Source organism: Gopherus evgoodei, chromosome 7 (assembly GCF_007399415.2).
Source record: "Gopherus evgoodei ecotype Sinaloan lineage chromosome 7, rGopEvg1_v1.p, whole genome shotgun sequence".
Classification (NCBI taxonomy): domain Eukaryota; kingdom Metazoa; phylum Chordata; order Testudines; family Testudinidae; genus Gopherus; species Gopherus evgoodei.
The window spans coordinates 12,039,936-12,289,105 of record NC_044328.1 but is presented as its reverse complement, the minus strand read 5'-3'; the positions used below and the strand labels follow the sequence as shown (position 1 = coordinate 12,289,105).

The 249,170-nt window shown below is 42.3% G+C and overlaps 4 protein-coding genes across 11 annotated transcripts; 1 reads left to right on the top strand and 3 right to left on the bottom strand.

The window, feature by feature from the left end:
• Positions 1 to 20,664: 20,664 nt before the first annotated feature.
• On the bottom strand, positions 20,665 to 49,695 carry PLEKHS1 (pleckstrin homology domain containing S1). Of its 4 annotated transcripts, XM_030568890.1 has the most exons (16): positions 49,220 to 49,695; positions 47,977 to 48,113; positions 44,468 to 44,513; positions 42,804 to 42,892; positions 42,596 to 42,702; positions 40,603 to 40,737; positions 38,957 to 39,032; positions 38,335 to 38,445; positions 37,400 to 37,510; positions 33,077 to 33,187; positions 31,505 to 31,608; positions 29,965 to 30,174; positions 28,572 to 28,673; positions 25,741 to 25,876; positions 23,962 to 24,030; positions 20,665 to 22,171 (listed from the first exon to the last, which is right to left on the bottom strand). In XM_030568890.1, exons 3-15 carry the CDS (start codon positions 44,496 to 44,498, stop codon positions 23,962 to 23,964), a joined length of 1,392 nt encoding a protein of 463 aa, XP_030424750.1. In that variant the 5' UTR covers positions 44,499 to 44,513; positions 47,977 to 48,113; positions 49,220 to 49,695; the 3' UTR covers positions 20,665 to 22,171. The 4 variants fall into 4 exon arrangements, with proteins under 4 accessions (XP_030424750.1, XP_030424749.1, XP_030424752.1 ...); XM_030568889.1 differs by having other exon boundaries at positions 47,977 to 49,695; XM_030568892.1 differs by lacking the exon at positions 28,572 to 28,673 and having other exon boundaries at positions 47,977 to 49,695.
• A 1,171-nt stretch (positions 49,696 to 50,866) lies between these two features.
• On the bottom strand, positions 50,867 to 89,556 carry CASP7 (caspase 7). Its single transcript, XM_030568894.1, has 7 exons — positions 89,437 to 89,556; positions 84,024 to 84,139; positions 61,247 to 61,392; positions 59,897 to 60,025; positions 56,149 to 56,324; positions 54,606 to 54,744; positions 50,867 to 53,269 (listed from the first exon to the last, which is right to left on the bottom strand). Exons 2-7 carry the CDS (start codon positions 84,137 to 84,139, stop codon positions 53,046 to 53,048), a joined length of 930 nt encoding a protein of 309 aa, XP_030424754.1. The 5' UTR covers positions 89,437 to 89,556; the 3' UTR covers positions 50,867 to 53,045.
• Positions 89,557 to 92,962: 3,406 nt separating this feature from the next.
• NRAP (nebulin related anchoring protein) lies at positions 92,963 to 154,999 on the top strand. Of its 5 annotated transcripts, none has more exons than XM_030570638.1 (42): positions 92,963 to 93,235; positions 93,606 to 93,700; positions 94,507 to 94,594; positions 99,042 to 99,146; positions 100,758 to 100,862; positions 101,678 to 101,785; positions 103,119 to 103,223; positions 103,516 to 103,623; positions 105,338 to 105,442; positions 107,786 to 107,890; positions 110,195 to 110,311; positions 113,010 to 113,114; positions 114,059 to 114,166; positions 114,887 to 114,991; positions 117,167 to 117,265; positions 117,749 to 117,853; positions 118,969 to 119,076; positions 121,039 to 121,140; positions 121,666 to 121,863; positions 122,083 to 122,187; positions 124,569 to 124,664; positions 127,771 to 127,875; positions 128,370 to 128,477; positions 130,534 to 130,845; positions 132,054 to 132,158; positions 134,349 to 134,447; positions 136,277 to 136,381; positions 136,950 to 137,057; positions 137,967 to 138,080; positions 139,632 to 139,829; positions 140,503 to 140,607; positions 141,670 to 141,768; positions 142,539 to 142,643; positions 143,007 to 143,114; positions 144,822 to 145,133; positions 147,903 to 148,007; positions 148,678 to 148,776; positions 148,900 to 149,004; positions 151,771 to 151,878; positions 152,578 to 152,889; positions 153,164 to 153,316; positions 154,542 to 154,999. In XM_030570638.1, the coding sequence occupies exons 1-42, from the start codon at positions 93,164 to 93,166 to the stop codon at positions 154,641 to 154,643; spliced, it is 5,211 nt and encodes a 1,736-aa protein (XP_030426498.1). In that variant the 5' UTR covers positions 92,963 to 93,163; the 3' UTR covers positions 154,644 to 154,999. The 5 variants fall into 5 exon arrangements, with proteins under 5 accessions (XP_030426498.1, XP_030426497.1, XP_030426502.1 ...); XM_030570637.1 differs by having other exon boundaries at positions 124,566 to 124,664; XM_030570642.1 differs by lacking the exon at positions 114,059 to 114,166 and having other exon boundaries at positions 124,566 to 124,664.
• Positions 155,000 to 156,609: 1,610 nt separating this feature from the next.
• On the bottom strand, positions 156,610 to 192,496 carry HABP2 (hyaluronan binding protein 2). The gene is made up of 13 exons (XM_030570069.1): positions 192,428 to 192,496; positions 179,367 to 179,406; positions 169,488 to 169,607; positions 167,097 to 167,204; positions 166,205 to 166,321; positions 165,780 to 165,899; positions 164,270 to 164,441; positions 163,632 to 163,726; positions 162,430 to 162,685; positions 159,918 to 160,060; positions 159,303 to 159,437; positions 157,697 to 157,842; positions 156,610 to 156,786 (listed from the first exon to the last, which is right to left on the bottom strand). The coding sequence occupies exons 1-13, from the start codon at positions 192,494 to 192,496 to the stop codon at positions 156,610 to 156,612; spliced, it is 1,698 nt and encodes a 565-aa protein (XP_030425929.1).
• Between the last annotated feature and the right edge of the window lie 56,674 nt (positions 192,497 to 249,170).

Below are 249,170 nucleotides of genomic sequence, written 5' to 3'. Positions count from 1 at the left end.
CAAGAGCTACTTAATACCACTGATTAGAAAAGCTTCGTACAGGCATCAGTCCTTGGATCAGGCCAGGCTGTGTTCAGCACAGGAGCGGTAGCCATGAAAAGTGGTTTTCATGCTTCACCGTGATATTGGGGCTGATTTTGGTCCCTGGCATAACGTAGAGCAGCTCAGAACTTCTCTAATTTGGTTGGCTGCCAACAGTCCTTAAGATGTTCCACCAACCAGGAATAACCAGAGCACAGTTGAGCTCTGGCCGTGCTCACTTCGTTCTGAACATACCACTACATCGAGCTAGAAGCAATGCAAATCAGAGACTGAACTGACACACAGACTTTATTGGGACTTTGGGCGTGAGGGGGTGTGCGCTAGGGCGTGGGGCCATGACCACAGCACATGAGAGAGAGCTACCCTTGGGGCAGCCCAGAATTGGAATGACACAAGATGGGTTAAAGCTGCATTTGTCCTCTTCCTCTAGGCTGCACTTATCTGCTCCCACTTCTGAAAGTGTGGAACAGAATCTCACCCCCAGCGTTTAGATTGTCAGCTACTTGGGACGGGTAGTCATCCAATTCTATGCGTTCACAATTACTAGAAGAGGTGGACTCTGATATTTGACAGGGGCCCCTAAGTGCTATTGCAGTACAAATAATGTGATGCTATTTAAAATCCAAGCTCCATTTCTCCTCAGATTTTTCAAATTTGTATATTTCCAGTGTAAATAGATAAAAATATGTTTTAAGTTGTATGTTTTGAGTACAGGAAGGAAACAAGAAGATATTGGCTGTGATCAGACAAGATTTTCTGTAAACAAACGATGAGACGAGAATTTTGTACCACAGGGCAGGCGAACTAAATAAATTGTAAGCAAAAACTGCTCCAGTATTGGCTAATTTTGTACAGCTTATATACAGTGTGGTGAGCACACTGCAAGACAAAGCCTAATTCACAAGTGTACTTCCATAATTCTGTTCTCATGGACTGATGTCCCAGGAGTGTACCCTTGATGACATTATAGCCTTGTAACTCAGGTGCTTATAATTTACTCTATTTAATAAGGAGCCAAATGTTAAAACTAGCTTTCATTATGAATAGCATATTCACAACACCTTGTTGCCTCACACTGGCTCTTCAGTGTCCTGAAGGCGATTAGAATTTACTCCCTCTGGGGGTCTCAAATGGCTTACCTTGCCCAGAATAAAAGATTTTAAAAAGCAATTTGAAACTAACCACAAAAATGATACATCTTGGAAAACACTCGTTGACACAGGCGTGAATGGTGTGAGCCACTTGTAGTTTTCAGCCAGTTAATACTGTTCTGATTTGGAACAGATGTTGGTATTTTCTTCAATCTCTAAAGCATTTCTGTATTGGATTCCTTCCTTGTCAGTATGTATCCGGGTCTGTTTTCACTTGCATACGGTGCTGTAGGTGCCCTTTGTGTGCACTCATTCCTCCATATTCCTGGTCTATATTTGCACTTCTGCCAACCCTTTTTACATGTGGTCCTCAATTCTTCAACATTTCATCCACCTTTTATTTAACAGCATTCCATTTCCCCCTTTTATTGGCCTTATTCTGGTGGGAAAAATAGCTGTTGAGAGGCCAAGCTCAGGAATAAATTAGTTTTTTTAGTCACCTTATTGTAAAGAGAGATGATTAATAACAGGAAGTGACTGCTTAGATTACCAGACCAGGACATATAAGCAGTTGTGGAAAATCATTTAACTAAACAAGAATTTTGTGGAAAGATTTGTAATAAGAGCTGACCTTCACCATTCTCTTTTCTAGATGGAAAGGCTGCTGATCACAACAGGTAAAACCTGATGTTGTGCATAAAGGTATGATGAAACTTATTTTTGTTCCAAATTCTAATACCTGCCTTTGCAACCTCACATCAAGATGTGCTTGATTCCACAGGGCACCTCCTGAGGATCTTGTCCTCTATGGAACAAGTAGCAGGAATGTAGGTGCCGAATTAGGTGCCTAAATACCTTGAGGGTCTGGGCTAAAGGCTTCTCATACAGAATGGGCCCAGAGAATGTGATGGCTGGAGGAACCTGTGGATTGGAATAAAGTAACAGGAAGGATTTCACTCTGGTTAGTGGTTGGGAAATTCTGCCAGCTAAGTACCAAATTTGCCTTCAAAGAGGTTGCACAGGCATAACTAATTGGAACTTATGGTATGTCTACACTGCAATTAAACGCCCGGGGCTAGCCCAGGTCAGCTGACTCAGGCTTGGCTCGGGCTGCGGGGCTGTATATTGCAGTGTAAACATTCGTGTCCTGAGAGGCCCGGAGCCTGAGCTTGTACCATCTGTGCTGTAATTTTATAGTCCTGCAGCCCAAGCCTGCAATCCAGAGTCAGCTGATCGGGCTAGCTGCGGGTGGTTTAATTGCAGTGTAGACATACCGTAGGGAACAACTCCATTGTTACACATGAAGGAATAGAATTGTGTTCACTCTCTTAGCTGCCGTGGTTTTACAGAAATAGAATTATATAGTTCTCCATGCATTGAAGAAGTGGTTTTTTTTACCCATGAAATCTTATGCCCAAATAAATGTTAGTCTTTTGGTGCCACCAGACTCCTTGTTGTTTATATAGTTCTGTTACTCAAGTCTGGAGCTCTGACTCTAATACACTGAGACAACAGACCTGTTGAGAAAACTGTTTCCTGCAGAGCTTCATTCATTCTATGAATATATTTAGGATCTGAAAGTTTTCCCCATCTTAAATTGGGATGAAGAGTCAAAATCTTGAAAATATTTACAAACCAAAAAAACTGCATTTTTGTGCATTTCAGGCCAATTGAAACTTTTTGTGTTGGTAATTAGGAAGCATTTAATTTCATTGTTGACCTTTCTTTAATCTTTTACAATCTAGTTAGCTTAAATTTTGAAACAAAAACGTTGTTTCAAACCGGAAAACTGATATTGTCAAAATGTTTTGTTTGACAATTTGAAAGTATTGTCCTGACCTTTTTTCAAGTCAGGAAATTGTTTGTCAAAGTTTTTGTTTGGAAGGATGAGTCAGTATTTTTTGACAAAAACAACTTGTCGAAAAATTCTCAACCAACTCTTCTGTTGAATAAGAAGGTGCCATTTTTATATTGCCACTTTTCAAACCAGAAATCCACTTTAAATACTAGGGACAGATTGTGATCTTTGTTACATTACAGCAAGATCAAAGTAATTCCATTGATTGACTGGAATTACTCCAGATAATACTGTACAGAGAAGAACCCCAAATGTGATTGAGGGCTGGAAAAAATGCCTTAACAAGAGAGACTTAAAGCTTCATCTTATCAAAGAGAAGCTGAAGAGGTGACATGGTCTTGGTATCTAAGTAGCTTCACAAGGAGAAGATACTGGGTACTAATGGGGTCTTTAAGGAAAAAAGGCAAGAACAAGATACAACAGCTGGAAGCTGGAGCCATACACACTCCAATGAGAAATTAGGCCCTAGTTTCTAACCGAGCAGGTGATGAACTATTGGAATAAACTCTCCATCTCTTGTGTCTAAAAATCCAGATGGATGCCTGTCTGGAAGATGCTTTAGTCTAGTGGTCTCCATCCTTTTTACACACAAGATCACTTTTTGAATTTAAGTGCAACCCAGGATCTACCCTTCCCTGAGGCCCTGCCCTGTTCGCTCCATTCCCTCGCTCTAACACTTGCTGTCCCCCACCCTCACTCACTATCACCGGGCTGGGGCTGGAGTTTGGGATTTGAGAGGGGGTGCAGGCTCTGGGATGGGGCCAAGGGGTTCAGAGTGTGGGAGGGGGCTCGAGACTGAGCCTGGAGCAGGGGGATGTGGTGCAGGAGAGGGTGGTGGAGGCAAGCTCTGGGAAGGAGTTTGGGTGCAGGCGGGGGACTCTGGGTGGGGGCAGAGTGTTGGGGTGCAAGAGGGGGTACAGGGTGCTGGCTCTGGGAGGGGCTTAGGTCTGGGTGTTGGGGTGCAGGCTCCCACCAAGCAGCACTTACCTCAGGTGGCTCCTGGTTGGTGGTGCAGCAGGGCTAAGGCAGGCTTCTTGCTGCTCCCTGAAGGGGTCAGCACACCCCTGCGTCCCTAGGGGGTGGGGCAAGTGGCTCTGCGTGCTGACTTTCTCTGCAGGCACCACCCCCACAGCTCCCATTAGCCACAGTTCCCTGTTCCTGGCCAATGGGAGCTGGGGGGGCGGTGCTTGCAAGCAGGAGCAGTGTATGGACATCCCTGCTCGCTCCCTCCCTCCCTCCCCTGGGGGCGTGCTGGCTGCTTCCAGCCCCAGCATAGGGCCGGGGCAAACAGGGAGCAAGTCTGCCTTAGTGGCAGCCCCCGCTACACAGGGACTTTTAGCGGACTGGAGATCATGATCGACCAGTGGAACACGACCAATCGGTTGGTGACCACTGCTTTAGTCAAACCCAAGTGACTGGGCTCAATAGAGGGGTGACTGGGTGAAATTCTATGGCCTGTGTCATATAGGAGGTCAGACTAGATGATTTGGGGGGAGGGATAGCTCAGTGGTTTGAGCATTAGCCTGCTAAACTCAGGGTTGCAAGTTCAATTCTTGAGGGGGCCATTTGGGGATTGGCCCTGCTTTGAGCAGGGAGTTGAACTACATGATCTCTTAAGGTCCCTTCCAACCCTAATATTCTATGATCTGACAGTCCTTTTGGCCTTATGCTCTATGAAGAGTCAATATCTGTCCTATTTGCTTTACACCAAATAGTTGTCAGATCTTGGAATAAAAAATTGCTGTAAAGCCCAATGGTCCTGTAATTGGATGCCTCTCCAGTTTGTCTGATGGTGGCAAGAGTCAGAGCAAACAGACAGGGGACCTTAACACTGAACTGATCACTTGCCTACACCCCTTTTCAAAGCCAACCACTCTAAAGAATCACTGTGTACCTCCCATCAGGACTCAGTGCTCTGTTTACACATCACTCTCTGATAGCGGAATAAATGAACTAAAAGCAACATTGTTTGGAAAGGGAAAAGAGACAAGAATAATCTCATTCTGCTGAGTCAAACAAAGGCTTTCTGTTTGTTGCTGTAAGCTGTGGAAGCCAGGTTGTTCACACGGGCCCTTCCACAGTAGCCATTGCAAAAGATTCTGGGAAGGGATAACTTAAAGACAACTCTACCTAAAACCTGTGGCATGAAACGTGCTCAGAGGCAGATGAATGGGAACTGCTCCTCACTGAGTACTTGTGAAGAATCTGGCCATAAAACAACAACAAGCAACAGTTTCATTTGTTTAGGCAAGCACTCAGATATGAGCAGAAACTTCATTTACAATGGGGCAAAGCACCCCATTTATATCTAACCTTATCATGGTGTTTTAGTGAATCTCAGTAGGGTTATATTAGTGGTTAATGCTTTATAATATATTTTTGAAAGATACTGTGTACATTGAAAGTGGTTTCAAACACTTCAACCATTCAAATTGTCTCTGCAGCTAATTACCAAAAAATCTCTTTTTGGAGCTGAAGTATATTTACTTGGGTTATGTAAGAGATTTGTTCTGATGCCAAACTAAGGTGCAATTAATGCATTGGCATATTAATATGTGTCTACTGAATAATTTTAGCAGCCGTATTCTGACAACAAGCAGGTGAGTGATAAATTGGGAAGTATAAAGCAGTAGTTCTCAACCAGGGGTCCGGGGCCCCACGAGCAGATTTCAGGGAGCCTGCCAGGCAGAGCCAGCATTAGACTCGTTGGAGCCCAGGGCAGACAGCCAAAGCCCACTGCCTGGGGCTGAAGCCCAGGGCTCTGAGCCCCACCACTTGGGCCTGAAGCTGAAGTCTAAGAAATGTAGCTTCATGCAGGGGGTCTGTAGCATAGGCCTCGGGCAATTGCCCTGTTTTCTATCCCCTAATGTCAGCCCAGGCTTTTATATACAGAAAACAGTTGTGTGACACAGGTAGAGTTTTTATAGCATTGGGTGGAGGACGGGGGGCGATGAGAAAGAAAAAGGTTGAGAACCCCTGGTATAAAGAATTCAGTACAAAGCTTTCTCTAACTTTGCATTCCCAGGCCAGGTGGAAAACCGTTGGCTTTAATTTCAGAACCAAACAAATAATGGAAGGTACTGTATTTTGGGGATTTGGTTTTACGTTTCCAGGTTTTATGGGTGTTTGACATGTACCAGGAGTGATGCAATTTGGATCTGCCCGCATCTTATGTTCGACACTCCAATTGGTCACAGTTTTAACAATGGAAATTATTAGTGGTTGGAGAGAAAGATGTGACATGGTTGAATGAAACTTAGAGAGAGAATTTAAAGTTGATCATATCAAGAATTTGAAATTGCAGGTTCTTGTTCTTAAATTTCATCCACTAGTTCTGATTATGGGGTTTTCAACTGCAATAGAGTTCAGTTCTGACCACCAGAAAGTTAAAAAAAACGAAGGAATATTTAGGTCAGTGGTTCTCAAACGACACTGCACCGTGACAACAAAAATTACTACATGACTCCAGGAGGGGACCGAAGCCTGAGCCTACCCTAGCCCCACTGCCCCAGGCTAGAGGCCGGGCTGGGGCAAAGCTGAAGTCCAAGGGGCTTCAGTCCTGGGTGTTGGGGCTCGTGCTTTGGCTTTGGCCTCGGCCCTAGGCCCCAGCAAGTCTAACACCAGCTTTAGTGACCCCAGTAAAATGGGGTCATGTCCCACTTTGGGGACCCGGCCCACAATTTGAGAACCCCTGATTTAGGTCGAATAATTAGTATGATAGTTCCTACAGGCCCAATGAAGGTCAGAGCCTCATTGACCTAGGTACCATAAGCACCCAAAATAAGAGAGACTCCTGCTCTTAACATTCTAAATAAATCAGATAAACGAGGAGAAAGAAGTATCTTCATCCCCATTGTAAGGATAGAGCGCTGAGGCACAGAGAGATTAGTCATACAGGGAGTCTGACAGAATCAAGAACTGCACCCTCAGTCTCCGGCCAATGCCTTACCCACAACACAATCCTTCCTTTCAAGAAGGCAGCTTAGCTGTAATTGCTGTTAGGGTGGAACCGTTTTTCAATGACAAGGATAGACACCGTAATGCTTGAGCTGTTTACAGGTATTTCACTGAAAAAAAAAGACACATTGGGAGTGATTCCTACAATAGCAGAAGGATGAGCTAGGTCAGGGGTGTCACGGAGTCACCGGGGCGATGCTCTGGAACTGCCTCCCCACAAAGCCAGTCAGGACTTTGGGGAGCCTCCTCTCCCTTGGAGCAGACTATCTTCAGGGCAAGAAGCTCACATGGCTTCACCTTCCTGGGTCGCTCCTTGGAGCATTCAGCATATGCCCCTCTGTGTGCTTCCCACAGCAAGTCCACCTAGGCAAGGTCCTGGGGAAGCCAGAGGGTCCTGCATCCCCACTTCACAGTCAAACGTAACTCAGCCAGCCAGTAAAACAGAGGTTTATTAGATGACAGGAACACGGTCTAAAACAGAGCTTGTAGGTACAGAGACCGGGGACCCTCAGCCAGGTCCATTTTGGGGCCAGTGAGCCAGACAACCCCCTCTGCACTCACTCCTTGTCCTCAGCCAGCCCCAAACTGAAACTCCTTCCAGCCCCTCCCTTTCTGGCCTTTGTCTCTTCCCTGGCCAGGAAGTCACCTGATCTCTTTGTTCTCCACACCTTTAGCATCCCCAAGGGGGAAAGGACCCACCAGGGCATTAGTTGCCAAGGAGACAGAGCGTTGGCCCAGAAACTGAGGCACCCACACAGTGTTCAGAGGAAACATTAAGAACAGTCCCACTTCATCACAAGGGGTTCTTAACCTTTTCTTTCCCAGTCCCGTCCAGTCCGCACCCCCCCCCCCCCCCCCCCCCGCATGCTGTAAAGGCCTCCATGGCCCACCTGTGCTACAACAACTGTTTTTCTTCATATCCAATAGATTAAAAGCCAGGGCTGGCATTTGGGGGTAGCAAGCAGGCCAACTGCTTGTGGTCCCGCACCACAGGATGCCCTGGAAAGCTGAGTTGCTCAGGCTTTGGCTTCAGCCCCAGACCCCTAGCTGAGAACTGCTGAGTTAGGTGACCTAGAATGCCTTTTCTGTTTCTACTGCCTGTTATTCTCTGAGCCTTTACGCGGTGTTACACAACGGCACCTTGTTATCGAGTCTCTGATGAGTACTTTGGCAGCCAAGATGCTTTTCCACTCAGTCACATCTGCATACGCTGCACTATCATGGAGCTGATAGAAGCTGGTTTGTGCCAGTTTCTAATAGGCACTTACGTAAAACAAATCATTTAAAAAAACACAAACCCAACGTGCTTTTCCTCTTTGGCTTTTGGATTGAACTTGGTTTTTCCCCCCTATGCAGCATGGATGGTAAGGATGCAAGAGAGAAAATTATTCCATTGCAGGGGATCCACAAGTTAATACTTAGCTCTTTTAATGCATAGATGTCAAAGGACTTTACAAAGGTAGGTTTTACACTAATTAACTTGTACGGATGGGGAAATGGAGAGGCAGAGAGGTGAAGGAAGTTAGCCAGAGTCATAGGCCTCGTCCAGACTAGGGGAGGAAAATCGATCTTAGATACGCAACTTCAGCTACGTTATTCACGTAGCTGAAGTTGAATATCTAAGATCAAATTACTCACCCATCCAGACGGCGCGGGATCGATGTCTGCGGCTCTCCATGTTGATTCCGGAACTCCGTTCGGGTTGATGGAGTTCCAGAATCGATGTAAGCGCGCTCGGGGATCGATATATCGCGTCTAGACTAGACGCGATATATCGATCCCCGAGCAATCAATTTTAACCCGCCGATACGGCGGGGTAGTCTGGACGTGGGCACAGTGTCAATCAATGGCAAAGCCCAGAATAAAACAGAGCCCACTCCTACAGCTCTTATTCATCCAAACCTAGGATCAGACCCTTAGACTACTTGTAAAGAACCCGTCGTAGTTTGGAATGGCCCTTTAAGAGAATTGGGCTTAGTCGCACCTATGACTAATTAATTGCCTCCCAAGTGAGGGGTTTGATTTCTTTTGTTGGTGCTTACATAACCATTATGTCACAAAGGGAGGAGGAAATAGAAACATCAGCTAGCAGAACCCGGGGTTTTGGAAAGACCTGTTGAGCTCAGCAAGTGCCTACAGAAAGTGGAGGTGGTGAAAGACTTGTTTTGATTTCTATTGATGTTTGAACAGTGCTGTTGTTTCAATAAACCAGGCCCTAAGAAGGAACGTTATTTCTCTTGCAAGCATCTGGATGCAGTTTTTAAGAACTCCATTTAGAGGAAACCAAGACTGGGGAATAGTCCAATGCTAAATTGGCTATTACCCTGTGTGACAGACCAAAACCAGTGGGGTACAGGAGTCTGGTAGAGGACAAATATACTGGTCACTGGATGACTAGTTTTCTGTTCCCTGAGTGACCAGAGCAGGGGCTGCCCTAGAGTAATCAATTAAGGCAGACAGGCTGATTAGAACACCTGCAGCCAATCAAGGCAGGCTAATCAGGGCACCTGGGTTTAAAAAGGAACTCACTTCAGTTTGTGATGGGCATGTGAGGAGCTGGGAGCAAGAGGTGTGAGGAGCTGAGAGTGAGAGGATGTGCTGCTGGAGGACTAAGGAGTACAAGCTTTGTCAGATATGAGGAAGAAGGTCCTGTAGTGAGGATAAAGAAGGTGTTTGGAGGAGGCCATGGGGAAGTAGCCCAGGGAGTTTTAGCTGTCATGCAGCTGTTACAGGAGGCACTCTAAACAGCTGCAATCCACAGGGCCCTGGGCTGGAACCTGGAGTAGAGGGTAGGCCTGGGTTCCCTCTAAACCTTCCAACTCCTGATCAGACACAGGAGAAGTCGACCCAGACTGTGGGGAAGATCACTGAGGTGAGCAAATCTGCCAATAAGCGCAGGACCCACCAAGGTAGAGGAGGAACTTTGTCACACCTGCCACGGAGCCCAGTTCTCAAAGACACTAAATATCCTCTGCTTCTATTAATTTAAGCAGAATGCTCTGAGGGCCAGATTTGTAAAGTTATTTAGGTGCCTGAAGATGCAGCTAGGAATCCCAGGTGATTTTCAAAGTCACCTAGGTGCCTAACTCCCAATGAAATCAGTGAGACAACTTGCAGAGTAAGAGTGTCACAACTGATCTCTAAATCAGCTGATCTGACTTGTAAAAGCCTTCTAAAGTCAGAATCCACTCGGTTACAGTATTGCCGTGGATCAGTGTGGACCATGTTTGATTTCTCTGGACTGCTTTCCCTGGGACTTGCCATTTCCTAGTAATCTGGAGCGGGGGATAATGCAGGGCAGGTGTTCGGTGCCAGTGGGATGCGTGAAGTGCCTGCCTCATGGGTTGAGTGAGGCTTTAGCTGGCAATTAGGTGCAGCACAAACAGACTCCTGCTGCCTCCTGTCCTTTCTGGCCGCCCACCTGCCTGTCTGCATGCAGGAAAACAGTGATTTAGAGGAGCTGAGTTGTGGGAAGTACAATTTAATCATTCTCGTTTTTAAATCACTCCCCTCCCTCATCCTCTCCTAGCAGGCACTTTCCAGGGAGCAGCTCCCCCAGCAGCAGCGCAGGCTCAATGCAGCGACCCTTCCAGTGCAATGTCTCGCATTGACATGAATTGGTTATGTCTTGCTTTTGAGATGAGATGAGATTCGCTGATGGGATTTAGTGTACTGGGGCACAATTCCCCAGGAACTAGCCTGCTGGGCTAGATCCTAAGTTGCTATCAAAGCCTTGCTGATTTATGCCGGTTAAGGATCGAGCCAGTGTAGGCTAAGGGACAGAATGCACCTGCCATGTTTCATCTGGGAGGCCAGTCTTATGGCCAAGTTAGGACTGCCTGGACCGAGAGTATCAATCATGGAAATTTATAGGACTCTGTCTCTTGCAGTCCATTCAGGCAATCCTTCAGAGCATTACCCGGCCTGAAAAAATCCATACCGCCTCCTGGAAATAAAGCCCTGTTCGAAAACACTCATCTGCTCCTCTAAGGTGAGCTAGGGTAAGGCCAATCTCCAAGTCAATTCCCATCTGCTTTGCCTTCTTTACAACGAGTGCCTGGTGCACAACTAGAGAGTGTGATGTTGTGTTTAGGAAACTGAAAGCACACTGCAATGTACTGAAAAATATTGCTTCGTTAAACACAAAGAGGAAACAGCCTTAGTAGCGGGGGGAAAGAATATTCCACTGAGCAGGGTTTTCAAGCACATGCACAGAACCCACCATTCTCACCAAGTCATGGCAGTGGTTCTGGGGTGCTGAAGGCAGAAACCACATATTTGGGTTGTTATTACTATGTCAAGGCAGGTGTGGTGGCTGCACCTCTAGTTCCAGCACTTATGAGGCCTGGACAGCCTTGGGCTTCTCCAAAGTCATAGGCAGGTTTTCACCAAAGGCCGTCACTGAAATAGCCCTGCAGTTTAGCTGAGGCAGAGCCAACAGAATCTAAATGAGAATTACTGCTGTATTTTGTAGTGCCCAGAGGTTCCTCATCAGAGACAATGTCCCCCATCACACCGATTGTAATGAAAACACAATCCCTCCCCCCACAGAGCTTTGTAACAGTATAAGCTGTCCCATGGCTGGAGGGGAAAAACAGACCCAATCAGCTATAGATGGTGGATTGCCCTGAAAACTAGAATTAGGATGTGGTCCAGCTGACTCTAATCAATCACTGGTTCCCTCCAAGGTTTCTGGGACTAGAAGGGTTTGCAACCCAGCTCATCCTAAATAAAAGAACGCCAAAGAAGAACAGGTTGCTGAAGGAAATAGCTCCAGAGATGGGAGCTTTAAAGACCGTACCAGATCAGTATCCGAGCAGATGCAACTGGAAAAGAAGGTGCTGAATTTGGGAGCATCTGGATATAGGCTGGAGCCTGCCTTTGTATAAAGACTTTGGACTTTTTGGAGAGGAAAAAGGCTTTGAACACACAGACACCCACTGGGCTTACAGAGCTTGGAGATTTGTGGGGAAATGAGAGCACAAGTAAATGAGTGCAGATGGGGATAAAATAGACATGGATAGGGGCTGCCCATAACGATGTAATGAATTAGGGCAGGGGTGAGTCTTTTTAATTCTGTGTGTTTGTTTCACTGTAACAAGGGGTGGGTGAGGCTAGAAAATGTTTTGTATTTTATGGACAGCCTCTCTTAAGAACAGCTAGGTTCCCCCACTTCTGTGGTGATCATGTCATCCTGGCCCACCAAAGCACTTCCCTGGTGACAAGATTACAATGCAAATAGGTAGCTGATGAGAGAAAATGGGTAGAGGAAAGGGGCAGGCAAGTGCACAGGGTAACAATGAGACGATTATTGGTGGTCTAACTACAGGCATATCTGTGGATAGCCTGGTGATGAGCACCAAAGAGAAGAGCAATGTTCTGGGCTACAGTAATTTTGCAAAGGAGCACGCTCGACCTCATAGATGCCTGCAGCAGGGTCTTGGCCAGTTTGAGTGCTTTTAACAGTTCAGGCATGGATATAAATGAAGTTCCCACCTATGGGAGCTGTGAGTTCTCAGCACCTCAGGCCATTAAGTATGTAACATCTGTAGATTCACCAATATGCTTGTCTGCTTCCTACCTGTCTTGCATTTTTTTCCCCTTAAGTATGTTGACTGTGTTTCTAAACCTATTGTCAATCACCATGAACTGAGTGCGCTCTGGGCAAAAGCAAGGTATCTGTAAAATATGCTACAGCCTACCATTAAAACCAAAGGGGAATCTGCAGTGAAACAGCTGCTTCTGGGAGACTGACTGCCCAAGGCTTTTCAATGACTCTTACTATTATTAGCTTTGCGTAGGCACTGAATGTGGCAGGCTTGTGAAATCCAGCTGAATATGTTAACAGTCCCTGATTTACACACCAAACACATTCAAAGCCAGCATGCCGCCAAATAAATGGACAGCTGCTATCCGATCTATTTCCGCTATAGCCATTCACCTCTTGATTTATCTCCCCTGTGTACGTGTACATCAACCTGCAGCAGCGCTCTCTCCCTCATTCCTGAATGAAATCAAAAGGACCCTGGAACAACTTGGGTGACTGCAGCATGTATGCTTAGCTCTGAAACAAACATAGCCAGTGAACAATCCAAATCAAGTTGCTTCTAGCTATTGCTAGCTCATTTTTCTTCGATCTTCTGAGCATTACTTATTGCACCAGTAGAGTGTTACATGTAAACCAGAGCCTCGTCCAAAGGCAGATGGTGTTTTAAGAAGCAGCTGAATGCACAGAAGAGAGTCTGGAAAAAGAAACCAAGGATTCTCTGCGCATCTGTCATGAGTATGACAACAGCCCTTTCTAAAGCACATGAGGATTTGAAAGGGTTTGAGCATTGCACTGAAATGTTGAAGCAATTAGTTAAATTTCAAGGTGTACAGGGCAACAGAACAGAACGCTCATTGACTTTTCAATCCATGTTAGCAGATGTTTGGAGCATTTTGTTTTCTGGTACGGTGCCTTTCACTGTCAGCCCAGTCTGTTCCCACCCCTTTCGTCTTAAGCAAGAAGCCTGATCCAAAGCCTGTTGTAGTCCATAAGAATCTTTCCATTGCCTTCAGTGCATGCTGGACGAAGCTGTGAGGTGTTTATAAAGCACTGTAAGTGTGTGTGGCTTAAAAGCACTTGAAAGCCAATGGGAGCTGGCTCAGGACTTTGAAATTAGGCCCCTCTTAGGTGCAGGACTATGACAGATGGCGAGGAGACCCATTTCAGTTTCTTCTCCACACACACACTCAGTGGGCTCAGTTGTGACCTTGACACAAGCCCTGTATAGGTGGCAGCACATAGTTATGCTGTACCATAAGGAAACCTTCAGGTAATGTTGTCTACTGCTTCCTCCATACTAGGGCAGCTGTGCTGACGAGGATGTTAATGGGGCGGAGCCAAAGATCGGCCTGCTCCTGCCCACCTGCATTGGGAGGAGTGCTAGAAGCCCTGTGACAGTTGCTCTCCCTCCCTTGCCACCCATTTACAGACCAGCGATGCACTGCATAGGTGGGTACCCTATACCCTCACTCCCTTGTGTGGGTATGTGAGGAACCCTGTGTTTGCTAGAGCTCTCAGCACAATAGACCGAGTCCTAGTAGCATGACTCAAGTAGCTATCAGGGTTCATGCCCAGAAATGGGGTACAGGCCAAGGAATGTTCAACTCCAGCACTCATGGTGCCCAATAGCCCTTGTAGGGTGAATTTTTTTTTAAACCCTCAGGCATCCTAGGTACTTTCTGTTCTATTGTCCTTATATTTCAATGATGTGATCCCAAAACATTCCCGAGCTATTCCTAGTGTCTCCATAGAATCACAGCTCTGCCTCAGCAACCAGTTCTTTTTATTTTAAGTTTTGGAAATGGATGCAAGACCCTTCCTTAGGGAGCTGCTACCAGGGACTGTTGACTGCAGCATTTTAGTGCAAGAGCAGCTGGGCGCATTGACGCTGAATTATTTTGATGGTTCAGATGGTCTTTACAAGCAGGTGCTGCCACTTGCCTGTTGCTAGGTAAAGTCAGCTGATTTTTCAAATATAGAAAAAAATGAATTTACAGCAAATAATTCCAGTTCTACAGGCTATGCCTTCATTTCCCCTCTTTTATTTAATACAGCCTCTTGAAACTCAAATGTCTTTCCTCCCTGATTCCCGCACCATAGCAATGATTTGCTATTGTGGAAGGCTGGCACCCACTTTACTTCTTTTTCAGAAAAGACCACATAGGTACGTTTGCTCTGAAGCAAACTGGCAGCTACTAAGAATGAAATTGACTTTGTAGCTAAAAGAAAATAAAGGTGGGTCAAACAGTGAGGGCCCATGATCCTTCATGGTGTCTCTTAGTAGCTTCAAGGGCATGTTGAAAAACACAGAATGACAAATATTTTGAGTAAACTGTGGGTAACAACCTCCCTCCCTGGGAGTGATCAATGGGGACAGAACCCAGGTGTGCCCTCACTGCAAGCATGGGTCTCTGTCACTTAAGCTAAAAGACTGACACGGTTAGCAGGGACCGCAGGAGGCTGTCCAGTGAACTGGCCGCTAGAGGGGGAACATACAACATACACTGAAACAACAAATCCCAGGTGCAAATAGAGAAAGGAAAACAGGTTCTGTAAACTCACATATGGAAAGAAAACAGGCTTGCTGCTCTTGAAGTCCAAGGTAACAGGATGGCAGCAATCACTGATAATGTACTTGGTGTTTTGACATCCGTGTTGCATTTCCGAAATTGTGGTTCTTTTCTCACCTGCTGCTTTGGAAATGCATCAAGGTTCACTTCTTGAATGGCCGACACAATATGCTTTCGCTTCAGTCCGTGCTTGCTTCAGTCTGACTAACTGACATATGCTCTCTTCTGTCTCCAGTACTCCTGAGTTGCATACAATCTCCTAATGGCCATTGCTTCACTATTCCCAACGGGGCAATCGCACTGCTGTGCACTGTGTATGTGAGAGCAGCTGGACTCACTTGCCTGATTGCATTGTTTAGCTCCATGGGCCCCATCAATCCCCTCTGTCCCACTATGGCAGGGACTGAGGAAACAAGCTGGATTCAGAGGGGCAATCTAAGGTTTTCTCCTTGATCCACAGACTTCTCCAGGCCTAAATGCCACTCCATAGAATATCAGGGTTGGAAGGAACCTCAGGAGGTCATCTAGTCCAACCCCCTACTCAAAGCAGGACCAATCCCCAACTAAATCATCCCAGCCAGGGCTTTGTCAAGCAGGACCTTAAAAACCTCTAGGGAGGGAGATTCCACCACCTCCCTAGGTAATCCATTCTAGTGCTTCACAACCCTCCTAGTGAAAAAGATTTTCCCAATATCCAACCTAAATCTCTATGTAACAGGGTGACAATGCACCCTGTGGCACCTCCTGCTGGTCATCTGGGGAATTAGCTCTCCAGCCTTTGGAGCATCCTCTGCAGGCCTGAGTCTTGTCTGTTGCTGGTCCTGTGTCCCTCCCGGACCCCGGTGCCCTTTTCCCTTGGGTGCTGCCCCCTAGCAGTACCCTTTCAGCTCTCTGGGTCTCCCCTCCCAGGGGAGCCCCCAATCCTCCTATCCCCACCTCACCTCAGTCTTGGGCTACTGCCAGTCACCATCTAGCCCCCACTTACTGGGGCAGACTGCAGTGTAAAAGCCACTCATCACAGACAAGGGGGGTTTGGACCTGCTGCCTGTGCCTACCCTTGGGCTGCCCCTCTGCACCCTCAGTACCTTTCCAGCCTTTATCAAGGCCTGCAGCCTGGGGAGTTTCCAGGCTGGAGCTCCCCAGCCCTGATCCTCTCAGGTACCTTGCTCAGCAGCCAGGTCCTCCTCTCTCTGCAAGCTAGAGAGAGAGACTCTCTCTGAGCCCCTGGCCCACAGCCCTCTTATAAGGGCCAGCTGGGCCCTGATTGAGGCATGGCCCCAGCTGTGGCTATTTCCCCTTTCAGCCCAGGCTTGCCGCTTACCCCAGCAGCAGCCCTCTCGCAGCCTCAGCCCCCTCCCTGGGCTGTTTTAACCCCTTCAGGGCCAAAGCAGGTGACTATCCTCTACACTCCCCCTCTGCAATTTGAGACCATTATTCCTTGTTCTGTCATCTGGTACCACTGAGAACAGTCTAGCTCCATCCTCTTTGGAACCCCCTTTCAGGTAGTTGAAAGCAGCTATCAAATCCTCGCTCATTCTTCTCTTCTGCAGACTAAACAATCCCAGTTTCCTCAACCTCTTCTCAGAAGTCATGTGCTCCAGACCCCTAATCGTTTTTGTTGCCCTTCTCTGGACTCTTTCCAATTTTTCCACATCCTTCTTATAGTGTGGATCCCAAAACTGGACACAGTACTCCAGATGAGGCCTCACCAATGTCAAATAGAGGGGAATGATCACGTCCCTCAATCTGCTGGCAATGCCCCTACTTATACAGCCCAAAATGCCATTAGTCTTCTTGGCAACAAGGGCACACTGCTGACTCATATCCAGCTTCTCGTCCACTGTAACCCATAGGTCCTTCTCTGCAGAACTGCTGCCATTCAGTCCCTCGTCTGTAGCAGTGCATGGGATTCTTCCGTCCTAAGTGCAGGACTCCACACTTGTCCTTGTTGGCCATCAGATTGCTTTTGGCCCAATCCTCTAATTTGTCTAGGTCCCTCTGTATGCTATCCCTACCCTCCAGCATATCTACCTCTCCTCCCAGTTTAGTGTCATCTGCAAACTTGCTGAGGGTGCAGTCCACACCATCCTCCAGATCACTAATGAAGATATTGAAAAAAACAGCCCCAGGACCAACCCTTGGGGCATTCCGCTTGATACTGGCTGCCAGCTAGACATGGAACCATTGATCGCTACCCATTGAGCCCGACGATCTAGCCAGCTTTCTATTCACCTTATAGTCCATTCATCCAGCCCATACTTCTTTAACTTGCTGGCAAGAATACTGTGGGGGACCGTATCAAAAGCTTTGCTAAAGTCAAGGAATAACATAGATCCACTGACTTCAAGAGATCAGGTGGATTTACACCAGCTGAGGCTCTGACCTTCATGTGATTTCTAACTGGAGGATGAGAGCCATGAAGTCATAAAGCATAGCAAACAGCCCTAGGCTGATGACTGTCTTTATAACTGGAGAATGCGGAAATGGGCTTGCTTTCATTTTCTGTTAAACAAAAGAACATGTAGATTCTCATTAACCTCAGCCAACCTCTCCTTTTCTTGAAGTGTTGCAATAGTTTAGGCCAGAATTAAGGTCCAAAGGCAGTATTTGAAATTCTAGTGCCATTTCTAGGAACTGCCTCACAAGTTTCAAGTTCTTTATAGTGAGTCTCTGGTCAAAACAACAGCGTGTGCAAAAGGGAATTCAGGCTACTGGAGCTGCACATGTGGGGTGACTGCTAGTCCCTGGGGAAAAATACTCAGCAGAAAGTAGAAGGACCATGGGTAGGGCTCCGTGTCTGTCATGGAAGTCATGGAGTCTGTGACTTTCCATAACTTCTTCAGGGACCAGTATGGCTGAGCCCAGGGCCTCCCAAGCAGTTGACTCTGGGGCCAACTCCTCACATGGCCCCCGGGAGAGCCACACCAGGCACTCCTGGAGCAGCCCCGGGAACAGCCGGAACAGCCGCAGTCCACAGCCCCAGGCAGCAGCTGGTGCCACTGGCCTGGGCATTACTCCACCGATGCACCCTCAGCAGCAGCCCCCAAAAACACCCCCAGTAATTTAAATACAGATATTTTTAGTAAAAGTCATAGGTCACGGGCGGTGAATTTTGGTTTATTGCCTGTGACCTGCCCATGACTTTTACTAAAAGTACCCGTGACTAAATCATAGCCTTAACAACGGGCACATGGTGAAGGCACTATATTAGGACTCGGTTAATGGGGAGAAGGGAGGGTAAAGTCACTTTCCTCTAGAGCATTAATCATCCATCAGAATCAGGTGGGTGTGTCCATTTTTCACCAAGGCAAGAGAGAGCCACTGGTGAATCCCTCTCATTTCTGTCTTTTCTGGGCATGATAGACTGATCTGAAACTCAAGGGGAGACACCCCCTTTTGCTTCATATGACTGTAGAGAACTCAGTGGTCTGAGGTCACAGTGAGTGCAGCTGAGACCAGGAGGCAAAGTAGCTTAATCAGCTGTTGAGGATCTAGCCTTTTAGTGTCTTGCCCAAGGGGACACAGGAAGTTAGTGGAAGAGCAGGAAACTGAACCCAAGTCTCAGGCTAGTCACTAACTACTGGACAATCCTCTCTGGAGTGGCACGCTGCAGCCACCACTCTGTTCCATCCCTTCCTGTCTTGAAACAGAGAGAGCATATAGTGTAAATTTGACTATGGCAGTTTTACACAGCCGGGGGATTTCCTTAGGAATCCCCAGCTCTTCCCATAGGGCAGTTCTAAGTCCCCTTCAGGCAATTTGGGTGCAGCAATGGGATGAGGATCTGGCCCAATTGCTTGTCCAGCTTCCTTTTTCTTTGGGCTTTGACAATTGGGAAATGCAGCCTGTTCTTTAGTAAAACAATATGCCAGGGGAAACACGGCCTGCGACTGCCTTAGAAAGGTAGCATGCTCTCCACCTGCATCTGCTGTCAGATACCAAACCCTCATGCTGACTAGCTGCACCTCTCCTGCCTCATGGCAGGGTCCTTTGCAGATCTGCTCCAGGGCAGAACCCCTTCGTCGTCTTCCCATCCCCAAATCCTCTGCACAGGACAAACCAGAATTTAGTATGCACCATACAGGACAGATTCTCTGCTGCATCCAGTGTCACTGTCCTGACAAACCTCCTCTCCCTGCTGCCAGTGCTGTGGGGAGGGAGGATGTGGAGTCAGCACTGTAAGGCCCTTAGGGGGTTCAACAACACAGAAGGAGCACTGTGTGCTGGAGAACAGGCCTCTCCATGTATGGGACCAGTCACACAAGCCAAGATATGTCAAAGGTGACTAGTGGATTTTGTGTGCCCCGCTTGTAATGGCTTCATAGGCCTGATTTTTTTTCAGGAAGTGCTGAGCACCTCTAAAAATCAGGTCCCTTTTAAGGTATCAAGTTGGACACTAAAAATCACTAGTCACTTTATAAAATCTTGGCTATATGCTATACCATTGCATCTCTTAATCAGTAACTAGATAGGGGAGTGGGCTTAGCTAGTTAGCAGAGACCCTGTCCAATGGCTAGACTCTTGCTGCTGACTGTGTCTGGTGCACAGGCCCACATCCGGCCAACTGATCAAGACCTCTGTGCAGGGCAACCCAGAGGATTCAGGGGGCCTGGGGCAAAGCAATTTCAGGGATCCCCTTCCATAATAAAAAGTTGCAATACTATAGAATACTATATTCTCAGGGAGGGCCCCTGCAAGGCCCGGGGCCTGGGGCAAATTGCCCCACTTGCCCCCCCCCCCCCCGGGTGGCCTTGCCTCTGTGTCCTCTGGGACAAGCCATTAGGAGGTGTTCCAAGCTGGTGTGTCTCACAGACCAGGAAGTGCCAAGAACAATTATGAGCCAGGGTCTGTTTTATACATTAGATTTTGTGCCTCTCTTTCCCCCCTCCCCCACCCTTCACAATACAGGCTTGTCAATTTGGAGAAGTCCCTTCCCACAACCATCCTCTGTTCAGTGAGCTCGTCTTCGCTCTGACCAATTGTAGGTTCTCCCCTCCCCCAACAGTGACTTTACCATAAAAACTGTGGAGCGATACAAAGGTCACAGCCAATATCTGAGATTTAAAAAGAAAAAAAGTGGCCAGTAAAGTGTGTGCCATGGGAACATGGAAATTAACCGTCAGTTATTCACCCTCTTAGAGGCATCTGTTGCATTAGATTACAGGAAATCACAGTACAATAAATGTGCAGCCTGTTAATGTTTTAACTAACCACGTCAATTAATGTTCCAACCTCCCTTCCTCCTTGCTGCCGTAGCCGATGAGCCCAGTTTTGCAGATGCTGACACACCTAGAGAGTTGCTAGATATTATGGCAGACACTGGCCCTGGCACCAAGCAGGTTAGCTTAAGGCACTGGCAGTGTGAGCTGATTTTGGCACTCCTGCAGGATTGCCATGGCTTTAGGCAGGCAGCTTTCTCAAAGCTGGCAGAGCATCTGCTGCTAACTACCTCAGTTTCTGGGGTCATGTGGCCTTAAGCACTGCATCAGAAGTTTGCTGCTTTTAAAAAAAAACCCACTCAAGGTAGCTCTAAACTTACACCAGGCTGGCTAGGACAACACACAGTAGAACGTAATGGCTACAAAGGCACATACATCATTCATACAACATATTATATTTTATATAACGCCTCTTAGATAAAAAGAGAAGGGCAGTGGTTCAGCTGTGCACAGATCAGAGAACTTTAAAATTAACCTAAAAGTGATCTAAAATTAACACCTCTAGACCTAAGAATAGCACAAGTCTAAAGTCATTGCCTTTGGGCCTTCTATTGCTAGAAGGGAGTGTTGGGTCATAATTGGAGGTGGGTGAGTATCTCCCATTCCCATTAGTATAATGCTGCTGTTCCCAGAAGGGCCATGAGATATTGAATATTTAAGCTATGACGCTTGTAGGTCTAGAAAAGCTGTTATCGGACCCGGGTTTATATTGCCCATCCAGGGCATTGGGCAGGTGTAATTCTGGGAAATGATATACGTGGGGGGGAAGAAAGCAATACTTCTGTGGCAAGTCCATTTTTGTTTAAAGGGGGGGGGGTGTCTGAAACCCCAGAATGCAATGTTAGAGCGAGTTCCGCTACGATAATTTTGGGCAAATGATGCAGCCATAGGAATGTGTTAAATTGCATCACATCCCTGTGGAACATAGCCCATGTCCCTCTAATTCATGACATGGCTCTCACCTCTGTGTCTCATAGATGGAATACATCTGCATCACAAATAAAATCACATCATGTAACTTTCACTGTAATGCACATCTACACTATATACAATCTGACATAAAAGCAAGCAGCAACTGACAATCACTTGGTAGCACCTTCGTTCTGACTTGCAAAAGTGGGAAATAAATTCCATATTTTCTGAAATACAGATGAACATGCAGTGCTAGACAAATCTACCAAAACTTCAGGTTGCCATAGAAACAACACTGTTGCCATAATAGTGAGAGCTGTAACAGAGAGAGAGAGTGCATGGTTCATTTTCTGCTTCAATGGATGTATGCAAACTTCGCTGCAGTAGTGTTTTTCCAATGACAACTACAGACAGATTATATACCCATTAATGCCTCGCTTCCTGAACATTTGCTCCAGGAAATGGCAGGAAATTACTTCCAACCCCATTTCTACCTCCTTTATTCCTCCCTAACTGAGGAAAGGAAGTTAATTCTTTGTACTGCAATTCAGTGACATGTGACCATTTTCAAGGCTGGAAGATCGTCCTGAAGGCTGATTTATCTGCAAAACCAGAGAAGACTCCAATCCCAATTTGGTAGAAAGTGAGCACATCCAAAGCCATCTTAGCCATGAAAAAAAACAGTCCTCCGATCAAGTAACGGCATTGTTGCGGCACCAGTGATGTTGGTCAAAAAAGACAATTTAAAGAGAAGTGGCCCCAGAACCATTTTGAATGAATGAAAGTTCCTCAGGTAGATGTTGTCCTTTTCCTTCTACCTTCAGTGTCACAGTTGATGCCTTCTAAATAGGACCCATATCTCCCTATGTGTTTATACGGAGCACAACACAATGAGGCATCTGAGTGCAACTGGAATAGAAATATTAAATCATGATCCTTCCATCTTCAGGAATATGCACATGGCAACCACTTATCTACAAAACAGAAGAGAGAGAGGCTTGAAACCCTTCAGAGATTGACATGAGCAGAAATGAAGTGAAGTCATTGTATAAACATTATTAATCATTATGATTGGCTTCACTGATACTGTTGCCATCCTGTTCTAGCTGACATAATAAATTTGACCTACTCTCAAGGAGACCATGGCAAGCAAGGCGTTTCCTGCTTTGTTATATGACTCTTTTGAATCCGTATATGTTATAACAGAACATGATCACCCTTGTTTCGGTAAGCAGAAGTCCCTACAGCATAGGACAAGGTCTGCTTTTAGCGTGCATTAGAGGGCACTGCTACAGAGGTTTCCGTATCAAGAAGAGTGATACTTTTGTGTGGAGACCATTGCAAATCAGGCATATTTGCAAGATAGCAGGAGTCTGTGTAACTTCAGTCTCTTGTACTGCAGCTGCACATAGCCGGGAATATCGATGTGAGATATCCTTTGTTGGGGAAACAGGTAAATCCCTGCTCAGGAAATTCCACTATGATGTGCCCTCTTTTCCTTTATACTGCATGTATAAAGGAACGTAGGACTTTGTGAAGGCAACAGGCTGCTACTACTTAGCTATAGAACTGAGCTGCTCCAGTTTTCCCAGCCTGAATCCTGACCTGGCTTAGTTCATACTCCACTGCCATTCATCCTTCACTCCTCTGCACTAACTGCCAACTCAAGTGTCAAGCAATGGTGATGGTGATTCTTGTGATGTAGCGATAAAAGGTATGTCTCTCTCAGACAGCTTGGCAACCTGGGGAAACCCTCAGATTAAAGTCTGCTCACATACGAGCCAATGTTCATGGCTCCTTATGCTTCATTGCATGGCAACTCACAGGAACCCTCACTGCTTTTCTGATCAGTGTGTTTTCTGCTCTGAGTGGTGACTCTTCCAGTATAGGCCAAACATCTGTCCCCAACCCCCCCGTATTCATCTGGAGCCTGGTGCACCTCGTACTGAAGCCCAATAGGTTGGATCAGGTTCCCATCTCCCAACCAAGTCTACTGTCCAGGACCTCCTGATGTCATTTTTGTGGCTGTAACATGAGGGGCCCCAATCAAAACTCTGCATCCACAGAGCATTCTACTGCTGAGGCACCTATCCAGTGCTAAGCTGGCCTCCTGCCTTCCCAGAGCGGGACCCAAGGGAAAATGTGGCTGTGTTCCAAAGGCAATTTCCCCCCTCTCCCACTTCCCTCCCATGCTCATAACTGATGAATGAGTTTACAAACAAAGGTGAGTCCAGATTATGCAGTACACAGGCTTAGATATCAGGATTTGACTTTCAGGTTTGCTACAGTTATTCTGTTTGATTTCACAGTGAACAGTCATCTGCCCAAAATATTTCACTGGGACTTTAAATGGCAAATCAAATCCAAACAGTCAGTTCTTACTCTTTGTAAAGCCGCACATAACAGCGACAGCTCTGAATGGGGAAGACTATTTGGAAGGATTGTGTGGTACTAAATATGAAAGCACTATTTCTTTATCACGTTATCCCTTTCCCCTACCCTTTGTCTGCATGTCTGTTTAAGCACTGTGGGGCAGGGACTATACACCTGTTTGTACAATCTCTGCACAATGGGGTTTCTATGCACGACTACAATAAATTGATTAATAAAAACATAGATTTGTTTTTCTTTCTACACAAACTCAAGCCTCGCCTGGTGTAAAATAAACGTGCATTGCTTAGGAACAGTGAATTACATTACTGCTAGGGTGGAAAGAAACAACCTCTTTTGTGTGAATAGGTGCCATTAAAATGATGGCACTTACCTAGGAACATGAGCATCCTTTAATATGGAAAATGTCTGAATCTGGGATCCGACGGACAGTAAGTTTCACCTTTAAAAAAACAAACCAAAACACACACACAAGGCTCACCTTGTTATAGCTCAGTAAATCCACATCTGATAAAATATCACTGCTTCCCCCAGCCTCCCTCCTGCCACCCCTCATCTAAATATCCTCATCTATTAACAGTGTTATTTGTATTGTCTCTTGGTATCTGAGACAGGCTTTCTATTGCTCAGGCTACGCTGGCATTGGGTGACCTCAGCAGATCCAAACATAAAGGTGCCCGAATGAGGGGCGGAGATCACGAGTGCCAAGATTGCAGCCCAGCTGAGACTAGGGTAACCAGATGTCCTGATTTTATAGGGATAGTCCCAGTATTTGGGGCTTTGTCTTATATAGGTGCCTATTACTCCCCACCCCGGTTTTTCACACTTGCGGTTTGGTCACCCTAGCTGAGAGAAATGTAGCTCTCCACATGGGACCCAATGTATATCGGTGCTATGTATTATGAGGGCCTACTCAGACTTCAAGCCCTCTACCAGAAGGTGATGAGTGCTGAACAGGGAGTTATGCCCAGTGGTTAGAGAAGGGGAGTCAGGATTCCTAGGTTCTCTTCCCAACATTCTGAGTGTGAGTAAAACATCCTGTGGATTGAACACTTCAAGCAACCTCCTACATACACAATAAACAGGTATTTCCTTAATGTGAGAAGCCAACAGCCTAAAGGCTTGCAACCAAAAGATACTGAGCACCTGTAACATCCATTGACTGACTGCATGAGATTTGTAGCTGCTCTGCATCTCAAGAATAACAGTGTGGACATTTTGGCCCTTCCATTCCATGGGAATCTAGGGTGTTATTGCAAATTGGTACAGAGTGGGATTTTGGTGTTGATGCTACTGATGATTTCCTCCTATGCCCGGAGCCCAGACAGCCGCGGTTGTGGTGGGTTTTGTGTTCACAACCACCTTTTGTGCAAGTGGTCTCAGCAGCAGCCTCTGTCCCTGCCTGAGGCTCCTGATCAGAAATGATTTTTCTGTTGCTTATAACTTCATTAGCATCCAACCAATTAAAAAAAAGTTCAATAGATTTTTGGCACATAAATAGCCCTCAGCACGCAAGTTCCAAAGCTGAATGATTTTGAGCTATTTGCTTGGCAGGAAACCGGGGTAAAGGGTGAGTATAAACCCTTGCAGAGCTCAAAAATGGCAAATAGAAGTTTGCTCTGATTTTTTTTCCCCTCAAAGAAATTCCCCATTTGGGACAGAGCATGCATGGAAAACATCAGTCCCACGTGTGACCTATGGGAAGTTATCAGTGAGTGAAAACACAAGGTTAGAAGTTAAAATGTTCTGCAACCTTAACTATACAGATATGTACCTTTATACGATGGAGTGGGTGCCATGCATAGACTGCCAAGAAAGGGTTAACTCTCAGTGGGCGTCTGCCTTTTATGAAAGGTGTAATGATTCCTTGCCAGCACTGCTGTGTCATGCATTTGGATCTCTTCCTGGCCATAGTCACAGCCTTTGGAATCCTGCCCCAGGCTAATGATGGTGATCAGAATCCATTTAGATGTTGCTAGGGACCAAGAAATGTGAGGGAACACGGCTAGTCTCAGCTACTCTGCATAGTTCCTCAGGACAAGAGTGAGCTCCTGAAACTCTAAGGCTTGGATTGGCAGAAGCCCTTGCGAGGTCATAATCAGACCCTCAAATCTATGTCTCTTTTTTCCTGACCGATATCATTAGGGCTTACCTCCTTTCTCCTGGACCTGCTGACAAACAAGGAAACCTCATCAATGCTTTGTGTGCGCAGGTCATTCACAGCCACTATGTGATCCCCGTGGTGAAATATACAGCCTAAGCGGTAGGGACCCTTCCAATGCGAGACACTAGGCAGGTGGAAGAAGAGACAAAGAGCATGAATGGGATTGTTTAGTCCCACTGTCCAAACACACATGACAGGTCTGTTTCACTCCAGCTGTGCTGCGTGGCCCTGCACCAAAATGGGAAGTGGCATACTAGATTAAAAGGGATAATTGCTTTTTGGCCTGATCCTTGGTTTTAACCAAATGGCTTCATCCATTCCAACCAGTACTTCCAAACGGGATCTGATTACAAGTCATGCAGCATTGTCATCCCCTAATCTAACAGGTCTGGGTTGGGGAGGGTCCCCAGGTGGTGAGGGGATTTTGTGGGGACAAACCCTCTGCTGATGGAACTACACTGCCTTGGATGCAGAGAAGTTAGCCCTTCATCTACCTGAGTGGCTCTTTCCAGGCCATCTTTGCAGCCCAGACTGAACTAAAACTTGGCATCTGAACAGCAGGATTAGAGCTTTGTCGCTGCTCCTGTAAAGGATGCATCAAAACCCTGCCTCCAACTACCCTAGTGACAATTTCAGTATACTCCCTGAGAATCCTTCAGCTGGCCTCTCTTTGCTGCTGATCTCTCCCGGCTTCTCCGGGAGGATTAGCAGCCTGGGAGCCTGCTGACCGCTCAATCTGATGCTCTGTTCCAAAACTGTTGCCAGCTGAAACCGGCCAAATGCTTTCAGTATGAATTCACAATAGAGTTGCCCTGGGTGTTTAGCTCCAGATCCAAGTTTTGCAGCTGGGCCCTATCTCTGATTCTTTTGTGGTATTTCCTGCTCTCGCTGATAGGGGCTGAAAAGGTATTTCCTCCAGACTCGCAGTGCTGCTGATTAGTGTGGTACATCAAAGCCGCGGTGAGAGCCAGTCTTACCGCTGAGCAGCAATGAAAGAGAAAGAGGCGGCACAGCAGGGGGCAAGGATGAGACACTGAACTAATCTTCCACGCAGTCTGTCCTTTACCCTTCTCCTCTTTCCTCTCTCCTACTTTATTGATACTGAAGATCTAGGGAGAGAACTGACTTCCACACTGCCTACTTACACTGTACTGCTGCTGGGAGAACTGATACCCTCCAGCCCCCAACATCCAAGAGTGACAATGTCTGGCTACTGGATGGACTATTCCCAGGGCTGAAAATGGTTAGCAAATCCCTGGCGGCCAGCAGGTCTATACTGGGACTCCCACTCAGGTCAGCCTCTCTGAAACAACTCAGTAGAACTTTGCACTTACAGTCTGCATTTAACCCAAAGCTCTCTGCCAACGCTTCTTATTTAAACCAGACCACAGCTATGTGAGATAGCTTTGCTCATCTGTGCATAGTACTATTAACTGCGGTGCAGAGAGCTGAAGTGATTTGCTGTAAGACCCAGAGCGAATCAGCCATTCATCTGGGAGTAGAATCCAAGAATCCTGCCTCCTAGGCCCTTGCTCCAAATACGAGCCCATAATCTTTTTGATGCTTTGAACAATCAAAGCACACTCCCCAACCCCCAAAGATTATCACGTCTTCGCACAAAACCTCTTCTTGATTAGTGGTAGCCTTGGGTCGGAATCGGACACTTTGTGCATGCCACTGAATTTTCCTGCGTTGCGGCATAATATGGGGATGATAACTTGTCCAACTGTACAAAATGCTGGGAGATTTTTGGTAGAAAAGCTTTTTTTATTGGTGTTTAATAAGACAAACTCCTCCTGGCCATATGGACTCATAGATTTTAAGGACCAAACGGACCATCATCATAAACTAGTCTGACCTCCTGCACATCACAGGCTAAAGAACCTCACCTACCCCCCTCCTGTAATAGACCTGTAACCTCTGGCTGAGTTACTGAAGTCCTCAGATCATGGTTTAAATACTTCAGGTTACAGAGAATCCACCATTTACTCTAGTAAATCACCAGCAAGTGATCTACAGAGGAAGGTGAAAACCCTCCAGGGTCTCTGCCAATCTGACTTAGGGGAAAAATTCCTTCCTGGCCCCAAATATGGCAATGAGTTAGACCCTGAACACATGGGCAAGATCCACCAGTCAGATACCTGGGGAAAAATTCTCTGTAGTAAGTCAGAGACTGCCTCATCTTCAGACATTGGGGATTTTTGCTGCTAGCAGTTACAGATGGGCCACATGCCATTGTAGGCAATCTCATCATACTGTCTCCTCAGTCTTGAAACAAGTTAAGTTTTTTTGCCTACACCGCTCCCCTTGGAAGTCTGCTCCAGAACGTCATTCCTCTGATGGTTAGAAACCTTCATCTAACTTCAAGCCTACACTTGTTGATGGCCAGTTTATATCCATTTGTTCTTGTGTTAGCTTTGGCACTTAACTTAAATAACTCCTCTCCCTCTCTGGTATTTATCCCTCTGATATATTTATAGAAAGCAATCATATTTCCCCTCAGCCTTCTCTCGGTTAGGCTAAACAAGCCACGCTCCTTGAGTATCCTCTTGTAAGGTAGGTTTTCCATTCCTCTGATCCTCCTAGTAGACTTTCTCTGCCCCTGTTCCACTGAGAGTCACATAAACACAAGTCAATTTACCATATGCATGAAAGACAACTGACAATTATGCCATTCATGCTCATGTTAGAAGAATAGCCTTTAGGTTACTGGCTACTACACCCTGCCTGACACACAAGAAATACCTAGCTCTTATATAGTGCTTGACAGGCTTTTACATCTGGACAAGTACCCACTACCATAAGATTTAAAGGCCTACCATATTTGTCCTGCTGCTTCAATAAGCATTAGATTACTGGTGACATCAGCATGAGGGATGCAAATATCCACCTCTTGTAGTTGGCTGTCATCTGTGACATTACTGTAAGAGAGGATGTTGTAGACAAGTCAGACTCTACCAATCAGACAACTGAAGCACATACTCACTAATGATAGGAAGCTGAGATGGAAAACATCATTCAGGTCATCTAATCTATCTGTGCTTTCCTTCCTCACTCTCGTGAAAGTTCATTATTGTTTTCTACAGTCTGTCCTTCAGGGCATTATCCAGCCTACTGTTAAATATTGCAGGTGCTGGATTTGCCAGCATTTCTCTTGGAGAATATTCTGCTCCATCAGATCCAGAGCCGGTGCAACCATTTAGGCGACCGCCTAGGGCGCTAGGATTTGGAGGGAGACATTTTCTTTGGCAGCGACCGCGATGGCCAGATCTTTGGCCGCCCCAGTCACTGCTGGCATTTAGGCAGAGGGAGCTGGGGCAGGGGAGCGCAGGGAGGGCCGCCTGCAGCAATTAAGGGGGGGGCAGCACACAGGGGAACTCCCTGCCCCACCTCCTCCCTGAGCACACCGTGGTTGCTTCACTTCTCCCGCCTCCCAGGCTTGCGGCGTCAATCAGCTTAGGGCGGAGGGGGGGGAGCTGCCGCGGGGGGCGGGGGGGTTGGAAGGGCTCAGGGTGGGAGAACGGGGGGGGGTAGGGCACGAGGTAGAAGATTTGCCTAGGGCGCGAAACATCCTTGCTCTGGCCCTGATCAGATCTCACCATTAAGAAGCTTGCCCTGGGTCTAGATGATGAGGAAGCTGTGGCCATTATTTATTTGTAACACAGTACCACCTTTCCACTTGGAGGAGATAGGTTAAAATAGGAGGTTTAATAGGCAGACTCTTCTGGCCCTGATCCTGAAAGGCAGTTAGATGCTTAACTCCCATTGATTTCAATGCTTAAACACCTTCTAATGCTTTTACTGCTGTTTTCTGCTAGAACTCACACTCTTCACTATCTTGCAAGAGACAAGGAAGTAGATAAAAAACTTCTAATAGTGCATATTAAAAAATAAATATACTACCAGTAAACTCTTTCCAAACAGGACCAGGGCCTTAATCCCCTTTCTCATCCCAAAACAGATCTTTAAGAGCAACAGCACCTATTCTTAAAGGTGTTATGTAGTGTGTTTGGCTTTGACCTGGCCATCGCAAATTCAAAACTCACGGTTCTTATATTCATCCATTTCTGGTTTGTGTGATACTGACTAGAACAAGGAAGAATGCTGCTATCAAATAATTTAAGTCCATAATAGCTCTCTCAAAGACCCAGGTCTAATAGAATCCTCTTTAAAAGTAATTACTTTACATATATCAGCCCAAAACATCCTTACTTGATTATTATAGATAACTGAACCACTGATAATGACGATACATTTGGCTTTCTCTCCTGGGTTAGCTGCTTATTGGTACTGCTTTGCGTGAGCTGTTGTTGGTTTCCATCTGCCTCGCAGTTTCTTAAATCTATGCTATTTTCTTGACTTCTGGGAAGGGTCAGGAATTCATCACTTCTGCATGTGGGCTGGAGTTTCTCTTCAGGCAACCTAATGAATAAGAATGCTCATAAAAAATGCACTGGGTTGGCATGTCAAGTCACGGTTACTCTTGTTGTGTTTGAAGTTGTGTCAAACAGATGTCAGTGAGGCAAAGAATAACAAGTTCTTGTAGCGAATTGAATGGCCCAAATTACAGATAAATCAACTAAACTGGCCTCCTAAAAATGGAGCATAAAAACCAAAACACTTACAATATTGAAAGAATATTTATTAAAAATGAAAACCATTCCAAGCAACATGGTTTAACAAGGAAAAGGAGTATAGATTGTTGGCACTGCAATATACTGGCTTGTGTGAGAATGCATAATTGACCTCTGCTGGACAGAATGTGTCAGACCTGCTCAAATGCTTGTCCGATTATTCGTTGTGCTTTCTAGTGGCTGGAGGCCTGAAAAGAGGTGTAATTAGTACCAACGGTTAATGGAGAGATCATTTAACTCAAATGGGACAGGCTTGTGATTTGGAGTGCAAGGTCTTGATTCTATTCCCAGTTCCACACATAACATTAATATAACATTAACATTAAGTAATATTGTAATTGCAATCGTATATATGGGTGAGCACACACTACTGTCTTCCATTGGATAGAATCAGAATTGTTCATCTATGAGTCACAAGTATTAATGACTAACAGCCAATGGAAATTCTCCTATAACTCAAGAGTTAGGGGCCCAATATTTTGGAACTGGAGAATCTGACTTCTATGCTGTTGTCACTGAAGTTCTTAGTGGCCACCCTCTGGTGCATAGTGAAAGCTGTGATGTTTCTATGTGACCATGGATTAATACTCTGCACTTCAGTAGTGTCTTTCATGTGACAATGCTGATGCATATTGCAAACATCAAGCCATAGAGCACATCTATAAAGTAAGTAGTATTAGACCCATTTTATAGGTAGGAAAATTGAGGTACAGAGAGGTGACTTGTCCAAGATTACCCAGAGAGATAGTGTCATACCAGGAAACAGTTCTTTTTTAACAACTACTGTACATAACACTGCCTGCTATAATGAATGTCTGGCTTTGGTGTCTGTGAATGCACGTGGCTGCAGATGTTACATTGTTTAGCCCAGAAAAACCATCAGTCAACTTCTTACAGAGTCACATTTTATTCTGGGTAAGCCTGTCAGGATGCCATAATGTATGAATTTGTGAAGCGACCTTGAATTTCACTCTGGTAAACTCCCTGCATAGCCCAAAAAAGGCCTCTCTGAAACAGGCTGCGCTCTGTAGATTTCCTCATATAGACAGCAGGAATGCTCTGACCATATAGTTACATTGCATTGATTTTTTTAAATACTAAAAGAAAGTGCTACCTACAGAGGTTTCATTGACACATACAACTTCCTGCAGAGATGATCCTCATTCTCCATTGGGTTGTGTGATTGAACCGGGGGATCAGACTTAGATAGCTCACTTTCCAGCTGTTGAAAATGAAAAACAACATGGGAAGTGTCAGGGTTCCCTCCCCACTCTGAACTCTGGGGTACAGATGTGGAGACCTGCATGAAAGAACCCCTAAGCTTATATTCCACCAGCTTAGGTTAAAAACCTTCCCCAGGTACAAATTCCTTGCCCTAGAATGGTATCACTGCCACCACCAAGTAAGTTAGACAAAGATTCAGACAAAGGACCATGTGGAGTTCCTGTTTCCCCAAAATATCCCCCCAAGCCGCTTCACCCCATTTCCTGGGGAGGCTTGAGAATAGTATACCAACCAAATAGGTAACCAAGGTGAGCAGAGACCAGACCCTTGGGTTTTTAGAACACTAAAAACCAATCAGATTCTTAAAAATAGAACTTTATTATAAAGAAAAAAGTAGAAGAAGCACCTCTGTAAAATCAGGATGGAACATAATTTTACAGGGTAATAAGATTTAAAACACAGAGGATTCCCCTCTAGGCAAAACTTTAAAGTTACCAAAACAAAACAACAACAAAAAAACAACCACCAGGAATAAACCTCCCTCTTAGCATAGGGAAAATTCACAAGCTAAAACAAAAGATAATCTAACGCATTTCCTTGCTATTACTTACTATTTCTGTAATATTAGAAGTATCATTTCAATAGGAGCTGGATTACTTGCTGGGTCTCTCTCTTTGTCTCAAAGAGAACCATACACAGAGCACAAAAGCAAAAACTCTCCCCCACAGATTTGAAAGTATCTTCTCCCCTTATTGGTCCTTTTGGTCAGGTGCCAACCAGGTTATTTGAGCTTCTTAACCCTTTACAGGTAAAGGAGGGATTTTATGCTACCCTTAGCTGTATGTTCATGAAAGGGGGCAAACATTTTCTCTCTTCATCCACCAAGGAGGCCCCTTGGCTTCTTTATGTAGTGTCCATTTGTGCTGTATTGTGCTAATGCAGCTCAGCCAAACCTCAATTAACCAAAATACCCAGCTAATCCAAGCTTAGATGCATTCCTTCCCAAACCAGTGTGCACTACATTGTTCTTCTCTCCCATCTTAACTTCCTGCTAGCCAATGATTTGGGAGTTTGGTTCTTGAGCAACCTTGTTACCACTGAATATTCTCTTGGAGCAGGATCAACAGAGAAACCTACCTGATGTACCTATCTCATACAACTGGAAGGGACCTCAAAAGGTCATCAAGTCCAGTCCCCTGCCTTCACTAGCAGGACCAAGTACTGTCCCAGTTGTTGTTTTTTTTGTCCCAGATCTCTAAGTGGCCCCCTCAAGGATTGAACTCACAACCTTGGGTTTAGCAGGCCAGTGCTCAAATCACTGAGTTATCCCTCCAGCTAAAATTTTTTTTTTTTGCCTTCACTAGCAGGACCAAGTACTGGCTTCGCCCCAGATCCCTAAGTGGTCCCTTCAAGGACTGAGCTCACAATCCTGGGTTTAGTAGGCCAATGCTATCCCTCAGGCTTACCTGTGCTAGAATGCTGCTTGGAGAAGCATAATAGTCTTCCTCCTCTGCTCTGGTGTTCTCATCTGAGTCCAACAGCAGCTGATTTATGCTGGTCTTTTCAGAATTGTTATTCTGTGTAAAAAAAAAATGCTTCGATGTTTAATAGGACATTACAATCTCTACATCGGACATCTTCTTTCCATTTACTTGGACAAATCCATTGGGTTGGGTTGTGGGAAGACTTGCTCTTCAACGGTAGAAATAATATCACCATGCATCTGACTTCTAAACAAGGCTTCTGTCTTTGTGCTCAGTTATACACTCAATCAGCTGCAGGTGCAACGCTGTGAGTATTAATGTCATTTACCCTAGAGATCTAAATAGCTGATTTGTGGATGCAGTGTTTGTACCTGCCATTGACTGCCCTTGCAAATGACTGCATATGCAAAACCAGCTGCTGGGTTAAAAAATCAGGTCCAATGGTCAAAAATGTACACATGATGTTGTGTCACTTGTGCACACCAGGGCCCAAATCCTCAAAGTTATTCAGATGCTTAACCCCCTTGACCACAATGGGGGTTAGGTGCCTAAGTATCTTTGAGGATCTGTATCAGGGTTCTTTGCTATAGACCCAGTCCTGATGTGCTCACTTAAACAAACACCTGCACTGAAATCTAGAACTGGCTGAAAAATGTCAACTTTTTTCCAATGAAAAGGAGAAATTATTCATTTTTTATCCCCACTATTAAAAGCAATGGGAGTCCTGTCTGAAAAAAGAGTGAATTATTGGCTAGACAGCAGTTTGAGCTATTGACTTGCAAAGCTCAGTGGGTTGGAAGCTATGCCTGAGAGTAGAAATTGAGCCCAGTATATGCTGGGTGCTTTGCTTTGCCCTCAGTAGGAGCTAGCACAGCATGGTTCTTCATAAAGACCAGGAGTATTTGACACATCTGGGAGGAACAAGTCACTTCTTCAAGCTAAATTCTCCATCATTACGTTCCCTCTCATTCATTGATTTGATTGTCCTGCAGAGTATAATTAATATTTAGCTTCTTCTCAGTAAACCTCTCCATGCCATGTTTGACGCATTCCTTCTTTATCTCTCTCTTACTTCTTCCAATAAATTGGAACTTCTGGCAATAAATTTTAAAGCTACTAAATGTGCCACCAAATATATTATTGTTTTCAAGATAAAGTAAACTAATTCTCCTCTGTCTTACAGGGAAAAGGAGGAAATTGGCATTGAATAGAAATGAGGAATGACCAATTGATTTCTTGTGTGCCTTGTGTGTAGTCACTGATTAAAACACAAAGGGTGGCACTTATTGGAGTCTAGAGTCAATACAGGTCCAAGAATGTTCCCATAAAAGCCAATGGGAGCAAAGATGGGACTCTACGCTCCTGATCCAAGGTTCACTGACGTCAGTGGAGACAGACCCCCGCTTGACTTCAGTGAACTGTCAATCAGGCCCCAAATGAACAAGGTGTCTAGGGCTTGATTCTGTAGGGTGTTGAACGTTCCCATGAGATGCTGAGGTCTCTCAGCTTCTGCTGACTTCAGTGAGAGTTGAGTGCTTGTCACTAGAGTTGGCTGGGAATTTTTCAACTAACCTTTTTTTTGGTCAAATGCTGACTTGTCAAAACTGAAACAGTTCATGCAAGATGGGTCATTTTTGACTAATTTCTCAGTTCAAAACGTTTTTTGGAAAAGAAAACAACAGTTTTGAAACTGTCAGTTGTATTTTGGATATTTTTAAGTGAAAAATTCCAGTTTTTTGGTTCAAAACAACTTTTTGTTTCAAAATTTAAACTAATTATTGTTTAACTTTTTTTTAAAAAAAATCACAAAATGGAACATTTAAAAAAAGTCAAAATTGAAACATTTTGATTGAGCTAAACAGAATTTTCTGGGGAAAATGAAAAATAAGGTGGTTCCTTTTTCGTTTGGTTTTTTTTTTTTCTTACTTTTTGCCCTGATTGGAATGGGGAATCTCTTTTGAAATCTCAAATTTTTCTGGGATGGGAAAACTATTTCCTTCCTAGCTCTACTCCTTCCAGGATTGAGCCCTAAATTACACCAACACATGCATATCTAAGTTCTCTCTTGGCAAACAAATGGAATAACCTTATTTGGCATTATAACAGATTCAGGACAAAAATGGAATGCAGAGGATATACTGCAGCAGTGCTGGATTTCAAAAGGCATTTGATATAGGCCCTGATTCAGCCACGCGCTTAATCACATGCCTAACTTTAAGCACATGAGTAACGTGATTAACTTAAGTGAGAGTATTCTTAAATCTAGGCATGAGTTGAGTACAGTACTTTGTTGAGTCCAGACCATAGTGGCACATCATAAAACTAGGAAGAAATTGGATAAGTACCACACAGATTAAAAATAGCATACAGTGGGATGTGAAACTGGTTGAATAGTGATCAGTGGGGAAATTTCCACTACATGCATCCGACGAAGTGGGTATTCACCCGCGAAAGCTCATGCTCCAAAACGTCTGTTAGTCTATAAGGTGCCACACGATTGTTTGCTGCTTTTACAGTGGGGAATTGTTACTGTTAGTGTTCCCCAACCTGGAGTGCCTATCAGGAGTTCTGCCAAGAATATAAGCCCTTCTGAGTCCTTCTCATTATGTGTGTGTGCTATGCCTAGCACAATAAGGCCCCCATCCTGAGTGGGGCCTTTAGCTGCTACCACAACAAAAGTAATAAAATCTTAATAAATAGCTTAATACAAGGGATTAGTAGCGGGGAGTGGGAGTCAGGACCTGGGTTCCTTTTAACATATTCATTATTTAGAGTATGTAAATTCAACTTGGAATTAGCTGTCATGGGAACCAGAGGGACAACAAAGATACGTGTCCCTGGCCTCAAAGTGTAGAGTGACTTGGATAGATTAGGGACTGGAGCCTGCAACCCCTCACTCAGGTGAATGAGTCCTTATACAAGTAGACTCATTCATGGCTATTTGTGAGAGTCAGGATTAATTACCCGAGGAAGAGTTGGCATGATGTAGTGACTCACTAGTAATTCAATACAGTCTAATACCAGTAAATGTAGAGTCATACTTCTAGAAAAGGAAATAAACACAAAAGTATAAGCCAGGAGATCGCTGTCCAAGTAGCAGTATGTGCAGGAATGATCTGGAGCTGATAATATTGTACTAACAAATTTACGACCTCTTATTATCAAAAAAACCAAATGAGTGCTGTTCCTTGTTAGCTGTTGGGCAAGACTATTATTTGTACTTTCCGCATAGTCTCGAACAGAAAGCCGAGGTCCCTGCCATACTCCCTCAATCAAAACTGAAGGCCATGTGAAGTCCCTGTGCACCCCCTCCCTCCAGCCTCAGTCAGTCAGCCCAGAACGGGCATCCACAGCAGAAAGGGACTTCTGTGCTGCCTGCTGCTCAACATGGGCACAGCATTTTGCTCCAAGGCAATACAAACCTGAGAAGGATTAGCAGGTAAAAGAGAAGCGGGTGAGCCAGAGGTCTGGTCTACACACAAAATAGCACCGGTTTAACGAGTGGTGTAATTTTAATCCGATTTACGTAAACTGGTGCCACTGTTTGTGTGAACACTCCTATTTTAAGCCTGGCTGAAATCAGTTACAGGTGTAAACTAAGCCATGCTAACCCTAAGCCAGGTTTATGCTGATTCAAGAGTATTCATGCATGGCTGGGCACCCTGTTTAACTAAAGAGGTTTTGAATCAATTTTTGTTAAATCAGTGCAGTTTGTGTGTGTAGACAACCACAAGAGATGTTAGAAAGATGACTCAGGAATATGTTGGCAAGGACAGAGCCTCGGCTTGTGTAAATTGTTGTAGCTCCATTGAAGTCAACGGAGCTGTGACAACTTGCCCCACTGTGAGGGAATTCCCGGTCATGCTCTCAGAAGGGGAAGGAGCAGCTACACAAGAAATAATTACAGCCAATTAGAAAAGTTTAGCAGTCGGAGCCAGTTAGACTTACTAGGGAGGTGGTTGAGTCACCATTCATACAGATATTCAGGGTAGATGAGTTATGACAAAAAAGCTAGGTCTACACTGCAGCCAAATCACCTCTCTGAGTGACAGAACTTACACTGACATAAGACTGGCATGGACCGCGTTACGTTGGTGGGAGAGCTTCTCCCACTGACATAGCTACCGCCACTTGTGGGGGCTGGAGTAGTTAAGCCAATGGGGGAGATCTCTCCTGTTGGCTCAGAGCAGCTACATGAGAGGACTTATAGCAGCACAGTAAACTCTCTAGTGCCCTACATTAATGAGCATTCCTGCAACATTTACATATCTAAGAGGCTTTCCAGGCCCCACTAGCTATGCTCACCAGACTTGGAAGAAGAGGTGTTGGTGAACTGTGGCGAGGCTGCTGTTCAGGGAGACCACGAGAGCCGGGATCTGAGTGAGGCCTTTTCTTGTCATCTGCGAGATCTTCCACCTGCACACCAAAGGAAAAACATTGAGAACCTGGGCAGAAGTATTGCAGGTGTGTTATTGGCATGGTTGGTTGGTAACAGAGCACAGTCTTTGTTACGCTCCCTCCAGACCATTGTTACACTCCCTGTTTGTGTGGTACTTTGTGACTATACTAAGCACTGCTTTCCCGGCTGATCTTCATTTACTTGGTCTAGACAAATCTACAGGCACACCAGGAAAGCAGCAGTACTTTTTTCCTTTCTATTTAAATATTGAGGGGGGGAGGGGGATTGACAAAGTACAGTTAGGTGCCCAACTCCCATAGTAAGTCAATGGAAGTCAGACACCTACCTCCCATTTGTGCCTTTGATTGTCTCTTCAGACCTTAAATCCTAATCACCAAACAGGAACTTCACAGGTGGCAGCAGCGGAAGCATCCTGCACTTGGCTTTGGTAAGATGTGCCAATCCTGATGTGCAGGGACCTCCTTTAGGGATGGGAGAACCGTTCAGTCTCCAGGCCCATCGTCCTTGGCCCATTTGCTGAAATGGCCAGTGAGGTTTCCAGCTGAGGCCATCACCCTCCAAAACCCCCACCTTTCTTAAATGCAGATGGGCCAGGAAACAAACCTGACAGCATGAGCCTTTTACAGGAATTCTCTCACATTCGAGCCTCAACATCTACTTTCCAATCCCAAGAGAAAGCAAAATGTTCCTGTCACTCCAGTGGCCTGAGTGCATGCTGCTCCAAGCTCAGGAGAACTTCCTTTTCATGGAGAGGTTCAATTATACAAATCAAGTATCACATGTAGCCCTAGTAGCAGGATCATTAGCAACAGCCCCTTACTTCACTGCAGTCACTCGGAATCTCCTCATAGGTGCTCATAACTGTTTCATCGAAGGCTGGTGGTGAAGAGAGGGACCGACCTTTGCTTCTCTGAGCCTCAGGATTCTGGTTCTAGGAATTCAGTGACAGCAGTATGAGGACAGATGGGTCCTTGGACAAAAGTCTGATCTTAGAAGCCCATGTGATTCCCAATGATGCAGAATTTTAGCTCCAAGGCTCAAGAATTGAGAATTAGGGATACATTGTCATTGTGAGAGATGATGGGTGAAATTCACCCCTGCACGAGGCCCATGTACTCTTTTAAGTCCTGTGCACTTTACTTCTACAAGTACGTTTCCTAATGAACAAGAGATTCTTTAGCATTTAAGTGGGTCTTAAGTGGTGAGCAGGCATTGTGCGGGTCCTCTGCACAGGGGTAGATTTCACCGTAAAGGAATCTCTTGTTCATTAGGAAACCGATGTTACAGGGAAAGTGCACTTAATATACTTAGGGTCTATACCAGCAAATATCAATGTATAGATTCCCTCTCTTCATGAGTTACTAATGAAATTACAAACCACTCTCTTTAAAGAGGCTGATTTGTGCATTTAACAGCTGACTTTTTTTGTACTATAATGTCACCTGAGCAAAGCATCCATCTTCTTTTGCCTTCATGCGGACTGAAGATAGGGAAGTGAACCAGTCCTCAACTTGTTCCCTGTGGGTTGGAATGACGAAATGAAAAACTCTTTATTATCACGCACTAGAAAAAATAAATGATGCATCGATGTCTTCCTAATGGCTAAACCTACATCCAGTGACATCAATGGGAGTCTTTCCATTGACTACGGTGGGCCTTGGATCAGGCCCCAAGAAGGCCAAGCAGGGAAAAGCTGCCTCTTCCTTACAATGCTAGAGCTCTACCTTAGGGGAGTTCACTCTGCTGTAGTGTGGTGGCCTTAGGGAATTGTAGGAGTGTGGCCAGCAGATCCAAAAAGTATGCAGACCCACTGGCCAAAACGTCCCCTGATAGATTAGTACTGTGAGGAGGCTTCTGTTTCTGTAGGCTGCCCATTCAAAACCAAGTTTGAGCTATGCACAGGAGCATATGACTACAGCCCATTACACAAAGCATTGGCTAATAAAGGCCAGTGAGATTACACAGTGGAAAGATGGTCTCTAAAAGCTCACTTCTGTGGAGAATTCCTGTGAGGTGCTTCTCAGGCTCCACACCATGTGGTTCACAGGAATGCACAGCATCCTGCAGGGCTGTAGCCTAGAAGATGGCCTGTGACCTTCAGAAATACGATTAAACAGGTAGACAGAGAAAAGACTAACAGATGGTCACATTGTAAGACAACTAAGAAAGAGACGCTGCATTTTGTTCACAAGTAGGACTAATTTGATGGGCTCTGGAACTTTTCCCACTAGATGACTTAAGGGAACAATGCACTGCATGAATGCATGCTTGAATGATAACTAGGTATTTGATGTTTTTTCTCTTTGGGCTCAGGCATGTTCTTCCTGCTTCAGTTAGGAGTACCAGGTACCATCCTGCAGTACTTTGATGAAAAACATTCTCATTGACGCAGCTGCAAAAGGGGAAGGGAGAAAAACTGGGGCAGAGCAGCTGGGAGCCCCATTACAAAGCATGCTCCCCCCTGACCAAATTTCTATTGGCTGTTGAAGCAGCATTAATTCCTGTTCTTTAAGAACATAAGAATGGCCATATGGGGTCAGACCAAAGGTCCATCTAGCCCAGTATCCTGTCTTCCAACAGTGGCCAGTGCCAGTTACCCCAGAGGGAATGAACAGAAGAGGTAATCAAGTGATCCATCCCCTGTTGCCCATTCCCAGCTTCTGGCAAACAGGCTAGGACACCATCCTTGCCCATCCTGGCTAATAGCCATTGATGGACCTATCCTCCACGAATTTATCTAGTTCTTTTTTGAACCCTGTTATAGTCTTGGCCTTCACAACATCCTCTGGCAAAGAATTCCACAATTTCTTTCTCTGTTTTCCACCTGTGGAGTGAGAGTAGGTTCTAGGTGCAGTGGGGACATGTACGGGAGCCAGGCAGCTAGGGGTCAACCCCTGAATCATTCCCCTACGTCTATTCTCCCTCTGGACTGTAGGGTATGATCCTGCCCTATTTTCCTCAGGGCAGGCTTGTCCCCTACAATTGATTCCCCGTGAGCAGGGCTAAGAATTTCTTTCCCCTTGGATCCCAAGAGCCACTTGTTTTAGTGGCTATGCCCTCTGCCAGCTCCCCTCCTCGCCACGAGTACCTGTCCTTCCCAATGAGGTAGTATTCCCTGCTCTCTGTGTTGATGGATAGCACTTCCTCAGGATGGCATTTGAACATCTTCCTTACTGCTGTCATCTTCTCATAATTACTTATGCCAATCTCAATATTTGAAATCCTGTTGGACATGCATATGAAACATTTACCTATATAAGGCTTATTCCATACATTGATGCACACTGTGAAATGCTCATCCATAAAAGTCATGAGGATCAAGGACTTGCTAGATCATTTCTGTGCTATTGCTTAAATAACTCTTCCTCTGAGATTAATCAATCATGTTTACTATGGTGGGACCTCAGGGCCAGCCAAAAATGGGGCCCCATTATGGTAGGCACTGTTGTAATGATTACAGCATTTTTTTGAAACACAGCCAACATTAATAGTAGAACTGGTTGAGAAATGTAAGGCCTTTCCACAGAAAGGTTACACAAAAGTCAATAAATACATAAAATAAAAATGTTCTGGGTTTTCAGTGGAAATGCTCCCAAAATGTTTGTTTTTTGAAAATGGAAAAAATTCCATTTTTGGAACCTGAAACTACTTCTTCCTTCCTTCCTTCCCTTTTTTTTTAAAATCAGAAAATTTAAAAAGAAACAAAAAATATTTATCAACTGGAGAGGGAAAAGGCTATTTTTATATTCTTAAAAGGAAAAAAAAACCCACAGCTTTCTGGGTGGCATTAGACTTTTACATAATTAAAAATAACACTTTTGATTCAGCCAGCTGGAAAGTTTTCAGTCATAAAGAATTCCTTAAAGAGAATTGCATTGTTTGCTTTCTGATAATGGAAGAAGCACAACAGAAACATGAAGACTGTGGGGGAGGAAGGCCCATCCAAAGTTCTTTGAAGCCAATATAAAGACTCTTGTGCACTTCAGCGGGCTTTGGTTCAGGCTTAAGGTGCAAAAAACATTGGACAAGCTTTATTGTTTCTAGGCCCCATCGTGCATTTCTTATATATCCCAAACACGCAGGGCTAGAGTGTGATTGGTTCTTGTACATGCAGCCAAGGTGTTGTATCAACCAGGCAAGGTACTAACAAACTTCAACAGGACTTTATTTTTAAAGTGGAAACCTCTTTACCAAGCTGCTGCTGCACCTTCTGTATCTCTCTCTGCCTCCTTAACTCCTCCCCGCTCCTTCCTGTTTCCTGTCCTTTCAGACTCCCAACAGCCAGTGCTCCCAGTTCTAATAATCAGAAGCAACATCTAAAATCTGCACAAGGGCTGGGGCGAGTGCCCAATGAACCTCCCAACCTTTGCCATAGCCTGCCCAAAGAACTGTGCCCAGCGCTGTGCAGAGACTAATCTCTTTGTGCAGTGCCATGATCGCATGCTATCCCACTGTGGGTGGGAAGAGGCAGGGCAGCTGGTGCCATCCCTCATATAATCCCTCCCTGAGATCCCCACAAGGGGCTATTGCCTGATTGACAAAATTAGGCCCTGCTAGGACTATGTAGGTATTTGGAGTGCACAAGGAGTGTGGGATCAGGCCTACAGTGTGTATCCAGCTGAAATGCACCAGTCTCAGGCCAGTTTCTGAAAGCCCTCCCAAACCTGAAGAGATCCTTCTGTGTAAAGTCCCAATGTGGAGAAAGGTGCTCATCAACATAAGTGTGGCAGAATCCCTTTGCGTGTAGGAGTACTTGGTGTTGTCCTTGGAGAAGATAAGGGACCTATGACTGTAGGTAATAGAAGCCTCTGTTTTAGGAGTGTGTGCAGCTGATACAATACCTGGATCCTTTACACAGTCATAGCTTGGGTTTTGTATATATAAATCCTGTTAAGTCTGTCAAATAATACAACACTCTCAAACCCATCCAAAGCCTACTGAAGTCAGTGGGAGTTTTTCCCATTGACTTGCAGGACTATAGATCAGACCCTAAATCAGCAGCAAAAGGTTAATTCTGTGGTCTCATTTCTGACTGCTGAAGTGTGGTTTAAAAGAAAAAGTGATGAACTTCAGATACCTACTGGTCAATTGCAATGAAACCCTTTATCTGTTGACCTTTAAGGTACTTCAAGGTGTAGCATCTCTCGCTAGACTTGCACAAGGTGAAACATCGCTTTTTCCAAGAACTCTGCGGAAAGGAAAGTTTGCCTTGATAAACCTCAAAAAAGCAGAAATAACAGAGGTTTGTTAAGGGATTGCTGGAGGATGACTAATCTGGGTTTACTTTACCTGTGTAGTGAAAAGCTGAGGCGGTGGGGATTTGATAAAGTCACCGTGCTTGCAGACTTCATCATCCTGAAAAAATGTGCCTTGATTTCCTACCAGACAAAGAGAAATGAATGGCACCATCACTCAATTTGTTGTTAGTTAATCTCCTACATGGGCCTGCTAGCAAAGTGTTGCTGAGCACTGGGCTTCCGTGCTTATGAGGCCATGAAACCTGTTCAGTGAGAAGACAAGCACAAATAACAGCTATAAAATGCAGGGTCCGAGCACATTCCCACTTCTGTTGATTTTATTGCTGCCGACTGCCCCAAAATTGTAAACACAGAGTAGTGATTACAGACAATGTATTTCATTGAGGAGATGCAAGGGTCTGTGTTAGGTCTGGTCTAATTTAATTTCTTCATCAGTGATTTGAAAGAGGGAGTAAATAGCACACTAATGAAATTTGCAGATGGCATTCAATTTGGAAGAGTTACAAACACCAGAGAGGACAGAAAATACTCTGGTGCAAGGCAGGATCTGACAAGAGGAGCAACATGGACAGAAAGTAAAACTGGGAAAACACAGGCTAATGCCTCTGGGGCAAAACAAATCCAAATGCATAGACTCATGACCCAGCATGCCCTGGCAAGCTAGCTCAGTTTGTGATCCGTTGGTGGAATTGACTAATCAAAAGCTAACTCCCTTCTATTTAATGTGCGTTGCAATTCCTCAGAATGGCCTGTAGATAAGCAAGTTCTAGTCTTAACTCTTTATAACCTGGAAGCCAGTCTTTAAAATGTAGATTTATTTTTAAGGTGCCCAAGGACTATGTGGAGGCAGCTGGAGAGCCTATAAAGGCCATGACTTCACCCACAGCAAACCCCATCTTGGACCTATCCGAATATACATATACACACACACACACACACACACACACACTAAAGTCAATGGGAGTTTTGCCTTAAGAAAAGCCATGAATGTCTTGGAACTACTGAACATGTCTCCTACTTGTTTGGTTTAGTTCCTTTACACTAGTGGTCCCCAAACTGGGGGGCATGGACGAATGTTTGGGGAGGTCTAGGCCAGTCCCCAGGAGGGCGAGGAGGGAGTTCCCCCCAGCCTTGCTCTACCCCAGCTCTGCTTTGGCCCCATCCCCAGCCATGGTCCCAGCTCCCAGCTCTGCTCCCGCACCCGGCTGCTGGCCCTGACCATAGCCCCAGCTAGCGACTGCAGTTCTCGGAGGCGAGGAGCGAGTGAGGTGAGTGCAGACAGAGGTAAGGGGGTACAACATAAAAAGTTTGGGGATGACTGCTTTACGCTGGGTCCATCTCAAACTCAGTCCAAACCAAGTCTGACAGGGATGGGGAAAGATGCTGTTTTTTAGGGGAGAAGGCTGCATCGGGGCATGCGGTTACTGGGAGAAGCCATGGCGGGGGGTGGAATTATGGCATTAATATGTGGTATATTCTAATTTAATTTAACCTCTCACTGTTTTGTATGCTGCATTCCTTTCCTGTGCGTTCTATGTTGTCCGTTGAAATGTCTTTAGGAAAGAGACTTGCCTCATTCCATTTCTGTGAGATGTCTAGCACCTCATTGGTGGAGATGTTACATAAGTGTAATAATTTGAAAGCTGGAGCAAATAATTTTTCATTTGACAAATCTCAGTAGATTATAATTCGTACCTGTGGAATTTCTGGTATATTTGAAAGCCATTCTGATTGCTTCAACCTGGAAAATCAAAATAAGCAGAGATTTAGGGCTAGCATCTTTCACCTTGATGCGAGCTGAGCAGTGCCTTTGTTGGCAAGGATCCCCACTGGCAGAAAACACTTCGCAAACTTTCCCGAAAATGATCACAAGTATCTTTTTATATAGATCAACGGGATTTACTTGCCCAAAGAGCTTAACTTTCTGTCCCTTTCACAAATAAACAGCAACTGTAACCATGAAACGTTTATTATGAGTATTTGTTTCTGGCAGCGTCCAGTGTGATTGGCACTGAAAAACAGAACGATTTTCAATGGGAATTAGGAAGATCTGGGCCCATGACACACAACAAAGGCAGATAGGTATTTTATAGACTGGGTATTTGAAGGAGAACATTTGTTCTCAGTTATCTTGGTATAGATTCAGAGTCATTCCTTTTCACTGGAATTACTCCACATTTTCATTGGTGTAATTGAGACTGCTAAGAGAAGCTAAGTGATCTGCCCAATGTTATATAACCAGTGAGTAACAGAGATGGAAAGAGAAGCTGTCTAATAGTAGGGTAGAATTTTGCAGAGGTGCTTTGAGTGTATTTCTAACAGCATTTAAAATATAAGTTTTTAGTAGGACCAGACCTACATCAGAATCCTAATGTGGAGCTGAACCTGGAAGAAGTTTGGTGGTAGGAAGTGATTTTAGATGAATACTCCATTTGCTGTATTTTTGTTGTTGCTTTAGGTATCTTACCTTTCAACACTTTTACTGCACTAAGAACTCTGTTTCTGCATCATCACAATCACAGCTTTGTCTTCCGGCTATATTTTGCCTTCCTATTTCTTTGAAGCTTGGGCTGAGAGCGATGAATTTGTGCCAACTGGTTACTTTGTTGTGTGTATGTCACCATCCTCCATGTACTGATGCCTTTGCATATGTTACAATTAATCATAGAATCATAGAATATCAGGGTTGGAAGAGACCTCAAGAGGTCATCTAGTCCAACTCCCTGCTCAAAGCAGGACCAATCCCCAACTAAATCATCCCAGCCAGGGCTTTGTCAAGCCTGACCTTAAAAACCTCTAAGGAAGGAGATTCCACCTCCTTCTTAGGTAACCCATTCCAGTGCTTCACCACTCTCTGAGTGAAAAAGTTTTTCCTAATATCCAACCTAAACCTCCCCCACTGCAACTTGAGACCATTACTCCTTGTTCTGTCATCTGGTACCACTGAGAACAATCTAGATTCATTCTCTTTGGAACCCCCTTTCAGGTAGTTGAAAGCAGCTATCAAATCCCACCTCATTCTTCTCTCGTGAAGACTAAACAATCCCAGTTCCCTCCCTAAACAATCTCCTCATAAGTCATTTGCTCCACGCCCCCTAATCATTTTTGTTGCCCTCTGCTGGAATCTTTCCAATTTTTCCACTTCCTTCTTGTGGTGTGTGGCCTAAAACTGGACACAGTACTCCAGATAAGGTCTCACCAATGTCCAATAGAGGGGATGATCACGTCCCTCAATCTGCTGGTAATGCCCCTACTTATACAGCCCAAAATACTGTAAGCCTTCTTGGCAACAAGGGCACACTGTTGACTCATATCCAGCTTCTCATCCACTGTACCCCCTAGGTCTTTTTCTGCAGAATTGCTGTCTAGCCACTCAGTCCGTAGTCTGTAGTACTGCATGGGAGTGCAAGTACTTCCATATTTATTGAAAAATAAATCTGGTCTCTTTCATTTGTTTACCTTTTGTATCTCAGTTAGATATTGCTCTGTTCTTTCACTTGGGAAGCAGTTATTTGTAAATTTAAATCTGCTTCTCATAACAACTTTGATTTGACGTGGCTATCAGTTATAGCACCAATAACTAATTCATCTGCCACATGCAGTTGCAATCCCTTCCTTGCCAGGAAAATCGGAAAGAGTTGCAATTTCCTCCTCTAATGCTCAGCCAGGTTCCCTTCCAGACTGAGGGATTCGGGTGGCTTCTTTTGCTCCATTTTTATCAGACACTATGTGTGACAGAGACACGGGTGTTAAGAGATTGTTCTTTATTTTCTGGTCTCAGTCTCCTGCCATTAACTTTTTGGGTGACCCCAACCATTCCCTTATCCCAGGATAGAGATCAAAGTAGTTGACTCAGGCCATGTCTACATCTAAAATTTTGCAGCGCTGGTAGTTACAGCTGTATTAGTACAGCTGTATAGGGCCAGCGCTGCAGAGTGGCCACACTTACAGCAACCAGCGCTGCAAGTGGTGTTAGATGTGGCCACACTGCAGCGCTGTTGGGCGGCTTCAAGGGGGGTTCCAGGAACGAGAGAGCAAACCGGGAAAGGAGACCAGCTTCGCCGCGGTTTGCTCTCGCGTTCCCCGAACCACCCTGCAAACCGCAGGGAAGGAGACCTGCTTGCTCGGGGTTCCGGGAACGCGAGAGCAAGCCGGGGAAGGAGACCAGCTTGATTACCAGAGGCTTCCTCCTTCCACGGAGGTCAAGAAAAGCGCTGGTAAGTGTCTACATTGGATTACCAGCGCTGGATCACCAGCGCTGGATCCTCTACACCCGAGACAAAACGGGAGTACGGCCAGCGCTGCAAACAGGGAGTTGCAGCGCTGGTGATGCCCTGCAGATGTGTACACCTTCAAAGTTGCAGCGCTGTAACTCCCTCACCAGCGCTGCAACTTTCTGATGTAGACAAGCCCTCAGGTGGCTACTGTTTCAGATGGGCAGACAACCCACTGCAAACCTAGTGTCATTACAGACCTCGATAGAGAATTTGCACTTCTTTTCTTTTCTTTTTGGAAATGCACGTGTTATTGCCTTGTGAGAGGGGGCTTAAATGCTATGGCAGAATATCAGTTGTCAAATTTACTGAATACGATTTTCATCCATTGCCCTTCAAAACTACAAATACAAATGTTGGAGCATTGGGAAAAAAAAAGAATGTGTAGCCACTTTCATTCTCTCTTTTAGTTTTAATATTACTCTGACACCCCTTTTGTTTCAATGGACGGCTCAGGAAAGCTCTTTAAAGCCTGATTAACAAAGTCTTCAGAACTCACAAATGCTAAAACATTCACAAAAGCAACATTCCATGAGTTTACAAAGGGAGCAGAAAAAAAGACTTGTCTAAATTTGAGTAAAGGTCAAGATACGTGGGTAGAAAGATAAAAGAAACTAAATTACAATAGGGCTCTTAGTCATCCACATTATCTCAATTGATATTTTGTAAATCACAGTTTAATCATTGAGTTTAATCATTTTCTTTAAATAGGTGGGGGAGGGGGGGACCTTTTGAAACAGAGAAGATCTCATTCAGGATAAACAATGGCAATTTCATGATTCTACTTCCTCCAGCTTTTGTATTAAGAGATTTGATTTCTTTCAGCCTTTAAAAATGCAAATTAAGTCCTGCAAATGAATTACGATGGAGGTTAATCTTAAACTTCAAACATAACACTGTGAAAGACAAACAAGCTGTATCAGTACTTACAGGCAACAGGTGTCTACTGTCTAGATGATCTCGGAAACATGCACCTTTATATGTTCACAGATCCACTGTATCAGTCTCCCAACCACACTGTTTAGTGTTGATGCCCTGCACTGCTACTACCTACTTATACCTGTCGGCTAAACACAAACAATGTGAAACATGACACACAAGGAAATTACCAAGCTTCCACTGTATGGCACATTTTACCAGAGCAGGTTAGTTGAATGACAAATTGTTCAAAAAGGGGAAATCCAGGAGATTAATAAGCATGTATTTTTTTTAATTAATCAATGTAGATTTAGCCATAAATGTCTCCTAGACAGGAGAAAAACAATGACGATCTTGTTTCAGCTTTCCTGTTGGTCCGTATTTTAGCTCGGCACAAGCCTGACATTATGCTTACTCTATCATTCTTTGTACATGAAGTTATTTCACAATCCTGCAAACATTTAGGAGTCTGAAATTATAATTTAGAACTCAATGTACAGCCCTTGAAAGATGGGTCAGCCTTCCCCACACTACCGTCAATGCACTTCCAGCCTGGGATGGAGACATTACCTTAGAGATGTCCCATGCCTGTTCATTGGCTTCTTTGCTGAGATATCCAACAGGGGTGCTAGTTGTAATAAGTTTAGTCACTCTGATACCTGGCCACTTAGAACCAGGTTGTCCAACAACTCATGTTGCATAGATCACCAAAAGGTCGGTTAAATGGAATATCTCTACCAAAATGCTCTCTGGCTCATTATGACTCAGCCATCCAGTCAAAGATATTGGGTCAGATTATTTTCTCCTGATTGGCTACTTTGCACTGTTCAGACAGAGTGAAGGAGCTAAAATGTGAACATAGGTGGTCAGTTTAGAATTCCCCTGGTGGGAGACTATTTGTGTTTGTAGAAATCATTCAAAATAGAATATTTGCAGAAATAATTTCAAGTAATACTCCATCTAGACACAGAAATTGGTCCCTATACTTGGAACAGTTTTTTTCCTATAAGTCAAGAAGCCTCTCTCTCTTTCTTCAAATTCCTCGATAAAACCCTTTTCTTTTCGATAACTTTTCAAAGTTGACCTCCTCTCTGGCATTACCTGCACACACTATAGGTTTGATCTTTGATCTGTATATTGTATTTGCTGGAATTGGAGTGAAAGATGATTGGGGCTGAGCCTTTCTTTCTTTCTTTAGCAGCACATACACTTGCTATGCTTGCTAATGCTACGGAGACAGGAGACACATAAGTACCTGAATATTGCAGAAAGGATAGTAACAAACCTCCCACACAGAGAAGCATACATGCAGCCCCTGAAATATCACAATAAATATACATGAAGAGGTTTTCAAAGCAGTGTAACACAAAGATTTTAATTCAGGAAATTGTCCCATCTCCTGCCCAAATAACTTGTCTCTGGGTTTCCTCTCAAACCTGGATTTCCCCTAGAGGAAGATATCAAGTTCTTACAGAAAAATGTCCAGTCCTTCTTTACAGGGGGTGGGGGAAATAAAACTATGAATGTGTTTATATTATGGTTTGAAGCAAAGGCATTGACTTCAGTGACCTTTGGATCAGGGCCTAAATGAGAAAGGAATTTGGTTACATCATCCTTTTCCAGCTCACATTTGGTTTAGCAGCAAAGTTGTCTCACTAATGTTGAGAGTGCCAGGTTAACAGTTCCCCAGAGAACAGAAGAGTGATCCAACCCCTCTCAGAACAGCACAGTAGGTCGTTTTCCTCCTTAGCTGGACAGCTGCCATTTCCTCTACTCACCAGGAATTCCCCAACTGTCCTCACTGGTGTCTAACTTCAGATCACTCTGTTGGCAAAGTATGGCTAGCAGCTTTAGGTACTCTCATGTGGAACCAGCTGATGCAGAATCCTCACCCAACCTAACTCCAAACTGGCTTTCCTCACCAGCCCCACATGGGTTGGTCTGAAGACCAACTCCACAGCATGTTGGGGATGCACAAAGGGTAGTAAAAAGGGCCTTGCACATCCCTCCTCATCACAAGTTAATTTAACCCCTAGTAACTAATATTGCTTGAAATAAGTTTGCCACCATTGTTCTCTTATTTAAATATAATTTTCTACCACTCTTAACCAAGAGCACGACTGGAGCAGAAGAGAGAACTGCTGCGTAAAAGGATGTTAAGTAAAATTATTACAATTCTCAGCATCATTTTAAAAGCTTTAAATTCTCAAAGCTAGCCGTGTTTCTTGGTGCCTTTTTGTAGTTCTCAAGGGCATATGCAGAAGAAATCCTTGTTCAGCAGAGTTGCTTGTAGAGGTTTCACAGCATTTTGTGGCTCTGCACCCATAGTTTATCCAATTCAGGAGCGTTTGAGACAGCAGAACATTTTTAGGGGAACTTCACTCTATAGGCAGGTGAAATCTCAGTAAACCAGCTACTAACAGGCCATGAAGAGCGTGAAAAACTCTGGAAAAATAAATCCTGAAAATGTTTAGAGGAGGATGTGTTTCTCTTGATCAAAGAGAGGCAAGTCCCTAGTGTCAGGAAGCTAGGTAATGGGATTTAAATAGAAATGCTTGCCAATTAGTTCCACAAAATGCATAATTCAACTTTTAGCTGGATTAATCACCAGGTCATCAAACTGGTTTGTCTGCTGAGTAAAGGCCAGATATTCAGTTGGTGTAAATGAGCATAATTCCATAGAAGTAACTTGAGCTATGCTGCTTTATTCCAACTGAGGATCTGGCCCATGAAATCAAAACCACAGAGAGCAGCCAACTCTTCCAAAATACTTCCATGGCATGGCTGAAAAGCTCATGCAGGCAAGGGCACAAAGGACCCATCATCTCTTCTAAAGAGAGCTTTTGGATGCATTTAGGCTGCATTCCGCATTACCACCTGAAATGACACTCAAGTAGACGTCTGCAGGAAATTTACATTCTTTACTGATCAAGTTTTCCATAAAATATTTATTCATGAAATTCACAGACATGTAGATTTGATTTACAAAAAAGTGCCTCATTTTGTCACAACAGTAAGAAAATATATTTAAAACTTACAAATTTGGTAATTTGGCACTAATATGTATATTTTCAGAGGTTTTCAAGGAACCTTTCTGTACATTTTGATTAGGAAAAGAAAAAATACTTCACTCATTACCAGTTAATTGGTTAGCCTCATATTTTTGGGATAGCTACTGAATATTCATGAGAGATCATATTAAAGAGGAACTCAGCATTTGCTAGCTCAGATCCAAAGGAAAAAAAGTAGTTAGTTAGTAGTTAAAGGCTGTTCTGCTACCTGATTAATGTTTACCTTGTTATGCAGTACTTTCAGTGTATGCATAATGGAACAAAAAGACAAACTCAACCTAAATAATCACACTTATTACTGAAGAATGTCATTGTTTCTATTCAACAATAAAATTACATGTTTTAAAATAAAACCTACTAATTGATTCTTTGTTGATTTTTAAAACTATTTCTGAACAAGACACTTTCTAATCTGAATAACTTGCAAGGAAAAATCTGTAATTTCACTGTTCAGGTTGCTTTTACATTTTATACGTAGTCTGCAAAGTAAAAATCTACTTGTGTGATAAGAAAATTGGATGAAAATCTTTGCCACATTAACATTACTTTCTATTGAGCAAACTCTCTATAGATGTTCTCTTTATTTACCTGCTCTGTTTTTGACTTATAACTAAGTAAATTTTAGAGCACTGTAAACCAAGGATATCTGTCACTATTCTTTATTTTTCTTAGAGAAAGAGGTTTATGTATGAGATCAGAAACCCACCTCAACTATGGGTTAGATTTTTAAGGACACAAACCATAATAAGAAGTGATGTATAACGGTGCTGCCCTAGGAAGATTTCTGGGAAGGAGCTGTTGCTTCAGGAGAAGTAATTTAAGGGAAGATTCACAGAATTAATTTTCCTAGTATTTAATGTAGAAATTTTACATACTGCTTTCTGGAACTGTTTAACTTCTCTAGAGTGACAAAACAATTTTTTTGATATAACTGTTGAGTTACAATGCATCTTTGCTATCCAGTTATTTAGCACTGAACAGAATGCAAGAAAGGTAACGCCAAGTCAAGAGAAATAACTATTACTCAGCAAGAATCTGAATGTCGATACACTGCAGTTTTTCCATCTTGGAAAAAGATGGATCTCAAGCACTTCCTAAGTTTTACAAAAACACTTTTTTTTAAAAGGAAGTAGAATTGGAAGATTTGCAAAAAGACACTTTTATATACAATCACCAGATTTCTAATGGAAGCAAGCTAGAAAGGGACATTGCCAACTTATTTAGATTCAACTCAGACGAATTTTGAGCTGCTAGAGGGAACTGTTCTCTGGATTTTAAATATCAATGTCTGTAAATCCACTATTTAATTAATGAGAAATTAAGCAGCAAAAATAAATAATCATCTACAAAATCTGCATTAGTCACACCCCAATGCAAGCTGTACTCTCCCTATGCTGCCTTCTAACTGCTAACTATTGGTTCCAAGAACTATGTATAATTGTACAGCTCTTCTTAAACATGAAGTAGTAAGTAGAAAGGCTTCCACCTTTTGAGTGATGCAGTACTAGAAAATGTAAAGTAAAAAATATCAGCAATCAAACAGAAGGAATAAAATTAGACAGAAAAAAAGATTTGTTTTCCAAAACTTCTGAGACAGGAAAAAAAAAAATCCACCTATAGAAAATGAAACAAAAAATTGAAAAAAGTTACCAGAGAAGAGTCAGCAGCATCCAGTTGCGTGTACAGAGCAAGTAATATGGAGGACAGCTTCCAGTCTCTCTCTGTTGCTAAGTATGGAGGATGAGATCCTCAGCTAGTGTAATCGTTATAGCTATATATACAAAAATGGAGTTATGGACTTTACATCAGCTGAGGGTCTGGTTCAGAGTTGCTTTTTCATCCTATCAAGCCTTGATTAGGGCTCAGCAATTGGATACATCACCTTTTCCAAATATAAGAAGCCAGTACAAATCTGTATCTGCTATTACATGAGAAACGCAGCGAGTGTATAATCAAATCTCCTTGGGGGAAAAAAAAGTGTGCCCTAACATCAACCTTTTGAATATGCTTTCAGAAGTAAAGTTCTTTAGTGAGCATAGAGACCACACAGGGTATCTGCTTCTTTTCGCTGTAGCGTGGGTCATCTGATTGTGATTCATAGTTTGTGGCCACCATGTAGTTGACCCTGGTGAGGATCTGCATTATCTCAAGTTGTTTCCCATGATCATTTAGTATGGAGCACAAAGACTGCACAAACCATGAGCCTCTTCCTGGGTTCCTCCAGGAAAAATAACCTACAAGGAGAGAGAGAGAGATAAGAAAGCACATGGATTATCTTTCCTCCCTTATTGACATATAGAGGAGAATGGGACTCTGTGATCAAAAGACAATTAGATGAGTTCATGGAGGATAGGCCCATCAATGGTTATTAGCCAGGATGATTAGAGATGCAACCTAATGCTCTGGCTGTCCCTAAACCTCTGACTGGCAGAAGCTGGGACTGGACAGAGGATGTATCACTTGATAAACAGCCACTGTTGGAAGACAGGATACTGGGCTAGATGGACCACTGATCAGACCCACTATGGCCATTTTTATGTTCTTATGTTATGACTCACTTTTGAAGCAATTTAGAAAAGAAGCTAATAATTCTTAGCCCTTATACAGCACATTCTATATCATCAAGATAGTGTCTATAATCAATTAAGCCTCACAATACCCATATGAGGTATCACTATTACAATTTCACCAATGGGGAAACTGATTTAAGGGGTGAAATTCTGTGCTGTGCATCTGAGGATATGCTGTGTACTGCAGCCTTACCAGCGCATGCCCACTATGCCTTGCAAAGGGTCCTCAGAACACAGCCTTTCAGCTGTCTTCCAGACTACCAGTGACAGAGAATTTCCCGCTGACTGCATCTGGAGCTTTCAGTGCCCCCTTTATGATACTCCAGTCCTCTGATCCAGTGTAAATGGGGCAGTTTATGACCTGAGAAGTTTATGATTTGCCCAATGGGGCAGTTTATGACCTGAGGAGTTTATGATTTGCCCAATATTGCACAGTGTGTCATCAACAAAGCTTGGTCTAGAATTCAGGAGTTATTGATGCTGAGGCCCATGTTCAGTCGACTATACTTCAGCATGTATTTTAAGGCAACTTATTTCTGCTCCTTTAAAGAAGTTTTCATTGCCAGAACTTCATTTTTCAACTGTGTATTCTTTATTCTGTGTACTTTATATTTACCTCCTACCACCACCAAACATCATAGTTTGTATTCTCAGCGCACTACAGATATACAGAATTTTTTTTCTTTAATAATACTTTTTGTTAAAAAAGAAAAGTAGAACAATAGAGGTAAGTGAAGTACTGAGAGGCAAAGAAAGCTAGTCTGGCACTTCTATTTATTATCCTTTCCACAATAAAATGGATAAAATGTCACTCAGTAAAATTACAAGAAAATACACTTAAAACCAGCAAATGATTTTGTCCCAAAATATTCAATTTCTTTTACATTTACTTATCCATACTTAGGGGCTGAATTTCTAAAGTTCAGGTGCAAAAATGCATACCTAATTGCCAGTGCATCCAATTGCACATGGGTGTTAGCCTGTCTTTCCCATTACTTACCTGACACTGTGGAATATGCAAGCAGAAAATCTGCTTCTACTGGAATCTTGTATCTGGGATTGGCATCTGTTACCTCTGTGTCATCTGCAAGTCCAGAATCTGTCTGTATCCCATCATCAAATGTAGTTCCTCTACATGCCTGAAAACATGGTAAAGACAAGAAGAGTTTGTTTAAAATGGGAAAACTGGTCATGTTTTAAAAACTGTTGGTTAGGTTGATTTAACTGAAAATTTAAAACAGGACTTTGCACCTAGTATAGACAGGAAAAGTCTTGTTGGAAAATGTATTAGTTGATCATATTGAACCTCAGGGGGAATCTAGGATTGACCACAACTAATGATGTATTTTTAAACATGATATATCCTTATCTACACAAAGTACAAAATCCTGTTTAAAACTGGGTTAGTTAAAATGTAACCGCTAACATTTTAAACCATGACCAATTTTGCTAGTCTGCTGGTTTATTAGTTTGAGTGGATGATCAATTATGTCCGTAAGTTACACTACACAGTAACATTTACATTTCTTATAACAATGAAGTACAAAATTAGATGTTCTCCTTAATACCAAAGTCATTCACTGCCATATCATTGTAGTTCAAGTACTTTACATGTTTAACATTTATACAATTACATATCCCAAATCCCTTCCTTTTCAATATTGTCCTCCCTTCCCCTCCGTCAATCTTCACTTTCCCTTTAGCTATGCAGACAAGCATGTTTCACCTTTTGATGAAAGCTCAACTCTGACTAAAAGCTGTTACCATCTGACGGCTGTTTGGTGGGACTATGTGCGAGGAATTGGCTGTTCGCAATGGGAAACTGTATACATCACAAGTGTCACCCGGACACTCTTGCTGGCAATCTGCAGAGGGACAAGAGTCTGAAATGCCACACTTCTCACCCTGCACAACACGGATGAGGGCAGATGGTGGAATGGCATAGGGGAACTTTCACTCCTGCTGCCACCCAAAAATGTACATACTAAACAGATAAATAGGGGGCTTCAGTCTCCTGGGCTGTCAACTGGGCACCTTTCACCAGCACAGCTGGTAACTGACAAGTTTCAGTAAAACGTTATTAATTGTATGTATAATGTAATAATACACTATTATAATTGCATGCACAGATTTCTCCTGAAAGAATGCAATAGTCTATAGGGACAGCCTGTGTTCACAGAAATTTGGACAGCAATGTTATCTATATTTGGGTACCATCTACAATGTGCTCAGCTCTGCCTACACACCCAGAAAGATAATCCTTCCATCTGAAGAGCTTGTATTAGCATCTAGGAAGAGAAGCAACATACAAGAGGTGGGAGGAGAGCGTTACAATGAAAATATGCACATTTTTACACATTTGTATTATATACATGATATATTGTCAAATGCACAACACCTATAGCCAGCTACCCTCCAATTTATGATTTGCTGGTCAAACATCTTTGTAAAATTCAGTAAGTTAACCTACAGAGCCACCATACAGTAGGAAGCCACTGGTAACATTTTTCCTCCCAGCAGTATCTATTTTGTAAGGTTGTTACCTGGATGAAAAATAATTTGGGTTTGCCTATCAGAGTTCTACACTTGTCTCCTCTGAAGAATGTGGTCAGATTCTTGATTTCCATCATTCCATCAGTGCCATAAATGAAGCCATCTTCCCCATGGCTTAAAAAGATACAGGCAAAGCAAGCTGCATCACTGTGGTTCTCATCTGCAGCTGCAAATCAAATAACATTTTTCAGCATAAAGGAAATCACATTAACTTAATCTAAATGAAAGAACTAGAAACAGCACCTCTTTGCAGCACTGGATGTACAGTGGGACTGTGACGGGGTCTGTTTACCCCACACTAGCCCAGACAGGGTTAAGCCCATGGTACTGACAGCGGAAGTCCTCCTTCCCTGGCAAGACTGGGCATGCTCCAAGTGCTCTAGTAGTATAAAGGGAGGCAGACCAGCTCATTCTGGGCTGGAGGCTGCAGGAGAAGGACCTGCCTGGGAAGCTCCTGTGGTGGGCCAGCCACGGCCTCTGACTGCACTGGGAATTGAAGCCGTCCACGGCCTGCCTGCAGCCCGGCTACTGGAGGAACCCCTGGAGACAACTGGCGCTGCCAAACACAGAGGACCTGACATCTCGCAGGAAACCCAACACAGACTCTGGTAGGAAGTGACCCACAGAGGGTGACGGAGTGGTACCTCCCACCCAGGGAAACTCAGCATGTTTCAGTAGGACTCCCCCGCTGAGTCAGTGGCAAGCTGCTATATCACTGTTAGGGCCCTGGGTTGGGGCCTGGTGGAGTCGGGTGGGCCTGGGCCCCCCTCCCGGGGCTGCCTCACCCCAAAAGGGCACCCAAAAGTGGTGCTGTAGACTCTGGCCATTAGGCTGCGCAGCCTGACACCCAAAGGCGACGCTGCAGACTCTGGCCATTAGGCCGCACTGCCCAACACCCAACAGCGGCGCTGTAGACTCTGGCCATTAGCCCGCACTGCCGTGCACTGAAAGGCTGCTTCATAGACTGTGACAGATAGGCCACACGGCCCTGATCCTGACCCTAGGGGCATGGACCATCACAGGGATCCTTTATGCAACTCCAACAGGGGAAGCCCAAGGTTTGGTGGTGATGGGGGACTTCAACTATCCAGATATATGTTGGGAAAATAACACCGCGGAGCACAGACTATCCAATAAGTTCTTGGACTGCATTGCAGACAACTTTTTATTTCAGAAGCTTGAAAAAGCTACTGGGGGGAAGCTGTTCTAGACTTGATGAGAATTTGAAAGCAGAAGGCAGCTTGGGTGAAAGTGATCATGAAATCATAGAGTTAGCAATTCTAAGGAAGGGTAGAAGGGAGTACAGCAAAATAGAGACAATGGATTTTAGGAAGGCGGATTTTGGTAAGCTCAGAGAGCTGATAGGTACAGTCCCATGGGAATCAAGACTGAGGGGAAAAACAACAGAGGAGAGCTGGCAGTTTTTCAAAGGGACATTATTAAGGGCTCAAAAGCAAGCTATTCCGCTGGGTAGGAAAGATAGAAAATGTGGCAAAAGACCACCTTGGCTTAACCACGAGATCTTGCATGATCTAAAAAATAAAAAGGAGTCATATAAAAGATGGAAACTAGGACAGATTACAAAGGATGAATACAGGCAAACAACACAGGAATGCAGAGGCAAGATTTGAAAGGCAAAGGCACAAAATGAGCTCAAACTAGCTATGGGAATAAAGGGAAACAAGAAGACTTTTTATCAATACATTAGAAGCAAGAGGAAGACCAAGGACAGGGTAGGCCCACTGCTCAGTGAGGAGGGAGAAACAGTAACAGGAAACTTGGAAATGGCAGTGATGCTTAATGACTTCTTTGTTTTGGTCTTCACTGAGAAGACTGAAGGAATGCCTAACATAGTGAATGCTTACAGGAAGGGAGTAGGTTTAGAAGATAAAATAAAAAAAGAACAAGTTAAAAATCACTTAGAAAAGTTAAATGCCTGCAAGTTACCAGGGCCTGATGAAATGCATCCTAGAATACTCAAGAAGCTAATAGAGGAGGTATCTGAGCCTCTAGCTTTGGAAAATCATGGGAGACGTGAGAGATTCCAGAAGACTGGAAAGGGGCAAATATAGTGCTCATCTATAAAAAGGGAAATAAAAACAACCCAGGAAACTACAGACCAGTTAGTTTAACTTCTGTGCCACGGAGGATAATGGAGCAAGTAATTAAGGAAATCATCTGCAAACACTTGGAAGGTGGTAAGGTGATAGGGAATAGCCAGCATGGATTTGTAAAGAAAAAATCATGTCAAACCAATCTGATAGCTTTCTTTGATAGGATAACGAGTCTTGTGGATAAGGGAGAAGCGGTGGATGTGGTATACTTAGACTTTAGTAAGGCATTTGATACGGTCTCGCATGATATTCTTATCGATAAACTAGGCAAATACAATTTAGATGAGGCTACTATAAGGTGGGTGCATAACTGGCTTGATAACCATACTCACAGAGTAGTTATTAATGGATCCCAATCCTGCTGGAAAGGTATAACAAGTGGGGTTCCGCAGGGGTCTGTTTTGGGACCGGCTCTGTTCAATATCTTCATCAACGATTTAGATGTTGGCATAGAAAGTAAGCTTATTAAGTTTGCAGATGATACCAAACTGGAAGGGATTGCAACTGCTTTGGAGGACAGGGTCATAATTCAAAATGATCTGGCCAAATTGGAGAAATGGTCTGAGGTAAACTGGATGAAGTTTAATAAAGACAAATGCAAAGTGCTCCACTTAGGAAGGAACAATCAGTTTCACACATACAGAATGGGAAGAGACTGTCTAGGAAGGAGTACGGCAGAAAGGGATCTAGGGGTTATAGTGGACCACAAGCTAAATATGAGTCAACAGTGTGATGCTGTTGAAAAAAAAGCAAACGTGATTCTGGGATGCATTAACAGGTGTGTTGTGAGCAAGACACGAGAAGTCATTCTTCCGCTCTACTCTGTGCTGGTTAGGCCTCAACTGGAGTATTGTGTCCAGTTCTGGGCACCGCATTTCAAGAAAGATGTGGAGAAATTGGAGAAGGTCAAGAGAAGAGCAACAAGAATGATTAAAGTTCTTGAGAACATGACCTACGAAGGAAGGCTGAAAGAATTGGGTTTGTTTAGTTTGGAAAAGAGAAGTCTGAGAAGGGACATGATAGCAGTTTTCAGGTATCTAAAAGGGTGTCATCAGGAGAAGGAAGAAAACTTTTTTACCTTAGCCTCTGATGATAGAAGCAGCAGCAATGGGCTTAAACTGCAGCAGGGAGGTTTAGGTTGGACATTAGGAAAAAGTTCTTAACTGTCAGGGTAGTTAAACACTGGAATAAATTGCCTAGGGAGGTTGTGGAATCTCCATCTCTGGAGATATTTAAGAGTAGGTTAGATAAATGTCTATCAGGGATAGTCTAGACAGTATTTGGTCCTGCCATGAGGGCAGGGGACTGGACTCGATAACCTCTCGCGGTCCCTTCCAGTCCTAGAGTCTATGAATCTATAAGGGACGTGGGGATTTTTCAGTGCTGCAGATTGCAGATGCGGGGAGACATAAACCACTTTTGGATAATGGGAGAGTATCGGGGGAGCAAGGACTGAGCTCTGTCCAAGATCCGGGCAGGCAGAGCAACTGGGCATAGGCCACTTTCTCAATTGAGTAAAACAGCTCTGAATTAAGGGGAAAAACATGAAAGTTTCAGTCTGTTCTGATACCACGTCTTTTATTATATGGAAAAGTACATCAACACAATGAATGTGAACTGTTACCTTGTTTGAGTAATTTCTTCATATCATCACAGCGTCGATCGTTGTATGTAACAACCTCAAATCCTAAGCTTCTAAAACATTTAGAAAGCTCTCCAGCGTCTTTATCGGTGCCATTGCGTGTACCCATACCTGGCAGAAAATGAAGAAGAATACAGCTGGCTACACACAAAGCAAAGGAAACAACTTGAATGTTCATAGGTGACTTTCTAGGTTTATAATTTACTGGCTATCTTAGAGAATAATATGGTGATGTGATTTTGAAATAAACACTCACAAATAACCCTACTATCTTCAGATCAACCTGCAAGATTTTTGGCTTTCATTTAAAATAATGCAAGGTTCAATGTTAAAATGGGCCTGGGCCTGCAAAGTGCTTCATATCGTCAGCGTCTTGCAGAGTAGGGCCCTGTGGCCTCATCTATCTCTGTTGTGGTTAGGCAGGACAACTCATGTGTACAGCATTCCAAGATAAAAACCATGAGAGTGTGTTGAGAGTCTTAAAAAAAGAACCAACCTTGTTATATTTAAACACAAACAAAGCCACAAACCAGAAAATGCTTTGAAGGCAGAAAAACTGTTGCTAAGGTTTCAACCTTAATTTAGTCCCATGTCCTCAACCTCCCCCCCCTTACAGGCCAGAAATCCCCAACAACTCCCATACAAAGAAAGGACATAAGTTCTTTGAGGCAGGCACTTCCATTTACTATGTTTGCACAGTGCTTAGGAAAAAGGAGTTCTGATCTGGAGGACGTTGCTAAGCACTACCACAATAATATATATATATATTATTATATATATATATAATATCACCTGCCCTCGTGTGCATTAATAAGGCAATTTGGTTTTGTTCTGTGAAGCTATGACACCCACTCTGTAAGAGGGAGGGGAAATCTCCAGATTGTATTGGGAAGACCTACATACTGCTCAATTTGGATTTTCAGCCTATGACAGCATTGGCCCATATGACAGCTTGGGAAAGTTATAATTCAGGCTGGAGGTCATGGAAAAAGTTCAATTTTTACCAACATAGCCTGGCAGCAGCGTGCACAGGATAACTTGGTAAAGCAAGCTGGTAAGTTCTTTGAGACATGAACCACATGTCTAGCAAAAGGGGCCTCTTGGCACTGCTGTAGTGGATAAATATTAAACAGGCAAAGTGAGTAGGAAGAGAAATGTTTACAGCAATTTCCCAAGCAAGAAAAAATATTTATCGAAGTTCCATGTCTTAAAAAAAAAAGTGGGGAGGGGTAGGGGAGGGCTTGTTGATCAACTGATGTTAAAGCCATTCTAAAGAACGTTAATGCAGAGGGTGAGCAACAAATTAAAGTATGAGACAAACACAAGAAATACCTGTTTGGTGCTCAAAATTTTTGTTGTTTATAATAATACATTTGCCAACTTTTTTGTAGTCCATATTATACTTGAATGTTGGATTAACAATTCGGCACTGGTTACTGACAGGGGCCTCTGGCTGCTGTTCCGGTCCATTCTTCTTTCTTATGTGAGAACAAAACCAGAAGGGATGTTGAAAGATAGAAATCACATGCTCTGTAGCCCCTTATTTTATTCCAGAATCACTGCTACACCACCGTTTTTCCATCTTCTTTTACCTACCGAGTCCTCTATATTCTAGCTAGACCCGTAAAGATCATCCTATATTTCTGCATAAAAAATACTGACCCCGAGCAATTCTGGGGCCCTATGCAGCCCCCAGCGGGGGGGTGGGGGCAGGCCTCTGTTGAGGGGGGAGGGAGCAGGGGGGCTGGCCGGCCCTAGGCCTCTGCAGGGGGTGGGGTTGGCTTGGGGGGTAGGGAGGGAACCAGCCCCCAGACTCACCAGTGGTGTGGCTGGGGCCAGGTCGCTGCACTTCCCAAAGCTGGTGAGTGCAGTCCTGGCCCTGCTGCACTCCTTGGGGGGCGGAAAGAAGCGGGGCTGGGACGGGGAAGGGATAGAGCAGGGCGGAGGCCCTGGGGAAGAGCCGGAGCAGGGGCTGGAGCAGCACACAGCTGCGCATGGCTTCAGGAAATTTGGTGCCCCTAACTTCCTGGTGCCCTATGCAGCTGTGTACTTTGCATATGGGTAAGGACGGCCCTGCCTGCATGTCACAATCATCATCCTTTAGTTTGGAAGTCCAGTTGGAACTACAATCCGGCAGCCTATGGTCCTGGTCACAACCTACCAGCCTACTTCACTGCAAATAGTTCCAGGAAGAAATGATTGGGATTTCTCTGGAGCTATCCACTGCTGCTCCTCAAAATCAGCCAGAGGGTTTTGAGCTGACCTCATGACCAGGCAGAAGCCAGTGGACTGACCCAACAGGACCTTTTGCTCTACAAGCCCTGGGAGTAAGAACGCAGGCTGAAAATATTTCCACTCCTAAAAGTAACATATGACCTAGTGACATATGTAAACTTTGTCTGCCAATGAAGTATCAAATACCTATTATAGAAAGTGAATGTGACTTCAATTTTTGGTTTGAACACCTGTATCTTTAACCTGAGCTAGTGCACCACACCTGGGAACAGTACTCTTTTTATGATTTTTTTTATAATACAACAAAATTTTAGAAAGATAAAAATACACTTCTTTCATGTAATTACATACTGTACTTCCTCCTGCGTAATGAGAGACTTCAAGTGCATTAGAGTCAAAAGGACCTTTTCTAGAGAGAGAGGACAGGAAGATTACTCAGAGTTTTTACTGTAAGTGAAGTTTTAAAACAAACAAAAGCATGTCAGTAATGTTGTTCCTCTAGCTAATTTTAGGTGGGGGAAGTGTACGGGAAGTTAGTTGCTAGTTCAGTTAGTTAGTTGCTATTTTACTATAGGTAGAGACAATAGGGCCTGATCAGTCTGCTGGCAGGGCCCTGGCAGTAGGCATCTGGTGCTGGCAAGGTCTCCTGCAAAGGGACTGCAGCAATGCAAACTACCTATAGCTTCTGCTATGCTTATAAAACAAAAGTCAGACAATAACAGTCCACAAAGAGCCTGATTTCACCCCCTCTGAAGCCAATGGGAGTCTTTCCAGTGACTTCAATGAACTCTGGATCATATGCAACATCTGAATTGATGGTCAGGGCGGGGTTTATCTCTTGGGTTTATCTAGTCCAGTATCATGTCTGCAACAGTGTCTGATGCTGGATGCTCCAGAGGAAGGCATATCTCCTGTCCTCAACACAAGTAACAATAGAACACTACATTACAGGGAGAAATTTCCTTTTAATACAAGTGGATGATGGGCCTATATCCTTGCAATTTTAGCTTAATTAACCTAACTACTATTCACCCATGAAAGCTCATGCTCCAAAACGTCTGTTCGTCTATAAGGTGCCACAGGACTCTTTGCTGCTCTAACTACTATTGCTATTCTTAATCCTGTATCTAAGCCATTGTAGAAAATTGCTAAGCTATTTGCCTCAACCATATCCTGCAGCAGTGAGAGCTCAAGTTGATCAACTGTCTATAAAAAATGGATTTTCTTTCCCCCCCAATTTAAAAATTGTTGCCTTTCAGCTTTGAGTACCCTCTTGCTTTACTACTAGGAACAGGATAAGCAAGAGACCAGGCTGCTCTTCTCAATGCTATTTGTCATTTTTATAAGCAAAATCTTTTCCATTTTTAAATGGTTGTCTTTTAACTTCAAGTTTCTTCTTGTTCTGCTGATAAGTGCCAAAGTAAATAGGTGCACGTAGGAGGTGCTCTCTGCACCATTCATTATGGTACTGTACTTCCATCAAATTTCCTCTTACTCTTTCCTTAGATTACCAAGGCTCCTGAATAGTCTCTAGTTATGGGGACTCTCAAAAGCATTTAATATTAAACTTTCTGGTAGTCAGCCATTTACCTACTTGATACTCAGACTGTTTGTGGGCTTTGGAAGCAATCAGAACACTCAAGGCAATTATTCAACTTTGCCCTAATTGGAGGTTACAGAAAGAGTTATCCACATTTAGCTCCATAATACAGTACTATTAAATTTGACTTTCAAGGAGGGCTTCAATTTTTATTTTATTCTGAAATTATCTTTCCCGTCTGTAATCTGATCCTGCAGTAATACACAAGATCTGGCAAAGATGCACGGAAAGGGAATTTCAAAATAAGAACAGAGCAGTTAAAATTCATATCCAGGTAAATGCACAGTATACAGCTTCCTCAACCCATAATGGTTTCAGGCTTATGCAACTTTCGGTTTTGGCAGGAAAAATATTTTAACTGGTTTCCTAAATGAGCAAGCTGTCATAGTATTCCTTCTCAGATATGAACATTAGAGTTCAGAAAATGAGATACTAGCACCTGAATCCTCTAAGCTTAATTACCAGCTTAGATCTGATAACACTGCCACCACCCAAAAATATAGTGTTTTGGGGCACTCTGACCTCCCCAACCTTCCCTGGGGACCCCAAGAACCCAGGTCCCTTGGGTTCTTAAAACAAGGAGAAATAAACCATTCCCCCACCTTTCCCCCTCCCAGAATTTCCCTCCATGGGCTATCCTGAGAGATACTGATCCAACCTCTAAATCACCATACAGAGAAGCATCTCCCTTCCCTTCCACAAAGAGGCAAACAGATTCAAGGAAAACAGAGAGAGATTCTATCTCTCCCCCTCCCGTCTCCCCCACCCATCCTGGTGAGTTATCCCAATCCCCTGGAATAAAACAAGGGAGACAAGAAAAAAAATATCAATCAGGTTCTCTGAAAAGAAATCTTTTAATAAAAGAAAGGAAAAAGTAAAGAATTATCTCTGTAACTTCAAGATGTAAATATTACAGGGTCCTATAGCTTACAGACACCAGAAAGAGACTTTCTCCCCAGTATCAATACAAATCAAAATATTCCCAGCAACTACACATATAAAAGTTAACCAGCCAGATCCACAATTGCAAATAGAGTAAAACAATGAAAAAGCCTAAACCGCCTGTTTTTACTTACTATTTGAAAAGAAACTTAGAGAGCCTGTAGTAATTTCTGTTCTCTCTCAGACCCTCCGAGAGAAGAACACACAACGGATAAAGAACACACACAAAAGCTTCCCTCCACCCAAATTTAAAAGTATCTTGTCTTCTGATTGGTCTTCTGGTCAGGTGTCCAGTTCCCTGCTTGTAACCCTTTACAGGTACAAGAGACATTAACCCTTAACCATCTGTTTATGATACAAGCATTGTTGCTACACGCAATACAACATCCTCAAGTGGCATCAGCACACAATTATTGTTAATTTACAGGATGCACCCATCCCATGAACATTCCTCGACACACTTTCCCACGGCATCCAGTAACCCATTGTCTTCCCAACTGCATATAAAAACCTGTACTCTTCCGCAAACCCAGCTTTATAGTCCCCGTCAAATATTTTAGCTGATCCCTATCATAGTGTGAGATCTTCTCCAGGCATGAAAGAATCTATTCTATTTCTCTGTTGTTCCTGTGTGACATGTAAGGCACGGTTCTGAGAAGAGAGCAGGACCTGCAAGTTCTGTTGACTTCAATGGAAACTGCAGGGACGAGACAGTCACTCAGTACCTCTCAGGATCAGACCCACAGTGCACTTACTGGCAGTCAACAAAGTAATTCTAGCAAATTTCTCCTGGTAATGGTCCAAGTCAATACCTGACAAATCACTAAGGAAGCAAACTTGTGGTGTATGTACATATTGGATCTTCAACCCAGATAGCACGCAATCTGTTATTTGACTCCAACTTTTGGATCACCTTATGTCTCCACATGCCCAAATGGCAAATACAAATTGCCATACTGGACGTGATCAATGGTCTTTTTAGCAGCAGAAGATAAAAATCTACTGTCTGAGAGAGCCCAATACCAGATATATAAGAAAAAGGTAGAAGGAAAATGCGCATAATGGACAATTATATCAGAATTTGTCCATAGGGGAAGTTCCTACCTAAAACTAGTAAGTAAGAAGTTGGTTTATGACTGGAAGCATGAAGCTTTATAAAATGTATAAACATTTTTATCCTTTAACTTGTTTAACTGAGGATGTTCTCACTAGCCATATGTCTTTTTTTGGTTGTTTGTTTTACCTAACCTCCCTGGTCATAATAATTTATTGCATTAGGCATTTGGCAGGTTAATTATCAGTTGTGTAAATATGCATTTCTTTTTACTACTTTTATATAGTTTGCCTGTCAGTTTCAATGGATGTCCCCTCATTTTTCTATTGCAAAAAAGATTGAATAGGAACACTGAGTTTCAGTTTCTATTTTTCATATTGCATCATTGAAATCCAAAATCTCCAATTTCCTCTTTTTTTTTAATTCAACTTTGTCTGGATTAACAGATCAATGGTATTTTACGGTTGTGGTCTCTCAGCTTTCACATCTAAATTATGCCAAAACTCTTCTGTGCTGCGCCACTATTGGTCACCCTCCATTGGTCAGGCAGCCCAGTCCCACACTTAGACAGGAATATTACTGTGCCTCTCTGTCCTCTCAGGCACGGAGCTCCTCCTCCTCCTTTTGGTCAGATCAAGAGTCCAGCAAAGTTGAATTCCCCTTTGGCAACATCAGTTTGTCCACAGAATGAAAACCAGAACGTGCACACTAAGTCCCGGCTTAGGCTTGACAGTAATATCGTGTCTGAGAGTCCTACCTTACAAAGGCTGGACTTACTCTCTGTCTACCCTGGGATAATGATTACTATTTTTGAAATGAGCGCAATGTTGATAAAAAAAATTAGTATTTCTGCTTGCCTGTCTCATCCTATTCACCACCCTGTTGCTGAATTTTGTGACGCTAGAGATTCACGGAGAGGACATAAAGCTTCATCTTGCTTCACTGTGGATCAAATTCTTACTCCAGTGAGTAAAGACCTGAGGATTTGAGCCCATGAGTTTAAACCGCTAGAAAACATTTTTACCATTTAATAAACATGTTTAAAAACTGCTTTTAAGGGGAAAAAGCTCTTTTGCTGAGAATGGAGTCTCTCAGCATTACTGTCTTCTCTTCATGTTGGAGGGCTTCTTTCCTTGGGAGCTCACTCCTCCCTTCCCCCACTTCCACTGCACTACATTTACCATTCTCAGAATCCACAAGATGTGCAATAACCTCAGTGCATGGACTGTTAACCCCCTTGAGTGCTCTAGTCTTTCCTTTTGTAACCTCAGCTCAGGATCATCATACTGTAGGCTTGATTCTACAAGCCCTCTGTGCATTGAACTCATAGACTCATAGACTCTAGGACTGGAAGGGACCTCGAGAGGTCATCGAGTCCAGTCCCCTGCCCTCATAGCAGGACCAAATACTGTCTAGACCATCCCTCCAGTTGACTTTGTGGGAGCTCCATGCATGTAAGACATCAGATCAGACTCTGTAACTGTAGCCGTGTATATCTCCACAAAAGATATTGCCGTCTCAACATGATTATCAGACTGGACCCAATGAGTGGTAGACCTTATCAATAAGGATAGACATCCAGCACATTGCAAAAGGGATTTAACTCTGCAGCTTCCATTGTGCCTGAGAGGCCAGAATCTGTAATAGCACTTTGTTCAGGTAAGCAAGGCCACTTCTTGGAAAAGCAACATAAACCAGGAAATTCTGGAGCAAGAAGAGACGATAATTGCAGGAAGAAAATGTGATCTCACCCACACAACCTGTAGCTAAACCAATCCCATTACTGCTGCTGAAAGTTAGCAAGGATTAAAAAAAGTCTGACAATGATCCATTTCCATTTGGGATCTTTTGAAAACCATGCGCTTCTTTCCCTTGTGAGGAATAGACTCAATGGTGATTTATATATAAAGGAAACATCATCTCTGCCTGGAAGAAAATAGTCAGTCTAGGAGAATAAAGACAAAATTACAAATAGCAAGGTTCCACTCTTGCGTGAATTTTTTTTAAAGGGGAAATTGGATGCCCTTAATCAAAAATGAATTGTAAAGTGACACTATGCAGTAAACTATACTTTGGTTTTGAAAGCAAGGAGGAGGCTTAGTAAGTCCCCTCCCCCCACAAGCTTAGGGGCTTTGGGGGATTTATTGATGGATGGAGGGGGGGGGAAGGAGTGCCACCCAGCTCTGCTCTGTCCCCAGCCCAGCCTCAGCCCAACTCTGCTCTCATTCCATCTCCACTCCAGGAAAGTTCCTCCTCTAGTCCCAGCTCCTCCCTCATCCCCAGTTCTGCCTCCAGTTCTGCTTTCAGCCACTGCTGAGACAACTGTGCAGTAATGGGGGAGTGGGGGGCGTGGACAGATTCCATTACTGGTAAGGGGGTGGGGGCATGACAGGAAAAGTTGGGCACCACTGCCTTAATATGCTTTGCAAGGACAGTCATTCATTTGTATGACTGATCATAAAATTCTACTGAAGAGAATTTATTGCCTGTTTTAGAAACTGAAGACTTCTATTTACAGAGTATAAACTATCCTATACTTCTGATCATAATTATCTCATGCTCCTAAGCGTCAGAAGCCAGTTCTGCTATGGCTCATTCAGTCTTTGCCGTTCTACTAAGAGCCAGCAAGGGATGGATGAATAGTAGTGATGTGATGCTGACATCTATCTACCAACTACTAATCTATGTTTGAGAATTGTGACGGTGCACTCCATATGATGTTATGAAAATACGCTAATGAATGTGAAAATAACGTAACTGGAACATGTTTCATGCAAAAGGTCTCTTGTAAGGTAGCATTAAAAAGCTTATAATCTACTGAGTGTGTTCATCCTATTTGTATAAATGTACCACTCTTGTATTTGAAATAAGGAATATGAAATATAGCTCTGAAGTCCTATTGTAATTATGCAAAGCGTGGGCCATTAATGGTGGTTTGGAATCTTGATGGCTCCCATTAACCAGGACAATTGGTTGTAAATGGCTCTGTTTACCTGTAAGTCTTCCTGTATACCTGTGTGCTGGCAAGCGGGTAATGAAGTCCAACAGTGACATGTGATCATGTCACCTGAACTGGAATCCATCTTTAACCTGGTGCTTTTCCATTTAGAAGAAGGGGTGGGAACCCAGAGGGGGACAAAGGATTCCTGCCTTGTGCAAAAGATATATAAGGGGGTGGAAGAGAACAAAGGGGGCTGCAGTCCTGAGAAATCCCCTAGCTACCACCTGAGCTGGAACAAGGACTGTACCAGGAGAAAGGATTGGGCCCAGACTGGAAGACAGCTAGTTTGTCAAAGAAGCTTACTGGAACATCTGAGGGTGAAATTTACCTGAATTTAGTTTTCTACTGTATTAGGATTAGACTTGCATGTTTTATTTTATCTTGTTTGGTAATTTACTTTGTTCTGTCTTTTATTACTTTGAACCACTTAAATCTTACTCTGGGTTAATAAATAAGTGATTTTATTAAATACAGAAAGTAAGTATTAATACCTGGGGGGGGGCAAACATCTATGCATCTCTCTATCAATGTTACAGAGGGTGAACAATTTATGAGTAAAATGGATTTATTTGGGGTTTGGACCCTATTGGGAGCTGCGTATCTGAGTGTTGGAGACAGAAGCACTTCTTAAGCTGTTTTCAGTTAAGGCTGCAGCTTGTGGGGGACATGGTTCAGACTTGGATCTGTGTTTGCAGCAGGCAAACGTGTCTGGCTCAAACAAGACAAGATACTGAAGTCCCAAGCTGGCAAGGAAAATGGGCTCAGAGGTAGTCCCAGCACATGAAGTGGCAGTCCCAAAGGGGGTTTCTGTCACCCAACCCATCACATCTTAGCCTTTCTACTAAGAGCCAGCAAGGGATGGATGAATAATAGTGATGTGATGCTGACATCTAACTGCTAATCTGTGTTTGAGAATATTGCCCATTATGTCACAATATTGTAAGTTGGATGGGTGAGCCGGAAACAGTATTAGTTTAAAATCTCAACAGAACCTTGTAAGGACTTTGGAGCTTTCCTCAGCATGGAAAATGTGTTGCTCTATGCCTCTGAAGTGGTCTGGAGGAAATGTTCATTATCAAAGCACTGCTAAAAATAGCTGTCTCTGGTATCATATTTGTTTTTAAACATCAACTTAAGTGATACAATTTTTGTGGTCAGTTTCCATCTGTTGCGTTCTTATGACCATGCTTTGGTTTGTTATTATAGGATTTTCATGACATTCCTACGTTCTACTCAAGATTCACTCCTAACCGCTCTCTTTTACTCCTTCCTCCTCTTCAGACTTCCTAATCTATCGAACACCCCCAGTTACCCTTCTCTCTCCTATTTCTGTACTGGAAGCCTATCTGCAATAAAAGGCACAAGCCACTCATTTGTACCTGGCTGGTACTTTTTAGGTTATAAATTCTTTGAAGAAAAGACTTTGTTCTTTGATACATCTACTTGAGTAAAGTGGCACGTACACTCAGAGCAGCCTACAAATAATAGATAATTATGCTGTCCCCTTTCCCCCTGAACTCTGTATTAGGTGGGCAGAGAAATACCCTTTTTGGGGTAGAAGGAACATGCCAATGCTTGAATGTCCACATGCCCAGTATTTTATTTGTGCAAAGAATCTTTTATGTTACTAGTCTTTGAACAGAAAGGATATATTAGGTGGGTTAAGGAGTAGGCATATTTGGTGAGTGCCTTCCCCAACTACACGGGTTGAAACAGACTTGAACACCAGATTTTAAAATTGGAATTGGGATTGGCAATGAAGTTTGTGCATAAAGTATTCAGTGTCATGCTCTTCATGTAAGAAGTCACGACACTAGCATGTGGAACTGAAATCACTATAACTGCTAGTTATAGAAAGGCAGGATGGTACTGTGGACAAGACATTGGACTGGGAATTGGGAGCTTGGGGTTAATTCCCATCTCTGCTATTGAGTCACTATGTTCTTGACAATTCACCTCAGCTCTCCATTTCTCAGGTTTCTCATCTGTAAAATGGGGCTGAATCTTAACTTCCCCTCAAGTGCTTTGAAGAATGCTATGTAAGCCCTAAGTATTATTCCTCTGCTGAAATGTACAACTGTAAACATTTATAAAATCTAATCATTGTTCCATCTTGCTTAACAGAGGTCAGTCTTTACCATCATACCACTTTAGAAAATGGTTGAAAGAAAAACTGGCCAGTAGTTTAACAATTCAAGTAACCAACCCCTGATGACAAAGAAACAATTAACCTTTAAAAACACAGGGAAGATAAATGGAATTCAAACAAATGTTTTACACTACCAATTTGCCTAGGGGAACCTGCTTATTTGCCTGAATTAACAGAAATTACTATCAGCTTTGAAGGATTTTCACTAACAACATAATCAACCCTGGAAGACTTCTAAACCATGCTTTAGAAAAATTCTCTGAGAAAGTGAGGGGACTTTCAAATATTACCATAAGAATCTTTTCACCAGAACAGAGAAACCCTTCCTTCAGGAGAGAAAAGAAAGGGGCATGTAGGTCCTGATTGGAGCTCAGTGAATAATTATTTGATTGGGTGGCTGAAGTGAAGAATCTGGGGGGAAAAAAAAACCAAAAAACCCACCCAAAAACTCCTTTACAGTTGAATCAAAACTGATTTTTTTTGTTTTTCCTCACTGAAATCAACCAAAAACAGTTTTAGGTCAAAGTAAACATTTTGTTCAATCTGAAATACTATTTTCCATTTGGTTTCATTGTATATTTGGGTGGTTTTACACTTTCTACACTTAAAAAAAAACAAATTAGCTTAATGTCTAAATGTTGTTTGAAAGAAATTAAAAATGTTTTGTTTCAAAAATGACAAACTGTTTAGATTTTTTCTTCTTTTTTTTTTTTCATGTTTTATTTGGCCTAAATTATTAGCTGAATTAACACAAATTCTCAGATAGTTTAATTCAACCAAAAAATACAATTTTGGGGTGAATATACTAATTGCCAAAAAATCTCTCAGCTCTAGTCCTGACAACACTGTGCATTTGAATTTCTCTCCAAGCATCTGGCAACTATTAAGATTGACACAGACATTGCAAGGGGATGCTTTGTATAAGAGATTCTGAACTCAAGAACAAGTCAGAGCAATACTGTACCACATAAAAGGAGTTCTGAATAAATTATTCCTGATGACGAAAAGTCTATGTGTGTTCAAAAAAAATATTTAATGATGGTGAAAAGTCCCAAACTGATAATATCAGAGTTCAAAATGAACATTTATCAACAAAAAGTAAGGCACAGGCAGTGCCCCACTTCTTTGCAAGCTACTTCACCAGTGTGCCTTAATTTTGAGTGTCAACTTTGGGAAGCGGAGAGAGAAGAGGGCAAGTGTACTTCAGGCTTAAGCCCCAAAATGGCAAACACTGATGCAAGTGCTTAACTTTACTATTGTGGGGGACCCACTGAAATCAAAGGGGCTATTTGTGACCGTAAAGTTAGGCTTGTGCATAAGAGTCTGCATGATTAGCCATAGTGACCATTCAGTTTGTAGTTTCTTTGCTAAGACTGACAATCAGTTCCAGTGGCATTTTTTAGGAAAACTTTGGAACTATACTGTGACTAACTCACTGCACAAAGGCCACTTAAAAGTTTTCAAAGGAAGTTACTTTCTGCTACCCACCTAGACTGAATTAAAAGAGGGAGTTATGCAACAAAGGGCCTAGATGGCTTAGGCCCTGATCCTGCAAGCTGCTCCACAAAGGCTTCCCCCATATGCAAAGCCACTGAAGTCAATGGCTCTCTGTGGAATGGAAGGGTCTGCCAAGTACAGCTGTTTCCAGGATCAAAAACTTAATGTGTAACTTCTGGCACATTTTCCATCTTGTAGATGCACCTAGAGTTTGAGATGGGCAGTTTATAAAATCTAAACAAAAAAATACCTTATTCTTTTTTGTTTTTATAACTACGTATTAGCTTAAGTCACAGTCAATAGTATTCAAAATTAATTTTTTCTTTGAAGTTTTATTCACTATATAGGAAGCATAGTGGGGCTCATTCAGTTTCATGTTAGTACAAATGTTGGACATAACAGGCTGTATCTGACAAGTATTGTGTAAACATTTAGCAACAGTTAAAAAATAAAAAAAGTCAGGCAGCAGCCTCCTGTTCTTCTGTATACAGCATGTTGTCTTCTGCAAATCTCTATTCACACTCTTACATGATAGCACTGCAGTGTAATATTCACAATTAAATAGAGCCAATAAAGTGCAAGCTCTATTCTCTTTCTGCTACTCTGCCCGACACTCTGTTGTGTGGTAACTCATGTATTTTTTGTGTGATATGATATGAGTTATATACTACCTAAAAGTCACTAAAGGCTTTACAAACAGAAAAGAATACAGATAACTTTTCAGGAGACAGTTCCATTCTGCAAGTCCTGTATGTATGAACCTCTCATCGGAGTCGTGAAAACTGAGATCCCTCAGGATTGGAGTTAGGCTGCATAAGATACACAGATAATTTCTAATTATGCTATATAACACCACTACCACCAACACAGGTATTAATATAAACTAAAGAGACATTTTATATCAACATCGTACTAATGAAAATAATTAAACTAAGCAAAGCACAAAGTACACTTTTCCAGAATACCTTTGCATATGAAATGGTAAGAGTACTGTGCCATCAGAGTGACCTTTAGCTGGGGAGAACACTATGTCTGAATTATTTTAGGGAATTCATTCATGACACTTCCACAAAGGCAACAACAGAGGAGGAAGGAGAGATATGACACTGTACAGTACCTTGGCTCATCATCAAATATCACTCCACTCTGCATCTGAAAATAGTTTCACCCTTGTGTCCAAGAGCAAGTTTAATCTTCTTTAGAAATGTTAGGAGCCCACCATGCTCAGGGTTATAATGGACAGTGAAGCAGGATGCTCTGCATTCAGGCCCAAAGGTTCGCCTATGTCAGCAGTGGGTTACGCTGGACTTTTCTGTAGGGCTATTCAAACTCCCATGGCTATGGCATAGCAAGCTGCTGAGGTCATGCAGGCCTGATCCACCTTTGTTGACAGGCAGAAAACATCTCATCACTGAGAGTCTATCAGTGCTCCGGTGCAGGAGCTTAGGAAAGGAAAGTGAGGTGGAATAGCACAACTTTACTTTTTAACATACTTTTACCCACCACAGCAGGATAGAGAAAATTTCAAAAAACTTTTAACCCAAGCGAAAAGACAGAAGAGAACAATAAACCCGTAGTACTCTGTATCTTGGAAATAGTTCCCATATATTGACTCTTTATGTATTCTAATGCCTATTAATTTTGTCTGCATTTTTCTATTTCTTTGTTGTTGGCTGCTTATGTAAAAATGGAAAAAATAATAAATCACATGTGTGATTTGTTTTCTCCTAAACTTTGAATTATTTTTATTATCTTGGCTTCCTTGCAAAGAGACAGGTAAATTACTGTAATTAAAAGCAAACCTGATACTTGATCTGCTGCTAGGGTTGCCACCTATCCAGGTTTTCCTAGGATCGCTTTTTGGAAGTAGCTGTCCTGTAAGATATCTGTAAGGGTGCTCAGTACACATTGCCAAGTGTTCGATTTTATGGATGTCCTGGTTGTTCGTTTGTTTTTTTTTAATCCTGGATGCCTGGTTTTTTGTACCTCAGAGGTGGAAATCCTATCTGCTGCTGTGATTGCTAAAATACAGTTCCAAGATAGTTGAGCATTTACACCATGTACCATATGCAAATGTCTCCAGGAGGAATGAACAAGTACTGATTGGGTTTAATGAACTTTATGCCAACACCAGCCTGGCTGCAGGCCTTCTCCAGTGATTGAGTTCTAGATTCTCATAAAAAAAGAAAAAGGAAAAAAAAAAAGACTAATTAGAAGTGAAAAATTCCTGGTGTATTGTATTAGAAAAAATTGTCCAAAGTATACTGTTATTATTCACACCGGAAATGCCATAACCAGCAAAGACCACCTAGTCCAGTAATCCTCTCTCAAACTGATGAAATGCCAAATGCTTCAGACAGAAAGCACATATGATTTTTATCATTGTTACGTACTGTTTATATTATAATAGCACCTGCAAGCCCCAAACCTGCAAGGCCCTCATTGTGCTTGGTACACTAGAAACACAAAGAAAGACAGCCCCTACCTGAGGGAGCATACAATTAAAATAGACAAAACAGAGAGGGAGAATGGGTGAAAAGGAAGGATCATTATCTTCATTTGACAGCTAGGGTACTAAGACACAGGGATAGTAAGTGACTTGCCAAAGGACAAAAAGGAAGCCTGAGGCAGAACTGGGAACTGAATCCAGATCTCCCAAGTTCCTAGTCCAATGCCATAATCTCAAGACCATCCTTCCTCTCAACACAATGCAGATAAAATATCTTCCTGATCTATCCATCCCAATGCCCATCTACCCACATTGTGTCCATCACCGTTGTATCTGGACCCAATGAGTCTATGGTTCCAGATAGTGAGAGAACAATCAGCTATTAACTGTAGCAGGAAGCCTGACAGCCTGGCAATTTTTATCCTGGCTGTTGTGAGGACACAAGAAATACTTTTCATACAAATGTTTAATTTTTTTTTAAAATAATCTGTAATATTCAGTGGCAGCAAAGCTCAGTTTAACTACACATTGCAGTAAAAAAAATGTACAAAGGTGCTGCTGAAACAAATGAGGTGTCATTCAGCTCATTATTAGGATTTCAACATTAGGACAAGGCAGGAGCACTTAGATTTCACGAGTGACTAATTTCACAATTGCTTTGGAAGCAGATGCTGACTACCCTACTTGCTTTTCTGTGAATAAGGCAATGCAGTTCTGTATTGAGGGGCCTCTTTTCCCAAAGTTCAGCGTTTCAAGTGGCCTGCACAATACAGGGTGGGCAACTTATAAAAATGTATGCGGATGTGAGGGGAAACCAAACGTGCGCACTTTGAGAAACAATTCATCCTGAAATCCTTACGGTGATGCATCTTGTCAAACAAATAAAAGGAAACTGCTGGTAATCAAAGGTGGGTGGAAAATAACTCCCAGGAAGATGAAAGAGAACAACAAAAGAGCGTCTCTTGTCAGCCTTAAATTCTCCATCCCCCTACATCCCCAAAGCTGTCATTGTAACAGGTTATTAATCCATGTACATGTATATTCTTCAAATGATTCAGGTCTCATTGAACAAAGTGCTCTACCAACCTACCATTCTAGTTCCAGAAAGAGAGTCACACAGCAGACTCTGTTTTTTGTGCAAATGTATGAAGAAAAACAAATAGCATCACCACCGCCACAATTCCCAACCCCCGCTTCCAAAAAGAAAAAAAGAAGAAGGAATTTTTGATGACATTTTAATGTCTATCCTTAGTTGGTGTTTATTGGGGTACATTTACTTCAATAAAGCTATGCAGACTTTACAATAGCTAAAGATTTGGCTCTTTGTTTTGAAAAAATTTGATACACAGAGACATGGGTAGTGAAAGATTACCTGTCAGGGATGGTCTAGATAATACTCAGTCCTGCCATGAGTGCAGGGGACTGGACTAGATGACCTCTTGAGGTCCCTTCCAGTCCTACAATTCTGTCGTTCTATGACTTCAGTCCATGGTTCTCAACCTGATGCTCTATAGCCCCGAGAGAAACAGGAAATATGAAAACGTTCTATACACTTGTAAGTCTTTTTCATCTAAATTTCAGTTTGCAAAACAGAAAAAAGCTCATGTAAAATTTGAGTGTATATTCTATTTAACTGAGGATGTCATAGCTGCTGATGAGCTGAAGAGAAAACACAGATGGATGGTGACTTTTTGGCAAAGCAACTTTCAAATTGATTAAAATAAGTGTTCTCAATTTAATTAAAATGAGAGCTCTCAAATTGTTATAGCTTTGTGCTTTGATTCCTTACTGAAGGCAAAATTAACTACTTTATAGAAATACTGTAGTAATATTACAGAGACCCAATCAGCTCAGCTAACTCCATCTCAAGAAAAACTTAAGGTGTAAGTTAGGGACCTTTTATTGTTTTTACCCTTTGCACCTTTGAGGAATGAATAAATAATGCTTTGTTCCAAAGATGCTAATTGTACATCACAGCAAACGTATACTGTCACAGGTCCCCAAAGGGAAAAGCTTACAGGTGCCAAAATTGAATTGTGCATGTGTTGTTAACATGGTTGAGAAACAGGAGGCTGCAGCCTGGAACTCCTGTCTAAGGTGGAAGAAGCATATGACTCCATACAGAGTTAACTGCATGAAGCTAAGCCTGTCACCTAAGGCAGGGGTGGGAAAACTTTTTGGCTTGAGGGCCTGCAGCAGGATGGATACCCGCTTCTGCCCTGAAGGGCTTAAAACAGCCAGGAAGAGGGCTGTGGCAGGGAAAAGCTAAGCTGACTGGGGAAGTAGCCACAGCTGGGCCATGCCCCAATCAGGCCCAGCTGGTCCCTATAAAAGGCTATGAGCCAGAGGCCCAGGGATAGTCTCTCTCTGGATTCAGAGAGAGAAAGGCCTGGCTGCAGGGAGCTATAGACAGAGTACCTGAGTGGAGCAGGGCTGGGAAGCTCCAGCCTGGAAAGCCCCAGGCTGTGGCCTAGCAGAAGGCCTAGGGGTTGCAGAGGGAAGCCCAGGGGTAGGCCAAGGCAGCAGGTCCAAACCCTCCTTGCCTGTGATGAGTAGGCTGATACTGCAGTCTGCTCCAGGGCATGGGGGCTAGACAGTGACTGGCAGCAGCCTTACACTGAGGCTAGGTGGGAACAGTGGGTGGGGGTTCCCCAGGGAGGGGAGACCCTAAGACTGAGGGGTTCCCAGAGAAAGGGGCACTGGGGTCCTGGGAGGGAGATGGGGGCCAGAGGAAAGGTGGATCACTGGCCTGCAGAGGGTGCTCTGGAGCTGGAATGAGCTAATTCGCAGAAGTCACCAGCAGGAGGCACCGCAGGGGTGAGTCCACTCCTCTACAGGGCCACATCTGGGAATAGAAATTGTATGGCGGGCCATGACTGCTCACAAAGTTGGGGCTGGGGTGTGAAAGGGGGTGAGGGCTCTGCTTAGGGGTGTGGGCTCTAGGGTGGGGCCAAAAAAGGAGTTCAGGGTGTGAGGGGGGGCTCTGGGTTGGGGCAGGGGAGTAGGGTGTGTGTGTGAGGGCTCTGGCTGGGGGTGGGGGCTGAGGATCAGGAGTTTGGGATGTAGGAGGGTGCTCTGAACTGGGACTGAGGGGTTTGGAAGGTGGGAGGGGGATCAGGGCTGGGGTGTGGGAAGGGGTGCAGGCTCTGGCTAGGGGTGTGGTCTGGGGATGAGGGGTTGTGGGTGCAGGAAGGTACTCTGGGCTAGGATTGAGGGGGATCAGGGCTGGGGCAGAGTGCTAGGGTGCAGGGAATGGCTCAGGAGTGCAGGTTCCAGGTGACACTTACCTCAAGTGGGTCCCGGAAGCAGCAGCATATCCCATCTCTAGCTCCTAGGCAGAGGCACAGCCAGGCAGCTCTGCATGCTGTCCTGTCCGAGGCACCGCCCCTGCAGCTCCCATTGGCCATGGTTCCTGCGTAGGAGCTAGAGGGGGGCATGCTGCTGCTTCCAGGAGCTGCATGGAGTGGCTCCCAACCCTGCTCCCTGGCTGGAGCACTGGAGTGGGGCAAGCCCCAGACCCTGCTCCTCAGTGGGACTTCGAGGGCTGGATTAAAACAGCTGGTGAGCTGGATCCAGCCTGCGGGCTGTAATTTGCCTACCCTGACCTAAGAGGTGCACTTGACGAGGTCTAAGCCTAGAAGCTGTTACAGTAACTTAAGAGTTCTTAAACAGATATTTCTATACTAGCTAATGCTTTCCAACTGAGGTCGATCTACACTAAAGTAGTATAAGATGCCTTAAGTCAACCTAATTATGTCAGTGTACACACTACAGCCTTGCTCCTGCACATGTAAGTGCCCTGCTACACTGACATAATAACTCCACCACCACTAGAAGCATAGGGTTTATGTTGTAGTTAGGGCAACACAGTGTCCCTGCAGACACTGCCTTACTTGTCAATTTCATGGTTCCCCTGGAGCCAGCTCCCCAGCTGGGCTGCTGTCTGTTCTCTGCTCCAAGCCAGGCTGCCGCTCAGGCTCCCTGCTGGGCTGGCCCCCGGACTCCCAGCTCAGATTTGGGCTGCCACCCAGGCTCTCAGTTCCCCACTGGGAGTATGGCAGCTGACCAGACTCTGGGTGCTGATGTCCCCACTGGAAGCCTGGCTGACCCATTGCTCTCAGCTTCCTGCTCCCCACCAGGAATGGGGCAGCTGCACTGGGCTTCTCGGCACCCTGCCAGGAACATGGCAGCCAACCAGACACCGGGCATGGATCTCCCCACCTGGAGCCCAGTTGCCATTCTGGGCTCTCAACTCACCACCAGAAGCACAGTAGCCAACTGGATTCTGGGTGTGGATCTCCCTGCCTGGAACCCAGGTGACCCCCAACCCTCTCTGGGCGCTCCTCTCCTCACACAGGTCAACTTAAGTTTATAGTGTAGACATGCCCTGAGAAGGGGAATACTAAATATAAAAGAGAGAAGAGCAGTGGGCAAAAGGTAAAGTAACCCGAGGACACACAGTTCTATACAATTCAATAATAGTTGTACTGGTATCCAAAGTCTTACAGCTACTGCCAGTGGATGCTTCACTTTAGCCAAGTGCACTAGAAATACAACCATGGATGCTAATAAAGCAAGCTCTACTCTGCCACACTGTAGGGGCATTCAGTTGTTTTTAAGAGTACATTGTGGATGAAATCCTAGCCCCATTGACGTTAATGGTTAAACTCTCGCTTGACTTAAGTGGGGCCAGAATTTTACCCTTTGTGTTGAATTCTGGCCTCTGGATGGTTAAACGAAATGATGGCTCCTGTGCTTTTCCAGTACCCACAACACACACGTTTTCATATGACATGCAACCGACAGAGCAATTACGTGGAGGATAGCAGAAGACAACATGCATTTTAAAATGCCTTGTTACTATTTGAGGTTACATCTTTGAAATTCCAAGTGATGCTTAAGTGCACGAAAGATAAGATATTAAAGCATCCTGTAGAGAAATGAGAATTTTTTACAAAGATAAAGGCACATAAGTATTACAATATCACACAAAGCAGATGAGAAAAATGGGATATGTATTTTTCTTCCCAAAGATCACATGAAGAATGCACATACATTTTTCAAATTATTAGCCAAATTTTCTCTTAACCAGTAACTTTTATTGTCATCAAGCTTGCCAGGCAGTACCTGGCGATTTCTGCTCAGCAAAATAAAAACCATATCAATTGCTCATAACTGTGATTCTCTATATGATAGAGTGATCACTCTTCGGTGAATTTTTTTTTATTAAATCAACAAAAATGATATTAGCCTGCCATCTAGTGGTAACGAAAGAAAACAAAAAAAAAAGCAGGTGATTTTTAACAAATCAGCTTGCTTCCTAAAATGGTACTAAATCTAGAAAGTTTTTCAAAGAGATGAAACATACAGAACTAAATTTCCCTAACTGGAAGAAAAGAGAGAAATTGCCATGTTGAAATTCAATAGCTGACCCTGGACCACTTGGTCACATGTTTAAGGCAAAGGCCTATGACTGGATTCACAGCATCACAGATTTGCCGTGGAAAAGCCACAGAATGGAAATTATTTCTGATCAGATTGGCAACAATTTATGCTGTGGTCTGCATCATAAGTTTTACTGCACTGAGAGAAATACACCATACTGGCATAGATTTTCAACTACTTCCTTTCTCTGCTTTAGGGCTGCATGGAACTGAAGCCACAGAGGGGCTAACAGGAGTTGAAAAGTTCTTTTCCCGTCTGCATGGCTCGCAATTCAATTAGTATAGCGTATCACAATTCTGTTCCCTTCTACTTTAGAACAAAGAGGTGCCTTGTTAACAGCACCAAGTTAACTGTTTTCCTTTCATGCCCATGTATGTACTTTGGCAATAATAAACTGAGTGCATAGCATATTTACTTGAAAGTACTGACCACCTGGTAGGAAAAGATGATGGCAAGAACAAAGCCAAGGACCATTAAATACAACCAAAATTAGCCACCAGGAAATATCTGATAGTGAGGTGTTACTGGGTTGTAATGTTAGCTTGTAGACTAGACCATGGTCCTGGCAGACAAGACACTTGGATTCTATGCCCTGCTCTGACTTAGGGTACATCTACACTACGGGATTATTCCGATTTTACATAAACCGGTTTTGTAAAACAGATTGTATAAAGTCAAGTGCACGTGGCCCCACTAAGCACATTAATTCGTCGGTGTGCGTCCATGGTCCATGGCTAGCATCGATTTCTGGAGCCTTGCACTATAGGTAGCTATTCCGTAGCTATCCCATAGTTCCCGCAGTCTCCCCCCTCCCTTGGATCTCAACCCAGAATTCCCAGTGCCTGATGGGGCAAAAATCATTGTCGCAGGTGGTTCTGGGTAAAAGTCATCAGTTATTCCTTCCTCCGTGAAAGCAATGGCAGACAATCATTTCGCACCCTTTTTCCCTGGATTGCCCTGGGAGACGCCATAGCACGGCAACCATGGAGCCCGTTCAGCTTTTTTTTACTGTCACCATATATCTACTGGATGTTGCTAACAGATGCAGTACTGCAGCGCTACACAGCAGCATTCATTTGCCTTTGCATGATAGCAGAGATGGTTATCAGTCGTTCTGTATCGTCTGCTGTGCCACTGTAAATTCGCAATGAGATGACAGTTATCTGTCGTTCTGTAGTGTCTGCTGCTGTCATGGGTGCCCCTGGCTGAGGCTGGGGGCGCAAAGACAAAAATGGGAATGACTCCCTGAGTCAATCCCTCCTTTGTGGTATCTAAAAATAGTCAGTCCTGCCTAGAATATGGGGCAAGTGTACTAGAGAACCAGAGAGCACAGCCGCTCCGTGTCAGATCCTGCAGAAATGATGAGCTGCATGCCTTTCAACAACCCCACCTATTGCTTCCCTCCTCTCCCAACCTTCCCGGGCTACCGTTGCAGTGTCCCCCCCATTTGTGTGATGAAGTAATAAAGAATGCAGGAATAAGAATCACTGACTTGTTAGTGAGATAAAATGGGGGGGAGGCAGCCTCCAGCTGCTATGATAGTCCAGGCAGGACATTAACTGGTATGGGAGAGAGGAGCTCAGCATCCCACTGCTATGATAGTCCAGGCAGTAGAGAATCTTTTCTTTACACATGAAAGGGAGGGGGCTGATGGAGCTAAGCCCCCAGTTGCTATGATGAGGATGGTTACCAGCCGTTCTGTACCATCTCACCTAAGGCCAGCCAGGAGCACTCACGGGCTCATGACGAGGATGGCTATCAGTCCTTCTGCACTGTACTGTCTGCCACCGGGGAGGGGTGGAGAGAGGATGCTACTGTTTACTGCTGCAGCACCGTGTCTACCAGCAGCATGCAGTATACATAGGGTGACATATAAAAAAGTCAAGAAACGATTTTTTCCCCTTTTCTATCACGGAGGGGGAGGGGGGATAAATTGATGAGATTGTCCGGGATGGTTCAGGATCTATGTGTTTGATCCTACAGGCATTGGGAGCTCAGTCAAGAATGCAAATGATTTTCGGAGACTGCAGGGACTGTGGGATAGCTAGAGTCCTCAGTACCCCCTCCCTCCCTCCATGAGCGTCCATTTGATTCTTTGGCTTTCCGTTACGCATGTCATGCAGCACTGTGCTGTGGAGTCTGTATCATAGCCTGGAGATTTTTTAAAAATGCTTTGGCATTTCGTCCTCTGTAATGGAGCTCTGATAGAACATATTTGTCTCCCCATACAGCGGTCAGATTCAGTATCTCCTGTACAGTCCATGCTGGAGCTGTTTTTGGATTTGGGACTGCATCGCCACCTGTGCTGATCAGAGCTCCACGCTGGGCAAGCAGGAAATGAAATTCAAAAGTTTGCAGGGCTTTTCCTGTCTACCTGGCCAGTGCATCCGAGTTCAGATTGCTGTCCAGAGCGGTCACAGTAGAGCACTGTGGGATACCGCCCGGGCGCCAATACCGTCGATTTGCGGCCACACTAACCCTAATCCGATATGGTAATACCGATTTTAGCGCTACTCCTCTTGTTGGGGAGGAGTACAGAAACCGATTGAAAGAGCCCTTTATATCAATATAAAGGGCCTCATTGTGTGGACGGGTACAGCGTTAAATTGGTTTAATGCTGCTAAAATCGGTTTAAACACGTAATATAGACCAGGCCTTACTGTATATAGTCTTTAACTTTGAGACCCTGGCTTTAAGGTACAACAAATGTCCAGAAGTATTTTTTTAAGAGTGATATAGTTTCAGTTTGTAGAGTCAAGGTATTCCCAAAGAATGGATGCCTGGTACAGTAGCCAGTCAGACTGCTCGAATAATTTCTCAACACACAATGAATGGTCTTCATTAACAAGAGGTAAACTGTAAGCAGTTTAGCATAAGGATGGAACTAGACTATTTTCCCCTTACAACACACAAGCTATTATGCCGTTAAAACAAGTTTAATTAAGTTTAAATGAATAAGCCTTTTAAAAAAAAGTTCTGTCAGGTTCTGGAAGTGAAATTTTATATATCCATTTTATATCTGTAGAAAATATGAGGTTGTGGTTATAATACTACTAAAAAAATATTTAGGAACTTGATTATAATACTTTGCCTTTCTATTGTGTCTTCCATCAGAGAACCTCAAAATACTTTATGCTGATTGACTGAGCCTCACAAAACACTCATTTTAGAAATGGAGGCAGAGAAATTAAGGGACTTGCCTAAGATCACAACGTGTCTCCAGCAATAAGAAAACTCAGATCATCTGACTCCTAGGCTTATGCTTTAACCTTTTGATCAGACACTCTGTTCAAGAAAGCAAGCAAGCAAGCCAGGCCACGTGTTTAGATGACTAAATATGGATTTAAAAACAAAACTGTAAGCACCCATGTTTGAAAAATAATCATAAAGAATTATTAAAACCTGAAATTAAGCCAACTAGTAATTTCCAAAATTTTCATCTTTGAAATCATGGGAGTACAGTAAAAGTGAAGAACAAGCATCATGTATATTGGTCGTGCACCATACAGTCATGCACTGTCTGGATAGAGAAATACTTTCCATGGACATGGAATGTATACATTCATAAGCAGCACTGACTGAACTTAATTTTCCAAATCCTGACTTAAGGTTTTTATGGCATATTTAACATTTTTACTAACAGTGTTTGTTCACTTTTAGGGCATAGATGGTCTGTGATTCATTGCATTGCATATACACTGAAACAAAAATAAAATAAATAATAAAACTAAGCTTACTTCCCAAAGAATGAGAATCTGTCGCTTCTGTCTGGCCTCGCATCCACTGTATCACCTTGATCTCCATCTTGATCTTCATCCTGTGCGGGTACAGGACTGGATTGATCGCCTTCCATCTATGCACACAGAATAAAACAAACTAGAATATAAGTGTCCTTCAAGAAGTGCTATATTTTTTAAACACTTCCATAACTAAAAAAAACCCTAAAATCTCCCGGTCATTACACCAAATACATTTGGGGTTAATTATCAGACTGCTATGTAGCGTGATGTTTCATAGGCTAGGAGTAACCATAGTTCTTTTTGATCCTGCATCAATTCGATACTACATGTATTCAACCACCGCTGTCACTTTTTCTATTGTCATTATTAAAAAGTGACTCTAAAATCTGTCCATAAATTGCTGCTAAGGTCGAAAATAAAAATACCCTTCCAGTGAAAGTTCCTAATACCATGCTTTCAAGGTGCTTTGTAATCCTGTCAATGTGGACCAAAACCAGTATATTGGAAAGGCAGCACTAAAAATCTGAAACCAAAATATTTGTTGTTCCATTGAAGTTATAATCCATTTTGAAGATATTCTGAAAACTCAAAAATAACACTTTGGATTTTTCTAGAGACAAGTTGGGTGAGGTAATATCTTTTATTGGACTGACTTCTGTTGGTGAGAGAAACAAGCTTTCTAGCTTACATGGAGCTCTTCTTCAGACTTCAAACTAACTAGTTTCCCAGATCTGAAGAAGAGCTCTGTGTAAGCTCAAAAATTTCTCTCTCTCACCAAAAGAAGTCAGTCCAACAACAGATATTACCTCACTCACTTTGTCTCTCTAACATTCTGGAACCAACATAGCACAACATACAATACTGGAAGATTTCAATTTTTCTCACATATATACATATATATTCAATTGTGAATGATGTGACTCATGGATGTAGATCAGTCTTAATTTTGAATTTCACTACTTCTCTCTACTTCACACGTTATGTGTTTTATATTTTCCTAAGACTAGTGTGTTCTTTTTAAAATGTAAAGAAATTTATGCTCAGAAATTAAAAAGCACATTACTCTTCTAAGATTTCATAGCAGCCCTTTAGGCAAATTATGGCACTTGGGACAAATTCTGCTTTCAAACTCTCCAATATAAATTCAGAGTAACTTCACTAAAGTCAGTGGAGTTGTTTCAGAGTTATACCGGTGTAACTGAAAGCAATCATTTCCCCCATATAAGAAAAACCACACCATTTACCAGGTGAAAAGGTTTTTTTTAATCACAGTATTCAGTGGAGAGCAGAACAGTTGATGCTTGGCCCATTCCTGCAAACACTTACGGATTAAAGTAGTCCTTACTCATGCATGTCCTACTGAACTCATCAAGTGACAGATTAGAAATATGGACTGTCAGATTAGATAGCAGTGGAATGTAGGACTATGCAAACAGATATTAGACAGGTTGCATGGATGTTGATCTGAATACTGTGCACCAACCCCAGGGCAGGCTGAAAGTAAAAGGGAAAGTTGTTTTCAGCCTCAGCAGATTTAATTTGATTTCATTGGGAATATTCACAGTTCATAAAGGAAAAGGGCTAAGTCTGATAATTAATATGTTTCTCAGTGATCTGGGAAAGGGCATGAACTTTGAGGTGCTGGAATTTGTAAATTACGCAAGATTATTCAGGGAATTTCAAAGGGACCTAATACAGACAAATGAATGAATGCATGAAAGAAGATGAGTATTAATAAATGCAAAATAATGCACAAATGGAAGGAATAATTTGTACTACTTATGGGAATTGCGGGATTCTTAATGAACTGTTAGCCTCTCATGGGTGTGATTTTTTTTTAAAAAACTAAAATAATTACACCAGTGCAATGCCTAGTGTGGAGGCAGTTATACTAGTATAAAGTTATCCTATAGCAATATAGCTTATTCCCTTTCCTGTACAGGAATAGAGAGTGGCATAAAGCACCTTTATACCAATAGAACTGCATCCCCACAGGAGGGAAATGGATTGTTGCTTCACTTTAACTACACCAGCATAGTTCACCTTTCCGGTGTAGACAAGGCCTAAGGCTGGGGGGAGGGGGTGGGGAAGGAAGGGAAGTATCTCTAGGGCTAAAAAAGGAAAAGAAAGGGATAAAACATTGAAGATTGGAGGAAGACTCAGACACTGGAAGTGGAGGGTCAGATGCTAGGAGGAAACAGGGGGTTTAGAAAGTGTGGCCAGAAAGGGGGTAATGAGGGTTAAGCTCTGGGGTGCATAGGAAGGAGGACAGGATCAGGCTCTGGGGCCAGGGAGAAAAAGGAGCTTTGAGGGGGTTAGTTGCTAGTGGTCAGTAGGGAAAGAGGAGGACAGGGTCAGATTCCTGGGGACAGGGAAAAGGTACAGAAGATGTTGGAAGGTGGGGTCCAGGAACTGGGGTGACAGGAGGAGGCTTGGAGATAGGGTTGCCACCTCTGAAGTACAAGATGATCCTGAGCCCATAAGACAGGACATCTGGCAGTGTGTACTGAGCCCCCTTACAGATCTGCCAGGAAAAAACAGGGCAATCATGGTTACAGGGTGGGGTTAAGTGCTAGGAAGAGAGGGAGTGGGGGTGGAGGTGTAGACACTTAAAGGGTCAGGCATGGGGTGGAAAAAGTGGGGTTTGGGGTTAGAGCTGAGATCTGAAGTCTGATATGGGGAGGGAGAGGAGAGAACTGGAGAGGAGGTTAGAGGGATCTGACAGGTGGGAGAACATGGGGTTAAGCCAGTAGGGGCGATACTGGGGCAGGAGGAAATAGGATCAGGGAGGGGTGGGAGGACAGGGTTAGAGAGTATCAGGCATTGTGGGGGGAGGAGGGTAGAGGACAGAGGAGGAGGCCAGGAAGTGAGTAGAACAGTGGTTCTCAAACTATTGTACTGGTGACCCCTTTCACATAGCAAGCCTTTGAGTGCAACCCCCTCCCCCTATAAATTAACACCATTACAAATGCTGGAGACAAAGAAGGGTTTGGGGCGTACGCTGACAGCTAGTGACCCCTGAGGGGTCCCCACCCCCAGTTTGAGAACCCCTGGGGTAGACAGAATGGGTTGGCGGGTCAGGTGGAGGGAATTGGGGGTTGGAGCTGGGGTCAGGTACTGGAGAGAGGGTCAGGCCTGGGAACAGGGGTGGCAGGAGGTTTTGGGGAGGGTGAGGTGAGGGGAGGAGGGACAAGGGGGATGGAGCTGGGGTCAGGCCTGGGAACAGGGGTGTCAGGAGGTTTGCGGGGAGGGACCTGAGGTCAGTTACTGGGGAGCGGGTCAGGCCTGAGAACAGGGGTGGCAGCAGGTTTGGGGGGATGGTAAGGTAAGGGGTGGAAGGAAGGGAGGGAGAGGGGAGAAGGGGGATGGAGCTGGGGTCAGGTACTGGGAACAGGGGTGGCAGGAGGTTTGGGGGGTGGTGAGGTAAGGGGTGGAAGGAAGGGATGGGGCTGGGGTCAGGAACTAGGAATGGGGTGGTAGGAGGTTTGGGGGGAGGGGGAGATAAGGGGTGGAAGGAAGGGAGGGAGGGAGAGAAGGGGGATGGAGCTGGGGACAGGTACTGGGAACAGGGGTGGTAGGAGGTTTGGGAGGATGGTGAGGTGAGGGGTGGAAGGAAGGGAGGGAGCTAGGGTCAGGTACTGGGAACAGAGGTGGCAGGAGGTTTGGGGGGATGGTGAGGTAAGGGGTGGAAGGAAGGGAGGGAGCTAGGGTCAGGTACTGGGAACAGGGGTGGCAGGAGATTTGGGGGGAGGGGGAGATAAGGGGTGGAAGGAAGGGAGGGAGAGGGGAGAAGGGGGATGGAGCTGGGGTCAGGTACTGGGAACAGGGGTGGCAGGAGGTTTGGGGGGATGGTGAGGTAAGGGGTGGAAGGAAGGAAGGGAGCTAGGGTCAGATACTGGGAACAGGGGTGGCAGGAGGTTTGGGGGGATGGTGAGGTAAGGGGTGGAAGGAAGGGAGGGAGCTAGGGTCAGGTACTGGGAACAGGGGTGGCAGGAGGTTTGGGAGGATGGTGAGGTAAGGGGTGGAAGGAAGGGAGGGAGCTAGGGTCAGGTACTGGGAACAGGGGTGGCAGGAGGTTTGGGGGGAGGGGGAGATAAGGGGTGGAAGGGAGGGAGGGGGAGAAGGGGGATGGAGCTGGGGTCAGGTACTGGGAACGGGGTGGCAGGAGGTTTGGGGGGATGGTGAGGTAAGGGGTGGAAGGAAGGGAGGGAGCTGGGTCAGGTACTGGGAACAGGGGTGGCAGGAGATTGGGGGGAGGGGGAGATAAGGGGTGGAAGGAAGGGAGGGGGAGAAGGGGGATGGAGCTGGGGTCAGGTACTGGAACAGGGGTGGCAGGAGGTTTGGGGGGATGGTGAGGTAAGGGGTGGAAGGAAGGGAGGGAGCTAGGGCCAGGTACTGGGAACAGGGGTGGCAGGAAGTTTGGGGGGATGGTGAGGTAAGGGGTGGAAGGAAGGGATGGAGCTGGGTCAGGTACTGAGAACAGGGGTGGCAGGAGATTTGGGGGGAGGGGGAGATAAGGGGTGGAAGGAAGGGAGGGAGAGGGGAGAAGGGGGATGGAGCTGGGGTCAGGTACTGGGAACAGGGGTCGTAGGAGGTTTGGGAGGAGGGGGAGATAAGGGGTGGAAGGAAGGGAGGGAGAGGGGAATGGAGCTGGGGTCAGGTACTGGGAACAGGGGTGGCAGGAGATTTGGGGGGAGGGGGAGATAAGGGGTGGAAGGAAGGGAGGGGGAGAAGGGGGATGGAGCTGGGGTCAGGTACTGGGAACAGGGGTGGTAGGAGGTTTGGGGGGAGGGGGAGATAAGGGGTGGAAGGGAGGGAGGGGGAGAAGGGGGATGGAGCTGGGGTCAGGTACTGGGAACAGGGGTGGCAGGAGGTTTGGGGGGTGGTGAGGTAAGGGGTGGAAGGAAGGGAGGGAGGGAGAGAAGGGGGATGGAGCTGGGAACAGGGGTGGCAGGAGGTTTGGGGGGAGGGGGAGATAAGGGGTGGAAGGGAGGGAGGGAGGGAGGGGGAGAAGGGGGATGGAGCTGGGTCAGGTACTGGGAACAGGGGTGGCAGGAAGTTGGGGGGGAAGGGGTGGAAGGAAGGAGGGGAGAGGGGAGAAGGGGGTGAATCTGGGGTCAGGTACTGGGAACAGGGGTGGCAGGAGGTTTGGGGGGAGGGGGAGATAAGGGGTGGAAGGAAGGGAGGGAGGGGGAGAAGGGGGATGGAGCTGGGGTCAGGTACTGGGAACAGGGGTGGCAGGAAGTTGGGGGGAAGGGGTGGAAGGAAGGAGGGGAGAGGGGAAAAGGGGGTGAATCTGGGGTCAGGTCCGGCGGAGAGGAGCGGCCCGGCTGGGAGCAGGGGATCGGAGGGCCGGACACGCCCCAGAGGGGCAGGGTCAGACGGGGATAGTTGGGAGGGGGGCACTCACCTTGGGCCGGGCCGGCCCGACCTCCGCTCTGTCTGCAGCGGGCCCGCTCCCGTCAGCGCCCTGCTCGGACCGTGCGGGGCAAACCGAAAGGAAAAGAGGCGGGACCCGGGGCCGCCCTCAGCCGCCCTGTCCGGGCGCAGCTCCAGCTGCTCTTCCGGCTCAGGGGCAGATACGAGCCCCACCTCCTGGCGGGAGGGGCAGCCCGGCTGCCTCAGAGGCTGCTGCCCCCTATTCTGCCCCGAGGGGCACTGGGTGGGGGCCAAGCTGCAGACGGCTCCCCCCCCAAGTGGAAGAGGGGGCGAGGCGAAGCTCCCCAAACCTGCCCCCCATCACCCTTATGGGGAGCCCTGCCCCCCACAAACACTTCTCAGTGCCAAATTATGGTGCGGAAATTTGCCACCTTCTTGCTATTTTGCAGCACTGGAGTCGTGAAAAGGGACTCTTCTACAAATCTCTTTCCCCTCTTGCCAACCCCGAGCCTTCAAAATCTGGTGTCCGGCCACCCAAAATCCTGAGCTTGGGTTAAGGAGCATGGCGGAGTTGGGGTTTGAAAAAACCAAACCCATAGCCCCTTGGAGTTTCTTTTTCATTTTTTTCATTCTGGTTTCTTAACAATTAGGGAGCGAACACAGTATTGCCAATTCCAAATGTTCAGCATTCAGGAGTCTGGCCCTAAAAGTCATGAGAATGGCTTACAAATCATGAGGTGTCTTTAAAATAATAAGGGGGGGAGGTTATTTCTCTTCTAGCTTTTGAATCTTTGAGCTGTGTTTGCTTCATATGTTCAAGTGTTTCTCTACAACCATGAGGGTTAGAAACCTATTTCTTTTTTAAATGAAAGCTGAGAGTCTCATAGTTCCAGTAGCTGAGCCTTTAAGAAAAACTAAAAGTTTTGTAACAGACTAAACTAACTCCTTACGACTTCTGAGGTCTTAACAGGTCACTTCATCTTGAATGGTCCCTTGGTACTTATGTTAACTACTTTTGCTAAACAATCCGTTCCACCTTGTGACAATGTTTCCCTGACTTGAAGAAGAGCTCTGTGTAAGCTCAAAAGCTTATTTCTCACCAACAGAAAGTCAAATAAAAGAGAATACCTCCCTGACCTTGTCTTTCTAAAATTTGTGAGATCCCAATAAAATTAACACTGCATTTAGGTCACATTTTTAAGGTTTTCTCCATACCTGAAAGGGCTGGAATATATATATATGAAAAAGATCAGCTTCTCATGTATTCATATGACTTCATGAGTTAGGGTTTTAGAAAGACCCCAAATACCACAAGACTTGTGATAAAATCACAAAACTTGGTAACGCCCTCTTCTAAAAGCAAGGCCATTGTTGCTAGGAAACAGGTTTAGTTTTACTTGGAACAGCTCAATTTTTGTTCCTAATAAGCATAGTTTTTGTTCAAATCCTTTTTCATTTGGTAAAATTCACATAGCTAAGCAATTTTTTCTACAGTAAAGGATCCACTGCCAGATGATTGCAAAGTAAAATGTGTACCCTGAAGAATAAATTACAGAAGTAAAATAATTTCAAACCCTTGTGACATGCATAGATCTGCAGGTGCACCCCACTTTGCAAAATCAAAGCCTTAAATGGTTAAAAATTGATTATCAAGGTAGAAAATCCTAGATGCACAGCATAATCTGTATCCCTGATTTTAACCTGCAGGTGTGAAAACTTGGTGGCCTTGCACCAAAACAGAAGGGCAATGAAGTCAATGAATAGAGAGCAGCATCCCTCTAAGGAACTTCAACAAGAACTGGAAATGCCAGACTGGACTCAGTCCTGTTTCATTCGTCCAATTCTAGGCCACTGTTTGAAAGAAGTTAAAACATTTATTTTTATTTATTCTTATAATTTTTACTTCAACCCCATCCATGACTTTGGCTGCTTTCACAGTAATTAAAAATGCATAATATGAAAATAAGCAACACCATTGCAGCAATGGCCATTGTCATCTCCTTTCCTGGACAGAAGACCTCAAGTGAGTTATTTAATAATATTATTATATTAGATTTTCTAGCTGTGATGTAACTAGGGCCATTATCTTGGCTCCAGTAGACTTTCCTCATCATTCCAACATATTCAGCATGCAGCAGCTTATGTGATTATGGCCTTTATCATCCTACTGCATTATACCCAGGAACCCAACAGAGCCAATCCCAAATGTACTGTCCTCTTAGTGTTTTGTGAACCTGATATACTCTGGGTATAAGAACTCAACTCTCAATCCTTGACTTCAGTGGAAGCAGTATTGAGACCAAAGGGCTCATCCTGTTAATATTTAGTACCAAGCATAGGCCCTAATCCTGTGAAGACTTACACATAGTCAACAGGGCTATTCACAGTGCTTAAAATTAACTACATGGATAAGTCTTTGTACAATTGGGGCCATAGTGCTTACTACTGTGTCTCTTCAGACCAGGGGCTTTGTCAACTCTATTTTCTATACAGTGCTAATATGCTGTTAGCATTCAGTAAATGTAATAGGTTAAGCAGAGTTGGGTATCATCAGGAATTGGATAGGAGACTTCCTTATAGTACCTAACTACTAAAGAGAGTGGTGTTGGGGATTCAATAGATTGTAGTTTAGAAGAAAGTACCTACCAATGTCCCATTGTTGGAGGTTCTGTAATTCAGGTGAGATGTAGAACTCAGGCCCTGACCACTTGCAGTTATGAAAAATTCCATGTTATCTTTTGTAAGAGTAGAATTGTAACCTCCAGTGTTAGGAGTGACAGTCTACCTATTCACATTCTTCCATAGTTTCATTTGGATAAGGCATTTTTCACTTTCTGACCTACACCGCTCTGCTGATGTGGTACATTATTAAATAGTTGCTTTAGGACCGCTCTTTTGTGGTTGATAGGCCAAGTGTCCCATTTGTTGCATAGCCTGTTAAGTTTGTTTAGGCTTGGAATTCTTTGAAGTAAAAGGCTTCCCTCAACCCCACATGGGGCCTCCTTGAATCTCAACAACAGAAACAATAGGAGGGGGAGAGGTGCAGAGAATGACCTCAGTATTGGCTTTGCCTCCCCACAGCCTGCCAAGTGCAGGTGAGTTGGAGTAAGGGGAAGTAATTTGCTCTGGTCTGCAATGTAGCAGGAGCAAATGGAGAGCACAGAGGAAATTATGAATCTCTGAGTTAAAGTTTCTTCCCTGAACTTCTGGGGTGGCATGGCTACCTTACACAGGGCTGTTCCTTAAGGGGCAGACTGTCCCTTAGTGAGCTCATATACCCCACATGGAGGTGACCAGCTACCTACTAATTTGATAATTGTACTGTTGATACCATTAGCTCCATCCTGGGGTTATGACAACTACTATTAAACTGCAAAGCCTAGAAACTGAATGACTAGTTTCTATCATTCACATGAACATGATTCTTTTCTATGAGTTCACTCTTCTATTTAGAGAAAGATGTCACTGAGAACTACCCTTCTGTACGTACTTACCCAGTTGCCAAAATAACCCCTCTTAGTAACTGGCAGCTTTAAAAGCCAGCCAGCAGCTGATTTCGAAGCAGAAGGTCAGCAAAAGGGAGTGAGACACTTCGATTCAGAACTTTAATGTGATCCTTGACTGCAGAGCAAAAGGGCTTGATTGAGCTGTCTGGAGTGTGTTACATTCGGAGTGGAAAGTCATCTTCATAGTCTTTGAGCCTTCTCTATTTGTGTGTTTGTGTATATATATATATTCTTCACTCTGTTGATTTCAAGATGAACGTGCAGCCTTGTGCTAGATGCGGCTTTGGGGTTTACTCTGCTGAGAAGATTAACTGTATAGATCAGGTCAGTAGACATTCTCTATCTTGGTCATTTTGAACGTTAATGAACGCATGCATTGGTACTTTACTTACTAATATTGGGCCTAATTCTGCTTCCACTGAAGACTGCCAGAAATCCCCAGACTCTACATTCTTTATTCATACTGGATTTCAGAACTGAGATGAATTTCATTGTAAAAGTTTGTTGGAACAAAATTCAAGACAACAAATTTCAAATAACAATAGATCTATTTAGTACATAACCATTTCCCACTGTGTGGATGAATATTAATTATATGGATAGAAGGGATCAATATTGGCGTTTAAAATCGCAAGAATAATACAATATGAAATCCAAGTATCTTTCACTATATTTTTATCTTTTGCAATTCTAGACGTGGCACAAAGCCTGTTTTCACTGTGAAGTCTGCAAGATGATGCTAACTGTAAATAACTTTATCAGCTATCAGAAAAAGCCTTACTGTCAAGTGTAAGTGTATTTCCTTATAAAACAAATAATCGTGGTGTAAAATTTAAATTACCATAATTCATTAGAAGAGTACGCTTGGGGCAGATTCTGGTCTCACATATTGTGGTGTGAAACCAGAATAACTCTACTGATTTAGTTGGTGTTGGTCTTGCTTTGAGCAGGGGATTGGACTAGAAGACCTCCTGAGGTCTTGTCCAATCCTAATAGTCTATGATTTCATGATTCTTATGTGGAATTACTCTGGATTAATATGGGCAGCACTGGCATATGAGATCAGAATCTGACCTCATATGTAACATTTCCACATTAGTCATGTTGTCTTGTAGCTTAAAAGACACCAAAATAAGTGTCATTTGAAGTATTTAGAAAAGTAAACTATTGTGACTATACTATGATTTCTGTATTGGCAATTAAGAGTTAATGATGTGAATTCACTTAGTAGCCAGAAAAATATGTAAAATGCAGATTTTAGAGGGAGGGTTTTTTTCTGAAAGTTTTTTATTTCATAATGATCAATTCCTTTCAAATCTGTCATTTGAAAGGAAGAGATGACAGTTGTTTTTTTTATTCTATTATTCTCTTTTGTTATTAGAAACACGGCATTGATATGATATGATCATTAAAATTAATTTAGTTGTAGGCACATGCTCCATAAAACAATAAATTGTGTGTAATCCAATAGTCATGTTGGGGTGGGGAGTGGGTTCATTCAGTGTTTTTAAGAAATATCAAACTGAAAAGAAAACCTGTCTTTCTGGTGGTCAATAACATATATTTCTAATTTCCCATTACACTTTCTTTTGTAGACATAACCCAAAAAACAACACATTCACAAGCATATATGAGACACCAGTAAATATAAATGTGAAGAAACAATCAGAAGCCGTAAGTGAGGTAAGAAGCTTTAGGAACAAGTGTGCTTTATATTCAGCTCTATTTTATGTTTAAAAAAGACACCATTGTAGTTGTGTATTCTGTTCTAGAAATGTTCTAAAACACAAAGTCCAGACAGAAACTCCTTCTTCTCTCCCATGGTCTCTTTGAGAATATTAAAAGTTTGTATCCAGGTTTGGATCAGAATGTTGCAAATGGGCTCATAACAGGCCACAACAATCAAATACACCCATATTTAAGGGATTTGAAATCCAGATTTGGATTCAAATTTCCTGGTTTGATCCCATCTGTAGCTTGGTTATGCTGGTATATAGATTTGTTACAATTTTTCCTTAGAAATATATCAATTTTATGTAGAAGAAGACACATTTTGTAACATTTGTTATAACTATTTCAGTGAATGCCAGAGCTGGCAGGAAAATTTTGAAATTTAGGGAAAATGTCTAAAATTTTATATGCAATGTTGCTGTAGCTGTGTTGGTCCCAGGATATTAGAGAGACAAGGTGGATGAGGTAATTTTGTGGAATATTTTTTCCTTTTTTCAACAATTTTTTTTTCTATCTCTGGTGAATTTGTGTCCTACGTGTTCAGTATTCATTTTAAAAAGAGGAATAATGTATTGTGCCTGTTCAACTCTACACTGGAGAAACAAAGTGGGTGAGGTAACATCTTTCATGGGACCAACTTCAGTTGGTGGAAGAGACAAGCTTTTGAGCTTACGCCGAGCTCTTCTTCATGTTTGGGAAATGTATTCAGGGTGTGCCAACTAAATACAGGGTGGAACAGATTATTTAGTGTAAGTAGTTAACACATATTACATGTATTCTAGATCTGAAGAAGAGTTCTGCATAAACTCAAAAGCTTCTCTCTCCCACCAACGGAAGTTGGTCCCATGAAAGATGTTACCTCACTCACTTTGTTTCTCCAATGTAGAGTTGAACAGGCACAATACATTATTCCTCTTTTTAAAAGGAATACTGAACATGTAGGATACAAATTCACCAAAGTGAGTGAGGTAACATCTTTCATGGGACCGACTTCCGTTGGTGGGGGAGAGAAGCTTTTGAGCTTACGCAGAGCTCTTCTTCAGGTCTGGGAAATGTATTCAGGGTGTCACAACTAAATACAGGGTGGAACAGATTATTTAGTGTAAGTAGTTAACACATATTACATGTATTCTAGACCTGAAGAAGAGTTCTGCATAAGCTCAAAAGCTTGTCTCTCTCACCAACAGAAATTGGTCCAATAAAAGATGTTACCTCATCTACGTTATCATGCTACATGGCTACAACACTGCATACAACTAACTCTACATTATAAGACTGTTGAATTACATTGCAAAGAAAGAGAGCAAAACAATAGTTTTGTCAGTATCACTAGGAAACCCCAAGGTGGAATTATAGCCTTACTTCTTGTATTTTTGGGACCTCACAGTCCTTACTCGGGCAACAAATCGATTAATATTATTGGGAATCTTCCTGATTAAGAAATGGAGGCTCAGTGTTTAAAGGGATACTTATCTAATATTCTAAGTGGCAGTGCTCACAGAAAATTGCTAGGAATGCTGAACAAAGCTGTGTAAATTTGATAGTGTCAGTCATGTGGGTTTATGAAGACATTTTCTTAAACTTTCTATTGCTTGTTTTGAATTCTGAGTTCAAATGAATCTGAAAACACCGAGCAAAACTTGACTGAAATCACCAAGTCTTTGATACCAAGCCACAAAGTAGCTTCAGTTTTATTATAATCTGTACCCAGGAGGTTTTTCAAGCATCTGATGAACTTGGGCTGAGATTTATAAAAAATACAAAGTCAGGTTTTGCATGGTTTTGTTTTGAGATCATTTTTACTGAAATATTATGGGTGCATTGGATTTTCTTGTACCTGTGTCTGTATCAAAGGCTGTTGTGCTCCTGAAAAAACACTGGGGGAGCTCAAAGTCTTTTTGTTTTATGGCATTCTTTCCTGTCTTGCGGTGTTTTCCTCCAAAGACATTTGTTTCAATTTTGTATTTCTGGTAACTTTAACATTAGAAAAATACATAGTAAGATTGCAAATAACCACTGTAACTGGCCAATTTCCATATGTAATGTTATTTTATTGACTTTAGTCCCCTTTGATACTATAAAAACTACTACGATTATTATATATAGTAAGCATAAACAGTGTGTTCATACATAATTTCACATCTTACTAAAATTTTTCTGTAAAATAAGGGAAGGAAGTTGTATTATTTAAATTATTGCACACACTCTTCATATTTTCTCTGCTTTCTGGACCATACTGGCATCAGACATTTCGCAGCATTCATCATACATTGCACTTTTTCTCCCATTTTTCTTGCACACCACTTTTATGCATCAGGTTTTTGGAATAACTCAGATACTCTTACAACAGCCACCAGTATACTACCTTTAAATTGTGTGTGACAGAGCTGGTCTGGAATGAGTCTGGGATTACTGCAAGTTCTATTTCTGTTTGCAGACTGTGATATGAGACCCCCCCGTTACTTCCAGTGTGTTTGCATGTATATAAACATGCAAGGCAAATTATAGTTCAGAGACCACTTTCTCTTCCTTTCGCACCTAGAGCAGCTCCTGTTCCTTTCAATCACATAGGGAATTTTGAACTCCAAAGAGGGGGGGTGCTAAATGTTTTTAAGGGCCTGATCCTGCCGTCCTTACTCACTGAAAGTCCCTATTCACTTATATGGCAGTTTTGGGTCTAGAACTACATATGCTAAATGGATAAAAGAATTCTCACTTGAGAAAATGTTTGAGTTGAAATGTTAATGATCTCAAAGAAAAAGCATATTCAATTGGCAAAACTGAATATGCTTTTACTTGAGAACATTACATTACATTAGAGAAGAAGGATGGTTTTGCTCTTAAGGCACTAAACTAGGACTCAAGATATGAGGGCAATTCCTTGCTCTGCCACTGACTTCCTTTGAAACATCAAGCAAGTCACTTAACCTCTCTCTGCTGCTTCTCTTCACCTGTAGACTGGAGATATTGATACACATTTTCAGCATTCTTCTGTCTTCTCTATTTAGATTGTAAGCTCTTCAGGGCAGCAGCTGTTTCTTATGTGCGGGCACAATACATAGCACAGATAGTGCCCTGATCTCAATTGGGGCCTCTAGGTGCTATTGCAAAACAAATACTAAATTGTAATAAAGTGAAGGCACGAAGCTCAGTTTTGCCATTAATTTACATTTGTGCAACCTCACTGACTTTACTGAGGTTGCACAGGTACAGGAGGTAGAATATTACCCACTGACTGATACACAGGACCAGTGTTTCATAGTAACACTTGAACTACATGTTCTGTGCAGATTTATCTCTTGATTTCAGTTGTCGTTATATTACTGGTGGCTAAGAACCAAATTCTCTTCTCAGATTTTCATGGTAGGTTTCAACTGCAGTGTGCTGCTCCTCCTATATGTGTATAACTCCTGCATCAGCAGACTATCTTAGTCAGAAGCCACTGTGTGGATCAGAGAACAGATGTTTGCACTAAGGGATAAATCTAACCTCCTTCTCCACTGATACCTTAGGCAGTGGTGGGAGGCACGCAGGAGGGAGGTCAGTGTTACTTGCATGGCACAGAGTCTAGTGCTTGTGTGGCCTTCCTGTATGGTAGTTGGCAGGTGGAGGATGGTGATAAACTAAAGATTTGAAGTAGAGTTGGCCAAGTCAAGGGGATTCTGGTGGGGTGGAAAGGAAGAAGAAAGTGCAGTGAGCAATGGTTTCTCAAAGGCCGCAGAGTTTGGGTTGTCTAGGCCTGTGTTTGTTTTGTAGGTCCTAACATAAAATGGCGTGTCTCTATGGTCTGGTCTACACTAAGTGGGGGATCGATTTAAGTTATGCAACTTCAGATACGTGAATAATGTAGCTGAAGTTGACGTACTTAGATCTACTCACCGCAGTGTCTTCACTGCAGTGAGTCGACTGCTGACGCTCCCCCCGTCGACTCTGCCTGTGCCTCTTGCTCCGGTGGAGTACCAGAGTCGATGGGAGAGTGCTCGGCCGTCGATTTATCGTGTCTAGACTAGACACAATAAATCAACCTCTGCTGTATCGATCACTGCCTGTCTATCCAGCGGGTAACATAGACAAGCCCTATATCTGTAGATCTTTAAAAATATATAGCTAGCTCCTCAGTTGATGAAAATTGGCACAGCTTTCAATGCCAGTATACACCAGTTGAGGTACATAGATACACACACAAAGTAGCAGAGGTGTGCATTTGTTCATAGCTTTGTTTTGTTAGGAAGCAAACAAAGTCTTGCACCGTTTTAAAATTATTCTCACTGCGATTTGCACTTACTGTGTAGTACTATGTACCCAGGCATGTTCAGCACTTTCCTACCTTAAAATGACGGACTCAGGCATCCATGATGCGAGAAAAACCTATACATAATGATGCCATTATTTTTTGTAGATTAAATATCGAGAAGAGGGGGAACGATTCAAATCGTTTTTTCACTGGGATGTGAGATCCAGAGATATGGAAGCTGCCCATAGAGTTCAACAGCTGGCCAGACAGGTTAGAGACATTCTTCAAGTACACACGTTCATGTGAGCAGCTAGTATGCAACCCACCAAGCATCTGCCTGGTGTGAGGTACTGTCCCATGCTAAATGGGATGATTATCGCTATGCTTTTATTCATCATATTTCAGTTATGAGAGTCCATTTATTATTATTTCCTTAATAGCTTATTTAACTGTCACTTGCTTTTCCAGGTAGCATATTTTAGTCATTAAAAAGAGGAGAGCAAGAATCAGGAGATTTGGATTCTATTCCTGACTCAGCCATGGAGTCATGCATGAGCTTGGTCAAGTCACTAACCTTCTCTGTGCCTTTGTTTTGCCTTCTGTAAAATGGGTATAATCAGACTTGCTCATCTCTGTAAAACTTTCAGAGATCCTCAGATGAAAGGTGCTGTGCAAGCGCTAAGTATTATTATAATCCATCATTTGTCTTGCCACTTTTTCTATTTACTGCAAATATTGAATGAAATTCTGGCCCCATTAACATCAATGGTAAAACTCCTATTGACTTCACTGAGGCCAAGATTTCACCTATTGTGTTTTGCGAGTGGGTTTTTTCTGCCTACTCCAGTTTTTCCGCTGACTTGATCCTGAAGTAGCGCCATAATTCTGAATTTGTGACAGTATTAATTTTCAAGGTGAGTGTCGCAAACACAGGATCAGGGACAGGAAGAATTTGGGCAGGGAGTTAGGAATCCCTGATTAAACTCATCTATATGACGAGTAATAAAGGGAGAACAGAAAACGACTGCCCAAGATAACTATTTATTAAAAAAAAAAGTTTTTTGCTAGTGTTAAAATAAATAAATCTCCCTTAATGGAGAGACTGGAACAAAAATAGAAAATGTAAAGGGCTAGCTCGATGATTTACTGGGCTGTAGAACCATTCATCTTATTTTGGTGGATCAGACCCATCCCATGTCAGTAATAAGTAAAATATGCTGCTTTTGAAATGGTCTAAACCCATTATCACTCTTCTTGGCAGTCTCAGCAGACAATCCAAATACTCACGAGTCTATAAATAACTGGCATCTTGAGAAGATGTCCCTTTTGGCAGGGCAATCTGGATGCTGCCTCTGCAAGAAAACAGAGTACTTCACTTTTCAGAGCTTTCAATCTGGCACTTTTCACACTCTGAATTCTTTTGAAATAAGTCTGACAAAAAAGAAAATATATCAATCTTCAATTGCTGAATTTTCAGTTTTCAGATTTGCCTGCACATCTAGCACAGATTTAGCACTAATAGGAATGCTGGTCTGGCAAATTCATTGCTGTTTGCATGATGTTCGGCATTACTCAGCAAATGTTTTCCTGGAGTTTTGGGAAATAGGCCCTAATTTCAAATCACTTAGCAAATCTTCTGGGATGTGCTCAGAAATATTCATTGATATGGAAAGGGTCAACACAAAATTCATATCACTTAAGATCCGCCTATGTTCTCAAAATGAAACTGAAGAGGAGCATAGGCCTCATGATTTCCCTCTGCATAGGAGTATGTTTCTCCCATAATGAATGATGGTTTTCTTCTCCCTGCCCAGCAGATTAACTGTTCGGGTTTAAAAATGAGTATGCACATTTCCGCTGACTTAATCTTTCCTTTTTTAGAAAGCCTACCAAGCTGCATATGAGGAAAACAAATCCTGGTATTCTGGAACCATCCCAGATCCTGAAACGGTCAGAATAGCTCAGGCACAGAAGACTCTCAGTGATGTATGTGGGCTGACATTTGCAATAACTTTATTTGTATGAGTTATAGTGTTCTGAGGACTTTCCAGTTTAGAATAGCCAAACTTTCAATAACAAATTACAAAAGGAGAAGGTGACATGCAGTTACTGCTATGTTGAGACACAGTGCTGAGCCTTGTGAGTGCTATCTATATATACCATCAAGGTCACCTAACAGTGTTACTGCAAAGCTTAGAAATTATATTCAAGTGGAACTACCATGAATTTCTGCAATTAAGATACATTTCAGCTACAAGAGAGTAACATCTTAAGTAAACTTTGATTGTAGATGGAATCCAACATATTCTACATCTTCCAGTGGTGCTACCACTCTTAGGCTGCACCAATAGTGGATTATGCATCTTATTTTTTGTAGAGTAGACAAGGATCTATTGCCTTTCTGTCAACCTGAAGTGAATGGAAATCAAACTTGGTATAAGAACTGAAGATCTGTGCTTATGCAAGATGGTCTTTACTAAATTAATGACTAATAGTAAATATTTTGTTTGCAAAAGTATTGAAGGAAAAGATTATAAACAGATTTTTTCCACTTTACATAGGAAATGTTCATAAATTTTGAACTCATGAAATACATTTTCTTTTATGTGTCAATTATTTTAAAACTCTTTAAACATATGTAGCCAGACTGATGGGACCTGTGATTTCCACTTTACTTAAATCATTATGATTTTTAAAAGTCATCAGGATAATATAACCCATAACAATTAGAACATGTGCATTAAAAGAGGTGTCACATTAATGGTTTTTCTTTAACAAAATAAAAATATATAATTTTCTAGTTGAAATACACAGAAGAATATGAACAGCAGAAAGGCAAAGGCAGCTTTCCAGCCATGATGACTCCAGCTTCCCAGATAGCTAAGAAAGCCACTCAGCTAAGCAGTGACGTAAGTCCCAATTTGTGTGTGTCAAACTTACTGAAGTTCAGCGAAACCTGGATTTCAAACAGTTCACATTAAAAGGTGCATTCCATAGCCAACAGTAATTGTAAAATAACTCCTGTAAAAGTGAAAAAACCTTAAGTATGATACATTGACAGAGGAATTGCTAGCAAATTAGCTAGCTTTGGAAGAATGTCAGATATAACAAGCGAAGCTTGAAACTTGTCACTTTCACCAACATAAGTTGGTCCAATAAAAGATGTTGCCTCACCCACCTTGTTTTTCATGTATAACAAGTGACAGTATGGGCATTTTCTAAAATATATGGGACACTTAACGACATAATGGCCATCTCAAATTTTTTAAAAATGAATTGCTGTACCATTCTATGCCATCTCACATTTAAAATCAATTAATTGCTGTACCATTCTAGATCCTGTGAATTATTTGTTCTTATTTTTCTTTTTTATTTTTATTCATTTATTTATCCACTTATTCTAACCTTTTCATCTCTCTTTCCCTTTTAGTATGTAAAATGATATACCAGTACACTAGTAAATTAATTTACCTAGAATTTACTTTAACTTATCTATGCACTTAATGTACCATGTTATAAAAATAATCCAATCCAAAGAAATCCAGTGAAAATAAGAACCATACAAAACATTTGAAAAATACTGACGTGGTTTCCACGTATAGCATCAACCATTGCAATAATACAATTGTAAGCTATAGGGGTTTGTGTCATTACTGAAGAATCTTGTGATTTTATTGAAGAATATTGTTCACCTAAACACTTTGGACCATATCCAGCTGCTCCCACTAAGTTTGGAGTCTTTCCATTGACTTTAATAGGCATTGCACTGGGGCCTTAATAGGAAGACAGCTTACTATGTTGTAGATATCAGCATAACCTGCTTTTATTTTTTTCTCTGTTTACCTGTATTAGTAAAGAGAGAACGCTGTATGAAGTACCAGAAAAAATAGGTTTTTTTCCCCATAGTGCAGTTTTCTTTCATAGCCATAAAATGAAAACCTTTGGCACTCGATAGATCCAGACAGGCTGAGTGAAATAATAGAACAATTAAACTAATGCACATAGTTTGATGAGTAAAATCAGAACACACTGTAGTGACAGCCACTTTTAGTCAGTAGTAGATACACTTGCCTTTGTATTTACAGCTGAGGGACTTATTTTAAAGACAGAAAACGGGGAATAATTTATTAGCTGAAACAAAGGTCAGTTCTTCTGTTACCTTTTCAAGCCTTATGGAAGGAAATACCCAGATATTTGCTAGTAAATAGTTTTAAAATGCACTTTATATCTTCTGCTTCCCAGGTGGCATATAAACGAGGACATGAAGATAGAATTTCCAGCTATATCACTGTCATAGACACTCCAGATCTACTGCACGCAAAGACTGGAGGGCAGCTTATGAGTGATGTAAGTGTAACACGAGAGAACAGGCAACCTGTTTCAATCCTGAATAATCCGTAGAGCAGGCCTGTCCTGAGTACAGAATCATGTAATTAATGACTATACATACAAGGCTGTGAGGGGGTGAGGGATGATGGTGAATGAAGGTTGCACAGGCAACCTTTATTCTGACATTTCCTGTCTTTTGAGTGGTTGACTTTGCAACCTCAGTAGTGTTCTTTTAATGTAGCTTTTTTGTGTGTAGCAGATATAAATGTGTGCGATTTACTTGTTCCTACATTATCTTGGTTTTTTACAGCTGAAATACACAGAAGAATATGAAGAGCAGAGAGGGAAAGGCAGCTTTCCTGCTATGATCACTCCGGCTTATCAGATAGCCAAGAAAGCTAATGAACTTGCCAGTGACGTAAGTATCAAAAGCAATGTCTCTTTTGAGGGAAAAATCCAACAGACTTAGGGCCAAATTTTTTTCTGGCAAAATCCTATCAGTGCCAGTGGAGTTACATCAGCAGAGAATGTGGCCTGTAGGATTTCAGGTAATTATTTTTGCACGGGTAGGTCCTGCGTTATACACGAGGGAAAATAAGGCCATTATATTTTGAAAGCAATACTGTTAATCTCTGGGGGCAGAAGGCCATCTCAAGCTGCACTTGGACACAGGGGAATGAGGGGAGTGGCCATAAGGAGCCACTTGTGGCTCTCTGAGCCCGCTCTGCTCAGCCTTGGCATAAGTTAGAGGAGCAGCCCTAATTTATACCACAGGCACAAGGTCCCTCTTACAGGAGGATTGGTTTTATCAGAGCTCTGCCCCTGTCCTTGCTCACCCTCAATTCCCTCTCCTTCCCTTTATGTTGGTGCAGGAGTGAGCTTTGACTGAGAGGACAAAGTGAACTAGAGAAACCAGACTTGAATATTAAGTATATATGTATGACTAAAATTAAATATGGAAAACATATCAAATGTTTTTTGGCTCTGGACTGACATTATTTCAGAATCACCCCCCTCTTGCCATTCTCTTGGAGTATTATCGTGCATGGTGCCGAGCACTCTTGTGAGGGGCTGGATGCCCTGCATTCCTACTGAAGTCATTTGGAGCTGAACTCATGTAGCAGCTCTCAGGAGCGCTAAGCACCTTACAGGATTGACCCTCCATGGATCAGTGAGAGCCTGGGATCTTTAGTGAATATAATTTGTCTGCCTTTGCCTCAGTGCCACAATTACAATGTTTGTTAAATGTGTACCAACCCCACCGCCAGAAGCTGTGATGATTTAAAAAAGGAGTTTCAAGGGAAGATAACATTACCAGCCTCCTATGAGGCTAAATTAAATCATGTGTGTTCAAACTGACTCATTAGTATCAATTTTTACACAGGCAGTGAAAGGAAATACGTATAGCATATTGTGTTAGCTACATGGAAATGACTTTAAAACTAGAATGGAGAATTTTCTGGTTATTAATTCATCAGTGCAAGTCAAGAAGGACCCTTAGTCTTAAAGTCAAAGGCAGATGAGTTCTAAACATTGAAACTTTATACACTGCCCTTGATCTGTGGAGGAACTATTATTGGTGTAAGAAATCACCTGTGTAGGATAAAGAGTAAACTTGCAGGCATTATTTTGACTTCAATAGAGATATTGTAAATCTTCGGCCTGAACTTGAAAGCTGCTCACCTAAAGCTACCACTGGCCCTAGTGGACATGCTAGTGATCAGCGCCTCTCAGAATCAGACTCTTATTATTAAAAATAATTATTGGTGGGCAAGTGATCCTGCTGTAGAGTGTACAAATCTCATTGAGATCAGGTAGGATGAAAGGCACTATATAGTGACTCTGCACTTATGTGACTTATGTGTTTATTTTTAACCTTCTGACACATCAGATGTTAGCCACTGCCAGATGTAGAATGCTATACTTAGCAAAATAATTATCTGAACTGATATAGCAAGTCCTATGTTCTTAAAATTTTATTAAATGCAAGTAGAAAACTTGGCTTCTGAAGACTGGTTGCAGTGGAAATTTTTTGGCAAATCTTTATTATTAACGTGTGCGTGTGATTTATTATGTGGCACGTATGTAACAGGCTGAACTCATCTGGTTTGATCTTCTTTTCTTTCTGTTAGGTGAGGTATCATCAAAGATATGAAAAGGAGATGAAAGGAAAAGCCAGCCATGCAACTGGAACAGATGATACTTTCACAGAAGAAAATGTAGATCACTTTAGCCAGGTAGGCAACAACTAAGAGATACCCATGTACCCATGCTACAGCTGGTTGTTAATACTGCTGAATGCTTAGAGTTTACTAATGGCAATGAGATTTGCTGTCCCCTGTTGTAAACTTTGTTTTCCCATATGAGAAATCAAGACCTCAAGGAGAAAGCAGCATGATAATGCCACAGTCTGAGTATGTAAATGAGTGTGTACCGTTGGCAGGGGAACAAACAAGCTTTCTTTCAACTCTGGTCTTTATGGCTTCATCTTTGCAGTTTTTCCATTTTTCAGGAAATATAATTATTGTAGGCAATGCTAAAAAATCCTAATATTCATTAACATTTAATATCATAATATTAATTAACATTTCAATTAAATTATGTCTGTAACAGGGAAGTAATACAACTTAGGGGTCTCAGTCTCAGGAATTTTTATTTCAGAGGATAATTATTGTTTTCACATAGTGTTCTTGTAGATAGACTTTGCTTTTTAATCAAAGTCTTTAGGTGAAACGAGATGCACGGATTTACTGATATAAGATCTTCATAACATTAAACTTCCTCACTTCGTTTACCCAAAACTGGCTTATTTGATAGATCCCCTACAAGTGTGAACAACAAGCCACATTTGAAAAAGAAATCAGTTTAGCATATACAGTAGCAGAAATTTAAAATCACCATATATCTTCTAAACTAACAAAAGTTTCATTCAAAAAATAAATGAATAAACAGGACATTCCTAATATTCCTATACAAAGATGGCTAATTTAAATGCTTGTGACTTTAAAACTAACTTACGTATTTTCTTTGAGTGTGGCTTTGAACCTTATATCACAAACGTCAAATCTGGCTTGATTTTTTTTTTACCTCATTGGGCCAGATTCTGATTAATTTAATCATATTCCACTTATAGTCCCATAGAAATGAATAGACTACGTTTGCTTTAAGATACCATGTAATCTAAGCAAAGAGTCCTGTGACACATTATAGACTAACAGACGTATTGGAGGATGAGCTTTCGTGGGTGAATATGCACTTGGTCAGATGCATGGCTCATGCTCCAATACGTCTGTTAGTCTATAAGGTGCCACAGGACTCTTTGCTGCTTTTACAGATCCAGACTAACTCGGTTACCCCTCTGATAATTGACACATAATATGAATAATATTGGTTTCAGACTTGGAACAAGCATAGAAAATTTCAAGAAATTTGCTTGAGGAAGTTATGAAAGACAAACTTCGCTATAGTGTGACCCAGCTTATCATATGGCATGTGATGTGACATAGCATGACCTACAGTGAACCCCTTTGCTGTGAGAAGTCATAGGAGAAATACCATGAATATTTGTAGCATTTACACTACTCCTGCCATAGCAGGCATCCTCATTTCAACTGATCTGGCACATTGCTAAGATTTATGTGCCAGATCTATACAAAGTTGTGTGATAAGCACATGCATGATATGGTGTCTAATGAGGGGAAGTTGTTTCTTCTTTTGCTAAAATTGTTTAAAATAAAATATTTAACAATTTCTTTTTCACAAACCCTTAATATGTTTATGAAAAAGTTAAAAATAATCTTTTGGCTAAATGATTTTAAAGTTCAAAACAACTTTTTTTCTGTAAACCTGGCATTAGTCCAAAAATGGATCAATTATGTCCTGACATAGGGATAACATCCTGGATAGTCTCATGCAATCTGAAAGCTAAGATTTACTCATATGCTTTTGAGGGCAAAATCTGGTCTAAAGACATATTCTGCTTCATAGTACTAATTCTAGAATAATAATAAATAATAATAATAATAAAAGAGTGGGCCCTTTTTTTGTTTTTTAAGGTATTTGCCACCATAATACCTGAGCACCTCTCATTAATTAATTAATTCATCCTCAAAAAAACCCCTGTGAAGTTGAGAAGTATTACTGTACCCATGAAGACTACAGTCACAGAGACGTTGAGACTTGCACAGCATCACAGAGGGCATGTGATGCAGAGCCTGACTTGAACCAGATCTCCTGAGTGTCTTAACCATGAGACCCATTCTTCTTTTCTTTTAGTTTTTGGCCTGGGGGAGTTGGGGTGAGATTTGGAGGTTATATTCATCTTCTCTGTACTGGAAGACTACCATCTTGGAAGTAGCTAAGTTACCTGTGCTTCCATTGCAACATAAATAAAGAGGCCATAGAGAAAGTTTACATTGTGGGTGATTAAATATATATATTCTAGTATTAAATGAACAAACTTTACAGATAAATGGAAGTAATGAACTATACATGCAAATTACAAGACTGGGGAGCTTAGAAAAGTCATTAATAATCCACTTGCTCATATGTAATGAATAAACACCCTGAATTTTCTGCAGGATTATATGGATGAATATGAAGAGCGCAGAGGGAAAGGAAGCTTTCCTGCTATGATCACTCCAGCTTATCAAAGTGCTAAGAAAGCAAATGAACTGGCAAGTGACGTAAGTATAAAACATGAATAATCAATACAATACATAAACAATTAAAAGCAGCAGTTTGTCAAAGTAGTGCTTGGAAGCAGAATGCTAAAATTAAACTAGAAAAACAAACAATGACATTGCAAAGCACTAGAGGGCTCGGGGGATTGATGATGTCCGTTATCACCAATGCAAATTATGTACTTAGTAGTTACAGTTGTGAGATTTGGTGAGTAAATATAGCTTGAATGTTCTGAACAGTTTCTAGTTTTTTAATTATGTTGTATTGTATCTTTCGTACAAAGCAATTGATACTGAGACAAGAGAGCATAGGCAGATCATGAGGATTGAATGCCTTATCTGCAGGGCAGTGTTGTTTTTTCTTCAGTTGTAATCTATAGAACAGGTACAGACTGAGATGTGGCAGCATAAGGTTTTTCCATACAGCCCACCAACCAGTGACCTCAGCTCAGTTCTGAAGAGACCACCTCTAGTGCTCACAAAATGTGTCTATCCACATTCCCATCCTTTCTTGTTCTGTCTGGCATGACAGCCCAAAAGGATGCCTCTTGGTGGCAATTTTTGTCATGTGGACACCTGTCCACTAGGGAATAGACAGCCCATCAACTCATGCAGACCATTAAAAAGCCAATAGATGGCAAAATCTTTCTGTCAACCCAAGACAGGCACAAGCAGCAACCTAGAGGTGAAAGATTCCATAGTATCCCATTACTTGAACTAATGACTGGGGGAATATAAAGAAACTAAGACCTCCTATGCAGTGTAGTTATAGCTGTGTCAGTCCCAGGATATTAGAGAGCCACACACAGTTCTTTCCTTTCCCACATCTGAAGAAGAGCTCTATGTGGCTCGAAAGTTGTGTCTCTCACCTACAGAAGTGGGTACAATAAAAGATATTACCTCACCCACCTTGTCTCTCTAAGACCTCCTGGCCTATTTCAATGACAAATTCAGTAATGACCAATTTAAGAATGAATATTTAACCTTCCCTGATTAAAGATATCATTGTAAACAGGTTTCCAACATGCTAAAAATCAAAATTATATTTCCTAATTGGCAATTGTTATGGGGGTTAGTTTTATGGTTTTCTTTTTGCTGTACAAGGGGGATGAACATATCGCAGTATAAGGCAATGTAATTTTTTTTAAAGTCTGAGAAACTGAACGCAGACTCCAAAATCAAATATGAATAATCATAACATTTCAGCACATTGTAAAATATCTTTTGTTTCATAACTTATGGGGTAGAATTTCAAAGTCAGGCATTTGCAGTTGCATGAGGTGAGGACCCTGACTCTGTACATGTGAAAAATAATTGATTTGTTTGCAGAAGTTAGGCAAAACACAAATATAAACATCCAGACCCAGGGGTAGAATCCTGATCTTATTTAAGTCAATGGTAGAATTCTGAATCCAAATTGGCACCTCCTTCACCTCCCTCCTTTTTAAAATGTGAGGGAAGGGGTGAGGGCATGGCAGGCTCAGAGGAGGGAGCAGGAGCAGGGGCAGGTTCTGCAGCACAGCCAGGGGTTGAGCAGTGAACACCCCCCAGCACACTGGAAAGTTGGTGCCTGAAGCTCCAGCTCTGGAGTTCATAGAATCATAGAACATCAGGGTTGGAAGGGACTTCAGGAGATCATCTAGTCCAACCCCCTGCTCAAAGTAGGCCCAATCCCCAACTAAATCCCCAAATGGCTCCCTCAAGGATTGAACTCACAATCCTGGGTTTAGCAGGCCAGTGCTCAAACCACTGAACTATCCCTCCCCCCATCCCCTGTGAGTTGGTGCCTCTACAAGGAGCCACATATTAACTTCTGAAGAGCCACATGTGGCTCTGGAGCCACAGGTTGGGCACTCTTACTCTAGTGGATACTTAGTAACCATCTATAATTCTCTGACTGGCATCTTAACATTGGACTACTGAGAACTGAATTCTTTAATAGAGTAGCGTACAAGCCTCAATCAGTTGCTAGCCAAGAATCTGATAGTGATTATTAATATGAAGATGTCTGTTCAAGCAACTAAGAACCAGTGCTGTCAGACCAATGGGAAAGCTTTTAAAGAAAAATACTAAATTGTGAAGTGGTTTCATATGAAACAATCAGATTACATGACTGGTGATTTTCTATGGAGATGATTTTAAGTAACAGCCTGCAATTAATTTACCTTTCCAACTTATTTACCCTTTTGTTCAAGCATATTAAAACTAACAGAAATTAAGGAAAAGTCTTACTCTGTCTCTTCAAGTGAATGGAAATGACAATGGTGACAAAAATATCTTTGTTTTGATTATTTTTCCCTTTTTTAGATAAAATACAAAAAGGATCATTCGAAGATGAAAGGGGCAGCCCACTTCCATTCTCTTTCAGCCGAAGACAACTTAGTTCTTAAACAAGCCCAGAATGTCAACAAGCTTGTTAGTGAGGTAAGGAGTCAGATAGAATTATGGAGGGATAGGAGAGCAGCCCATACTAGATACAACTATATCTGTTTATCTCTGGCAGATAAATTCTGGTTTCTCAGGCTAGGAAAGTAAAAAGCTGTTGTCCTTAAAGACTAGCACACATGAAAACAATCAATGTGTAGTACACTTTTAAAATATGGCCATTCCTTAGGAGAAACATTCAGGGACAAATCCTCAGCTGATGAAAATTGTCATAGCTTCATTAACTTCAGTAGAGCTTTGAGAGGTTACACAAGCTGAGGATCTTCTCCTCACCTTTCTGTGTTTTTTAAAATGAAAGCATCTCCAGATGAACTAAAATAGCTTTTCTGTTTCTTGAACGACACGTTTCATTGCATGTGTTTTTTCACGTAATTCCTTTCTGCAGGGATGCAAGTAATATTCACACTTACCAGTAGGAGGGCCAGCTTCAGCCCATCCGTGCTGCCTGGCCCATGCTGCCCAAGGCTTCAGTGGCAATTTAAAAGGGCCCAGGGCTCTGGCCCTTTTAAATTTCCGGCCATGGGGCAGCTGCTCCTTTTGCCCCCCGACTGTCGGTTGCCCGGGAGGGGAAGGGAACAGAGGAGGAGGGGCAATGATGCTGAAGTGCTGCCATGGCAGTGCTTTAAGCAGGGTCCTTTGCCATGGCAGTGTATGGGCCGATACCAGTGGCCACTTTATACCGGCCTGTACTGGCCCACTTTCACCCCTCACTTTCTCCAAGATACATCTTCCCTTCCTCTTTCTTTCTTTTTTTTTTTTTTTTTTTTTTAATTTTTAGGAAAAGAAACCAAGAGTATACATATTGTAGGCAGAGGAGATCAAGAGATAAAGTTTTCCAAAATGTTTTCAATGTGATTTAGTGAATAGATTATTTGGACTGGTAGTCAGGAGACCTGAGTTCTATCTCTAGCTCTGTCACTGACATGCTGTGTCACCTTAGGAATCTGTTCACTTCAGTTCTCCCACCTGTAAAATGGGGGTAATGATACTTGCCTTCTATTGTAAAGTGCTTCGAGCTCTAAACAGGAAAAGTGCTACATAAATGCTGAGTATTATTATTTTATTTTTCTGAATTGAAAATGTATCTGAAATGTACGTATGTCTTTAGATGAGGCTTAAATACAAGTTCTACTCTTAAGAACTTGCAAATTTTTTGGGAAAGATTTGCTTACCTATTTAAATAGGAAATCCAATATACAGCTGAGCTCTAATTCTGTACTGTTCTGCCTCCACATGTACATATGAAGTAATCAATGGGAAATTTGCACGTGAATTAAAGAGAAGAATTAGACCCGCTGTATCAACACTGCATGTACTAATTAATACTTTCATACAAGGAATTTCAATTTGACTTATAAAGTGACATCACTGTTACAGAGAAAGAGAAAGCAGCATTTTTCTGATTCTGGCCAACCTCAGGAAGTCCTGTGCATGGCTCTTAGTGCTGTGTTTCTCATTTTCTGGGGTTCTAAACATAAGTAATTTAGGATAATTCAGAAGTATGTATTATGATGTTTTAAAGGGTTTTCTGCAAATATTTGGAAAAATTAACCTTTTAAAAATATATGCAAAATGGGCCAAAATCCAATTTCCATTATACCTGTGCACTTCTATTAATGTATCGAGAACAGAATCCAGCATCATGTGAAAGACTATTGCTTACAAATGATGCAAAAAAGACAAATCTGCTTGTAGGAGAACAGTGTACAGGAATTCTCAAACTATTCTGAGTTGTTAAGGCATGTCCACTATTATCTGATTAATGGATGCAGTGCGTCAGGAGTATTCTCCAATTACCTGGAACAATTCAGTGTCAGCTGAAGTGCTAGGATACAACCTCCCACATTCGGGTACTCTTGAGATATCAAGTGTGAATCTTCTTAGAAGAAACTTTCCAAATCTGTTTTGTAGCAGCATAACTGAAATAATGTGTCCATCCTTTGGGGGTGCAACTACGTAGTCTATTTGTCAGGAACATGAGCATGTATTAATTTGTTCATAGAATTGTTCTTTAGAGAATAAGCTTTAGAGAATAAGGATAACTTTTTCAAAATTGATACGTGATTCTGGATGCTTCTGTTTTGGGGTCCCCACTTAAGAGGTCTTTAAGGGTATGTCTACATTGCATCTGGGAGTGAGCTTCCCACTCTAGGTAGATGACTCACATTAGTGGCGCTCAAGCTAACATAGTAAAAATAGCAGTAGGCTTGATCTTCTCTACTCAAGCCTAGGTAGGTTTGAGAACCGGAGCCTCAACATCCATGTGGCTCGATGTTTGAGCACACTAGCTTGAGCTCTGCTAGTGCGAGTCTATCTGCCTGAACTGGGAAACTCACTCCAGATGCAATGTAGGCATACCCCAGGGAGCCTCATATGTGGATGCTGAGCATTCAGCACTTTCTGAAAAACGTCTCATACTGAGGACTCAAAGCTGAGATATCTAAAATCACTATTCGCTTTTTGAAAACGTAGGCCCCAAAATCATCATCAAGGCTATAGGGCTCACTATTGGAAAGGATAAAATCAGAAGTGTGGAACCTACATTTTACTGTATGCCATATAATAAATTCTTTATGTTAACTTATCTGGATTTAAGGTATGACTTACGTTCATAGATATTTTATGCAGTGAATTCAGATTTTGCTACATCTCACCCTTGTATTTTTTGGCTTTTAAGGTGAAGTACAAGAAGGATCTGGAAAACAGTAAAGGCCACAGTATTAACTACTGTGAGACTCCCCAGTTCAAGAATGTGAGCAAGATCTCAAAATACACCAGTGATGTAAGTCCTCAGTATCTTGCATGCAGTGCAGTGGAAGTTTAATTTAGCAGCTGCTGGAATCACAGTTCATCTCTGTGTGTTCTGTATAAGCCTTGAGTAAAAGCTGCATTGGGAGTTTGAATAGAACAGTCATGTTTTTGTGTTTGTATAATGCTTAGCATAATAGGGCCCTGGTCTATGACTACAGCTCCTAGGCACTACAATAATACAAATAATAATAATGATGATAATAATAATAATATAGGAAAAAGAGATGACTTACTACAATGCATTGCTAATCCAATCAAAAATGACTATTAACATTCTTTTTCACACTTTCATTTACTTCATCACTTATGTCCATGTGTTTATTGAAGTGAAATATATGCAGATAATCTCAGGACCCATTTTTGAGATGTAAATTATTGAGCAGAACATAATTAAATATCTGTAAAACTAATGTTTATTATTATTGGTGTAGCAATAACTCATTTAAAAAACATCTTTAACTAAAATACGTTAGTAGGATGATCTCCATCAGCACAAAGGTAGGGCAGAACGGGTGACTATCCTAAATGAGGACACAAAAGAGTATTCATGCAAGAATCTTAAAATACCATAGGATTAATTCCTTTGTTATAAATAACTCTTTCTCAGTTTAATGATCCATTATTTCTGAGGTAAATAATTTTCAGCAATGAAGTGAGAAGGCACCAAATTTGTGTGGCACATAGGTAATTTTGGGAATACAATTGACATCTGTTGAAAGGAAGGTCTCTTGGGAGGTGTGCCAATAGTTTTTTTTCTTTTAAGGTGTCAAAGTTGTTGTATAATCACAATGAGTTTTCACACGATAGCAACATTTGAACCGGCTATATTTTCCTATGCTCAGTACCTGTCTCTTTGCTGTAACAGATAGTGAAATGAAATACATTTTCTGAGACAATGTTTGCTTTTGTGTATAGCTTAAATATAGAGAAAAATACCAGAATCAAATGAAAGGTCATTATGAAGGCATTGGCATGGACAGGAGCACTCTGCATGCTATGAAGGTTGGCAGCTTGGCAAGCAATGTAAGTCATTTGTGCTCATATTATAGTAGGTACTGTGGTAGTATTCAGTTATGTAGAGGTATTCTCTCTGCTTTTTGGTCTTTAATATTAGCAGCCTTCAATTGATGAGAAACTTAGATCGAATTATGTTGGGAGGTGCTAGGGATGGATGTGCTCAGAAGACTATATATCTTGGAAACCCTTCTGCACTAGTTTACACATATTTTATTATGCAGGAGGCATTAAAATAATTCATTCAGGTATCCAATCCTGCAATGAGCTCCCTCAATTCTCTTGAACATCAATGGGAGTTGAGGTTGATCAACACCCTATAGGGTCAGGTGAAAAAGCAATCTTTAATGAAGGTTTCTGAACCCGGTAATTTACTGGATTAGTCACAAAGCCATTTTGTTACATACCACTCGTTCAAGTACATTATTTACAAATCTGTAAGAAACTCAAGAACTAAGCTGAAAGATAAAAGAGATATGTCATAGGTGGAAGTTAAATTAATGCTTCCACTGTTGGCATTGGATTAATTGTGTAGTTGAATAAGAATCAATTAGTGGCTAAACTACGCAAATAATTTCATTTTCTTTGTCGTTGATGACATTGAACTTACTTTGTTTCTTGTGTTTAATATTAATATTATTGTTTCTCCTTTCCTCTTGACTGATAATTATTCAAACAAATGACAGCTTTAAAAAAAGACTGATTTTTTTTGTTCTTCCTGTGTTTCAGATAGCCTATAAATCTGATTACAAGCATGACAATGTTGACTACAATTACCCAGCTACACTCACTCCTTCATATCAAACAACAAGGAAGTTGGCTCCTTTGAAAGATGTAAATAATCGCATGGGTTTTCATCCTGTTTCTTGCACAGCTCGTCATCTCCCTGGAGGAGAAAATCTGAAGCCTAATGTGTGATTTTATCCTGGTGGCAAACAGCTGGTAACATAAGGCTCAGAGGGGTCAGGAAGACTGTGAGGATTAGGAATGGGAAACAGAGGCTGCCAGCCCAAGTCACTGGTTTCAGTTCAGATCAGATTGTTGGTAACCTAAAGATGAGTTGGTGTGGGGAAGTTTACACTACTATTGCCCATACTGTACCTGCTGTATGGCTAAATAGAGGACTTCAGTCTACAGTTTCTCATTCTGGTACTTTTCCAAGCACTAAATCTCCCCCCGAAAATATTAGCTGAATAGGTATAGCTGATCTCTTGTGAGTTCTTCCATATGTAATATTCTAACTGCTAATGGATATTGTATCGTTTCTTCTCCAGCAATAGTTCCATTTTGTCTGTGAAAAGGGCTAGGGAGACAAGGAAGGGAGAAGGAGAATTTGAATTAAGTATTCTCTTCCTCTTGTCATGTTGAAGACTTACATCCCCCAAGAGGTGAAGCAAGAATGTCAAGAGCAGGGACTGTAGGCACCAACATTTCACTTATCCAAGAGCAGACTGGGCTTGGAGCTTTTTAGTCTAGTACATGCTTTCTATGACTTGTGCATGACTGGCATTGTGGCAAGGCGATTTATATGCGCCAAAGAAAGTACTTGCAATCAAATACAGCATTAGGCCAATCCTGTCCAGAGGCTAGAGCTCACTTGATCAATTTGGATGTGGGTTTTGTGGATTACCACACAGCCAACATTCCCAGTTCTCAGATCATCATCAGCAATAAGTACATGTGGTTAAGTTTAAAGGAAAGAAGGAGACTAAAAAGAAGAAAAGAAAGAAACTGTCTGCTGCAGAGAGCCTTAGATATCTACATAGAAAGAGTGAATGAACTCTTTTAAGTACACTGATCGCTTTTGGCTTTGTGAGATAAGTCATGCAATTCTTCTAATGTGAGTTAAAATGGTGGGTAGCAGAAGTGCGTATATGTGCAGGTGTTTCAGAAAAAGAGGATCCTATTAAAATGGATTCATAGCTTTAAATGCCTTTGAATTACACTCGACTTCATGGCAAAAAATTGTTCTTAAAGAACTAGTTTTAAGCAACATACACTTTGCAATGTTCGGTGTTTAACTGCAATTTATATTAAGGCCTACAGAGAATAGTAATTGTGTCCTGCAACGTAACCCTGAGGCCTCTTAGGTTTAAGAGAAAATTTCTCCATGACATTTTATCTTGCATAATTTGGGGATTTAATATATTTATCTTTATAGATTATTATTGCTGCTACTGTATTCATATACTAGGAATTTAGTGCAGTCTAATGCACTCCTACTGATGGCTGACATTGAAATGCTTTTTTCCCCTGCACCATATATATTTTCCCTTCCATATCCCAAACTCTTACCATACAGGAAACTTTTATTATCAATTATTACATTTTAAAAACTAATTAAAGACAAGTAGTAATAGAGCCCACTGGAATACAATTTTTTCTGTGTGACTATCTGGCTGGACAGACCACTACTGAAGTAAGTTCCTGATTACAAAGATAAAAGGGAATCTAAGGCTATGTTTACACTATGCGGAATGGATGCTCTGGTGATGGATACACTGGGGGTTGATTAAGCAGGTCTAGTGAAGACCAGCTAAATGGACGGCACAGTGAATCCCGTTGACACAGCATGGTTTAGACGTCGCAGTAAATCGACCTAAGCTATGTCAACTCCAGTTACACTGGTCACGTATCTGGAGTTGCATAATTTAGGTCAATTTACTGTGGTAGTGTAGACATAGCCCAAGAGATGATGCAGGATATTAATTCGATAGGAATGCTTTATAGGAACCAATTGAAACTGTGTCTCGTTAATAAAATCCACACACTATGTTTGAGGGAAATTAGTTTTCAAGTAATATAGAAGTAATAATCTCAGCAGAGGGAATTTTCTGGAGATTTATTACTGGCTGTGCATAATCTCACCCACCAGAATTGTTCTACACCTCAGTTTTTATGACTTAAGTGGTGGGTTTACCCCCAAATTTCAGCTAAATGAAACTTCTCTACCATACCTTTCACATGCCAATCTGAGCATTTCCTTTTTTGTTTCTTATTTTAACTTAGGTAAACTATAGACAAAGCATAGACAAGGTGAAGTACAGCTCTGTTACCAGCACTCCACAAATTATTCAAGCCAGAATAAACTCTCAACAGCTCAGTGATGTAAGTCCTGCTGCCATTGACCATCTCTGTTTATTAGCAATAAGAAAATATTTTATTTCCTAATGTCCTCACTGCATATGTGTTTTCCTTCTTGTTGATAATAGCTGATAACTAACAAACAGTAGAAAATGAATGAAATTGCTTTCAAGGCCAAGTGGCCACATCAGTAGATCAAGAAATATGAAATGCTTTTTTGAACTTTGAGAAGTTATATAACTTCAGTTTCTGACTGTTTGATTTGTTAATACTTGTTTTTATTGGACCTGTCCTACAGGGCTATTTACATTATACCATTTACTGGGAATTTTTCTTGAATAACTAGGGGAAAGTTATATTTGCCTTTTCTTATTATTCCCAATTTTGTTTAGTTGTTACAGACTTATATTATGGCCCTTAACACATTAAAACAAACAATTATCACTTAAAGTTAGATGGAATTGCATTTGGTGTATTGATGGTAATTTGTTTCAATGTCTGTGGCAGTTGACTTACCGAGCCCAGTATGAGAAAACCAAAATGAATTACACTCTACCACAGGACATTCCTCAGTTAGTCAAGGCGAAAGCCAACGCTGAGCTATATAGTGAGGTAAGCAAAGTGACTTGCAAATATAGATCTAGAGATTGTCCTCAAATATGAGCAATAATGAACACACGGATGCTGAGATTGTTCAAAAAGAACTAGGCATCTCTGTTCTGCCTTTATTCAACAATCTGAGACAAAGTTATCCAAATTAGTAGGGATAAAATGTGAAGCACAACCTTGGAATTTGTTCTGAGATCTCATGAAATGACTTGAATTTGTCTAGCAGATTAAATGTCCACACCACAAAACTGACCATCCAAATTAGTGCTCATTGGATGTATTACTCTTCTGGCAGGGCTAGTGCAAAGACCAAGGATTTAGATCTTGATCCAAAGCCCACAGAATTCAGGGGAAAGGCTTTCACTGATTGCAGCAGGCTTTGGATCAAGTGCCACTGTTGCCAACTCTCATGATTTATCACAATATGTGGTGCTTTACTTAAAGCCGCAACTCTTGGAATCAGACAGAAGACAATTACCCCTCAACCCTGTACATTTATTATTTGCTACAAATCTGATTACTTTTAAGCCAATCTCATGGCAATACTGCAAGTCCTTAATGGGGATTTCATACTCCATTGTGCTTCCTCCAATTCAAGGAGAAGGCATGTTGGTGGAACAATGTGGGAAGATGCTCTGTGCCTGTGATGTACAGTTATTATCACTATTGTTGTGATGGTCATGCCTTGAGGTCCCAACCAGAATTAGCCCCATTGTGGTAGGTGGTGTACATACACAGAGGTAAAGATGGCCTCTGTTCCAAAGAATTTCGGATGGGATTTTCAAAAGTAGCTGAGTGAATTGGGCACCTAACTTCCATTGGCTCTCAATCGAAGTTGGGCCCCTGGCTCTTTTAGGCACTTCAAAAATCCCACCCTTACAATCTAAGAGCTCCTGCCACCTGCCCTGTGCATAACTGGGGACCACAAGCTCCAGGAATGTTATATCTGGCCTCTTCTAGAATCAATTATTTAACATCAAATAATAGTAAATAAATAAATTACGTTTAACTGAGTATATTATATTTTTGTTTAGTTCCTCACAATTTTCCATGGTTGCTTTAGCTGTTTAGGCAGGTATATTCGTGTTAGTGACATGCTGTTGTATTTCCGTTCTCAGATTAAGTACAAAGAAGTTTGGGAGAAGACCAAAGGTCGGGGCTTTGAAATGAATCTGGATTCCATGTCTTTACTTGCTGCCAAAGCCTCAAGGGATCTTGCCAGTGATGTAGGTTGTATTTAATTAACTAGGAATTATTCCTAACAGAAGTCAGCAATAGCATAGGGAAATAAATACATTGTTTCACCTGGGTTTTTAAGCCCTGAATTTTACTGTTGTGCATTCACCTTTCTCGACGATTGATGAACTCTAGGGAAATTTGTTTAGAATAATTTCTATAGGCAACCAGCCCCACTCTCTGAAAAATTGCTTATTTTTTTGTGTATATAAAGAAATAAAATTAGAAAAAGAGCAATAGCTCCATGTCCATGTTGTAAAATTCAGCATTTTGAATTAATTAGACCAACACAAACCTCACCACCTCGAATGCAAGTACAAGGCGTGTGTCTTTGATTTTCCTTCTTTAACATAAACACATAGCAGCATGTATGTTTTTAAAAAAAATCCTAAAAACAAAACCCTACCAAAACAAACTGCTACACTGTGTGCATCATTCTCTCCCCCGTGGAGAGGTTGAGGGAGAGAATAGTCATGTATGAGAGCTGTTAGTCAAGTTACTTAATGAATTATTGGAAGGCACTCAGATATTGTACTGCTGAGGGCAATATAACGACTGACAGAATAGAATAGAAGTTGTTTATGTTAAAATGAGTCAACCCCTGAAGACCTTGCTCAGTTTTTGCTTAGAACCCCATTACATATTTGGCTCAATAAGAACATCAGTGTTCAATCCAACACATTTTTCTTAAAAACAAAAGAACGATTTAGCTGTTTCAAAGGTTGTATATCTAGAAAAATATCAATGCAAGGAAAGATTGACCCTTTCTAATAGGTTAAAGAAGACACAACTAAGGCCAAACTGATTGCCCTTCAGAATTCGTAAGCATATTTGAGAGCTCTGAATTGGCTGCCAGGCCTTGCACTCAGATGGTCAGTCCCTAAACATACTGCATAACTTTGTGGCTGTCATAAACAGATAAGAAAAGTTAATAGCACAGAAGTACTTTATATCTCTTGGACTGTAAAGAGTTAACAAGTTCAGTAAGCCTGGCTGTCACCTGACCAGAGGACCAATCAGAGGACAGGATACTTTCAAATCTTGAGGGAGGGAAGTTTTTGTGCTGTGCTGTTAGTTTTGGTTGTTGTTCACTCTGGGGGCTCAGAGGGAGCAGATGTGCAACCAGGTTTCTCTCCAGTCTCTCCAATACAGGCTCTTATAAGTTCAGACTAGTGAGTACTAGGTAGATAAAGCGAGCAGGCTTATGTTTGTTTTCTTTATTTGCAAATGTGCATTTGGCTGGAAGGAGTTCAAATGTGCATTTGGCTGAAAAGATTTTAATTTGTACTTGTATACTTAGGCTGGGAGGGTGTTCCCTGTGTCTATAGCTGAAAAACCCTGTACCTATTCCATCTTAAATTTACAAGATCATTTTTACTGTTTTTCTCTTTAATTAAAAGTTTCTTGTTTAAGAACCTGATTGTTTCTTCATTCTGGTGAGACCCCAGGGGACTGGGTCTGGATTCACCAGGGAATTGGTGGGGAGAAAGGAGGGAAGGGGGAGAGAGAGGCTAAATTCTCTCTGTGTTAGGATTACTGTCTCAGGAAGAATCTGGGAGGGGAAGAGAGAAGGAGGGGGGAAGGTAAATTTTCCTCTCTGTTTTAAGATTCAAGGAGTTTGAATCACAGTGATCTTCCAGGGTAACCCAGGGAGGGGAAGCCTGGGAAAGGCAACGATGAGGGAAAGGGTTTACTTTCCTTGTGTTAAGATCCAGAGGGTCTGGATCTTGGGGGTCCCCGGGCCAGGTTTTGGGGGGACCAGAGTGTACCAGGCACTGGTACAATTCCTGGTTGGTGGCAGCCAACGGGTTCTAGGCTGGTGATTGAGCTTAGAGGAATTCATGCTGGTACCCCATCTTTTGGACGCTAAGGTTCAGAGTGGGGAATTGTACCATGACAGTGGCAATTGGAAAACGGCTTGTTGTTTACAGTAATTATTTTCCTCTTCAAAGATTAAATACAAAGAAGAATATGAAAAGACAAAAGGCAAAGCAACTGGAAACAAAGATTCAAGACTTCTGCACTCTTTGCAAGTGGCCAAGATGAGTAGTGAGGTAAATGATTGATTTCTCTTACTTAAAAGATGTTTTTCATCATTATACTATTTTGCTAGTGTAGGGTTGGAGCTCTTGAACACTGCATTGTTGGTATTGATCTTATTTTCAGAAGAGGAAAGCACATTGAACCCTGTCTTAAAACAAACTGAACAAAAACAAAAAAACCAAAACCCATAGACTTTGCATAGAGGTGCAAGATAAAAGAACAGAGTGAAGTGAGCTTGACTGTGTTCTGAATCCATGAGCGGAATTACCAGTGGAACCTATAAATCCATGGTCCCGTTTTGGGGCTACAATGTGACCCCTTTTGAAACCTCAATCTTACAAGTCTTTGCCTAATATGCAGCAGAGTGGGCAAGTTTATTTCACTGTATCACAAATGATGATGGAGGCTAAGTATAGATTTTGTGGATAAATAATGCCTGATTATACAGTGATATGAAATAAAGTACTTATAAGCCATTGCTTGCTTTCTTGTTTCTCTTAAAGTAATGATGAAAGTATGGTTTCTTTATGTCCTAGATTGCTTATAAAATAGGTTTTGAGGAGAGTAAGAGACATTTCCATTTGCCCATGGACATGGTAAACCTGAGGCATGCCAAGAAAGCCCAGGCATTGGCTAGTGACCTTGAATATAGGAAGAAACTCCATGAGTATTCAGTGGTTCCAGAAGACATGAAGACAAAGTGGGCCAAGAAGGCCTATGGACTTCAGAGTGAGGTAAGGCCAGACACCTCTATTTTAAATGTTGCTGCAGGTTGAGTGTTGAAGAGTTATCAGGATATATTAGGTGATCAAAATGACTTAATAATATTCCTTAGCACTTATATGTCTGTTTTCATCTTCAAAATGTCTCTTCACAAATGCAGAACTGGCAAGTATGCATACTTTAATTGCCAGACTTGTGTCTCAGTCTAAAACATTTTTTTCCCTCTGTAGCTGCAGTACAGGGCAGATCTGACATGGATGAAAGGAGCTGGATGGATGACAGAAGGGAGTGTTAATATAGAACAAGCTAAAAAAGCAGGAGATCTTGTTAGCGAGGTGAGCTGCACTTTCTGGCTGTTTTTCTGACCGGAAGGTTGAAGCCTGGTTGGCCAGGAGTATAGATGCTGTAAGTGGAATGGATTGGGAGACTCAAGTATATTGGAAATTTGAGATATGTCTGAGCTGATGAGGATGGTGCATGTGTGTGGCAAAGCGGTTTGAGAGATTTTGGGTTGCGGTTTGGGAAATATTTGCCCATCATGCAACTATACTCTTCTTCCCTGGAACTCAGTATTTGCGTTACAGAGCTCTCGGACAGATCTCTGTGTAATCATAATTGTTCCCTCCTACCCTTCTCCATCTGCCTGCACCTTTAGCACTGGGAAACAATGGGACTTGCTGTTTTATTTTGTTTAGGCTGTTTTTCAAATCCTAGTAATGCGAGGAGCTAAAACAGAGCACTCAGACTTTTAAGTGACATAAATGAAAAATTAGATGTTTCACAACCTTGTTTGAAACTTCCTTGCTCTATGGCCAGTCAGGGCTGAACTTGCTCTGAGTCTTTGCTGGCTGCACTAGCTTGCAGCGCTCTTCATTTTTTTTCTTTGGTTCATTCCTGGCCTACCATAGCCATTAACCTCATGGGAATACACTTTCTCAACCTTCTAGCTCCAGTCTAGTGGTAGCGTTGGTGACAGGAAAGCAGGAGGATAGAGAGAAGAAACAATTAGGAGAAGTTTGACTTAGAGAAAAAGGAAGGAAAAGAAGCCTGTTAGGGTTACTGGAAATCACATACTCTGATACTGTTGGCCTTTGACATCCAACTCTTTACTCCAAAAAGTGAAAAATAAATATCAGAACCAAGGGAAGAAGCAATAGCGCTCAGATCCAATATCTTGCTAGAGATGGACTGACATTTACTGCTGTGGCTTGCAATAGTAATGATCACTGCCACAAATATTTAATTTGTGGTGATCTGCCTGACACTAACCTCCTAAGATGAAAACCAGTGTATATTATTTTGAATATTTCTATTTCCAACCAGAAGCTGGCATTTTGTCATGTACTTGCAGAATGTCATTGTTATGTTGCATAAAATTGTGACAAAGACACGCTGTTGTTAATCTGCCTCCGTCCCCTCTAAATTCTAAATACAAAGCAATGAGCACCTCTTTGAAGCAGAACATGCTTTTTTAACTTCTGTTTTGTGTGCAGCTGGGAAAGTCCCAGTGTGACTTGATCTGTTCACCTATCAGTTCAAACAGTGGCTTCCACTGCCAAAATGTGATGTAATAGAAACACGCTCACATATACCCCTGCAACACAGAATGATTGGTTTGATTGCTGAATCATTAGATTAATAAACAGTCAATTAAAGTACATAAGAAGAGTTTGCCTGGTCTCCCTATTATACGCTGTCTTGAAAGAGTTATGATGTATTTTCTTATACTATCTCAAAACCAGACAGAAATTTATTTGCTCTGAAAGGAACACTACACCAGACTCGATTGTTGAGATGAATTCAGAATAGGCTTGATCCAGAGTTCAATAGGAGTCTTTCTAATGGCTTCAGTGGACCTGGGATCAGGCCGTTAAGGAATATTATGGTGTATTAATCAGAAGGACAGTCTTACTCATGCAAGGTGAAACTTTGGTTCCTTGCACGAAATCTCTGCAAAAGGGCCAACTGTCGGATACTAATGCCCAGGGCTGGGCAGAATGGAATGCTCCTTCTTACACCCAAACCTAGAGCCTGGGTCTGGGGCACCTACAGCTGCCACTACAGACAAGCCTCTGTAGTTAGCATCCAATGGATATTGGAGAAAAGTGCCAAGGTAATATCTTAAATTATCATAAGGTTCAATATGATATATACGGAAAAGTTTGTATCAAGAGGGCTAAAATATGTCCTCTGTGCTCTTTGTTAAATACTACAGCAGCATTAAGCTCTTCCATAATCTAACAAACTAAAAAAGGAACAACAGAAACTTGTGTTTGAAAAGGTTTATATCGTAAAATGTGGTGGTAACATGCACTGGGGGACTCAGGCAATGGGTAATGGCATACAGAGCCTTTAAACTTCTCTGTTACTGGTTCAAATCCAGACCAGGAAGGTTGGTCATTGCTCAGTGTGAAACAAGAAAGGGATCTAGGTCATACAGTCAGTATATCTGGCATTAATTAGTATGCATGTTTTCAATCTCAGCAGAAAGAACATTGATTGGGCATGCATATGGCATTGCTCTCAGCACTAGCAGTCATCTTGCCAGTTCAGATTTAGAGACGATAGAATGTGGAAGCTTACAGTGCTGATACCTGTGCTATAAACATAAGACGTCAGTTTCCAGAATTCTGTCTTCCCCTTTTGAAAAGCACTGAATTCATTTGGAAAAATAAATGTGATGATAATTTCTGAATGCTTTTTTTTAAATCAGAAGAAGTACAGACAGAAAGCCGATGCTCTAAAGTTCACCAGTGTGGCCGACAGTTCCCAGATCAAACACGCGAAGAAAAGCCAGGAACTGCAGAGTGATGTGAGTCCTCACTGATGCTTTATCATTAACTTGGTAATTCTTGGGGACAGATGAGAACCACTGAAAAAGAAATTGGCTTCAGTTCTCAGTCTTGCCATGGCTTTAAATAACTTTGAGCTTTACTTCTTAAACCCTTTTTTTAAAAACTTTCCCGTGCTTCGCAGCTAGAAACCTTTAAACCTGATAGGGAACAGATATATGCAAAGCCTCAGACTTCAGATACGGTGGTGATAAGGACCATATAGGCATCTGGATAGACGGATAGAGACTAAGCCGGATCCTTTACAACTTCTGCATTCTGCTGTTTTTCTTGTCTCAGTGAGACTATTTTGCCTGTCTCACTCAGATCCTTAACTACACCTAGTGCACTTAAGACTGCATCTTTTTGAGCACACATGCTTAAGCTATTTTTAGGGAAATAAAGCTTTTCTCAAGGTGACTTTCCCCCCCCCCAATCCTCTTTCCTTCCTTCGATGTGAGAAATAGAGCAATGACCCTGTCAGCTGGTATCTGTGAACTCCTGGCTGTGGTGAAGGCCCAGCTGGACCACAACCGGTTTTTAATTTTTCAAAACAAGGGACACCTGTTGTTAAATGTACTGATCACCTAATTTAGTGAGAGTAGTAATTGCTGAGAGTGAGATATGTTGCATGTTGTGGCTTGAACTGAGGACACTGGCAACTGTACAGATATTGCGTGAGCAACACTTCATCCTCAGTTGGTTGGTCTTTCCTAGACAGCTGCCTTCTTTCCTTTTTAGTTCATCTGTGTTTTAATATGTAACCCTTCTGCCAGCGGAGCTGGCAGCAACCAGGGCTGGGTTCAATATCTAGGGGTTCCTTTTCAACAGTACAACACAGAACCAGCTTGAACCCCACACAGTAACCTGGGAAAATTACACACCACCGCTGGGCGCCTCTGAGAAGCAATACTTCCCCACTCGCAAGCACAGAGTCTGAGTATAGACAGGATACTTTTAATGAAAGGTGGGCAGTCTCTGGACATTAATTAGGGAAAATAGCTACAAGCAGGATTCATAAGCATAAAACTGTGAGCAGGATGCCCATCCCAGAGTGTGTGAGGCAGGGCTTTCTGCCTCATGTTCTTCAGTTGTACAACCAAAAATTCCTTTTCTGTGCCCCTCTCCGCTCCCTCACCATACCCCACTCACAGTGGTTGTCCTTGGTCAGTGAGGATCCAGGGTTGAGAGGTGCATCTGTGTGAGTTCACTTCCCACCTGGGGAAGAAAGCATCTTGCTTGCTCCGCCATCTGAGCACTTACTTTGGCTAGCTGCCCCGCCAGCCATGGTTCCTCTCTGTTGGCTACCTACAAGATGCTCGTTCCACTCTCGCCGACCACTCCCACTGGCCGACTGTCAGTTACCTTCTGCTGTCACCTGCCTCTCTGCTATGACCTCTGCAGGTCAGTCTCTTAGTGATTTTCAATTTTTAGCAGGCAGAAATGCTGTCCCACCACAAGTGATTTCAGCTCTCATTTAAGCACTTAAAGTTCCAAAGGCTCCTAATGGAGCCTATTTAGCTCTGTCTTTGAACGGTGGGGAGGAACAGGTTAAACCAGACTGGGGGATCCTTAGGGAGAGTCCACACCTACTGGCTGGGACACCAAACCTCCCCTCTCCCCTCTTACTTTTCACTCTTCCTGCTTTCATTACTAAAGTGATTTACATAACAGCCATATTGAGTCAGACCAAAGGTCCATCTAGCCCAGTATCTTGTCTTCTGACAGTGGTCAATGCCAGGTGCCCCAGAGGGAAGGAACAGAACAGGTAATCATCAAGTGATCCATTCCCTGTCACTCTTCTCAGCTTCTGGAAAACAGAAGTTAAGGACGCTGTCCCAAAACCAGCCAAAGTTGATCACTTTGAGCAACACAGCTCTATCGTCTGGATATCTTGGCAGAGTAGGTATGTTCATGTAAATACAGTTTGCTCCTGAAGCCTCTGCCCCTCCCAGCTAGCTGTCAGGGGAGAACTCATTCAGACCCTGCTTACAAATACTTGGCACTTCCATTTTTTCACCCATATAGCTCAAACCTCTTTAAAAAGTTGGTTTTAAAAGTGAATCAGAAAAGCACGTAGGTCACCTGAATCTCTTCTTTTTCGTCTTATCCACTAAATTATTCTGCCTCCCTATGGCTGTAAAGAATGTATCTTGAGGCAAGTTTTGTAGCTCTGGAGTTAGAGTTCTGTGCCACTTTGTGGGAGACACAACTTTTTTCCCCCCTCTCAATCTCTATGAGATGCAGGATGTTGAGTCTGTAAGTGAAACGTAGCTCTGAATGCAGGAACCTTCTAGTCAATCTACTAGCAACTTCAATGGACTCTGAAGCAGTGTGTCTCATCCTGGAATGTATGCACTGTTAGAAATGCACTGAGATGTAAAATGGAGGTGGTTGCTGTTTCAGACCATTAAAGATCCTTGGCACTTTCATTTAAAGCAGGAGTGTTAGCCCTGGCCAAATTATAATGTGGTTAATTATATCCGGCTCACATAAATATCCCTTGCAGATTTAATAGCATTCTGTATTCTTCTTCATTTCCTGCCCTAAAATGTAGTGTTCCTGTGTGCTATTAAACAACTTAACTCATTCCATGAAAGAGGCAGCTACATTTCCATGATAGGTGAAGTAATGCCTTCTGTAAACTTTGTACAGAACATTAGTTTGTATCAGCTTTTATGTCTATTGAAATAAAGTACTTTGGGATGAATAACTCTGTATAAATATATCATTATCCCTCCCTCTTTGGCTAAGGAAGAGCAATGAGGCACATGGAATTGAGGAAAGGTAGTAAAATAGAGAATCCCAATAAAAGGGTGTTTATTGTTTTATCAAGTGTTTGTATTTTATATAATATCACTGACAATTAATAACAAATAAAATGGCTAACCTGGAATTGACTTAGGCTTTATAGGAGAGCATCTCAATTCAGGTTTTGGAAAAAGGACCCTGATTTTAAAGATGAAATCATCAAGTACATTTCCCTTTAAATATGCTTGCCTGTTTCTTCCCATAGACTCAATTGTCATTTGAAATTGAACATAACCTAATGCTACTGACTTTATTTGCTTTGTTTTCTATGGACAGATTGCATACAAGTCGGGAAAAGAGCAGTTTCTTCATCATTACACCATCAGCAAAGATGAGCCTCTCTTCATACAGGCCAGAGCAAATGCTGCAAATATTAGTGAGGTGCTGTATGGTTGGGGCTGGCACCCACCCCTTTAACTTATCAAATGGTATTAATGGTGTTAAAATAATTGCTCTATAGTTAATGGAAGGACATTTCCCTTAAGCTGATCTGAATGTTTAAATTCAAAAATTTCAGAACCAAATTATTTGCTTTTGCTTGAATACCTGGCCAATCCCAGTACTGCTCTGAAGGCTCTGATCCTTCAAAGTCTTTAGCACATTTTCAATTTACTCATGTGAGTAGTCTAGTTTTAGTGGCACATGAATAGTTCCTTTCAAATCAATGGGGCGATCTGTGGAGGAAACATTACTCAGTGTGAGTAACGGTATCCGAATCAGGCCCTTAAACTGTAAGTTGTTTGGAACAGGGGCCGTCTCTGATTATGTGCACCTACCCTAATGGAGTTCCAATCTTATATGAATCTCTTTGTGCTACTGTAATGCAAATTATTTGTGTTATTGATAATTAAGTAGTGTTATTGATATCTCTTTAGAAATTGTACAAGAGTAGCTGGGAGAAGCAGAAGGAAAAAGGATTTGAACTTCGTCTTGATGCGCTGTCTTTCTTGACAGCTAAGGCAAAGAGGGATCTGGCAAGTGATGTGAGTATAGATTCTAATTAGATGGTATTCCATAATTAACCTGATGGTTTGTTGTAGAAAAATATAAACCTTCTCAACAAACCTGACCATGCAACCTCTTCCCCAGCCCCTTCTCGCCCTTAGGGTGAATGTTCAGAACCAGAAACTGACCAAAAATTTGCAAGTGGCACTGCAGAATAATGCATCTAAGTCACTGGTCTGGGCAATAAGCCAGAAAATTTCTGGGAGAGAGAGGCTGGTTTTCAAAGAAATCAAGATTATTTTGGCTGAGTTTTTTATCTTTTAGATTATGACATGTAATATTGAAGAACAGCTTCCTTTTTTAGATAAGCCCTAAAGCCACTCTGATTCCCTTTTGGAAACAGACATGTTGATTACTTGCATAGAAAGCTCACAAGCCTTAGAGACTTGATCTTGGTCCGTTTTCTTTCCTGTGCAACTTGAGACCATTACCCGTGTTCTGTCATCAGCTACCACTGAGAACAGTCTAGATCCATCCTCTTTGGAACCCCCTTTCAAGAATTTGAAAGCAGCTATCAAATCCCCGCTCATTCTTCTCTTCTGCAGACTAAACAATCCCAGTTCCCTCAGCCTTTCCTCATAAGTCATGTGCTCCAGCCCCCTAATCATTTTTGTTGCCCTCCGCTGGACTCTTTCCAATTTTTCCACATCCTTCTTGTAGTGTGGGGCCCAAAACTGGATACAGTACTCCAGATGAGGCCTCACCAATGCCGAATAGAGGGGAATGATCACATCCCTCGGTCTGCTGGCAATGCTCCTACTTATACAGCCCAGAATGCCATTAGCCTTCTTGGCAACAAGGGCACACTGTTGACTCATATCCAGCTTCTCGTCTACTGTAACCCCTAGGTCCTTTTCTGCAGAACTGCTGCCTAGCCATTTGGTCCCTAGTCCTCACTGATCTGTTGTATTTCTAGTGGGATCCTGCAGGGATTGGTTCCTGGTCCTTTGCAATTTGATGTTTTTGTCAATGATCTGGAAAAAATATACAGTCATCGCTGATAAAGTTAGTATATGAAACAAAAATTGGGGTAGTGGTAAATAATGAAGGGGACAGGTCAGTCATACAGAGCGATCTAAATGGGTAAGTGAGACACTCCAACAATATGTGTTTTATTACCACTAAATGTAAATGTATACAAATAGGAACAAAGAATGTAGGCCATATTTACAGAATGGGCGACTTTATCCTGGGAAACTGTGACTCTGAAAAAGAGTTGGGGGTCATCAGCTCCCAGTTCAACATTATGGCCGAAAGGGCTAACCTGATCCTTGGATGCAAAAATGGGGATCTCAAGTAGGTGTAGAGAGGTTATTTTTACCTCTGTCTTTGGCACTGGTGCAATCACTGCTGGAATGTTGTGTCCAGTTCTGGTGTCCGTAATTCAAGAAGGATATTAACAAATTGGGGAGGGTTCAAAGAAGAGCCTCAAAAATGATTAAAGGATTAGAAATCATGCCTGATCGATTGTGCTCTTTCAGTCTATTTACCTTAACCCAGGGAAGGTTAAGAGATGACAAGTACAGTCTGTAGGTATCTACATGGGAAACAAATATTTAATAATGGGCTCTTCAGTCTAGCAGAGAAAGGTGTAACATGATCAAATGGAAGTTGAAGCTAGACAAATTCAAACTGGAAACAAGGCATGAATTTTTAACAGCAAGAGTAGTTAACCATTGTAAAAACTTCCCAGTGATCATGGTGGATTCTCCGTCACTGGTAATTTTTAAGTCAAAGCTGCATGCTTTTCTAAAAGATCTTCTGTAGGAATTATTTTGGAGAAGTTCTATGGTCCTTTATGGCCTGGGAATCTATTAATCTTTGAGGAGATTTCAGTTTCCAAATGTGGATCTCACTACTGTAGTGTTTCTATCAGAGACCGAAAGGCAAATGCATTTTGGGAGAACCTGAATAATGGCAAAAATGAAATGCCGTCTTTACTTTAAGTGGCTAAGTTACTGCTTGATTGTTAATAAATGGCTACAGCTCCGCTGCATCTCTTTGTATCTATGATCCATTTCTTCTTCTTTACAGATAAAGTATAAGGAAAGTTATGAGAAGACCAAGGGTAAATTGATTGGAGTGAAAGATGTGAAAGCAGACTCACAGATAGCGCATTCTCTCCAAATGTCCAAGTTACAGAGTGATCTGGAGTATAAGAAGGCATCTGAGGACACAAAGTCTCAGTTTCATGTTTCCATGGATATGATAAACCTTGTCCATGCCAAAAAAGCTCAGAGTTTGATCACAGATAGAGGATATAAGACAACCCTGCATTGTTATACTGCTCTGCCTACTGACATGAAAGTGGAATGGGCCAAGAAGGCCTATGGTTTGCAAAGTGATGTAAGTTCACAATCTCATACATTGCATAACTGTTTTATTTGTCTCTTTCAGATGGTTAGGACTTAAATGAATTTCTATAGCTCATGAATTAAAATCTAGGTGTATATGTTTAGAACCAAAAAAATATACGTTATACATTGACAAAATCCATTTAGCTCATAAGAACATTTGAATAAATGAAACTTTTTATCATGGACAAATTTTTTTTGAATCTGAAAATGGAGTCCTTAGAATCAGCATGTATTTGCCAGGTTCAGTGTGTTAAGTCTTTGTGCTTGCATAGCATCTTGCAGACATTAATTAATCCCCAGGGCTCTCCCAAGAGGCTTATTATTCACCTTTGCAAACAGGTAAACTGAGGTAGAAAGAGGCTAAATAATTTGACCAAGATGATTACAGAATCAGTTACAGAACCCAACAGTCCAGAGTCCAGTCTCTTGCTTTAATCACTAGAAACACTTCCTCCTTTATGTGAAAGTGATGTGTGTTTGCTGTAAGACAGACTTACTTCTTTAATGAGGGAGGCTGGGATTTTTCAAAGGCATCTAAGGGAATTAGGTGCCCAAATCTCTTTGCAATTTCATGTGAATTGTGGGCCTAACTCCCTTAGGCTCATTTGAAAATTGCAGCTTTGATGACTGGTTATTTTGTTGCTTGGGGGCGGGATAGAGAGAAGCGGGGCTTGGTCTCTTATTGTAATTGCTGAATAGAAAAATGTCACCACTGTTAGGGGAAAGTGTTCATTTAAACACCCTTCACCGTTCAGGGTCCTTGGACGATATCAGCTGAGACCATTTCCCCTCATTGTGACATTTTAAGTGTTACAAGAAATCCTCTGAAACAGATCTATACCCTCAGAATCCTCATTGTCTCTGCAGTGTCCTTTTAAACAAAGAATATCCAGGAAGATACTGCATATGATGAAACAAGCCTACTTTTTGTATTCAGAATAAGAATTGAAGATGACAGTGAGGGAACAGGCCAACCTTTTTAAAAGATTGCCTTGCAAAGCATACAGCAGAACTGATAATAGATGGTTATACTGCCGTGTCTCTGTATTTTTTCGTTTTACTTGCAATTGCGCAGCCGTGGATAAAACAAAAGCAGGCACTAATTTGGCTCAGTTGGTGTTCCCGATATGTCTGAATCCTCTAATGGCACTTTAAATATATGAGCACCAACAATGGGGCATTTTTTCCCTTTGTCAGAACCAATACAGAGCAGATTTGAACTGGATGAAAGGAGTTGGATGGATAGCTACTGGGTCATTAAATGTGAAGCAGGCTAAGAAGGCAGGAGAACTCATTAGTGAGGTGAGATTTCATGACAGCATGTAACAGAACTTTCTGCATAATGTGTGCAAAATGGCTGTATAAAATTAAAATAATTTCCACTCAAAGGGGAAAGAAAAAGGCATACCACATGAAAGCCCTCAAAACCAGGAATAGGACTGCTAATTAGAGGGAAACCAGATACCAAACACACACCAGTAGGAGTCCATCTAGCCTTTGCAAAAACAAAGCAGGTGACAAATGATATTATGAATAATAATGGCAATCAAACAGTGCTCAATTGCTACCTACTAGCCTACCTTTTTAATGACGCAAAACAGGAGAGATGATGAAAAGATGCACTTATTGCACCTAGAGCCTCCTTTTGTACACGTTCTTTCTTTCTCTCTTTTCATATATATTCACATTGGACATGGACGTCCATGTGGATTTCTCTCGATCCAGCTGTCTCTGTGGATTCTGATCCTTATTATCCCCATGACTCCCACATTACCCACTCAAAAAGAATGCTCTTCAGATGAGCTCAAGAATCCTTTGTGCCTGTTTTTGCAGTCCTTCAAAGGAGCCCCTGGCAGAATCAGTTCAATAGTTTGCAGATTTCTGAAGGAGGGCCTGTTGACCAAATCTTCATCAGTAGAAAACTGAAAGACTTACAACACGTTAGATAGCCAGTGGTAAAACCTAGAGAGGTCACCTGTCCACACATTGAGTATAAAGATGCACCAAATAATTTAGCTTTTCAGTTATCCTTTAGCATGGCTAAGTGCTGGCATTATTGACATATTTCCGTATAATCTTCAGCAGTAAGAGAAAACAGACTTTTAAAAGACAGTTGACCACGTATTTGGCCAGATCCGCTAAAGCCAATGGAACTCTGCCTGTTTATACAAGCTGGGAATCTGGCCCACAAACTTTTAAATTACGCAGAAGTCACAAAAATCTGCATTTCATTGTCACTAACTGGACACTACTGTCAGTAGAGAGGCCAGTGTTTCAGTAGGCTATGAAGGCCGAACCCCTTGAAGTGGTCCCTGTAGGTGAGGTTTGGCCCACATTGACAGGATAATATAGCAAAGTTGCATTGCTACTGCCTCTGTTGTGTCTGTTCTGTCTTCGAATACAGAACTTCAGACTCCAAGACTGTTAATCTGGCCTTTTTTATGAAGACTAAATAATAATATTTGTTTATTTAAAAGTCAGGCAAGATGGGGTTAAAAAGCATCTCCAAGAGCAGTATCTCTCAGCACTTAATTAAATGAATTTCTAGTAAATTATTCTACAGTTCTGTTTTCAGTTTGGGACATATTCTGAGAGGTCCAAAACCACCTTCATCTCCATAAAGTCTTTAGGTTTTACAGGTTGTTCATCCCTTAAGGATTTGGCCCTGTAGCCTAAAAATTGTGTTAAGGGATGTAACAGGGATAGGGATTTAGACTTGGTCATTGAAATCTGAGCAGTTTCTAAAAGAGCCACAAACGCCCCACTCAGGCAGCAGGACTCTGTGTGGAGTGGAGATAAGATTGAAGATGGAAGTAGTACAGCCTAATGCAGGAAGAGTGGTTGCTGATTTGACTGCTACATATGTATGGCCTTCAAGGACTGGGCCATATGGACAAAGTGTAAGCTTGACAATATGGAGCCTTCATTTTAATTATTTATATTTCAAGACTTCTCAGAAGATACTATGAGCCCTTTCAAATAACGGAATTAATCTCAGCATCTGTAAAATATGCAGCAATAATTAAACACAGTATTAGTGATCTCAGTGCAGTTTGCCATGCTCAGGTGTTAGCAGGAAGTATAAAACTTCCAACGAGTGTAATCACGGCCATTTTTAGCGCAGTTCGAGTGGGTACCATTTCTTGCTTAAAGGAACTATAAATAAAAAATGTAATCAATTGTACTGTGTTTGAAGCCACTTAAAAATGCTTTCTTACCCTGGGTCCCAGAGTATTCGAGAGGCATAATCTGATTTTGAAATGTTTCCTTTATATTTTGGTAGAAATGCTTTAATATTAATCTGTAAATGGCTATTGCTAAATTGAAACAAATATTAATCTGAAAGTACTTAGGACATAAAGATGAGGAAAGAGGAATTCTAATTATGTTCACAAATTCATTCTAATCTCGAGCAACCTATGATTTTTCCCTTTCAAATAGCATGAGAGAACAGCACAAAATTCACAGCTTTGATCTTTTTCTGCTCAACAGAAGAAGTACCGTCAGCATCCATGTGCTTTGAAGTTTACCAGTATTAAAGACACTCCTGAGATGATCCAGGCTAGAATTAGTTATAACCAGGCTGTGGATGTAAGTTATAATGTATATGCATTATGATTATAAGAGTGGTATCCTCTTTGAACGACCTGACTGAAGAACTGGATTTCTCTTTCTCTCTCTAAGATTATTCTTGGGAACTCTGAAGCTTCTATGTTCTAGTGAGGTGCACCTTACAAAGGGCATGATTTTTACTTAGTATGGAAGTCTTCTACCCACAGAGCTCCCATTGAAGTCAATGGGACTTCCACACACAGAAGGCTTTCTATACAAAAATATTTTGCAGGAATATGATTTGGGAGTGGGACTGACCTGCCTTTCTTATTTAGAAAATTTTGACCTTTTGAGGTCTAGCAAAGAAAAAAAAATTTGCATGGTTACTATTTTCAAACCCAGATGTTTTACATTTTAGTTTCTGTTAAGACTTTAGAAACAGAATGTGAAGTGATGGGACAAGACAGAAAAAATAAATTAATAATTTTAGGCTGTCACCCTGCTGAGAGAGAAATCCAGGAGGAGGAACCTAAAAGGGAAGAATAGAAACTGGTCTTTATTTTTAATAGAAGGAGTATTTGAAACTGTTGTAGGCTTAACTGAAGTAATGTGGGAGTGAATTGTAAAGTCACCCAACAAAGGCAAGTTTCAGCCAAGAGAGAATGTTTTATTGAGGAGAAAAAACACTGTGAAAATAGGTATTTTTAAAATTGAGAAAAAGATGACAGACCTTTGTGTAATGCAAATGCTAATGTGATATACTAGTACCTTTGCCTTTGGTAGACTTAATAAGAATCAAATTCCTTAATACTAAAGCAGGGTAAATATGAGTTAGCGCTCAGTATCTGCCCAATGTCACAGTTACTCCATGTTTGGAGCAGTCACTGGCAGTCCACTCGGGAGCATCTACAGAACTGGGCCCCTCTATATCAGTGAACAGCGGGCAGAGTAGAGTATTCGAGACACATAGGGGCACAGTCTAATGGTTCTCAAGCTGTGGACTCCCTAAACACTAGAACAGACAGAAAATCTATAGGGAAGGCAAGCACATTGAAAAAGAAGATGGTCCATGAGAGGCTCTCATATTTATGAAACAATAAAAAGCAGTCAAAATGTTGGACAACTGTACTAGTCCTCCCAGTAGGTACATTGTAAAGCTAAATGCAAAGGGAAACTGAGAGATAAAGTGGAAAAATCTTTCAGAAGGTGTATCTGCACACAAAAGGTTTAGATATACTAGAACATTTATTGTGTGCCAAGTATCGGTTTGTTATTTAGAATATGTGTATTGGTAGCACATGTAGTAACAACTGCAGTGTTATCCTACAGGATTGACTACCCAAACTTTCAATAGTCCGTAATTGTCCCATTTTGTTCTATAAAACAGGAGATGGTTAGATGACTGTCTGTGTGTGTATTTATTCAGGGTTGACAATCATTTTAAAGAGGTGTGCCAATGGATCCACAACGCCCAGTGATTTCAATGGGAATTGTAGTGTCTCAGCCACTGTCAAAATCAGGCCCTTCATAGTTGCAAGTCTTTAATGAATAGCCTGTTAATAATTAGCTATCTCTTTAGTCACATATGAAATTGATAACAGTTTTTTAATATTCAGAAATCTAGGGTCTTACATTGATTTTATACCCACGTGACTTCAGTTGAGTTACTCCCAGTTCACCCTGCTTGAGAGAAGTATCAGGCCCCAGCTCTTTTCAAGACCTCTCGATGAATATAACTGCCTGCATTATTCATACTGCTGTTGCTTTTCAGTATTCTTTGCTTTTCATAAACTCAGACCTTATTGTTTTTATCTGAACCTGTGATCAGATGTGCAGTGTGTTCTGTTTGAAATTCTTCTGCATTTCAGAGGCTGTACAAGGAGCATGGAGAGAACATAAAGCATCATTATACACAAACAGCAGATCTTCCTGAAATCCTTCAGGCTAAATTAAATGCTTTGAATATCAGTGAGGTGAGGAAATCAGAATCTGGCCTTTAATTTTTCAGAGGAAGAGTGAAAAAGATGCCTAGAGTATCTTGCCAATTTTACAGTACTGTATGTACTTCCTGTCCCTCTCATATATATATATATATATATATATATATATATATATATATATATATATGATCATTCTATGGCCCGATTAGCCTCTTGGTAAAATAAGAAATCAAACGTTATTGGATATTTCTATAAAATACATGCTGTAGGAATTACTTTGGGAAAATTCTCTGTCCTGTGTTATATATGAGAGCAGACTAAATGATCACAATAGTCCTTTCTGGCCTTGGAAACTATAAATAAAAGTCAGAACAATAGACAAATTAGAAATGAACAATTGAGAAAGTGAGTTACAGCCCTATTACTAAGACTTGTGTTCTGTTGTACATCTGTCTTGTATTGATAGCTTTATTTATACCAGCCCCATCTATTTGAATAAAATGAAGCAAACACAATGATGCTTCTATTATAACAACAAAGGTGCAATGTCAACCTGCTGTGTAGTAAATGAATTTAAATGCTGTTCAATATTTCCAAACAGACTCACTACAAAGAATCCTGGAGTAAGTTAAGAGATGGTGGATATAAACTGAAGTTGGATGCCATTCCCTTCCAGGCAGCAAAGGCTTCAAGTGAAATCATAAGTGATGTAAGTGAAATTACTGCTAATTTTGTGCAATATAAAATACTATCTACTCCAGACTGTTTCTGTTATGGTGTGTCAGTGTTCATGGAAACAGTATTTCCATCCTACATGCTGAAGGGGATCTGCCCCATGCTCCATTCAACTCTCGGCCTCCCTTCTGAGACTAAAGGCCCAATGAGGTGTCATTCGTGGCTGAGGGCTTTTAAATATGGAGTTCTGAGATGGCCAACTCATTTCAGATACACACTGAACAACCATAAGGGTTGTTGACAGCTTTCAGTCATTATCAACCTAGACTACATTTGAAGCAGAAATCTATAGGCAAGAGAGATTTCAGAATCAAACTTTAATTTCTTAAAACACATAGTCCTATGAAACTGAATTTTTACTGAAAAAATAGGTATAGCAGATTTATGTATATAAAAGACTATGCCAGTGTACTCATATACATAGAAATGCATTAGGAAAGAATGTCATATCCATCATATGATAGCATGTGGTGGGACCCATGTTGCTTTCTAAATATCTGCATTTGTATATTCTTCTAAATAAGTCAAGATACTGAAAGATGTGTGCTGACGAGGCTCTCTCAACATTCACTTAAGATTTATTCAGTGTTCATCTCTTAACACTTGGCAAAACATAATACATCTTAGCAGGTGTAACTAAAATTTATAGTCTAAAGATTTACAACAGCTTCGTTAGAGAATTCTTTACACCATCTATGACTTGTGTCGAAAAGAGGAATAGACTTCTTGACTGCTTCAACAGTTCTTGTTCATTCAGTTCATTTGCTCAATTACTGTTCCAAAAAAAAAAAAAAAAAAAAAAAGCAAGACTCAATTTTGGTCAAAAACTCACCTCTCTTGTTACTTGGCCCTTATCAAACTTCTGTTATTTTTTCCACTTCAGTACAAATATAAGGAGGCATTTGAGAGAATGAAAGGACAGATGGTTGGCTCACAGGCCTTGGAAGATGATCTTAACATTGCTCACTTAGTGCATGCAGCTTTGCTACAAAGTGATGTAAGTACAAGGACCTGGGAATGAACATGTAGAAACAATTTTCTAATGACCATGGAAAACAGACCCTGCTGTGGATAGGTTCTCTGGCATATTACATAAGACTCGTCTTCCTTTACACTGGCTAAATACTTTACATTAATTGCATTATTCTTTTACATTAAATACATTATTATTAATCTGAGTGTAAAATAGCCCTACACTGTATTATCTCTACAGGCCTCTTAATCCATGTAACTGTTTCCAGATATATAGTATGTTGTTCTGTGTGTATATATATCACCAAGGGACAATTATAAATGGTTAAGAAGAATTACTAGTTTTCAGGTAAGGATTTAAACTATATAATTTGGAGATCTAACTTTTACGTTGAGTATTTTCTACTTACTGTACTCTATAGAGCCTATATGTTGACTGCACATATGGAATTTCAGGTTGCTTCTTATGTCATACATTCAGTATATTGTCCTGGTCTTGAAAGGTGCTGAGCACCACAATTTTCATTTACTTCTTATGGGAATTGTGACTACCCAGTGCCACTCAGAATCAGACCCTATGACCCTGATCCAGCAAAGCGCGTCAGTGCTTGTATGAGTTTAAGACATGAGTAGTCTTATTGAAGTCAGTAGGGCTAGGCATGTGCTTAAAAGTTTTATTCATGAGGGGCACTCAGTGCAACCAGCACCCCTTGAAGTAAATAGGAATGTTTCCATGAACTCCAACCACTGTTGGATTGGCTTTGTTATATCAAGGTGAGAACATCATATTTTTTGTTGTAAGCCCAACAACGGATATTAGTTCTAGTGATCTGAAAACCTTAAATAAAGGTCAGTTTGGAGCAGATTTTAATAAAGTAATAAAGAACCATCTGCACCACCCATCAAGTTTGTTAAATCATTTTGATTAGCACCAAAAACTCTACATGTTTCTCTGAATCTCCTGAGTCAGCATAAGTCATTTGAAATTTCATGAGAATAAGACTTCTCTGAATTTTTCTACTATTTCATCATCTTTTTCTGGCCAGAACTAAGTAGTGCAAAGACTCCTGTGAAAATAATTTTAAAAATTTATAAAAGGTTACCCAAGTATGTTAGAATTTTAAAACTATTTTGCGTGAAGGTCTGGGCTAATTCTTGTTTTCTCTAAAAAGGTTCAGATATTGCTCTATAGGTTTATTATCATGAAATATCTTTAAGAGTTTGTTAGTGCTTTGTAAAAAGATAATTAGTTTTTCAGAATCAACGTGAGATTTGCAGTTTTACCAATAACTTCTTTCTTTAGCTTTAATTATATTCAGCCTTAAAAGGATTCCAAATATAGATAATAACATTGCAATTATTTTAAAATAATGTTGACGACTACTCTTTTTTGGCCAAAAATTGACTGTCATATAATCTAATTTCGTGTATACTTAAATTGGGCTGGGGAATTTATTAAAATAAGAGAATGATTAGTATAGGAAATTGGAGGAATGTGGAAACTATCCCTTTAATCAGAGCTTGAATTTTAAGCCATACCTCTGTCTATAAAGTGATCCATTTATTTTTATAACAGGTAAAATACAAAAAGGGTTTTGAGCATATGAAGACTCAGTTCCATCTGCCACTGGATATGGTAAAGTTAGTGCATGCCCGGCAAGCCCAGTCATTAGTCAGCGATCAGGAATACAGAAAACTACTTCACCAGTACACCTCTGTGACGGATGATGTGAGATTGCAGTGTGCTAAGAAAGCTCATAAACTCCAGAGTGAGGTAAATGAAAGTCATCTCAGTGATTATCCCTTTGGGTCTGACACATGATAGTTATATTCCAGACCATTACATCCACAGATACATATATCTGAGCAGCAATTGTGGAGTAAACAGGGACTGTTCTCCCTTGATTACATTGATGAATGAGACGTGTATCTGTCTGGGATTTGGGCAGTAAAGAGTTACAATAAAAGGAATTCTCCAATGAATGAGATGGCCTTCTGAAGGCCCTGTTAATTGTGTAAACTGTTTGCCCTGTGGCCTTTGACCTGCTATGAATCTGAATGTAATTGGTGCATATATCCAGAAGAAGGCTGCATACAATTTTAAAAAATCTGATTCGTAAGAGACCTATAAACTGTAGCTTAAGACTAAATCTACACAATCAGTGGAGTTCTAATAAGGACGAATTTGGCCCACTATGTAATCTTGAACTACACAATTCTTTACAAATCCAGGGCCTACACCACCACAGGCAGTGTTGTGCCTTGGAAAGATGCCTCTATATGCCCCTATCGATCAGTTTTACACCTTTATGATAATTTGACCTGTCTTGTAATAGCCTAGGCTTCTAACTCAGAGATGCTGTAAAATGTAAGATTGTGTCTACCTGGGTGCTGAGGGGGCATCTTAAATACAAACTTGTAAATTACTTTTCCTGGGTTCCCCACAGAATTTGTACAGGTCTGACATGAACTTTATGAAAGGAGTTGGCTGTATTACTCCCGGGGCCCTAGAGATTGAAGGAAAGAAGAAAGCTTCTGAACTCATCAGCGAGGTAACAAGAGAGAGATTTGATTTCTCCAGTACAAACAAGAATTTGCCAGATGCGTGTTTAATAAACTGGGTTGGCAAAGTGACTCATTGGATTAATGGTAGACTCCCTCCCCCTTGATTTGATCACACCATTAATGTTCTGATTTCAGATGGGTGAACCTGATGGAGTCTGAGGTTTTGCAGACCTCATTAACTATTTTCACAATCTTTTCCTCCTGTGTTCTGAATGCATGTGGTTAGTATTTTTAAGATGCATTATTTTATATAAAAAAGTATATTTCCAGCTAAGAGGAAACCTGTGCCCTCTATTACATAGTAACATTCCCCAAAAGCTAGTCTGGCACTTTGGAGTGACCTGAACATTGAATTGTTCCTTGCCCCTACTCTGCTCCTTTTTTCAGAGTTTCTCTGTGTTTTGCATTCTGGCTACTCAGAATTCTGTTTTCCACCCTATTTTCCAATTTGATTTTTCCTTCTCCACCTTCTCCCTGCTGTTCACCTTGCTAGTTTCACCAAAGCAAAAGTGACCATGTTCAAATAGGTTTGGAACTAGGCAAAAATGAGTTTGCACATCTCTAGTCCTACTCTGATGAATAGATCAGGTGCTTTGATCCTTGTGATGAGCTCTGGTTTTTGTTCATAATTCTCACTTACCTCCTCAAAGTAAGTGAAACCTCAACTTTTCCAAGGGCTTGAAAGTGGAAAGTTCAACTGCAGCAACTAGGGATTGAGCCTTTGACAAGGAAACTCTGATTTCAATAGTCAGGACCAGTGACATGAAGAGGTAAAATAATAAAATTTCTACATCAAGTTTGGCAGCACACTGATTTAAACCATACAATATTCCCTATCTGTTCTTCATTGTCACTAATGAGACATGAATGCACCAGATTAATGGGAGCAATTGATAAACTGGCCTAATGGTTAATAGATGAACATTCTTTACAAAGCACTATTTTAAGCACAAGAAGTGAAACCAAAGCACTAGTATTAGGGAGACAGGTCCCTTATCTGACAAGACAATTTAGTGCTTCTGTTCATTTTTCTTTGTGTGTGAACTCAGAGTAAATATCGTCAGCAGCCACATTCCTTCAAGTACACATCGGTGACAGACTCTCCTGGCCTCCTTCATGCAAAATTCAGCAACATGATTGCTAATGAGGTAAGCTCTAGTAACGTGGATCAGAAAATGTGCTTTTTAAAATGCAATGAGCTGGGGAAGGAGGAGTGGGAGGGAGAGAACCTCATTCTGAGAAACATAATACATCAAAAGGAAAGAAGGCATTATTGATTTGTGCTTTGGCACAGTTAGAGCATATTTTATTATTTCCGGACAAACATTTAGTATCATTTTGTCAATCAGATCTCTCCTTTAAAACTTCATAGATAGCCTCCATTTGAGATGAAGTCCTGTAATCAGGTTTTTCTACCTGAAAGCAAACAAAATGCAAATCAACTGCCTCAAAAATGTAGTAGAATCTACCTTCTTTGCATAGTACTGAACAAGCAACATTAGAGCCCACCTATTGCTATTTGAGAACAAGAACATCTTTCTCATTTTTGAAAAATTCACCGTGACCTGTCAAACATGCCAATTTCAGGAAAAATCCAACCACCGCAAAGTTCACCCCTCATTGAGACCCTCTTACCTAATATCTGCTCCTGGTATTTCTGATGGAACTAACAGTTCTGAAATATTTTCCTTAATATTTGGAACAATTCCTCCCCTCCAAAAAAATAAAAATAAACCCAACCCAAACCTCTTTCTAAAACAACAAACCCCGCCACCAAACCTATATAGGTGCAGTAAGCTTTGGTATATTTCTTTTGTACTTTTGTTCTAGCAAAATATTTAAGGCCATGCACTGTTGTTATATTATTTAAACATTATAGAAAATGAGTGGCAATTCTATTATCAAATCTCTTTCCTAGCGCCTGTATAAAGCAGCTGGAGAAGACATTCTGCATCACTGCACACTAACCCTAGGCCTGCCTGAGTTTTCGCGGGCAAGAATAAATGCAGCTAATTTCAGTGATGTAAGTGTTTGTTTTTTTCCTTACGCATATTTGGACTTACCTTGAGGAACAGTTCTGTACTGGCAGAGGTTTAGGATTAGATGACCTATTGGATCTGTTCCATTTCTGTTTTCTCTAATTTGAATGCATGCACACCATTGGCTATTAGCACGTATACATATGTGAGTAAAATAAATCTACATAAAGAATAAGCTACACGTGTGTGTTTGAGATAATAAGATCTTCTATAGATTAAAAAAAAACCTTTGGTAGTAAGAAATTGACTCACTAACTGTACAAAAAATGTAAGAGGGTTTCTTTGTTCATTCTTTCATGCATTTAAAAATGAAACAGAGAAATCTACATGTGCCTTTCCCACTTTAGGCAAAGTACAGAGAGTCTTGGCATAATCTGTGCGCTCAAGGCTACAAGCTGACAATGGAAGCGATCCCTTTCCAGACTGCCAAGGCCTCCAGAGAAATTGCTAGTGATGTGAGTTGAATGATTCAACCTTCCATCTTGCCTGATTTCTGTTAACTTCATGTAAAACAATGTCTAAGGCAGATTTTACTGAATTAAAGCAACCCTATAACCATGTGAGACGAGTGTGAGACAGACTATATTACTTATGAATGAGATTCTTTGTGTGATTTTTTTTTTTTAAATAAAAAGAGTCACAGCTAATCAGAAACCAAACCCAGTCAAAGATCTGGGAAACATCCAGTGATTTTAAATATGGTGCAAGGTAGGGAAATTCTTCCCCTCTCTAATCTATCTAGATCAGGGGTAGGCAACCTATGGCACGGGTGCCAAAGGCAGCATACCAGCTGATTTTCAGTGGCACTCGCACTGCCCAGGCCCTGGCCACTGCTCCGGGGGGCTCTGCATTTTAATTCAGTTTTAAATGAAGCTTCTTAAACATTTTAAAAACCTTATTTACTTTACATACAACAATAGTTTAGTTATATATTATAGACTTATTGGAAGAGACCTTCTAAAAATGTTAAAATGTATTACTGGCATGCGGAACCTTAAATTAGAGTGAATAAATGAAGACTCGGCACACCACTTCTGAAAGGTTGCCGACCTCTGATCTAGATCTTCAGCTCCAAACTTTCAACGTATCCACTAATTATGGGTGTCTGCCTCTTTTTGGACACCCACCTTGGGCCTGATTTTCAGAAGTGCAGAGCACTTACAACTTATACTGAAGTCACAAGAAGCTGTGAGTTCAGATCCTCCAGAAATCAGGTCTTAGACATCTCAAGTTGGGCACTGAAAATTGGACTCCTGCAAATGTATATCTCAATAACTTCCCAGGCAAGGAATACATATGTTTCTCATCTTCAGAATTTTCTCTGGTTCGGATTATCATTTTCAGAACACATTAGGACATGGTGCTATTTTATCTGTAGCTAGTTTTAAGTCCTTTCCTTTCCCACGAGGGATTTCTTAAACAAATTATAAGAGTCACCGTCACCGATAATTGAAACGAAATAAAAATACTTAATTTTGCATAGCATTGAGCTACATATTTTATTATGTCCAGGGGAATAAGATCTGAATGTTTTAAACATATATATACATTTCACGAAGTAGCTATACTTAGCGATTATATAGTGCTTGTGGCTGCAGCCTCAGATCTGCAATTCTGTAATAAAATTACGTCCATTTACAGGAGGTCTGAATTTGCCCCTTCATCTTCAAAGCACTTTATAAACATTAGCTACTGTAATTTAATCCCCTCAATTCCCCTGAATGGTAGATAAGTATTATTATTCCATTTAGACTACATTATAACCTCTTCAGGCCAGGCTTGGACCTTCTCTTTAAAGTTCCCTGCACACTGTTTATGCTATATAAGTAATAACAACAACAACAATAATCCTTGCCATTTCACAGAGAGGATAAATGCACAGTCACAGAGGGAATCAAAGTCAGAGCTACAATGAGAATTCAATCATTCCTGGTGCTTATTCCTATGCTTAGACCTCTCTCAAATCAGTTTATGGTCCAGGAACAGTTGGTCGGAAAAAAAACTGGATACAGTGTGCACAATGTTTCTCTTGGGTAGATTTTGCATTCTCTTTTGGCCACTTACAGTTGGTATCTAAAAAGGGAATTTCATGGGAGTTAAAATTACAATGCACAATCTGAAGTTAAGCATGCTTGTTAAGCACCTTATCCTTTTATTTTCAGTGTCAATACAAGCACAAATTTGTGATGGAAAGAGGAAAGCACATCGGTGCCAGAAGCATTGTGGATGATACCAGGTTGCTACACTGCTTCCATGCTGGGAAATTGCAAAGCGAACAGGAGTATAAGAAAGGATCCCAGGAGATCTGGTCTCAGTACCATCTGCCCATGGACATGGTGAATCTAGTCCATGCTAGGAAAGCCCAGGCCTTAGTGAGTGAGCAAGATTATAGGAAAAGATTCCATGTGTATACAGCACTCCCTGAAGACTTGAAGATGCAGTGGGCAAAGAGAGCCCACATGCTACAGAGTGAGGTAAAGACAGAACCCTCTTGTTAATTGCAAACAGGTTTAGAAACAGCAAAACTTACCAGTGACAAAAACCACAAGTTGATGCCAACACTCTGAAAATGCGCCTGCAAACTCCTGCATGTGCATCTACAAAATGTTTGATCACATGCACAACTAGATCCATGTCTTCTGCAGGCACAAATGTGCACTGGGAAGGAGGTTTTGTATTCAGAGATTAATTTGCAAGTGTCAATTGTGGAGGCTTTTTTGCAAATGGAGACCATAATATCAATGGCCACATTTTCAAAGAGGAGTCAGTTCAGTTTCTAATTACGTATGTACAAATTTACACATGTAAATGGCTTGTTTCATGCAGATTTTGCACACCATTATGTTAAGTAAATGATAAACTCTACACAGGCCAAATCTGTGCTCCATTTGTACTTGCACGTACTATTGTTCATATATGCCACTAAAGTACTCAAAAATTGTGTGCGCAGGTGACTGCATATATAAAGTTGTCTGCATGCAAATAGCTACATTTTGACAGTTTGGCCACAAATATTTTCTTTAATTTATAACTAATTACACATCATAAAGCTCCTTTGGCTGCCCTTTTTTTGCATGGAAAAAGCGAGGTTGAATGATACAGTGTAAGAATGTAGCTTGTGATGTTGATCTAATTCTTAATACATCTTTAGAGAACTGATGGTTCGCTGAACTCCAGAGTTTATTGAGTCAAATGATAGAATATTTGTTAGATTCAGTTGATCTGGATGAAGAAATATTAGTAGAGAGTCCATTTATGAGAGTGTCTGAACAGCAATCAAAGCTCTGGTGAGCTTGCATCTTGCTTTCTTACTTACTGTACCTACAATATAACATCCCACCGTACTCTTCTCTGCAACAAAAGGCACCTTGAAAGAGTCTTATGCACTTCATCTCTTAAGATGAAAGCCAACAATCCGTTTGAAGGATCCCTGTTGGCTTTGCCTCTCTATGTTATAAGTGTATCTAATTGTCTTTGTTCTTTGTTAGAGTGGAAAGAAAGCAAAAGATTTGCCAGTGGAAACTGGAGGATCCCAGTGTAAAAAGAGAGCCATTAGCAGGGGGCTTAGTTTTGTGTTGAGGGGGCAGTCTTAGATTTCTTTGCTCTCTGCTTTGATAGTAGCACAGAGTTTACACACAGATATTAACCACTAGAGAATACACTGGGGAAAAAACAGGCATTGCCAACTTCTTTTGGGTCAGGATTGTATTGCTGAAAGTTTCACCGAGTCCCTCAAAATGTTCCCCTGCAGTCAGCAACATATCATATTTCTTGCATAAAATACTGTTTGGTTTCTGCTCAACCTGTCCATCAATTCCATAAGCCTCCCACTTCTACCCCCCAAAAAACCTCATCAGTTCCATGTGTTCCCTTCCCAAATCCATCAGTCCTTCCACCCGTGCCTTCCAGCCCTGACTCTGTGACTCCCCATGCTTACCAACCCCCTCAGCATTTCACAGAGACTCCTGTTGGCAGCTCCCTCTGTCTGACAGCTGGTCCTCACATCTGCAGTGGTGATGGTGACTGGGTTGTCCCGCAGCCTCTTGCTATATTTGGTTAGGTGGGGAATGGATCCTGTCTGGTGAGGGGCTGGATGGTCAGTTGGGGAATACGTCCCTTTCAGTTCTTGAGGTGTAGAGGAGTGGTGCAGAGGTGTACAATGGTTTTGAGGGTCTGGCTGGAGTACCCTTGTGCTCTGATGCTTCCCTGCCATTGGAATGGCATTTGGGGCTGCCTTTCCATCCAATCCCCTCTTGTGGCCTGAAATCACATCACGGACCAAATGGCACACACAACCCTGATGTAGAGGAACTATGATAATCTGTGCATTACATTACACGAAAGTAACATTTCCATGGTCTAAACCCTTCAGTCTTTACCACTGGAGTTCATAAGAGTTTCTCTGGTAGGGACTGAGTAAAGAATTGATAAGGACTTCAGGATTTGGCTCCGTGTGTTTTGAAACGTTCTGAGTAAGCCAGAAAAATAATCAAGATGATTTGACGAGGGATGTTACTCAAATAATCTAGGATCTTATCAGATGAGACAACAGATTTTACCGTCCCATCTACCTCCCAGTAAGAATAAATGTTCTGCACTTATATAGCACCTGTCACCTGAGGAGCCAAGAGATGATTGATAGCTTTGCAGCCCCCTTTGAAATAAGTAATTGCTGTTCTCTCCATTTTAAATATGGAGAGCTGGAGGCATGGAACTGTTCAATGATTTGGTCAAAGTCACACAGTGGGTCACTTGCAGAGTCTGGAGGAGAACCTCAAGGTTTTTTGTTCATCTTCCACTTGCTTTAACAATTGGCCCTATTCATTTTGTTAGCCCATTCTCTTTGTAGATGGGGCTTTAAGCCATATAGTGCAGAGAACTGCTATCCTCTTACAAAGTCAGGCTAATCAGAAAACATGCACTGGATAAAATAATTAGTATTGCTGAGTTGAACCTACTTCAGATAATTATTTTAAAAAGGGATCTTTTACATCCATACAGACAGGTTATTTCTGCTTTGAATCATGCTAATTCACTTGGGAGACCTCCTCTTGTGACTTGCATATGGTTCATTATTTAATTCCTGGTGGAATGAACCAATGCAATCAGTTTGGTTTTATGAAATGATATGTGCATGGAGAATGAAAAAGTCAAAAAGTTTAATATGAATTGGTCAGTCTTTTTAAAAAGCCTAATAGCTGAGGATGCAAAACAGAAAAACTAACCATTTTCATTTTTAACAGTCTCGCTATAAAGCAGACCTGAACTTCATGAAAGGGGTTGGTTGGCTGGCTCTAAGATCTCCACAGATAGAAAATGTAAAGAAGGCTGGAGAGCTCATCAGTGAGGTACTGATAAATTTTTCATGGGCTGGCACCTCTGTAGGAATTGTTTACCATCAAGGCTCCTTGTTACATGACACTTAGGAATGTAGCTTATCATTTCCTTTTGATGTGGGAGCCTGTTTATACAAAGCATAAGTTACCAAAGAGCAGTATGGGAGATGAGCGTCCACTTGTGACACTCGCGGCATATCTTCTATTTCAGTGGACATGCTTGTCTAAAAACAAAATATGTAAACAAATTAATGCAGTAAATGCCTGTTTGAAATGCTAAGCAGATGAGCTACAGTTTTTAAAATTGCATGCCATTGTGCTATTGTGCATAACATCGACAGAAGGGTGATTTAGCCTAATCAGCATCATTTATTACGGCAGAAACTCTGTGTACCATTCCTAACTAGAGTTTATGAGATCTGTATATAAGAAGTGAATTTTGTTAATGCAAACTCCTGATTGCAAAAAGAAAAGGAACTTTTATTTGTGCACGCTGCAGTGGCACAATGGGACGACATTTGCCAGCATTAAAATAAGGGTTGGCACTAAAGGAAAAACACTTTGTTTTTAACACCATGATTTGAGAATAGTGGGTTTTTTTCCATTTTGTTCCTGTTGTCACATATGCAAAATTCTCATTGATCACTATTTAATAGAAGCCTCTTGTTTTTTTCACTTTCAGGCAAAGTATCGTCAGAAACCAGGCAGTATGAAGTTCACCACAGTGGTTGACTCTCCGGACCTGATACACGCTAAGCATAGCTACATCCAGTGCAGTGATGTATGTTTCTTTTTTTTGTAATGGACCTCAAACTTTTTGTTATATTGTAGTGCATCAACTGGTTTTCCTCAACACTGCTGCCAGCACCAGAGTCGTCATGCTGAATACTTTTTGATTTCACAGAGGCTGTATAGATCTGGAGACTCCGATGCAATGCACAGATACACCCTACCTCCGGACCACCCAGATTTTGTCAGAGCCCGCCTGAACGCACTTCATATCAGTGATGTAAGTGACAGATCATTTCATTTCAGGCGGTAGACTTCGTAATAAACTGGACTGCTTCATTAAGGAAAACAGGCTTTAGGAAATTTTCCTCTAGATACAGAAGGACAATAGAGACATACCTGAGTCCAGACGGGATTGGAAGGCGGTATAGTTTTATTGACCAGAGAAATAAAACTCTTCTCCTTTGAGAAACAATTCTATTTGATAGAGTGGAAAGCTATCAAGAATTTCTATCTTCCAATCCAGTTGTGATTATTGGGCAAATTAAACAGCTGGCCTCTTGGGGGCTACATTTCAGTGATGGACAGTAAGATCCTTGGATCTACGTTTGTTCACTATGTGCTTTGGGTTCCTTCTGTGTATAAGATACATGTAAGGTTTTATTGTGTAATTTGAGCCTTAATCTGTCTGAAAGGCCAGTTATGGAGGTACAAGTGAGGCCTAAAAATACATTTCTTGTTATCCTCTCTAATACGGGGAGGAAAATTTGTTGGTTTACAAACCTTCTCACTCACGTCTGACGAAAAGAGTAAAGAAGATCTGCTGCTCATGCAGCTAAAGCAGTTTTACCAAGTCTTGACAAATCTCATAATTGTCAGATCTGCATGTAATGTTTCTTCTCAAGATACCAACATATTTGAACTAGAATTACCAGAAGAGCGGTGGGGATATGGAGATCTTTGTAGCCTTTCATTAAACATCAAATTGTTTGTGGTATTTACAGAATTGGATCATTTGCTGCACATGGAAGGCTGTTGAGGGAGAATGACCTTCCAGTGCACAAAAAGCCATTGATATTTTAAAGCTGTGGAGATAACTACGAATCAAATGGATGTAATGTGTGAGGATGAGGACAAAACCCTGCACACTGTGATAAAGAAAATGACTCATGGGGTTCCAGATCAAAGGACCCATGTAATATTAAGACTCACAGTGGCAATGCAAAAGCTTTGAGAGATTACATTAAAAAAAAAAAAAAGCCAGACAGGAAATGACTACGATGTAGCATACAGCCTGCACCCAGCAGTTACTAAATGTAGAGGGAATTGTGGGTACAAGTTGAGAATCTGGGCAAATGTCATTGTTGGGGAGAGACTAAAGATCATTGGATTCACATTTCAGCACATTGCAGCAGGTAGTTTTATAAAGCCCACGCAAATAATGACCAAAAGTTGCATGCCATCTGAAGGCTACAGAGTGGCCTCAGTCCAATCGTAGGTGTCCGCATGTGAAAAACAACAGTCCCAGTTTCCACTTCCTGGTTGGAAGCAAGGGGCAGATTGGGTCTGGAGACTGAACCAGAACTAGGGCACATTAGTGGGTCTTGCACTGGCACCTCCCATCCTGTAACTGTTCAGAACGTCCGCTGGCTCAGTCTGCTGTCTTGCACAACCACCACTTTCACTTGCAAAACATAAAAAATAGGTTAATGTATTTTAGAACTTGTAATATATGTTGGTGACGTGCTCAGATGTAAAACATACACCAGAAAAACTAGACTGCAGTCTTAGGGCCGCCCAGAGGATTCTGGGGGTCTAGGGTCTTCGGCGGCGGGGGGCCCCTGCTTCGGCGGTAATTCGGCAGCGCGGTGGCCCTTCCGTTCTGGGACCTGCCACCAAACTGCCCTGAAGACCCACGGCAGGGACCCCCTGCCGCCGAAGCGGGACTTGCCACTGAAGTGCAGCCTGGTCTTCAGCGGTTATTTGGCTGTGGGGTGCCCCCGCCGCGGGTCTTTGGGGCATTTCAGCTGCGGGTCCTGGAATGGAAGGGCCTCCCGCCACCGAATTACCGCCGAAGACTGGGCTGTATTTCGGTGGCGGGTCCCACTTCGGCGGTAATTCACCGGCAGGGGGTCCTTCCGCTCCGGGGCGGAAGGACCCCCAGCCAGCGAAGACTGGGAGCGGAAGACGCTCCGGGCCCCACAAGAGTTTTCCGGGCCCCCCAGAGCGAGTGAAGGACCCTGCTCCGGGGGCCCCGAAAAATTCTCGTGAGGGCCCTGGCGGGACCCGGGGCCTGGGACAAATTGCCCTCCTGCCCCCCTCCCCGGGCGGCCTTTGTCTCAGAGGGTGCAGGTGAATAAAATTAGAAAGGGAAAAAATAGAAGTGTGCGCTGAGACTTAAAAAAAAATCTGATACAGCAATTTAGGTAGCCAGCACATAGGATTTGACACTGCATCCTATCCACTCTGAAAGCTATTGTATAAATACCACTACTTGGAAAAGAACCAGAACTAGAGCACTTTCACTTTGAGAATGCATTTCATAGCCTCAAAGTCATATCCAATGTGTTACGGGCAGATGTTATTCCAGGTAAGTTAATGAAACCACATGTAACATGGGACTGAAACAGAGCACGTTAGAAAAGCTTGAAATGACTGGTTACTGAAACTCTGGTAGTGAAATTCTGAAGACACAAAACCCAAGGCACTACAAGTGGATGCATCAAAAGACAGAATAAGGGCAATATCGATGCAATATTGATGTGGCTGATGCATCAAAGTCACTAATAGAAACTCAATACAATCACAACCAATCCATGTGAAAATGTAAAAAGAAATCCTGATGGTTGTATTTTGATATGAGAGATTTCATCATTATGTTTAATAGGAAAGAAACTGAAGTGCTATAGAATCTGATCCCAAATCTCTGGAGATTGCTGTCCAGATTCATCATGACAATGAATCCTTTAGAATAAAACATTTATTACTGCAGCCACAAAAATGGATTTAATAAACAGACTGTTTTCTCCTCTTCTTTTTAACACAGAAAATGTATAAAACAGCTTGGGAACAGACAAGGGCAGCTGGCTATGATTTTAGGTTGGATGCCATCCCATTCCAGACAGCTAAAGCTTCAAGAGAAATTGCCAGTGATGTAAGAAGTGTTCAGTTTACAAAATACACTCCTACAAAGCCATTAAACCCTGACATAAAAAGTGGGTCTTGGAGGCCAGTTTGAGTGAGGTGGTTATGTAGTCAAACTAGATGTTTGTGCAGAATTAAATTTTCCACTAGGAACGCCATTTCATAATATACAGTACTTGACAGGGGTATTTTTGAAGGACCTAGTCATGGGGGGTAGGTTTCTGATGATATAGCACTGTAAATTGGGTACAAGGTTTTGATTAGTCAAAATAGTGGGCTTACCTAGTTCTTGTGAACGCACAAGATATTGGGTCACCCTGTGAACACATAGGCAAAGAAATTGCAGTGACAGAAACTGCATTGCTTGAGTCATTTATAAATGGACTAGCCAGCTCAAGGCAAAAAGTAGGCAGCTCTCCAAGAAATGGTCCTACATTGGCAGGGGTGGTGGCTTCATACATTTTTTCCTGTTTCTTTAACAATTACCAAAGAGTTTATTGTACTGTGGTTACATAGTTGTACTATAAATAATGGCTTTTTTACAAAAAAGTATACACACACATGGCTCAGACTCCTCTTGGTTTAAGTTCACAGAAGGGATCCTGTGCCTGCTGAAGAGAGAGCTATTGATGGGAGGGGTGGGAATTCAGTTAATAAGGCAGTTGTATGATAATGTACAAATGAGATTTCCTTCTCCAATGCCCTGCAGTTCAGGTACAAAGAAGCCTTCCTGAGAGATAAAGGCCAACAAATCGGATTCCGTAATGTGAATGACGATCCCCAAATGAGGCACTTCATCAGGGTGGGAAAACTCCAGAGCAACAACCAATACAGGAAGGAGTTTGCCCAAAACAGGACACAGTTCACGAGTCACATTAATCAGCCCAGATTCATCCATGCTAAGAAGAGCCAGCAGCTAGTCAGCAATGTAAACTACAAACAGCCCCTGCCCCAGTACACTTGTGATCCTGAGCAGCTGAATCTGAAGCATGCAAAACAGGCCTACAAACTCCAGAGTGATGTAAGTATATTTGCTCTAACGGCTGTGTCTACAGCACTCACTCCAGGTGCTATCAGCTACTCTTGGTGATCCTTGTAGACCCTTCCTTGCTTACTAGTCTTGATTATTATAAAAATCCTATTGTTAAAAAGGAGCATCCGTTTTCTAAGAATAAATAGCTGTTTGAGTTTCGATCCTGTAGGACCTAGCATGTGTCCTGTCTAACGTTTAATGTGTGTGGTCTACCTAGAGCCACGCCTGATAATACCCAGTGGTGTCTATTGCATTTTTCCAGGTCAAATACAAGTCTGACTTGAACTGGATCAAAGGCATTGGCTGGACTCCTCCAGGCTCTTATAAAGTGGAAATGGCAAGAAGAGCTGCGGAGTTGGCATATGCTCAGGGAATGGCACCTGAGGGTACTTATGGTCAATATGAACACGGAGTGGTAAGTGGAATAAACCGCACTTCTCACAAAACCTCTGACACAACACAGCCCCCTAGACAGGATCTGAGCAATCATCCCATTGAGCACTTGTGAAAGTGACCAGATGGAGACCCTGGAGACTGCGGTCTCCCTGTTATTTAACCACAGAACAAGGGCAGTGTCTGTTCATGCTTTCCCCACACAACCCTACCACTGTGCCTCAACCCTAATCTAGGGTCACTCTCCATGAAGGTCAGCCTCCAGGGAGAGGCTAGGAAACTCCATAGGGTGGACAGGATTTGGCTCCCCTGTGGAACGCACAGAGGCTTTTGTCCTATGGCTTGCTTTCGGTCCACAGGGATCTTGGTACTCATGGAGAGCAGGGGCCTGTAAGTCCCTGCATGGCTCCCCTGGTCTTCCCTTTCCCTAATTTCAGTAAGGTGCCTTTAGGAACAATTCTGCCATTGAATCCCCTCTGACAGCCATGTTGAAAGCCCCTTTGGGTGGGCTGTGGCAGTGTTATGGCAGTAACTGCAGGATGATTTCTGTTTAGAGATCTACTTGGATGTAGGGGGAGCATGCAGAACTCTGCAGCTCTAGTGGGAGCAGGGGATTAAAGCCCTAACGCATGGAGTGGGAGGGTGGAGATTCTCCAGCATTTCCTCTCTCCCTATTCTCAGATTTCACCCCAAATTTGTTACTTCCCTCACACCGCTGCATGGCAGAGGAGCATACGACCCTGGTAGTGTCCCAGATACTGTTAAATATTATGCTCCAATAAAATAGCAGCATTACCTTTTCATTTTTTGTTTCTTTTAAAGTTTATCTCTCTCAACAAGACCAGCCCAAGAGAAATATAAGACACACATTGTATACTCCCCATCTGCAAAGTGATGAGGGGGAATAATTATAAGTCTATTACTTGAAGAAGACAGCTTGAGTCCCACACATAGGACTCAGCTTCCCTTCACAGAGACACCTCCTCATCGCTCTTGACTGCTTGCTCCTTATTTAGGGTGTAAATTAGAAATGGGGACCCAGTAGCAAACTTCTGCCCTCAGCTACACAACTGTGTTAGCTATTTTCACATAGCTAAGGGCAGGAGTTTGGCCTAAGTGCAGTAATAGTCCTTATTTTGCTCATTTTTGTGCCAGATGGATTTTTTTTAAATTCAGCTGTGACCGGATAATAAAACACTCCTTTTATGTTGGTTCTTCCCCACAACTTAGTTGGTTTGGTTTTGCAGGAGCAGGCAGAGGCAGGAGGATCCCAGCAGGTCAGCGTCAACCCTGATGCTTCAGAAATTCTGCAAGTCAAGCGCAGGAAAATGCAGCTGTTTAAGAAATGAATAGACAGATGAGGCAGCACTGCAGCTTACATGAAAACATTTAGCTTTTTGAGCTTGTCCTGTAGCTTTCCTGACTAAGGAGCACAGTAGATGGCATCTAAGAACTGTTTTGGTGTATTTCAGTTTCTTTTAAAAAAAAAAACAACCACCACACAGACCCTGCAATTTAATATTGATCTTTATATTTTTGTGTGGATACTTTAAGACAAGTGGTTTATAATTGTAGGTAATACAAAGTATGGTATTTATTTATGGCTGTCAATGAAATTCGTACTAGATGACTGGCAGGCTCAGCTTTGTACTAAAGATGACTAGGCCCTGATTTGTATTGAATAAATCCGATGCACTTGTTTCCATAAATGATGCCTTTAGATATTTTAGAATTGGTTCCTGGTTTATTGGCACCTTGACATTAAAGGACACAAGATAAGGCTTTAAATCTCTTGGCGGGTGAATATGCACAAGGCAAGGGCTGATGGAAGCTAAATTAGCATTGATTAATTGGGTCATACTCTTTAAGGGACTTCTGAGGACTTATTCCTGATTGACAGAGATCAGGAGAAGACTCAGGTACTAATTGTGAAGAGGGTGGTTAGAAATTATTGCAATGGGAATAGCTTTGGATGGATTATGGGGACTGTTTATAAAACATCCCAATGGCATGAGGTTTAAAATGGGGGTTCTCAAACTGGGGGTTGGGATCCCTCAGGGGATCACTAGGTTATTACATGGGGGAGGGGCGTGAGCTGTCAGCTTCCAGCATTTATAATGGTGTTAAATATGTTAAAGTGTTTTAAATTTGTAAGGGGGGGAGGGGTCACACACACAGGCTTGCGATGTGAAAGGGGTCACCAGTACAAAAGTTTGAGAACCACTGGTTTATAATCAACCATAAAAGCCAAAAATACCCAAATGAGAGAGACATTGTTACACTTTGTAGACCAACTCTTCACATAAACCAGTGGGCATGCTTCCATCTCAGAATTAACATCAATCCCATTTTTTCCAAATTTTCCTCAAAGACTGCAGAATAACTGAACAAAAATATGCAATTCTATCTGTAAAATGAAATTCCAGGTTTATGTCTAACAATTAAGACATTATAATCTAGGTTTAGTAAATAATTCAGCTATCATCAGATACAAAGAAAAGTGGGGAAAAAAACAAAAAAAAATCATTAACATTTTCAAAATTATTTTGAAATAATTTAGATTTACATTATAAAAGGGGGGAGGGATAGCTCAATGGTTTCCACATTGGCCTGCTAAAGCCAGGGTTGGGAGTTCAATCCTTTGAGGAGGCCGTTTAGGGAACTGGGGTAAAGATCTGTCTGGGGATTGGTCTTGCTTTGAGCAGGAGGTTGGACTAGATGACATCCTGAGTCCCCTCCAACCCTGATATTCCATAAAAAAATAATATATATTTTACATCCTTTTGCTGACAGACAGAGATACACAAATTGGGCCGAGCCTGCAAACACATGTACGTGAATAACTTTATGCATGTGCATAGTACCAGTGACATCTTTGGGAATACTTTTGCGTGTGAACAGCTTCACATGGCTAAGTGTTTTACAAGACAAAAATCTCAGAAGAAAATAAGAAATTGACTGTCCAGCTGATTTTAGGCAAAGCAGAGAAGCTCTCGTTCCTTATATCTGAGCCACAAAAGACTTCAGCAGACTTTGGATCAGGCCCTTTAAGTCACTGAAAAGACATTAAAAGAACCTATGGGAGTTTCAGTTTTCAGCTAAATCTTACATACATAGATTGGTACTGTTCACCAGAGATTGAAATTTGTGTTGATGCATGAGGTCTGAAGCTGCAACTATTGCTATTTTCTCTATAGCCACCACCATCTTGGATATGTTGTCATGGTCACAGTGCCATCAATAATGTTGGAGGAGGAGGGAATAAAGAAAATTAAATTTCTCAGGTTTACCATTTGCCTTTCCAGAAAGTGTCGCTTACTCGCGTGAACTGGACTCCTGCTGAATTTTTGATTTAATCCAATTGAGGAATCTTGTCACTTGGGTATAAACTCCTGGTTTATCTTTTAAACCACACTGTTCGCCCCAGCTCACAATTCCGTAGACATAATAGGAGCCATTTTGTACACAGGTTAGAGGACCCCCAGAATCTCCCTGAGGAGAGAAGAAAAAAAAAGCCATTCTTTGCATTCTAAAATAAAGCAGAATGTTGCCCAGCGACAAAATTTCTCTCTCAAGCATAAGCTTTTGAGGTTTTGAATGATTTTTTTTATACAGATGTGCTAAGGAGGTTCCGGTTAGATCCTGATTAGGTTTAGGACACCGCTCTGGATTCCGGTAAAATGACAGTGAAAACTCAAACTGTTCTTGTGAAGTTCTGGCTCAAACTAGCAGAAATCTCACAAGTTCACATGATATTTCCAGAGCCATGAATGGAATTCATTTGGCATTCTGGTCATAATCTTGATTCATAACTATACGGGCAGATTCAGCTTGTGTATCAAAACGTCTGTAAAAGGGAGGTGGGCCCATCTTTAGTTTTGTTATTTTCATTTAAAGGTTTATGGAAAAACCCCAAAGGCATATTGAGCCAGGTTTTGCTGTGTTACAATAGTTCAACTCCGGAGTGGCTTTGGATTTACACCAGAGTAACAGAGTAAATCAATCCTAACTTCCCCCATGCATGTGAGATCTGATGAGGAAGATCAAGTTGGGGGGGCTGGTGCTCATGACAAAGAAGAATCTGACAGATTTGAGAAGAGCGAGAGAAAAAAAAAGATTAGACGGTATATGCATTAAGAAGAGTTCTGGGTAAACATCTGAACTTTGGAACTTTTCCAATGGAACCTCTAAACCATCTTTGTCACTGATAGTGAGGACATTAATTGTAGGAATATGTCTCTCAAATCACACTGAAGAAAGAAGAAGGCTGTTTTAATGTGTTGATGGGAGAAACAGATACATATGTAGTATCCTGCCAGAGGCATTACTCTGCACAGCCTGACTATTTACAAGATTTTTTTTAAAGAGAAATTAATGTTCAAATACAGAAAAAGCAACCGACCTGACAAGTATCAATTCCTGGTGCCTGCAGATTTCCTGCACAAAGCATGCTTTCATCCAGTTTGTTATCATATGCGCACCGTGCATTGCACCGTGTCTTGGAGATCAGCTTTACTCTGGCATCTAACAGCTGACGAGATCCTTCACCTACAAGATGTATGCCAGGAAAATGTGGAAAGTCACCTTCCCTTTCCCCACTTCATGTTATGTTTTTAATCTATGAGTTTGTTTGTAATTTGGATGGAGTGAGGGGGGTCTGTCTGAAATTATACAAATTTAGTTAAAGCCCGTGCCTGGGAACTTCACTCAGAACATTAAAGGCATTGGGAGATTTGCCTGACTAGAGGAAGAGGAAGGTCTACAGGATTTGGTCATTGCATCTACATGTTTGCTAGTGGCATTCAATGGCCTGATTTTCAAAGGTGCTGATTACCTGCGGCCTCCATTGACTTCAATCAGATTTCTAGGTGCTCAGCACTTCTGAAAATCAAGCCACTATATATTTTTTGACGCACAAAATAGTGAGAAAGACAAAGAAGGTAAAAATCATACAATATTTAAAGGAGATAATTAATGGGACTCTAACATATCTTGAAAGGTGATAGCCGCCGATTCAAAGCACTACATCTGAAGCTACTTAAGGGTACTTTATGTGGTTTATAAGTTTGGGTTTACTCCAGAGTTACAGGAAACATTTCACTGTCTCAGTGATTTCCTGAAATGCTAATAGTAGCTCTGTTCAGAGATTTCAGAGAAAGGGAGCCAATTGGAACACTTATTGGTTTTCTAAATAAAAAAAAAAATCAGAAGAACTCTTCAATTTAGATTTTTTTAAACGACCCATTACATTCTATTGGTGCATTCTGAACAAATGGGCACGATTTGCTATTGTTGACTTCAATGGGAGTTACATCAACAGAATTTGGCCCTATGTGTCATATCAGACTATCAGTTGCAAAGTACTAAGACACCTAACACATCCTGAATGAAACATTGGCCTTCTGTTACTTTTCAGCAACACATCAATCAGAACATGAGAAAATACATTTTTCAGAAAATTGCCATTATCTTTTTGTTCTTTAAGCATAATTCTGAAGCAGTGTTACCGGCTGCAGAAAAGTTTTGGGTAGAATTGCTTGAACTTGAAATGATTTGGATGTTTGATTTGTAGAAGCATCAAACAAATCCAGATGCTGCTTATCAAAAGCTTAACGGGTGCAGAAAACTTGCAAGAGTCCCCGTACCTGATCCTGTCTGGAAATACTGTAAGTAAAGCATCACCTCATTCACGGTATCTTGTTGCTTCTATTTTTGGCTCTGAATGAAGCCAAGAAGCGTTGTGTCAGGTGGCAAAGAAAAAGGTTAATAAATTGTTTCAGGTTTCCCAGAAAGGTTTGGATACTGGATAAAGGTTCAAGTCAATACTTATTTTACCTAGGCAGTTTAACACATGCTTAGTTTTTGGTTAAATTTCTTTGCTTAATCTGAATTTTAAGTATGAAGGTCTAGATTCTGATCCAGGGAATTGCAGAGCAACTCTGCAGAGAGAGAGTTACTCTATGCTAACATGGATATAACTGAAATCAGCCAACCATCAAATAGCTTACCTGTTTCAGTAACTCCCCATCCTGAGATGTAGCATTCAGTTCCATCAGAAAATGGAGCATTGGGCAAACACACAGTTTTTACGTACTTCGTTTCTAGAGCACAATGGCCATCAACTGGCTTCAGCTTAAGCAAAGCTGTACACAGGGTAACAAAGAACACCTTGATTAATTTTAATCCTCTTTCAACTTTATCAGTCTATAATGTACACATGTGCACTGTGCAAATGCCATAACGGCAGAGGCAGGGGACTGGATTCGATGACCTCTCGAGGTCCCTTCCAGTCCTAGAGTCTATGAATCTATGAATCTACTATTTGTGCCTGTTGCTGGATGCTGCCCTGTTCTACTCTGTACCTACTTGTTTATGTAACCATCCTGAAAATCTAGAATGTCTATACTGTACATAATCACACACGGGCTTCATCTTATCCAGAACCTGTCCTTGCACTATTGAAGTCAGGAGTTTTGCTGTTGATTTCAGTGAGAGCAGGATCAGCCCCATAGAGAGGAACAGCCCATAGAAACCGCACCTCACTTTTCATCAGTGAAAAGGTCCATCCAACAATGCCTCGTCAAAGACTTTGCCACGCGTGTTGCAACACTGTGGGAGCTTACCGATATCATTGAATGGAATATCGTTCCTTTCTTTGTAATGTCCATGACGAATTATCTTCTCCACATCAAATTTTTGTTCATGGTACTCTGTCCTTTCCAGGTCTTGCTTTCCAAGGAACACTTGCAGGTTGTCTGCTTGAAATCTAAGAAGAAAAAAATAAATAAAGCAAATCCCCTGCTGAACTTTTTAGCTCTGGTGCTTAGAATCAGGCCCACTGACAGCAATGCTAAAGGGGGGTGGGGCCCAGGGTGAAAGTGATGAATCTATCACTTCTGGGACCGACTGTGCTGGCCAACTGCACTGGCTCGGGGGGCCCGGAGTGGTCACATGCGCCTAGGAGCCCTGCGGTCTACCTGGGTGATTTAAAAGGGCCAAGGGCCAGTCCCTTTTAAATCGCTAGGGCCCCTGGGCAATTGCCCACTTTGCCCCCCAACCCCACCAGCAGGCCTGCTTAGACTGCAGGCAGTCAGAATGCTGAGCAAGTCATCTCCAAATGTTCCCTACCTAGAGATTTCTACACACCTGCGAGGCATAAGCTCCTCCAAAAATGAACTCTAGTATTCCAGGCAGAGGCTAATTGGTGTTTAGCAACAGGAGGCAAAAATCACAGAATGCTGTTCTAGAGCTCTCACTGCTTTCTTCCTTATGCCATGGCAGGTGGTGTCACATGTTATGTGGTTGACCCCCAACCCCAGATCTTCAGAGGACTTTCCTTTCAACCACCAGAAAGCTTTGCTAGATTCCTCCTCTTTTCCTCCAGCAGATGCTGAAAACCCTCAGAGAAGGGACCCCTTCAGCCACTGATAACATTTCCCCAAGGCATTAACTGAAGGCTTGAATCAGTCCTACAGCAAAGTGTGATAAAAACACCAACACATCAGCCAACTGCCTTATCTACACTACATAGGAGTAAGAGGAGGGAGGAGAGCATTTCATAGGTAACACCTTTTGGGGGGACACCCAGTACATGTTTTTATAATATCCTTTTAACCTCCTGTATACAGCTACTCGCTAGCATGTGATCTTAATAAAAATACCAACCAGAGCTAAATCAAGCAGAAACTGACTCCTCTGAACTTTAATCCAATTTGAGAAGAAGTTTGATTTATGTACTGGCTCTAGAAGCGGAGTTCCCTATATTCCATGTAGAAATATCCGCTCTCTTCCCTTCTCTCTCACTTCACAGCCCCTTCTGTAGGGTACTGTACACATGGTATAACCTTGTTTCAACTTAACTAGGGTTTGAGTGGAAGCAGAAGTCAGATCCTCTTTGAGCAACTGCAGCAAAGACGTGAAAAGGACAACATGTGTTTTAATGAGCATCTGGGACATTCATTCAGTGGCAGGGAAGTGGACTGGATGATTTAATAGGTGTTTTTTATCTACATTTTCTGTGATTTTATAACTATCTGGTAACAACATTCCTTTACCGTCTCATTCTTCATTCCCTGGCCACCCCCAATACGAGTCCTAAGTAACTTCTTAGGATTTTACTTTCAGCTGACAAAGTGGTGTCGCTCCATTGAAGTTAATGCTGATTTGCACTAGCTGGGGATCTGATTCCATCTTTCAATGAGAGAGGCAAGGTGGGTGAGGTAATATCTTTTATTGGACCAACTTCTGTTGGTGAGAAAGACAAGCTTTTGAGTTTACAGACAGCTCTTTTTCAGGTGTGGGAAACATACTCAGCATTTCTATAAGGAGTTGTTATAACAATCTATAACCCATTAACAACCCCCTTCCCCATCCCCGCAGTTGTCTTTCTCCTGCCCACTTCCCTTCCTCTCTATGACTGGAGGGATGTTAACGGGCTACATTACCTCGAATGGTCCCTTGAAACGTGTTAACTACTTATGCTGAACAATCTGTTTCACCTTGTATTTATCTGTGACACTCTGAGTACATTTCCCAGACCTAAAGAAGAGCTCTGTATAAGCCCAGAAGCTTGTCTCTCTCACCAACAGAAGTTGGTCAAAAAAAAGATATTACCTCACCCACCTTGTCTCTCTAATGGGGACTCATATGGCTACAACACCATATATTTCTATAATGCTATTAGAATTGTTCAGAACACAAAAATCCCATCCTGCAGGAAATTCTGATATTTTGACTTTTTTTTTTCTATCCTGAAACAGAACAGAAAAAAAAATCAAAATATCATGCATTTTAATGGAATGGAAAGCTCAGAAAAACATTCACTAAAATATCAAAATGAAAATTGTTGACACTTTTAATTGAAATGCTTTGTCTGGAATTTTCCCATTAAAAAACACTAATCAGATGAAGTGGTTATTCACCCACGAAAGCTCATGCTCCAATACGTTTGTTAGTCTATAAGGTGCCCCAGGACTCTTTGCTGCTTAATCAGAAAATGTTGCTGACATTGACATTTTCCAACAAAAAAATTCAGTCTGGCATTTTGTTAGCAATGGTTTCCAGTAGATATATTTCAGCCAAATACCTATTATGTGATTTTTTTCATGCTTAACAGGATGCAGGTAATGCACTTACTGAATGCAGTGTCCAGCAGTGAGAACCCAGCATGGTTTAATCAGAGCTCCTCCACAGAAGTGTCCTTTTGGCATAGGGGGCCCCAATGAACGCTTGCTCTGTAGAGATGCCATCCAGGGATGTTTGCCAGACATGGTCTTGGCCCCACCATAAATCCTTTTGAGCATTCTCTCAGCCTCTGGCTGTCCACACACATTGAATGTCTTACCCACTATAGGAAGAACAGCTGGGGCAACTGTAGTCACTGGAGTCTTTTCTGCAGGGGAGACATAAGACTGAACTTGCTACAGGCATAGACTGAACTTGCCATAATGATCATAAATCTCAGGCATGGACAAGGCAATACATGTTGGGAATGTCTGGCACAGTTATAGGACTGGAAGCGTTATGACGCACTACAGGGGAGACCTGGGTCTGGGAGCAACATTGGAAATCCTGCCAGACGTACTGTAGAAGCCACTTGGAGGATCATCTACAGCACTGTTCAGCAGTGGTGATTGCCTGTCAGAGCTTCTTGGAAGCTTAGGAGCAAGTTTTGCCTGAGACAGAATTTTGGGTCTTGTTTGCCCATTTGACTTTTGATATTTTTATATTCTTAGTAAATGTGTGTGAACAAAGAACAAAAACACTGTGTGTTACATGCCCACAAGCAGATGGGCTAAAAAAGAGCTAAGAAATAGAATTAAAGTGTTGGGTAGAGTGGGAATTTAATATATGAGCGCACACTTGAAGGACTGTTCTGATTCAATTGTTCGCCTGAGATAAGGTCAAGCAACCAGTCAGGAGAGGCGAGGGGGGTGGGTGGGGGGAGGTATAAGAAACACTAAAAGACAAAAAGAAATGCCTGACCCTGACCGAAGCACAACCTCACTCTTTACTCCCCCTCATGGGATACAAAAGAGGTGGTTCTGAAGCCCTAAGACCCTCCAAAACAGAACATGACAAATTATAAGGAAGGATCAAGGGTGTGCACTTCAGATATAATTATGCCCGCTAATAAAGGGGAGGGGGACACGGGAAAGGCTCTGTGGCATACAGAGCTATTTATATGTTTGCTTGATTTCCCCAATAATCATTGCATTGTCTGCACTTCGGACTTCTGGTCTTCTGTTTGCGTGACGAGAACCTGGGGAAGGGCAAAGAGAAAGCCCTTAACACCTCTGAGTCTCACTGAGCAGGTTCAGTGTTATTCTCCGCTCTACCTGTTGCTGAGCAGGGCGAAGCGTCACAGGAGTCCCATTTCACCTTGTTATCTGTTTTGATGAAGCACCAAGGTTTTACATCACCGTCTGGATTCCTGAAGGGAACAGATTCCAACATCCACCAATCAGAGTGAGAACGGGTTAAACATTGGACTAAGGGTGCATAACAGATCAGCTAAATGCTCCAAGTAAGGATCCAAGCTTCCCTAGAAGCTATTTTTATTTTTAACAAGGAACACACCTGAGGGGATGGGTGGCATAGGTGACTGTCTGCAACTTTTCCACCCTCCTGACCCTGGGAGTAGCTAGGGGCAAGGTCAGTGCAAATTAGAGTGGTCTCTTCCAGGACAGGAGCATCAGAACTCTTTAGAGGGGTGCCCCAGAATGTCCACTATGTCAGACGCTGAAGAAAAGTCTGTGTGTCACCATATGAAGTTGGTCTAATAAAAGATTTTACCTCACCCACCTTGTCACTCTCATTATGTCAAAGGCAGGTTGCGTAGAGCAGGCAATGGCAGCTTTACATCCCCTGGAGATTTCCCTGTCCTTCCTTATGAGATGCTCACACTGAAATTATTGGAAGTTCTGCACATTTTTTGTGAGAGGTGACCTCTACACATGTAGCTTCAATAGATTACCTGCAGAAGTTATGTTCACCGATGCCATAATACTCAGCATCCTCCATAAATGCATTATAACTCTCGTCCAAGAGCAGGTTAGAATTCCAATGAAGGCATGTCTCCCCAGACCTTGTTTGACTCACTTTTCCTCTGTAGTCATGGCCATCCTGTTCATAACAGTCCTCTGGTCCTACAAGAAGACAATGCTGATATGAAAAGGTCTGTCCTGTTGCTCATTTCCTGTACAGCGGATGTGTCATCCACCAAAGACAACATGGGTTAATTTCATTCCTGTTGCAAGATCTTGATGTATGATTCCCCCTGGGTGCTGTGAGCCACCAGACCAAATTTAGTCTTGGACAAGGGAGGTGGGAATAACTGAATCTTAAGCCACCCACATTCTCAACCATATCAATACTGTGACACCTAGTTACAATGGAGAAAAGTTTCAGGAAAGTGAAAGTGACTGCAAACCCCTGAAACCTATTTGCCACTCCCAAGTTGAGATCTCATGCTCTAAACAGCTCAGCAAAGTAGAGTTGGAGAGCTTCCATCATTACAAAGTCAGCAACTAGTCAGAATCCGTTCCAGTAGCAACCTGCCACTTGAACTATGGACAGCAGAGGGTGCCAGCATGATGGCCAGACCTGATCACAGAGTTGGTATCATGCTAGAAGGATGGACACACCAGCAAGAGGAAAGGGTTAAAGGTTAATGAAGGAATTATAGCATTGAGGAGTGCTCATGAGAAGGTCGTCCATGTGCATGGAGCTGGTCTGAAGCCTTTAATATACATATAGAGAGAAATTACGATTCCTGCGCTCCTGTCCTTACAAATGTGTGCCCCTGCACCCTCATTCAGTCACACTCTTCTAAAAGTGGGTAATGGCTGGAGCACAGTTTCGAGAACATCAGAGCGGGGAACCCTTTTGTGACATTTGGGGCTCACCCAGGCCAGTAAGGGGTTTGGTCACCATTGGCCTTGTAACCCTATGTGTCTTGTGGTTGGCTTTCTGGCTGTTGGGGTCAGAGTTCTGAGCCAAAGCTTCACAGCCATAAACCACTCAAAGGTTACAAGGCAGACAGTGACCAAATGCCTTTCTGGCCTGGGTGAACCCCAAAAACATGTGGGTACATCCTGAAGGGGGTCCCAGAGAGATGAAATTGAGAAAGATTTTTTTTTGAAGAGGAAGGGAGATTGTACAGGAAAGTTCACAGGGGGGAGATAAAAGCCCTGGGAAACCTTATAATAACTGGTTATGCCTGCCCAGCAATGTGGGGAGTTAATGTTGCTAAAACTTGAACGTCCCATTGCTAGTCACTTGGGGGGACAGAGAACCTACGATAGGTTAAGGAAGTCCTCTGAAACCTTCCTGAGCCTGGGATTACCCTGGATATGTGTTTGGGCTCCTGGTCTCAGAGCTGCGCTACTGAATCTGATTGCAGGCTTGGACCTTGCTTTGGACAAATGCAGCCTAATAATTACCTTCTTCCCACCCTTGGGAAAAATAGGCAAATCTCAACATACCTATTTCACAGAACCTCCCTCTGAAGGGTTCAGCACACTGGCAGGAGAATTTTGATCTGATCCTCTGCTGTAGACAGACGCCTCCATTTTTACATGGGTTTGGTTTGCAAGCTGAAGATGCTGTCAACATTTAAAGCATAAAACACCACTATTATTCTGCTAGAAGCTGGCTGGCGGTAACTGACTCCCCTAAGGGACTTACTCCCCTAGCTAGGAGATACAGCAGACTCATCCTTGGTGGGTCCATCACAGAGCAGATGCGTAATACATACTATTCAATGGGAAACATAGGCTTTCCTGAGCACTAACTTGCCAGATTCACTCTGTCTGGAGACACCACCTCTCTGGGGTGAGCAGGTGGTGCAGGATATGCTCACTTACTGAACACACAAACATGTAGGATTTTTTTCTGATGTTGTTCTCACCTTTGTTGCAGTATGGTGGCTTGTAGGGATGTCTACAAGTGCACTGAGAATAAGGCGGAGTTAGCATTATAAGGCAGTCTCCTTTACGACAGCTATTCCTTTCACACATGTTTTTCACTGTGGTGGAGCCAGATAAAATAGAAAAGCAAGATAAGATTAATTGCTCGCATTTTATACATGTATTCACTGAACCGGTGCTGAGTCCCCGAGAAACCAGGCTAGACATACTTTCACTTGAATCTCTTGTGCCATTTTTAGCTTTGGCTTTGGGTGCTACTGCCTGTTAAGCATCTAACCTCAAAACTAGAGTTGCGCAGAAATGGAATTTTCCTTCCTGTGACAAATTTCAAAACTAGGATTTCTTTTTCCATTTGGAATCGGAACAACAACAAAATAAATCTTGAAATTTTTCATGGGAAGAAAAAGGTACAAAAAATCCATTTCAGAAGAACTGAAATGGAATTTTGTGGCTTACCAGCTGCCTGCATGGGAGCCTGAGGAGCTGGCCGGCTACCAACCCCCCCTCTCCCCCCCCCCGGGGAGCCTAGAAACCTGGGATCCCCAGCAACTTGCCAGGTGGGAAGCCAAGAAGCCCTGCCAAGAAGTCATGAGGGTGGGTGAGCTAGCAAGAAGCCAGGCAGCCTGCCTGCCTACCTGCCTGCTTTCCACTTGAAAGTTTTGATGGAATCGACACATTCCCCTAGAACATTTCAACAACAAATTGTCAACCAGCTCTAGTCAAAACCTGACACACATTTACCAGTTCCTTTGGATTATTTCACAAACAGATGCTTTCTAAGAAGTGAATCAAAGGCAATGTATTTTTCTAGAGCTTTTTGGCTAGAGTTTTTCCTCCCTTTAATAGTAATGAAATTATGAAATCAGCACCTACCTTTCTCACACCTAGTCCCGGCATACGGCATAGGGCAGAGGCAGGTGTAGCGATTTCTATTTCTTTTGCACTCACCACTGTTCTTGCAAGGCTTGGACGAGCATGGATCTACCAGGAGAGCATGGTAGATTATTTACACCCTACAGTATCGTCTTTTTGCTAGGCCCTTAGCTTGATGTTGCCCGAAGAGTCTCAACAATCTCATGTATTTAGATAATAGATAGTTTCTGGATCATGTTCATCTGAGATTAATATGGTTTCAGGTGGAACCCCAGGTCAGATCACCCCCAAAATGTGACCCTGAACTAAAGTTGACAGGTTCCCCCTTCCAGAGCAATCTGATGCTGTCTTCCTAAGCACAGAAGCATGCCTAACAACAATGAGCCAGTCAGCACTGAACAAAGTTCTGCACCGCTTACTCAGGCAAAACTTCCTTTGTAATAAATGGGGGTTTTACCTAATATATATGGAGATGTACCTATCTCATAGAACTGGAAGGGACCCTGAAAGATCGTCAAGTCCAGTCCCCTGCCTTCACTAGCAGGACCAAGTACTGATTTTACCCCAGATCCCTAAGTGACCCCCTCAAGAATTGAACTCACAACCCTGGGTTTAGCAGGCCAATGCTCAAGGCCTGCAGGACCAGATGCATTAGGAACCAGAGATGACCCCAAGCTAATGAGTTTGGCTCCAGATATGAAGGACTTCACTAAAGCGTGGAAGTGTTTGGGCACTAGGAGCAATGTAGTTGTTAGATTCCCCTGCAGATGTCATATATCATTATTAAGGCTCCATGTTTGTCACAGAGGTCACAGATTCTGTGACGTCCGTGACTTCTGCAGTGGTTGGTCTTGGGTCCCCCCACCTCCCAGCAGCAGGAATTTGGGTGTGGGGGGACTCAGGGCTGGGAATTGGGGTGCGGGGTGGTGCTTACCTCGGGTGGAGGTTCCCAGAAGGACGACAGGAACTCCCCTCCCTCAGCTCCTAGCTCCACATGCTGGAGCTGCCTGCAGGCACCGCCCCTGCAGCTCCCATTGGCCATGGTTCCTAGCCAATGGAAGTTGCAGAACCGGGGCTTGGGGCAAAGCAGAGGCAGCACGTTGAGTATGGAGCTAGGAGCTGAGGTCGCTGCTTCCAGGAGCCGCTCCCCCCACCCCACCAGCACCCATGATGCCCCCCTGGCTACGAACCTCCCCCAGGCCACACCTCTCCCAGCATTTGCAACACCCTGGGCCACAAACCCTCTAATACCCACGCCCACACCAGCTGCGACTTCATCCCTGAGCACCCGTGGCACCTCCCCAGGTCACGCCATTCCCAGCGCCTGTGGTGCCCCCAGGGCTGCCCTCCTGAGCCGCCCCCACCATCAAGTTTTATTCAGGAGTATATAGTACAAGTAACAGACAGGTCACGGGCCGTGAATTTTTGTTTACTGCCCGTGACCTGTCCATGACTTTTACTAAAAATACCCATGACTAAAACATAGCCGTAATCATTATTTACTATTTACTCAGAAGGACCCCATTGAACAAGGCCCTGCATACACTTATTCTCACCTAAATTATTGTGCACTGTAGAAAATAAAGGGTTAGAGATAAAGGAGTGCCAGACCTCTGTGCAGTGCACCTGGGGGTAGAGGGGCGAAGGAGGGGTTGCTCTCTTTCTGCTTCAGACCCTGGGGATATCTGGGAGCTCTTTAGGTTTCTGGTGCAGGCCTCAGTGCAGCTTTAAACTACACCTGGTTGGCTATAAGTCCCCAGGGCCTATCCACCAGCAGAGGATCACTAGAGTGAAGTTTGCTGAAGCCACAAACCCAGGTGGTGGGAGGGGAAGCCAGCAGCTCATGGCTCAAAGTTGGCAAACCCAGCTCTACCCCATCTACTTTTCTCCTATGCAAGGAGAATTCCCACCTTTCTGCTACTGAAGTGGTGCCAAGCAGCTGGCTCAAGGCACTTTCTCGCTTTACTGAAGTTTGATAAAATAGAAAATAATGTGTGACTAAGAAAAAAAATCTGCTCTACATTTGGTTACAGAACATACATTCTATGAAAGCAGCAATTACATTTCACAGTGTCTATAGACAAATAAGCTGGGGCTTTTTGTAATAGCAATCAGAAATGTTCTGCATGATCAGAATCCGTTCTGCAAAACCAAGAGATAAAACATGGGCTCCTTACAAGAGGAATACAAAGGACAACATTGCAGGCAAACCCTCCTAACTAATTCCTTTGATGCAGACATGTTGAGAGGATGCTGGTGGATAAGGTAAGATGGGGAGTGAGACAATAAGATTTGCCACATTTAGAACTGGAATGGTGGGTGGGGTTTTCTACCCCTGACACCTTCCAACATACTTTAAAAATGTTGCGTTGCTAACACCTATTTTAATACCATTGTAGCCAAAGTATTCGTAGAACCAATCGGGATATGTGAAGTATTCTCTGTCTGTGGCGGGGGTGTTCTCTTCTGGAGGGACATGCTCATCATCGTATTCATAGTAATCCGTCCTGTCTATAGGAGCATGGAAGGAAAGAGGAGAAAATATTATTAAAGGAAAGATAGCGTTGTAAAATATCCGTTCTCTGGGGTAGCTACTCAGCTGGACACTGGAGCCGTTTGGTATGTCATGACAGCAGTGGGCATCACATATAGATCTTCCTGATCCTATAAAAGTACAAGTAGTCAAGTACGGCAGCCCCCATTTTTTCATGGTCTCTGTATATATATATTTTCCTACTGTGTTTTCCACTGCATGTATCTGATGAAGTGGGTTTTATGCCCAAATAAATTTTTTAGTCTCTAAGTCGCCACAAGTATGCCTCGTTCTTTTTGGTGATACAGACTAACACGGCTGCCACTCTGAAAGAAGTATTCTTTGTTAGCCTTGTGGCCTGTAACACATAAATGAGCTGGCCTGAGGCTACCCAATAGACGGAAGTGGCACTCCTGCACACACATATGTGCACGTGTGTGCATGCACAGACACACATGCAAACACACACACAGGAACATGTTGTTCACAATATTCTGGCTACCTTTCCTTCATTGCTTCACCTGAGAGGGCTGGAGTGAATCAGAAATCTGGATCAGCCAACAGTGCTAAGTCTCATAGATCCCTAAACTGCTAGAATTGGAAGCCACTTCATGCCATGATGCCGTTGAGAAGACTTTGTCCAGGATATTGTGAATCCATCCATTCACAGCATTGAAAATTTCCAGTGCCCCAATATAATTTGGGTGATCCCACTATTCTGTGGTTGTTTTGCATTTCATTGCACTATTTTGTACCCTCAGGGTGGGATTCTTAGGTGCTCATCTCCCATTGAAGTCAATGGGTTTAGATGTCTAACTATCTTTGTGAATCACACCCTCAGTGCCTATAGACAGTCAGCTTCTCAGGACCTGTTATTCATTTGCCTCCTCCCCCGCCCCACCTTGTGACACATGACAATATCCTGGACCAAGAATTAAGTTTAATATCATTGGGGCCCATTGTATTAAAAATGCAATTCTTTACATGTTGTTATAAGATGGCTGTGAGTTTTCAGAGCAGGGACTGTCTCTTACTATTTGTAGACAAAGAACCTATTACAATAGGGCCCTGATCCCAATTAGGGCTTTTTAACACTACTGGAAGACAAATAATAATTGATCCTATTTTAGAGGGCAGTAAGAAAGAAGGTTCAGATGCCTAAAGGGTGCAACTATGAGATTCTCATTTACTTTAATATTTATTATTTGCATTGTTGTAGTGCTGAGGACCCCACTCATTGGCCAGGACACCATTTTGCTAGGCAGTATGCAAACACAGGGCAAAAAGACAGTGTCCGCTTCTTTGAACGGGCCAGTAAGTTTCCAGCATTAATTTTAAATGACTGTATGTAAATTAATATTGTGCAGTTGGGAATAGCCACATTACGCAGGGAGCAGCCTGGAGGGCACCCAAACACAGCTGGAACCAGCAGCGCTTCCAGCTTATGTTTTGCAGATGAAGAACCAATTAACTTGGGCCTCCCCATTTCTCCACCAGGTGTCACTGCAGCCAGTCAGAGCCACTCTGATGAGTTTCAAAGGCAAGGTATGCTAATGAGCAGACTGAAATGCATATAGGGAAACTTCTAAAAAGCTCTCCTCTAGGGCTGGCCTGATGGCCCTGCGGATAATGCTGTACCTTGAACTGATTATCGACTGCATTATCTTAGTTTCCTCTCCTCATTCATTCGCTTGCAGCCTTTATCTTTACTCCTTCTTTGCTTCAGAAAAAATCTACTTTTGTACAATGGCTGTTTTATATTTCATATTAAAATGGAAACGTCTTTTTTCCCCCCTTCTTTGTAATATGCACCAATCCTGGTTTCTTGGGGGAAAAAGAAGATTCACCTCATTTATCATTATGTCAAGTACAGACTCCTTTTTCCTGGCTCATTATTTCTCAGGAGCTGAGTCTCCACAATATGAAAGTGCTGCAGGAGAGCACACCTGGTTGAGGAACATAAGGATCTGGCTGGAAGATAAAGCCATTGTCTTCAGCAAGCAAATAAAGTTTAAAGTGATGAAGTTAAAAAAGGAAAACAAAAAGAATGTCTGCCCAGAGTTCAGCCTTCAAGCTGACATTGTGCAGGAGGGAAGATATTGCAGGAGTTAGATTCTTCCCTGCCCTTCCCCCACCCCCACCAACACCCTTTAATTATTAAATATCTTTCAGGAAAGATGGCTTTGTTTCAATAGGAATCTTTAAGTAACTGCTGAGAAGATCTGAGTAGCCAGATCCTAGCACATACTTTATATAAAAGAAATGTATAAAAGGTCTATGCAGGGTTAATAAATGAGTAATAGATGCAATATCTTTCTGTCATCTCTTGTCTTATACATCTTGGACTGCAACAAACTGGGTCTGGGACCATCTTTTTGTTCTGTGTCTGTACAGCACCTTGCACAATGGAGGCCTGTGTCATACCCAGGGTATAATCCACACTAATCAGTAGCTGAGTCACCCCTGCCCTGAAACCTTGAGCGCCTTACAATGCCTTGGCAAAAGATGTTCCCACTGGGGCTGCTCACAAGTAACCTTCCAGCATGCAAGCCATAGCCTGAGTGCCTGCGTGCAACTGTAGCCTGCCAGCCACACTTGGGTTATAGTCAGCTCTCACCAGCTGTGGCTATATTGCAGGGTGACCCCAACACACTCCCAGTCCTATATTTCCCCCCAGAAATGTATGTCCTGTACTGCCTAGCCCTCTACTGGACAATACAAACGTATATAAAATCCATCATTTTATTAATAGAACTCATGCACACGCCTCTTGTTATCCCAAACAGTTTCCCAAATGCTTCCATTCAAACACTGGATTAGACAAAACAATAAAAAAATGTATTAATGGCAAAGAGATGGATTTTAAGTGAATACACACAATGAGGCATAAAAGTCAGAAATGGTTACAAGAAAAATAAAGACAAAACACAACTAATGCCTGACAAACTATGTTAAATTCAAAACAAAGTTTTTCTCACCACATGCTCTCAACAGTTTTGCTGGCCAAATTTCTTAGGTCAGGGCCCTTTCTTTTGAATAATGATTGCTTCCTTTGTTCCTTCTCATGCAGTGGACAGAAAGGGAGGGAGGTATAGGGGTGCCTGCCCCTTCTTTTGATAGTCCTGTCCCTCTTTTGAGAAGCCTTTCCAACAGGGAAGCAAGGTGACAAGCACTTGGTGTGGAAGGGAACTCCATGCCGTTTCTTTGTTAAAATTTCTTTTTGGCCCTGCCCCCTTTCCTGTCAAAGAATGGCCATTTAGCAAGTAATGGCCCACCAGGAGTGTTTACACCTGGCTCAGATGTCAGCTTGCCCTTTATCGCCAAAAAACTGAACTCCCTAGACTTCTCTGTAAAACGTAATCTTAGTCATGATCTCAGCTTACGTTTATCATAGACAGTAAAGGGGCAGGGATGCAGACTGGAATAAGTAAATAACATGTTAGATCTTCTGACCAGAGATTCTCAACTTTTTTTTTCCTGAGGCCCTCCCAACATGCTATCAAAACTCCATGGCCCACCTCATGGCCCACCTGTGCCACAACATCAGTTTTTCTGCATACAAAAGCCAGGGTTGGCATTAGCACATAACTAGCAGGGCACTTGCCCAGGGAGCCCCACAAAGCTAAATTACTCAGGCTTCAGCTTCAGTCCCAGGTGGCGGGGCTTTAGCTTTCTGCTCTGGCCTTCAGTGAGTCTAATACCGGCCTTGCTTGGCGGACTTCCTGAAATCTGCTCGCTGCCCCCTGGGGGGCTTCAGACCGCTAATTGAGAGCTGTTTGAATGAATGAATTGAAATTAGCAGGGCCTGATGCTATCCACCTAAGATACTGGAGATTATTAGCTGAAGAAATCTCAGAGCCACTGGCAATATCTGCAAACTCATGGATGACAGGAGAGGTCCCAGTAGACTGGAGAAGGTCTAACATAGTGCTCATCTTTTAATACAGGGGGAAAGGAGGAGCCAGGGAACTATAGACCACTCAGCCTGACTTCAATACCTGGGAAGCTATTAGAGCAATGTATAAAAACATTCAATTTGTGACTACATGGAGGATGAAGGAGTGATCACTAGCAGCTACCATGGATTTTCCAGGAGCAAATCATGCCAAGCCAGCTTAATTTCCTTCTTTGACAGGGTAACTGGTTTGGTGGATGGGGAAATGAGGTGGGCATAATATACCTGGATTTCAGCAAGGCTTTTGACACAGTGCCCCCTGACATTCTGATAAGTAAACTGGAGAAATGCAGGCTTGGTGGAACTACCATTAGGTGGATACATAAGTGGTTAAACAACTGCAAACAAAGAGTAACTATGACTGGAATGATGTGGGATTAGCGGGAGGTCTCAAGTGGGGTTCCACAGGGGTCTGTTCTCAGTCCACTGTTGTTTAACATCTTTCTGAATGACTCGGGTGCAGAAATAGAGAGCATACTGATCAAATTTGCAGATGACACAAAGCTGGGAGGTGGGGGTTTTGCCAATGTTTTGGAAGCTAGGGATCTTGAGAAATTGGAGAACTGGGCTATAGACAACAAAACACTACAAAGATAAATGTAAGGTGCTACAGTTAGCGAAGAAAAACCAAATGCACAAATGCAGAATGGGGGATAACTGGGTTGGCAGCAGCATGCTGAAAAGGAGCTGAGAGTTTTGGTGGCTTACAGCATCAACAGGAGTCAGCAATGTGATGCAGTTGCAAAAAAAGCAAATGCAAGTTTAGGTTGCATTAACACAGGCATAGCATGCAAGTCATGAGAGCTGACAGTACTGCTCTACTTGGCACTGGTTAGGCCTTAGCTGGATTACCGTCTCCAATTTTGATCACCAGAGTATAGAAAGGATGTGGACACCAATGTATAGAAAGGCGAGCAACAAATATATCAAAAGGATGGAATGCAAGCCATATGGGCAAAGGCTGAAGGAACTGGGTATGTTTAGTTTGGAAAAGAAGAGATTAAGGTGGGGATATGATAGTGGTCTTCAGGTACTTGAAAGGCTGTCATAAAAAGATGGAGAAAAGTTGTCTCTTGCCACAGAGGGCAGGACAAGAGGCAACGGGTTCAAACGACAGCATAGCAGATTTAGATTCAATCTCAGGAAAAACTTCCTAACAGTAAGAACAGTAGGACAATGGAACAGATACCTCGGGAGGTTGTGGAATCTCCTTCACTGGACATTTTCAAAGGGAGGCTGGATAGCATCTATCTTGGATGGTTTAGACACACAAATCCTGCATCTTGGCAGTGAGTTAGACTAGACAACCCTTGCGGTCCCTTCTAACCCTATGATTCTACAGCTTCATATATAATGCTGCTACCTGCATTTTGCCATGATATTATTGATCACCAAATTGTGAGTTTTTAAATACTATCTCACAAAAAATACTCTGTACAACAATTATTACAATAGTGTGTGGGGTGTGGACACGGATACATTCTGTCGCAGGGCCTGGTCCATGACAAGGGCTCCTAGGCCCTACCACGATACAAAGAACATTACAATATAATAATAATAATAATAATGTATAACATTGTGATGGAGAGGGTTAGAAGCAACTATTGACCTGTTCCATAGTACAAATCAATAACCTGAATGTGGAATGTCATCTATTACGCTTTTCAAATGGACCTTAACAGGTGGCAATATTGTCATCTATGTTATTTAACCTTTTATAAACATTATGGCCACTCATTAACAACTGACTAACCACTTGCTAATCACGTATTAACCCATTATAAGCTATTTATAGATGTGCCCTGAATATAAAGCATGGTCCCTATATTCAGCCATGCCAGGGGACAGAGAGTTTAAGAGTTGGTGTTGGCCAGTAGACGGGTTCTGGGCACCTCCCAGACGTTACAGAAGGAATCCTCCCAGTCAGATAGGACTGTATCATTCCCATTTGACACATGAGGAGCAGTGATATTAAGGCCTCAATTTTCAGAAAGGCTCAGCACACTACAGCTATGTCCAGATTTTCAAAAGTGCTCTGGATGCAGCAGCCTTTATTAGGAACAACAAAGAATCCTCCCCATGCTGAGATCAATGGGAGCTGCGGGGCGCTAGACTCTTGAATATCTGACCCTGTCCATGGGTGCACAGAACTTTGGAATAGTTGGCCGTGTACTTGTGAAAACCTGCTTCTAAGCAACTTGCCCAACATTGCCAAAGAAGACTGGCAGTAGAACCCAGATCACCTAGGTCCCACTCCAGTGCCTTAACTACAAGTTCATTAAATTGAAATAACTGCTACAGATTCCCTAGGGCTTCATCTTATCTTTCATTTACCCAATACTCTGCCAGCTACATGTGACAAAAATTCCCCCCCCCTGGATACATGACATTCCTGCATCAAACTAAGACTTGTTTTCCTCTTTATCATTGCCTCAGCATTAAATAACTATTTGGCTTCCACATCTCTTATTTAAGAAGTGTTCCCGTTCCATTTTTTAATTATTCATAACAAGCCATAGGTTTAGTAAAGCAAAAGCAACAGTTTTTTTTTTATCTGAGCATATAATTAACGCACAAAGTCTGATACATTGGCTGATTTAAACATATTATTGAATCAGAGGGCTCGTTCTTTGTAAGTGCCGGGAAACCTAAACACGCTTAAAAAAGCAGTGATCTGACATTTGTCACTGAAATGTGACGATTACATGAAATTAAATTAGACATCCTGCATGCAAATTTTCAAAGAATAACTTTCCTCTGTGTAGTACAAACACACCCACCCCACCATAATTGATAGGCAGAGATTGACTTTTAAAGCTTCAAATCATCTTTGAGGTTCGGATGATCTTTTAAACTGCTCAAGCTTTCATCTCCAGGTTTTTTTATTGCTGAGACCAGTCAATCAATCAGTGGATTTCTGATCAATATCCTCTTATTCATTAGCTTAATGGGCTCTGTTATTGAGAGAATAGCTGTCCCAACATGGGCAGTCATGCTGTTTTGATCAGTGGATTGAGCTGTGACTAATGTTCCAAGTGAAAATGAGATGTCACTTGAGTGACATGGATTCCAGATGACAAACTCCCTCATAGATTTCTACCACAGCTTCACCAACAACCACCCATCCATTAAACTCTCTCTGGAATACTTCCTCACCAGCATCAACTTCCAAAATCAGCGTCAGCAATGGAACTCTACTGACAACTATATACAAGAAACCCACAGGTCACCACACCTACCTTCCTAGATCCAGTAACCAAGAAATCTGTTACCTACAGCCAGGCGATCAGATACCACAGAACAGGCTCTGAGGAGAAAGTCCGGATTATACAATTTATTTATTTATTTATTTGACGAAGTGGGTATTCACCCATGAAAGCTCATGCTCCAATACGTCTGTTAGTCTATTAGGTGACACAATTCTTTGTTGCTTTTTTACAGATCCAGACTAACATGGCTATCCCTCTGATACTATACAGTTTAACACACTCAAAACTGACTCCACCAAACAAGGACACTCCACCACAGAGAATTTGATCACATCATGGAACAGGCCACCCAAATACCCCAAGAGAACCCTCTTCAGTACAGAAATAACACCTACCACCCCACACTGGAACCCATATGGGGTATCATCACACAACTACAACCCCTACTCAATGGGGACCCCATCCTGAAAGAAATCTTTCCTGAACTCCCTCTTCTGGCCTTCAAACAACCTCCCAGCTTCACCAAACTCGTCATCAGAAGCAAGCTCCCCACAGACCAGGACCCACCAACGCAAAGCAGCACCAGACCCGGCCAGAACAAAAGATGCAAAACCCGCAGACATATCTCCACCGCTACAATGATCTACACCCTCCCCGAACACATCTTTCAAGATCCCTGGGTCCTACATGTGCCTATCACAACACGTGTAAAACTCTAAAGCTTGTCTCTCTCAGCCGCAGAAGTAGGTCCAGTAAAATATATTACCTCACCCAACTTGTCTCTCTAATGAATTGCACGGAAACTTTGCTGGGATGTAGACACTGAGATGAGTGTCAGGCAAAGCAAAAGCTTATCGCAAATAAGAACCAAGATAGCCATATGCTTATCCAAACTTTATTCAAGTTCTCAGAAACTCTTGGGACTGCTTAACTGAGCTATTGATCCAGCTGGGATAGGCTTTCTTGCAAGGTTTCTGGCATTTTCTGTTTCCAGTTCTTCTGAAAATAACATGAAAAAAGCTACTCTCCTGGAGGGAAATCCTGGCCCCATTTTAGTCAATGGCAAAATTCCAAATGGAGCCCAGACTTCACCCAGGACATTCTGCTCTGGGATGATATTAGAGTCATATAGAGTTTTAGGCCAGAAGGAACCACTAGATCATCTAGTCTGACCCCCTGTATATTGCAGGCTACCAACATGACCCAGCCCCAGCACTCTAAATCCAACAACCAAAATGAGCAACCAAAGCATTACAGCTCACAGGGAATGCATAGGAGGGACTGAGGTACACCAGTGTTTGAGGCCCCTGCAGTGTTTGGGAAATAATTAAGTGAGATATACTCAAGTGATCCACAGCTACATGCTGCAGAAGAAAAACCGTGCCCCACCAGGCCGCTGCCAATCTGCATGAGGGAAAAACTCCTTTGTGACCCTACATATGATGATCAGTTAGACCCTGAGCATGTGAGCAAGAACCAGTCAACCAAGCACCTGAGAGAGAGAATGCCTCATGCCACCTAAGAGATTTGTCCCACCCTGCCTAGCATCCCATCTCCAACCATGGCCATCGCTGATGCTTCAGAGGGAAGACAAAAAAAACTCCTCCCACTATATGATGGTGATGGTGGAGGTCTCTCTCCTCCTCTGCTGCTTCCAACTGACGAGCCCCCAGCTTGTAGCAGAAATTCTTATTATTAGACTAAGTGCATGACCTTGAAATTTGTACTATTGAATTTCATCCCATTTCTATCATTCCAGGCTTCAAGTTCATCTAACTCTCCCCGTATAATATTCCAATCCTCCTCTGTATTGACCATGCCTCCTAACTTGTCATTACTAGCAAATTTCATTAGCTTCTTTCCATGTCAAGGTCATTAACAGAAATATTGAATAAGGTTGGTCCTAAGACTGATTCTTGAGTATGTTAAATTTTTTGCAATAACTTTAAAATATTTTTCTGACCCCCATGCAACTGAATTATTTGGTAGTCCACATAATATTGCCATATAAGTAGCTCTCAGGCTGTACACCCTAATTTTCTCAAGCAGTGATGCCATTAAACTAAAGTGATGGTTATTATTTGTGAGAACATTATGATGAGTGACTTTTTGTTTTATAAATTAAAATGTTAAGCTTGTATCAAACTTTTTAGGGCAGGACCCTGTTAGCATGAATAAAGCATAGATTCATGGAAGTTAGAGAGTTTGATCATATAGGCTACAATCTGTTTTACACTTTACACAATCCCAATGAACTGGATGGTACAGTGCGTAATCAGGGCACGATTTGACTCTGAGACCTATGCAATTATATGGCCAAATGCTCAGAGACGCCAAATTATAACCTCAAATACTCGCATAAAATGACAAATAAATTTGTGTTCTGAGAACTCTAGCAACAGAAATCACTCTTGCATTCTGTGCAGCTGAAATAATACAGACCCACTTGAGTAGCCCCACTGCAGTAGGTAGGACCTGAATTCAGATAAGTGCTAAGTATCTTGCTGAATCAGGTACACAATCACAATATAATATACTGGGACCATTGTATGAAAGAAATCAGAACCACTTACCTGTCTGCAAGTCAACTAGTGAAGAGAAGAGACTGGAAAGCTGCATAGAAGACAAAAAATGGTGGACTGGTAAGTTTTTGATCCAAAACACAATAGGAGTCTAGTTTGAATGTATTTGCAGTTTCAGTTTCCCAAGAATTCTAATGAATGAAGCTGCTGCATTTTCAAAAGCACTCAGGACCCATTAGATCCTATGTTCTCAAAAACACTTTTGAAAACTCACACACTTTATTGAAGTGCCTAAATAGGAATTGAGCTGTGAAAGTCAATTATGGATCTTGAGTAGAGCTTGGAGTGAATACAAGATTTTTTGGTTTGCTGGTAATTCCTTAAAATAATTAAATGTACAAAAAAAATCACTATACATATACACACAGTTGTTTTGGTCAAACCAAAAATGAAATTTTTGAAATTTTCAACTCATCCAAAACTCAGGAAAAAATTTATTTGGGGTGAAATAAAACATTTCATTTCTATTTTGAGCCCTTTTAACTGGTTAGTTTTTTAAACAAATAATATTAAAGGGAAATTTCAAAACAAATTGTGCTGAATTTTTTAGTTTTGGTTTCAACCAAAACAATTTGCCAAATTCAACACAAATTTGGGAAATGTTTCAGTCAACCCAAATCTGTTTTTTTCAGGGGGAAAAAAGGCTTTTGGCCAAAAAGTTCCACCCACTCTTGTCCTGCATACTTCAGAAACTCTTGTCTGAATTATTCAACCTGCCTGTTCCCCTGTTAAGTGACTGCATTGTTTGTTTAAATAAACATTGCCACTTAGAATTATAGCTGGTCCTGATGTTTGCCTGGGTATTGATTCAGTAACCTCTGAAGTCAATGCAAAGATGCCTGTTGATCAATGGGGGAAGTTAAAGAAAGTTTGAATCAGCAGGACCTGAAAATCTGAGCTGGGAAGGCTCAAAACAATGATAGGCATTTGCATGGGATTTCCAGAAATTCCACATATTCAACCTCTCCTGCAGAGTTCTGTCCCTTTCTCATTGGATTCCAGCCAGGCAGCATCTGAACATGCAGCAAGGACAAATAATGGAGGAAGAAAGTTAAGCAAACTTTTGGACGTGTTTAAGTTTTAAGAGAAGGTTTGGCTGAAGAGGGTTTTATTGAATACAAACTGACATGAACATCCCTAGCAATGAAATACTAAATAGGCTTTAACCTGGCACCTCTTCTTGTGCTAAAACACACACAGTTACATTATAGACATGATTTTGTGGATGGGATGCGAGTCTACAGAATACTGAATAGTGCAGAGAAGATAGCTCTCCCTATTTCACAGTACAGGAGGGGTACAAATACGCCCAAAGCAACCTCATTTATGTATTCAAACTAGTATTCACAGATTGATTTGGAGAGTTCCAGTTTTGCTTTTTTGCATTATTTACATGGTTCATTATCTATGTTTGATAGACAATTAACTGGTTAAATAATTCAGAAAACAACATTCTGCGAATACAAACTTGAATATGTAAACTAGTTTGCTGTGGGTGTGTTTGTGTCGCTCTTGTGTGTGAAACAGGGAGAACAGAAGCTCCAGATCCACCCATTCCATTGACTACAACGGGAACCTTAACAGAGCAGAGTTCCCCATACAGCAGAGCCTCCATACAGCTGAAATTAATTGAACCATCCAAGTATCTAACCAAATCATTTGCAACTCGGAAGAAGCACATTCATACAATTTTTTTCAGATCAATGACTGGGGTGATGACAATTATAGGGTCATAAATGCAATATACTAGATATATATTAATCAGTGCAGGTATAGGATTCCCCAAGTCCCTTGCCAGAGCCCAGATACAGAGACAGTTGTACAAGCAAAATACATCTGACCTCACCCTTTGCAAGGTAAGACAATGTTCAAAATTGGGTATTGGGCTACATATTAGAGATGAGTCTAAATCAAAACCCTGAAATGGAACTTAATCCTGGTTGGCTAAATACACTTAACAAAAAGAAACAAGCAAAGAATGGTACAAAGCAAAGCTACATTACAGTCCCCTTCCCTCAAAGGTAACAATCCTTCCCATCCTTTAGAGCTGTCTCTCTGCACTTAACCCAAATTCCCCACCTTGTTGGTTTCCATCATTCACTGTATTATCTGTCCAGCTGGGACTGCAAATCACTTTTTGTGGGGCGCCTTGTCTGATTCAGCAAAGAATTGAAGCAGATGCCTAACGTTAAGCCTCGATCCTGGACTAAAGCCTCTAGGTGCTGCTGCAATGCTGTACAGACATTACGCCTGGTACTAAGGAATTCATTCCTGGAAAGCCATATGGATTTCTACAGGACTTTTCCATAAATGGGGGTATAGTCCATGTCTAAGGCTTTCTCTACACTAGAAAGGGTTTTGCCAGTATAAATATACTAGTGTAGCTATTCTGGCAAACCCTCCTAGTGAGCATCTAGTTTACTCTGGCAAAGGCGTTATTTTGCCAATATAGCTTATAGCAGTTCCGCCAGCTACATTAGCTGCATCTCTATATAACTCCATTTATGTGAGGGCTTTGCCACCAAGGCTATGTGGGTGAGGGTCGTGCTTTTCTCAGCATAGCTAGGTGGGTAAAACGTTTACGTACCAGACCAGACCAGCGCGTTCACCATTACTCTTCCCATCAGGAGCTTGTGTTACGTTTCGCCCTCCCTCAGTGCTACCTCTAATGACCCAGCCACCTTAGCACAACGAAGGAGAGAACGGGCCTCTTGGCTTTGAAATGCTTCCCCAACCCAAACCTTTTGAGTTTCATTCATTACATTTGAGAACTCACCAAACCGTACTGGCTTAAAGGACTTTTCTCTTGCTTAATGGCACAAAGCCACATTTTGCCTGTTTTGCTTTGTGTACAAACTTTCTGTAGCTCTCGTCTTTGGACGGCACAGAAAGTGAAACCCTCCTCAGCCCCTAAGGTCTAGCGCTTGCTCTTGTTTTAGCACCTTGAGTAGCTTGCAAAGTCAGCAGGGTAGCCAAGTTTCCAAGATTCACAGCAATGCACACTGAGTATCAAAGGCTAGGGCCGAGCCCTCTCTGTGTTTTACATGCTTGCACCTGGCATTGTTGCTATATTTCACGAGGCCACCAGAGGGGGCATTTGTTCTTCAGTGGAAGTATCATAAAAACAAGTCAGAAGCAGGATTCAAACAAAAGAAGTTGAAAAATAATAGATTCTGGGTTTTCTTTCACCAAGCATGATCATTTCTGCAGCTTGCCACGGATACTTTGTGTTCTCAAGAGAAAAAGAAATTGCTGAATGTGTGAATCCTGTTTGCATCAGGGCATTAGAGAGACAAAAGATGAAGCTAGAAGTCAGAGGCACCTCATTGTACATTTTAATTCTTCAGTCTTATAGCAAACAAAAGCCCTACAAAAATATTTAAGATAAAATGTATGTGGTTAATTTGCTGAGCCTTGGGTCACCAGTGCATTGGAAAAATGGCTGAAATGCAAAATGGCCAAACTTAGACTGGACTTTATAGCAATAAGTATAAGAATAAACAATTACCCAGTGCTTCATTTCTCCAAAGCACTGACAAACATTAGCTCATTAATTAGACCTAGAACACAAAAGAAAGACGCTGCCAATGTTTGCTACTTTATATTTTTTCATTTAGGTGTTTATCATCTGTGTTCTAACTTCATGGACAGCAAAAGGATTCAGCTAGTTAAAAGTAACAGACTGGACCTTGTAATGCCAGAACTGTGCACCTTGTGAACTGAAGCCCAAACTCTACAGCCCTTTTGCAGCCATTTAAGCCCACGGCAATTTTGCCTGAGAAAAGACTGCAGGATATGGCCTTAGTTGTAAGCAGGACTTGCCAATAAGCATCTGGCTGTTTGTTGCAAGTCCCTTTTCATGAAGCAAATTTACTCACTGATTTGCCAGTGTTCATCCTCACATGCTCAGAAATGGGTATCCTTCCTTTGGAGAACCATGGGAACTGAGAAACTAGGCGCTAGGACTGCTTGAAAGTGGCTATATTCTCAGGTGATGGCTGGAAAAGAGCCTTTGAACCTGAGTCAGATGCAAGAAACACAATGGTACAAATAAATAAGGAACAAATAAAATCCTAGCAATATGATAGCTTCGATTTTTGTTCCGATTTACAGAGTTGGTAACATTATGCAGAAAAGAGAAAAATATTCTGTTCTGTGTTAGGAAAGAAGCAGAACAATGTAATATTTCACAGTGATAATGAAATTATTTGTATTTCATCAGCAACCAGGGATGATGTTAAACAGCAACTATTGAAGTTAAACATTTTTAAAGTTGTAGGATGAGAACTTGCACCCAAGATTATTAATGGAACTGGAACTGAAGCAATAATGTTGATTTTTAAGAAACACTAGCAGAGGTCCAGAGGACTGGAAAATGCCAATGTTGTACAAATATTTAAAAAGAGTAAATAGGATGACCTGGGAAACAAGAGGCATCAATCTCAGGCAAAATCATGGAAAGGCTGATATGGGCTGCAATCAGTAAAGAATTTAAAATGGTCGTGTAATTAAAGCCAATCAACATGATTTTTTTGAAAACAGATCTTGTCAAACAAACATGATGCTGTTTTTTAATGAGATCACAAGTTTAGTTGATAAAGGTAACTGCATTGATGTAATATACTTAGACTACTGTAAGGCATTTGACTTTGTTCTGCATGACATTCTGATAAAAATTAGATCTATATAAAATGAATGCAGTCCGTAGTAAGTGGATTAAAAACTAGATCAATAATAGATCTCGAACAGCAATTGTAAACAGAGAATTGTGATCTAGTGGGAGTGTTTCTATAAGGGTCTCACAGGAATCTGTTCTCGGACCAATGCTGTTCATTATCTTAATTACTGTGGAAGAAAATATAAAATCATTGCTAGTAAAATTTTCAGGTAACATAAAAATTAGTGGAATGGTAACTAATGAAGGGGATAGGTCAGTTATACTGACCAACCCAGATTGCTTGGTAAGAAGTTGGGCTCGTTTGAACAGCACGCTTTTAACACAGCCAAATGCAAGGTCAGACATCTACAAATAAAAGAATGTAGATCCTACTCTGAAAAGGAGTTAGCAATCATGGCAGATAACCAGCTGAACATGAGCTTCCAGTGCAAAGCTGTAGCTAAGAAGGTGAACATGATCCTTGAATGTATAAGCAGGGGAATGTCAAGTAGTGTTAGGGAGGTACTATTACCTTTGCATATGGTATTAGTGAGACCATACTGGAAGATTGTGTCCAGTTTGGTGTCAACATTTCTGAAATGATGTTGACACATTTGAAAGGGTTCAGAATACAGCTACAAGAATGAGTTGAGGTCTAGAAAAATACCTTATATTGAGGGACTTAAGAAGCTCAATCTGATTAGGTGATCTAAGAGAAGTTTAAGAAGTGAGTTGATCATGGTCTACAAGTACCTACAATGGGAAGAGATTTATGATAGTAGACTACTCTTTTATTTAGCAGAAAAAGGCATAATAAGATCCAATGGTTGGATCTGAAACAAGACAAATTCGGACCAGAAAGAAGGTGCAAATTTTGAAGACTGAGGGCAATTGGAACACCTTACCTGGGGATGTGGCTGGATTACTATCACTTGCAGTCTTTAAATCAAAAGCGGATGTCTTAATAAAAGATATGTTATAGCTCAAACAAACTTTATTAGCTTGATGAAGAAATTTCTGGTAGAGGTTCTATGGCCTACATTATGGAGGAGGTCAGCCTAGATCATCATACTGGCCTCCTCTGGCCTTAAAATATATGAAGAAAATCAAAACATGAATTGAGCTAGTTAACTCATTGGAGTAAGTTGTGACATTTTCCTGTACCTTGCAGTGGACCAGTCTCAGCCACAGTAAGATAAATACTGACTTTTTAGTTTGTCCACCTGTATACAGTATAGCTGCAGACTGCTTTTTAAAACTCTTATGGTTCTTTTTTTGAGAAAAATGTCTACTTGACCATGATAATGGGTAAAATTTACAAAAAAACATTTAGGAGCCAAGTCTTGTGAATGGAAGTCAGTGGGTTAAGTCTCTTTTGGACATAGGACATGTAACCCTAAGTCACTTGAGTGCTTTTGAGACTATATTTCAGCCTCTCATCTCTAAAGCTCCCTGTGAGAATTGTGCCTATTTCTGCATGGCATGTCACATAGAGTCAGAATTTTCTCCTTGAACCCTGCCATAAAAATGAAAATAAATAAAATAAATCCACAGAAATACCTGGGTAACTCTCATAAAGAGACAGGCTGGGGAAAGAGCGAAACGTAGCAGGGCAGGGAACTTTCAAATAGCTGCCCTTTGCTATGCAGAACATCACAAAAGATGTTTGAAAGAAAGAGGCAGAAGATGGGAATGACCAGTGCAGCTGCTGGAAATGATCATGTAGGATATAGCCAGCTGGCTGCACTGCTTAATGCTTCAGAGGAAGCGGAATATCCCCTAAACTTCCCTGCTTACAGGCTCTGCCAAGGAAAATTCCTTCCTAACCATAAACCTGGAGACTGCACATTGCCGTTCCCATTACAATCACATAGATACAGAATTGAGACAGGTTGTAAAACACAGGAGACCACTTGAGCAATTTCTGTCCATCACTGACAGTAGGTCAGAAAGAGCTATAACCATAGCCACAACTGCCTGTCCATTGTGAATCTCTTGTCCACTCTGACAGCTTTCGAAGAGATCTTTTGTCTGGGCTTTTGACAGACCAGAAAGGAATCAGATGTTCTGACAGTCTAACAAGCATCTAAATTCTTGGGTACCACCATGTTGAATGGCAGCATTCCAGGAACTTTGCTGGAAAAGTCCCAAGCTCCCAGCGGCATTGCATCAATGTTATAAGTGGATTATAATGGAAGCAGGGTGTGTTCTCACATGAAGCACACAGAGAACATGCACACATTATCCTTAGAGTGGGAAATGGTCTACTTAAAAAGACTTCATCATGGTTAGTGGGTTCTAGGTTCCCCTTTCCCAATATGGCAACCCCTGCCTTTTCCAAGTTAGGAATACACATACTGTCTGCCCCTTGATCCCATTACAAGCCCTAGAGTCTTGAGGAGAAAGGACAACCAAACATATTCTAATCAGATATTTATGCTACAATCTTTTTTTATTTGCTTTAGGAGAGCGGATGACAAGAGCCGAATGTGTCTGGTTTCAGAATATCAGAAACTGAATTTATTTAATGTCTCTGTTTTTGGAACTGTTAAGTTGAAACCCTTTCCCATTTTAGCATCTGATACAGGAACCCCTTGGGGCCCAGAAGGGAGCCGAAAGCATGGCTATTGGAGATGCTGTTGTAACCACCTCTGCTGCCTACCCAAGGGCTCCTGTATTTCAAGACAATCTTTGCACCACAAGTTAATCTTGCACCAGAAGAAGCTTCCTGGGGAAGAGTGGGTGTTTTCAAACTGGCTAAGTTGTTGAGCGTGTGCATTTGTGCTTACATGGGAAACAGGCTCTGTTTCAGGAATCAGGAGCAAAAGAGGGGGCTGCAAAATCTGTTTCAATGGGGCCGCAAAAGCAGACTCTATCACCCTGACAGAAGTGCTGAGTATCATCAAACACTCAGCAGTCAGTGCTGAGAATGCAGGTTATGCTGTTAGACTTAAAGCTTATGCAAAGCCTTTAAGTCCCTTTAGTTATAAGGGATATCAACCCTCCCGCTTCAGGGCATAAGCTGATTGCCTTCGGGGGTCAGAAAGGAATATTTCCCTCTATGTTATAGCACTGCACCATTAGCTAGGGGCATTGTGAAAGCTTTTTGCTTTCCTGCAGCATCAGGCAAACGTAGGCCAGTGTAGCAGTGGCAGGATATTGGCCTTGGTGGACCAATGATCAATGCTGCTTTGACTACTCATAGTCCTCTGTTCAGGGAATTGTTTTATGATGCAATAGAGCATGCTGCCTATATGTGCATACCCCAGAACTATGGGGCGAATATGCATAGACCAGCATCAATGATTTATTTAATCAACGCATTCTGTTGACAAACTCAGCAGCCAGAATCATGAGCTGTTCCTGTCTACACTTCCATAGGCTTGACGCTGTGCTAATCAATGCACTGGGGGTCGATTTAGTGGGTCTAGTGAAGACCCGCTAAATCGACAGCAGAGCGCTCTCCAATCGACCCCAGTACTCCACCGGGAATGAATGGAGTAAAATAAGTTGACAGGAGAGTGTCTCCCATCAAACCAGCGCAGCGTAGACATCGCAGTAAGACGACCTAAGCAACATCAACTTCAACTACATTATTCACGTAACTGTAGTCTTGTAACTTAGGTCAACTTACTGAGGTAGTGTAGATATAGCCTGACTTTGGGACTACGAGCACTAAGTGATGAGGATCTAACACTCGAGCTGAAGAAATAGCTCCTTTAGCTGGTAGCTACAGGAGATTCATATCCCCTGTGGCCCAGCCATTCCAGTGGGATGCATGACACACTCTGAACAGTGGGTTTCGCCAAGCATTTAAAAAATCTTAATCTCTTTTAATAATTCATGCTTCACAAGCAAATATACTGTAGGTTAAGATAGTGGGCATGCTGCTGGGTTCAAAACATTCTCCATTATAACCCTGCCTTTTTTAGTTTTCTGACATTCTGAAATATCCACATCAATGGGCAGAGGTAAGGACTCGATTCTGCATCCATTACTCATGTGAGTCAGCCTTACTCCTGTGAGTAGTGCTGTTGAAGTCAGTGGGACTATTCCTATGAGGAAAAGTTTGAACATTTAGGCTTCAGTTCAGCAAAGCGCTTAGGCACATGCTTAACGTTAAGCACATACTTAAGTCCCATCAACACCTACCATGTGCGCAAATGCTTTGCTAAATCAGGGCCTTAATTTCCTATCTGATCTTTTCTAAATTCACCCATCATCATGAAATCGGGGCACAAACATAGCTCTCATATTTACTGACTTCTGAAGCCCCGACTCAGCAAAGTATTGAAACCCATGCTGAAATCGGCAAAGCACGTAAAACACAAGCTTCAGTACTTGGCTGAGAAAGGATACTTTGCTGAAGCAATGTCTTAACTCTAAAGGTGATTAGCTCTACAACTTCAGTGTTTCAATAACACAGTCTTTTGTTTTAATTTTGCGAAAGTAAGAAATCCTTAACGATATCAGACCTTAGTCTGAGAATGTCTCTGCTACTAAATATTTGGTAAGAAGTTGAGTGAGACAGTCATTAAAAAACAAAAAAACAAAGCCCAGGTTCTCAGAATAGTGATGTGATAACTAGTGAATTCCTACTGAAATTCTAAGCAAAATAAATTGAATAAAAACTGTAAAGGATCTCTAGTCACTGAAGCAAAACTTGCATATAGTTCAATTATGCTGTTTAAATACGGCCAAATTCTGCTCTCAATTTCACCAATGTTGTAATTCCACAACCCTTGATGGATTTACTCCAGATTTTCACATTTGTAGCTGGTTTCTTTTCCGATCATATTGCATTGCACTGACAGGAGAATTTCACCTTAGACCCTGATCCTGAAATCCTGGTGCTTTTCTGTTGAGTTCTGACTAGACAGAATTAATGCATGAAATGTTGTTTGGCTTCTGCGATATTATAACAATAACCCTTTAGTAATTATACTGCTACATATAAAAACTCCTATAACCCAAGTCCAATAAAACATAAAATGTAGAGGATGATGATGGCAAGGAAGGAAACATTAATTTAATTTTTCCACTGAGTTTGGCAGAGTGTAAAGTCTACTTTTTTTTTTGACAGACTGCTTTCAGTGCAACTTCTTTGGAGCAAATCATTAAGCCCAAAATGTCCTCTTGTAACATGTTTGTCATGTCATGGTCACGTCACAGCAACTGGGCTTTTTTTTTTTCCACTGGGATTCATGCCAAGTGCTAAGCCAAAAAACCTTGTTATATTAATTATGAATAAAAATATGTTTTATTAAAAACTAGCCTGCTGAATATTCTGTCTTGCTGCTTTTCAGTGACAGGAGAATTGCTTTTGCATTTTAGCAACATTAATGAAATTTTGGAGGGTGGGGGTAATATATATATACTCCATTTTCCTCTGCGATATTTACAGAAAAGTCAGATTAAAATCATCAAAGCTAATTAATTGATCTAACATTTAGGACTAGTCAGGAAAATCTGTACATGATTTAGTACAGGATCCAACCTTCAGCAATGGGTGTGAATTAAAGCATCATCATCATTCTGGACTTATTTTGATTTGATTGGGTTCTCACAAAATCTGTGAAACTGATGCTGAAGTACCCTAGTATGGATGCCACCAGTAAATTGTCAAATGCATCGCTGGATCAAGTGTGTGGTATCTGCTCTCGTCTGTGGATGGATAGCCCTAACAATATACTATTTAAATAAAACTCTGTTGTGTAGTGAAAATCACTGATCATGCATTCACCAGCCAGTTCAAAAAGATCCATAAGTAATTAAAAAGCCCTCTCTCTCTTTCTTCTAAAGGTCTGAATTTAAGCACATCAACATCTAGAATTTCAGTGTGAATTTCAGTAAACAGGAAATCTCATTAACTGGAATCTTCATTAAAGAATAAGTAAAAAATACCAACAACCCCTTTTGTAAGAAAATCTGTGTGCTGAAATGTTTGGAGGAACGGGAATGTTTTTGAAAGTGATTTTTAACTTCTCTTGGGTTACAAGCCACTCTTTTATTTTTCTTTAGTGATGGGATGAACAGATCTGGAAAAGTATCTCTCTCTAGCTCTCATAAGACTAGGGTTTGGAGTTCTCTAGTTGTGTTGAATGTTTTGCTGTTAACCTTTTCCCCCTACAGTCAGAGATGTGAATATTTTGGGGGGGTCTGTTGATGCGTCGGAGCTGCTGTTTGGCATTTCTGGTTATCTGGCAGACAGATCACATGCTTAGCAACACTTTCTCATGCCTTTACTCAGAGAATAGCACTTTACTCTGAGTAGCCCTACTAAATGAACACAAGCACTTATCTGGCTAAGCAAATTTCATCCTCTTTGAATAAGTCTGCAAAATTAACAAACCCGAGCACACGACTGACCCTTTTAGGTGAGTATCTAATCCTTTCTGCCTCAATGGTCATTTGAAAAAACACATGGACCTAACTGCAATACAGTACTACAGAGAGATGAATTCCTTCAGGGGCCCTATTTCACTCCATTAAACATGAAGACTGAGACCCCTTATTTTTATCACAGCAACTGCAATTCTGGTTCAGATTCTGACTCTTTAAGGGCCTAATACCCTCTCACTGTTGTTAGGGGGAATATTGCCATTGACTTTAATAGCAGTAAGCAAAAGTTCCAACATCTTATATGGATGGCAGGTTGTTCCACAACCAGTGGCAGGTTGTTCCACAGGTTAACAAGATGTAATGTATTGCCTTTTACTGGCTATAAACATATTGTTTCCCTTTCTTGCCTTGTGGGACTGTGGAAAAAGAAACACCCTACTGGCTTTGTCGGTACTTGTCTCCTAACACAAATTGGCCAAATAGTACCTTTTAATTTAGCCTCTTTTGGAAGCCATCTCCACTTAGCAAAGACTGGGATGTGTTAGTATTTGTATGGAAACATTAGCAGAGCTGTAAGCTTCACTCTGTCCAGAGCCACTGTACTAACTTCACACTTAATAACACTCCAATGTTCACCAGAATTAGGCTAAACAAACTCCAACATTTTGTTTCACACGCATGCACCCCATCCAGGCAAGCCATCTCTTTAACGTTTAATATCTCCTCCAACAATTTTAGAAATCTCATTTGAACCATGAAGCTTTCTAGCTCTAAGAGCCACATGCCACATTCTGCGTGTGTTTTGGTTTTGAGACGCTCAGGTCTTCTGAGCAAGATACAATTAAATGTCTGGCACTGTTCACATATTGCACAGCTCCACGTATACCTTGACACTATATGGATAATAAATTAGATAACATTTTTACCTCAAGGTCCCAGAGACACAGACAAGGTTTTCATCTCGAGGCCAAAAGACCAAAAACATCAAGACACTTGATCACGGCCTTGGATAGGCTAAGAGACTACTCACACTTGATCTGAGTTCCAATACAGGAGGTGTCAAAACTAGATCATTTGGGTCCAGTTGTCAAGGATAATTGGGAATTAGATTTAGTTTAAAAAGCTGACTCTGAAAGTGTGTTGACTGGGAGACTTATTAATACATATGTTTTCTCCTAGCTATAGTGAAATCAGTTCTATGTATTAGGGACAGAAGAACATTCTTCAGGAGCTAGTATACCCCCTTCTACGCATCTATGTTAATACCATCATTTATTATTTTCATAGCAGTAGTGCCTAGCAGCCTCAGTCATGGACCTCTTGGTGCTAGGTGCTGTGCTAACAGAGAACAAAGACAGTCCCCACGTCAAAGATTTGACAATTTAAGTATAAGACAACAGTCAACAGATGGATCCAGACAGGCAGGGGAGTACAAGGAAACAATGAGAACAATATTAGTCAGTATAATAGGTAGTGGTTTCGGCACACCAGCTGCCTGACCATTGTCAAATAAATACTGTGTGGTTTACAGATGTAAGTGCAGATCCTTAATAGAGCTCTACTGATTTATACTAACGGAGGATCTGGCTCACAGTACTTATTTTTTCACTAGGCTCTGTGTTCCCCATCTGCATTTTTATACTCTCCCTCAGCTTGTTTTACTCTGCTCTTATCTTTCAACCTATTTTCACATTGGATTTTCCTTCTCTGTCTCATTTGGGGGTCCTCTCCCCCAATAGGCTCTCTGAGGTTGAATGCCTATTCTATAATGCTCAGGTTTCCACCTTATAGGCTCACAACATTCCAGTGGATCTGAATCTAGGCTAAATCAGTACTTCCAGTCTCTGAGACAGTACTTAATCAGTGCCAGGGCTACACACTGGCACCTCTGGGTTTGCTGCATCAGTTATGAATGTAAAAAATTGCCTCAGCCCCGGCACCTCTTTCATTACAAATTAAACACTGCTCTGAGTTAGGGCTTAGTTTTGTAATTGCTAGGTAAAGGTTCTGCAAAGAATTGCACAAGCGGTAACTATCTTGAAAGGATACTTACACAGAAAGGTGCATTCCCCAGCAACAGGATCAGAGGAAGAACCCAAAAGGACACAGAGCCATTAACCATCCTCACAAACTAAATTTTCCTACAAATAATCTTGCATTTGTTGACTGTTTTTTTCTGTAAAGTCAAACTGCAATGGCTAGAGAACAAGTTCATGCAATGCAAATGATTAACTACCCCTCAAATATTGTTTAATGTTAAATGTTTGGCCAACAGACTATCCTGATCAAATATGTGCTACCGGCGAATCCATTCTAGTACATTCTTGTCTTGATCGTTGGGGAACATGTCAAAATGACAAAGTTTAATAACCTAGTGCATAATAAATAGAAGTAGTATGTATGTATTATTATCAACATTATTGTCAACTCTAGACATTCAAAGATATGAATCAGAGACAATCCCACAGCAAAAAAGCCATGAGATTTGGCTTAAAAATCATGAGATTTAAAAAAATAATAATAAATGTTGGGTTCTTTTTTATTGGCTTCTGAGTTTTGACTCTTTAGGGGCTATGTTTTCAAGCTTTCCCCCACAACCAGGAGAGCTAGGAATTTACTTCTTTTTAAAATGAAAGCAGAGAATCTCATGTAATAACATGACTCCAGGTGCAGGAGCTTTAAGAAAAATACCAAATGCTATGAGATTCATAAAAACAGCAGAAAAGTTGGCAACTGTTGGCAACTCCTAGAAGACCCTACCAAGATTAGGGGTTCCAGTGTGCAAGGCATTGTAAAGACACATAAGACCCTAGCCCCAAATGCTTGGAGTCTAAGGGTATAACTATACTACCCACCGGATAGCAGGCAGCGACTGATCCAGTGGGGGTTGGTTTGTCATGTCTAGTCTAGATGTGATAAATCAACCCCCGAGTGCTCTCCTATTGACTCCTGTACTCCACCGCCACGAGGCGCGCAGGCAGAGTCGACGGGGGAGTGGCAGCAGTCGACTCACCGCAGTGAAGACACCATGATGAGTAGATATAAATACATCGACTTCAGCTACATTATTCATGTAGCTGAAGTTGTGTAACTTAGATCGATCCCCTTCCTCCCTCCTCCAGTGTAGACCAGGCCTAAGTAAAAAGACAGAAAAGAGTGGGGGAAGGGAAGTATCATTGTATAGAGAGATTAAGGGACCTGCTCAAGTCATTCAGGGAGTCCTATTAATACATTTCATGTATGTTCGTGAAGGACTCAGATATTGTAGTAATGAGTGCCATAGAAGCCCACGATGAAATGAATAATTCCGTCTTCAGAGCAGGATGTGAGTAATGGGCAGTAAATAAAACACGAGACCATGAGGAGTAAAGAAAATATTGAAAAACTGCTCATTAAATGAGCATAGTCCATCCTGTGCACTGAATGAGGCAGCCATCCTGTGGGAAAAAATAAGTATGTGATCATGTAATTAAAGACTATATCATTATGCAAACACACAAGAGGGCTGAATTAAGGTTGCACACTCGACTTTAACTATGGCATTTCTTAACTTTTGAGGGCTTGACTTTGCAAGCCATATGTTCAAGGAATTTTTGGAGTGTGTAATATACGATTTAGATGAAGTATATTTTATATTGGTGTTATATATAATTTACACACCCACCCACCGTAATAGAGGTGTTCGTATGTTGGTGGTCACACACAGAAGTTAAAAAGAACAATTCAAGATTCTTTAACTAGTCAGGAAGACAGCAAGATAAAAGGAATTAGATAATGATCAGCTTTAGCTAATGTGTCCTTGAATAAGCTGATTTGCCCTGAATTTAATAGACCCCTGATTCATCAAATCTCAAACAGAATTAAGGTATGGACTGGATCCTAATAACATCATGCTTTATATCCATGAAAGATAAATTAAAGGATGGAAAACTGCTATTGACAAACATTGATTATATGTACTTTGAAGTTGTGCCAGGTGCATCTTGTCAGCCTCCAAAGTTTTCTTTTAAATCTCATTGCGTAAGGCTTTTACTTTTTAATTATTTTTTCTCCACAGCCTCTTTGATCAACAAAAATGTAGATCATATTTGGGTGATGCTACTTCCTATGAATTTTATTTAGATATGTCCTTGTGCATAGCACAAACTACAGGAAAAGGCAGTATGATACATTGTCATCTCAACATATGATCGTGGATGCTGTTTAACACTTCAATGAGCTGCTCATGCTCTTGGGTGAAGTTCATTCCTGTGCTGAAGGCCAAAACTTAAATCTCGCACGAGTCTTCAATATCAAAACTTAATTTATAGAACTTCTGCTGACCCTTTGCCCAGGGGACAACTTTGCCCCCTGTGAATACTCCACCACCCAGTTTTATACTTGTCAATGAATCCATGGCAAGGGTGCGCACTTGTCACATTTTGCTCTACTGAAAGAGAAGCTTGGTAGCATTATCTGCTAATGTGAGAAGATGGACTATGGCTTTGACAAATGAGGGAACTTTAATAACCTTCAGATAAAGTTTAGATTGGGTACAAATAACAAGGCCTGGGTAACCAAGCTTAGCTCTGTGTGGAAACTCATTGGGCTGAAAAATGAAAACCTCACCCCCAACCCGGCAGGCATGGTCATTGCGACAAGGCATAGGAAGGAGCATCAAACATGTTGCACTGCTCTTCTCTGGTGCAAGGTTTTTAGCCAGCAGCTCAGTTTTGTGAATGAATCCACTCTCCCACCCACCTTGCTCATTCCAGTGCATTGAACAGACGTGGAGCTCTGCTGTGCTATAGTCTGGAAGGTATAGTGTTCCTATACAGAGTTTCTGAAACTTGTTCTCTCTCTCTCTCTCTCTCTCTCACACACACACACGGTGTGCAATTCTGCTATATTCAAGCCCTTCTATTAGCACATTGAAACCTGGTAAATCCTGTCCAGTAGCTCTGAGGCCTCATCCCACCTGCTACATTTATGACTGCAGCTTTACCAACATAATCATTTGCACCTGAAAACTACAAGCATTTGTGCATGCAAATCATCAGACTACTCCCAAAAGCCATTTACTCACACAAGTGACCTTTTGGAAATGTGGGAGAAGGTGGAAAGCCTGAAGTCTTAATGCATGAGGGGCTGACCCAGACCCATCCATGACACATGGATGATCAGGACTGGGATATAAACGTGGAGGGGAAATGGCTGTGGCAGTGCCTATCTGGGGGGAGGGAAGGGTTGTCCTTTCCCCTCCCCCAGTTAGCAAGGTCTCTGGCAAATGGGACCCACTGCTTTTTGTGACATGTCTTTGCTTGGGATCCTTTGTGTACGAAACAATAGCAGAAAGCCTTGAGGAAAGGAGTTGAAACTGCTGCTGGTGAAAGTGTTACTCATCTTCATGATACTTCATCCATGGCTGGTGGTTCTGCCCACTGGGCTATGGGCTCCAGTACAGAAGAAACCACACTGCAGTAGGTGATTTATTTCTCTATTGTAGGTACATACACAGGGCCCAGCAGTGTAATAGCTGAGTGCCTTCCAAGAGTTAGAAGATTTGGGGAGGAAATGTTTTCAGTCTAAAAGAAAAATCACATGATGTTGAGGAGATGTGATGGGTATGTCAGACTGCACATAAAGATCCGATATTGCATCAATCAAGTCACATGCAGCAAAGTTCACCACTGTGCAAGGTATCAGCACAAGGCCAATGTGCTACTGAAGTGTTTCAGTGGGACATAAGCCTTTTGCACAGGGATGAATCTCATCCAAGTTTAGTTGGGGATAGTTTATCTAAAGAGCTGAGGTTTTTAGAACAATTAATATGAAGATACATTTAAAAAGAAACTAACAGCCTGCTTGTAGTTGAGGATAGTTTATTTGGAACCAGGCATGACACTCACTGATCATCAGCCCGATTACTTTGTGTGTGTGAGCAACCTGGCTTTGGGTATGTCTTGTTAGGTCTTGGTCTCACAGATCCTTTGTGGAATCCCACTGAAGCAAGTTGGCACAAGGGTCTACACAAGCACATCCCAACATAGGATAAATAGCACATGCAGGGCTACATTATTTTGTTGATGCCACTGGAGTAGTGGACTCTGATCTTCGCTCTTTTAAAAACATTAATGACTTGACATCTGGGTTTTGAACAGGTGGGAGGATTCAATAATAAAATGGAGGAAACAGCTTCCAAGTTGATCTTGAGAGGTGTCAGGCTACCCAGGACTGCATGAGAGTTGATAGAGAGCAACAGTACGGCAAAAATTATGGGCCACACCAAGGCCAAGACTAGAGGCAGGTCCCTACAAAACCTTTCCTCCCTCGCTCCTCAAAAAATTTCTCATTTTCACTTTTGAGTTTTCGCTGACATGTTTTAATTTTGGTTGCCAAAAACCAATTTTCAGTTTTTGGTTATAACCCCATTATTTTCATTTTTATGGGGTTGTTTGGGTCAAAATTAGCCATTTCCTAAAAAAAACCTGTTCTATGGAAAATTTTCTACCAGCCCTACTCAATACCAGTGAATCTCAAGTGACAGCCTCGGTGTGAACGTGAGCTGATGCTAGCAGTGAATGTAGGCCTGCTTGTTTTAGAAAACAAATGGCTGTGCAAAATCTTGATGGTTAAGTTAAAAAAAAAAAAAGGTGCAAAATTTGCCTTTCCACTACAAACCTGGGCAGAAAATTACAATGATGACAAAAGAGGAGGAGGAAGAGGCCAAGGCAAAAGAATAAAAATAAAAAAAAATAAAAAACAAAAAGCAAAGCTGCTGAATGTAGGGGAGAGAAAGAACAGAAACCAATACTGAGTCCACAAGGGAAAACTCTTAGTTACTTCTTGGCCCAGTACCTTGACTTGCATGGAGTTACTGCTGATCTATCCCAGTACAAGTGAGATCAGAACCAGGCCCTTTAAAATCCCAGCGGACAAACACTTAACGAAGACCATATTATAGTAGTACTTAGAGTCCCCAATTGAGATCATCATGCTCTGCCCTGTACAAACATCTGGCGAGAGGCAGTCCCTGTGCCAAAAAGCTAGCAATCTAAATGGACAAGACAGACAAGCAGTGGGAGGAAAAGTAGAAGCAGAAAGAGGTGATGTCGACTCAGCCAAGGTTGCAGTAGGTCAGAGGTAAAAGGGAGAACAGAACACGTGTCTCAAGTGTCAGCCCATTGCCCTACTCACTAGACCCTACTGTGTCTCTTTATATTATATTCATTTAACCCTATCATGACCACTTTACTACACCAAACCCAAGAAACGCAGAGTCAGAGTGAAACTTAAAAGAAAATAGGAACATGTTAAAGTGTGGGACTGCACAGTTATGGCACAAAGACAGCCGTGCCTCTGCCCTGTAATAACTATGAATTTTGTCTTCCTACCCCCTCTCTCCCATCATGGTGTCACCCTCAACACTAATACCCACAGGTGTGCTCTCTGTGAGCTATGTACATGCCCAGACCCAATACACTCATGTACCCTCCTGACATCCCCAACCCGCTCCCTCAAACACTCATGCACTCATCTACCCCTCACCCCTCCATTCACTCTCCTCACGGCTGTCTTCCCCACCCACTCACTGATGGTGCTGCTTTATGCCTAAGGCTGAGTAGGGAAATGGGGGAGGGGAGGGAACAGTTCTAATTCACCCCTGTAGGCTGCCCATAGTGCCCCCACTGAGGAAGCAGGAGCAGAAACAGTTTCCTCCCCCTGGCTGGCTGCACAGCTAAGTTAACGGTGGCAGCAAACAGTGCAGTGAGGGAGGAGAAAGTATTGCAACTGGGCACAAGGGGACATCTTTGGGGAGAGGAAGCTTCAGCCTGGGGGAAAAGCAGGAGCTGAAGAGTTGGCTAGCAACTCTGGCCTTTTGTTTCTGTTTCAGGAGGGGCAAATGCTAGCCACACTGCCTCTTAGATTTGCCCCCACTTTGTTTTTCCAGCCATTCTGTCTACTTGATGAGATGCTAGATTCCCCACAGACCTGGTAAATCGTTAAAGGAGGGCAAAATCTTTTCTATGGGCATATTCTCTCTCTCTCTCTCTCACACACACACACACACACACACGTCTCCCACAACTGCCTGGTCCTGCTCAACTTTATTCACTCAAGTAGTCCTCACTCATGTGCATGATCTCACTGAAGTGTGTACAACTGCTTGTGTGAGCAAGGATGACTTGTGTCAGAAAACGTTGGCAGGCCCGTGCCCCCCGTTTTGTAACATTTCCCCTCAAAGGATCATTCAAGGAGGCATCTTAGAATCAGATCCCAGAGAGGGAGCTAAAAGAAACATCAATAAAAAGAAACTGTGAGGAAACCAAATATAGAACAGACCAATATGAATTAAACAACATCCTAGAAATCTTCACAAAAGAATTGATTTGCTCATTTGTACTTCTTTCTATTCTTTAATCTTTCAGCAGGGCTTCCATCCTCCCCTTTTGCTTTTTTTTTAATATTCTCTGCTCATCTGTTGTCTACAATATCGCTTCTGATCTCTCCTATCCCATCAATCACCTATAGAGAGACTAGTCCACACACACTCTGGTCTCCAATCCTAATGACTGTAAAGAACTAATCATCTAGACTGAGTGATGCTCCTTGTTGTAAGCGTCTCTTTGATTTATTAAAGATCTCTGTATAACTTGCAAAACATGCAGGAATTTACTTCCTACAACCTGTATGAAGGGACTTTGAGTATGGGGGGGGGGGGTTAGTTCACCTAATAAACAAAATCAGGTCATGGAAAAAAGTATCCTTGACTTAAGGTAGCAGGACAGCTTAATTTCAGCTCTGGTCCTCAGTCTGACATGTCCATCAAATGTACACAGACCTCTTTAATTTGCAAAATACTATGCATGTAACTTCAGTGTGCTGAACACACAGCTGAGAGCCACAAGCATAATGGCAATGCTAGAGACTACGAAAATTTCCTAAATGGTCACTACCTCATCATATTGCCTGGGGGAATCAATTGATTCTCTCCAGATGACCAAACAGAACTTCCAGGCTGGTTTACTGATGTTTTAAAAGCTCAATAAAGTTACACATTCTGTGTTGTCCAGATCTACTTATTATAACTCTCTAAATCATGGGACCCTTCCTCACCTTGATTATGCTGGTGCAGTGTGAGTGCCAAAACTGGCCTCCTAGATCTTGGAGGTGTGTGCTCCAATCAGCATCTAGCCCACCCATGTGGCTGTTTCACAAATCTACAGAATGCTCCCATTGATCTGTAACTCTATTATCCAAGCCTACGCATTACCCAGATCCCTTCCTTGTCCCCAGCATGAGATACATGGAGGACAAGGAAGGGAATTAGATAATACAGAAGTTCAGATAATAGAGCAGAGATCCCTGACCAGGACTGCAAGGAGAAGAAAGACAAGCCAACAATCGCTGGGGAGGCCACCCCACTGCTGAGTGGCTCCCGCTTTCTTGTTTATCTAAACTCCTGATTATCTAGATAAAATGTGTTTTCCCCCAGGCTATTTGAATAATTGGGAGTATACTGTAGTTGCAACATTACATGGGCGTTGCGCAGTTAGGGTTGTGGTTTTCACCAGAACCTAAGATTGTGCCACCTTTGCTCATATTGAATAGTTCCTTACTGTGAGTAGGCCCACTGAAATCAATGGGGCTACTCACAAAGTGGTGTTCTATTCAACACAAGCAAGCATATCAGCTCACTGGGTGTTGGGCATCTAACTCCCTTAGGCTTATTTGTAAACCTCAGTCTAACTCCCCAGTAAGTGTTTTGGAAATGCACCCTTTTCCCCAAGGGCATTGTGATGGTACCAGTTACTTTAAGGTTACTCCTCCCAATTATGCTTTACAATAGCTCTGTTTCAAACAAGGTCTTCGCCTATCAAATGTTCACAAATTCCATTCCTCTTTCTGTTGCTGGATTTGTACAGAATATTGAATACTAGCTAAGGATAAATTCATATTCCTTAATGTTCCTCACTTTCCTTGGTTACTACTAATGAACCAGCTACTGTTGCAGACTGGTGAGTTTCATGCATTGATTGTTTTAGTGCTCCATTGTAAGCAAGAGAAACATTAATAATTCTATTACTACAGATACATCATGGCAACTCATAAATATAGATACAACGATTAAGATCACACATGAGTTAAAACACATTTTTAGCACAGTATGGGCAGAGCTATGCTGGTGCACAAAAGAAGTGGAGCAAAAATTTTAATGTGCAATTTATTCAATGGATTTTCTCACTTTTTCTGTTTGCAGACGTGAACTGTAATGTCTTCACGTTCTGTAGATTGTTCAAGAGCAGTTTGTTGCAAGCATACAGTGTTTGAAATTTGAGCTGGGTTAATTGTGGTTGGTAATGAAATCAAATCAGGAGACAAAAATGAATACCATGTGATGATGACTGTTACTCTGAGAAACAGGTTTCCCATCCAAACGCTTACACTTTGGAGTTCAGAACTCATTGTGTGTGACTAGTTCCTAAAATTCACATAACAAATCACCATTTCCACAAAAATTCCTGCCAGTAAACTTATTCACTAAATGATTCACAGAAAGTGAATCCACAAAATGGCGTGAACTAGATCAAACATTTTTCATGACAAATTTGTCTGTTGTTCATCAAAAAGTTTAAAAATCCAGTTTTTTCCCCAACCAGCTCTAATGCAAACACAGACAAAGGAAATTCAAATTTATATTCAAGCAAATATTCCTGGGAAAGGTGTATGAGGTCCCGTATGATACCAGCTCAAGCACACATATATTCATAACATCACAGCATGGTCCGGTGTAAAGGTTTCTATTGGCACCAGGTGGGATGACTGCATTATCCCAGCAAGGCAAAGCCACAAATCATTTCTGCAGGTCATTATTATTTTTATAGTAGTGTCTGATTTGGGCTGATGCTTCACAGAACAGCTACCATCCTTTGTGAGTTGTTTTGAAGTTCACACTCTAAGGACAGTTAGACAAGTAGACAGAGGTTAGAAGAATAGGAACAACCACGGGCAATTTCTAAACAAATCAGCTTGATTCACTATATTCAGCATGGTAGAAGTGGGTTTTAATGGGCACATCTATACTGCACACTAAGTCTGGGCTCGGACTCAGGTTTCAGCCCAAGCTTGCCTTCTGTCGACACACAAATCAGTCTGACTTGAGTCAGCAAGCTCGCAGAACAGGGGTCTGAAGACTCTGCTGGGCATGAGTGAATCAGAGCCGTACTCCCGCTGAAACAGTGGTCTAAGCCCTTTGAGTTTGCAGTGTGGACTAAGGTCCATCCACAGATCTGAGTCAGAAGGTCTGCATTCTGCAGCATGGGCATGTTAGCAGAGCTGTGAGACCCAGGTCCAGCAATTGTAAATCCAGGTTTGCAGTGCAGTGTGGACGCTCAATTACACCCTACAGACTTGGGCGAAGAAGAGCTTAAAGAGATTATACCATATGGAGGAAGGCAAGTTATTTGGGATGAATCTGTCAGGTTTTCACACAAAGTGCCAACAAAACATTTACTTTAGAACAGGGGTCGGCAACCTTTCAGAAGTGCTGTGCTGAGTCTTCATTTATTCACTCTAACTTAAGGTTTCGCGTGCCAGTAATACACTTTAATGTTTTTAGGTCTCTTTCTATAAATCTATAATATATAACTAAACTAGTGTTGCATGTAAAGTAAATAAGGTTTTAAAAATGTTTAAAATTAAATTAAAATGCAGACTCCCCGGACTGGTGACCAGGACCCGGGCAGTGTGAGTGCCACTGAAAATTAGCTCGCGTGCCGCCTTCGGCACATGTGCCATAGGTTGCCTACCCCTGCTTTAGAACCACATCACATCATCTTGTGTATGGTTACAATTGCATATATACTTCAGCCCCCTGCCCAAAAGAGTACCATGAGTCTAGCTATAGTGGTCTCAACAGAAATAATTAATATGTTAGAAAGTCTCAAAATGATCTAAAAGAATTTTCCTCTAGGTAGCAATGCTGCACCAAAGTTTATTCATCTATGGAAACAGGTCACTCTCAAATCTCCAGTTGGTAACGCTGCCTTTAATTAACCTGGGTGGCTGACCAAATATTACAACATAACTCTGTCAACTAGAATGAATATTGCAAATGTTACACCAAAGACATGTGTAATTGGGGAGGAAATGCCACATGTTTGAGGAAAGAAGGACCCATTTCTGTGGGTGGTTCGATTTCTTTGAAGATAGCTAGTGCCTGAAAGATGCTCAGTGGATTAGAATGTTAGAAGTTGTTAGTCCTAGTGGGAATGAGTAAGTGGGCAGAGCTTCAGGTGAGGTGGCAAAAGACGCCTTATAAATATAGTTAATTGCAAGGGTATTACTACCAAAACTCTTCTCATAGCCAGTTTGTTTGTGTAGCTATACAGACGCATTCCTATCACAAACCCTCAGCGGAGCTGAGAAAGGTTCTGTGTCTTTGACATAAGAGAAGATGATCTCCAACCCAGCAGTTCTAGTGACATTACTCATCTCTGAACAGATAACTCAATACAAAGAAAACGAAGAAAAAGCAAGGAAAAAAAAAGTAGAAGCAGACAATTTCATAGAGCCCAAACCAGACAAGACTCTCTCTGATGACCAAGGGAAAAGTTTTGATAAACTGTAGGGCAGCTCCTCAAATCCAGGTCTCTGAAAGCGGGGTGGAACACTGCAGGAAATAATATGAGGGTCCCTGCTGTGGGAGTCAAGGGAGAGAGGGGAAATAGTTCAGGTAATAAAAAAAAAAGTTAATGTTCCAAGAGCGGAAGGCATCTGAGTGTAATTCCAGACTTTTAAGTTCAGTTTTCAAATCTTGGAGAAAGAAAGAGCCAGCCCGCTGCCTTCTCTCAATTTTGTCACATTGGGTTTAAGGTGCAGAATAAATCAAAACTTTTTTTTTGCAGAACATGGTACAAAGGAATACATTAATAATACATGAAAAACATTCATCACTTTGGGGTGTATCAGTGGAAACACTGTTTTAAAGAAACTCTGAGTAACACATGAAAAAAGTTGACTCGAGGAGTCGTGGGTGGGGGGAGAAAGTGAACATGTCATGGGTGGGGGGAAGAAAGTGAACATTTCTGAGGCTGTGACTTTCAGATTGAGAGAAGAAGACACCCAAAACTAGGAATGTGTTTTCCACAGAGCCAGTATGTATCAAATCCCATGAGCCATCTCCCCACACTGCACTCAAGAAGAATAGAAAAAGATATAAGGGGCGGGGGAGAAAATCTCCCAGCGAACTGGGATATATTTCGCTGTGTACCTGACATGCCTTTTTCTGCCTGTTGCACATTTCTATCTCTAAGGACTTTACTGTCTGCAATGACAGGCAATCATTTTTGTGTTCAATTCTATGCAGTACTGCAGAGGGAACACGCATACACCTCCCTAGAGACTTTACTTTTCTCCTCCCCCCGTTGCACACTTAATAAAAAAAATATAAGTTGTTCTGATTAAATGTATACTCTTTGCTTCTGGAAAAAGCATACTGCTACTGAATATCTACTTGTAAACCTATTGGAAAAAAGGAGTTGCATAAAAATCAAAGAAATTATAAGCTTTTCAGTGGCATTTATGATTTGTATTATCCTAGCGTCCAGCTGAGACTCAGGCCCTTAGGTTTTTATATGGCGCCCCCATGAACATATTACACCTCTATCTCAATATAATGCGACCCGATATAACACAGGTTCACATAAAGTGTGGTAACCCCAGGGCTCCGGCAGTGGGGCTTTGGTGGCACTTTAAAGGGCCCGGGGCTCTGGCTGCTGCAGGGAACCCCGTGCCCTATAAATCACTGCTAGAGGCCTGCCATCGCTATCCCAGAGCTGCGGCAGCAGGGCTTGGCTGGCGATTTAAAGGGCCTGGGGCTCCGGCTGCTGCGGAGAGCCCCAGGCCCTTTAAATCTCCGCAGGAGCCCTGCTGCCGCTACCCCAGGGCTCCGGCAGTGGGACTCTGGTGGTGCTTTAAAAGGCTCGGAGCTAAGGCTGCTGTGGGGAGCCCCAGGCCCTTTAAATCACCCCTGAAGCCCTGCCTCCGCTACCCTGATATAACAGGGTTTCACCTATAACGCAGTACGGATTATTGGTTCCTGAGGACCGCATTATATCAGGGTAGAGGTGTATCTGAAAGCATCACTATACTCCTGTGAGGTAGGGTAGTGCTAGTTTCTCCATTCCTCAAATAAGGAAATGAAGCACTAAGAGGCTAAGTGACTTGTCCAAGGTCACACAGAAAGTTTGTGGCAGAGCAAGGAACCAGACTTGGCCTAGACTAATGCCCTAAGCACTAAACCATCCTTCCTTCACCAGGCATAGGCACGTAGGAAGATAATTCCTATCCTGAAGAGCTTACAGTCTCAACAGACAAGATAAACAAAAGGTAGGAGGGAAAGGGTCGCACCATATAAGGGTACATCTACACTCAAAACGCTACTGCGGTGCTATTAAATGTAGATACTACAGCACCAGAAGCACCTCTCCCATCACTGTGGTTAATCCACCTCCTCCAGAGCCAGTAGCTAGAAAAACAGAAGAATTCTTCCATTGATCTCGTGCTGACTACACCGGTGGTTAGATCACAACAGCGACATTGCTCAGAGGGGTGGATTTTTTACCACCCCTCTGAGCAATGGGAGATGTCACTATGCTGATGTAATTTATCACTGTAGAGCAAACAGAATGAAGTTTAGCAAGAGTAATGTTAGTCTTGCCAGGGCAGTTGCCATTCCTGGGGGCTAGCTCCTCACCCAGGAGCTCTTGTTCTCCCTTCACAGGCCCATGTGCCTAGATACACCCAGAGGGATCCCTGCTTAGTTGTGTGTCTGGGGAAATGAGACATCTTAGCTGGGCCTCACCCCATCCCTAGCCCCTGTTGCTCTCACTGCTCCTTAAAAACGTTCGTTCTTTGGTTAAACTATCTCCACTTGCTGGAGAGAAAGAGAGAGGGAGCATGGACTTCACCTGTCCATGTGGAACACCTCACACTGCTTTCCTTACATTCTCCTCTCCCCACCAGCCGGCAGGGTAACCGTAACCACGTCTGGCTGGTCTAGAGAGGCAGCGGAGAAAGAAAGCGCATAGTGCTCCCGGTTGGGCCTTGCAAACCCACCAAGTGGAAGCAGGACCCTGGGTGCTACTGCCGCTTGTAATGTTAAAGAGAGAGGAGCATCTTCAGCTGAGCACAAGGAAGAATTAGGGGGTGCAGAGGATTCAGGGAGCCCATGCAGGCTCTTTTCTTCACTTATGTGCAGGCAAGATTTTGGGATGGGAAGAAGAGCAAGAATATGACCACTGGGTCTGTAGCAAATAGGATCCAGTGGGTGGCTCTAACCTTTTGGCAGGAGCGGCCACCGAGGCTGTTGTCATTCTGAGCATGCAGTAGCAGCTCAGAAACAGTTCAGCATCCTAAGGGAGAAGATTCCATTTCCCTGAACCCTCTGTTTTGGGCTGGGTATAATTCACGCCTGTGCAGAGAACTAGGGCAAGGCCAATGTCCCTCTGAAACCCACTGTGTGTAGGCTTCCTAATTTCTGCCCTTGAGAATGTCTTGAGCACTTTTTTTAATCCACTATTCTAACAGCCACAAAGAGTGGGAAGATTGTTATTTTGCTGAAGCCTTGCATGGCAAGTTTCAGATCAGAACCCCCTGAGAATGCAGAGGATATTAATGAAAATGCTGAGAGTCACCATAATAATTCAAACTACCCAGGCCAATGTCAGCAGGCTCAGCAGGGCCTGTCATTATAAAGATCCTTTTTAAAATGAGTGTCACTCCTATTAGTTAAATTACCTAGGCTGCAGCGAAGAATATTCCAAGGTGACAGAAACTGGAACAGTACAAACTGCTAAAAATGAAAATCAGATAATTGCAAATAAATTACTTCTGGGGTCTTTCAAGATCTTTTAGTCATGCTGACTGAAAGGCAAGTCATTTGGAATGCAATAATTAAAATAAAAGCTACAATATACAGGGACTGTAGTTGGAATGAAGATATTAAGAAATATAGTATACCTGCATAAATTATGATCACCAGCGCCCTGGTTTTCAGTAGTATCCATCCTAAAACTCACTGTCATCCTCCTTAGAAAGCAAATATGAGTCTCAACAGAGAGGCCAACATTGAATGGGTATTTGAAAATGAACTGTTCTTTTGCAGTCAGGTTGATGTGATCTGTTCTGGTCTGGGATGAAATGTACTTAAAGGGCACAGGAAGCGTGCACTGTAAAAGACCATAGTGCACTTGTGAATAAGCAGAAGACTTCTGGTTAAATCTTCAGCTGATGTGAATCAGCATAGCTTCACTAAAGACAATAGGGAGGGGGCCCAGCCGCAAGTCAATAGTGATGGGCTTCTCAAAACCTTGTGTGCAATGCTGTGCATAAGGTTACCTAGCACTGCTATAGAGCTTTTCATCAGTAGATCTCAAAGCACTTTGTCGAAGAAGTCAATATAATCATCCCCATTTTACAGATGGGGAAACTGAAGCACAGAGGGTTAAAGTGACTTGCCTGTTATCATCCAAGAGTGGAACCAAGAATAGAACCCAAGTCTCCTCAATCCTCAAGCCAGAGCTTTGTCTACTAACCCACAGCACCTCAGACAGACCCCATAGTCTTTACAACCTAGCATGAGCAAACACATCTCACCGTCTTGGATTCACTCCCTTTGAAGTGGTGTGTATCCATCTTTCTCATTGATTTAAAGGATCAGACTACAGCTGTAACCAATAATCCACTAAACCACAGGCTTCTAGCTACTCTTGTGGGATGGGAACAACCTGTGGTTGCAGAGAGAAACACTTCAAAATTTGAGGTATATTCCAGTGATGAGCCCGTGGGTAATAGTAACTGAACTTAGTATTCATTAAAACCTTCTACCCATTAGCTGTTTCAGTGGTGAGGGGGTTTTGGGGAAGGATGTGGCTTTATATTCATAAAACTTGCTGAAAGTCAGACAGGTAATCTGGAGAGTTCTTCAATTAAGACATGAAGTCATCAGTGCTGCTAGAGTGTCTCTCTCTCTCTCTCTCCTCAGACTATTATATATGGCACCCAGCCATTCACAGAAGGGGACACTCCATAGAACATGAGCAAAAAGTCCTCCTGACATCCCTTAAAGTAGGCCAAAATAAATAAAAATAAAGTTATTGAACCAGCTTCAGCATTTACTGGACCACGTAGAGAAGTTTTAATGAGACATGTTTTTTGTTATACTGTATTTTGTTAGCTCCTCAGAGGGTTGTGAGCATGGGCTACTCTATAAATAAAGTTATTATTCTCCACTGATTAGTATGGTTGCTTTCTGATGACTCACTTAATAGCTCAAATGGGATGATTAAGAATTTTCTGATGGCTTCAAGTTTTGCAATTAAACAGGGGGCAGTTCTCTGTAGCAGAGGAGAGCCACAAGGAGGAGGGAACACTATAAGCTAATTATGTTTTAAAGAATATTTTTACCTAGTACTTGTTACCAAGTCCTCAGTACATACATTATAGCCCCACAGGGATGAATCTTCAGCTGATCAAAAGCAATGCAGATCTGGAATTTTTTGACATAAATTTAGTTGTTGTTGTTGGAAAAGGCTAATTCATTAAGACCAAAACTTTTGTGGGAAAGGATCAGTTTCAATTAACTTCCAGTTTTGAAAATAAAATAAATAAATAAAAATGTGGAAATTGTCAAAATGACCCATTTCAACACTTTCAAAGTACAAAGTTCAATTTTTCTTTACGGGAAGTCAGACCAGATAATCACAATAGATTCCAAGGCCAGAAAGGACCATGAATGACTTTTCCTTTTGAAATTTAAGTGATAGTTAAAAAAATCAAATTGATATGAAATATTTCAGAATTAATAAAAACAAAATGTTTCAATTGACCCGATCCAAATATTTTTTTGGAGGAGGTTGGTTAGTGACAAATTTTCAGATTTCAACATTTTGTCTTGATTTGAGACAGGACTATTTTTCAAAAACTCAAAAATTGTCATGGGATGGGAAAACTGTTTCCTTAGTTCCCTGTTTCCTAGCTGTGGTGCAAAGTGATCCATAGTTGCACAGGGAAATATTTAAAAGAACCCTCAGCTCCAGACTCTGAGCAAATTAAAAATATCTGTTTCTATATGGGTGTATTTACTTCTATGGCTACAGTAGCCATAATACAATTACTGGCAGTTTCCATAAGGAGGCAAAGGCCTGCTGAATCATGGGGGCTGAAATACCATCATTCCCTTCAAGGTGAGACTTTCAGACTTGAGACACATTTATGGGGCAAGATGTGGCGAAGCTTGATCTACCCTGACTCAAGCTATTCCTGTTTGGTAGGTCAGTGGAGCATTTCAATCACCAAGGCTGTTAATCTAGCACCTTTCACCAAAATCAATCAACTACAACAAATGCTCAGTTGAATCAGGGCTTGTGCAGTTTAGGACAGAAAGAAAGTTCATTCAACCTGCATCCGGCTCAGCAATAAAGAGAGATGAAAAAGTGAAAGCATCATGAGGTTATTGGTGGTACGGAAAAGGAGGTTTTCTTGGGCCTTGTTGATTTCTAGCTGAATTGGCCAACTAGGCAGTGACTTTTAGGAAAATTACTCTACTGCAGGAATTACTCAAACTTCATTGCATCATGACTCCCTTCTGACAAGAAAAATTACTACATGACCCAGGAGGGGGGACTGAAGCCTGAGCCTTCCTGAGCCTCACCTGCCTGCATGGAGGCCAAAGCCAAAGCAGAAGCCTAATGGCTTCGGCCCCAGATGGAGGGTTTGTAACCTGGGCCCCACAACTCAGGGCTGAAGGCCTCAGGCTTCAGCTTCAGCCCTGAGAATTGGGGCTCGGATTTCAGCCCCAGGCCCCAGCAAGTGTAATGCCAGCCCTGGCAAACCCATTAAAATGGGGTCCCGACCCACAGTTTGAGAACTGCTACTCTCCTGGGTAACACCAGTTGTCCTTTTAATCCTGTATCCCATTTCAGATAGTGGCCAGTATGACGTACTTTAGAAACCCAGAAGCAAGAGATTATGGAGCAGGGAAAGTTTCTTCCCAACTCCCAATAGTTACACGTTCTCTTATGCCTGAAAGTTTAAATTTCTTTCAAAACGCTTTTAAAAATCCTATTACAAACCTGGATAGGCTTGCTACTCTATGGGCTTATGAGCTGGAGGAGATTTTGTTTGGAATAGAGGACAATGCAATGGAATATGTTTTGTAGATTGACCTTGCATAATCTATAGTATATTTTTTGATTGCCATGGGTTCACCTTCAGTTTGAAATCTATAGAAGGAAGTGGGTTTTGAACAAAAAAAATGGCTAATAAAATAATTGTCATCAGCTCCTTGAAATGTGAACAAAGTAGATGGAAAGGAAATTCTTTATCAAATCCCTGGAAGAAAGAATCAAGAATAAAAAAGGTTACCTTCTTATTTATGAATACATCTGAGAGTTGCATTCAGACAAGCTAGGCACAGTGCAGGAGTAACCTTGGCCTTCATAATGACATGAAGGAGTGCATTCAAAAGTATGCATATAAATATTTGGGGCCTGATCCTCTGCTGCTATAAGTCAGCCTAGCTTCACTGAAGACAAAAGGAACTACTGTGGTTTATGGCAGTTAAGGATATATTAATCAATCAGTATAAATCTACATTTAATAAGAAATGGAATTAATATAAAAGCACAATAACTACCTTTTCAAGCCCTTATACGACTCCTGGCATAAGTCTTCATTTGAGAAATTAGTTCAGGTTAAACCACGGTAGCTCTGACCTGCAAATGGGAAGCAGTGGTGCCAATTGCAGTGATTTGGAATGTCAGGGCAGATGTGTGAATGACTAGCCTTAGCTATTTGAATGTTGCCTGTCTGCTGGAGAGAGTAATCATGAAGGTCCTGATTTGTCAAAAACAATGTATAAAGAGGAAGGATGGTCTTGTGGCCAAGGCACTGGACTGGGACTCAGGAGATCTGTGTTTAATCCTTGGCACGTCTATAGACACTGTGTGTCATCTTGGCTAAGTGACTTAATTTCTCCTTGCCTCAGTTTACCATATGCAAAACATAGATAACAATACTTTCTTTCTCTCATCCTCTGTCTGTTTAGACAGTAAGCTCTTCGGGTCAGGGGTTACTAAACATATAACATATTCGTTGGATGCATCCGACGAAGTGGGTATTCACCCACGAAAGCTCATGCTTCAATACATCTGTTAGTCTATAAGGTGCCACAGGACTCTTTGCTGCTTTTACAGATCCAGACTAACATGGCTGCCCCTCTGATACTTGATACTACTGTAATATTATATATCTGGCTTCTGCACTCTGGAAATACATGCATAATAGCATTGGCAGCATTGTATGGCATCGAAGCTGAACAGTTTTTCTATCAATCTGGGCCTAATATCAATTTAATTATATTTAAAACCATTTTAAATGGGGAAAGAAGACACCCCATGGGCCAAATCCCAACTTCAGCTCTGCGCATGTCATTTCCCCAGGAGTCAATAAAAGCAATGACACAGTTTGGCCCAACACACTAAACTAAGGTACAAGTGGCAGGCAGAACAATGTCCTCTGGGGGTGAGATGCAAAGAAGGGATCTTTAAATAATATAGTGTAAGAAAAGGAGCCTAACCCTCTTACCCCCAATCCTGAGCCCAGCTGTATAATTCTCCATTTGTTGCACAGTTTGGGGGGTCGTGCTACCAAATTTGCCTCTAGTGTGCATAATACACAGAGCCTCAAGTGTGGCTTTTTTGTCAGTCTGTAACTTCCCACCCTGTCCTTTATTATTGCTTGAGAGACAGACACTGCGCATCTTCATCTAGAAGCCGTGGCCTCTGTTCAATTGAATTACTTCCCCCTGTGGCTTCAAGCTAAGGGTGGCTTGTTTTAAACATAATTACTTTCCCCTGCAGCTTGCATGGTAAATACACATAGGAAAGGGATGTCTGTTAAATGGAAGCTGGCTATTAATGGCGGGCAGCTTCTAAGCAAAGATGTAAATAGTAAACATCATTGTAAACTTCCTCACTGCTGCACATTTCAGCTCAGAAATTTGCACCCCAGACACACATCCCTTGAAAAGAATGATTTTTATAATGGAAACACCGATGCAACCTGTAAACTGCAGGCACAGGTGAAGCTACATATATATAGATCCAGAGCCTCAGCCAACGTAAATCAATGTAGCTCCATCTAAGTCAACCGAGTTATGCTGAGGATCTGGCCCATAAATTTCTAATGAAAAGATACGTGTGATCATATGGCTTTGGAGGTGGGTATGGGGCCCCCATTGACTTCGGTGGGAGTTTCATGCAAATATCTAAAGCCAAAGTGTAGCCCACACAAGGCACCGTGGGCTCAATTCTCAGGGAGACCACTTAAATGTATGCAATTTGTAGGTGCACATGGCTGTGGTCACTGTTAGTATGACAGAATTCCATAAGTGTAAACTCCATCACCCAGGATAAATATATATGTGATAAATTAGATCATATGAGCACAAGATGATGGTGCACAAAGGGTGAGGGTACAGGTGGGTGTGGAAGCAAAATCATGTGTGCACATAGGACAATATTAGTGATGAAGCCCGCCAGCTAGCAGAAGGCTACCAACCAACTTTGTCAACATTTCATGACAAAGTATCAGACATGCTCGCACTTCTCAACTGTCGCTCATTTAAAATGCAGTTGCAGTATAACTTATTACTGTAAAACATTTATATGTGAAATGCTGAAGCAAGGAGAAGTTAAAGAAAGTGAAATGAACCCACTATCATTTCAAGCTCCCTGCACTAATAGATGGCTAGTGTCCCTCATCTGGTCCCTGTGCTCCAGATGCAGACTGAAAGGACACACTTTCTTGACTTAGTTGGCTAATTTTAATATGATGGAGTTGTGTCCATTAGCACAATGACATATATATGTATCTGAGCAGAACATTTTCTGCCACCATTCCATTATAGTGTTTGCCTATTCTAGAGACTGAATCCTTGAATCAGAAAAACTTTGAATTTTGAGGAGTTCAAGATTTGAAACTCTGGATCTCAGCCAATTGTTATGGTTTTGGTTCTGGGTCAGATCCAACCTCAGAAGGTGCTTATTTTCTGATGCGGGTGTTGAGACTGTTAACATTTCTCGAAAACAGCCATTCTTGCAAGTTTTGATCAGAGAGGACAGAAACCTAATAAGAAAGGTTGCCTGCTAAGAGATTTCTGTGGGTTGGAGCAGAAATCTTCTGGGACTATATAGAGTTCAGTGCCATTGAATGTGGACTCAAATCCTAGCACAGAGTTGATCTGGAACCTAAATTGTGAACCAGTCCAGATCTGAACAGTGCCTCCTTGAGAAGCTTCTCTGTTGAGGAATGCATCTACTCAGGAAGCAGTTTGGAAATGGCTCTCTCCTTTCCACACATAATGAAACTATGTCTCCTCTTTCTAAGCTAAGCATACAGCTAACTGAATCTCCACAACCTAAGAAGGTGCTACAATACTTGGACCATAGTCACTACATATCAGCTTGACAATATCGATCTTCTCCATCTGCATAATTTCCACCTAACTGGTCACCACTGCCGTTGGGCGGGAACTGGATTTTCCATTTTGCAGGAAATTCCATAATTTTGGGTTTTTTTCTGTTCCAAAATGGAGCAAAACAAAACAAAATTACAAAAATGTCCAGTGAAATGAAATTCTGAAAAAAAAATTCATTTTGGGCCAATTAAAACATTTCATTTTGATAAAATCAAAATAGTTTAACCTTTGGAAACTTAAATAAGTATATAAAAAGGAATTTTGTTTCCAACAGTCATTTTGAAACAAAAAAAATCAAAGCATTCCATCTGGAAAATGTCAAAATGGGATGTTTCAATATTATCCAAACACTTTGTTTCTTTTTTCTAAACAAAATGTTGTCATAATCAACAGTTTTCTAAACGGGTCGATTTTGATGAAAACGACATTTTTCCTCAAAAAATCATTTCAGTGAAGACCAGCTGTAGTCCTCACTGTTCCCAGCACTTGTAGCAACTGGGATACATTTCTGATGAAGAAATGCTGGAGACAGAGAACTAGGTGGCCTGCTGCATTGGCTGGCGGAAGGGGAAAAGAGAAAGGCAGAAGTGATGTATACTGGTGGTCTGTCAAACACCATTTTTTTCTATGACGCCAGTCCTCCATGGACATGAGCAGAAAGGGGGTAGTGTTCTGATTATGGGTGAATTACTCAATTTGTTTCTTCTGTGGTAATGAAATCTAGGGGTCTGCTCATACATGAGCTGGCTGATATGCAAGTATACATATGGTGTTTTAAGTTCCATTTATCTCCCCAGCTTAGACTGCCATTCAGCTTGACTCTTCTAATACACTTTTGAAAAGCAACTTTTGAAAGCGATGTCACTTGCCGCAGAGATTGCCGCTTATGAGAGATGAAGGGAAAACACCAGGAGATGACACACTCTTCGCTGTCTCCATGTTGTTCTGTCCTGCATTGTGTGAGAAGAGGATAGCAATGCCCTCTGATAGACTGGCTGCAATGGATAGGTCAGAGTCTGTGTTAGCACACAGCTAACCATTAACCTGGCCTTAGTTACTGACTTCCAAATCATTTTTTGAGCACTCACCTTTCATTCTGTAAATAACAGTTAGCTTTGATGAAATGGCAGTTAGCAACAAGACCACACAGACACGAGGCCTTGAGGGCTTATTGCAATGTGAGCTATATAAGAGGGAATTCACACTTAGCACGGATCCCAATGGCCTGAGCAGATGAAGTGGAAGTTCTCTTTTGCCTAATAGAGTTGTCTTGAACAAAATGGGTCACAGTTTGATTGTCGGTAGCAGTGCTGTGTCGGTGTAACAATATTATCAGAATCAACTGCAAAAACCTTCTGTTTCTACTGCACCCACCACCACCATGGGAACTGGCATGCATCTTAGGGTTCGATTCTTAGGGGTTCACTGGATATCCACAGCTCATCTTAACATAATTAATGGTGCTCAGTAATGCGCTTGCTCAGAATCTCCTTTAGCAAGTCTATTCATTAGCTGAGTGAACCTGTTTGCCCACGTTCCCCCAGTGTGTCAACCAAAAATAGTGGCGATACCTGAAACACTGAAGTCTGAAAAGAAGTGACTCTGCAGTATGTAAAGGAGACTTTTTCTTTCTATGGGTTCGTATAGTACAGGACTGAGATCTGCATATGTGCAGAATTTAGGGTGACCAGATGTCCGGATTTTATAGGGACAGTCCCAATATTTGGGGCTTAGTCTTATATAGGTGCCTATTTCCCCCCAACTCCATCCCAATTTTTCACCCTTGCTATCTGGTCATCCTAGCGGAATTACAATTAAATGGCTATAATACAGTGTTTAGACAGAAATCATAGCTGGTCATGTGGCCTTTGTCTGTGCTAGCCTTCTCAAAGATAAAATGTCTTGTTAAAACTGACTGCCAAGTTTAATGCTTGTGAAAATGAAGGGAATTCCAGGACTGGCATCTCAGTCCTGCATTGTCCCTGTATTTTAGTTCTGGGCCCTGTAACCCGGCTCCACAAGTGCACCTCGGCCCAGTCATTTAACACTCCTGTTATGCAGCTCTGATACCACCCATTGTTAGAGAGCTCTGTCAGGTCGCTGCCTTGGTCCTGTATGGCAGCACCTCCTGAGAATTCACTCCCTAGGACAGAGACTTCAGATCATGCAGTGTTTTGTGATCTAGGCAAGTAGGAAATCAGATGAAACCACTAACATATTTTCACCTGTAACTTGAAAACAAGATTTGAAGCCCTGCCTCCTGAAGTGAAAATGTTTAACTCCACTAATTCCCTCAAAGTGAAACAGTGAAGGTTGTAGACTATGATCCTGTCATAAATGGGTGTTAAATGAGAACATCCACCTTCATTTAAATAACGATTTTCTGCGTAAATACTGGGTTTGGACACATGTATATATGTACAAAGAGCTGTGAGGTAACTCATGCTTTCCTATAAGAAAGGTCCTGGAGAGCCAAAGTGCTGTGGAAAACTCAACAAGAGTGAAGGTATCCCACTGAATCATCCCATCAGGACTAGGGTTTGCCTCACTGCTGAGTGGGCAGAGCTCATGGCTCTCTGTTATTATTCATTTTTTCTATTGCGCTTGTACCTAAGGCCCACACACAAGGATTGACTCTGTACTCGGTACTGTACAGACAAAAACCACAACAGCAGTCCCTGCCTTGTTGATATGGATGCCCTAAAATCTCTGGATGGCCAAGTGAGAACAAGGGCAGTTGTGCAGTGTACCAGTAGCTCTGCAGGATTCTCTGCCTCCCCATTCCTCACAGTAGCATGACTTTCTCAGAAGTTTCCCTGGCCATGTCTATCCTGTAAGAGGAATGGCAACATAGCCCTGGAATCTGTGAGAGATAAGGCCAGCAAGATCAATGCAAGCTTACAGGGAAAATCTCCACCAGGTCTGGAAGCTAACGATGCCACAGAAAGCAGCCCTTCCCATCTCTGCCTCTCAAAACCATACAGCCTCACATGTATGATGCTCCGAGGAAGGTGCTGTCACAAAAAATAGGCAGGATGATGCTGTATTTGCTCAATTAATTTTGCTCCTTTTGTCCCTTCCGTGACACAAAATGGAGGAGGGGACTATGTGATTGTTTGCTCAACAAAATGGCTACACCACACGTATTGGTCCAAATGCCTCCCAGTTGCAACTCTACTGAGTTCAGTAGAATTAAAAGTGGGATGAGTTTAACCTGTAATATAGATCTGTGCCATTTATATAACCTCCTCTGCCTTAAAATTCTGAAGCTGTACCACACATCTACAGAAACTATAGAAGACACTCAGCATAGACAGGACTTATTCCTCACACTAAGTTCTGGCCTTGCAAAGAATATTGAATTAAATTATGGAATTGCAAAGAATACCTAACTCAACCCAAAAGATCTAAGTTTGATACCAGATCTAGATTGTTTTAGCCTTCACATATTATACCCTATATTCCATGGTGGTGAGCAGCTACAGAAATCTCTGAGGGAGAGGTATAGATATAATTATAATGGCGGTTCTGACTTCTACCCTAATCGAAAACCAAACTAAAGTCAAAAGGCTATAAGTGTTTAAATATAGCTTATGTCATAAGTGATCTGAATGTGACAGTCTCAGCTTGACTCCTAAATAGACTTTAGATACCATGGTGATAAATGACTTCAATTTAGAATTAGATAAATAGATTTGTCCACATCAGACCATACATACCATACAGCTTGATACCAATCAGCTTGACTGACAGCAGGCTTTAGGGCAAGGCTGTAGAAAAGGAGCTTCATGTCAGGAATGAAGAGCATAGACAGTGATGTGTGAAGGAAGCTTACACAGCAACTGTCCATAGCATGCCCATCTCCAGTCCTCCAGCTAGGGTTATCAAGTCTAATTTGTGTGAGCACTGCAATTGATAAAACTCAATATATATATATATAGGAAGTGGGAGGGGAACTGGAAAAGTGGTAGAAAGGAAAAACAGACAGGGAGGTACATTTTAAACTGAAAGTGTTTAGAAGTTTTCCCCGGGGAAACTCTGAAATGCACATATTGAAAGCAAGTGATACTAATGCAGCCACCCTAAAATGCACATAGCACCTCTCATAAAAGAAGTTGTATAGACACACATCCATTAGCGACAGGTCTGAGCTACAAAGTTCTTTGGTGTTCAGATCCAGGGCGCTCGTACAGGTTATTACATAGTGAGAGACCATCCAAGAAGTTCCAATCCAGATTGAAATGTCACAAAAATTTGGAAGTGCTTAGGTCTAAGTTTATGGTTTGAGTCCATTTCTGAGATTTATGTAGATGCCCAATTAGACTCTGATCCAGTACTACGTTGAAGCACAGGGATGCTGAAACAATTTTTATAATGAGGAAGCTGAAAGACACTGAACCAAACTGTAAACCCTGTATATAATGGAAACCACTTCAAGCCTGGGGCTGCAGTTCCAGCACCTATATTGAAGCAGAAAAGGACCTAGGGGTTACAGTGGACGAGAAGATGGATATGAGTCAACAGTGTGTCCTTGTTGCCAAGAAGACTAATTGGAAAGAGTCCAGCAGAGGGCAACAAAAATGATTAGGGGGCTGGAGCACATGACTTATGAGGAGAGGCTGAGAGAACTGGGATTGTTTAGTCTGCAGAAGAGAAGAATGAGAGAGGATTTGATAGCTGCTTTCAACTACCTGAAAGGGGGTTCCAAAGAGGGTGTTCTCAGTGGTAACTGATGACAGAACAAGGAGTAATGGTCTCAAGTTGTAGTGAGGGAGGTTTAGGTTGGATATTAGGAAAACCTTTTCACTAGGAGGGTGGTGAAACACTGGAATGGGTTACCTAGGGAGGTGGTGGAATCTCCTTCCTTTGAGGTTTTTAAGGTCAGGCTTGACAAAGCCCTGGCTGGAATGATTTAGTTGGGGATGATCCTGCTTTGAGCAGGAGGTTGAACTAGATGACCTCATGAGGTCCCTTCCAACCCTGATATTCTATGATTCTATGAAGCATATGCAAAATGTGAGTGGTCCCATTGAAGCCACTGTAAGAAAAACTGGGCTTAAAGTTATATACATGCTTAAGTCTTCGCTGGATCTGAACCTACCTGTCTCTTTATCTGACAAGGGTTGAGTCTGCTTTCTACATCTGGAGATGCTTGTCATTTTTTAATATTTTCTTCTGTCAACAGATGATAATGTAGCCAACCACTAGAGGGCATTAAAGCACAAGGCTACAAAAACTGAAAAAGCTGAACTTCTGAAAATTTGCGAAACTTCTCTATGCTAGGGGGGGATGTTCCTAGATCTGATGCAGTTTCTTCTTTTGCTGTAATTATATCTACAGATAAAATTCCAGAACAAAGAACCGATGCAAGGGTATATTCATTGCTATATGTTTCAACTGTCCATTATGAGGTTCGAAACAAAAATAGGGTTCATAACTATTGTACAATGCAATGTTTCATACATTGCTAGCTTATACTATAAAATGTGACTTTCTGCTGTAGCTGTTTGTCAGACCAAAAACAATAATTGTATTGAAATTCATTTAGAATCAAATTGTTTGCTGTGCCCTGGGAATCTCTCTCAGGCATTTTTATAGTATTCGTCACCATTCCATCAAGATATTATAGCTGTACAATCAGTTAAGATTGGTATATTTTAATTGAAATCCTTTCATTCTTTCTGTCTTTCCACCATTCTTTTTTTCAGTCTCCAAATTATCATTCATACTCTGATGGCTTTTTATGCATATTTTATAGTGACTGATTACAGACACTTTTCTACCATGAAGTTTGATTTTCTTTTCCCCTAACACCCCTTTTTATTTTAAATCTTTTTTACATTATAAGGGAATTTGGTGCATTTCAGTTCACCTGCAGAGGTTTTTTATTATGAAGAGGAATACAGTGAAAATACAGCTGTAAAAGAAAAAAATTAAAAAGACATCCTCAACACATAAAGACTAACAGCCCCAAATCTGAAGATACCACACCAAGGTAATAGGAAAAATATAAAAGCTGACTGGAATAAGCTAGATGTAGGTATTAAAATAGGCTTGATAAAATGAGGCCTTAAATTTCTCAAGAGAAAACATCCCCAATAAAGGAATAATTTGATGATCTGATCTGGTCCCTTTTTAACAATAATTTTTCTCATACTTTATGCAAATAGAGGTTTTTTTACTATTATTGTTAAGCACTATTAGTTTCTTCCCATTACAAAAAAAATTCCCATCAGTCAGGATTCCTGGTTTTCTCATATGAAACAAAAAAGATTAAAATTAAAATCCCTAGAAATAAATAAATGATAGCTGATTGAAATTTTTCTGGTAACTCTAATAAGGTACTATGCTAAATGAAAATGATTGCAGATAGTTACCTAACTATTAAATACATGTCAATGCTAGTTTTAACTACTGAAACCCCAATGGCATTTATTTTTAAACAGCCACTTGGTATTTAATCTGTCTCATCTCACACGGGCAGCATTATTTACTATTTTTTATGCACAGACAATCTTCTATTCTCACTGTTGTACAAAACACAAAAACAGTGGACAGTCCCAAGTTATGTAATCCAATGGAGAGAAAGAAAAAAAAAGATATTGGGAAATTCAGAGGAAGGAATAATTTAGGAGTTTGTTTTTACTCCCACGGGAAGCCTCTTATGAGTGAGAACAATTGGTGTGAATACAGTTTGCAGGATCAACATCTATATCCTGCCCTTTCAAGGGAATGTACTTAATTAGATATGTCTTTTCCATCCCTGACTACCACGAGCCTATGTAATAACCATCATGTTCAACATGAATGAGGCCTTTATTTGAACTACTTAAAGCTAAATTCTCCCCTATTACAAACCCATCATTCTGGCACTCGTTGTGCATGCACACCTTCTGTTAGCATCCATGAGAACACTGGGAGTGGATCAAGTACAGAATACTGCACCGACCATCCCTTTGCGGGATTAGAGAGAATTTTGCCCTTAATTTTTCTTAAAACGTCAGAGAATAGGAGCTTTCCTTCCTGGAGTATTTTGAATCCCAAATCACTCGTTCTATTTTTGCACATGTGTGCGTGGCCATTGTTCAAAGAATCAGTGTTGCCTGACACTGTTGTCAGTACAATTCTTTTGGTCTTGGCTCACACGCTGTGCGCTGTACTTCGCAACTTTATATTGAAGTAAAATTCCTGTAGGGAGGCCCCCTCTTGGTAGGTGTAATTTGTGCTGCACATGAGGTTGTTCTTGTGCCTTCAACCAGCTGATTGCAAGCTCAGAGGAGATTTGCATCTGCAATGCATTTTGAAAGCGCAGACACAAAATTTTGAGCTGCAAATTGTATCAGTGAAAAAGGGGAGGCTGGGCCTCCAGACAGCGAAAATTTACCCCAATTTGATCTTTCTTCTAGTCAATGAAATCACAAGGTTTTGTGGTTTCATTGCCTAAGAAGAGTATATATTTGTCAAACTCCTGGGTGAATATTCTGTCTGTTGTGCATTTGGTATTTTCCAGCTTCAAATCTCCCATGGCCTATAAAAACCTCTACAAATTTTTCTTATTGTCAACTGAGGCAGCTTGTGATGTAGTAAAACTGATCTCTTGGAAGATTTCCTCCCCTTGAACTAAACCACTAAGCACTCCTGACATCAGCACACCCACACATACACATACCCTTCTCTTTTGCCCCAATGGGCAGTTTATGGAGCAATATTCTTCCCAACAAGAGCAAACATCAGCACAGCAGAGCTCTAGCCATATTTTCCTTTAGTTCTTTGGAAAAATCTGACTTTCTTTCTTTCTTTCTTTCTTTCTTTCTTTCTTTTAAAATGTCAGACTCCTACACAGTTTCTTTGAGTGTTAGTTGGATCAGTCTAGAAGCAAAATAAACTGCAGAATAGTTCACCTTTTGCAAAACTTTTCAACAGCTGGGATACATTTCAGAGCAGAGCTGGCTTCACCTTTGGTTCTCTGAAGGGGTGTATTTTACACAAAGCAACTTGCTCAGCTGCATCACTCTAAACGGTGGAGTGGACGGATTTTACAATATCATTACATTAATCATAAAATGGATAATTGTATAATTGGGGCAGGGGTGGAAATGGATAATTAGACACTGGAAATACCCACTCTGCTTGCTAAGGCAGGGTGGTTGCTGCTCCTTTCATCCAGTTCTCCCTCTGGGTGCAGTCTGGACACTGGGGGTGGGAATGGGGCTACAGGCTTCTGCTCCTGTTCCATGTGTGCTGGGGCAGACTGATGATGTGGTCCTGTCTGTTTCCCTATCCTTTGATTGGCTGGCTTGAATAAGCTGGGGCTCTGTTTGGCTTGCTCCTCCCTCTCTCCCCTCCACCTCCTCACAGCAGGGATCTTATTACTCCTCCCAGGCTGCATTTGGCAGCCGGTGGCGCTGAGGGAGGATTCCTGGGAGTAGAAGCTGAGGATGGGGATACAAGATGTAGTCCTGACATGGGATCTGAAGTTCTGGTGGCCCAAGTCTGCCAGCCGATATTGCCCTACTGGAGGTGATTTGGCTCATGGCCCTGGATGGGTTGGATAGCACTGTGAGCAGAAGGTGGTGCCACCCCACCCATGCCGAGGAGAACACCCTGCAGAGCCCTTCCAAGCAGGAACAAAGAGAGCATAGGGCTGTGATCCACCTGTGGGAGGGAGCAGGGTTATAATGTTACGTGAAAGCCCTCCTGCACTAGGTGGTGAGTGGAGGCTAATTTCCCCAGAGCCCAATTTCCCCTTCCGCCTCCAGGACTGTTACTGAAGAAGGTGCTCTAAGAGCAGACAGCTGTTTGGTGAGCCTGCTTGGAGGAGCGCTTGGCCTGCAGTGATGTGAGGACATGACTTCCACTAAGTCTCACACCACAGGGCACAATGGGGGATGAGGGGGGCATCACTTCAGTGCTGTAATTGAAGGCTCGGGGGGAGGTCCCTGACGGCTCCTCCCAGCTCATGTGCAGCCAGGGCCACAATCAGGGCTGCTGGGGCCTCTTCAGGTAGCAATCTGCTTGCCTTCAGCTCCCAGAATCTCTCAGTTGGTTTATTCCATGCTTGGGGGCAGGGGAGGGGGAAGGGCTGGTGAAGAAGAAGGGGGAGTAGCTCGCCGGCATGACTGAGGAGGTTGCCCTTCTCACTCTCCCCCCGACAGTGGCACAGAGGCGAGGAGGTAGTGGGTGAGGGAGCTGAGGCAGTGCTTTTGGTTCTGAGGCTGCAGGGACCCATGCGTGGGCTCAGGATTGCGGTTTGCTTGCAGGAAGACCCAAGTTCGACCCAGCTGGCGACCCCACTCTCCAGAGTTTAGCTTTAGGCCAATAGGAGGTAGGCCCTGAGGGGAGCCGAGGCTGGGCCTCCAGGGGAAGCTAGCAGGGAGGGGGACTCCAGAACAGCCTGTGGTAAGCCAGCACCTTCTGAAGTTAAAGGCTAACACTTGGAGAGGTGAATACATAGCTACATTTCCATTACTAGTTAGACAAAACGGTGCACAGAGCAAAGCAGAAGAGAACAGAAAGGAATCAGAGAGGGCAAGCCAGCCCCAGGGGTCCAAACATCTGGACAAGTGGAGTGCTGCATTCCTGATTTGTGCTAGTGATTTGTGAAAAGGATGCAGGGAGCGGTACGTCATTCCTCAAGGATATTGATACAATTAGGAGGGCCCATGTAACGCTTTTGGGGTGCATGTCTCAGTGTGGCTAGTATCGGAATTTCATTTAAAGAGCCGCTGAAGATTTAAAGCACCCAGTGGAAATGCCCAGATAATGATCTGTGGCTGGAGTAGCTGACTTTGCCAGTGAACACCTCACAGGCAGAGTGTTAGTAACTGGATTCCAATGCAGGCCCGTGTCAGGTGTGATACTCACATTTAACATGAGTAAATGCATTTGTGCTGTTTGCAAATATTGGTGTGAATGCTCCAAGGGCAGTGGGCCGCACAGGATGCGTTTTCTGCACAGCCCACAAGGGGCACATGGAGTGGGCAGTAAGATAGTGAACCCTACGGGCATCCATTGGCCCGGGTAATGCAGGAGAAGGCCCCAGGCCGACTCAAAATTAGTACTCTTGGATTGTTGTTGTGAGATGGCCCAAATAAGGATATTAGCACTCATTTATGGGGATGATTCTGGGTTGTTGGGTTTCAGAACATGGAATCAAGGTGAAAGGCCAGAAATCTGAAAACAGTCAAGGGCGTAGCCCATATGATTTGGCAGGCTAACTAGCCCTTACTGCCCCTTCTGGACCTGTGTGTTGCTTCCTTAGGAGCCCAAGTAGGCTGCAGGGAATATCACTTAATTCATCATTTAGCTTACCCTCGGAGGAATTTGGTAAATTATGCAATTGACATAGGCTCTCTGTTCAGTCTGCTTTTTGCCATTTGATTCTGATGTGTCCATGCTTAGGATGTATGTATGGGATTCATTGGAAGAGTGTGACTGTAGGTCGTCATTCAGCCTTCTTCCCATTCATCTGTCTGATTTCAAACCTAGAGGGCTTTCGATTGGAGGGTGAGTGCTGTTTGTATGCCACTGAGCTCTTCATTATCCTGTGTGACTTATGAAACATGGGCAACAGTTAGGGAGACAGATCTTTTTCCAACAAGGTTAAAACAGGGTCTCATTCTGGCAAGTAGACTGGCTGGTTGCAACAGATCTGCTGGTGCAGTCAGACACTGCCGCAAGAGGGAAAGGCTTTGGGGGATTTATTTGCAGGTTAGTTGGTGTGGTCAGTGTTGGCCAGAGAACTGGATCCACCAGGGCCATGGACATCGCTTTCCTGGAGCTCTTTCCCATTGTGGAATGAATCCCTCAGTAAGCGGGTTGGGTTTTGGCGTGACACCCAACTTCCAGTGTGGATGATGAACAATCTGTCTCCCATTCCCCAGAGATTAAGTAGTTGGTGCAAGATTTTGCACTTCTATGTCTGTCTGGCACGGCATATTCATGTTACTGCAAGATTTGTCCCAATCAATCACAATCAACAAGTCAGCGCTGTCTTCCCTACAAATCGACCAGGTGAGGTGGGACCCAGCCCCTACCTCCGTTGCCCCGTGGAACTTGGTTTTTGACTCCATTTGCACTGGTGGCAAGCCCTGTCACTCCAAGGACATTTAGGGCATATACTGCAGGGCTTGCAGAGTTCACTGAGTTCAGGGCATTTGGGATCCTATGCTGGGTCATGCAATTTGTAGTGGAATTGGTCCACTGCAAGCTTTTCTCTTCTGCCACCTTGTTCCCGAGATCTAGTTTAGCATTTTGCAGCAGAGTGGCTAGATTCAGAGACCCATGCTCAGAGTCCGTGGCGTGAAACATGTAGAGAGACATGTTCTGAGAAAGTGGAGCTAGAGAATCCATGGTGATTTATTACAAACTAGAGCCTGTTGGATTTGGTTTGGGCTGGCCCATGGGTGTGCTCCACAGGCTGGTATTTCTGAAGGCTCAATCCATAGTCAGAGCCTTTGGGGCCCTGCAGGTAAGCGATATTGTAGCAGGATCAGTAAATAGGTCAGGTAGAGGATTATTGGGGGACATTATACAATGCAGTTGGGATTGTGTATTGGTGACGTTAAAGTACTCCAATAAGATCAGTAGGGATATCCAGACAGTCCCAACGAAAAGTGGGAGTGACCAGGCTGGCTGGGTAAGGCACTGTGGGATTTTCTAGCAAGGAAGCCTGCAATATCAAGCCCCCTTTTGGTACAACGGGATGAGCATTTCCTTGCCAGCTTTCCACAGTGGTTGTGAGGAAAGGTATCAGATTGCTGGGCCTGTCACCAAATGTTTATGGCTCACACTCCTGTAGGGGCAGGGCTGCTGTCGTTGCTGTCTCCTTGGGTATGGAAGCCCATAAAATCTAGTCTGTAGGATGGTGACAGGCACAATAACTGAGTTCTTACATTCACCTTCTCTTTCAGCTTCAGTGTCTTTTGTTTTTTTTTTGAAGTGTGATGGAGATTTTAAGGGAGTGAGTTTTGAGTCACTGAAAGGCAGGAGGTTGCGGTGTCGGTCTTGCCATTTTGTGTTACTCATTTCAAGTTGGTGCGACCAAGTTTTCCCACTGAGCGTATGGATATGCCAGCACATTAGTGGTATTCTGGCATGGAAAGATGGGCACATTGTGGGACCAAATCATACCCCTCCTGTATATGCTGTCAGCAGAGACATTCCCTCCACCACAGGGTCTCATTCATTTGTAGGAAAATGTCTTGGTTCTAACCCTCAGGGTTGTACTGTTAATTAGAAATAAGAGACACCTAGGCTCAATTAAGCAGCTCTTTCTAGTGGCCTCGATTGTGTGGTGAGTAATGCTCTGGAAGAAGGCCTGCTCACCGGACTTGGCCAGGATATGTGTCAATCAAGCACCGAAACAGGAAAATCTGTATGGGTAGTTAGGGAGGATGGGATTCATCCATCTGGTATTGGCTTGGACGGTTTCCTTACAGCTCTATGGTAGTAGTGGCTTACCCAGGACATGAGGTGTGATGAGGACACATCCATGCTAGTCACTGGCATTCTTAATGGGAGAGGTCCAAGTGGGGTTATGGAGTTTGCAAGGCCCAAGCTGACAGCCCAAATAAGATTAGGCAACTTGGGCTGCGGGTTTGGGCTCAGGGCTTGGGCTGTGGCTCTGAAAGGTTTGGACAGAGGCTGTTCCTCGTCCTGGTTTATAACTCTTGCATGAGTAAGGGGTGGTACAAAACTTGGATGGGCAGCATCTTATGCCTTAGATGCATGTGTGGTAATGGGGTAGCCTTTCCTTAGGCCCTTTGACACGAGTTGATGGTCCTGAATGCAGAAGTCACCCGGAATAGCCAAGATGACCCCTTAAAATCCCAGAGAGGTAATCTTTATAATTCTGGATGGATAAATAAGAAGTTAACAAAATTGCAACTTTATTTTTAACAACAGGTTGCCAGCCTGAGCCTTGCTCTCAGCACGTGTCAGGGTCAGTGCACACTGCTCAGTGGGATGTGGTGCTGTGGAACGGCTTCATTGTAATTACCATCACCAATCTGGGCACTAAATCTGCATGTTCTCCCTTCCCTGCTTTACAGTGATGGTGATGATATTTTAACCCATCTATCAAAAAAAATTCCTTGGCCTGAGGCAGTGGTGGAATAGCCTTCTGCGATGTTGTGATACTGTTACACATCTTACGTTGTATAGACTTGAACAATAAAGAGCCCTTCCCCCCTCACACACACTTTTTTTTTAAAAGGAATTCATTATACAACTGAAAACAACAACAAATGTTGCAATGTATGCCTCTGCAGCCACAGAATTTACTCACCCCATTTCAAGCCTTGCTTTTGCTATCTGTCGTCCATTGTACTGGAGGAATGGATGTCATGACAATGGGAATGGTCTTGGATAACCCTTCCTTAACCTCCATCTAGTCTATGACAGTTTAACATTTTGCCTTAACTTTTCTCCTCTGGAATCCTCCTCAACTATAAATTAGAGCTGAGGAAAATAGTTACAATGAAAGAGGATGGATCATTCCTTAACAGGGCTAGTTATGACGTTAGCAGCATCTATATAATATATAAAACACGTGTACACACACACACGCTTGCTACTAGGTTCGGCTCCATATACCATCTGTGCAACCTTTTAAACAGCTTTTGCAACAAAACAAGAGTCTGTATTTGCTATAACAGAAGTGCTTCATTCCCAACAGTAGAATAAAAGAGTTATCTGAAAAAGAAAGGGCATTGCAAGGATGTGCTTTGAGCGCTGAATTCTTTTCCAGTATTTTCTTTTTAATATGTTGCAAAAGGGAGAGGAGAAAAAAGAAAACATTAAAAAAAAGTGTTTTAGTGAATTTTCCCAAGAAATATCACACACTGAATTGCACCACCTTATCTACAAGGAGGTCCTGGTGGCAAGTGCAGAAGCAACACAGAAAAAAAAAATCAATACAGCCTGTGGAGATTAAAAACATACTGGAAAGACATAAGAAAAATGCAACAATTAATGTTAGTTGTGCATATGATACATGAAAACAAAGCAGAGAAGCATTACTGTCTACGTACAGATCTATCGGATAGGCAATGCTTTTATCTCAACTTGAAAATGGAAGCTTTATTAGAGTGCTTCCCATCAGGAGGCATCATACCAAGAATACAGTGTGAAGATCTAACTAGCTCCAAGACTTTCCTATTTCACTCCCCCAATCATTTAGCATACGGGTGAAATTTAAATGGCCCAACCTCAGACAGAGGAGGAGTTGAACAGAGGTTCAGATTTACCAGATAGGAAAAAAGCCATATGTTCCTTGTACAGGATAAGACATTTTAACAGCCAATGAAAATTGCTTCTTGATAGAAGGGAGCAGTTGTTCGGAGTATTTAAAAAAAAACAACAACCTTCTGAAATTACAGCTAAATCTTGACCTACTTGTCACATTAGGTTGTACTATATCATATATTATTATACCTCTGACTTGAATGAAGCCAGTTTTAACTGTGTTTTGGCTATTGGAGGGTTCTATAATGAAACAAAGATATGCACAAAAATTATAGAATTTTTTTTAATAGTATCTAAAATGTCTAGATATCTTTGCTTCCCAAAGTCATGTTTCTTCAAACGATTAAATAGCTATATTCTTTAGCCCAATTCTCCCAATTTACCCATTAAAACAGAAGTAAAGCTCAGGAAATAACATAATATTTTATGCATCTTTCTTCCCCAGCTGCCTAATGTTTAAAGCCGGTTACAAAGTTTAAGAAGTATATTCACATCTGTCCTCGATCCTCTGAGTCATGAACATAAAAATAGCAATGGAAATGTTTTTTCTGTACCACTTTCCAAAAAAAGCCATACAGACTCACTGCAGGGGTTTGGAAAAGGTAGAAGAGGCAGGGGCATAACACCAGCAATTCCTTAGATAGCCTTTATGATACAGGAACAATAGTATTTGACCTTCTGCCCTCTACAGTCATATCTAAATAAATGCAAATTAGAACCTCTCCTTGTTAAATCCAGGAATTGTGACCTAAGGGTTATTCATCCCCTTACTCACACTGATGAACAAATCAGGGCTTTAGGGATGTATTCTGGCCTGAGATGCAGTTGCCTTATGCTCCTCTGGAAGACCTAAATGGGGATTCCCTCTTGAGTAAGGGAAATCTCTAGTGGTGCAATGGCCACAGGGAGGGACTGGTCTTTCAGGAACAAGGAAGTGGCCAGGAGGCATCTGTACTCTGGCTGTGCCCAGCTACTGAAAGAGCCCCTTGGGATTGTGGGCAACTGGGCATAAGTTCCTCTGACTTATGCTTGGAACTGGATTTATACCCATATGGACCCATGATCTAAGGACCACAGGGGTGCCTTAAGGCCACCTTCACCCTCACACCCTAGTACTGCATTGAGCTTGACTAAAATGGATGAGGATATAGACTTTAGATTATAGACACAACAAATATACATAATGTGCCTATATATATAGTTTTACCTCTGTGTGGACATAGAGAGTGAGATTTCATGGTGAGTAGATGTGCAGGGGAGGTGAGTTATTTCTTTGGCTGGGGGTTGAGCTCTGCTGATGTAACTCACACACCTCCTGGGTGTGGTGCCACTAGAGGGGCCAAAGCACCAAAACCACTTAGAGAGAGAGGGTGCTGTACACCCTTAGCTAACTTTTAGCTCATGCAGTAGAGGCTCATTTATTAAGCTCCAGAGGTCACAGGGTTAATCCTGCTTACCGATGACTGGGTCTGTCAGAGTTACAAATGGGGGTTCAGCTGGGATTTCAGCTGCAAAGTCTCTGAAGCTCAGGATGTGTTTCCTCAGCTAGGGGGAGTATGTAACTCACATACCTCTTGGGTATGGCGTTTTGTCCCATCTAGTGGCACTGAGACCACCTAGAGGGAGATTAACGAGTCTGCTATCAGCCATATGGCTTTTGGCTCATGTGCTAAGTTCCAGAAGTCCCAGGTTCGATCCCGCCTGCCAATGACTGGGGTCTGTCGGCATTACACCGACACTGCTATTTTATTTTTGTTCTTTAAATTTGCAGAGGGGTGCTTGGGCAAATAATGAATTTCTGGGTTCGTTGGCACTGAGGAGCAAATTGGAGAGCAGGGAGAAGAGGGGCTGCAAGGGAAGGGAGGCAGGTTGCAATGGCTGGAGCAGGGAGCCAAGCCCAGCCAGCTCTGCGGGAAAGTAGCTGCTTCAACCAGGACAGGAGTTTTGTAGGTCAAAACGGGACAGCGAAACAAAAGCTGGGACTTTTGGGAGGCCCACAGTGAGGCCCAGATTGTGGTTGGTGTCTGTCTAATACAAACACTATTATCTCCTATAAGTGAACGCTTAACTTTATGTATTTACTTTATGACTTCTTCTGACTTCATTAGGGAATATCACTCTTCAACTGATTCCTAAAATTAAGAAGAGATTGAAAGAGAGATCAGTTGTTTCAAGAGAATCCAAGCTACAGAAACTTGAACAAAGAGCCATTGAGAGTAGGGTTAAATAAATACAAATTAATTTATTATAGTTTCAAAGTCCTTCAGCTGATACACGCCCATTCTCATTTTCACTGCACAATATTTAGCTAATATACTTGGATCTACAAGCTCAACATTTTCAAACATTTTTCTAAATTAGTATAAATCTTCTGCTTCTCCTTTCCTTCATCTACTGTCAGCAGGGCAAATAATCAGAGAACAAATAGATATGTAGGCCACTTATAAATTCTTCTTGCCAAAGACTCTAGCCACTAGAGACTTGATTTCACATTTGCTTTCCTGCGGAATTTAACAAAATTAGTCAAGTGCAATTTGTTGTGCATTTGTTGCTTCTTGGATGACGAGAAAGCTCAGAAATGTCTAGCTCCAGTGAACAAAAGAAGAGAGAATATTTTTAATAATGTTTAAATGGAAGGATATAAGAGTGTCAGAAATACTTATTAACATCTTCTAAATGCAGGTAAAGACTTAAAGAAGTAGATTTTTCATATGTAAGTGTGTAATATTATTCCACTTGTTATTACCAAAATCCCAGCAACAAATCCAAATTCCAGCCTCATGTTCAAGTGTGATCTCTGGGCAGATTTTGCCCACTATTATATTATAAAACAATAATATTCAAAATGTGCTAAGCACGTGTATATTTATAGGGAGACATGGTCCGGGCACTGAGGAGCTCGCAGTAAGACATGATTATGGATTATATATCATTATTAAAAGTGGGTCCTTCCTCATTTCTCATTAGAACTAGAGCAACAGATTCTTGCTGAAATAATGTATGCTTTCGGGATGAGAATGAGGTATCTGAATTTCAATGGAATGCTTGTCAAAGTTGACAGTAGTTTGAAAACTACTTTTTATAATTCTATATGGTACAGTTGTTATAACCTTCCTGTATCTCTCTTGTTATTGTAGGCTTACTCATCTGTCACTTGCAGATACTGGATACCGACCTCTATGGCAGTGAAGGGCTGGATTGTCACATAGAAAGAGAGAAGGAATCTAGAAATTAGGCCAGTTTAGTTTCCTTTGATGTGTTTAGATCTTCACTTTTGTGGATCAGCATTTCTGATCTCAAATTACAATAAAAGGAGAGTTTGTTTGGAGATCAAAGCTCTGGTTGCCACAAGAGCAGAAACTAACCATTGCATTCTGTTTGCTAGGGATGGGATTTTTCAAGAATGCTCGTTGTTGGCCTAGCTCTGCTCCCATTGAAGTTAGAGGAAACAGAGGTAAATCAACACTAGGCGTTTTTGTGTATCATGCCCCCAAGCATCTTGCAACAAAGAATACACCAAAAGGGTAAAGAACTGTCTTTGAATGGACCAGCAAGGTCTACACATCTCCATTCTACCCCTCTATAGGGCTACTATAGGCCTTATATAGAAGGTGCTGTGTAAGTGAAACACATTATATAGCATTATTGTTTCTCCCCTTCCCCCAGCAGAGTAAAAGTGGATGTTTGCAGTCAGACCAGCTCTGGCTTGCCATTAGAGCCGGCTGGAAAACGGAAGTTCCTTCAAGTGAAAAAATTTTTATTTTAGGGGACAAGGGGTCCAAAATTGGAACAAAACATAGAAACATGAAAATTTTCAAGAGAGGCATTTTTATATGTTAAATTTCATTTTGGGAGAATTTTTCAGTTTCCTGGCAGTAGGACTGGAAGTTCTGGTCAATTTCAGAGCCTTCGAGTCTGAAGGTCAGAGAAGCAGCAGGCGCAGCCACTGCCCTGCTCAACTCTGGGGCCAGAGAGGCAGAGAGTCAGGGTACTTAGCCTGGACAGCCCTCCAGGGAAGCTTTGGTCATTTTCACTGGCAGAAAGCAAAACCAACAAGAAGCTTCTGAGCACCTGGGGAACCACAATTTTGATTTTTCCAACAGAAAACTAAAAATTTTCAGCAAAACAGAATGTTTTGTTCAGAAAGTTTCAATTTTGCAAAAAGGGCATTTGCTGTTGGAAAATCATTCCTATGAAACTTTTCTGACCAGCCCTACTTGCCAGCTCTGGACAACACTCTCAACTCCAATGCACTAGCCAGGTGGGCAGGAAAACTCCCGAGAACTTTTGAATTTCATTTCCTGTTTGGTCACCATCAGCACAGTCCACCATCACAGGCGACTATACAGAGTCCACCATCACAAGAGATCATGCAGTCCCGAATTTGCAGACAAGCTCCAGCATGGTCTGAACAGGGTCTGGATCTCATCACATGTTGGGGAGACGAGTGTGTTATGGCAGAACTTCATTCCAAAAAAAGGAATGCAAATGCGTACGCTAAAGTCTCCAGGGTCATGACGGAAAGAAGCTACTCCAGGGCAGAGGTGAAAGTAAGCGAGTACGGGCCGGTACAGAGGACCGGTAAGAAAAGGTGCAGTAGCTACCGGCAAGAAAATGGAGCATTCTCTCCCTCTCTGCCTCCTGGCTCCAGCAAAATTGAGGGTCCGGGAGCCCAGCTCCACGGATGTTCGGGGCCGGGTCTCCCCCCTGGCCCCATCTGCTGCCCCCAGCGCCTCCCCTGAGTGTGCCCTGGCTCCCCTTTGCTGCCCCCATGCACCTCCCTGAGTTCAAGAGCAGAGCGTTTGTCTCTCCCCATCCCCTGCAGCTCCATGCTGCCTGCCTGCATTAACTGCTGCCACAGGATCCTAGTGCCCCCCTCAACTACTGCCAGGGCAGTCTGCCCTTCTCCCTTGGACCCTTTCATTTTCCAGTGGGACCCTCCACCAGTAAAGCTGCCCCCCTGCCCACAGTCACTGTTCTTGCCTCACGCTGGGCAAGGGGCAGCCCCAGTGAGGCTACAGTGAGGGGACAGCAGCGGGGAGGAGGCGCACATGTGATGGCAGCCACCCCCCCACCCCAGCATGGCATCCACCACAGGGGAGGTGAGGGGGATTCCTGGACCTGAGAGGGGCCCTAGGAACACATGCAGTGACAGTGAGGGGGGAGTGAGTGTACAAGGGGGAGAAGGGGGTCCCTACCCCACAGCTCGCTGCTGCCAGCAGGGAGAGGGCTGGGGGGGAGTCCTCCTCTCTGGCTCCAGTCCCAGGGCAGCCTGCCTGCATCCCAAACTCATCCCCAGTCCTGACCCACCCCAGAGCCCACACCGCCAGCCAGAGCCCTCATCCCCTTGCACTCCAACCCTCTGTCCTAGCCCTGAGCCTCTCCAACACCCCAAAACCCTCATCTCCAGCCCCAGCCAGAGCCCTCATCCCCCTGCATCCTAACTCTCTGCCTCAGTCCTGAGTCCCCTCCCTCACCCCAAACCCCTCATCCCCAGCCACATCCCAAATCCACCCCCAGCCTCACCCCACAGCCCTCACCCCTGCTCCCCCTCCCTCCACACTCCCTCCCATCCCCAAACTCCCTCCCAGAGCCTGCACCCTGCACCCTTCCTGCACCCCAGTCCCCTGCCCCAGCCCAGGACCTGCACCCCAGACCTCCTCCCCTGCCCAAACTCCCTCCCAGAGTCTTGGGCAGGTGGGAGGTGGAATTTGGGGGGGCAGAGTTTGGGCAGGGGCAGGTTCTGGGCACCACCAAAATTTCTATAAACCTGCCACGCCTGCCGGCAAGAGCTGGTCCGCCATACCGGGGTGGACCGGCTTCCTGAGGCAGCAATTTAAAGAATTGGAGCCCAGGGCCCTTTAAATTGATGCCAGAGCCCCGCTGCCAGAGCCATGAGGTATTGGCTGCGATTTAAAGGGCCCAGGGCTCCTGCCGCCGCTACCACCCCGGGCCCTATAAATCGCTGCTGCAGCCCCACTGCTGCTACCCCAGGGCTCCGAGGACAATTTAAAGGGCCTGGGCCCTTTAAATAGCTACCGGAGCCCTGCCACCACTACCCCAGGGCTCCAGCAGCAGGGCTCCAGAGACGATTTGAAGGGCCCTGGAGGGTAGTGGCAGCAGGAGCCCTGGGCGCTGCTGCTGCAGCCCTGGGGCTCTGTTGGCAATTTAAAGGGCCCGGGGCTCTGCTGTGGTAGCAGCAGCTAGAGCCCCAGGCCCTTTAAATAGCCCCATTTAAATTGCCCCCAAACCCCAGGGCTCCCAGCCACCTCTGCAGCTGGGAGCTCAGGGGGTGATTTAAAGGGCTTGGGCTCCTAGCTGCTGCTACCACAGCCCTAGCCCCGGTCCCTTTAAATCTTGATTTAAAGGGCCTGGGGATTTAAAGATTCCGCCTCTTCCGGTGGAGGCCACGCCCTTCCTCCAGATTCCAGAGTACCAACAAGTCCTTTCACTTACTTTCACGCCTCTTCCAGGGACACAGAGCAGTGTCATACAAAAATCAAGGTGCTCAGGCAAGCATACCAAAAAGCCAAGGAGGCGAATGGGTGCTCTGGATCACAGCCCCATACATTCTGCTTCTACTGTGAGCTGCATGCAATTATGGGTGGTGATGCTACCACTACCTCACCACTGTCCGTGGACACCTGCAAGGGGGGAGTTGCACGGAGCGAGGAGGAAGAGTCACTGGAGGACAAAGAGGAGGAGGAGGAGGAGGAGGAGGACAGTGCACAGGTGGCAAGTGAGGAATCCGTTTTCCCTCCTAACCAGGAACTATTCTTAACGCTGGAGCCAACAGCCTCCCCCCACTGCTAAGGCGGGCTCCTGGACCATGACCCTGAAGAAGGTACTTCTGGTGAGTGAGAGCCTGATCAGAGCCATGCGGTGGGGGGCGGCGGGGAAACCCAGCTGCGCTGGGCTGTTTGTGTTTAGTTTAAAGGGCTCATCCCTGCTCAGAGCCTCATTGGAGCCATGCGATGGGTGCGGGGAAGGGAGGTGTTCTGTGAAGCGATCATCCCAGAGAGCCTGCAGGCCATCCTTTTATATGGCAAAACCACCAGGCATTGCTTGCTATCGGAAAGGAGGCCCAGCAGTTTGAAAGCATTGAAACGAATGTAGAAGCAGAACACTGCGTGGCCCTAGGCTACCTGCAAGCTGAATTCTGTTGCCTGGCCGTGTGTGAGGGCTTACTCACACCAAAGTGTCCCCTTTGTTCTCTGAAATGTATCTTTTAAAATACTACCCTCCCTTTTTCTCCTCCCACAGGTGCAAATGTTTCAACGCAGTCCCTATCTACTCCATCCCAGAGGCTGTTCCAGATTAGAAGGCGGAAACGAATTCGGGATGACATGTTCGCTGAGCTCATGCAGTCCTCTCGCATTGATAGGGCCCAGCTGAATGCGTGGAGGCAAATAATTCCAGAATCCTGTAAAGAATTACAGGAACTTGAAGAGAGGAGGGGCACGCGCGATGAGAGCAGGCAGGACACTATGGTCAAGCTCATGGGGGAGCAAACTGACATGTTCCGCTGTATGGTGGAGCTAATGCAGGAAAAGCAGCAAGACCACAGACTGCTGCTGCAGCCCCTGTATAACTGCCTTCCCCCCAGAGTTCCATAGCCTCCTCACCCAGATGCCCAAGAACACGAGGGGGGAGGCTACGGGGCCCACACGCTCAACCCCAGAGGATCACCCAAGCAGCAGAAAGCTGACAAATCAAACTTTTGATTTGATTTCTGGATTTGTCCTTCTCTCCTCTTCCACCCCCTAACCCAATATCCTCCTCCCCGGTCTACCTTCTGATTTCTCTCAATGTGTTGTGCAACAAATAATAAAGAACAGTTTTTAAACAATTTTGACTTTATTTCTTTTCATATATATAGGGGGCGGGTAACTTCAAGAGAAACAAACACAACTGTCACACCGTACCCTGGCCAGTCGTGAAACTGGCTTTCAAAGCTTCTCTGATGAACAGTGTGCCCTGCTGCGCTCTTCTAATCACCCTGTTGTCTGACAGAGTGAAACTGGCCAGTTGCCTCAACCTCCCACTCCACCATAAATGTCTCCCCCTTACTCTCACAGATATTGTGGAGCACACAACAAGCAGCAATTACAATTGGAAGATTGGTTGTGCTGAGATCTAACTGAGTCAGTAAACTGCACCAGTGGGCTTTCAAACATCCAAAAGCACATTCTACCACCATTCTGCACTTGCTCAGCCTATAGTTGAACTGCTCATTACTATTGTCCAAGATGTCTGTGTATGGCTTCATGAGCCATGGCATTAAGGGGTAGGCTGGGTTTCCGGAAGATAACTATAGGCATTTCAACATCCCCAACAGTAATTTTCTAGTCTGGGAAGTAAGTCCCTTCCTGCAGCTGTTCAAACAGACCAGAGTTCCTGAAGATGCAAGCATCATGCACCTTTCCCATCCATCCCACATTGATGTTGGTAAAACGTCCTTTGTGATCCACCAGTGTTGCAGCACCATGGAAAAGTACCCTTTGCGGTTTATGTACTGGCTGCCCCAGTGTGCCAGGGCCAAGATACGGATATGCATTCCGTCTATTGCCCTGCCGCAGTTAGGGAACCCCAGCACATTAAAGCCATCCACAATGGTCTGCACATTTCCCAGAGTCACTACCCTTGATAGCAGCTGGTCAATGATTGCATTGGCTACTTGCAACACAGCAGCCCCTACAGTAGATTTGCCCACTCCAAACTGATTCCTGACTGACCGGTATCTGTCAGGCGTTACAAGCTTCCACAATGCTATAGTCACTCACTTCTCAACTGTGAGGGCTGCTCTCATTTTGGTGTCTTTGCGCTTCAGGGCAGGGGACAGAAAGTCACAAAGTTCCATGAAATTGGCCCTATCCATACTAAAGTTTCACAGCCACTGGGAATCATCCCAGACCTGCAACAATATGTGGTCCTACCAGCCTGTGCTTGTTTCCTGGGCCCAGAATTGGCATTCCACAGCATGAACCTGGCCCAGTGCCACCATGATCTCCCAATCACCACATGCCATTCTTCTGGGAAAGTCTATGTCCCTGTCCTCATCAGTATAGTAATCGCACAGTCATCACTTCCTCACCCAGTTTTGTAGGTACTGCACATACTGCTGGATAATGTGTGAGGTATTTACAATGGTCAAAATTGCAGTGGAGCTCTGAGCGGGCTCCATGATTGCTGCATTATGGTGCCTGCATGGGTAATCCTGGAAAAAGGGCGCGAAACATAGGAGAGCTCTTCTGTTCAAAATGGCCGATAAAAGGTGGTAAATGGTTGTCTTCTTTAGCTTTTACGGTGTCAGGAGCTCACTAGAGCTGCAAGAGTGGGAGAACAGAGTTTGCGGCAGAAACGTGAGCAGAGTTTGCGTCAGAAGCTGTGTGGCTCAGTTCACAATGGCCAAAAACGGCAGGGAATTTTTGCCATCTGTAGCATCCACGGGAGCCCAGCACTGACAACATGGAGAAAGTGGTGGAAGCTGTGCGGGTCAGTTCATGATGGCCAAGAAATGGTGGGGAATTGTTGCCTTCTGTAGCTTGCACTCGAGCCCAGGACAGACAACAAGGAAAAAATTAGCTAGCAATGAAAGAGCGGGAGAGTAGAGTTTGTGGTGGAAGCCGGGCTGCTCGGTCCATAGTAGCCGAAAAAGGCGGGAAATAGTTAGATAAAAGAGTAGATAGAAAGACGAGAGGACATGCGAGGTGCATTCATAGTACCAGGAGACAGGCGGTGCACCGTACTGTACCATCTGCTAGCAGTATGGCATCTGCTGTAGCTTTCATGGAGGGAAGAGTGAGTGATGGCACACACCCAGAAACACCCGCGAGAATGTTTTTGCCCCATCATGCACTGGGAACTTAACCCACAATTCCAATGGGCGGTGGGGACTCTAGGAACTGTGGGATAGCTTCCCACAGTGCAACGCTCCGACATTCCATGTTAGCCTTGGTACTGTGGACCACCAAATTCACGCGCATTAGTGGGGACACACAACACCGAATGTATAAAATTGCTTCCAAAAATTCGAATAGAATATGTTCGATTTAATTTTGTACTGTAGATGTACCCTAAGTTACTGCATGACATGGAGGCCACAGCTCTGGTCATGAAAGACACAATGGGGTGATCCTGGACAAATTACAGACTGGATAATTAAAAAGAGTAAACAAAGTTGTGTTGTACTGCAGCACCATTGAGCCTGCCCAAGTGCCTCCAGGAGTTTCAATAGGCCAGGGCATTCTTCATTTCTTGCCCTTATACCTCCACTTTCCTGTAGCGTAGGGTTTCTGTGCCATATTAAACACTTGCAGTGAGGTGTCTGGGCATCCTTTGGGATAAAAGCCATTACACTAAGGTATCCTTACCACTGCATCACCACTAGACAACTAACCTCCTCTTTTCAAAAAGGTATTGATTTCCTACATCATCCAGCCATAGGTCATTAGGCCAAATTCAGAGAGTTACCCCTTGCTTGCTCCAGAGCTTAATTTCACCCAAGCCAGTTCAAGGCCTGATGCATAGTCCATGAAAAGACAATGAAAAGACTCCTATTCACTTCAGCTGACTTTGGATCAGGCCCTAAAGGCTGATCAGCTAAAATATGTGTATTTTTAATAGTATTGGCACCCACAGGGCACCAATGAAATTAACAAAGGACAGATTGTGTTCTCCTTTTGTTTTCTGAAACCGAAAAGAGGCCCCTCAATTACCTCAGAGCCCCATGCACATTCTTTCCCAGCAATTGCATTCCTCAAAACTTGTAGGCCCCAAGCAGTAGTTGTAGCTTTGTGTGTCACAATCTCTACACAAATAGAACTGCAGTGGCTGAAACAGAGACGAGGTCCATTCTGGTTCCACCATCCCAGAACTACCGCTGCTCTGAGCACAGATGGAAACATTTGTATATTACATGCCACCAGCTAGCAGCCACAAACACATTGCTCCACCACATCTGTGAGAAAATGCCTAACAATGGCTGGAATGGCAATGCATACACTGTATTTTTGCAGAGTTCCTAACCTCCCCTGTGTCTTATTAAAATCATTATGCTGATTACACACAGTTTGTCTACCAGCTTTCTCAGAACTATATTTACAATTAATCTTTCATCCATTCACAATCAACATTTTGCCTGTCTTTTTTTCAGCCGAGTCTGTCATTGGCCAAATTAAAAATGATAAACACAAATCAAGAACTTTTCCGTAAACAAAAAGGAATCTTCGCCACTTTGAAAGGATGTCAGCATTTACTTTTTACCTTGCCCGTGGTGGTGTCAACTAATGTGTCACTTGGCACAGATCTCTCAAAGAGCTCCTTTTTTATTCAGCACCAAAGAACCTGGAGCCTTGTTGTTCAAATAGATTGATACATTTAACAGTCATATTATGAAAGCATTGATTCGTGCGCTTTTCAAAAAGTGCAGACCTGGATGATTAATTAAGGAATGTTTTTAGTTCACCAAAGCAGCCAGTAATTTGAAGACTTGCTTTGAAATACAGGTCAAAAGACTTATTTGCAAGGTCAATGATAACTCTTCATAATAATTCAAAAGTCAAAAAATTGTCATTCATTACACGTCACATTTACCGCACAGCCTTCTACAAACAAACACACAGTGTAATGTAGCTTGGCTCCCAATTATACTAAATTGAACTCCATTATTACTCCCCTGATGAACAGCAGCATCTCTTTGTGCTTGCCTCCCAGAGATGATGTTGGAATGAGTAGAGCATCGTGTGCAGTACCAGAGAGTTTAAAGTGGAGTAACTGTACCTATCATTAAACTGGGAAAAGCCATCGAAATTAAATTAAAAACAACCTTAACCTTCATCCGCTCTGCAGTTTGAAAAGCAGGGCTGGTCCAAACACATCTAGGGATACTGTTGGACTCTCCACCTACTCCTGACTGTATGGCCTAAAAGTCAGCAGACAAACTGCCCCAAAATGCAGCATCCAAGTGCTAAGATTTGCTTGATTAAGGCCCAAGCAACACAGTATAAAGACACGAGGATTGGGCCCAGAATCAGATTTTCTAAACACCAAGGCTTCTTTTCATTTAGTGTGAAATTGTGCATCTGCAAAGATAAGCTTAGGTGTCGGATTTTTACATGGAAAAAATCTTAGCAAAGATCTTGTATGAATGGATACAATTTTCAAAAGCATCTAAATGACTTAGGTCATTAGGAACTAAAGACCGTCAATAAGACTTAGCATTAGAGTGCTCAAGTCACTTTTGAATACAGATGTAGGACCCTAAATCACTTAGCCTGCTTCTCAGATTAGTGCAACTGCATTCAGAAGCAATAAATTCAGGTCCTGATCACAATTGGAGTTAAACCAATGGGAGTATTTTCATCGACTTCAATGGGCCAATAGATAATAGCACCTATTCCTTTTTAAGTCACATTCTTAAAGGGCTGTGCAAAATGGTTTTGTCAAGCATATTCACCCAAGCCATGTGTCTGTGTGGAATTCCCGAGCTTTTCTGACTTTTCTAAGCACTATTTATGGATAAAATATTCATCCTTTTTCATGTTTCCAGAGGGAATAGCTAAATGTGCAGCTCATGAAAGATGTACCTTGTAGTCTATGGGGCAACTGTAGATGACTCAGAGAAAGAGACCAGACCATGGTGCTTTTTGTTATTGCTTGTTTGTTTGTTTTGCTGGAGTACTGATCATTGCTTGTTGTCCATCTCTTTAAAATGCCCATTTTAGTTTTAAATTAATTATAATGTTTGGCTCCTATATTCTTATGAAAAGCCTTAGAACCACAGAGGCAAAATTGATTGCTGGACATTCCACCTAATATTTGTTGAGTATGAAGATACCAGAAGCACAGAAGGCCCTGCCCACTCTGTGGTTCATAAAGAGTTAATTCGTAAGTGCTTGTTAATTGCCCCTCCAAAAATGTTTAGGAGCTTATCTGTCTGATGAATCTTCTGTGTTCTCACGGCTGTGTTTGCCTACTTTTGCAAGTTAATAAAGTGGGGGAAAATTGTCGTTTTGGACAAAAAGCCTTGTTTAGCTTATTGTATGTTGAAAAATCTTGACTATAAGGTGCTTTGGAATTTACTTCTGATATACCTTGGCTCACAGGTATAATTAAAACCCATTATAATCATCCAATGAACAAATCACAGAGCAGTCCCAAGAGGAACTGAACTGAGAGAGGCTCTATTTATGAAATCATATTTAACATAGTCTTATCTCTACACTGAAAAAAACATCTGTCTAACATACTGTAAACAAAAATATTAAGGTTTCCTGGCCTTTTTGTCATGGTGACTTATGACCATGATCTGCAACATACGCGATTAAGGTGACGCACAAAAACTTGCCTTAATCTCTATGGAAACCACTACAAAAACATTTAATATTTGCTCCTGGCTGATACTCACAGCTTGTGACCAAAAAAAAGAGAGAAGGGAGTTGGGAAAATGGTCAACAATTTCAAGTCTTTTTTTTTTAAATGTATCCAGCCCAGACAGAAAAGATGTGGAAGCAATTTTTTCCCCAGCATATTCTGTTGAAATGGCAGCAAAAAATAAAAAAATTCCATGTTGCCTGGAGTGTTAATGAGCCCGATTTTTTTTTTTAAAAAGCCACCAACACCACAACAAACGTTAGAGAGTAATAATCATATTTGCATAATCCAGTTTCCTCCATGCAATTACAGATAACCAAGTCTTATGTCTGCAAGAGGAGATGTATTTATTTTATGTTACGAAGAGGATAAATATGGGAATACAGCACTTCACAATATAAGCGGCTAGAGCTAAAAAAGTGTCAGCACAAACTACGAGATGAAATGCAAACTGAGCATCAGCTGATGTAAATCAGCAATGCTCCACGGAAGTCAATCTGAAGCTGGGGTTCTAGCCCTGAAGAGTACGTCTACACTGCAATAAGAGACTCAGGAAAGAGAATCTCTTGAAGCACATCAGGTTTGTTGGCACTGAGTGTCATCAACAATAGAGGCTGGATACTTCTGCAGCATTGCCTCTGATGACTGCAAACAGAGGAACCCCGGGAAGGGCTTTGTGAGGCTTTGCTGTTCTTCTTCCAGTGTTCTCTGATCATGTGGGGTGAAAGTCTAACAGTTAGGCCCAGGGTTGGAGCTCTGTGCAGTGGGGCTTTGAGTGGGTCAGCTTTGTGGATGCACTTCCCCTATGCACTGCAGAATGGGTTGCTATGCCAATCTGGAGTAGCGAGGCACAACCAGTTTGCATAGAACCTAGCAGGAATGACCTGAGCAAGGAGCCAGAAGAGCCTTGATTACTGAATCATAGAAATTTAGTGCTGGAAGGAACCTCACGAGGTCGTCTAGCCTGTCCCTATGAGCTGAGACTGGATTAAGTATTCCTACCCCTCCATGATCATTATCCAGTTGCCCTGGTGACTTGTGCAAGTAGCACAGAGGTGCCAGGACCACTATTCCAACCCCAGACCTTAGCTGGAGGGCAGGATTCACCCTTCCATCTCACCCACACTTCTCTGCATAAATCCTGATTATTTATGTCACAGGAAGTGCTCTTGTTGCTATGGTAGGGACAGCCAAGGTTGTTCTTTCCAGGGTTGAACTGGCAATTGTCATATAATGGTGAACCTAGTTTTCATCAAATGGAGCAAACTGCAACCATCATCATATTCAATGAGATGTCATATTCCACAGAGATTCCAAGTCTGATACAAGCAATGTGCTACTTGAATTGATATGGAACATGGCTTGCTGGGACACGTCTTTCTAGATAGATTATTTGTATTATTATAGTATCTAGAGGTCCATCTGAGATGGGGGCCCCATTGTGCCAGGCACTGTACATATACTTACCAAGAGATAGTTCCTGCCCTGAAGAGCTCACCATCTAGACAGACAAGAGATGGAAGCAATAATATCCATTTTACAAATGGTGAACTAAAGCACACAGAGAGAAAAGGAGTTTCCCGAGATCACACGGGAAGCCTGTGGGAATTGACCCATTATCGCCCGAGTCCCACTCAGGTGCCTTATCCACAAACTGTTCCTTCCTCTCTAGTAATTGTACCTCTTCAAAGTGAGGGTGTGCACTGCACTTAACCAGCAGGCTACAACTTGGGTGCTCTTTGGCTTTTGTACTGCAGTTCTCTGACAATGAGCTCGCTTTGCACTAACCAGAACTAGGAGGATTTCTCTCTGTATATTTCTTGCTAAGTGAACTGTCACTCAAAGTTTTGCACAATGACATTTGTGAGCTTCATAATTATCACCTGTTACCTTCTTCCTGACTTTAAAATCCTCTTGTTATTTAAAGTAACCGTAACCTGGCATTGGACAGAAGCAGAAAATGATTCCAGTCTGAACTGCAGCATTTACAAGTCATTCACTTTCCAAGATCAAAAGCCTTATCGTACTTTCCATCCACTGAGGAGCGAAACACTAGGAAAAATCCATCCCTCTTTCATTATAATACACTCCCCGGCACACAGCTGTTCTGGCTAGTGAGGAAGTACTGCTAAAACAAAGTTGTTTAGTACAGGGTGTGACACTATGTCCCATATTCATCATAGAAATATTGTTATAATATGTATATGGCATAACTAAGAGATGTTTTATGCAAGATGGATCATGTGACATATCATTGGAAAGGCTATGATGTATTGATTATGATTATCCTACTTGTATCTGAAGTTAGGAATACTGTCTATGTACCTATTACAACTGTGTTTACACCTGGTGAATGCCTACCAGACAGAATGCAATCAGCCTGGATGGGCCATTAGGGAGAACAATAGGACTTTTAAGATACTAATCTCCCACCTTCATTAGAAGCTTCCTGGGATGCTGCAAACAACCTTGGACTCATAGGTCATGTGATCATGCCACCTGGTACTGGACTCCATCTTGGACTACTAGTATTGTTCCACTTATAGGGAGTGGGACTCAAACTGGGAAACAAAGGATTCCCGCCATATGTAAATCTTATTTAAGGCAGGAAAGTGAGTTAATCAGGGTCATTTTTCACTGAATCCCTGCCCAGGATGACTACTGGAAACATCTAAGAAACAAAGACAAAAGGAGATGGGAAGAGAAGAGCTGAGCCCAGGCTGGAAAAGGTGTCTGGCCGGTGAAAGAAATGCCTAAAACAACATTTAGAGTGAGAAATTACTGCTTGTAACCAGTTTCTTTTGTGTCGTAAACTTAGTTTGCATGTTTGTTTTATTTGCTGGGTAATCCACTTTGATCTGTTTGCTATCCCTGATTATCACTTAAAATCTGCCTTTTGTAGTTAATAAACTTGTTTTTAGTATCAGAGGGGTAGCCATGTTAGTCTGTATCCACAAAAACAATGAAGAGTCTGGTGGCACCTTAAAGACTAACAGATTTATTTGGGCATAAGCTTTCATGGGTGAAAAACCCACTTCTTCAGATGTATGGAGAACTTGTTTTTGTTTATTCTAAAACCAGTTTGTGGAATTCATAACAGGGGGACAAAAAGCTGTGCATATCTTCCTCCACGTTGAGGGAGGAGGCGAATTTCAATTAGCTTACACTGTACAGTTCTCTGCAGCGCAAGACAATACAATTTTGGGTTTAATCTCCGGGGCGGGGGTGCACTTGAATGCTGGGAAAATCCCTAGCTGAGTCTTCCCATGAAGAACTGATCTCAGTGTCTGTCTTTCAGCACCAGTGTGTGTGCTGGAGGAGGTTTGAGGGTCTGGCTCAGCAGGGCAGTGTAAAGGAGCCTAGACTAGTGGAACAGGTGGGCTCAGTGTTACCCCAGTACATCAAGTGGCACCCCATCACACAGGGTTCAAATTAGTTAAAGGAAAACTACAGGGAAAAGTTCTAATAATCTAGGGCACAACTTTTGTAAACCCTTAATTGAAAAGCCTGTCACATGAGTAGTCCCACCCACTAGCATGCTATGTAAAGACTCCCCGCGTGACTTAGGCCTGGTGTACACTACGAGGGTAAATTGACCTAAGTTACGCAACTCCAGCTATGTGAATAACGTAGCTGGAATCGACGTAGCTTAGGTCAGCTTACTGCAGTGTCTACACTGTGCTGGGTCAACAGGACAAACTCTCCTGTCGACTTACCTCACGCTTCTCATTCTGGTGGAGTACCGGAGTCAATGAGAGAGCAATCTGTGGTCGATTTAGTGGGTCTTCACTAGACCCGCTAAATCCACCCCCAGTGCATCCATCAGTGCAGTGTCGATCTCGGATAAGTGTACACATACCTTCTGTGTCCAAAGAATCAGGGTCTAATTCACACAACATCCATATTAGTTAAATCAGCATTTTATACCCATTTTATGGATGGGTAAAATGAAGCACAGAGAGATTCAGTGACTTGCTCAGAACAATAGAACACATTCATGAGATAGGCAGGGGCTCAGGGTCCCTGGTCTGGAATTCTGACCACTAAGCTCACACTTCTCTCTGTTAGACACAGAGTACATTTGCCAGGAGTGCCTCATGTTCCTGATTTTGGCTCTGTTCTACTTAAAATTTCCACCCTGCAGGAGATCCAATAGTTCTGCATTGTTGATCTTTGGGACAGGGTGCTGGCAAGGAAACCCTGAGCCACACCTCCGTCACACCAGCTCCAATCAGGAAAGGGGAATTGGAGCTGGCTGAATAGGCCCAGGCCTAATTGGCAAACAGGGAACAGCTGCTGGCCTCATTAGCTAAGGGCTACATAAAGGCTGGCAGGAAGGAAGTAAATGGGAGTGAAAATGGAGGAACCAGGGAGTTAGAGGCCACTCTCCCCTGCTGGCTGCAGAAGAAAGCAGTCCCTGCGGCTGCAAGCCTGATGCTGTCTGTAGCTACAAGGTGGTGGGAAAGCAGAGGTTTGTGGCTGGTTTGTGGGAACAGCAGGGGCTGAAGCTAGAGAGGCCCACCTGCAACCTGTTAAAATCCTAAATCAAAAGAAGAAATATCAAGAAAAAGTTTTGAAAAATTTTGGTTCAGAAATGGCAGAGTGTTTTGTTTTGGCATTGATTAAAATGAAATTCTTCAATATTCCTGAATCAGACTATTTCATTTCTGTTTGTCAAATTGACCCGAAACATTGCATTTCATTCAGCAAACAGATATTCTGATTTGTGTCAAACCAACCTGAAATGAAATATTTAACTTCAATTTTCCTAATGAAAAAAATAATCAAACATTTCAGCATAATCAAGTAAATTACCAAGTCTCTAGCCTCAGTTTCCCCATTTATAAAATAAGGATAATATTATTGATTTTCCTACCTCACAAAATGTTTCAAGGTTTCATTTAGAACTGGGGGTAGGGGGAAGATGCAGTTTTATAAATATTTCAGCCACTCTGTATACTTGTCTAATTTTTTTCCAAAAAATTCTTCAGCTGGCTGCAGTTCCATTGTTTATAAAGAGTATCAAGAACACTGTCACTGTTCCGTGTTGACAATATGTGGCATCTATTGTAAGTGTCTGAGTGCTTTACAATCAGATCACTCTAATGCCCTCTTTACTTAAATCCTTCCTTCAGACTTACAGTTCTTTTGAACACCCAGAAGTATCAAATCTGTCATTCTCTGAAATGACCACATGATCTGATTGCCCATCCCTGTCCTCCCCCCTATTGTCTGTTACACCCCTTCACAACCTCAGATCAGGAATGTGGCACAGCCTAGGGGACAGCGCCCTCTTCAGGGACTCAGGCAGTGTGAGCGCTATACCTGTGACTGCTACTGGCCTGCTGGGTGAAGCCAATTCTAATAACAGCTGTTTTGATGTTCCCGCGTCGTTTGAAGCCCAGGGTTCAAGACCCTCCCCATCCACCAGGTTTCAGAGCCTAGACTCCAGCCTGAGTGGAAACATCTACAGACCAGTGCTATTTTTAGTCCTGTAATGCAAACTTGCATCAGTTGACCTGGGCTCTCTGACTTGCTGCTCTGGTTTTGTTTGTTTGTTTTCAGTGTAGACATATCCAGTGGGGCCAGAATGTCACTCTCCATTTTGTTCTGTTCTGTGGTACTCAGATAATATGGACATGGGGACAAATACAATTAGACAGATTTGAGGTGCCTAGAACACTTTTGGATGCTGTAAAATAATTTATATTGTGTCCAGGCAATTCCCTCACTACTAAATCCAGCCAGAGCAGCCGTTGGAACACCCTGATTAATGCAATAGTACAACCGAACGAATGCACACTGTAACTCTCCCTACACATTATTATACAATGTATTCTTATGTCTGCAGCTCTTCTGATGTTTTTGATAGACACTCTTGTAAAGACAGACTCTTAAGATGTGTGGGTTAATTGTTCTTCCTTTTCTATTTATACAGTTGTGCTGCAAACAGAGAATTGTTATTTCCAGAAATGTATAAATCAAAAGTTTCATATCCTCACCTCATGGATAATTTCAGACCCTGAATCATTTGTTTCGTACCAATTAAAACAAAGGTGGCTCTTTTTAAAGCATTGTTTTCACACTAGAAAGCTTGTTTGCCTTCAGCTGTCTTTACCAACTAGAAATTCAATAAGAAAGAGGCCATTAAAGTTTACTCTACCCAGTTTAAATCTGGCACCACACACATTCACAGCCAACTTTTCAGACTCAACATCTTAGTAAATTCTTCCTGACAATAGTTAATGACAAGCATGTCAAAAACAACAAACTCAGTCACATATAAGGCTTATCAATAATTTAGTCCTTTTTCCCCCACGAGAGACTGTGTGTTTTGCAATAATGAAATATGTGATTTTAAAAATAAATAATAGGCTGTTGTCAGGCCGATTGTAGCTAGAAGTTATGAATTTGATTGATTGATTGAACATTTGACTTCATTCTCTCTAGCAAGATCAAAGCGAAACTCTTCCATTTGCCCAAGGCCACTTGCAATTTATTTAGAGATTGTGTTCATATCCCAGCAGGTAGCAATATTGGACTGAGATACACAGAAAATCAGCTCTTTGAGGTTTTTTTCTAAGTCCAAGGGATGCAACAAATGAGATTTTTTTTAGTTCATTAAATCATTAACCACTTAAACACTAAAAAACAAGACATTAGATGCTTTTCTCCCTAGCTATAGGTAATCAGGAAACAAACATTGTGCTGAAAATTGGCAGTTTTAACATCGGTCCCTTTTTCAAATGTGACAAGTCTATAATTTTTTATTTATATGGCAATTCCCTCCTCCTTTTTTTCCTGGTTTTTAATCAGCATGGCAGGAGGCAATGACTCCCCAAAGTGACAGGCGTATGAATTGCAATGAGGAATCCATACAGTGGCAACTGGAGAAGAGAGAGACACGAACACACGCACAGAAAGGCACACGGGAGATGTTTGTTTAACAAATAATGCAACTAGTCCAATGGTAGCAAAAACAAAAACAGAGCCTGATGCAAAACCTTCAGTCACCATGATACATAGTCAAACTTAGCAAGAGGAGTTTGTCTCTTTTCCCATAACATTCAAGTGCCTTCTGTATGGATTTATGGGGCCGTCCTGGATAAAAAGAGCTCTCTAGCAGTTCTGCATTTGTACTACACAGGATTCAGGAATTAACAGCATTTATATAAACACAAGAATCTGCACTGCATGTCCCGAGTGGCAGCTTCCTGGTAGAGTTTGCACATGCATGCAAATGAGCAGTGGCAATATATACGTGGGACCTTGGCAGGGACTGGGAAGTGAACAAAGGGTAGATGCAGACCTGTGAGGAAAGTACAGCACTGAAGATAAGGAAGGAGGGGAGGAAGTCTTCAGGGAGTCAAGTTTACCCACCTTAAAAAGAATTCATAGCAAAATAGGAATTTTCATACCAAATCCAACATGGTAGCCCATCTCATAAGGTGGTAAGTACCAGATGCTTCAGGTGAAGGTGCAAGAAACCCTCTAGCAGACAATTATGGTGTAACCTTCTGTAGGGGAATTATCTTTGTTGATTAGTGGTTGGGTTATACTCCAAACTGTGAAGGTTTAAATCCCTTCCCGAAAAAGTCCTATCTAATATACTCTTCAGGTTTTTATTATCCATTAGAAGTATGAGTCTAATGATTTCTAGTCTAGGATAACACTTTGCCTCTCACCCCATGACTACTTAAATGTATCTTCACAATGTCTTTGTGGTGTACACTGTTCCAAAGAAATAATTTAGCTTCTCAACAATGTCCATATCCACCTTAACAGCCCCCTTTATTCCCTGGTAGCCTAATGGATCCATCACTTACTCCTGTGGATTCTCTATAATTTGAAGTCTTTAAATCATGATTTGAGGAGTTCAGTAACTCACCCAGAGGTCATAAGTCTATTACAGGAGAGGGTAGGTGAGGTTCTATGGCCTGCAATGTGCAGGAGGTCAGACTAGATGATCATGATGGTCCCTTCTGGCCTTAGAGTCTATGAGTCTATTATGGTAGAAGAACCCGGACAGAATATAATAGGATGTCCCTCCTTAATGGGATGGATTTTAGCCCTCCAACAAAAATTACAACTCTGCTCCTTACAGGGTAGCCAAATTCAAAATAAACACAGCAAGAATCCAGGACTTTCACCCAATCTCTTTCTCTTTCAATGTTAATTCCATTTTGCAGGACTCATTGTTTTTTAAAAGTTTTCATTTGATAATTTAATATACATTTTTATCATTATTTAAATGGTTACTGCCTTTTATTTACTGGAAACGTATTTTCAGTAAACAAAAAAGTTGATAATAATTTTGATTAAAAAAATCTATGGCTTTATTAATCATAGGGGGGAGGGGGGGCAAAAATCCCCTCCTCACATTTTTTGTTGTCAAAAAGGGCATTTTTCAGAAATAAATATAACCTTTTCATTTAAGGGCAGGGAAAGCTCAGTGGTTTGAGCATTGGCCTGCTAAACCCAGCGTAGTGAGTTCCTCCTTGAGGGGACCCTTTAGGGATCTGGGGCAAAAATCTGTCTGGGGATTAGTCCTGCTTTGAGCAGGGGGTTGGACTAGATGACCTCCTGAGGTCCCTTCCACCCTTGATATTCTATTAAATCATTTCAGGCAGCTCACCCTTGAGGGTCTATCAAT

Coding starts and splice junctions, on each gene's coding strand:
- PLEKHS1 (XM_030568889.1), bottom strand. CDS start 44,498: ATGGCTTTCAAATATACCAGAAATTCCACAG. Junction 38,446..38,956: donor AAGATGGATGCTTTGCTCAG/GTGACATTATAG, acceptor CTGAATTCCTAG/AACCAGAATCCTGAGGCTCA. Junction 33,188..37,399: donor CACCTCTTCTTCCAAGTCTG/GTGAGCATAGCT, acceptor TTTTTTACACAG/AATAACAATTCTGAAAAGAC.
- CASP7 (XM_030568894.1), bottom strand. CDS start 84,139: ATGGAAGGCGATCAATCCAGTCCTGTACCCGCACAGGATGAAGATCAA. Junction 60,026..61,246: donor AAATTTTGAGCACCAAACAG/GTATTTCTTGTG, acceptor ATTTTCTGCCAG/GTATGGGTACACGCAATGGC. Junction 56,325..59,896: donor GAAGAAATTACTCAAACAAG/GTAACAGTTCAC, acceptor TTTGATTTGCAG/CTGCAGATGAGAACCACAGT.
- NRAP (XM_030570637.1), top strand. CDS start 93,164: ATGAACGTGCAGCCTTGTGCTAGATGCGGCTTTGGGGTTTACTCTGCT. Junction 139,830..140,502: donor CTCATAAACTCCAGAGTGAG/GTAAATGAAAGT, acceptor GGTTCCCCACAG/AATTTGTACAGGTCTGACAT. Junction 148,008..148,677: donor CTGGAGAGCTCATCAGTGAG/GTACTGATAAAT, acceptor TTTCACTTTCAG/GCAAAGTATCGTCAGAAACC.
- HABP2 (XM_030570069.1), bottom strand. CDS start 192,496: ATGGTTAATGGCTCTGTGTCCTTTTGGGTTCTTCCTCTGATCCTGTTG. Junction 166,322..167,096: donor CGGGACTAGGTGTGAGAAAG/GTAGGTGCTGAT, acceptor GCTCCACCACAG/TGAAAAACATGTGTGAAAGG. Junction 165,900..166,204: donor GCCACCATACTGCAACAAAG/GTGAGAACAACA, acceptor AAATGTTGACAG/CATCTTCAGCTTGCAAACCA.